This window comes from Danio aesculapii, chromosome 12, assembly GCF_903798145.1.
Source record: "Danio aesculapii chromosome 12, fDanAes4.1, whole genome shotgun sequence".
Classification (NCBI taxonomy): domain Eukaryota; kingdom Metazoa; phylum Chordata; class Actinopteri; order Cypriniformes; family Danionidae; genus Danio; species Danio aesculapii.
In genome coordinates this window covers 14821805-15071462 of record NC_079446.1, presented here as the reverse complement: position 1 = coordinate 15071462, position 249658 = coordinate 14821805, and the positions used below count along the sequence as shown (strand labels likewise).

At 37.7% G+C, this 249658-nt stretch overlaps 4 protein-coding genes and 2 long non-coding RNA genes across 8 annotated transcripts; 5 read left to right on the top strand and 1 right to left on the bottom strand.

The window, feature by feature from the left end:
- Positions 1-6682: 6682 nt before the first annotated feature.
- Positions 6683-9600, top strand: foxh1 (forkhead box H1). The gene is made up of 3 exons (XM_056470204.1): positions 6683-7048; positions 8465-8569; positions 8653-9600. Exons 1-3 carry the CDS (start codon positions 6683-6685, stop codon positions 9598-9600), a joined length of 1419 nt encoding a protein of 472 aa, XP_056326179.1.
- A 10837-nt stretch (positions 9601-20437) lies between these two features.
- Positions 20438-104149, bottom strand: oplah (5-oxoprolinase, ATP-hydrolysing). The gene is made up of 27 exons (XM_056469375.1): positions 104016-104149; positions 100772-100943; positions 97966-98157; positions 83121-83235; positions 79596-79719; positions 75767-75962; positions 73054-73219; positions 68908-69046; positions 61964-62031; positions 59061-59347; positions 57529-57641; positions 55120-55290; positions 54846-54983; positions 54625-54763; positions 51245-51357; positions 48553-48704; positions 48303-48463; positions 42692-42793; positions 40060-40234; positions 39790-39974; positions 39159-39305; positions 30654-30788; positions 28939-29088; positions 25533-25690; positions 25296-25456; positions 24565-24662; positions 20438-20633 (listed from the first exon to the last, which is right to left on the bottom strand). The coding sequence occupies exons 2-27, from the start codon at positions 100940-100942 to the stop codon at positions 20514-20516; spliced, it is 3876 nt and encodes a 1291-aa protein (XP_056325350.1). The 5' UTR covers position 100943; positions 104016-104149; the 3' UTR covers positions 20438-20513.
- Positions 104150-108087: 3938 nt separating this feature from the next.
- On the top strand, positions 108088-197964 carry stat5b (signal transducer and activator of transcription 5b). 2 transcript variants are annotated; one of them, XM_056469821.1, is made up of 19 exons: positions 108088-108185; positions 131161-131296; positions 136743-136899; positions 150685-150774; positions 150875-151049; positions 152279-152409; positions 152521-152672; positions 174056-174211; positions 174300-174479; positions 176207-176294; positions 177743-177865; positions 177978-178070; positions 181416-181622; positions 183352-183446; positions 183519-183661; positions 183768-183923; positions 190144-190201; positions 191255-191359; positions 191463-197964. In XM_056469821.1, the coding sequence occupies exons 2-19, from the start codon at positions 131169-131171 to the stop codon at positions 191584-191586; spliced, it is 2361 nt and encodes a 786-aa protein (XP_056325796.1). In that variant the 5' UTR covers positions 108088-108185; positions 131161-131168; the 3' UTR covers positions 191587-197964. The 2 variants fall into 2 exon arrangements, with proteins under 2 accessions (XP_056325796.1, XP_056325797.1); XM_056469822.1 differs by lacking the exon at positions 181416-181622 and having other exon boundaries at positions 174300-174480; positions 176205-176294.
- Positions 197965-201094: 3130 nt separating this feature from the next.
- Positions 201095-219837, top strand: ghdc (GH3 domain containing). Of its 2 annotated transcripts, XM_056469746.1 has the most exons (11): positions 201095-201198; positions 201615-201878; positions 205517-205713; positions 206162-206356; positions 208038-208157; positions 211046-211343; positions 212543-212732; positions 213508-213579; positions 215176-215309; positions 219017-219105; positions 219199-219837. In XM_056469746.1, the coding sequence occupies exons 1-11, from the start codon at positions 201126-201128 to the stop codon at positions 219415-219417; spliced, it is 1851 nt and encodes a 616-aa protein (XP_056325721.1). In that variant the 5' UTR covers positions 201095-201125; the 3' UTR covers positions 219418-219837. The 2 variants fall into 2 exon arrangements, with proteins under 2 accessions (XP_056325721.1, XP_056325723.1); XM_056469748.1 differs by lacking the exon at positions 201615-201878.
- A 5205-nt stretch (positions 219838-225042) lies between these two features.
- On the top strand, positions 225043-225650 carry LOC130238147 (uncharacterized). The gene is made up of 3 exons (XR_008838605.1): positions 225043-225185; positions 225278-225347; positions 225500-225650. It is a non-coding gene; the product is annotated as an uncharacterized LOC130238147 (long non-coding RNA).
- Positions 225651-227079: 1429 nt separating this feature from the next.
- On the top strand, positions 227080-227770 carry LOC130238148 (uncharacterized). The gene is made up of 3 exons (XR_008838606.1): positions 227080-227418; positions 227516-227610; positions 227687-227770. It is a non-coding gene; the product is annotated as an uncharacterized LOC130238148 (long non-coding RNA).
- Positions 227771-249658: the final 21888 nt, after the last annotated feature.

Here is a 249658-nt window from a genome sequence, read left to right as displayed (position 1 = left end):
TTCTTCATAAAGTTGTGAATTACATATCAAATAGCATCTGCCTGCTCAGAAGATAGCCTGCAAGGAGCAGAGATTGAAACTTTTACAAACAAATAAACAGAAAAATAAATAATGACTTTAATGAAAACTCTTAGAACGTTTTCAAATTATCCCACACCTTTAAACAGAAATGCACAAAAACAGTGTCATTCGAGCTATCATCCAAGAAAGACATAGTAAGACATTAACTATACTGTTAAGACCTCACTATACAAGCCCGTAGCCAACCTGATGTACGGGTGGTTCTTTTTTTCTCAAAATGTGGACGTTTTTGCAGTTATTCGCCTCATTTTCAATTTGTTTTTGATATTTAAATATTACATTTTAGTAACATTTAAGCCCTATTTTTAGCTGGATTAGCTTGTTGGATGGTCATCATAACGAAACTTTTTATTGTACCAAAATATTTCCTAAAGATTTAGAATAAAGAAAAATGAATAAATACTTATTTTTAAAATACAAATTTATTACATTATATATCATTAGAAAAAAAAATAAGAAAAGGTAAAGTTTTAAATTAAAAACTGTATCCTTTTGTCATTTATTAGGCAAATAGCAAACTGGCAAGCACATTCAACTTTCCTCAGTCAGAATATGAGCTTCATAATTTGAGCTTCATTATTTGTGTAGCCTCTCTTGTAAAAATTACATTTGATCATGGTTAACAACAATTGCCACATTAGTTTTCAAATTCATTTTAATATAGGGCGCTTTTGATGCTTCACACCTTTTTATTGGTCATTTTTGTTTCAAGAGTAGGCTAAGGTCTAAGATCTAGAATAAAAGGTACTTGTAAGATGTTTTCTCTATTTAAAAAACAATACAGTAGTGAAAGATGACTTCAGTTACATCCGGTTGTATGTTTTCTTGCACAACTGGATGTTGGACTCATGAAAAATTGTTTGCATTGTCCAAAACTGAATAACTGAAGTCACACTGATATAGGCAAAGGACGAAAACCGTTTTCAAGGTATAACGGTTGGAAGTCAAGGTTTTAAAACCACCAAAATTTTCTGTAATACCGTTCCTAAGGTATGTGTAATTTTTTTTTTTTTTACATTTTTTTAGGACAGCAGTATCTCCAGCAGAAAAAGATATCCAAATACGCTGTTTTAAATTGTAAATAAATCTGTGTTTTTAAAACAAATGAAGACAGCAAAAGTCAATGATTCATTTGAATTATTTAGCCTGGCATGTTTACTGTTCCAAAATATTATAATCTTTCAAAAAATGAAACATATTATTTTCAAAGGGGAAAAATTTTTCTGTTTTTTACCCAGACATTTAAAAAGAATATATTTTAGAGCAGTAATCACAACATTGTGATACCGTGAAACCGTGATATTTTTATCCAAGGTTATCATGCTGTAAGAATCTTACACCGACCCATGCCTACACTGATATGACAGTGAACAGATTCTGCTTGGTCTTAAAGACTTTTTTAGTGTGTTATTTTAACCATTCATGATGGTGTAGCAGTCAAAAAATGGCCAATGAGCTCATATCCGGGACAAATTCTGCACCTTTGTCAGTGAGGGGTGGGTCTTTTAAACCACCCAAAACCTAATGCCTGCCTAATGTGGCGCCATTGATGTTGACAAAAAAAAGTTGTGCAAAGCATTTAACTTGTGAGAAGGATATATCTGATCCAACAATAGTTTATTTTAGGGTTAGTAATCAGGTAAATTGGTTAAATGATGTGATTTGAAACAGGTGATATTAACATGTGATTGTAATTGTGATTTGGTACAAAAGCAGCAACCAAGAAAGGTCTAGTTCTTTAAGAGCAAAGATGGGCAGATGATCGCCAGTTTGCCAACAACTATGTCAGAAAATAATTTAAATGTTTAAAGACAATGTTTTTCAAAGAAAGATAGGGCTTCAACAGTGGAATTTCAGTTCATAAAAAACGAAGGTGCAAGCCTAAGCTGAACAACTGTGACCTCCGATCCCTCAGGCGGTGCTGACTTAAGAATCATCATTCATCTAAAAGTGATATCACTACATGGGATCAGCACTATTTTGGCAAACCTTTGTCAAGTACCACAATGTGTAGTTACATCCACAAAAGCCAGTTAAAACTGTGCCATACCAAAAGGAAACCCTATGTTAACAGTGTCCAGAAGCCCCGTCGACTTCTCTTGGCTCAGAGGAATCTGGGATGGACCATCACACCTGGAAACGTGTACTGGGGTCAGATGAATCAGTGTTTCAAGTATTTTTTGGGGAGAAATGGACGCTGTGTGGTCAGGTCAAAGAAGAAAAGATAAAGTCCAAAAGGTTGGTTTCTTAGAGGATGAATAGAGCTTCAGGACTAACCTGAGTCTTAAATTAAACCTACCTGGATGCAGGTTTAACCTTAAATTAGTGTCATATTTTGACAGGACACATGATTAACTTGGACTATGTCAATGAAGACCATGCTTACCACCAGCTAGACAAGATCTTGTAGACAGAAGCGGCCCTTCCCTGACGCTACAACCCACAAGGTGCTAGGCTATTCTATGAATATGGAAATTTCCAGGAGTCATAGGTTACATAGACGGAACATATTTGCATTAAGTGTCCATCTGCATGTTCAAGAATACAGGAATGTTAAAAGTGTATGCACTTCCCAGTTAGTTTTCAAACATTGTTGTGTGTTGTTGCTTGTTATCTCTCTCAGTTTGAAGGAGGAGATCATGATGGAACATTGCTTGAAAACGTTATTTGTTTAAAAATTTATAGAATAACAAGTGCAGTCCGTTTTTCTAACAAGGACCAAACCCTAAAAAATTGTAAAAATAAAAAATTATATATAAATATACATATACACTGTAAAAAATAAAATCACCATTTTTCAGCACACTATACTTTTTCTGGCATATATACAAACAATTGTGAATAACTATTGATCTACATAAAAAATATATGTTATATCAACAATATTTGGTAAAATGTTATGTCTACATGTTTAACAGAGTTTTCTGGACAAACATTTTTGTGGTGAACAGGAATGTTGAAAGTTAAATAATTTGCACGTGTGACGTGATGATTGAAATCTAAGGTTGTTTATCTGTTGCTTTCAATGGAAATAAATTTGAGAAGTTGTAAGAGGGGTGACACGGTGGCGCAGTGGATAGCACAGTCGTCTTACAGCAAGAAGGTCACTGGTTCGAGCCCCGGCTGGGTCAGTTGGCATCCCTGTGTTCGTGTGGGTTTCCTCTGGGTGCTCCGGTTTCCCCCACAGTCCAAAAACTGGGTGTTTCCCGGTACTGGGTTGCAGCTGTAAAGGCATCTGCTGTGTAAAACATATGCTAGATAAGTTGGCGGTTCATTCCACTTTGGTGACCCCTGACAAACAAAAGGACTAAGCCGAAGGAAAATGAATTAATGAATGAAGTAGTAAGTTTGCATTTGTCATTTGTAAAAAAAAATTATTAAAAATATGCTAACTAGTACTGATTACTTATTTTGCAAATTTGAAAAAATCATCCACTAAACAGAAAACAATTAATTGACTCAATAGCAGTAACTGTTGCTTCAGTTGAAGTGACAAGAATATCTTTATTAGTAAAATACAATAATCAACATTGCATGAATAAACAAAATTATGTTAGCTGAACAAAATATTGTAAATGATTAGAAATGAAAAACAGTTGTTGAGACAACTCAAAGTTCTTACTGCATCAAGTTGCCTTGTTTTTTAATGTTTTCTCAACAATTTATTTTTTATGGTGTAGTTTGTTCATCTAACATCTTTAATGAAACATAATATACTTTAAAACTAGTTATTGCAAAATAAATGGCTATTTAAATTTCAACTATACGTATATAAAGTTGAAATCAGAATTGTTAGTCCCCCTTTGACTTTTTCCTATTTTAAATATTTCCAAATTGATGTTTAACAGAGCACAGGACTTTTCACAGTATGTCTGATGATATTTTTTTACATTTTAAGGTCAAAATTATTAGCCCCTTTAAGAACAAACCATCGTTAAATGTCAATTTAGGCTATGTGTGTGTGTGTGTGTGCGTGTGTGTGTGTCCCAATTTCCCTATGTGAAGAAATCCTGTGACAAATGAACAAAACAAGGAAAAATTATGTCCACAATCTTTCCCACACCAGCTCAAATTTTAAAGAATCTAATGCCAACTGTTTTACTTCTGATTGAAATGGTTTACTGATACGATTTCAATACCAGTAAAATATTTTGCTCAAACAGTTTCATTAAACAAAATAATGAATACTCTGTACTTTGAAAGTAGCTCTGGCCCTCTAGAACTGACCAGTCTATTTATAATTTTCATTGCGACAGAGTTAAGACACATGGCCAGTCCTCACAGCAGGCAGGTTAAACACCAGCTTGACCGTCTATTATCTCATTGGGCTCATAAAAAGCTCATGACCACTAATGGCTGCAATAGCAGAACATTGGGTCATATAATTAAGAGTCATCCAAAACTGAAATTATAATAATTTTAGGTTTGAAATAAACACTTTCAATATTAAAGTTAAACCAATTTAAGGGGGGAGGGGTCTCTCTAACTTCATCCCAAGTGTTTAATTTGAAGCTGGTGACCCCTGAAATGAACCTCAAAGCTTATTTGTCTGATCTTTTCCAGAAGAAAATAGAGTCTTCTGCTTGTCCTTAGATGACTGGAGAAAAGATGGTCATTTGATTAAAGATATGTATTCCTCATCATGAGAATTTATGATGTTGCAGTAAGTGTTTGGCAAATAAACACACAGCAACTTTTGAAATTTAGTACTTACAAAGCTAACAGGAAATTATTTGTGGTTCAGTGTATGTCTTGTTTATTTGCTTTCATTAACGTGGCACAACTGCCAAAAAGTGACACAAATTTATAAATAAATAAAACAAATAAAGCATGTTTTGGGGTAAATATTGATCAAGTTTGTATTATTGTTAATAATAATTATATTATAGTGTTTTTTCGTTTAAATACATATTTTTGTTTAATTTAATGTGTAACTTCTTACAATAAAAGATAAAAGATGGGAAAATGATGCAGTCGTGATTTGGGCAGGTTATGCGTTGGTCGTCCAATCAGCGTTGAGCGTTAGTTTGATTAGAGAGCACCAGGCTATCATTACGCAAATGAGCAGCAGATTCTCAGAGTCAGCGGCGCGCCTGAATATAATCAGATATCACAGGTAAGATAAACGTTCATTCACGCTGTAACTTCTAAGAGCATTTACAGTCTTGCTTTGTATTAGGTTTCAAAATGTGCACTGTAGCACATATAAAAGCGTTAAGAATTCCAAAAACTGTAACGTCAATTAAAGGATTTTTGCAGGCTATTTTACCTAAATTTACTGTTTATAAAACATGTATTTGTTTCAAATGATAGCAAACAAGATCAAGAGATGTGCACGTGGAAAAAAAGTTGTCAGACTCTCGGGGTGATAAATATAGTTTCATCCCTCTATTGTGTTTCTGAACCCCCGGGACGGAAGAGATTTTCTCTAATCCAACTTGTTTTCTCTGTCTTGCTGAGATATGAGAGTGCTTTAAATCCAACACAGTCCTACAAAAAACAATCACTTCGACTTTGGGAATTTCATATAATTCCCAGATTGTTTAATCCTACAAACGTATATAACCTATCTTTTTCGTAACAGCATCACGTGCAGGCAATGTTTCCTGCAAGGTGATCAATTTGCAGTTATTGTTAATTGGGCGTTAATCTGTGTATTGCTGTTTGCATTCGTTCATTATTCACGCCTCTTAATATCTAACACAGCATGGAAACGTGTTTTTCCTCAGCAACACGTAGACCTATTGTTCGTAAGTTAGTCATAGATACATTTTAGCAATCACATGTCCATAATTTGGCTTTGTTAACAGTTTAGCCTAATTGAAATAATTATCTGAGGGTATTTTGTTTATCATGAATACAATTGTTGCGCAGTTATATCTCTCAGACTCCCAGTACACATTTAAAATAATTAGCAAAACTACTAGAGAACTAGTAGGTGATCTAGTAGTTTTGTTAATTATTTTAAATGTGTTGCCTTGAAGTCTGAGAGACATTCGTATCAATGATTTATAAATAAAATGCCCTCAGATAATTATTTCAATAGCGCGGTTAAGTTGGTTTTGTTTTCGATATTCCTGACACATTCAGTGATACACGGCAATAACTCAAAAACCTCTTACCCTAGATAGGCTATTAAACAATCACCTGCTTGTGAAGTAGGCTACAAGTAACACCGCTGTCACTGTCATGGCATGCCATTTTAGTCACATCTAAAATATTAAACTAATCTCCGTGGTTATAGGTGCTCTTTCGCTGTAACTTGTTTTTAAATTTCAAGTTGCACAATGTGAAAACGATCAAGTGTTTTTAATGGAATTAGCATTTATTTACTATAGGAGAAAGGTCCACGCATGTAGGACATATCGTGGAAAGGGCACTTAAACTGCCTTTCACAGTACATCTGATCGCTGATGTATGGTGTCCTCCCCCTTTCCTCTCCCGCGGTGATCGCGCATCGCGCCTCATTCTCACTCCCATTACGCAGCGGGATTGACATGAAACTGTGAATTGTTTGCTGCTCAAATAGAGTTGACCTGGAGCCAGCAGTCTGAGGGGTTGAGGAGCGACCATACCTTCCACCTCCCCCCTCTACATCAGCATGACAAAGCACTGGGGGGGTCCAGGCTTGTTGGCACCACCCGTGATCACCGTAGGAGCAGGAGCACAACGCGACCATCACCTTGACTGCAGAATCGGCTATTCCTCTTCCAAGCGCAGCTGTCATCGCTCCACAAACCCGTTGCTGGAGCTCGGTGGCCGGCTGGATAAGTGCACAGGGATGGCGCAGGACTCTTGTTATAGAGCCAAACCAACGAATCAAGGCCCATGGGAACTGCAGGATGGAAACTCCAGTGGAGGAAAGAAGAAAAACTATCAGCGTTATCCCAAACCACCGTACTCTTACCTGGCTATGATCGCCATGGTCATCCAGAACTCGCCAGAGAAGAAGCTCACTTTATCAGAGGTAGGATTAAGATATATATAAGGAAAAACTCTAAAACTTTTTTTTGTCCAGGTCAAAATGTGCAGTGATGTAAATTAATAATGTAGAAACCTCAGTAAATGTCATTTTTATTTGCAAAGAAACAGCAAACAACACAATTAAGTAAATGTGAAAGTTTGTTTTGCAATATGATGCTTGGATCTACTCCATAGGCTAAACCATTTTATTTATTAGAGGTTTGCGGGTTTTAAAAGTTTAAGCGTTTTAGCTAAAATATCTTCCGCAGGAAACTGTCAAACCCACATATTCACTCTCAATTTAAAGTATAAGACCGCAATTCCAATAGCATTCATTGAAACGTTGAGGCTTTCCACAGTTACTTGCAAAAATATTATAAATTATATACAGGACTATTTATATGTTGAGTGAGTTTTAATTATTTTTGCGCATCTAAATCTACCCGGGGCGTGTAATCTGCCTCGTCTGGATCTCGATGGGGTTTGTCTTGTGAATAGTGAAAGCAGAGGCCGATACTCTATCATGCTGATAACTGTGGTTGGAATCACACTGTGCCGCAATTACTACAGGATTGTTCTGAAATGTCGCAACTTGTAAGAAACTGCATTCGGGATTAACAGTTTGCTGACTGTTCAACAGTGCGTCCTGGTAGGCCTTGCTGTTGTATCCTGTATTTCTTTGTGAATTTTACACATTTTCAAACACAGTCAAAATAGGTTATTTTTTTATAGATTAATTATTTTTTTATTTTTAATTAATCTTATTAGCTAAATATACATATTTGCACATATAAAATGTCACCCCACATAGAATGTTTATTTAAAAGTGATTTCAAAATAGGCTAGGCCATAGCTATCATTATTATGATGTTTTTTTTATTTTTTATTAATTAACACTTGCCATAGAACATTTTTAATAATCTTATTAAATATGCATATTTGCAAATAAAATGTCATCCCATTTTTAAAAATGCAATTTCACTATAGGCCATGTTGCAATGCACAATAACTTTTTAAAAATTAAAAAAGCCAAGATTTGAGCGTTAATACTATAAAAAAAAATATAGTGCACTGTAAAAAAATCCGTAATTTTAAAGTTTATTTCCGGCAGCTGGGGTGCCAAAAAAAAAGTAAAATAACAACCGTTAAATTACAGAAATTTACCATAAAATAATGGACATTAACTTACAAATTTTTCCTTAAATTTAAATTGCTGTAATTCAACCTCTGTTATTTTACAGTAAATTTCTGTAATTTAATGGCTGTTATTTTTTTTTTTCCACCGTAAAATTATGGATTTTTTTTACAGTGTGGGATAATCTCTGTTTAATTATTTTAGAGGCTGTGGTCAATAATAATAATGATGATGATGATATGATTTTTTTTAATTAACTTTCAATATTCTGTCTCCCTGGAACAGATTCTGAAGGAGATCAGCACTCTCTTTCCATTCTTTAAGGGAAATTACAAAGGCTGGAGGGACTCTGTCCGACACAATCTGTCCTCGTATGATTGCTTTGTGAAGGTGTGTATTTGACTTCTAGTGATTGACTTTATATGATAATTTGATATTAGTGTAACATTATCTTATTGCCCTCTTCTATCTAGGTGCTTAAAGATCCTGGTAAACCTCAAGGTAAAGGTAACTTTTGGACTGTGGAAGTGAACCGAATTCCCCTGGAGCTGCTAAAGAGACAAAATACAGCAGTGTCCCGTCAGGATGAAACCATCTTTGCTCAGGACCTGGCTCCGTACATCTTTCAAGGTTACAGTCAGCCAAACAAGTCCAAATCTCTTCCCCCTGACTCGTCTTTACCCTCTGTTCCAACCCGTCACAGCCCACCTCAATCAGAGGACCCATATCGTCCCAAACTGGACTCTACGTTTGCTATAGATTCTCTCCTCCATAGCCTCAGGCCTTCTTGTTCGGCTGGGGAGGGGTTACGGGAGAGAGAAAGTTGGGGCGTCGGACCTCCTCCGCACACTCGCTCTACCACTCCCCCACGCCCTTGTAATGCTTCATACAATGGCAGTTCATCAGCCAGCTCTGTCAGTCCCGCGTCCGATTTGTCTGATGAGGACTGGAGAGGGGTGACACTTGTTGGGAAAAGGTCAGGAGACCGAGGAATAGCATCGGACACATACAGTGATTCCTGTCCTCCACCAAACAAAAGTTCCAAACGAGGCAACACCCCGCCATGGGAGCTACCAACTTCCTATGCCAAGTACACCCCTCCCAATGCCGTAGCCCCTCCAAGCATGCGCTTTAATGGAAATCCATTCATGCCACTGGGCGGTATTCCATTCTATGGTTATGGTGGTGCACATGTTACTACATCACATCTGATAGGTCACCCATACTGGCCCATTCTACCAAGTGGGCCAGTATCCATACAAGCACCTCCCCTTCTCATGGACTTGGACAGTATGCTGCAATCAGTTCCGCCCAATAAGAGCGTGTTTGATGCGCTTGGATCCAACAATCAGACTGCTCGCCCGTCTCCAAACCAGTATGCCCTTCAGAACGGACCTTCCCTTTGCAAATATTCTCTTTAAACTGTCCACATCCATCTCAGAATAATCTTGGACGAAAAAGTTTTCCTATTTTTGGCACTGCTGACATTCTCTGGGGGAAATGTAAAACAGCTGGCTGCAGGAGCAGTCTTTTCAAAGGGATATCTTGCCTTATTTACACATAAAAAAATCTTATTAGTACTTTAAGGGTACATGTTACTACTCTACTAGTACAAAAACTTTTTGTGGTAGATAGGGTACAAAGATAGCATTTTAAGTGCTGTACTGCTCTGGTGACAAGCTGCTGTTTTTGTGCTACCGTTTTTGCACATATTTGGCATGGCAGTGCAAGTTTATACAAAGATTTGCAACAATGCTGCTCATCACAGGATACACCAACTGTGGCTTGTCTCAGGGGAATTCTTTGAGAAACATCCGTTTGTGAACATAACTGTAACTAGAGTTAAGGCAGGCCAATATTGACCAAAGATTTCATTGACTAACTTTCAATTGTAACTCGTGACTTTCTTCCACACAATTACTACCTCAGAATTTTACAATCGGTAAGGAGGTGCATTTGCTGCTCTTGTTTTCTAATATTTGCCCTTGTATTTTTGGGGGATAATGCAATGAAATACTTGACATGACCATAGGAATGTTGTCTGTTTATGGTTTGTTTCACTCTGTAAATGGACAGTTGCAGGGATAAAGGATGTGTTTGTGTGTGAGTGTGTAGAAACTGTGAGGAACCGGCAATGTTTACATAAAGACTGGCCTTTATGCCATGAATGTGTCACTTTTTATACATTAGCTTTTACCATTTTTTGTGTATGTGTACATTTTTGATTCCCACACCTATCTCAGTTGTGTTTAAAACACTTTCATTACACCCCCATTCAAATTGGTAAAGTCCAACCTCAGGTTCTGATAACAGTGGAGGGGGGGCTTGACAGATCTGATGAGATCCAGTCTTGTGTGTGTGTGTTTTCTTATTGCTGACAAACATTCACTTTGAAGAACTGTAATTGGAGACATTTTTATCAGTGTACTGTGTCAAATCCTTATCACTACTCATTGTGTTCCTGTGGAATGTAGGTGGTGTAACTACGATTTTAAGAATCTGCCTTTTTTAATATGACTGCTTATTTCATCATTTTAATAATTTCAATTTGTTTGAAATGGTCTAAAAGCTCACATTGAGCAATTTGATCATTAATTGAATGTAAGCATTGTTTAATTAGTGGTCTGTGGTTGTCTCTCTCTGTCTGTCTGGTGCACGTCATCCCATCACCTCCTGCTGCTATTTTCTGTCCTGTCCTCCTTTAAAATCACTCATTCACACCCCCAACACTTCCGCCATCTTACAGGTCCATTCTTTGCAATGGGCTTTAGTTTGAGCGTTGACCTATTTGGGGATCCTCAGTTTGTGAGTGATTAACTTGTTCCACTAAGTTTAAGTCTTTTTTTTTGTTGTATTAGTATGTCACGCAGTCACAGAACGCAGTCAAACTGTATTGATCAATTTGTTTACAATATGTGCATTTTTAATGATATTTCTATAAAGCTAACCTAATTTCTCTATTCCTTTTATAGTGTTCAAATGTCAAAATTGATTTATTACAGGTATAACTCAGCACATCTTTGTTTTTTTTTGTTTTTTATATTTGTCATCAATTTTTTGGTTTCTATACACTCAGAAATAAAGGTACAAATGCTGTTACAGGAGTGGTACCTTTTCAAAATGCACGTTTTTGTACCTTACAGGTTTACACTGTTACCTTTAAGGTACATTTGTGTACTTGTAGGGTTTACTTTTAAGGTTTAAATGTGGACTTGATAGGTATAAAAGTGTACCTTTTGAAAAGGTACCATCCCAGTGACCGCTTTTGTACCTTTTTATTTCTGAGTATGTACGTTCGTTTTGATTACATTTTGTTACAGTCTGACAGTCTTATCATTACTTTTGTTTTTAGAAGCCATCCAGGTGTGCATTTTCCGAAAACCATAGTTAGCCAACTAAGGTTGCAAGTTGCCTTGTTACAAACACAGTTAGTTTATTCGGCATTTTCCAAATCCATTATTCCAACAAACATTCGCAAACTGCTTTAACATTTGCAAACTTGTATGCCTGCAACTACACCTCTAGAGCTGTTTGAAGCATAGTTCCAGGCTGAGTTCTATTCCCAGTCATCCCCCCACCTTTGCCCTATTCCTTTTGAACGTTCCAACATTTAAGCCTCACTGAAAAAAATCATGTCTGCAAAATTGTTGCAAACTATTTATTTATTTTTGAATTTAAAAGAACAAATTAAGTTGAGTAATGTTCAACTTTGTTTGTTAAATTCAGCCCAAACAAATTGTTTACAACCATCTAACTTAAAAAAATGGTAAAACCAAGGAATCATCTTTAATATTTTTTTCAGTGTTGGAATGATTAAAGAAAAGGCATTAAAGTCATCTCTCTTGGGTGTACTTTGCTTTCAAAGCATTTTTACAGTTCAGTTTTAGCGATTTTCAAATTGACAGTTGTGTGGATCTGTGACAAAGCAGCTGCAGTTTTTGGGAAACACATGTCACTGCATCATTCATTTCCTAAACGATGCATCATACTATGATAGAGTTCAGGCGCGAGTTATGTCATTGTTTGGGAAACGCACCCCAGAGTAGCTTTTTGAATGACCCAATGAAACTGTCTTAACACTGATAGGAATTTAAATATAAGGAGATTAATACATCTAATACAGCATATGTTTCATAGTCTATTTCAGGGGTGCCCAAACATTTGCTTATGAAGGGGCAAAAACCAAACTTAATTGAAGGTGGTGAGCCGAAGGTAAATATACAGTAGCATTAAAGTTAAAATGATAATTTCCTAATGTATTAATGTTTAAAAATAAATGGAAAAAAATTCTTTAATCATAAACAAATTTACTACTTTTTTTTTTACATTTTATAATTAATTTACAATAAAAACATAAATAAACACAATGGTGTTCAATCCTGAATACACAAGTCATGCTGCACCGCCTTGTGCGTTGTCCTCTTCATGTGAGAGTATTTACATTTTTTAACATCTGATTCATGCACAACATTTAATTAAAACATTTCATTTCAGTTGGCTTTTTTTGTAGCTCAACAATTAAACAAACAAACAAACAAACAAAATGTTACTTAAATTATAAATGATGAACAGCAACCAACCTTTCCATTATTTTAAATCTCTTCTCAGATGGGATGGTGGGCCAAATCAAAGGTTACTATGGGCCAACTTTGGCCCTGTGCCCCACTATGGGCATCTCTGGTCTATTTTAAAGTTTAATATTCATTTTGTGATTTAGCCTATCTGGAGTAAACTGTGTACTGACAAAAAAAGAGAGAGAAAAAATACAAATTTGGAGTAACTATTCCAAATTAAGTGAGTAATTAACACCAACATGTTTTTGTTTATCCTAATTAGTAGTATTGTTTTTAATGGTTGTTAGTCCCATACTCGATTTTTGTCAAGTAAGCAATTCACTTTTTGAAAATATTTCAGTGGGTTTGATAGACTAATCATTTCCAATTCCTCATTGAAGAAAAAATGTCCAGATGCACATTCAATGCATGATGTCATGCACCAAATAAATTTTATAGACCATCTCGATGTGGTGATGTCATTGGCCCATGAACATTTCCTGCTTGTTAACAAACTATTTCAGAAATGTAACAAGAAGCAATTTAATAATCATAAGTTAATGTTAAAACTGCTATCATAACATTATGTGGCTCTTTTTTAATTCCCAGAAGCTCTAGAAATTAAAAATGTAAAACAAGAAATACGTCGGGACCATCGTTTTTGTTTACATCCCTCAAAATGGTCTATACTTAGTAAGTTATGATTTAAATTATTTGTTTTACATAAATTTCTTGGAAACTCTTAACCGCACGTCATGCTCATGGATCTAATGAGAATTAGTAAATTGGTGATATATAGAATCACCAATTTATATGAATTTATGGATTAGTTAAAATGTCATCAAGAAGGTTGAATAATAATCCTAATTGTCACATTCAGGGTGGGCGTTAAAACCACTAGTTATTAAGGTTTTGAATATAAGAAATAATAATGTTTAATAATTAGACAAAAATCTGTCTTTTCCCTCAAAGTAAACGTATTAAAATACTGGTGAAAAAAAAATCAATAGGCACATTCTAAAACTGCTGGTTTGTGTATTAGCCCAATGTTGTGTCAATTGTTTTCAAACCCATCTCTTGGGTTTGTGCATGTAGTGTGGTAAAATTCACACTTTATGGGAATATTGAAAAAAAAATCCACTTAATATTTGAGTTTCTGAATAAGCTTCAAGTGGATTCACCACATATTCAATTAAACGACCTTGAATTATTGTAGAACGAAAGCTGCAAAAATAAATTAATAAATAATAAATGTATAAAATAAAAATAAAAATAGTTTTTCATCAAAGGTGTTATCAAAGTCCTTTAAGGTGTTAAAAAGTTTTCTCTTTCAATGGAATCTCTCTGAAAATAATATTTTATAGTGGAATACAAAACAAATATAGGCTTAAAAATTAGAAAAATAGAAATTTTAACTTAAATCTCATCTCTTCTTAAAGGATTTTATGTAAACGAATAAATAATCAGAGAATGGGGGCATTAATCCACCTTAAAAATATTGCTTTCTGTGTTTTTAATTTGTAGTTGTAATTTAGTTAATTGATTTAATTTGTACTGTACAGATATATTTTGGAACGACAAAAACAAATGAATGACTGAGGAAAAGTATGGACTTTAGAACTTGGAATTAAGTTTTTCCAATTTATTTGTTTTTAACCATTGTTTTAAGGCTCTTTTGGCTAATCAATTTATTTATTTGTAAACTGTACGTTATTAGGTGCAGAATACTTGGATTTTTTAAATATTTGTATTGGAAATTTAATCACAGTTATGCGCTGGATGGATGGGAAGCTAGATTGTAATCTTATTATCAATGACACTCATCCATTCCTTGCTTCCTAATTTACCTTCCTCCTGCTAGTTCCCTCCTGAAAAAGAGAAAAGGCCAGTTAGCTAACACCACACGTTCCTCTGTTGAGGTCCATGCCAAAAAGGAACTGATTTACCAGGGGTGACCCGGGACTCTCTGTCCTCTTGCGCCCCTTCCTTGAGTGGCGTTCTCTGCCCGCTGCCTCCTCCTCCTCCTCCTCTTCCTCCTCCACCAAGGCCCTCTCGAAGAGTCTGTGGTGCTCACGTGCTTGAAGAGGGCCGAGGTGAAGTGCGTAGAACTTATCTGAGGTTGAGGTGTCGTGGCACATGAATTGTGCCACCTTCCTGCGATCCTCGGAAGAATGTGAATTCTTTGCCTGCGTCAGAGACAGACAGACAGAGACTTTTTGGGGTCAAAGCCGCTGGCAGTCATGGGGGTCACGGGGGTGGGGGGGGCTCTGGCATAGATACTCACGTGTGTCGCGACGGCAGTTCGGACGTCAGTGAAGGTGGGCGTGCCGGGAAGCCCCATGCTGGTCCACACAGATTGAAAATTTTTGTTCAGGGCTCCACAGGGACTGGGTCTGGAAGTAAAAAAAAAATAGGAGGCCTGGCTCCCCCCGGGGAGGCTAGCCCGCAGCTGCAAGAACCTCTGGAACCAGCTGTATTCTTCCTTGTTGAGAGACAACTGGGCCGCGTCGAAGGCTCTGTTTGTCTTATGCGTGGTGATCTGGAAGAGCAGAGAGAAGATGAGTGAGTGCCTACCACTGGTGGCCCCCACCCGCAAAGTTACACTAACGTTAATGTCATAGGCAGACTCGTCCGGGCTTCTGGAGGCCTCCTCGACCTCCTGGATGGTCAGGCGGCAGGAGGCCGGCGGGGTTTCAGAGAGATAATCTAGGAACTGCGCAAGGTTCTTCAGGTAGTGCTGCCTCGTGGGTTCGGCCATGCCCGTTTGGCCTAGCAAAGCAGACCAAGCTCGGATGCCCGCCGGCTGGTTGAGGAAGGAACTCAAGGAAGGAACTCCTTTCGCCATGTAGCCTAGGAAGGCCTTGACCCTCCCCAGTTTGGAGGCGACGTTGTTTCGCAGACGACCGGTGGGCTCGCTTCCCAATTGGAAACCCTCGAACTCTTCCAAAAGCAGGTCTGCAGAACGGGGGCGAAAGTTAAAAGTCAGCCTTGATGAATTACCCCCAGCAGCCCAACAGAAAAGTGCCATAACCATACTCAACTCAAGGCACAGGCGTGGTCCGGGTATGGGTACTTTGTTGGATCGCAGGCTTCCAGAGGCCCGGAGACCGCCCGGAGACCTCGGGCCGCCCCTCGCCCGGGGGCCGGGTCGGGGGATGGTGCCGGCGGGGCAGGAGACGACCTTGCCCGCCTGCTCTTCCTCCCCTCTTTTTCCCCTCCTCAACTCTCGAAAGTGGCGGGTGAATTCGAGCTGGGTGGACCTCACCTTGTTCACCTGCTTGCGGAGCTCTGAGAGCTGGGCCTGTATGCGCTCCGTAGCGAGCCTGCAGCGGGGGTCGGCGCACGGACGCTCGGCTTCCGGGCCGTCTGGTTCCCATTCCTCTTCTGAGGATGACGCCAGCCGAGACACCACGGGTACCGTCGGTTGAGTGGACTGCAACCAGGCCTCATGGCCTCTTTCCTGGCCGAGACGGAGAGCTCGTCGTGCTGCTTCAGGTGTCTGTCTAGGCGGGCCGGCGTCCTTCGACAGTCGGCCACCAGGCACACCGTCTTCCGCATGTTCACGCGGCCAGTGCCAGCAAAAGCTTCTTCTCGTCCACGTTTGACACCTTGTGGACCGCGGATAGGTGCGGCGAGAGGCGGCGGTAGACGTTGAAGCAGAGTGCACATTCGGCCATGACCATCCAAGACCAAGGCTGGAGGGAGAGAGACCCACATGCCGGGTGGAGCGGTTTAAAAGATGGCAGACGAGGCGTCCACTTCCGCGTCATTAACGCTGGTGACCCCTACCTCTTAAAGGGGAAGACCGAGACCTCCGAGATCACTTTGTTCCAACGTATATTTGGAAGCAGTTGGAAAGGGATGGCATGAGCCCCGCCGAACACGCACCATTTTGGGCAGCTTGGACTGCGCCAGCTGCGAGGGCTTTTTGCATAGCTTTTTAGTTCCCTTTTCTGCCCCCACAAGCTGCCCGTTTTGGGCAGCTTGAACTGCGCCAGCCACTGGGGCTTTATACACGGCTTTTCCCATTTTCAAAGCAGTTCCGTAGAACCCTATCGAACACACACTTTTTCGGGGCTCACCGCATCATGAACCGCAACCATCAAAAGGGGGGGCCAGACCGTAATCCCGGACACCACTGACCCTGGCTTGTTTCACCTCGCCGGAGACTACTAGCGGCCACCCTCCACCACCACCCACCCCCACACACCTCCGGGGGAGAGGGGGAGGGGGCTGGTGGGGCAGGGGGGACCGCAGAGGGCCGGCAAGGATAAACCTGAAGGGGTGGGCTTGCGGACGGGCGGGAGACGCAGCACTGGTCATGCGCGAGCGAACACACACAGGGGCTGGAGCCGGCGCCAGCCTGTACCCCACGCGGCCCCTGGGCTCGATTCACCACGCTGGAGACTCTACCGAGCCCACCAACCATCCCCAGCCCATGTCCAGGGCGAGGGGGGCGTGGACTGAGAATCAGCAGGGGGGGGAACAAAGCACAGGGGGTAAGGCGGGTGGGCTGGCGGGCAGAGCGGCAGACATGCTCTAGGTCAAAACCAGACGGCCCATTTGAGTTTTTTTCTCCCACAGATAGAGGCGGGAAAGGGGGGGGGGTGTGGGGGGGTTGTGTGCGGAGGGACAAGCGCCCAGGTTAGAAGGGCTGGAGGACCTGACCTCCAGGGCCACCACTGCCACCCCCTCTCCCCGAGGACCCACAACCTTTCCTGGGGGCAAGCGCCCACGTTAGAGGGGCTGGAGGACCTGACCTCCAGGGCCACCACTGCAACCCCCTCTCCCCGAGGACCTACACCCTTTCCGGGGGGCAAGCACCCACGTTAGAGGGGCTGGAGGACCTGACCTCCAGGGCCACCGCTGCCACCCCCTCTCCCCGGGGACCCACGCCCTTCCGCGGGGGGCAAGCGCCCAAGTTAGAGGGAGTGGAGGACCTGGCCTCCAGGGCCACCACTGCCACCCCTTCTCCCGGGGGTCCCACACCCTTTTCGGGGCAAGCACCGGGCCCAAAGGGTCTTCTAGTTTGACACCTGTTCTCCAGCAGTGCCCGGGCATCCCACACTTAAGCCAGGAACATTGACTTAGTCAATTACACTCACTAGGCAGACATGCCATTGGTGACCGCCCTGGCTGGGGGGCACCACCCTCTCCACCACTTGTCATACTGTGGTACAGAGATAGATCGGGTGTACCAGTCTTTCCCAGCTCCACCACCCGGGGCAGTGCTCAATTTGAGGTGTCTAGGGTGTACCAGCGGCACGTAGTTCTAGCGGCAGTCAATATGGGGGTTTTGTGTTTGCCTTCCTCCAGTGCCCGAGGTTTGGACGCGTCTTCTGTGGGAGTGGGGAAACAGACGCACCAGTTGGGGCAAACGACTTGGCCACTGACACCCTGTTTCTTTCCCATGACCCAAGGACGTGCAGCCAGAGGCATGCAGGAAACGAACGCACCAGTTGGGGCAAACGGCTTGGCCACTAAGGGAAACGGACGCACCAGTTGGGGCAAACGGCTTGGCCACTGACCCCCTGCTTCTTTCCCATGACCCAAGGACGCGCGGCCGGAGGCATGCGGGAAACGGACGCACCAGTTGGGGCAAACGGCTTGGCCACTGACCCCCTGATTCATTGAACCGCAAGGCCATCAAAACCTAAGTCCACTTTTTCTCGCCTTCCCCGAAAACCTGACGGCAGGGCAGAGACAATCAGCGTCAGACAAGTACCTCCAGGTGCAGGACGTCTTGGAAAATCGGCCTCCCGTTGGGCACGGCTTGGCGGGCTGGGGCCTGGGTCTAATCAACTACACCGGTGAGCGTCGACACCAGCCACGCTAATTCTCACTCAACCAACTGTGGCACTGGTGCCCCTAGGACCCCCGCCCTCAAGGCCAACAGCGCTGGCCGGGATCGGGGCACTGTCTCTGGGCAAGCCTTTAATGTCTGAACCGCTTGGTTGAGGAAGGACCCCCGCCCCCAAGGCCAACAGCGCTGGCCGAGATCGGGGCACTGTCTCTGGGCAAGCCTTTAATATCTGAACCGCTTGTTTGAGGTGGGACCCCCGCCCCCAAGGCCAACAGCGCTGGCCGGGATCGGGGCACTGTCTCTGGGCAAGCCTTTAATGTCTGAACCGCTTGGTCACCCATAGATTTCTGAACACTGCAAAAGAAGCTACAAGTAGGCGCGGCCAACCGTCGCCATTTTGTTCGTGCGTCCTCGCACCCACGGCGGGATACCAAACAAGGGCAAAGAGGCGGAGAGTGAGCGGAGCTACAGACACCTGCTGGCATGTTGCTTGGACCTGGCAGACAGATTTTACTTTGGGAGAAACGCTTGATCCTTTATTACGTGCGACTCGTTTGTGTTCTGACCACATGTGCTTGGTTGTACACTATATCAATAAAGTGTTTAGACTTTTAAAAACACTGTAGTCATACATTGAGTCATTAAGCATTGTACATATGACATTTTTCTACAGGAGGAACACGCGAATTACTTCCAAACACTTCAAATATAGTCTGTGTTAGTAAATGCAAGACTATTGATAAAATCCAGCACCGCAGCACTGTATGATAACGCTTCAGATGACTGTTCTAGAGCCTACAGCTAATCAATCTGTCACATTCTGGAGTGCTTCACGGGTCTAAAGAACATTATAAATGATAAATGATTTTAAATAAAACAAATACATTTATAGAGACGGTGTATAAGCATATAACTTTACTCACATGGGAAACGGAGGTCACATGAATGGTTTGTGAGCACAATTAAATGCACACAGCATCCCATATCATCTGATAATTGTAAGAAATAAGTCCAAAAGGCAGCTGACTGTGTAAAGCCACATAAAACAACACAAAAATACGATGAATATGCCGAGATCAGTGGCTAATCTGCCGGATTCAGCTGAGGTGAAGTGATGGCGACCAGCGAGACCTAGCTGTCACTCAAGTGGCCAAGCCCTTAATTATGCAAACTTAATATAACCTAATATAAAGGAAATGGATGAGTTATAAAAAAATTCACCCCCCTCACAGTTGTCATGGAGGGTAATAATAGCTTTTTGAACCAAAATCGTTCTTTGTACCAGGCTGTAAACACTTTTTTTTCTGCTGTAAACTTGGCCATTCTAACAGTGGGCTGAATTGCAATTTGCTCTATTATGGAGCCAGGACTAGCGGAATTTTGATGAATTGCAGTTTCAGTTACTTCCGTATTGGCTTCCCGAGGGAGAGCAGGAGTTGCCGCTTGGATCGGACGCACTTTTGCGGGCAGCCAGCCTGGCCATTGACCCCCTGGTTCGTTCAACCACAAAGCCGTCAAAACCTAAGTCTACTTTTTCTCACCTTCTCTGAAAACCTGATGGCAGGTCAGAGACAATCAGCGTCGGACGCGCACCTCCAGGTGCGGGACTTCCCGGAAAAGCGGTCTCCCGTCGGGCATGGCTTGGCGGGCTGAGGCCTGGGTCTAATCAACTACACCGGTGAGCGTCGCCATTGTCACCACCGGCCGTCTGACCCTTACCAAGACCCACCACCCCCCAAATGGACTTTGTCGTTTTCAAAAGCTGGCTGGAAAGACCCACCACCCCCCAAAGGAGGGTTTGTTGTTTCAATCAATTTTTTTACTTCCTATACACAGTAAAAACTAACGCAAACGACCATTGGACAACACAGTGTAGAATAAAAATTCACTTGACATAAGAGGATGCATTAATTTTATTTCAGCTGTCTTTAACAACAATTTCCTAACATCCAATGCTTTGTTTTTATGAAAAGTCTTCTTATATCGTGTTTTGCGACTCATGCAGGCAACGGCGTTTAGAGGGAAGATGATGATCTCCATCCTGCTCATCCACACATCCATATCCTCCTCCTCCAGGAGTGAACAGCTTGAACATGTCCTGTCAGGTGCCACAAGTTACATCAGTTCACTTCAATAACATTTTAATGTTTTTATACAGACAACATTTTAACAACAGAAAACCATTTTGAAAAAAATAAATACACAGACGGAGAAACTGTTATCTGTAACTATTTATGTAATATGAGATATCTATCTATCTATCTATCTATCTATCTATCTATCTATCTATCTATCTATCTATCTATCTATCTATCTATCTATCTATCTATCTATCTATCTATCTATCTATCTATCTATCTATCTATCTATCTATCCATCCATCCATCCACCCATCCATCCATTCATCCATTTATGCATCCATCTATCTATCATCTGTATATAACTTTTTAAGGTTTTCTACACAAACGTAGATTTATTGTACATTTGTACACAAACGTACATTTATTGGCTTTTATTTACAGTTTTTTCTCAGTCGCTTTGGTGCATTTCTCACAACACTATTTACATTTGCACAACAGTTAATGCATTTCTCAAAACAATTAGTACTAACTGCAAAACCTTGTTGATAACCTGCAAAGGTGTGTCACTTGCTCAAAATTGATAGTTCATTCCTCAAAAGCAAGTATTCATGTCAATGAAAGTGTCAGCGTCATCAAGATAAAAACTCCTGACACCATTGACAGTTTACTCAAAATTTTTTCCAATGCAAAAAAGTCAGATTTTGAGGACACTTCCTGAAAATGCTCAAGACAGCACTATATATTGTTTGCACAGCCATTTGAAAACTACAGTAAAGTTAGACATCACTGCATTTAGTGAGGTATCCGAGTACAAGACACTGAATATGTATATTTCACATTTTTACTGCATATGCTCTTTGCAATTCTAATTGCATTATAATGTATTCACAGCATTGTGCAAAAGAATAAATACACCCTTATTTACAACAAACATAAACTTCCTTTGGGTAGAGCTGTGCACAACTGTAAACAATATTGTACATATTGGAACTGACCCCACAACATACATAGGTCTGTAATTCATTCATGAAATTGTTCAATTTAGAAGACATTTTCAGGAAAAATATATATTTTTTATTTTAAATAAAATTTGCTAGACAGATTTTGACAACTAGTTCAACATTTTTGTATGTAAAGACTCAAGTAATGAAATGAGGATTATTAGTTTTATATGGAAACACTATTCAGCATTCACAAGTTTAGTTAATTTTGACTGACATGACATAAGCACATGATAATGTTATAAAACAGCAGAGAGTTGTATGAAAGCCATTGATGCCTGTCCAAAAGCATTTGCAATTTGTTGGAAGGAATGAGAAACTGCTACTATGATGTGCACAAATTACTAATTGTTTTGAGAAATGCATTAACTGTTGTGCAAATGTAAATGGTGTTGTGAGAAATGCACCAAAGCCACTGAGAAAAACTGTAATTCCAATCAACTGTGACCATGTCTTTTTCCATTTTAAATTCAAGAACAAATTTTTTTTTATCTAAATAACATTTTAAATTCTCAAACTCCTTGAAGTTGAATATTTGTATCCATTTCTCAGAGAATATAGGCAATGTATTTAGGTTCACTTAAACGAAAGATTTATTAAACAGATATTTTTATTAAAATAATATTTTAGTCACCAAACATATTTAGAAATTCAAAAATAATACAATTACATTCAAGAAAAATATTTCCCAAAAATATTACAACCTACAAAATGTCAACAAAATTGTTCATTTTTTTGTTTCTCTTGATTTTTCCTGTTTTTAAAATTTGTATTTAATATTTTTCTATAACATATAAATTTGGGTGTACTAGTTTTTGGACCGTTATTGTAAGTTATTTTGTTAGATAAGCTCCAGATTTGGCTTCAGTACTAATCTAATGTATATGGACATATATAATATTGTATACCTTAACAGTAATAAATTTGTGAGGGGTGTCCTTATACATGCTGAGCACTTTATGTGTGTAAATGTTAGTACTTTATCTTAAATATGAAAAAAAAAAACAAATAAATAAAATAAATGCTTTTAACCATTGAAATTATCAATAATCATTTAGTATACAAAACAAAATAAAATGTAGTGGATTAAACAGACAACAGGTATCCAGTGCTAGACAGTTAATTCATTAATATCAATTGAATTTTTGATACTGATAAATTTATAGTTTTTTATACAAAAATCATTTAAGGACCTTCATGTATCATTTTTTCAAATAAAGCACAAGGTTTAAAATGGCAGGTTTCAACGAAAGGTAACTAGTTTTGCATATATTGCCTTTATTTTCTCTTCTGTGACAAATCAGTGCATTTATTAGGCAATACATCGGGCTCTATTTTAACAAACTAAGCGCAAAGTCTGAAGCACATGGCACAAAAGCATTAAGGGTGTGTCCGAATCCACTTTTGCTATGTTGACTTTTGCTATGAAAAAATACCCTCTGCGCTGCGGTGCATGGTCTAAAAGGGTTGAGCTTATTTTCTTAATGAGTTAAAGGTGTATTTTGAGAATAAACCAATCAGAGTCTCATCTCCCATTCCCTTTAAGAGCTCCATGATGTATTTGCTATTTACATGGCGGACTTTGTAAGTGGAGAAACTGAACATTTCAAAACAGTTAAGAAAACAGTTAAACAGAACATGTGTACTGCAAGGATAAAAAATAAGCCTCCTCCATTTGGCCTTTAATTTCACTTTCTCTCTTTCGTGGATAAGGAAACGGTGTTGTACGATCTCCACTGAAGACATCCATTAGCCTACATAATTAATTTAGTTTGTTAAGCACAAAGATTCAGTTCTAATTTCCAGCAAACAAATAAATGAACATTAATAACAAAGTGTGGTCAAAAAACTGAGTTATATTCAAAGCCATGTCCTATGCCCCATATGGTCCAAAACCAGACAGGAGGACAAATCTAAGCTAGTTTCTAATAAAATAAATTTAAATATGCATATAATAAATACTACTTATAATAATAATAATAATAATAATAATAACAACAACAACATTATACAAAAGCAAGTTTTCATAAATAAACTTAAAAAAAGCCCCCAAGGTGAAGAAGGCATGAGGTATGGTTTTTATGTTTGTCAGAATCAGAATCAGTGTTTTATGTAGAAAATATAATTTTTGTAACATTTTAATCATTTAATTATTTTTTATTTGTAAAGATATTTCTGTATTGCTCTACATCCTGCATGTTTAAAGCAATGTTAAAGCGAGGCGCACAACTAACGTGTTTTGCGCTGGACTTTAGACCTGCTTTCAGCTGGTCAATTGAGCAGTCTATTTTAGTTCCTCAAAATTGCAACGCACCAACAATGCGCCTTAACACATCTGTTTTCCAGACCAGAACACCCATGAGTCCACAAAGTGGCACAAATGGATTTGCTATTTAAACAACGTGGTGGAAAACGGGAAAATTAGGGTTGCGTTGGTCTAAAACTAGCAACACGTTGTGGACACACATCTTGCAAACTGTGTTCCCTGTAGCACACCTTAATCTGACACAGAAAATACATACATACAAATTCATTTATACAGTTTTTTTGGCACCCCAATGTGTTCTTGGAGCTTCATATGATTACATCTGAACCACTGAAGTTTTACAATCTTTTTGGTTCTTTTTCTGGACTTTGAATGTCTTGTCAGAGAGCTAAATATAGTAATATCTTAATATTTTAAATTCTGTTCCAAAGAAGAACAAAGATCTCAGGGGATTGGAAAGGTAATGGAATGGAATTAATGATGACATTTTCATTTTTGGGTGAACAAACCTTTTAACATAACTCTGAGAATGAAACAAAACTAAACACGTTATGTTTCCCCCAACAATTTTTATAGCATTTTCCCAAACTGTGGGGAGAACTAACAGCTGCTTAAAGAAGGTTTAATGATTCTTTACCAACTTTGAGAAAAGTATGTAAAAACACAGAAAGGTTGTCTTACCCCAGGATCCAGGCTGATGGTAGTCTTGGCCCCTAAATTTAAGACTCTACCATCTGTTTTATGTAACAAATTTAGCCCAGGTGCTCCATTTTTACCTCCTAGAACAGTCAAGAATTATAGTTAATGCACACTGTACGTAGAAGTAAGCAGATAATACACATTGTAAAAAGCAATTAATTACTTTAATTACAAAAGTTTTTACTTTACTAAAGTGAGTAAACCCTTTAAAAGCAACAAGTTGACCTTACAAAAAAAAAGGAATAAGCCCATATTAACTTGAAAATGTTGCAATTCTTACTTAATTTTAATTATTATGCACAGTTTGTTTACTTAAAATAAAAGTTCACCAAAAAAATAAAATTCTGTCATCATTTATTTACCCTTGACTTATTCCAAACCTGTTTGAGTTTTTTTGTTTTGTTGAACACAAAAAAATATATTTTGAAAAATGTTTGAAACCTGAAACAATTGACTTGTATTAGAAACCATTGTATCAGTTTTTTATAATATGGATGACTATAAGTTTTTAAAATTCAAGTCAAGAGTGAGTAAATGAAAATGAATTTTCAATATAGAACTATGCCTTAAAAATATGGAGACAACAGGTTGATTGACTTTTTCCAAGTAAAGTCAACTAATTGCTTTAAAAGCAGTTGGTTAACTCGCTTTTTTTACGTAAAGTCATCTAATATTTTTTGCAGAGCATATAAATATACTGAAGATGAAGGTACCATGTAGGCCATAGGGTTTTGTAGAGCGTCTTTCCGTCAGTACCGACAGAACCACTGGACTACGAAATCGCAGTTTCCGGATCACACCATCACCACCACGGTACAGACCTGCCCCTCCAGAATCAGGCCGCAGAGAAAACTGCTCAAGAATCACTGGATACCTGAAATCAAATTGACTTTAAGTTCTTCGCCTAAGAATGAATATAATGTTCGTATAATTCTGTTAAATTTTCAGACCTGCTCTCCAGGATCTCAGGGTCAGTGATGCGAGTGTTTGTCATATGAGTGTGAATCCCACTACGTCCGTTCCAGCTTGGCCCTGCCCCTGCTCCACCAGCAACCGTCTCATAGTAACCGCTTTTCTCACAGCCAAATGACACATTGTTCATGCAACCCTTAGAAAATAATAAGAGATTATATAATAAAAGCTTGGATGTAAAATATACTACTGTACCTGCTTACATACAGTATACTTGCATCACAAATTCTATATAATATATGTTGCAAAATATATATGTACAAGTTGGATAGATATTAAAGAGCCCCTATTATGGGTTTTTGAAAATGACCTTCCATGCAGTGTGCAACACTGTGGTTTAAATGAATCGTCGGGGTAATGAATCTTTAGCCATGTTGGCGTGACGCCGTTACGGAACTCAAACTCGGTACATTTGTTGCACGCGCAGACCCGGGAAAATTGAAATCCCCGGCCACAAACACTGTAGCAAAAAAAGAAGACAAACACTGTAGCAGATCACTGTGCTCTGAAGAGTGAGGGAAAGTTAGTTTTATTTTCAATACCCAAAGATGAGGCTGTGATTTATACTTCTGCGTCAAGCGCACGCATATGCTATGGCGCAGCCTACGTGTTGACGCATAGCCCTCACCGAGGCCATCAACAACGATGACGCGAACCTCTCAAAAAATGTAACTACAGGTCGCAACGACGCATAGCGCAAGCTCTGTTAATTGGTCGGCTTGGTAGCGCTGATGAGTGTGGGTGGAGGTGAGAGCAGCGCGAAGCCAATGCAGCGAGCGTTTACAAGCGTGGAGTCCCATGAAGGAGCTCCAGATGGAGACTGTTGTGTCATGCCAATCACTTGACGCTGAAGTATTAAATCAGGCTTCAGTGGCTGAAGATTATTTTTTCAAAAATACCTCAGCACAGCATTATTGCCTCAGCCTTGTAATGTGTTCCCGTAATTTTTCTGACCAGTGCTACAGCAATCTACAAGCTTACAACAGGTGATTCGTCGTCGGTTTGTTAAAGTTAGGATCAGAAAATACTATCGATGTATGGGACTTTGTCAAACTTGACAGGAACTTTACAGTACACAGTTCATGGACCAGTTTCTTCCTCCATTATACAAGTGTAAGTGCAATTAAAATGGTTGCCTCCTTGTTTTTTCTAGCTTGCCAAGTGTGTATTTAATTGTGTTTTGTTACTTGTAACCATTCCATGTGGCTTGTAGTGTATCAGGTTAACTCTTTATATTCTCATATAGCATCTTTCTTTACAGATTTAAACGCATTTGTGAGCTTGCAATCCTCTGCCGTTTGTCATTGCTATGTGTTCGTTGCTTTTGCCACTGTGTGAATTAATAATGAATGTGTGACATGTTTCAGAATAGAGCAATATGCTGATGTTTATCTGCATTGCTTTGATGTACTTATGCATTGGGTTTACACATATACTCTGGGCTCTGACCACTTCAACAATGTTGATAAGCCGGGGTGGGCGATTCTCTCTGTCTCGCGCTGAATGCAGTCTACCAATCACAACAAACTGGGTCATCGGACAAATCAGCGCAGATTAGCATCGTGCTAAGGAGTGGTTTGGAATAAATGAATCGCTGAACATTCATATGGGAGTCGTTGGGATAATTAGGTAAAAATAAATGCATATTATAAGACAATGAAAGTATTTTTTGACCTTGCATGCATATCAGCCTGTTGTTGGAGCAACCAAAACCAAAATATGACCTTTTTATAGCATAATAGGGGATCTTAAAATCTGTTAACAGTCAAGCCAATTTTTAAATGTAGGCTTGAAAAGGTAATGTCTAAATTCCAATAAATATATTTCTGAACTGCTTTTAAATATAGTCCTATACTCATGTTTTATAGATGAGATGTTAAAGGTAAATAAAAAATTAACAAAAAAAAAGTTATAGTTGTTAAAGTTTATTGTAATAAAAATGTACAGCAATAAAGGTTTTACACTTTAATAAATAGGTGGTTCACCCAAAAAATCATATGGAATAAAAGCCTGATGTCATCTACTCATTGGCTTTTCATAACAAAGGGTTCAATAACTGGTATACTTTAGTTGTTTCTGTTTTTTTTCAGGGTTCCACCACATTTTTACTACAAAAATTCCCTGACTTTTCCAGGACTTGAGTCAATTTTCATGACCTAATGTTTCATGTTATGTCTACGTATAGGTGGTAAATCATATAGTTATAAAATATGCAACAATCTCTTTAGTTTCAATTTATTTTATATTTACCGAAAATAGATGATGCTTACACAGCAGCACTAATTATGTGAAACCATGTTTTTGGCCAAGAAAAGAAGCACATACATATATGTGTGTGCACATATATATATATATATATATATATATATATATATATATATATATATATATATATATATATATATATATTTTTTTTTTTTTTTTTTTTTTTTTTTTAATGCGAAAGGATATCATGTGATCCGGAAGTGTACTAAAAGGAGCACGTTACACGCTTTGTATCAGCCTTTTTAATTAAAAAAATTTTTGCATTTTTGGAGCTTTGGTGTTGTCGCCTTTGTTGAATATAATATGCAAATCCGGCAGACCAGAAAAGCAAGCACGTGCGACAAGTTTCGCATTTCACTGCATTCGAAAGTTCAAGCTTGGTGAATTCTTACCTGCGAAATCGCATCACATGATTCGTTAGACCAATATAAGATAAAATAAAATAAGAATTTAAAAATTTGGAGTAATCGCTCACTTTTATTACCATCTAATCATATTGTTTAATACCACCCATTTTCACAGCACCGTACGGCAGAAGTTTGCACGCACAAGCTCTAGTGTGATTAAGTCGCTTTAGACAAAAATGTCAGCTAAATGACTAATGTAAATGTAATTTCTATGACTTTTCCAAAACCTTGGTTTTTCTGTTTTTCCAAAACTTTTCCAGGCCTGGAAAATGCCATGCCAAAATTCCATGACTTTTCCAGGTTTACCATGACTGTGTGAACCATGTTTTTGCTACCTTTTCTTGTCACAAAAAATAATATAAATTATTGTCACTACATAATATTTCCTGAAAACAATAATTGTGTAATGAAAAGTACACTCTTTTAGCTTTCCAACGATATATTGTTTGTCAATATTAGATTGGTTAATTTAAGAATACAATAGAATTGTTTTAAACATGCAGTGGCAATTGACAAACCCAGTGAATTAACAGGTTAAATACATTTCTTGTGCATACACAGAGTATATGCTGCATATATATAGATAATTATCTCCAAGTTTGAGTGAATTTGGTCTGAAATCTAGATCCATACTTTGCCTTGAGAGTTCAGTAGCACAAGGGGATTTCATCAGCTAGTGTAAATATTGATAGTTTTGACTGATGTAATGTACCTGTGAGGCAGCACACACTTGAAAGGCGTTGAAGATGACGTCCACCACTCTCTGTGAGGTCAGTACATTACCACCCACTACTGCAGCATTCTGAGATGGCTGCAGGATCGAGCCAGGGGGAATGATGACTTTAACGGGGGCAAGACAGCCCTAAAACCCAAAATATATCAATCACACAAAGAGAATTCAATATTCAAAAGATTTTTCAATTAAATGAACTTGCTATAGTATTAGTAATCACATTTATGACAGGTTTTTTTATTATTATTACAACCCCAATTTAGAAAAAGTTGGGACAATATGGAAAACTCAAATAAAAAATAAAGTAGTAATTTCCTAATTTACTGTGAATTGTATTACATTGCAGACAATATGAACACTAAAATATTTCATGTTTTGTTTGGTCAACTTCATTTCATTCGTAAATATACATCCTTTCTTGCCCTGCAACACATTCCAAAAAAGTTGGAACAGGAAAAGTTTGGGGCTAGTAATCAGGTAAATTGATTAAATAATGATGTGATTTGAAGCAGGTGATGTTAACAGGTGATTGTAATTATGATTTGGTACAAAAGCAGCATCCGAAACCACCTACTACTCAGTAGGTACTGCATTTGAATTTAAACATACTACTCGGCTGTTATAAAAGTACATTCTATACAGTATGAATGTAAGAATGGGATTATGAATGGGATTCGGACATACTACATCCACCATTTTGTCATGGTCGTGTGACCTACCTGCGTCAGTTGCGCCGCTTTACTCCCATTCATGAATTCTCTCGCGGGGTATCATGGGATAGCGACGCATGCATGGGAGGTGCACTTCAGAATCTTGCCGGAAGTAGTAAGTCATCTGGGTACTTTTGGCATACAGATTTTCGAATTCTATAAATTCGGACGTACTACTTGGCTCGCATACTGATTTTAGTGTACTGTATAGTATGAAAGTAAGCGATTTCGGGAGCAGCCCTAGTCTTTTTTTTTTTTTTTTTTTTTTTTTTTTTTTTTTTATTATTATTTTATTTTTTTTTTATTTATTTTTTTTTTTACATTATAAATGTGTGAAGAATATGGACATTCCATCCTCAGTATTTCACTCTCCCCAACTTACTCATTTCTTTATTATCAGTTGTTGAAAAATAAAAATTTATCTGAACATTGTTTTGTCCATTGATATTTCAAGTTAAAATGTATGAATTCATGACCGAAAGACTGAATCAACACTCCGATATTAAGTGTTAAATGACTCAAAAACACTGATGGGGACAGTCCTTCCTACCTACCCATCTATCTATTACAATACTGTGATTGACCAATAAGAATGAAGTACTCTGGAAACGTCTCTTCATTCTTGTGGTATAGTGTTTATGCAGATAATGCTAATGCTACAAATAATCACGGCCTTTTCTTTGGACAGAGCAGAATCTGCATTTCCCACCACAGTCTTTTTATTTACCTGCAAGTACATGTAACACTTTGGCATTTAAAATATGCATAACAATGACTACACTTTCATTGATGCCACTGAGCAGAATGTCTTTGTAATTTCTGAAAACGGGAAATAATCAGCAGTGCTATACACAAGGTGTTTCTCACTTCTCTCCTCAAACCTCCATCTTGTCACCTTTGATTTCCTTACTTTACTGTTATTAAAGATTCTACATCTTTACTGTGACAAATTCTTCAAACATAATCCCCAAGTTTGTATGTCACCTGATTAAGGGGGATGTCCTGGCCCACCATGCATCTCAGACAGTATATTAGGGCAGAAAGTGTAATGGCACGAGGGGCATTACAGTTGCCCCAAACTTCTGTCCCTGTACCAGTGAAATCAAACACGGCGCTTCCCTGTAGACAGACACAAAAATGGACAGAAATAATAATCATTACTACTGCAATGTAAAAGATGTTCTTTTAATATCAATACATCACTATAGGAATTCAAGCAGGTTTTTCTATTGGGGGCATAAAAGTACGTATATTTGCACTGGGTTTTTACGTGACCCATGTATGCTTTGTATACACTCATTTATTAAGTACAGCTTACTAGTACTGGGTTGGACCCCCTTTTGCTTTCAGAACTGCCTTTATCCTTCGTGGCATGTTTTTAACAAGGACGGGAAATATTTCTCAGAGATTTTGGTCCATATTGACATGATAGCACACGCAGTTGCTGCAGATTTGTCAGTTGCACATCCATGATGCAAATCTCCCATTCCACCGATAAAAGTGCTCTTTTGGATTGAGTTCTAGTGACTGTGAAGGCCATTTGAGTACAGTGAACTCATTGTCATGTTCAAAAAAACTAGTCTGAGATGATTCTTGCTTTATGACATGGTGCGTTATTCTGCTGGAAGTAGCCATCAGAAGATTGGTACACTGTGGTCATAAAGGGATGGACATGGTCAGCAACAATACTCAGGTGTGCTGTGGCATTAACACGATACTCAATTGGTACTAATGGGCCCAAAGTGAGCCAAGAAAATATTCCCCACACCATTAAACTACCACCACCAGCCTGAACTATTCATACTAGGCAGGATTGATCCATGCTTTCATGTTGTTGACGCCAAATTCTGACCCTACCATCCGAATGTCACAGCAGAAATCGAGACTCATCAGACCAGGCAACGTTTTCCAATCTTCTATTGTCCAATTCTGGTGAGCCTGTGTGAATTGTAGCCTCAGTTTTCTGTTCTTAGTTGACAGATGTGGCACCTGGTGTGGTCTTCTGCTGCTGTAGCTCATTCGCCTGAAGGTTCGACGTGTTGTGCGTTCAGAGATGCTCTTCTGCAGACCTTGGTTGTAACGAGTGGTTATTTGAGTTACTGTTGCCTTTCTATCAGCTCGAACCAGTCTGGCAATTCGCATCTGACCTCTGGCATCAACAAGGCATTTGCACCCACAGAACTATTCTCTGTAAACCATAGTGATGTTTATGTGTGAAAATCCCAGTAGATCCCAGTAGACCCAGAAAATCAGTGTCCTTTTTTAACATTTTGTTACATTTATATATAATTTGTGTATGAAACACTTCTCACTGAATAATTTGATCAAGAGATTCTTCAAAAATGCTGATTCATCAAACATGCAAAGTCTATATGAGTGAGTAACTGAATTATTCAAATTAGGGCTGCACGATAGTGGAAAAATATGATATTGTGATATTTTATTTTTCTGCGATTAAATATTGTGAAATAAATACAGTTTCACAAGATTCATAAGAAGTTTTCTGAAGGGTCTAACAGTATTCATGTACAAAAATTGAATAATCACAATGCAAAACATGTTTTTCTTACTTTATTTTGTCTCGTTTCTAACATCTAAAAATTCTTAGATCAAGTAACAATATTGTTTTGTTTGTAACTTCAGAAGAAATAGGTCAAAATTAAGAGTTTTTCTTTAAAACAGCCAGGGGATAAGTAAAATAATCTGATTTTCACTTTGAAATGTAGATTTTTAGACTAGAAACAAGATGAAAATTCTAGTCAACTGTAGTTCAGACTCAACATTGCATATCTTGCGATGTGAATATTGTGAATGCACAAATTACGATATCGATGCTGAAACAACATATTGTGCAGCCCTAATTCAAATTGAAAATATAAAAAAAATTTGAAGGACAGCAGAGTCTCAAAGTGGAAATATTAGAATTTATAAATAGAAGTAAAGTGATGCAACTGACACAGGTAGGTCATGTAATAAAAGGCAAAAAGGGAAATATAGTATGTCCAAACTACCATTCAAAATGTTCACTATACAATTCAAACTCCTCATAATCATAATGATGGTCATTACAATCTTCTGAAGTTCATACCCAGCATTAGAATAGTGGAGTAAGGTGATATAAGTGACTTAACAAGAGAGTTAGTGCCAGATGGGCTGGTATGAGTATTTTAGTAACTGCCAATATACCGGGATTTTCATAAATAACTATCAGATAATCATATGCTAAAGACACAATATCCAGCGCATGGCAGTTCTGTGGTCAAAAATGCTTTGTTGATGCCAGAGGTTAGAGGGTTGAGAGTGTTTTAAGATGATTGAAAGCAACTGTTACTAAAATAACCACTTGTTACAACCAAGGTTTGCAGAAGAGCATCTCTACACACAACACACCTTACTTAAACCAGATGGGTTACAGCAGCCGAGAAGCACACCAGGTCCTTCTCCCGTCAGCTAAGAACAGGAAACCGAGGCTACAAGTTTGTCAAAATGGAATAATAGCTTGGAAAAGAGTTTCCTGATTCCTGAGATTTCCTGAGTTGTGTTTCCTGCTGCAATAGTTGTACAGTAAGGTTAAAATAGGCTTAAAACATTAAACATTAAAGCGAATCCATCTTGTCTGTATCAATGATTCAGTCTGTGGTGCTGGCATAGAAGTGTGGGGGAATTTTTTGCAACAACTAGGCAATATTTAAATGTAACAGGAAAAATTACAGTATTGTTTGCTATGCAAGAGGGCACAAGCAAGCATAATTTACAAATAAAAACCAGATCAAGCATCGAATTGTTAATTGAAATTAAGTAACACTTACTTTTTTTTAAGGACGTTTAGTTTTTAGATGATTTCTTCCTGTTTTGTAGTAGGTAGCGATTGTCTGGTATTTGCAGTTTAAAATGTAGTAAACCTTGACTACTTTAATCCAGACTCCTTGTCATGGCCCTCAACTCTTCAAGAGTGAAGCAGGAGCAGTTTATTACACAATTTTCAAATGCTTTGTTTTAATTGCAACTTACTTGGTTGTGTCAATTATTTTATTGTTAACTTTTTATTTTTTTTATTTTTAGAAATTCAATGAATATTCGAAATTAGATTTTTTGAGAGCCTTAATCACAATGAGATCACTATAGCCAAATGGCCTCCACAGCCATCAGATCTCAATCCAGTAGAGCATTACGGATGTACAGCCCAATTAGTCAATACATTTCACAACTATTGCAACAGAAATCAGGAAACTTTTTCCAGTCTACTTTGACAAACTACAAAATGAAGCCTCGGTTTCCTGTTCTTAAGATGACTGGAGAAGGACCTGGGGCCTCATTTACAAAGACTTGCGTTGAATCAATACTAAAACATTGCGTACAGACAAAGCTGTAAATGCATTCGAATTAACATGAAACTGAGCACACGTGCACGACAGCAAACCCCTCCCTGACTCCTCCCCCGTATAAATATGGTAATGACTCCACTATGGCAAAACCAAAGGAAAAAAGCAAGAAGAGAAACTTCACAGAATGTAAATTGGAGGTGCTCCTATCGAAGGTAGACTGGAGAAAAACTGTGTTATACACGTTAGGGCGGTATAGCAGCACCCCTCCGCTCTTATCAAGGCAGCACCACAGCATTTCAGCTGCCCAATCGCCCGCTCTACAACTGATCGAGTGCGAGAATGGGCATCATTATATCTGTGCTCTTGGTCAGTTTGTGGGTTGTTGAGGGGGGTTTACAGCCACATCTTTAAATGGATAACCGCGGTTCCCTGATATGCAGTTAAATAATTACGCTCAATAAAATAAAATAAAATAAACTTAGCTGGAATAATATCTTTAAATGCATCACTCACCAAGATGCCGCCCATCGCACACCCTGCCACCTTGGAGCCTCATCCCAACCATGCTGTTTGTGAGGATAAATTAATCATGGGTTGACCAGGCCACCTTGCCCCAATATTTGTTAAGCGCATTTGAGCATCACATATTATTTGAAAATTTATTGAATGGAAATGTTTCCGATTCACGTATGCAGATGGCGCCTTTATAGCAGTGTGCATGCAGTCCGATTACATTGGACAACCGGCGATCGCTGCAAATTGCACTTTAAAGTTTGGCTGGTCAAGAGCATGGTATGAAAACCTTATATACCTGCTAGACATACGGATGATCCCATGTTAAATTGTAGGCATGTTAAACTGCTGTATGGGACAGCTGCCATTGAACGTCTTAGAGATACTTTGTAGTGTGCAATTTAACATAATTGCCTCTAGGAGTCGCCAATGGAAATAAAACAAACACACACAAGAAATACACGTACATGTATGCCAGATATGAAGTTGGTGCGGACCAACGCACATTCTCACATTAATTTCATCTTTAGTAAATCCAAACGTAAGCATGAAATCTGGTGTTTTTGTGTACGCATCATTGATACATGAGGCCCCTGGTATGTTTTTCTGCTGCTGTAGCCCATCTGGTTTAAAGTACTCATGAAATCAAACATAAGCATATGAATTTGTTAACTTACTTTGCTAGTTTTATGATGAACAATTCATCTGTGTGTGTCATTAAGAAAAAAATTTTTTCGCCCTTCTAATCTTTAATTGAAATCTAAAAATGCTGTTTATTTTCAGTAAAATTGTCAGATTACATATACCTTAGGAACTGGGCGTGTATAACATATTTAACCACGCTGATCCAACTGTCAGATTTGACAACAAACAGAAAGAGTGAGGAGGAGGTGTCTTTTAGGTTGTAATAACTTTCCCCAAACCTTTTTCCTTATGTTTCTGAATGAAATGCCTACTTTACTACATCCAATCAGCTTGCTGCAGAAAAAAACTAGCCACGCCCACTGTTTTCTCATTTAATATTCCATTTCTCTAGGAACTGTGTCACAAATAGTCACAGCTTCTGGTTCATGTGGACTTCAAGTCTGATGTCTAGGCTGGGCGATATCAAGATAATTTTTTTCACATCAGTCGATATCGATGATTATCATGATAAATGTCAAGTCTTTAATCTATCAATTTTAAAGGATTTTCAGCATACCATCCCTTTGTGCAGCTGATTTACCACAATTTGTGTAATGTTTTAGCTGTCTGACAATATAAATAAAAAAATAATAAACTAAAGAACAATCTTAATAATTTTTCAGCCTTTACGGTTCAAGTTTTCAACAACTAAAGACATTAACCTATTGTACATTATTGTTCAACATCAAGACAAAGTAAACAGGTTTGGAACAAGAAAAGGTGAGTTAATAGTGACAGAATTTTAGTTTTAGATGAACTATCCTTTAATAGTGAGTATGGTGAATTTAGGGTGAAATACCCTTTAATATATTTGTCAATAACCCTTTAATTGATGGACCTTACCGATGACTGATTAAGCATATGCAAAATACGATGGGACCATCGCAACTGGCCCACCTTTACAGGTACTCTGCCCTCCACCAACTGTGGGCCAGTGGCATAATTCGCTCCTCCTTTCTTCCTTCAGCACCAGTTAGGGAGTTAGGGATATACTCTATATAAGGGTTGGTGGTTACAGCCGGTCATCAGATGGGCACCCCCCTTTCCTTAATGTTTCACCGATTTAAGCCCATAACACCTCGGGAGGGCTTGACAGCAGATCCAGCGTCCTGGATCTACTCCTGCTGACCACCACCCAACTCTATGGTATGGTTTGTCTTTCAACAGGTTGGCTTTTCCACCGAACCTCCCTTTATAGCCAAATCCAGCGAGATGTTGCTTCCGCCTCTTTAGTAACCTTTCCTACAAGCCGTTTCCTGGCCATTCCTTCAATTCCCAGTCGTCCGAGGGCTCTCCAGAGTGACTTTCCCGCAAACTCCCTACAACCCACCTCTACTGGTAAATTCCAGCCCCTCCATCCATTCTCCTGGCTCTCAAGTATAAGACTTTGATATTTCTTGAGCTTACGTTCATGGGCCTCCTCCATTCTTTCATCCCAGGGTATTGTAGGTTCATGCCCACAGCTTTAACTCGCCGAGTTTCCTCCTCTGCTTTGCGGACCTCTCTTTGTATTAGCCTGCGACGTTCCTTTGGGTCCTATCCAAGCCTTCCCTGTGCTACTCTCCTAACAATATCTGCATGCTGCAGTCGTTCCTCGGCATCCCTTAGCGCTTCATTAGCTGACTATTTGTGGCCTGCCCTAACCACAATGTCTGCCTGGCATACTTTTTCATCCTTACTGTCTCACAACATTATGGCCTGCCAAGTTTTCATTACTTTGTACTCCTCCAGGACTGATGTCACTGGTAGCTGTAGCTTGCTGCCTGTTCTGTATAGACCAATGGAGCAGAAGCTTCTTGGCACAAGAAGCCATCGTAGATATGTGTTCATCTTCCTCTCCAGTCCCTCCACTGTAGACACAGGCCCCTTATAAACAAGCAGAGGCCAGAGCAGTCTAGGAAGTACTCCATGCTGGTAACACCAGGCCTTATATTTGCCAGGTAGGCCACTCTTCTCTAAAGATGCCATCCAGGTATCTACCTGGACAATCATTTGCCTCATGCTTTCCTTATCATTAAGGTCTGCCCTATACCACTTCCCCAAACTCTTGACTGGTTTCTCTCTGACTGTTGGGATGGTGGTACCTTTTATTCTGAACCGAAACCGGTCCTGAATGCACCCCCTCCTCAATACCAGGCTCCTGGACTTCTCAGGTTTAAACCCCATCCGTGCCCAATCAGTGAGTTCCCCTAGATCATCTAGAATCCATCTCCCTTCAGGTACTGATTTTGCCATGATGGTGAGGTCGTCCACAAATGCTCTTATAGGTACCTGCTGGTTGCCATTGGCCAAGATTGCTCCACGCCGCAATTTCTCTGCTGACTTAACAAGAAGATTAATTGATGCTGAAAACAAGATCACTGATATTGTGCATCCAGTGACAATGCCCACCTCTAGTCTCTGCAACTCTGTGGTAAAATCCCTACAGGTGAACATTTAAAGGTTAAATTTTGCTTTGCGCTGTGAGATGTGTCCACGCATTACATAATCAAGTGTGTGCAGGTTACCTTACCTTATGGAGTCACCCTCTTGACATTGCATATTGCGGGATGCATAAAACCCTGTTTTGCAAACAGCGGGTGTTTTAACCAATTTTATCTGACAGACTAGCACGAATAGGCCTATGCAGAATCTCATTTTAATAATCCATTCACACAACAAGTTTATGAGTTCTCTCATCCTTCCGATGAGTTTGTTCTTCTGAAGTCATCTAATACTTTCAATGCTGCAAAATAGTTTGTAAAGACTGTCCTGCTCATTCCAACCACTTGATTAAATGAATTAAATTCTAACTGTGGAAACAGCTTAATGGATTGATTTAAAGCATATAGCGGACATGTTTTGAAGCACTTCACCTCAGATGTTGTTTGTTCTTCTTGTTTATGTTGTAGATAACTGACCAACAAAATTACAGTAAAATTAAGATACAAATTATACAAAGCAAAATTACTTTTAAAAAGATACATTTTGTTTGTGCCCGTCTTACACAATTGTGTGGGTGGATGTTTCGTTCCATGGAAAATAAAGATTTAATTAATGATCCACTGTTTTTCTAATATGTCATTATTTAAAAAAATTATGTCTTGAGCATCTGATTTCTCCTCAGTATCAATGTCATAACAAATGCCCTTAAATAATGCAGCCTGCAGTTTACAGCAAGCATCAAGTGTTTATTGAGATTATGTGGTCTATTACAGTGTCTTTTAATTTTTTTCTTGTAAGGCACTGCTTTCGAAAATTATGACATAAGACTGGGTAGTTTCGCTGATGCTTGTAGATGGTCCACATTTACCAACACTTGTGTGGGTCTGTAATTTCTTAGCATCTTCATAAGGGTGGCATTGTTTTAAATGATGAAACAGGTTTGTGGTGTTGCCTATTTTTGATGGCACGAGTCTTCGAAGTTTGCAGTGCACGTTGCTCTGTTTTGTGTCGGATTGCAAAAAAGTATCTCCAGTATCAATAAAAACTGTGACCTTTTTTTTTTACTTATTTTTTTCTTACTCTTTCAAGTGCAACTAACACTGTATGGCTGTAAACTTGTACGTGTACTATGTGTGGCATCCGGAAGTGCAGGCTGAAAAATGCCTGTGCAGCGTTATACATAGTGTATAAACATTATCAAACACTTATCGAACTGTCATTATCGTTTTATCAAAAAAATATATTTCATGATAATTATTGTTATCAAAATTTCACCCAGTCCTAGTTGTGTGTTCAGAGATGCTCTTCTGCAAACCTTAGTTGTGCAACAACTGTGATAGCCCAGTAGATCAGTTTCTAATATACTTAATATATATGTATGACACCAAAAACTTAGTTGGAACTAAGGCAGATCATGTTAATGTGACTAGCATTAAATTGGTGGAAAATATCTCAATATTAAAAACATATTTGACATCTCCAAGAGTAAAATGATCAAATGCTAAATTCTAATCCAGAATTAAACTAAGAGTTGACTTCTTACTTGTTCTTCATTGATCTGGACCTTCAGTCTGATCGGAGTTCCATCATCCATTTGATCTTCTGCTTCAACCTCAAGGGATCCTGTTTTTTCTCTCCGCCGAAGAGCAAAATCTTTCAGCATGTCTCGAACTGCAAGCTCTGCATTACTCTTGATATACAAAAGACATTTTAAGATGAGAAAGCAATCCATGGCATAAACGTCAAGTCGAGATATTCATCATTTGTAAATTGTAAATGAGTTTAAAATCCAGTAAATGAACCAAAAACATTGTCAAAACATTTCATGTGACTTCAGTGGTCAAACTGTGATCATACGAAGTTCCATGAACAATTATGTGCACCAAAAAACAGTAAAAATGACTTTATTCACTTAATTCTCCTGCATCAGAACAAGGTGCATGTTTGATACAGGCAAAAACTTGGCTCGCGTGTTGACAATGTTTTTGGTTCTTTTTCTGAACTTTGAATGTCTTTTGACCATAGTCAGAGAGCTCTTGGATTTCATCTAAAAAAATTATTTTGTTTTCTGAAGCCAAACGAAAGTCTCGGAGGCTTGAAAAACATGAGTAATTAAACAGAATTTAAATTTTTTGGTGAAATGACCCTTTAATACCTCACACAAATATACACACCTGAATATGTCCCATATAAGCCTGGACGACATCCAGGCCATAGCTGGTAATCAACTCCCCCACCAGCTGACATCCTCTCTGATTGGCTGCTACCTGTGCCCGTAGGTCTGACAGGTTGTCACGAAGATTCCGTGTCCCAGAACATCCTGGATATTGTGCGGGTGCCATAAGGGCTTCTGTTACAGCTGATGAACATAAGCATAAACAGTCCTGCATGATTACCCTGATTATTATAATATTGTAGTTATTTAGTATCAGTATCTTTCTCACCTTTCTCCTGAAAGATTCCACCAGTGACCAGTTTGAAGGATGTGAAGACAGCACCCTCCTGCTGTAAAGAGGTGGAGTGAGGGGGCATGGAGCCTGGAGTGATGCCCCCTATATCAGCATGATGCCCCCTACTGGCCACAAAGAAGACAGGAGCACTAACGCCATCACGAAACACCTGCACAAGGCAGAAGTAATATTATGCAATCAGTTTACAGCCATTATATAATTTCACAAAATGTTTTGATTGGAGCAAATAAAGTGTATTACATATTGCTTTCATTGGCATCTGCACATGCTGGACACTAGTGGTAACAAGTTCTTATTATTTTTGGAAGAAGTCTCTTGTGCTCATCAAATCTGTTTATTTAATAAATATACAGTAAAAATGTAGTATTACAATTTAAATGAAAATCTGATTACTGTTTATCAGTGGTGTAAAGTAACAAATTACAAATACTCAAATTACTGTAATTGAGTAGTTTTTCTCAGGAATTGTAATTTAAAAAATGTGTACTTTTACTTTCTCTTGAGTACATTTTTAGTGCAGTATTAATACTTTTACTCCACTACTTTCCTTCAACCTGCAGTCACTACTTTATTTTTTCCTGTCTATAGAAATGAGAAAATTCTGTCCTGTGATTCCTGTCCAATTAAATTGCAGCAAAAGTGTCCAGGACGATGTCCAAAATCTTTATACGCAATGATCCAGAGACTGTTTAGATGCATGTCACTGATGACAGATGTTTACTGTATGATGACTGAAATAGCCTTAAACACCCAGCAGGCACAAGACGTCAACATAACGTCAGATTGACATCGTACCGCAATGCTGTGGGGACGTTGCATTTTGTTTGGAAATGAAAATGAGGTTGATGTCAGAACCCAATGTCAGGCCTACATCAATGTCCAACGACGGTCTACTTTTTACTTATACTTTGAGTAATATTTACAACAGATACGTTTACTCTACATTTTTAGGCAAGTAATAGTACTTTTACCCAAGTATGATTTTTCAGTACTCTTTCCACCACTGTTGATTATTATGTTATTGCAAAATAAGTATTATCTATTTTTTTAAAATGTAAATATTCTAATAATGATAAAGCTGAATTTTCAGCATCAATTATTTCAGTCTTCAGTGTCACATTTTTGTAATAATTGTAATATGCAAATTTAGTGCTTTAATTTGTAGCAGTTACTGTGTTTGTATAACTTATCAATACTGAAAACTCTTTTAGGTGCTTAATGTGGCTGTGTGAAATGTATTTTTTTCTTTGAGGAGAACTGTGATTTAAAAAACACTTTATTTTATTAAACATAAATATATTATAAATTACAATAACATTATAAATGGTGGTTCATTGCGCTGTGGCGACCTCTGATAAATAAGGGACTAAGCCGAAGGATAATTAATGATTGAATGAATGAATAACATTATAACTGCCTAATTCACTTTTGATCAATTAAAAGTCTCTTTGATGAATTTTCCAATATAGGCTCATTCTGAAAACGTAGTCCTATATCCATTTCTGGAAATCGCGAATTATGTAACCAGAAGTACATATGGCTGCATTCGTCTTTAAAACGAACTCTAGGGGGCAGTATGATGCTGTTCATTTTCGCGCTTACCAGCTCACTGCTTACCTCCATGTGGATGGCTTTCCCACTGTTACCAGTTTGTCCAGTAGCTCCAGTAGTTGATCACAACAATGAGGTTTGAATCCGGCAAAGAACAGTTCCAGAAAGCAGGTAAATAAATAACAGCGAGAATGTGGTAAAAAAACTAAAAACGTGGTAAAAAAATCAGGCAAGGGCTTTTCTTTTTCTAGATTGCTTTTTAAAACTGTCGGTTGGGATTAGGGAAAAAGGAGGGTAGGTCAGTCGATCGGTCAGTCAGTCAGTCAGTCAGTCAGTCAGTCAGTCAGTCAGTCAGTCAGTCATTCAGTCAGTCAGTCGACAGTGGCCTCTGGTGGATTTACGTAAGAACAGCAGGCGTGAACTGTACTCGCAAGAGAAATTTTAAATCTGAAAAAAGTTTACATAGCAGCCTCTAGTAGATTTACGCGTGAACAGCAGGCGCGAATGGCACTCGAGAAATTTGAGATCTGAAAAAGCGTACATAGCGGCTTCTGGTGGATTTGTGAAAACAAAAACGGTAAAAGAACGTACCTCCTGGGACATATTTGGTTCTCTCCAGAAATGTATATAATGTTTTCATGAGCCTGGGTTGGAATTTTCATAAATTTTTTCACCTCAAACATTTGAATATTAGTACATCATAATTTTCACAAAAATATTAAGCAGAAAAACACTGAAAATAAATGTTTATACCAAATCAGCATATTTTAATGATTTCTGAAGGATCTCGAAGAAGATCTCTGAAGGATCATGAAGAAATCATGCAATCTTTTGTATTTAATATGTTGACATTGCATAAACTACATTTTCAAAATATAGTAAATTAGAAAACAGTTTGACAGCAAAATAAATTTTAAATTGCACTTATTAACGTTTGCTATATCAAATGACTGTATTAATGATAAGTTATCAAAAGTAAAACATCCCAAATGCATCAATAAGAAAAAATTAGACTTAATTTTTTTTTAATGTTAAATGAAAAGGAGTGACCTACAGGAGTGATGACAGTGAGGTCTGGTAGATGACTGCCACCCGCACATGGATGATTACTGAGGATCACATCTCCCTCCTTCAAGCTGCCTCCTGCTGCCTTTATCTGTAATAAATAGATTTTATTTTCAAACTAACAAAAAACATTACTGTGTGCATTAGAACTACACCAGGTCACGTCTTTTCTTTTTACATTTACATGTATTGATTTCACATTTAATCAGAAACTTCTGACCAAAGAAATGTGGATAATAAAAGCACTTCAAAATCACCAGAAAACCAATGACATGTCGATTCAGTGACAAGTCTTGACTAGTTAAGCACTGGTTCCTGAAAAAACTAAGGATTACAAGGTTAGTTTAATGTTTACAACTAAACCAGTGTATTTAGGCTTTGTCAGTAACATGACAAAGATCCTCAACTTTCCCTGTTAAGTCTAGCTTTGATGCTGAGTTCATGAGCATGTGCACATAAAGGCGTGATATCAGCAGCCAATGACATGCCTTGAAACATAGATACTGGGATGGACTTTTCACGAGATTTAGCAAAATTCATAGACAAAGATTAAATGGTTTAAAAAAACAAAGATGAAAAGAGCGTCCATGAAAGAGGACAGGTGAAAAAAATGCTTCCAAATTTGCTTTATCGATGCAATTTAAGTTGTGGAGTAATTTTATATAGTTAATAAAATGTCTGTATACAGGGACTCAAAAAACTAAGCTCATTTCTACTGGCTAAAGAAATAAAAGCTTATTTATTGTCAGTGTTCTGGATAGAAGACCCAAACGCAGAATGAGGTTAAAGGGTGGGTGTGGGTTGTTATTGACAGACAGGGGTAAAACAAACAAACGGTCCAACAGTGTGGTAATGGTGGGTAGTGCAACAGCACTGTACGGCTGTGTAACACAGTTTGGGAGACTGATAAGAACGGTGTTGTTACAGGCAGAAGGTGGGGGCATTGGAGGGAGCACTGAAGATCTCAGAACAAAGCAGAGAAGATGGCCAATCCAGCACTAAGGCAAAAAATACTAGCAACCCGGGACTCACAGGTGGCAGGGTATGACAGGGCCAGGGAATACAATATAGCAATATAATAACTAAGACAAGGATAATTAAGGATAACTAATTAACGATAAACTGGACAAGGAGAAGAGATTCTTAAAGCTCAAGAACAAAAGCATAAAAGAACAAACATAGAAAAGTTACAAATCACAGAACAAACCAAGTCATAAGGGTAGAGAGCACAATATAAAGGGAGGAAAGTACACAAGGATCAGGTGAAGACACTTACACAAACAAGGACCTGATAAGGGCTAAACAAAGGGACATGGTACAGGAGGGGGAAACAAAACATGGCAAACACAAACACACACTAAGCCATGTGCTCAGACACAGGACAGACAATAAAACACAGAACATAGACAACACAAAATTTATGGACAGAAAGAACTGGCCAATCCCAATCCAGGCAGGTCCAGCTGTAAGGCAAAGGATACCAACAGCCCTGGACTCACAAGTGGCAGGGCAGGACCATAGACAGTAAAACATATGGACATAGTATCCGTGACGTCACCCATAGGTTTCTGAAGAAAAGGTGCTACAAGTAGACATGGCCAACTCCCGCTATATTGTTAACACGTCATCGCACCGACAGGGGGATACCAAACAAAGGCAAAGCGGGGCTACAGATGCCTGCTAACATTTTGCTTAGACAGGTTTTTCTTTGGGAGAAATGCTTAATACTTCATTACCTGCGACTCATTTGTATTCTGAACACATGTGCTTGGCTGTGTACTATATCAATAAAGTGTTTAGACTTTTGAAAACACTGTTGTAATACATTGAGCCACTAAACATTGTTCTAATGACGTTTTTCTACAGGAGAAAAACACAAATTACTTCCAAACACTTCAAATATAATCTGAGTTAGTAAATGAAATCAAGGCATAAAACTGTATGACAACGCTTCAGATGACTGTTCTAGAGCCTACAGCTAGTCAGATTCTGGAGTGCATTACAAGTCTAAAGAAAATTATAAATGATAAATGATCTTAAATAAAACAAATACACCTATAGATATGGTATATTAGTATATAATTTCACTCACAATTCACTTAAAACTCACACAGCATCAATTACTTGAGTCTTTAGTGTTACATAATACATTTTGTAATAATTGTAATGTGCAAATTTGGTGCTTTCATTTTTATCAGTAACATACAAGGCAAACACAATATCCAAAGACAGATGGGGAGAACTGAAGCTAAAAGCAAAAAATAAACTAAAATAACTAAATAACAAGGCAAAACTATTTGGTAGCCAACAGAAAAAAGGAAATAGAAATCAAAGACAAAAGTAACTACTTAAGGCTTAATATAAAATAAAACAGGACAATAAAAGATAATCAAACTTTACAACTATAATAACTACTAAACAAAAGAAAACCAAAAAAGCAATATAATAATTAAGACAAGCATACTAAGGATAAGACACAGGATTAAGGATTAAAGATAAACTAAATAAGAAGGAGAGATTCTTGAAGCTCAGTGACAAAGCATGAAAGAACAAACACCAAGCACAAGTTACAAAGCACAAAACGAACCAGGGACAAAAGTACACAAGGATCTAGTGAAGACACTTACACAAATAGGACTAGATGAGTGCTAAACAAGGGGACGTGGTACAGGGAAACAACATTGGAGAAGGAGGAGCACATCGCTCAGTTTTTGTTTGTGTTTACCATGTGCTCCTCCGTTCCTCTATGGTTGTTTTCCTGACAGAAAACAAAAAATGAAACATGGAACACAGACAAAACAGATAAGATGAACACGATAGGGTCCTGACATTTATATTAAAGCTATTTGTATATTTATTTTTATGTATAAAAATTTTTTTTTGAACAAAAATTTACTGTGTAATGTCAATTAATGATAATTAATTAAAACCTTAAAGTGTTTTATTATATAGTCAGCTTTAATATGAAACAAGGGAAACTGGAATACTGTCTTTATTGCACAGGTGTCAAACTCAGTTCCTGGAGGACTGCAGCTCTGCACAGTTTAGTTCCAACCCTAATTAAACACACCTGATCAAACTAATTGAGTGCTTTAGGCTTGTTTGAAACCTACAGATTGGAGCATTGAAGCAGGGCTGGAACTAAACTCTGCAGGGCTGCGGCCCTCCAGGAACTGAGTTTGACACCTCTGTGTCATGTGATGGGTGAAAGCTAACTGAAATGTAACTGGCTTGTCAGGTAATTCAGCTTCATTGCACAGGCTCCAGGTAAAATTTTACCCAGTGGTTAATAAATAATCCATCAATCATCTTACAGAAAGACATTGACTTCATGATGTGCTTTGCCTCTGGGTGGATGACCGTGTGTTAAATCTACTTTCTGCTCAGTTATTGGAAACACTTGTGTTTTTTTAATTAATTTTACAAATTTTTCCAGGAGAAAACCATTTAAGATAAAAATGATCAGAAGCTGAAAATTTAGAGAGAAGAATACCTTGTTACTTTTGGTAACTCGTTAGGTTTATTGTTTATCAAGTTCATCCATGAAGTGAAATTCAGGTACACACTACAATAAAATTACTCTTTATGATAGCTAATGCAATATAATGAACTCCTCCTACTATCAGACAGGTAAATGACTACCTTTCTTGTTGAGGAAGAAAGGCTTTTTCTATTTTATATTTAGTTTATTTATAAATAGTATATTTTCTATGTAGTGTTTCTTTGTATTTAAAACCAGTAATTTGGCAGTTTGAATGCTATTTCCACACTGCACACTTGCCTGAGTAGCTGAAGATACATTTCTGTTTATTTATATAATCATACACGCATGGATGGATAGGCTTACCTTAGTGCTTTCGGGTAAAAAAACATTGTTTAGTTATAATGCACTCACTAAGTATTTACATTTGGAACAAAATTACATTGGTACCTTCAACGATTATAGATAACTGCTACATGTTTTCAGAACATTATGCAGTGTCAAACTATTTAGGTACACCATACTAGAACCTGGTTGAGCCCCATTATACCTTCAGAACTGCCTTAATACTTTGTGGCATAGATTCAACAAAATACTGTAAATATTCCTAAGATTTTGGTCCATATTGACATGATAGCATCACGCAGTTGCTGCAGATTTGTTGGCTGCACATCTATGATGCGAATCTCCTGTACCACCACATCCTAAAGGTGCTCTGTTGGATTGAGATCTGGTGACTGTGGAGACCATTTGAGTACAGTGAACTCATTGTCATGTTCAAGAAACCAGTCTGAGATGATTTGCACTTTATGATGTTGCGTGTTATCCTGCTGGAAGTAGCCATCAAAAGATGGGTACACTGTGGTCATAAATGGATGGACAAGGTCAGCAACAATACTCAGGTAAGCTGTGGCGTTGACACAATGCTCAATTGGTACTAATGGGCCCAAAGTGTGCCAAGAAAATATCACCCACACCATTACACCACCACCCCCTGCCTGAACTGTTGATACAAGGTAGGATGGAGCCATGCTTTCATGTTGTTGACACCAAACTCTGACCCTACCATCCAAATGTCGCAACAGAAATCAAGACTCATCAGACTGGCAACGTTTTTCCAATCTTCCATTGTCCAATTTTGGTAAGCCAGTGCAAATGGTTGCCTCAGTTTCCTGTTCTTAGCTGACAGAAGTGGCACCCGGTGTGGTCTTCTGCTACTGTAGCCCATCCGCCTTAAGGTTCGATGTGTTGTGCATTCAGAGATGCTCTTCTGCATACCTCAGTTGTAACGTTTGGTTATTTGAGTTACTGTTGCCTTTTTATCAGCTTTAACCAATCTGGCCATATCAACAAGGCATTTGCGCCCACAGAACTGCCACTCACTGAATATTTCCTCTTTTTTTGGACCATTCTCTGTAAACTTTAAACCTTTTCAAAAGTCATTTAAAACACCTTTCTTCCCCATTCTGATGCTCGGTTTGAACTGCAGCAGATAGTCTTGACCATGTCTACATGCCTAAATGCTTGAGTTGTTACCATGTGATTGGCTGATTAGAAATTCGCATTAACGAGCAGTTGGACATGTGTACCTAATAAAGTGTCCAGCGAGAATTTTTTTTCTTTTTTCTTTTCTCTCCTTATGCACCAGACACTTTCTTATGAACACTCCACCTTTCTAGGAAAATACTTCATGCATGTGAGTGAGCTTGACAAACCACATGTCAGAAAGTATTTCATTTCTGTGCATATGTATATACAGTTTGTGTGCATGTGTATGTATGCATGAAAAAGTGACAAAATTATTTAGACTTGTCATGACATCTATATATAATATATGACATCTATACATATATTGCTGCACTCTGGTGATTTGAAATGCTTCTTTTATCGTAATTTGTAAACTGCTGTGGATAAACGCGTCTGCTAAATATATAAATGTAAATTAAACATAATCATAATCAGTGCATGGCTGAAGACAAGAACCAGTGCCAGACTATAAAACAATAGCAGTGAACATACTGCCTCATACTGATTCAGCTATTTAAAATTAATGTCTGCTGACAAAACACAATCAAGAATTTTACAAATCTGTGCTTTAGTTTATTGTATATTTGTGTACCTGAAACTGTACAGTCTCCTGCATTGCCCCTAGATGAACAGGAATGTGAGGGGCATTAGACACCAAACCTCCGTCAGGACCAAATACAGCACATGAGAAATCCAAACGCTCCTTTATATTGGTGGAGATGGCGGTTCTCTGTAGCACACGGCCCATCTGCTCTGTGTTTAACAAAAAAAACAGAAAGATTTGATTGTGTTTTTACAGATAATTTCACACTAACACTCTTTTTTTGCCTGTTCCATCAAACCTGCGATGCTCATGAACCGATGGGAGAAGATGGACAACTGGATGGTGTTGAGTTCGGTTCCTAACACACACTGCGTTCCCATGCCAACAGCAATACACACATCACCATCCTCTGTCAGATGAGCCACACACGTCGGCTCCACAAGAATTGTGCTGAAAAAAAACCATAAATGAGTAAATGAGTGGGGCGGCACGGTGGCGCAGTGGGTAACACTGTCACCTCACAGCAAGAAGGTCGCTGGTTCGAGCCTCAGCTGGGTCAGTTGACATTTCTGTGCGGAGTTTGCATGTTCTCCCCATGTTTGTGTGGGTTTCCTCCAGGTGTTTCAGTTTCCCTCACAAGTCCAAAGACATGGGCTACAAGTGAATTGGGTAAGCTAAATTGTCCATAGTGTATGTGTGTGAATAAAAGTGTGTGGATGTTTCCCAGTGATGGGTTGCAGCTGGAAGGGCATCCGCTATGTAAAACATTTTAGGATAAGTTGGCGGTTCCGCTGTGGTGACCCTAGATTAATAAAGGGACAAAGCCAAAAAGAAAATGAATGAATGAATGAAATCATATGGTGTTTCAAGATGGTTATAATTTCTAAATACATCTGTAAACTTGAACTTAACTTTGGAAAAATCATGTCTCGTAGTCTTTAAAATATAAAATATAAGAATTTATGAGTTGTAGGAATTTATGAGATCTTTAATTAGAACTGTATGGCTATTATCAGCCATTGGGCTTGATAGTCTCATCTGCATATTTTTACAATTTTACAACATAAGTTTTTCTTTCCTGAAAATTTTGAAACCCGTTTGTAGAGATGCTAAAAGAGAATGAAGAAAAAACACAGAAACACATAATCACTCCTACTACACTCACAAAGATAGAGCCCAAGTGTTGTCCCTATTAGAGAGCACATCCTAATGAAATGCATCTTGCAGAGCTCTTTACTGCCTCAGCTGACAGCCATTGGGACACGCATACACACTTACAGCTAAAACTCATCATCACTGACTATATGCCTCTTAGTTTGTCATCAACATTTCTGAGTATTGATTTGCTGTTGCTATCATTCAAAGCGGTTTTCTTGTCTCTTGTGTTTTTTGACTATTGTTGTTTGTTTATTGTTTTCTGATTCTTTGCTGCCTTCCCTGAACTTTTGCCTGCCTTTTGATTACGCTCTTGGATCATCTACTACACTGTTTATGGTGGTTTTCGACCCATGCTTGTCTGACCATTCTCATAATAAAGCTGGATTTGGAACTACTCCTGTCTGCATAGCATCATTACATTACACCAAGTCTGCTGCCATGTCAACTTTGGAACAGGTAGATGAGGATTTGTTGTCTGAACACACCCTTGTGACAACCATCGAATTCCTCCTTCCTTTACCATTCTTGTCTGACCTATTGGACACTATAGGCCTAACAAGATCCAAGGTCAGGTTTAGTCAACATCTCTTCTTGCACTGTAAAAAATTCTGGGTTCCACACAATTGATTTGTCTTTAAACAACATGAAGGAATTAAGTTAACTTATTAATTATGAATTTAAGTAGACTGAACATAAAACAATTTAGCTGTCCCAAAAAACAAGAATTGTGTTGTTTCTACTCATTTTATACAAGTAATTTGAACAAAGCAAAAATAATTTTGAGTAATTTTGAATAATTTTGGGCCGGTGTAAGGTCTAAACTTATAGTATGATAACCTCGGAAAAAAATATCACGGTTTCACGTTACCACGATATTATGAATACTGCTCTAAAATAAGTTCTTTTTAAATGTCTGGGTAAAACAAAAAAATAATAATTTGTGTTAACGAGCAGTTGGACACGTGTACCTAATACCTAAATTTACATTTTCTCCTCTCCTTATGCACCAAACACTTTCTTATGAAGACTCCACTTTTCTGGGAAAATACTTAATGCAGTTGAGTGAGCTTAACAAACCACATGTCAAAGTATTTTGTTTCTGTGCATATGTATATACAGTATATGTGTATGTATGGGTAAAAAATGACAACATTACTGTCATGACATTTATATATATATTATATATGACATCTATACATATATTGCTGCATTCTGGTGATTTGAAATGCTTATTTTATCCTAATTTGTAAACTGCTGTGGATAAAAGCATCTGTTAAATGAATAAATAAATGTAAAAATTTTTTTTGGGTAAAACAAAAATAATGATGATAATTTCCCTATTGAACATAATTTATTTTATTTTAAGAGACAGTTTTAATATTTTGGAACAGTAAACATATCAGGCTAAATAGTTTAAATCATTGACTTCTGTTCTCTTCATTAGTTTTAAAAACACAGATTTCTTTGCAACACATATAAAATATACATTTAAAAAACCTTACATATACCTTGGGAATGGTATAACAGAACATTTTAGCGGTGTAAAAAACCTTGACTTTTCCAAACTGCGGTAAACCATGAAACTGCTTATCGTCCCATGCCAAATCTCTTCTTGATCTGCCTTGGCCAGACATCACTTTGACTACACAGTGGACTGCCTCAACACTCCTTCAACCTCACTCTCAAACATTCAAATCCCGAGACGGTAATGACACACCCAATGAACTTTAACAGGTTTGATCTACTCTGACCCCCCAAAACAAGCAGCCATTTGAAAAAACAAAATAAATGATGTTTAATGTAGAATTTAAATATTTCAGGAAATACCAAACCTGTTTTTATCAATAATGATGGCTGGTCCCTGAATACTGTGATCACAGGAAAGATCCTCCCACAGATACACACTTGTGTCGAGATAACGATCCTCAAAGTAACACTGTGTCATCTGGTTCCAAAAAAGATGGAAGAAAAAATAAAAGAAGTTAATGAACAAAATTTCTGAATGACTGAATGCCTTGGTTTTATTAATCACATTAGGTCATTTAGGCAAGTTTAGTCGATAAATATGACATAGAATTAAAATTAGCAAGAGAATATAAGCAAAAACAGGGTTTATTTTGCGTGTAAACATCTTTAATATGGTCCGATGTTATGACTAAGGCCAGACATAATCTATGGAAATTTTTAGCTATTTCTGCACAGAATTTTGTAAAAAAAAATCTGTGGATTTAAGTGTAATGATTTTTGGGAGAATCGTAACAAAAAATTTTATATTCAATTAAAAAATAATAACTTTTTAACTTTTATTTAATGTTTACAATGCAAATCCAATTAGATCCACTTATTTGGTAAACAAAGCAAGTCTCATATAATATATCTACTAAAAGACAGGAAATATTACTTTACAAATTGTACTGTAAATAAATCATATGAACATTTTCACAATTACTAATATTACTAAAAATAATTTCAAAACTGAATAAATCTAAATTTACACAAGTAAAGAAATAGACTCAATGATTGGTTAAAAACCTGTCGAAATCTGTGAATTTCTGTGTGAGCAGATTCTGTGTGGGCCTAGTTATGATGACTTAGAAGGCTGTTCAAAATCATTCTTTACCAGAAGGAAGCCACACATACTTTCTTCTGTTAAATTAGATTATACTTGTCTCAAGTTGTTGTTAAAATACTTGTGATGTGGAGTCAAATTTGTTTCCAAAAATTGAAAAAAAAAGCACTTTCACACAGTTTGTTTCAAAGAAATTACTCATAAGTTGGTAATATATAGTATAACACCAAAGTGACACCATATATACACAATGCAATTGTTTAAACACCCAATAAAGCACCCATGTACTATTATTATATGTATTATTTAAAACAAATCTCACCTTTAACATACAGTGCATCCGGAAAGAATTCATAGCGCTTAAATTTTTTAACATTTTTTTTTACGTTACAGCCTTATTCCAAAATGGATTAAATTCTTTTATTTCCTCAAAATTCTACACACAATACCACACAATGACAATGTGAAAAAAAGATATATTTTTTTATCTTTTTGAAACAGGTACATTCTGTTTCCACTGATCATTCTTGAGATGTTTCAGCAGCTTAATTGGAGTTCACCTGTGGTAAATTCAGTTGATTGGACATGATTTGAAAAGGCATACACCTGTCTATATAAGGTCCCAGGGTTGACAGTGCATGTCAAAGCACACACCAAGCATGAAGACAAAGGAATTGTCTGTAGACCTTCATGACAGGATTGTCTCGAGGCACAAGGCTGGGGAAGGTTACAGAAAGATTTCTGCCACTCTGAAAGTTCCAATGAACACAGTGACCTCTATCATCCGTAAGTGGAAGATGTTTGAAACCACCAGGACTCTTCCTAGAGCTGGCTGGCCATCTAAGCTGAGTGATCAGCGAGAGAAGGGACTAAGTCAGAGAGGTGATCAATAACCCGATGGTCACTCTGTCTGAGCTCCAGCGTTCTTCTGTGGAGAGATGAGAACCTTACAGAAGGACAACCATCTGTGCAGCAATCCACCAATCAGGCCTGACGGAAGCCACTCCCTGCCTGGAATTTCCCAAAAGGCATCTGAAGGACTCTCAGACCATAAGAAACAAAATTCTCTGGTCTGATGAGACTAAAATTGAACTCTTTGGAGTGAATGCCAGGCGTTAAGTTTGGAGAAAACCAGGCACCGCTCATCACCAGGCTAATACCATCCCTACAGTTAAGCATGGTGGTGGTGGCAGCATCATGCTGTGGGGATGTTTTTCAGCAGCAGGAACTGGAAGACTAGTCAGGATAGAGGGAAAGATGAATGCAGCAATGTACAGAGACATCTAGAATGAAAACCTGCTTCAGAGTGCTCTTGACCTCAGACTGGGGTAGATGTTCATCTTTCAGAAGGACAATGACCCACAGCACACCGGCAAAGTATCAATAGAGTGGCTTCACAACAACTCGGTTAATGTCCTTGAGTGGCCCAGCCAGAGCCCAGACCTAAATCCTATTGAACATCTTTGGAGAGATCTGAAAATGGCTGTACAACAATGACCAAAATTCTATGTTTAGCCAGCGTCTAAGGACGGTATTTTGATGTCCAATAACGACATCAAATGACGTTGATGTTGGTTGATTTTAGATTGGACGTTAGACATTGATGTCGGCCTGAGATTGAGTTCTGACCTCAACCCAATTTTAATTTCCAAACCAAATGTAATTTCCAACGTCAATTTGACATCATGTTGACGTCTTGTGCCTGCTGGGTGTTAAGGCCATTTTGGTCATCATACAGTAAATATCAGTCTTCTTCTCATCAGTGACATGCATCTATATACAGTCTCTGGGTCAATGCATGTAAAGATTTTGGACATCTTCTTGGACACTTTTAATGCTTGCAAACAGTTTGCCGCAAATATAAATCACCCATGTCTTGAGGTAGTTCATTATAATGAGATTTACCTTTAATGTGTGATTTAATGGACAGTAATGGATAATAATTAATTGTAATTTTTCCAATCCCCATAGACAGGAAAAAATAAAGTAGTGACTGCAGGTTGAAGGAAAATAGTGGGGTAAAAGTAGTAATACTGCACTAAAAAAGTAGATAAAGTAAAAGTGCACATTTTTAAAATTACTTTGCAAGTTTTAATTCCTAAGAAAAACTACTTAACTGCAGTAGTTTAAGTATTTGTAATTTGTTACTTTAGACCACTGCCCTTCTTACACAAAATATTAGTATTTGCTTATCCCTATTTGCTTACCCTTAATCAGTCTTCTCTTAGAATTAAAATCAATAGCCATCTCTTGAGTCTTAAATACATTCAATTGTAAGAAAGCCTCCTGACACCAGTTGGAATATTTATATACACGGCTGGCTGAGGGATCTTCTCTTTCATTACTAGTGCAACCATTCAGTTTATATTACATTTGTCAGTAAAACACTACCGTGGTTATTTTTTTTTATATTAGAGCAAATAAGATTACAGAAGTTTCTATTTACTATTTGAAACGTTTACCCAACAATGACAATTTCCACTTTTGAGAACTCCTAACATGTTTAAAGAGCTTGCTGTGTTTTAAAGCAATGCATTGATTTGTTATTACTTTCAGCGACACAGAGTGCAGTTTTAGAGTGTTTCGGGTTTTAGAATTTTATTTTTTTTTTATTCATGCACATACCCTACATGCCTTGCATACCTTAATAGGATTTGGAGATTTCTGTCCTGCTTTGGCCTGCACTTCTGACCTAATTCCAGACTTCCCAGAACCCCGTACACGGATATCATCCACCATGATAGGCCTATCAGTGATAGTGAAGCCGAACTCTTTCAGATATCTGATGTAGAAAAAGAAAGAGTAAAACTCAGATAAGCATACAAGCAGTCGTTTTGGACTATTCACATTGAAAACTACAGTACTGTTTAGTGAATGCAGTGCGGAAGTCTCCCGTGTGGCAGGAGCTGGCATTACTGGGGTGACCTGTAGCTGTGATCATGAGCGCACAATCTGTGCCTTCATAGCGCAGGTGCAGGAACACTTCTATATTAATCTGAGAACTGCACAAACAAAATCATATGTTATTATCATATTATTACTACAATCATATGTCATTGCATTTTCATTTGTATTTGTTTAAAGTTAATAATAGTTAATCAAGTTAATGAAATCAAAAAGAGAAACTTTGAGCAGGACCTGCTAAAGCCACGTTTGCGCAGTATTTCATCACAGCGTTGAGACAGTTGCTCTATTCTACGGTCCAGCTCAGAGAATGAGCCTGCTTCATACTGTAGAGAACATGGTTCCTGAACCTCTTCAACCACATCAGCCAGAGCCAAACCATACGCTGATAGCACTCCACTGTATCTAGCAGGAGAAAGAGTATATATAGTAACTAGCCAAAAGTGGACAAAAAAACATGCTATAAATCACAAAACGGCCTAGGACCTCAATACATTACAGATATGCTCACTAAATACAAACCTAACAGATAATTAGGATCAAGTAAATTAAAATTTCCAAGAGTTCAGTCAAAGCAGGGTGAATCTGTTTCAGCTGCTACACCTGCTGCTGGAATCAGCTTCCATAAATGATCAGATGTGCTCCAACATTAGGAACATTCAAATCATATCTTAAAACACATCTGTTTAGCTGCTGATGGCATGAGCATGAGTGCGTGTGTGAATGAGAGTGAATGGGTGTTTCCCATTACTGGGTTGTGGCTGGCAGGGCATCTGCTGTGTAAAACATGCTGGGAATAGTTGGTGGTTCATTCCGCTGTGGCGACACCTGACAAATAAGGGACTAAACAAAAAAAAACAGATTTAATGAATGTTTAGCTGCCTTTACTGAATGAGCACTGCGCTACGTCTGACAGATCGCAAAATTATGTCTTTCTTTTCTTTTTTATTTCTAACAAATTTAACACGTTTTAATCAGTTTTAAATCATTTTTATTCTTTGTTGTTCTTATTTCTTATATTTCTTTTTTATGTTTATTTTACTCTTGTCTATGTAAAGAACTTACAATTACCAATGTGTATGACTTAAAATGTGCTATATAAATGAACTTAGTTTTACTTGCCTTGAATGCATTGTTACATTAAATCATCAGTTAGCTTAAATGTATACTCCCAGTTAACTGGCGTCCCCTAGTTTCTCCAAAAGCTTTTGTTGTTACTTTCCATTTTAAATAATGTTTAAAAGCTACTTTAAAACAATCTCTGCGGAATAAAGCATTATAAAAATACTTGCATGTTAAGCAACTCTTACATTTCTTAAATTATAGAACCTCCATCAGCAAAAAGAGATTATTCTTGTGTACGACAAGATACATAGACATTGTGCACCATCAAACATTTAAACTATTTGACAAATTATTAATCTTTTTATGAGGGTCCCTTACAGAAAAACCCCATTGGTGTCACATGTGTGTTACATCTTTGATTGTAACATGATTGTACATATAACGCTTTGTAAGGTGTCAGCTCAAAAACCTTTTTTAAAAAGTAAAAGAAAAGAAAATATTCTAATCTACCCACAACTACTGAATAAGAAATGTAGTTTGACATTGTAGCTCAAAAAGTTTCTGAAATAAAAAACAGGGTTTCCACTCAAAGACTAATCCAAATTTCCTTAAATTTCCCTGACTAAAAAGATGAATTTTCATGACATGTAAAACAAATGGAAAAACAAGGCATTGTACTCCTTTCAATAATTTTTAAATGGTTTTAGCTTTTGAAAGTCATTTTGAATGAATTTAATAGCCTCTATGAGCAAAACAGTTGATAATGCTACTCAGATTAAGAAAAAAATCTGATGTACTTACTGTTTGTGTGGCTTGTATGCTTCCTCTCCCATAATTGATATCTCAATAGTATTTTCAAAAACATTACATTTTTCCTGCCATCAATTTTTTTTAAACACTAAGTCATTGAAGTGGTCATTTTAAAGCCAAAACATCTAAAGTATATATTATCCTGGCATGTTAAACTTGCCTAACCAAAACAACAGGCGTGAATTTTTTTTTATAAAAAAACACATGAGAAAAATGACATTTTGATAAATGGAAATCCAAATTTAAAGCAGCAAAAAATCATTTTAAAATTTCATGATATTCCAGAAATTCCATGACCAGTGGAAAACCTGAAATTTAGTATACATTTTTTGGCATCACTTTATTTTGATGGTCCCTTTAACGCATTTTGTTGAATTTAAGCTACATTGCATCTACATACCAGCTAATTCTCAATAGATTATAAGTAGACTGTTAGGTTGGGGTTAGAGTTAGTGTACATTGACATGTACTTGCAAAATGTCTTAAAGTCAATTAAATGTGTTGAAGGAGCAGTATCAACAGATATTAAGCAGACAGTCCACTAATACTCAAATGAGAAGTAATTGGCTTGTAGTTGCAATGCAACTTTTAGCCAACAAAATGTGCAATAGGGACCATCAAAATAAAGTGTTACCAATTTTTCAAATTTTACAATCAAAACAGGCAACATCATGCAGACACCCTCCATATATAAATACAACATTTGAAAACATCAGATATTCATAACTGTATTTAATTACATTACTTGTTATAAAAATAGAGACATACTTGTGTATGAAAACCATTTTCATGCCTAAGGCTCTTGCGATGGCACAAGCATGTTGACCTCCAGCTCCTCCAAAACATGCCAGCACATGTTCAGATGTATCATGGCCTTTAGCCTGTTAAGAGACAGTTTGTGTTCAAAACAAATATTCAAATTCCAGACCTGTAAAACAAGAATGGCTTAGGTAGTGGCCGTTAAAAAAAACCCTTTATAGGATTTATGGTTGTTCGTCACTTGTTATTTATCAGTGGAAAAGTGGAGATGAAATACCATTTTGATCAAGTCGAACAAATTTCCTTTCATGACGATTTGCAAAAGCTTTTCATGATCACAACTTTTTCAGCAAATTAAATTAATTAATTAAAAATTAGTACTCACCACCCAGCCAAATATGCAGTTTGTGTCAATTTACTTGTCAATTTGGCTATTTATACTGCAACTAGGATTTAATATGAACAAATTTATTACACTACCTGACAAAAGTCTTGTCGTTGATCCCAGTTGTAAGAGCAACAAATAATAACTTGACTGTGTCAGAAGCTAGATTTTTCTGATAAATCATCTGTTGAACTGCATCCCAGTCATCACAAATTCTGCAGAAGACCTATTGGAACTTGCATGGACCCAAGATTCTTACAGATATCAGTCAAGTTTGGTGAAGGAAAAATCATGGTTTGGGGTTACATTCAGTATGGGGGCGTGCGAGAGATCTGCAGAGTGGATGGCAACATCAACAGCCTGAGATATCAAGACAGTTGTGCTGTACATTATGTTACTAACCACAGAAGAAAGCAAACTTTTCAGCAGGATAGCACTCCTTCTCATACTTTGGCATCCACATCAAAATTCCTGAAAGCAAAGAAGGTCAAGGTGCTCCAGGATTGGCCAGCCCAGTCAACAGACATGAACATTATTGAGCATGTCTGGGATAAATAAAGAGGCAGACATTGAAGATGAATCCAAAGAATCTTGATGATCTCTGGGAGTCCCACAAGAACGCTTTCTTTGCTATTTCAGATGACTTTATTAATAAGTTATTTGAGTAATTGCAGAAATTAATGGATGCAGTCGTCTAAGCTTATAGGAGTCATACACAATATTAATTCATTTTCTACTGCACCATGACTTTATGTTCTATACTGTACATTATTTCTGTTAAGTGACAAGACTTTTGTCTAAGCAAAGTCAGACCTTACTTTCCTAATTAAATAATTAAAAATCAGGGCATGATCATATTTTATTTTGGTAAAATAAGCATAATTTAGAGGCCTTTGTCTTTCATATAAGCCACTTCTGATACCAAATGATCAACTAGAAGTCAAATTTTTATTTGTTGTTCCTAAAACTTGGATAGACGACAAGACTTTTATCATGCAGAGCTAAAATTCTTTTCAAGAAATTGACAACTATGGAAACTGTAGTTTCAGTCTTCAGTAATTGGAATCTTTTATTGCTGTTCAGCAGATTGGGTCTACTAGGTCCATTGGGATACTCTTAAAATATAAAGGCCACAAGCAATAAAAGTGTGTTTTACCTGTGTCAGTGCTCTGATTGGCCTACACATGGCCTCATTAGCCACATTGATGAAACCCATGGCAATGTCCTCTATACTCATTTTTGACAGTTGCACTCCTGAAGCACTATTAGACGATTGGTTAGTAGAAAGGAAGTGGTTAATTTCTTGTGTGAGTTTGGAGAAATGCTTCATGGTTTCTTCGGTTGACAAAGGCTCATTTTCACCAGGGCCAAATATTCTTGGAAAGAAAGAAGGAAGCAGGCGGCCGAGGGCTAGATTAGCATCAGTGACTGTCAAAGGACCACCTGTAGACAAACAAAATAAATATGTGCTGTAGTGTTACTGTACACAAGTCTTTTGGACTAGTGTAGGCTGGAGAAACTTGTTTGTAACTATTACACAGTCACAGGCCTTAAAGGGGTACTCCACTACGATATTATATTTTAAACTTTAGTTCATGTGTAATGTATCTGTGTGAACATAAACAACATCTCTGAATGTAATACGCTCAAAGTTCAATGCAAAATGAGACATTGGCTTTTACAGAGTTAGCTTAGCAAAGCCTACAGCGAACAAAGTTTGGGGACTACAAAAAATACATCCGGGTTAATAAGATCACAAATGCTTCAGGTTACACGGATTCACTACATACATATACCCCCGCAAAGCAAAGAGGCGTGGCCAGAGGGGCTGTAATGTTATAGCAGAGAAAGCTAAAATGTCGTCAAATGCTGCTATTTCCACAGAGCTTCTTCTGTTTCTGTATTTGGGCTTTCAAAGGACACGACACAAAGAGAGAAGTGCTTACAATTTAATTATGTTCCAGAGAATTATAAAAATATATAGCTAGCATTTTCTGTCTGATTCAGGCACAAACTGATACGGCTAACAGCTACTCTGACTGACAGAGAGCTGACCAATCAGAGCCTCTTAAGGACGGGTCTTTTGGAGGAACTAGGAAATGTGACAGACGTTTTCATGTTAGCTGAGTAGCAGTATATAATCAAAGTAAGATATATGAAAAAAATTTTTTTTTTTTTTTTACAAATGAAGCATGAGCACACATTGCTTTGTACCCCATAAACACAACCAAGCCTTAAAAATACAATCTGGATCACCCTTTTAAAAACAGTTACAGTTAAACGCTGCAGTGACTGCAGAAGTCTCATGTGTTTTGAATGGTAGTGCCCAGTAAAGTATAATTCTGACTCAACATTGCATATCCTGTAATGTGACTATTGCGGATGCGCACCTTGCAATAATGAGGCTAAAACGATATATTGTGCTGCCCTAGTTTGTCTCTGCTGCCTGCTTATTGGACTATTAGCTCTATTATTGGATGTTTCTTGTTTTCTGCCAGCTACAACTCACAGCCTGTTTTCTGATGCTGATTATGCTTACACATTCTGTGTTTGTTAGAGTTTGACTGTTGTCTATTTGACCTCGATTTTAATAAATGGCATCTAATGGGTGCCAACCTGAATGATGTTTTTTTTACACTCTTAACCACCCTACATCAATAAACAAGTGAGCTTACACAAACACACAGAAAAGCCCAGCTTGTATCCTTTTTTAGTGTGAGACTTTGAGTAGGAGTGACAACAGTGAGAGACATTTTGTTTTGTTTTTTGTTTTATTTATAGTTGTGTTCGGTGGCAGACTGAAAAGGGTCTACTGTCAGTTTTGGTTTTGTGTTGTCTTGTTCTGCCATTTCTCACTTTTTTGATCCCCACACAAACGTTGCCCCTTTTTTTTCCCTATTTAGATATGATAAGAATGACCTTTTTCCCCTCTTTGGTTTTAATAAGAAAAATGTCCAAATGATCAATTAAATGAAATGGTAATTTAATGACCATTTACAGAATATAATTATCAATTTCTTTATAATGTAAAATAAATGAATTAATTTCAGTCAAGATTCATTTTGAAGTGCTGACTTGGTGAAACTGTTCAGAACAGAGGTGGTCAATAAATTTTTCCAAAGGGCTACATTAGACTCTAGGGCGGTTTTAGGGGGCCAGACCAATACAGTTAATTTGTTTTCAAAAACATTCTGTGAAACTATTCAATAAACATTCAAAAAAACTTTTTTTAAAAAAGAATTAATTTTACACAAAAAGTATCTTAAAGACCATCATCACAATATTGATTTCATATAAATGCCACGGGGTTGTTTGTTTGATTGCTTCATCGTTGTTACTATTCATTCATTCATTCATTCATTCATTCGTTCATTCACTCATTTATAATTTTTTTTATGTTTAGTATGAAAATTTTAGGGCGACGCAGTGGCGCAGTAGGTAGTGCTTTCGTCTCACAGCAAGAATGTTGCTGGTTCAAGCCTCGGCTGGGTCAGTTGGCATTTCTGTGTGGAGTTTGCATGTTCTCCCTGCGTTCGTGTGGGTTTCCTCCGGGTGCCTCGGTTTCCCCCACAGTACAAAGACATGCGGTACAGGTGAATTGAGTAGACTGTGTGAATTGAGCAGTGTGTGTGTGAATGAGTGTGTATGGATGTTTCCCAGAGATGGGTTGAAGCTGGAAGGGCATCCGCTGCGTAAAACATGTGCTGGATAAGTTGGCAGTTCATTCCACTGTGGCGACCCCGGATTAATAAAGGGAATAAGCCGAAAAGAAAATGAATGAATGAATGAAAATTTTAGCCTGTGTTGGGCTGAAAAAGTGCACTGAAGTCAGGTTAAATGTGAGATGGATATGTGATGTAATGATCATTAATGAAAGAGGATCTGTATCTGGATTTGTTGAATCGTTATTCTAAGGTAATTAGTCTACCTTTATTACTGTGTAATTCCATACAAAGTGTGAAGCTGCCTTGGTTTCTGTCACATGACTCGTGGTTTGCATGAGATATTTTAAATTAAATAATTACTTCACGCAGTCTGGTTCAGAAGGTTTGCTATTACCTTTCCTATAGCAGGCTGGCCCAGGATGAGCACCGGCTGACTCTGGCCCCACAACAAACATCCCTGACCTGAAATGCAGAAAAACAATATAAGAAATATTTCACTTTCTTAATTTAGTTTCCTAATTCAGTTACATATGTAATTTTTTTAGAATGCTAGACTCTCTCAAAGGAAACAGAACTGGTTCATTGGTACCAAGCAAATACCAAGATAATAAAAGATAAAACAATAGTTAAAGTACATGGGTACTATTTGTATATGAACTTAAAATGTAATACACCATAAATAAATGAATGTAACAACCTGACTACTCTATATGCCACATATTGTACGCAGATAAAGAATAACTGTCTTTTTCTTTGCAAATCATCTAAACAATGATTTTAAAGGTGTTAAAATTTTAGACATGCTAAAGTAGTTTGTCATGCAGTAAAGCATTTCATTTAATCTGTGACATGTACGTGAGTTGTCAGATGAAGTAATGGTTTGAAAAGAAGTAGCACACTGGAAAGATTACTAGCATCAAATGATATATATCATGAATGCAATTCATAATACAATACAATATTTTCAGACGGATAAATTATTAACCTATATAGGTAAAAATGACATCAGTTGTATTGCTCCAATAAGTAAATAAAATCTTTGCACAGAAATACCTGTCAGCACCTTGTAAATGTTTTGGATAAAAAGAGAAAGAAGGTGCATCCCAAATTGCATACTTATGCACTATGCTATGCCATTTTGTAGTTTAAATAGTGTAAGTAGTCACTCACACTTAAACCTCTAAAAAGAATAAGTGCAGTGTAAATACCCGGACAATGCACTTATTCAACTGTTAAAAAGTGTGGAATGTTGGACACTTCACGCACTCAACGGTAACTGCTTTGCTCATGTATAGTGGAAGGGGCAGAGCTTTCGGGCACTGATGTTGGGTTATTTTATTTATTTTGGATTGTGAAAGCAAAATTCTCCTACGAGAGTGATCATACCACCTCCTGATGGTGAATGCGGTTATACTCATGGCAGGTATTATTTGGTAGTTTGATCATTTATTTATTTAAAAAAAGTTCCATCATACAGGTGAAGGTTTAATTCTACTTTGATACATATTCAAGCTTATAAAGATTTTTTCAAGAATCAAATAGAATTTTATTTAACCACTAATCTGTGTTCAGCTTCTTCAATGGGGCTGGCATGGGAGGCACTCAAAGCATACATTAGAGGAGTTATAATACAGCATGCCTCAGCAAAGAAGTTAGAGCGTGAGAAATTATCAATATTGGAGGCACAAGAGACTTGGGAAAGGACCCTTGATATACAAATCACAGATGATCAATGGGTGGAAGCTTGGAAAAATGCAATGTCCCTAAGTGTATGTAACAGAGTAAAAGCAATGCAACTGAAAATTCTACATAGAGCTCACATCTCTCCCTCACGGAGGCACAAGTTTAAAGAGGAGTTGTCACCAATGTGTCTGAAATGTAAAACTGAGGAAGGAGACCTTGTTCATTGTTTCTGGCTTTGCAGGGAAATTCAAAAGTTCTGGGCCATGATTGAACAAGAAATTAATGGTATTTTATCTATTAATATTGGTTGTTACCCCAAGCATATGCTGCTTAGGATATTCGACGAGATTAATATGGACAAACAAAAAAAACTCTTTGCAATTTCCTGACATTTTGTGCAAGAAAATGTATTCTCCTGAACTGGATAATGGACAAAACTCCAACAAAGCCTTTATGGCACAGGGTAATACTTGAATATGTACCACTGGACTACTTAACTTGTGTCTTACATGGCAAAGATGTTTTATTTCATGAGAGGTGGGATCCAATTTTGTTACATATGGGTTTAAACATAACCTTCATAATCATCAGAGGGTTAATTTAATAAGGTCAGATCTTGTGAAGGTTTGTGGTGCATGAATATGCAATATCGCAAATTTTATTACTCCCCCCCCTTTTTTTTTTCTCTTTCCCTCACGTTTTGTTCACTTGTTTTTTGTTATCTGTATTGCTTAAAAATTTTATAAATACATTATTTAAATATATATATATATATATATATATTGGAGGGACAGATTAAAACAGGAGAAATTAATTTTAAACAGAGAATGAACCTCAGAGTCCTCATACAGCTAAAGTATCAATATAATAATATTTTTTCTCAGAAGGTGGAATTTGACCTATTCAGAATTAGACAAAAGTCATTTGAATCCGGGGAAGAAGCTGGAAGAATGCTGGCTAACTATATTAAACAGCTAGAATCCTCTGCCACAATATGTCCCATTCAATCCCATGGGAGATGCATTATAACAAAGGTGACGGATATTTATGCAGCATTTAGAGACTATTACTTTAATCTTTACACCTCTCATGGCAGCTCTTCTGAAGAAGAAATAAAACGTTTCCTCAGTGCGTTTAAAATCCCCTCTCCCAATGAGAATCAAAGATAATTTTTGGACACTCTTTTAACAGAGATTGAAATTCTAGATGCGATAAAAAAATTTACATTAGGGAAGGCTCCAGGTCCTGATGGATTTACAGCTGATTTTTTAAGTGTTACTCCTCAGAATTAACACCTCTATTAAAAGATATGTACTGTATGAGGAAGCTTTTGAAAAGGAAACACTATCCCCAACTTTATACCAGGCGGTGATTTCAGTAATGTTAGAGAAGGGTAAGCACCCAACTGACAGTGCCAGTTAATGACCAATATCATTGATTCTTTTAGATACCAAAATACTTTCTAAAATTCTTGCTAATCATTTACAAAAAGTAATCTCAACCATAATACATTCAGACCAAGTTGGATTTATACAAAATAGACACTCCTGGGATAATATTAGACGCTTCATTAATGTTATGTGGGCAATCAGGAATGACAGTTCACCCTCTGCAGCAGTGTCACTAGACATAGGGAAGGTCTTTGATTGTGTTGAATGGCCTTATTTGTTCTCAAATTAAGAAGCTTTTGGATTTGGCCAGTTTATACAAGCACCCAGAGGCAGCGGTCTTAACTAACGGAGTTCTCTCCTCATATTTTAGGTTGAGTCGAGGTACATGCCAGGGTTGCCCACTCTCCCCTTTGCTTTTTTGTTTGGCGTTGGAACCACTAGCAGTAGCAATAAGAAAAAATACCAGGTTCCCTGAGGTGGTTATAGGGGGCACAGTTCAGAAACTCATGCTTTATTCAGACGATATTTTGCTTTTTGTTACTGACCCAATAAATTCGCTTCCTGCTTTGCTTAGCACAATAAATAATTTTTCAAAAATATCTGGGTATAAAGTTAACTTGTCTAAATCTGAGGCTCTTCCCCTGACTGCCTATTGTCCAAAATCACTGTTTCAAGCAGGTGCATTTAAATGGCCTGACAAGGGTATACAGTATTTAGGAATAACTTTTCCCCATCAGTTCAAAGATATCGTTAAAGTTAATCTTGACCCTTTACTGGAAAAAATCTCAGCCGGTACAATGAGATGGGCTCATCATTTTCTATCTTTCTGGGGAAATGTATTAAAAATGAACTCTATACCCAAAATTAATTATGTCTCAAGCTACCCACCTGTCTCTGTCCACTCAAAATATTTCAGTAAATTTGACATGATATGTGGAATGGGAAGAAACCTTGAATGCGGTTAGAGAAACTGCACTTCCAGTTGAGAGGGGAGGCCTAGGTCTCCCCAAACTATCTTTGCATCATTATGCATTTGGTTTGAGGCACCTGGGACAATGAATGTTACCTCCAGAACGTGCCTATTTATGGCTAAACATGGAAAAATTGGTTTACCCATCAATATCATTTGAGTCATTATTAATAGCGAAATTACCATTGCCAATACATAATCCTCCAATTATTTCACATCTCCAAACAATTTGGAAAAAACATTTCGGATTTTCCAATCTGACCCTTTCCTAAGACCTTCATCTTCCATCTGGGCCAACACAAAATTGTTAATAGGTGGAACATCAGTATTATGGAAGGAATGGATAGATAATAATGTTAACATTCTGGAAGATCTTTATGAAGATGACAAATTAATATCTTTTGAAAGACTTAAGCATGAATTTAATCTCTCTAATAATCAGTTCTGGAGGTATCTACAGTTGAGACATTTGCTCACAAATGTCTTTGGTTGCCCTTCAAATTCTCCTAAGGGTACAAATATTGACAACATAGTCCACAATATTATAGGTACCGGCTTGAAGCTTGTCATTGCATGAAGCTTCTTAAAACTATGCACCACTCAGTCAAATGAGTCAAAATATTAGTTCTGCAGTCAAGATAATATAGGAAAAAGATTGGGGATGCACATTTGAAGTTGAGAACTGGGGAAAAATTGCTGGGAATTTAAAATTAATGTCTAGAGATGTTAGAAAACAATTTCAAATTTTACATAGATTTTACTGGACTCCTAAGAGACTGTTTAGAGCAGGTTTCAAAAACAACCCAGAATGCTGGCGATGCCAAGAAGAAGCAGGTGACCTATTTCATGTTTTATGGCAATGCCTAAAAGTCCAGCAGTTTTGGAGAGAGGTGCATGAATATCTTGTAAAGATATCGCAGACCCAATATGACTTTTGCCCAAGCTTATATATAATTGGTGACCCATGTCCCTTAAGCAACATGAATAAAACTAAATCACAGTGGATACAGAGCTGTATCATGCTAGGCAGACGGCTGATTGTTAAAAACTAAAAATCTTCCAGTAGACCTCCAATCTTTGAGTGGATCTCATAATTAGGACGAGTTGCAGCTTATGAAAAACTCTCCTACAGTTTACATGGAAGAACTGAAATTTATTTTGATAAATGGGGAAAATTTCTAAATTTCTGCAACCCACAATGTTAGCAAACATGTAACGAGACAAAATAATAATTAAGGTTATGATATTAGCAACCCCCCCCCCCCCTTTTTTTTTTCCTTTTTAAAATTTTTCTTTCCTTTTTTTTCCTTGCATATGTTCTGGTTTGGTTTACTTACGCAATTTATATAATGTTATTTATTTATTGTATTTATTTATTTTGTATTGATCTGATTTTATGTTAATGCTCTGTATTTGATATTCATCTACAGTTTTTGAAATAAGAAAAATCAATAAAAAGTTCAAATCATTAAAAAAAAACGTTCCTGCATTCCATTTGGGATGACACTACATTCATATACTATGCTGTTGAGTGTGTAAGTGCATAAGTACATAGTGCATAAGTGCATAGTGTGCCATTTTGGAAGCAGCAATAGTTTATATCTACAGGTACATATATTGTTGATCTATAAGATTCTACAATTAATTCTTTTAAATAACAAACTGATAAAAAAATAATTGTACATTTTTTATTATTATTTATGTTATATATATTTTCTGCAAAATTCCAACTATGCCATAATTTTGAGAATGCACTATATTTTTAAAGATACACTTGAAAATATTAAGCTTGATGATGATTGAATGAATTCAACATGAATAAATTCAATATAGCACTGGAAATATTCCTCAGAGATTTTGGTCCTTATTGACATGATTTGTCAGCTGCACATCCATTATGCGAATCTCCCGTTTCACCACATCCCAAAGGTGCTCTATTAAATTGAGATCTAGTGACTGTGGAGGCCATTTGAGTACAGTTAACTCATTGTCATGTTCAGGAAACCAGTCTGAGATGATTCACGCTTTATGACATGGCATGTTATGCTGCTGTAAGTAGACGTCAGAAGATGGGTACACTGTGGTCATAAAGGGATGAAACTCAGGTAGGCTGTGGCATTGACACGATGCTCAATTGGAACTAATAGGCCTAAAGTGTGCCAAGAAAATATCCCCCACCCACACCATTACGCAACCATCAGCAGCCTGAACTGTTGATACAAATCAGGATGAATCCGTGCTTTCATCTTGTTGATGCCAAATTCTGACCCTACCATCAGAATGTCCCAGTAGAAATCTACACTCATCATACAGGCAACGTTTTTACAATCTTCCATTGTCCAATTTTGGTGAGCAAATTGTAGCCTCAGTTACCTGTTTTTAGCTGACAGGAGTGGCACCCAGTGTGGTCTTCCGCTGCTGTAGCCCATCCGCCTCAAGGTTTGACATGTTGTGCATTCAGAGATGCTCTTCTGCATACCTTAGTTGTAATGAGTGGTTATTTAAGTTACTGTTGCCTTTCTATCAGTTTTAACCAGTCTGGCCATACTCCTCTGACCTCTGGTATCAACAAGGCATTTGCGCCCACAGAACTGCCACTCACTGGATATTTTCTCTTTTTTGGACCATTCTCTGTAAACCCTAGAGATGGTTGTGCATGAAAATCCCAGTAGATCAGCAGTTTCTGAAATACTCAAACCAGCCCGGCTGGCACCAACAACCATGCCACGTTTAAAGTAACTTAAATCACCTTTCTTCCCCATTCTGTTGCTCAGTTTGAACTGCAGCAGATCGTTTTGACCATGGCTGTTTCTCAATATGCGTTCTTTAGCGATCTTGCATCCTCGTGTTACTCATGTAATGTCATCATCAACAGCCAAAATTCAGTTCCAACTCTCAAGACCGCAAGAACGGAAAACGCGTGAAACTTCCCGGATGTGTTCTTTATATCGAGGACGCATGGATGCAGACTTGAGCAGTCCCAGAAGTCAGCGCAGCATTTTATATAGATTTTTTTTTTCATATTGTGCATCCCTAATATATACTGTATCACTAAACCTGCATATTCGCTTAAATGTGATACTTTTCTATTATTACCAATGCTTGAGAATTTATTTACTCTAATGAAGTATAAAATAGGTGAGTTTACTTGTTTCTTAGTAATATTTTACAGGAACAATTTTACATGATAAATATAAAAAAAAAATTCTTTCTCGATGTTCAGTGTACATAAATATAAAAACATAGACCCTTACAAATCAATAAATGATAATAAATACATAATATGTTAATTACCGGAAAAACAGTCGAGAGCCTCCGCCTGCTGCTACAGTGTTGATATCGAGCTGCGGCGCCTGCAGAGTAATGCCAGCAATTGTTGCTTCAAACACATGTTCATACTGTCCAGCGTATCGGCTCACATCTGTAGATGTCCCTGCAAACAAGTCAATCGACAGTACAGTCAATTTGCATAAAGCCTAGTTCACCCTACAAGATTTTAAACATCGGCAGATCGCTGTGCTGTTCACACTATATGACTTGATTTTGTGTCTTTTAATCGCTGTGGTGGTCACACTACGCGACAATACGTAAGTGATCCACAATACATGATTTGACAACAACTTGTTCGCCAACAGCTCAGTCAAGCTATTAAACCACAACCAATGAAATTTTGAGGGAGTTGTCACCAGAAAAAGCTAAACACTATTGGCTGCTTGTGAGCTGATTACATCACTGACAGCGTTTCAAGCTTTCAAGGAAGCATTTTTAAAACCGTCAAACAGCTGAGCAGATTGCTCATCTGCAAGGTTAAAGTGGATAGAAACACAGAGAGTTTTACATTTTTGTAATTTAATAACTCTTCGAAATAAATCTGACATATCTATAACACCCTGACGTTTCCTAAATACCAGTGTATTTCTTTCATCATTCATTCATTTTCTTTTCGGCTTAGTCCCTTTATTCATCTGGGATCGCCACAGCGGAATGAACCACCAACTTATCTAGCATATGTTTTTACGCAGCGGATGCCCAGTACAGTCAATTTGCTTAAAGCCTATGAAAAGGTTTAAAGCCTATCTCTGGGAAACATCCATACACACTCTCTCACACTCATACACTATGGACAATTTAGCTCACCCAATCCACCTGCATGTCTTTGGACTGTGGGGGAAACCAGAGCACCCGGAGGAAACCCACCGCATCGCCGTATTTCTTTCTAACATAGTTTTTTTATTATTACAAAAAGTAAAAACTGAGCATTTCTAGGTTTAATTACCATATTGGTAAAAAATAACTCCATGCATGTTTGTAACTTTTTGCTGTGACTTTAAATATGCGTGCATTTTTTGCCAAGCAACTTCCTGCTAACATAAACATAACTTTCTGATAGCAAAAACATAAATTTACTTCAGATATATTTTTCAAAACAGCATATTCTGATATAGCTCCTGTTTGAAAGTAAAAATGGAAGTTAGGCCCAGACCTTTGCATGTTATAGTATCTTAACTACATATTTATAGGTTGTATTACCAAAAAGATAATATCTTAGATAATGATGTCATAATGATGTCATAAAATATAATGACAGACATTCAGAGCTTAATTTTAACATCTCAATAGAAGTTTTGAATGTAAATATGATGTGACAATATGACATCTTACATGAGAACAGTCAGAATGACCAGTATGGTCATTCTAATAGTTACAGAATTTTAGTTCCACTGTTAATATAGCCTACTCTAGTAGTAATACAGAATGAAGCGAGTGCATCAATGCCCATTCTGGCCAATCACAGACGTTTCTGTTGAGCTCCTGAGCACACAGCCATTCAGCTCATGTTGATATGCTTTCTCATTGGCTGCAGCTCGTCGCTACATCTGACCACACGTGGGGTCGAGTCAGCCGACTGCTCTGGAATATTCAGCATGCTAGATATTAGATTTCTGTCTGCGAGGTGTCGGAGACGCTTCAGCGAGCCTCTTTGATGCGTTTTTCAGTAGTTCACACATGAGGACTGTCGAGCACCGAGCACAATCTGTCGGCGAGCTCGTTAACTTCCAAATCGGGCTCAAGTCAGGCTTAAAATCCTGTAGTGTGAAGTAGTCTTAAATGTAAATTTTTCTGACCTAAGATACCTTCTTCACTACATGACCAACATGAACAACATAAATAATATGATTTGAGGACAGTGTTGGCAAGATATTACATAAAACTCCTAAAAAGGTATGTTGAAATATGTCCTATATACAGATCTAAAGGATTGATGTCCCTTAATTGAAAGTATATTAATTCAAATCTCTAATACATAATGTTCACAATGAGATTTTATCTTTAAAATAGCACAAATAATTGAGGGTACATGCATCATTTCCCATTTTAAGTGATTTGATTATTCATTTTGCACCTGTTTCATAGTGAAAATGATTGGCTTTTGAGAAAAGAATTTTGTGAAAAGAACTTTTGAACACTATTAGAGTGTGCAAAGTATGTTTACAGATACTCATGTTTAGAATGACTCTGGTAAAAGTCGAAGTACTGATTATACATTTGTACTCAAGTAAAAGTAAAAAAATACAGCCTGAAAAATGTACTTAAGTAGACAGTACTGATTACTAAGTATTATGTGTTTTAGTTTCAATAGGTAACTATTCGGCTTCACCCACAGTCCAAAGACATGCGGTATGGGTAAATAGGTAAATGAATTGGCAGTAGTGTATAAGTGTTTGTGTAAATGTGAGAGTGCATGGGAGTTTCCCAGTACTGAGTTGTGGCTGGAAGGGCATCCGCTGTGTAAAACATATAGAAATATTGAATATAGTAGAATTTAGTGAATACATACTGAAATAGTTGGCAGTTCATTCCGCTGTGGCGACCCCTGAAAAATCATGGACTAAGCTGAAGGATAGTGAGTGAGATAGACCTCACATCCTATTAATCCATTAATATAAATTAACTTGGAGAAATAAAATTAATTTTGTATTAGGAACATCGGAAATAATGGAAATCTCAATGCATAAAGTTTTTATAAAATATTTGATTGTTTTAATACTAAATGTACAAATCTTTACGGAAAGAGCACTAAACAAGAGCAAGAAACACTGATGCTTACTGTCAAAGGCTATATTATTTAAGGGCATTCATTACAATATAATGTTTCCTTTTTAATTTTAATATTTCGTTGAAATCTAAATGTAATAAAAGCACATCAGCTCCAAGGAAAAATCAGACGCTCATATTAAAAACATATTAAAAAAATTGCAAATATTTGACAGAAGATTGTGGTACAATACAATTACTGAAACATTAATTAAATCCTTACTTTCCACTGACCAAAAATCATCCACCCGCAAAGTTGAGTAGTGGCAGGTCACAAACAAAAAAATAATTCATATATTTTTCTTGGAAAAAAATATATTTTTAAAACAAATTTCGTGTATAGTTTGTCTCTTTATTTAAATATTTTTCTTGGTCAGTTATCTTCTAGATAAAATAGCCTTGAATGGTAGCCATTACAGGCGAGGAGGGTGCGCAGCAGCTGTATCTGATCTGTCTGATGAAAGAGACAGTTTCCCTGGCTCAGGCGCTGATGAGACTGTGGTCTCCACCCCGTGCGGGGGATCATTATTTGTCTCATTAGTTTTAGGCCTTATGGCAAATGTCTCAATTAAGTTTATCTGTTTTAAAGAGCGTTTACTCATTTTGAACCTTCTTTTAAACAATAGCTATCTGAATTGTAATTTTTAGTTTGCGGAATAACTGCCAGCAAAACTAAAGAAAATAGATTTTTTTACCCATCTCCCACCATACAAGTACATACACACTTTAAAACACACAAACGCACACCTTTATTTTTTCTCATTCTTTCTTGCTTTGTCAATATATCGTAGCGTATACTGTTTAATAATTAATTGAAATTAATTAATAAATAAAAAACAACCCTCTAACAGCCCTCTCATGGTAGGTACCCACAGTGCGTACAGCTGTACAGCTGCAGGCACCACTGGATCATGCCACCAAACACATGAAAACGAAAGTAACGATCGTCATTTAGAAAATTAAGGAGTAGAATGTACAGATATTTGTGTAAAACGTAATAAGTAAAAGTAAAAATTTGTCAAAAAAATAAATAGTGGAGTAAAGTACTGATATCAGAAAAATCTACTTAAGTACAGTAATGACGTATTTGTACTCTGTTACTTCCCATCTCTGTTCATTTAAGCCTTTTATCTCTGAAGTGCTGCAAGCTGTTTGTGTGTACCAGTAAACACAGCATTTCACAGAATGAGCTCTGTAAAAATCATCATGTTACAAAAAGGCAGAACAGAGGTGAACAACAATAATGTACAGTATGTGGAAAATACTGTTTTTTAACATTTAACCTTTGTTCTTTTTGGCAACATCATGTGACAGCTTTTAACCTTCAGTAAAGCATTTACCCACCTCCCATGTCAAAACCAATGACCGGTTTCTTTTCTGTAGATTTATAACATGTAACGGCATAGCCCACAACTCCTCCAGCAGGACCAGAGAGCACTGCCCGAGAGCCACAGAACCGTTCCATTGGTGTCAGCCCACCATCTGACTGCATGAATAACACATCTACACCCTAAAAGAGAGAGAGAGAGTGGAACCAAAACCAAAAAACAAATCTAAATAGTTTACAAATTAAGTCATGCATAATAAAATAAAATGATGCAGGGAAAAAGTATTGAACACATAAAGAAAGGGAGGTGTCGAAAGGCAGTGAATGCTCAGACAGCACCTGAAATCTCTAAGAAGTGATTCAGCAACTCTCTGCCTTTTGTTATTGTAAATTAATATCAGCTGCTTCAGTCCAACATTTACATTATCAGGATGATGAAGATAAAACAAGGGTGAACATTTCAGCAAGACAATGATCTAAAACACCCGCTTCGAAAGTTTTCACTCAGTTAAATAGGCGTCAGCCCATTTCAGTGGTTATCAGCCAGAGATGGCAAAAGTACACACATCCTTTACTGAAGAAGAAGTACATATACTCATGTTTAAAAAGACTCTGGTAAAAATTGAAGTACTGATTACACTTTAGTACACAAGTAAAAGTAAAATAGTAAAGCCTGAAATATGTACTTAAGTAAAAAGTACCCATTACTACTACATGTTTTAGTTAATTGTTTCACTAGGTAGGTAAATATCCGTTTTTTAAAATTTTATATTTAAATGTTTTTTATTGAATATATTGAAAATATATTTTCTTTTGTTTAAATAAATACTTATTGTATTTGACTGCAAATCATCTTTGCCTTTCTCGTAGTAATCTTCATAAGCTACCCTACGAACGGTGCATGACAGCAGCACGCAGGTGCGAAATGACGAAAATAAATTGACTGCATCAAATTGCACGATGACAAGAAATAATATAAATCACGTAACCAAACACATAAAAAACGAAAGTAACGAGCTCAATTAAAAATGTAAGGAATAGAAAGTACAGATATTTGTGTAAAAAAATGTAAAAATAAAAGTAAAAAGTTGTCAGTAAAATAAGTTGTGGAATAAAGTACTGATACCAGAAAAATCTACTTAAGTACAGCAACAAAGTATTTGTACTTTGCTACTTCCCATCTCTGTTATCAGCTACTGGTAGGCTCAGAAGGTTGTTATCATCCATCCACATGGTTAATCAGCTATACTAATAGAGAAGACTCCAGATCCAGATCTGTTTTTACATTACTATGTAGGTTGGGTTTAGGGTTGTGGTAGGGGTAGACGTTAATAAAATACAATTAATGGGAAATTTAATAAATAATATAAATAATTTTCTTTAACCTCCGGCAGCAGCCATATGTGATCTATGGCCGATGAACCATGTGGATGGATGATAACATCCTTCTGAGCCTACCAGTAGGTGCAGAGGGCCCTTTTTCATTGTTTCATTGTTATTATACATAGCTAAATTTTCAGATTTTTTTGTTTGTTTGTATTTTTATGTTTGTATTGTTTTGGTTTTTACCAAAATATGGTTCAATTTCATGTCAACAGCTCCTTTAGAAATATTATTCCCAGAAAAAAATGACATGTTCAATACTTCAATTTTACCCGCTGTATTTAAAATGAAATCAGAGCTCGCTAATCCTTCATAGATGGCAATGTTTAAAGATGTTGAAGTCCAGAAAAATCACAGTCAATCTTCAGTGGTTCGGTCAGGATATTATCACGGTACAAAAATGCCAACTTTATTCAACAGTTTCTTCTCCTCAGTGTCAGTATAGGGCGTGTGTTTCCAAAAGCATTGTGCTCATTGTGTTCTGCTGATGTATATATTTGATGCGCATGTGCTTTGTTTGAAATAGAGGAAGTCACACATGGGCATCCAGGGTATACATCTGTGCACTATACACAGTGTGTACACTGAGGAGTAGAAACAGTTAAATAGTTTGTTATTTTTGTTTTATGTGTGCACATAATCATTATTGTAGCTTCATAATATGGATTGTTTTGAATATGTTCTTTCTACCTTTCTGGACTTTGAATGAGTCAGGACCACTGCTGTCTATGGAGGATCAGAGAGCTCTCGGATTTCATATAAAATATCTTTATTTGTGTTTTGAAGATGAGTTATTATTGACGGAATTTACATTTTTTTTAGGGGAGGATACACAGTTGAAGTCAGAATTATTAATATTTAAAATATTTCCCAAATGATGTTTAACAGAGTAAGGAAATTTTCACAGTATGTATGATAATATTTTTTCTTCTGAAGAAAGTTTTATTTTTTATTTATTTATTTTTTTGGCTAAAATAGAAGCAGTTTATAATTTTTTAAAAAACATTTTAAGGTCAAAATTATTAGCCCTTTTAAGCTATATTTTTTTTCGACAGTCTACAGAACAAACTATCGTTATGCAATAACTTGCCTAATTACCCTAACCTGCCTAGTTAACCTAATTAACTTATTTAAGCCTTTAAATGTCAATTGAAGTGTCTTGAAAAATAAATCAGCTATTAGAAATGAGTTATTAAAACTATTATGTTTAGAAATGTGTTGAAAAAAATCTTCTCCCTGTTAAACAGAAATTGGGGGAAAAAATAAACAGGAGGCTAATAATCCAGGGGGGCTAATAATTCTGACTTCAACTGTATATGCTTGATTAAACAAACCACACAGACATACCTTCAAGCCTCCTTTAAAGCCTGCAGTGAATTCAGTCAGGTACAGGTGTATTTTTGGTGTGAGGTAGGCATCGGCACAAACTGTGTACCCACGGGGCACTGCTCGCACCATGGGCATCACCTCGCTAGAAAGGGACACTTGAGCAAAACCAAGACGCTTGGCCAAAGACCCCACAGCCTTCTCGTGAGCAGCCCATCTGAAACACATGCCATCAACAATGAGAAATATGATTTCAATCAAAATAATTTGATGCATCAGAATATGCTTTAAATATTTCAGTGACTGATATATTTCATCTACACACCAACTAAATGGTGCTCAGTACATTTACTACTTTGGACCATTATTACCACTCTTACTTGACAAATCTACTATTTTTACAACTACTATTTAAATGAATAATCTGATACAATGGATTTATTTTGTAAACTTTTTTAGAAAAAGTACAAAGCAGTTAAAAGAAGACAGCTAATATAAAGTGGGACCAACAGTGGAATTAAAATATAGGGTTTATTATACACAACTTCTCCAGTGTAGTTATATTTACACTTAATGATTTTTTTTATTAGACGTCAGCTATAATGAAACATTTTCTGGAGAAGAAAATAAATTCACACCACCACTGGTAAAAGTACTTTTTAAATTAGTTTGTTAACTTTTGGACACTTTATAAGTACAGTAAAAGTAATGGGTTATGTATACAGTGATGCGGTGATTACCGTATATGGTACATCACTGTATACATCACCTATTACTTTTGCTATCAGTTTATCTTTTGCTATCTATATGTTAATCAATAACATATTATGCTACACTAACAGCATGTTCATGTATAATATGATTTTAACATTAACAAAATGTTGTTTCCTGTCAAAACAATACATGGAAATTCTTTTTAGAGAATTAGAGAAGGAAATAGTACTCTAAAAATTCTACTTAAAATTGTTCCCCCAAAAATAAAAAAGTCATATGTTTTTTTGTAGATTAAATGGTTAACTAAGCAAGTTAGGTTAATTTGGCTAGTCATTTGACTACAGTGGTTTGTTCTGTAGCCATTTCGAAAAAATATATATTCACCTTAGCAGTTTTTAAATATTTTAAAATATTTTATTATATTCCAGCCAAACTAAGAAATAAGACTTTTTCCAGAAGAAAAAATGTAATAGGTAATACTGTGAAAATTGTCTGTGATCTGTTAAACATAACTTGGGAAATATCAGAAAAAGAACTTAAATTTCACAGGAGGGCTAATAATTTTGTCTTTAACTGTATATTGTGAATTCAGTTTTGTCTGATGATGTATGGCCATGTTTTTTTGGGGATTTTTATTTGTGAATGCATACTGATGTCCATGCCACTACTGTTGAAACGCACTTTTTCAGTTCAACAATCTCTTAAAAATCTCAACAGTTGGCAGACCATGAATATTTCTTATTTCATGACCATATCTTCTGATTTTATTTACAATTGTATAGATAAATACTTCTACTACTACTACTAGAAAAACCACAAATGGGATGCAAGATGACACCAGTTGTGTTTGTAAATGATACACTAAAGCAGGACGCACACCAAAAGCGCCACGCAGCACCATACATTTCAGAATTCTAAACATAGGTTTCTATCAGGGTACACACACCGGCGCCGCAAGTCGGCGGCTTTACGCGGCGCCCAGCCACGTCTCAGGACACTGTTCATTTCTCTGCCACGCCACAGAGCGCCATCTGATTAGTTTCATGTTAAATATCATGCGAATGTCCGCCTCTGGTGTGTGATACTTTTAACTGTCATGTGCGCGCCGTGTCGCGGCGCAGAGCGGCGCTTCCGGTGTGCGACCTGCTTAAGCCTATGGGCTCTATTTTAACAATCTAGGCACAAAGTCTAAAGCGCATGGCGCAAAAGCAATAATGGCATGTTCAAATCCACTTTTGCTATTTTAAGGATGGAAAAATACACTCTGCGCCCTGCTGCATGGTCTAACAAGGTTGTGCTTATTCTCTTACTGAGTTATGGGTGTGGTTTGAGAATAAACCAATCAGAGGCTCATCTCTAATTCCCTTTAAGAGTCAGCTGCATTGTGCCATGGCACATTTGCTATATACATGGCGGACTTTGTAAGTGGAAAAACTGAATGCTTCACTAGCGAGAAAACAGTTTAATTTACCATCTGCAGTGAGCTACATTCAAACACAAGTCTTATTCTTATGCCCAATATGGTACAAAACCTGACAGGTGAACAAATCTAAGCTTGTTTTTAATAAAACAAATATAAGTATGCATATAATAAATAATACTGCTAATAATAATAACATTATAGAGAAGCAAGTTTTCATGAATAAACTGAAAAAGGAGGTAGTGGATTTTATATTTATGTAGAAAGTAATAATTTTTGTAATATTTTAATCCTTTAATTCTTTTTCATTGGTAAAAATATCTGTGTATTGCTGTACATCCTGTTTGTATTAAGCAATCTATAAGCGTTTAAGGTGCACAACTAACACCCTCTGCGCTGAACTTTAGACCTGCTTTCAGCTGGTCTATTTCAGTGCTTCAAACTATTTATTTCAAACAATGTGGTGCAAAACATGAAAATTAGGGTTGCTCTGGTCTCAAAATAGCAACACATTACGGCAAACGCCGTAATGAATCTGATTAGTTTCATGTTAAATATCATGCGAATGTCCGCGTCTGGTGTGTGATACTTTTAACTGTCATGTGCGCGCCGTGTCGCGGCGCAGAGCGGCGCTTCCGGTGTGCGACCTGCTTAAGCTTATGGGCTCTATTTTAACAATCTAGGCACAAAGTCTAAAGCGCATGGCGCAAAAGCAATAATGGCATGTCCAAATCCACTTTTGCTATTTTAAGGATGGAAAAATACACTCTGCGCCCTGCTGCATGGTCTAACAAGGTTGTGCTGATTCTCTTACTGAGTTATGGGTGTGGTTTGAAAATAAACCAATCAGAGTCTCATCTCTAATTCCCTTTAAGAGTCAGTTGCATTGCGCCATGGCACATTTGCTATTTACATGGCGGACTTTGTAAGTGGAAAAACTGAATGCTTCACTAGCGAGAAAACAGTTTAATTTACCATCTGCAGTGAGCTACATTTAAACACAAGTCTTATTCTTATGCCCCATATGGTACAAAACCTGACAGGTGAACAAATCTAAGCTTGTTTTTAATAAAACAAATATAAGTATGCATATAATAAATAATACTGCTAATAATAATAACATTATTGAGAAGCAAGTTTTCATGAATAAACTGAAAAAGCAGGTAGTGGATTTTATATTTATGTAGAAAGTAATAATTTTTGTAATATTTTAATCCTTTAATTCTTTTTCATTGGTAAAAATATCTGTGTATTGCTGTACATCCTGTTTGTATTAAGCAATGTATAAGCATTTAAGGTGCACAACTAACACGCTCTGCGCTGAACTTTAGACCTGCTTTCAGCTGGTCTATTTCAGTGCTTCAAACTATTTATTTCAAACAATGTGATGCAAAACATGAAAATTAGGGTTGCTCTGGTCTCAAAATAGCAACACATTACGGCAAACGCGACGTGCGCCTTATGGCGGCGAGTGTATGATAGGGCCCTATAAGTGCTAAAAAGTGAAGATATGTAAAAGTAGCTTTCAATTAACCAGGTGAGCAGTTCCGATGCATTATGTTTGTTATTAAGAAATATCAGACTGCTCAATGCATTAAAAAAACTCACCCAACAGAATCAAGAATATATATATATATATATATATATATATATATATATATATATATATGTTATACGTTATAAATACTTAAAATGAATATAATTCTCTATACACACGTGTAAGAATGCAGTAGTAGCACTGCTAGACTTCTGATGCCTTTGGATTGCACACGTCTCAAATCCTGCTCTACACGTTGGAGGTCCAACTCACGCCACACCTCCAGACTTTCACCAGTGCTGCCTGACAGAGAAACAGAGAATCTGTGATGGATATTATGAAACTGATGTTACTAATGCTTTTCTGAGAACATATACTGCAATGAAACTAGTTTCATGTGACATCTACAATATTAAAAAATGTTTCCTACACCATAAAAGAACTTTGACACTTCAAACTCGTTTTTTTTTTCCTTTGAGAATTACAATATAAATTTAAAATGGCCATTTTATTGCCTTTAGCATATCAAGAAGTAAATGAGCTTTGTAGTAATCTTGCAATGGGACAGTTTTTGAATGAGTGTAATTGTAGGGATAGTTCACTCAAAAGATAGTATAATAAAAATTACGTCAATATTTACTCATCTTGGAGTTGATTAATGCAGTTCTGGACCCCAAAGAAAGAATGTTACTCATTTCCTTCTACTCGCTTATTTTTACATATGGATAGGGTTTGGTAAAAAATAAACAAAAATGTATTGCATTATGAAATTTATTCACTTTCTTCTCTTTAGTATATACAGTTGAAGACAGAATTATTAGTCCCCCTGAATAATTAGCCCTATTATCTAACAAACAATTCTGACACTCCACTTGAAAAATATGTAGAAAAATATTATGTACTGTCATCATGGCAAAAATAAATGAGTTAATAGAAATGAGTTATTAAAACTATTATGTTTAGAAATGTGTTGAAAAAATGTTCTCTCCTTTTAACAGAAATTGGGAGAAAAATAAACAGGGGGGCTAATAATTCAGGGGGGCTAATAATTCTGACTTCAACTGTATAAGGGATTTCAAAGCACCCCTTTTGTTTTGTAAATCCCTGATAAATGACAATTTAAGGTTCAGTACCATAAACAACAAATCTCTGCTATCTTATCTAAAAAATAAAATTACTGTAAAGTTTAAACATTGCTGGATAACAAAAGTGTCAAAATTGAATAATAAAAAAAAACAATATAATAATACAACAAGGTAGTTTTCATCTTGGATTTTAATTAAGCTTGATTTATCAAAATGGCACATTTGTGTGTTTTTTTCAGTCTAGGTTGAGTTCAGTTTAGTCTGAGTGAACCCAAACACAAAAACCAACAGCCAAATCCAGGCCTGTTCAAAAGTGTGTTGATGCAGCATTTTTATCATAGACTGTACTTTTTTGCAGCTTGTTATTGCTATTTTACAGAGCTCCTAAAGAGACATGGTCATGAAAAAAAATACAGAAAGGGAAAGGAATCTATTTCGGAAATCTCACATTTGCTCGCAAAATCTGTTGAACTCGGACAAACACTTCATGTTCACTTTATGTCTTGTGGCGATTGCAAAGTACAACCATGTGCATTCACTATAAAGTGGTTCAAAGTATTCTAATACATTTTTAAAGTGATAGCCTATTAAAAAGAGGACCACAATATATACAATCATGGCTAAACATTTGGTGACGCACTTGTTTCTGTTTGTCTGCCAATTTGCTGTGTCTTCTGATCACCATAAATTGGCATGGGAATAGAATGTAGAAATTAACATTTCAAATGATACCTGGGAAGAGAGGCTAAAGTGAATTCATAACTGTTCTATCAATGTAAGATTACAACTCATACAGTTTAAAGTAGTACATAGGCTACATTATATCAAAACTAAACTTTCTAACTTTCTAGTTTTCTAACTAACAAAATTTTCCCTTCAGTTTTCCCGTTATGTGACAGATGCAAGAGCTCAGAGGGAACGTATGCTCATACATTTAGGTTTTGCACTGAGATGTCTGAGTTTTGGAAAAATATTTTGCAGTTTTATTAAAATGTTTTAGGAGAAAACATTAGTCCAGATATTGAATTAGCCCTCTTTGGATGCTCTGATCTTGTGTTAGCATGGTCACATAATCAGCAAATGTCTATTATGTTTGGTGTGGTGGTGGCTAAAAGGGTGATCTTGATGGATTGTAGGTCCACTTCACCACCTATTTTCATAAAAGGCTGACTGAAATGGTTGCTGTTCTTAAGCTTGAAAGAATTCATTTTGCTAGGGCAGATGCTTCTAAAAAGTTTGAAAAAATCTGGAGCCTCTTCCTTGCTTATCTTTTTAAGAGTTAAAAGTAGGGCACTTGTGATTCATGGACAATTTGACTCTTTCTTTTCCGGTCCATTTTCAATGTTTTGAGTTTGATTGAGTAAAACTTAATGGTGTATATTACTTATTTACTCTATATGGAGCATGTTTGGATGGACTGGTGCTTGGTTTATTTATTTATTTTAGTTCTGCTTTTATTTTAGTTAGCTTTGTTTTTGCACACCAAAAACTTATAAATAAAATATTTTTAAAACATAAAATAAAAAGACCACATTTGTTATTTAAAATAGATAATCTGTATGTACAGGCCAGCATTTAAATGCAATTCCTTTCATTAAATTGTTGATGTGCATTTTGAATTATATTATTATATTAAGTGTTAAACTGAGAGTAATTTTGTACTCTATTAAGAAATAGTTGCAATATCCAAAAAGATAAACACACATAATAAAAAGGCCACCGCTCTCAAGAATTATTTACAGACATTAAATCATTACCCAGAAGCTACATTTCATATTTTATATAATGAAAGAGTTGAATGAGAGCTGAATCCTGAATAGTAATATAACTCATTAAAATGCGCATTAGTTATAATATTTTATTTATGCAATAAATATACAGGATTTAAAGAGAGGTCTTGATGCAAGCACTTGGGTCATTTTGGTCACATGGAAATATAATAAGTCTGAACAAAATGTGCTATTCTAATTGTGTATATTGTAAAGCAGTTCTACAAACAAAATAAAAAAACATAATTGAATTTAAAGTGTTTGTCTAAACTCAATAGATTGTGTGAGGAAATGTAAAAATAGAAGGGAAATTTCAAGAGAACGTAAAAAAAAATTATTTTCCATCATCATGTCCGTTTAGTGACTACCTACTAATTTTGAACTAAAAATAATGTTTTGACTTAAAACTAAAACAATAAAACTCAATACAAATTTTCTTATACATTTAAGTTCATTGTTTAAATTTGTAGTTCAACAAAACTTAAAACGCATCATTTAAAACTCATTTACTCACCATTCACTTGTTATTACCTGTTTATTTCTTCTGTTGAACACAAAAGAAAATATTTTAAAGAAAGCTAAAAACCTGTAACCAATCACTACCATAGTATTTATCTTTCTTACTATGGATGTCATTGTCAATGGTTACAGATTTCAGCTTTATTTCAAATCTCATCTTTTCTGTCTTTTTATCAGACAGAAGAAAGTCAAGAATTTGTAAATAGTGAATACATTTTTTGTTTTGGGTGAACTATCCCTTTAAGGTTAAAGTTAAGTCCTTTAACAGAAAAAATAAAGAATCTACGTATAAAAATGAAGTATATGGATCAGATGATAACGTGACGTTCACCTGTTACTATTCGCTTAGGCTCATTTCTGGGAAGCTGACAGTAATCTTGTCTGAGAATAACTCTCTCCTCCACTTCAATCACCTCCTCATACAGTACATCCGGCATACACACTTCCTAAAACAAACAAACAGCATCCTTTGAAACACACACACACAGCATCTAAAACAACACAAACACTTAATTTTTTAGGCCTTTCGTCAAAGCAACTTGTTGACTGTGAATGTGGTTCATTGCCTGTTGGGGATGTTTTTATCCACTCTGGAGTGATTTTGCCACAACATTTTCTGTGTTTCAGCAAATGGAATAATGTTTGATAATAAATCTTATTTTGACACATATTTAGGAAAAAAGCTTTTTTTACAAAAATTCAAAAAAATCCAAAAATTCAATAATACACTCAGGGCAAATTTACTACATTACTTATGTTTATGGCTCTTTTTGCCCTTTTGACCTCCATTATAATGACTTTTTTTATTGCAAAGCCACAACACCATTTACTCATACATTCTTGATTGTGGTTGGTTTTCCCTGTTAGGAAGAGGTAAAAAGTTTTATTTTTACAGTTGATCATCAGTTACTTGCAGTGCAAAAAAAAAACGTAGTTTCTGCCTTCTATATGGAGTTTAGTTTATGTGAGAGAGAGAGAGAGAGAGAGAGAGAGAGAGAGAGAGAGAGAGAGAGAGAGAGAGAGAGAGAGAGAGAGAGAGAGAGAGAGAGAGAGAGAGAGAGAGAGAGAGAGAGAGAGAGAGAGAGAGAGCGAGCGAGAGAGGCACACCTTTGCACACTTTATATATATTTTATATATATATAAAATATATCTTTATTTTAGTCTACTGTAAATTGTTACTTGTTCAGGCTATATCTAATGGCAATATTTTGATCACAGTCAACTGTTATTTACTCCAGAGCAAATAGATTTGACTGCAATGATAAGTTTCACTTAAAGCTAAACTTGGTTGTTATTCTTTTGAATTTTGGTTGTTATTCTTCTTTCTGCTTTACTTGTCTTTATATTGTTGTTTGTTAAATGTTATTGATCAATAAATTCATTCCATATAAATTGCAGTAACATTTAATAAAAAAAAAAAAAAGTGGTTATTTAGCACAACATGAGCAAAGAAATTGACGTTGCATTGTTCTACCACAAGATGGTGACAGAGACCGCATGATAAACCGGGAGATAAAAATGTTTTCTGAGCATATATTTAAAAAAAGCGAAACTTGAACAAATCGTTATAGAATGTAAGTGACATTCTAAGTCAATCTCTCTCTTTTGTATTTTATATTGCTGTATTTATGCCATAGTACTCTCGTAGTAATTGCTTTGTTTTGGCTTTTTCGAGGTAAATTTTTTGTAGACTGTAGACTCTGTAGACTGATGGCATTTCATGCCATTCATCCTTGTAATCTTAAAATCATTTTTGTCATCACGTAGACACTACAATACTCTACATAATGCAGGAGAATCATTCAAATACTGGCTCTAAAGTGGCTTTTGTAAAGTAGCAGCAGTTTCTGCTGTATATGTATATGGCTGTATATCGCCACTGGTGGGACACTAAGGCAACGTAAACCTCCCACCAGTGCCGATATACAGCCATATCGCACTGCTACCCGTGTGATATGCCTCATAAATCTGAGAAAATCAATATAAGGAGCTTAGCTCTCAAAACATAGTAAACATAGTATGTTAAAATCTCTGTAGAACTCCATATAAAAGCCAAAAACATTTTTCACAGGCATATCAAAAGGGGTAATGCTGCCAACTGATGATTAACAGTAAAAAAAAGAAATATTACACATCTTCCCAATAGGAAAAACCACCAACAATCAAGAATGCATGATTATAGACTGTCATGGTTTTGCAATCAAAAAATGTCACTATGGTGAAAGTCAAGGCAAAAACAGCCACAAACATAACGGAAGAGTAGTAAATTTGAACAGTAAGGGTTAAATGAAAATAGCACAGTTAATTGGTGTATCAAATTCAAAATTACACTAAATAAATGTATAATTTATAATAATGAACTATACAAAAGTAACTTTTTTGTTCTATTTTTAAGCTTCTAAAGAGTATTTATTTAGATTAACTCTTGCAATAATTTTTTGGTGAGAGACAAGTAAAAAATGGTTGCATATATTATATATAATCCTGTCTATATAAGGTCCCAGGGTTGACAGGGCATGTCAAAGCACAAGCCAAGCATCAAGACAAAGCAATTGTAGACCTCTGAGACTGGATTGTCTCGAGGCACAAGGCTGGGGAAGTTTACAAAAAATTTCTTCTGCTCTGAAAGTTCCAATGAGCACAATGGCCTCCATCATCCGTAAGTGGAAGATGTTTGGAACCACCAGGGCTCTTCCTAGAGCTGGCCAGCCATCTAAGCTAAGTGATTGGGGGAAAAGGGCCTTATTCAGGGAGGTGATCAATAACCCTATGGTCACTCTGTCTGAGCTCCAGCATTCTTCGGTGGAGAGAGGAGAACCTTACAGAAGGAAAACCATCTGTGCAGCAATCCACCAATTAGGCCTGTATGGTAGAGTGGCCAGACGGAAGCCACTACCCGCCTTGAATTTGCCAAAAGGTATCTGAAGGACTCTCAGACCATAAGAAACAAAATTCTCTGGTCTGATGAGACTCAAATTGAACTCTTTGGAGTGAATGCCAGGCGTTACGTTTGGAGAAAACCAGGCACCGCTAATCACCAGGCTAATACCATCTCTACAGTGAAGCATGGTGGTGGCAGCGTCATGCTGTGGGGATGTTTTCCAGCAGCAGGAACTGGAAGACTAGTCAGGATAGAGGGAAAGATGAATGCAGCAATGTACAGAGACATCCTGAATGAAAACCTGCTTCAGAGTGCTCTTGACCTCAGACTGGGGCGACGGTTTATCTTCCAGCAGGACAATGACCCAAATCACACCGCCAAAATATCAATGGAGTGGCTTCACAACTCTGTGAATTCCTTGAGTGCCCCAGCCAGGGCCCAGACCTAAATCCTATTGGAACATCTCTGGAGAGATCTGAAACTGGCTGTACACAGTCGCGTCCCATCCAACCTGATAGAGCTTGAGAGGTACTGCAAAGAGAAATGGGCAAAAATTCCCAAAGACAGGTGTGCCAAGCTTGTGGTACATATTCAAAAAGACTTGAGGCTGTAATTACTGCCAAAGGTGCATCAACATAGTATAGAGCAAAGGCTTTTTCAGGTTTTTTATTTTTAATAAATTAAATTTGCAACAATTTCAAAAAATCTTTTTTCACATTGTCATTATGGAGTATTGTGTGTATAATTTTGAGGAAATAAATGAATTGAATCCATTTTGGAACAAGGCTGTAACATTAAAAAATGTGGAAAAAGTGAAGCGCTATGAATACTTCTCGGATGCACTGTATTGGTTAACAAATTTAAAATATTTTAACAAATCACATTTTAGAGTAAACTGTAATATGTTAAAATAGCAAAAATTAACTCTAATAATTAACACACCAGGGTGGCACAGTGGCTCAGTGGTTAGCACTGATGCCTTACAGCAAGAAGGTTGCTTGTTCGAGCCCAGGCTGGGCCGGTTGGCATTTCTGTGTGGAGTTTGCATGTTCTCCTCGTGTTCGCGTGGGTTTCCTCCGGGTACTACAGTTTCCCCCCACATGTAGTATAGGTGAATTAAATAAGCTATTTTGGCCGTAGTGTATGTGTGGGAGTGCAAGAGTGTATGAGTGTTTTCCAGTACTGGATTGCGGCTGGAAGGGCATCTGCTGTGATTAGTTTGCAGTTCATACTGCTGTGGAATAAAGGGACTGAGCCAAATGAAAATGAATGAACTCACCAGATAATTGATGCAAACCATTATAACTGTTAACTTAAAAGAAATACTAAACATTTTATTTCATTGTAAGAAAAAAAAAACATTGGTTTTTATATTCCACAATAACTTGCCCATTATTTCAAAGTAAAATAATGTATGTAACAGCAAAAAAGACAATGCAACACACAATTATCAACCCATTATTCTGGCCATTAGAAACTGAGTAACTTGCTTGGGTTAGACAGTTATGAAAAATGCTTTTTCTTTAGAACAGAGTTCAACTTTTAAGTTACAATCTAACTTTATTATGTAGATAACCCATGTCTGAATATAGACCAGTGTGCTTTAACCATGTTCACATTTTAACCTAGAGCTTTTACAATAATATGATTTTTCTACTGTTTTATAATATGGAAATCATACATAAAACAAATAAGTACACTTTTAAACTACTTATATTCAGGAGCAGTTTATTTTTTCTTAAACAGTTGTTAAACAGGTTGTTCTTGTTCACTTCCGTTCATTGAAATCTCTTTCTTTTCAAGTCTGGAACTTCTTTTCCTGTCTGTCTATTGTATGATCCAGTAGAATTTGAATGGATTCTATTGTCAGTGTCATTGTTTGGTCTTATTAAAAAAAAGTCAGTGGCTGGATTTATAGTAGAATAGCATAGCAAATGCAACTCTAAAGGCAACTCTAAAGACATCTGCCTTTACATACACATGAACTCTAGTGACATCCCAATCTGGAGGGTTTAATGTAGAGTTGGCCACTCTTTGCAGTTATAAAAGCTTTAACTTTTGTGGGAAGGCTTTCCACATGGTTTAAGTCTATTTTTAATCCTTTAAAGATTTCAGCTTGCTTATTTTTTGAGTATATTGTCACAGTAAAAAACAAACAAACATGGGAATTTTTAAAATTTAAATAAACGTTGTTCTTTTAGGCTTTCTACTTTTTTTTATAAGAATTTATAAAAATGTATTATGATTTACACAAACATGTCACGCAGCACAATGTTTCTTGAACATAAAATCAAAATATTAGAATAAGTTCTAAAGACTCGCACTGAACAATAAACAATGATGTTGATGAAATACGGCTATAGAAGTCATTTATTCTGTGGGAACAACTAATTTGCTGAAATTACAATAAAAATTGACAATATAATTGATGGGCGATGCGGCGGCCCAGTAGGTAGTGCCATCACCTCACAGCAAGAAGGTCGCTGGTTCGAGCCTCGGCTGGGATAGTTGGCGTTTCTGCGTGGAGTTTGCATGTTCTCCCCTTGTTCGTGTGGGTTTCCTCCGGGTGCTCCGGTTTACCCCACAGTCCAAAAACATGCGGTACAGGTGAATTGAGTAGGCTAAATTGTCCGTAGCGTATGAGTGTGAATGAGTGTGTATGGATGTTTCCCAGAGATGGGTTGCAGCTGGAAGGGCATCCACTGTGTAAAACATAAGCTGGATAAGTTGGTGGTTCATTCCGCTGTGGCAACCCCAGATTAATAAAGGGACTAAGCCAAAAAGAAAATGAATGAATAAATATAATTGATTCTACTGTATAATGATAGAAGTGCAGCCATAATCAATAAGTAATGTACATTTATATAGCACATTTATTGTGTATTACCATCAGTGATGGGAATAACAGCGCTAAAAAGAGTTACTAATGGCGATACTTTTTTCAGTAATGAGTAATCAAATTACAAAAGCACGTTACTATAATTGAGAACACTGAATCGGTTTTCATGCAAGCAGCGTCTCTCTCAGCCATAGGACCTCTTTTTCTCTGGGGGGGGGGGGGGGGGGGGGGGGGGTGGTGTTTGGGGCAAGGGCGGGACATATAACCAACCAGTGATGATGATTGGTGTGTCTGTGAACATGGTGTAACTAAGAACGTGAGGATTGGATTAGATAGAGTACATTTCCATCATTTGCCAATCAGATGCAGAGTGTTCACACCCAAGCACACGCACAGTCAGCCGCACACACCAATGACCAAGAGTCAGAGCCATGGCAAATCCAACAACTTCAAAGGTAGTTTTTGCAAACTGGACACATAAGCACTACTTTTCCCTCATGGAGGTGAAAGACAAGATTGTTTATGTATTGTGCAACTTATGTTCTGAAAAAAAAAAGAGTATCTCTGCGTCAGTGACAAGTAAATCTAATCTAATGGAGCACCTCACATTGTCACATGCTGCCATTAAATTAGAGGCTATGCAGGTGATAACGTGAGCTCTGCTACCAAAGAAGGAGACAAAGCCACGACGTCAAAGCAAATAAAACTTTTTCTCCACCGTAAACACTTATTACTCAGACAGAATTAAACAAAATAATATCTAGATAAATAGTTGAGAACATGCTGCCATTGTCTCTCATATTGTCCCAGAACAACTTTAAAACAGTGTAGATTATAGTGTATGTTTTATGTTGAGGAGAAGCACTTTAGCATCGAGAGCAACACCGAGTAAGTACATTTAGACCTGTTTTTCAGTTGCTGTGTTTGGTTCGAGAACACTTAGACTTGTTTCAGCTGGTTGTGTATTGGTTGTTGACATTTAAAATTGTTTTCTGCTATCTGTGTTTAGTACTAGCAAGCTTTAGCCACTGTTTCCTTTGTTTAATGTAAGAGCTTGTGTGCCGAACCGGAGGTTTTTCGCGCCCCCGCCGCTGCAATCTCGGGTGTTTTTTAACTTGGAGGCGTGTCCAAACGGCAGGTAAACACTATATATTTGAACACATTAGGTTTAGCTAGCAGGAGAAGCACTTTAGCATCGAGAGCAACACCGAGTAAGTACATTTAGACCTGTTTTTCAGTTGCTGTGTTTGGTTCGAGAACACTTAGACTTGTTTAAGCTGGTTGTGTATTGGTTGTTGACATTTAAAATTGTTTTCTGCTATCTGTGTTTAGTACTAGCAAGCTTTAGCCACTGTTTCCTTTGTTTACTGTAAGAGCTTGTGTGCCGAACCGGAGGTTTTTTCGCGCCCCCGCCGCTGCAATCTCGGGTGTTTTTTAACTTGGAGGCGTGTCCAAACGCCAGGTAAACACTATATATTTGAACACATTAGGTTTAGCTAGCAGGAGAAGCACTTTAGCATCGAGAGCAACACCGAGTAAGTACATTTAGACCTGTTTTTCAGTTGCTGTGTTTGGTTCGAGAACACTTAGACTTGTTTAAGCTGGTTGTGTATTGGTTGTTGACATTTAAAATTGTTTTCTGCTATCTGTGTTTAGTACTAGCAAGCTTTAGCCACTGTTTCCTTTGTTTACTGTAAGAGCTTGTGTGCCGAACCGGAGGTTTTTTCGCGCCCCCGCCGCTGCAATCTCGGGTGTTTTTTAACTTGGAGGCATGTCCAAACGCCAGGTAAACACTATATATTTGAACACATTAGGTTTAGCTAGCAGGAGAAGCACTTTAGCATCGAGAGCAACACCGAGTAAGTACATTTAGACCTGTTTTTCAGTTGCTGTGTTTGGTTCGAGAACACTTAGACTTGTTTCAGCTGGTTGTGTATTGGTTGTTGACATTTAAAATTGTTTTCTGCTATCTGTGTTTAGTACTAGCAAGCTTTAGCCTCTGTTTCCTTTGTTTACTGTAAGAGCTTGTGTGCCGAACCGGAGGTTTTTCGCGCCCCCGCCGCTGCAATCTTGGGTGTTTTTTAACTTGGAGGCGTGTCCAAACGCCAGGTAAACACTATATATTTGAACACATTAGGTTTAGCTAGCAGGAGAAGCACTTTAGCATCGAGAGCAACACCGAGTAAGTACATTTAGACCTGTTTTTCAGTTGCTGTGTTTGGTTCGAGAACACTTAGACTTGTTTAAGCTGGTTGTGTATTGGTTGTTGACAATTAAAATTGTTTTCTGCTATCTGTGTTTAGTACTAGCAAGCTTTAGCCTCTGTTTCCTTTGTTTACTGTAAGAGCTTGTGTGCCGAACCGGAGGTTTTTCGCGCCCCCGCCGCTGCAATCTTGGGTGTTTTTTAACTTGGAGGCGTGTCCAAACGCCAGGTAAACACTATATATTTGAACACATTAGGTTTAGCTAGCAGGAGAAGCACTTTAGCATCGAGAGCAACACCGAGTAAGTACATTTAGACCTGTTTTTCAGTTGCTGTGTTTGGTTCGAGAACACTTAGACTTGTTTCAGCTGGTTGTGTATTGGTTGTTGACATTTAAAATTGTTTTCTGCTATCTGTGTTTAGTACTAGCAAGCTTTAGCCTCTGTTTCCTTTGTTTACTGTAAGAGCTTGTGTGCCGAACCGGAGGTTTTTCGCGCCCCCGCCGCTGCAATCTCGGGTGTTTTTACTCTCGGAGGCGTGTCCAGCTGAACTCAATCAGCAAAGCGTTCGGGGGTGTATATAAGCGACTAGTCTCACCGCGGCAGCGGTCGCGGCAGCCTCGTGTGAAGACCAACGAGAGTAAAGACCATCGACTCTACCTGCGCGACTCCACCGAGCAAAGACACCGACAAAGCACTTGAGTATTTTTTACTTTATTATTTTACTTTATCTCTGCACTCATTATTGTTTTCCTTGCACTTTATTATGTGTTTACTAATTCCTGTTGTTACTAATACTCGCAGAGCACGGGAGGTACGCTGCAGGCGCAACCCTCACAACCTTCGATCAATTCATGTATCCTCTATTTCACAACTCTCTCTCTCTGTGGGCCTCTGGAATTGTCAATCTGCTGTTAACAAAGCAGATTTTATTACCTCCATAGCCACTCATTCTGACTTTAGTCTCATGGCTCTAACTGAAACCTGGTTGAGACCGGAGGACACTGCTACACATGCAGCTCTTTCTACTAATTTCTCTCTTTCCCACACTCCTCGTCAGACAGGGAGAGGGGGTGGGACTGGACTACTGATTTCCAAAGAATGGAAATTCACTCAGAGACAGTCCCTGCCAAAAATCAGCTCTTTTGAATTCCATGCAGTCACCATTATCCACCCCTTCCGCATAAATGTGGTTGTCATCTACCGCCCACCGGGTACATTAGGTCACTTCTTAGATGAACTGGATGTTCTTCTCTCATCTTTTTCTGATTATGACACTCCCTTGTTGGTGCTAGGTGACTTCAACATCCACATTGAAAGACCTCAAGCTGCTGACTTCCAGACTTTGCTTGCATCTTTCGACCTACAGCACCTACTTCTGCTACTCACAAATCAGGTAATCAACTAGACCTTATTTACACTCGACATTGCCTCGCTGATCAAACACTAGTAACTCCACTACAAACATCGGATCATTTCCTTCTCTCTCTCAACATCCACATTACTCCTGAGCCGCCACACACTCCAACTCTAGTTGCCTTTCGCAGAAACCTACGCTCTCTCTCACCCAATAGACTATCCACCATTGTTTCTAACTCTCTTCCTCCATCTTGCAAACTCTCTGCACTTGATACGAACAGTGCCACTGATACACTCTGCTCCACGCTAACATCATGCCTAGACAGACTATGCCCTATTACATCCAGACCAACCCGGGCCAGTCCTCCTGCACCCTGGCTCTCTGATGTTCTCCGTGAGCATCGCTCAAAACTTCGGGCTGCTGAGAGAATTTGGCAAAAAACTAAAAATCCTGAACAGCTCATAACATACCAAACTCTTCTCTCTTCTTTCTCGACTGAGGTTACTTCTGCAAAGCAGACATACTTCCGTCAGAAAGTCAACAGTGCCACCAATCCTCGCTTGCTTTTTAAAACATTTTCCTCCCTCCTCTATCCTCCTCCTTTACCAGCATCCTTCACACTCACTACTGATGACTTTGCTACATTCTTTTGCACCAAAACTGCAAAAATCAGTGCTCAATTTGCTGCACCTACAACAAACACGCAAGATTCACCACCAACACCACACACACTCACCTCTTTTTCCCAGCTCTCTGAGTCTGAGGTGTCCAATCTCGTGCTATCAAGCCATGCAACCACCTGTCCGCTTGATCCCATTCCCTCTCATATCTTGCAAGCTATTTCTCCTGCAGTCATACCAACACTGACTCACATAATTAACACATCTCTTGACTCTGGTCTATTCCCTACTTCATTTAAGCAGGCTAGGGTAACCCCACTGCTAAAGAAACCCAACCTGGATCAAACGCTACTTGAAAACTACCGACCGGTATCCCTGCTTCCATTCATGGCCAAGATTTTAAAGAAAGTAGTGTTCAATCAAGTCCTAGACTTTCTTACTCAAAACAACCTCATGGACAACAAGCAATCTGGCTTTAAGAAAGGCCACTCAACTGAGACTGCCCTGCTCTCGGTCATGGAGGATCTCAGACTGGCTAAAGCAGACTCTAAATCATCTGTCCTCATCTTGCTGGATTTATCAGCTGCTTTTGACACTGTAAACCACCAGATCCTGCTATCTACGCTTGAGTCACTGGGCGTCGCAGGCACTGTTATTCAATGGTTCAGTTCCTACCTCTCGGACAGGTCATTCAGGGTGTCATGGAGGGGAGAAGTGTCCAACCTACAGCATCTAAACACTGGGGTACCTCAGGGCTCTGTTCTTGGGCCACTTCTCTTCTCTATCTACACGGCATCTTTAGGAACAGTCATCCAGAAACATGGTTTTTCCTACCACTGCTATGCTGATGACACCCAGCTATACCTCTCTTTTCACCCTGACGATCCCTCGGTTCCAGCTCGCATTTCAGCCTGCCTGTCAGACATTTCACACTGGATGAAAGATCATCATCTCCAGCTTAACCTCACGAAAACGGAAATGCTTGAAGTTTCTGCCAATCCGACTCTTCACCATAACTTTTCAATCCAGATGGACGGAGCAACCATCACTGCATCCAAAATGGTAAAAAGCCTTGGAGTAACAATTGATGACCAACTGAACTTCTCTGACCACATTTCTAGAACTGCTCGATCTTGCAGATTCGCACTCTACAACATCAGAAAGGTCCGACCCTTCCTATCTGAACATACAGCTCAACTCATTGTTCAAGCTCTTGTTCTCTCCAAACTGGACTATTGCAACTCTCTGCTAGCCGGGCTACCAGCTAGTTCTATCAAACCTCTTCAGCTGCTTCAGAACGCAGCAGCACGAGTGGTCTTTGATGAACCCAAAAGAGCACATGTCACTCCGCTACTCACCCGTTTGCACTGGCTGCCAGTTGCTGCCCGCATCAAATTCAAAGCTCTGATGTTTGCTTACAAAGTGACCTCTAGCTTGGCTCCTTCATATCTGCAGATATATGTGCCCTCCATAAACTTGCGTTCTGTGAATGAACGTCGCCTCGTTGTTCCATCCCAAAGAGGGAAGAAATCACTTTCCCGAACTCTCACATTCAATCTGCCCAGTTGGTGGAATGAACTCCCTAACTACATCAGAACAGCAGAGTCACTTGCTGTCTTCAAGAAACGACTAAAAACGCAACTGTTTAGTCTCCACTTTTCTTCCTAATCTGCAACTGCCTCTCTGGCTATACCACTAACTGTGCCCTCTCTCTCTCTTAAAATTAAAATTAAAATTTTTACTAATGCTTTGCTTCTTAGACTTTACACACCTGAAACTTGTCTATAGCACTTGTTCACTGCTGCTCTTATAGTTGTGTGAATTGCTTCCTTGTCCTCATTTGTAAGTCGCTTTGGATAAAAGCATCTGCTAAATGACTAAATGTAAATGTAAATGTGATTTTATAGTCATTTGACAAATTAGATTTTTTTTTAAGTAACGCAGTAGTTACTTTGCCTGGTAATTAGTTACTTTTATAATTATGTAACTCAGTTACTATTTGTGAGAAGTAACTAGTTACTATAACTAATTACTCAGAAACATACCCAACACTGATTACTATACACCCAAAGTACTTTAGATTTAGATTAGATTAGATTCAACTTTATTGTCATTACACATGTACAAGTACAAGGCAACGAAATGCAAGAACAATCGTGTGAAGGGGTCACTTCAGTCTCCACATCACCACCAGTGTGCAGCATCCACCTGAATGGTGGGACGTCACAAACCAAACACCAGCTGCAGGTGGAGGAGAGAAAGTGATAGAGCCAATTCAGTGGATCTGGATGAATGGAACGCCATGATGGGTAAGGGCTGATGGAGGAAATTTGGCCAGGACACAGGGGTTATGCCCTTGCTTTTTACGAGAAGTGCTTTGAGATGTACTATGACCACAGAGAGTCAGGACCTCATCTGAAAGAAAGCACACACTGATGGGTGTCCTCATCACTATACTAGGGCATTAGGACCCACACAGGGACCAAACAATAATCTAGTTTCCCTATGTGGTGTCCCATCCAGGTACTAACCAGGCTCAGCCCTGCTTAGCTTCAGTGTGCAACCGGTCTTGGGCTGAAGGGTGGTAGGGCTGTAGGATAAAGACTACTCCTTTAAAATAATAATAATAATAATAATAATAATAATAATAATAATAATAATAATAATAATAATAATAATAATCACCATCATCATCATCATCATCATCATCATCATCATCATCTTACCAGCACTAAACATTTAAACAGAATCATAAAGATTAGTTTAAATACAAATACAGCAGATATCCTCTGTTGTCATGCTTATGTTTAGTATATCTTAGTTTACATGCATATTATGATAAAGAATATTTAAGAGCCCCATTTGGGGGTCTCCAACAAAAGGCTGACAATATGCATTTATTTTTACCTAATTATCCCAGCGACTCCCATACGATTCGTTTAGCGATTCATTTGTTCCCAAACCCCTCCTTAGCGCGATGCTAATCTGCACTAATTGGACCGATGACAGTCTGTCGATTGGTCGACAGCATTCAGCGCGAGACAGAGTGAAATGCCCACCACGGCTTATCAACAATATTGAAGTAGTCAGAGTACATACTGTATGTGTGAGCATACCTGCCAACATTCCTGTTTTTCCCGGGATTCTCCTGTATTTCAAGCCTCCCACATTGGTATAGGATCCGATTGCAGCAGTGGATCGAAACACGCTTCATAGTAGATACTAACACCACAGTACACAGTACCGGCTCTCAACAGTGTTATTCAGACACCTCACCCCCGGACCTAACCCCCCGGTCTCCCGGATTTTCAGGGACAAATATTGGCAGGTATGTGTGTGAGCCCAAGGCAGGAGTGCATTAAAGCAATCCAGTTAGACACCAGCATATTTCTCTATTCTTAACCAACACAACCATTTTAATCGCACTTACTTACGCTTGTCAAATAGAGAAAGAAACTGGTCCATGAACTGTGTACTGTAAAGTTCCTGTCGAGCTTTGACAAAACCCATATAATCTATTCTGATCCTTCCTTTAGCAAACGGCAGACGAATCCCCTGTTGTAACCGTCAGAAAAATGACCTCAACCACTGACTCTTCACAGTTTCATCTGTGGGTTTACAACTCACACTCCCCTCACACTTCCAATAATATACAGCTGAGCACAGCGTCCACACGGCTTGATTCAACCGGGATCTGCTGCAGTGTTTGTCTTGCCGGGGGTTAAAATTTTCCCGGGTTTGTGCGAGCAACAATTGGGCGGAGCTTAAAGGGCACACAGTTTACCTCTTTTTTATGATTTAATATTAATATTATGGTTCTTGTGAGTGTGCCAGTTTAGGTTCAGTTTAAAACACAATTCAGATTTTTTTATTATAATGTGTTAAAAAGTGTCATGTTGGGGGCGTGTCCACAGTTCGCTGATTAATGGGTGTGTTGCTTCACATGTAGACTAGTTTCGGCTTCCCGCCCAACGTAACAAGGGGGCGGGGCCATGACCCACTCTGTGTTTGCAACACAGACAGGCAGATTGAAAGGAGGAGGAGAGGGTCAGCATTCAGTTGTGTATGTACGACTCGGACACAGACCAAGCAGAGAGTACAAAATCATATGTGTCTTTGTACAGTTTTACAGCCAACTGTGTGCCAGTTTCAAGTGCCGAGCTTGTACATAGAAACTAATAACCACGCACACTGAACTAACTTTGACTGAGGCACCAGATGCGCCGCTCGAAGCCGCGACACGACACACCAGGCACTCTCTGTGGTGCACAAGAAACATGAAGTGTCCCGAATCGTCGCGCCGTGCAATTTTGAATTCAAAACATAGGTTTCTGCAGCGGTCCGTGGCACCCAGCCGTCGACTTGAGTGTACCCTGATAGAAACCTATGTTTAGAATTCTAAAATGCATGCTAGTTAAGATCACAGGGAGCTTCTGGGATCGCGAGAAATGCAAACGGCTGAAGTATAAGGTAGACTCAATGAGAAGAACACATGTTTGCAAACCTACCAAAAGATACAACCAATAATTCCGATTAGAGCGATAATGTGGAGAATATTGATCTTGTGTTGAGCCCAACGAGCCTTGCATCTGAAAAAATAGAGCAAGGGTGTTCCTTTAATGATATGGCTTCGACTCACGCTGAAAATGGCGGACGTGAATCAACAAACTGAGGATATGATGACGCGCCTGTCAATCAATATTGGTGGGCGGGGGACCGCTCTCCTACGTAAAGTTGCGGTCGGTTTGAAAACCGCTCCAATTGGTCCACCGTTTTTTATGTTGTTAAATTGAAAAAAAAGCACTGGGTGTGCTTATATCACCCCAATATGACGGTCTATACACCATACATGCACATATGTCTGTCCAAACAGCTTGAAAAGTAGATTTTTTACCATAGGTGCCCTTTAAGTTTCGTATCGACATCACACCGAAATGGCTAAAGACTCGTTATGAAGGCGATTCATTTGAAGCACTATGAGTCGACTCTTTTTTTAGAACACTGTGCACTTTAGATTTAAGCCTTTAAGCTGGATATTTCACTTCACTTAGAGCTGTGTTACACACTACATCGAAGGTCATTTTTAAAATAGGGGTTCTTTAAAACAATGGTTCAAAGAAATGTTTGAGATAACTGAGTCGGAATGGATCTGTTGTGTTTTGATTCAGTACTCATTAATACATTCACTAGTTGCTATTGATGTAGTGAGGGTCACTTAATGGAATTAAAGCATTTGAGTCATTGGGAAGAATCTACATAGCTACCACAACTCACCAGATCAAAAAGGTTAGGCCGTGCTTGTGTTCCAATATGTAGCAAGTCCTTAAATCCGCTTGTCACCAGTAGTGCTGTTCTTTCACCCTGTCGCTCTAGCAGGGCATTAGTCGCCACCGTGGTGCCCATTCGAATCCAGCCAATCTGAGAAGTGTCTACAGGCTGATCTCGTGGAAAGCTCTTTCCTGTTTCCTGTTTGTTTCATCAACACAACAGACAGTTAGTTGATAACGTTACTGAAAACCTAAATGAAAATTATTTGTTAAAAATCCATTTCTTTGTTAAAAATTATATTCCTCTAAGATGAGATGACACTGACATCATAAAACACTTACTCTGACTATATAACTATTGTGATGATGATGTCAGGGTTTAGGGTTATGTCAAGAGTTATGTCATATTTGTTCCCATGGTCCACAAAACCAGTCATAAATATAATTAAAAAAAATTTTGATTTGTTGCAATGAAATAATATTTTTAGATTAACATTTTTGTCTTAGTCTTTAAAGTTGTCCCAGTTATGTTCTTACAAATAAATATTACTAATCAAAAATTGCTTTGATAAACGTAACAAAATGTGTTCATTTAATGATTTTTGGCACAAAATAAAACCGTTTGAAATTAAAAGTATTATTTTGACTTATACAGTTTTTTTATTTGCATTTTCCACAAATATACACATGCAACATAACGCCCCATTCACACTGGGCGTCAGCTTCAACGCTTCTTATTCACTTTGAATGGGTGACGTCAGGCGTTGCCAAACTGCATTGTGGATCCGTCGGCGCCACAGTTGTTGCTAGATCGAATAAGTTTGCGGCCAGAAGTTGACGAGAATTATTTCTATTATTTTTAAAATTTTTCATTTATTGTATTTTATAAACGTCCACCCCCACCCCAATCCTACACTCAAATGTCACAGTAACGAAAAATATTAATTATTGTTATACAGTGTCATAAAAAAAATGCTGCTTTATTAATGTGCATTTAGCACTTCCGGCCAGCCGCGTATCCGATCCAGACTTTACCGCTTCAGAGGCGTTGCTCGCTGCAGAAGTTGGGACTTGCTCAACTTTTCAAGCACCAACCGAAGCGTCAGCCAACCAGATCACTGTATGCAAATACACCAGCTCAGACAGTGGCCTATTGCTGACTAATTTCATTGGCTAACGCTGCTATGATGATCGCATCAGTCCTAACTTCAGACACGCCCTCCGTCAAGCTCCTTCATGGGACTCCACACTTGTAAACAATCGCTCCATCTGGCTCGCACAACTCTCGGTCCCGCCCACACTCGTCAGCTCTACCAAGCCGACCAATCACAGAGCTTGTGCTACGCGTACGTGTTATATTTTTTGAGAGGTGCGCGTCAGCGAAGCCGTCGGCCACGGCGAGGGGCTATTCGTCCACGCGTAGGCTGCGCCGTAGCATACACGTGCGCTTGACACAGAAGTATAAATCAGCCTTAAAGCCTGGTTTATACTTCTGCGTCAAGTGATCGACGTGACCTACGGCGCAAGCCTTGCACGTAGGCGTGCATTTATACTTCTGCGTGCTGTTTCTGTTGCTCTGCAATACACTTCCGAAACGCTAGCTGGCAGTAGGTGTCTATGTTCCTCTGTGTTGAGTTCCTTCGCTGGTGTTTTGTTTTTTCTGAACGCTTCCTTAATGTACAAGTGGCTCAAATTCGCTCATTTTGAGGCGGGAACCGGCAGACGTGCAACAACTTTAATCATAAGGTAAACACACAACAGCAGTTGCCATCCAGAGCTCCTTCACAGGACTCCACACTTGTAAACACCCGCTGCATCATGCTCGCGCGGATCTCACCTCCGCCCACACTCGTCAGCGCTACTAAGCCAACCAATCACAGAGCGTACGCGCTACATTTTTTGAGAGGTGTGTGTCAGCGACACCGACGGCCATGGTGAGGGGCTATGCGTCCACGCGTAGGCTGCACCATAGCATACGCGTGCGCTTGACGCAGAAGTATAAATCAGCTTTTAGACTGCATTTGTGGTCCAGAGTCACACTTGTGCATTTACTGTATGTTTACAAACTGGCAACCAACATGATCACTCTGCATTAAGGAAAACACGCTGATGATCTGAAAGCAACAACAAATATCTTGGAAACATTTTTAGTGATTTACACTACATTATTATGCTCAAATGAGAGCGTAATACATTTTGTTAACTGTATGTTGCTTTTTTGTTTCACACAGTGGTATCTGCTGTTTGATGTGACTAAATTAGCAATCAAATCTGAACATGGATCTTGCCTTTATTGTATGGAAATCCATATTCAGCATAGGACATTTTTACTTTTTTTCCTTACAATTTAGAGGGGAAAATGTAAAAATGTGGGCTATAAGACATTTTTGCAATTCCAAGTTTACATTTAACATTTTAGTTAACCTTTTTAGAAATCTAAAACGTTTTTAGAAATCTTATATTCCCCCTGATTTTCCCTCTCTTACTATATTATTTGTAACAACATCTGTGACACAACACAAAGTCTTTTTGTTGTTATTTGAATGAGAAAATGAATATACTTTTTAACTTATTAATTAATTTATTTAAAATGTTAACCTTTGACATTTTACAGTTTCATAATGTTTTGTTGATGAGGTAAATGAAGAAATGAAGGTCACATTTTGAACAATTATGGAGTATAATTTCAATTATAATTTTACAAAAGGCTAACAATAATAAATTAATAATAATAATACCAAAAAATAATAATAATCACTAATAAAATGATGATCACAAATTAAAATGTTCTCAGTACGCATTTTTTTCCTCACCTCCTCAAGTACTCGCCGGATGCCCTCAGTAGGGGCATCTTTGTAGTTCTGGGGGTCATGTGACAGCAGTTTTAGGACTCTCTCTCTACCATCCGGCAAACGGGTGAACACATCTGTAAAGGTTCCTCCACGATCAATTGCAAAATCAAACTTCCCTTTAGTTTCTGCCATGCTGGAAAACAGATTGCAATGAGCTCCACATTTAAATGTGACACACAAGCAGGATCTAAAATCTTGATCCCATACAGCATGAAACAATTATGTACTTGTAGAAATTCTGTGAATTACTGCACAACCCAAAAGAAACATTGCTGATCAAAAGGATAAGAGTTGGCTCTCTATAGAACAAACATGATTGATTTGACTTTATTTGACATTTTTGCATTATTTGATTGAAAAGACTGACAGAGACATTTTTAAATATTTTTACAGTACTGTAAAATACAAGCCTACACAATAAAACTTAAAAATGATTTTGCTATTTTGGTAAAAACTATATATTTTTTTCATGGCAATGTTGAAATGGTTGCATGGAATTGCTCGGAGGTCAGTAAAAAATAAAAACAAAAGGTTGTGTAAATGATGACAAAAATGTCATGTTTTCCATCTGTTTAAATTTCTGTAAAACAGGACAAAGACCAAATGCACAAATAAGTGAAAGAAGAAAGAAAAAATAATGCCATCATTGTACATGTATAAAATGAGCCAATTTTAAGTGACGACTACTATAAATATCATAGTATATATATCCAGTTGAAGTCAGGATTATTAGCCCCCTTTTAATTTTTTTTTCTTTTTTTAAATATTTCCTAAACGATGTTTAACAGAGCAAGGAAATTTTCTTTTTGTCTTATTTGTTTTATTTCGGCTACAATAAAAGCAGTTTTTATTTTTTTTATGAACCATTTTAAGGTCAAAAAAATTAGCCCCTTTAAGCAATTTTTTCCCAATAGTCTACAGAACAACCCATCGTTATACAATAACTTGCCTAATTACCCTAACTTGCCTAGTTAACCTTTAAATGTGATTTTAAGCTGTATAGAAGTGTCTTGAAAGATATCTAGTAAAATATTATTTACTCTCATCATGGCAAAGATAAAATAAATCAGTTATTAGAAATGAGTTATTAAAACTATTATGTTTAGAAATGTGTTGAAAAAAAATCTTCTCTTTGTTAAACAGAATTTGGGGAAAAAAATAAACAGGAGGGGTTAATAATTCTGACTTCAACTGTGTGTGTGTGTGTGTGTGTGTGCGTGTGTGTGTGTGTGTGTGTGTGTGTGTGTGTAATATATATATTAGTTTTATGCAAAAGTTTGGCCACCCCTGATAATTTTCATAATTGCAAGCCATAGCCTCCAGGCCTTTCAATTCAGCCAATTCATTTGGATATATTTTATACCATAGTTTTTTTATACCTTTTGCTAAAATAACAGCCTGTAGATGCTTCTTATAGTCAAGAATAAGTGCTTGATTTCTTGCTGAAGGCACTTTAGATCATTTGTTTCTGCAAAATTTCTTCAGTCGAGTCAGGTTTGATGGGAGCTGAGCGTGAACGATCCTTTTCAAATCTACCCATAGATTTTTGATGATGTTCAAGTCTGGGTACTGGAAAGACTGTTCTAGAACATTGTATCGTGTCTGAGCATGAATTCCTTGGTAGTTTTGGAACTGTGCTTTGGGTCATTGTCCTGCTTAAACACCCAACCCTGTCATAACTTCAGCCTCTTGACTGATTCCTGAACGTTGTTCTTCAGAATCTGCTGATAATGAATGGAATCCATGTGACCTTTAACTCTGACAAGGATTCCAGTACCTGTGCTTGCCACACATCTACACAACCTGATGGACCCTCCACCATATTTTACAGGGAGCAGGTTCTTCACCTGAAATGATGTTATTTTTCTGCAATGCCTATGGTTGTGGCATCTGTCCACAATTAATTTTTCCAAAATGGCTTTTTCAGACGAGCCTTTACCTCAAATTACTCTTCTGGTTGGCACCAGAAAGAAAGGCTTTTTCTGCATCACTCTTCCATTTAGCTGTTCTTTGTGAAGAGTATGCTGGACTGTGGAATGATGTACAATGACATTATCAGCAGCAAGATATTGCTGGAGCTCTTTGGAGGTGGTCTGTGGTTTGTCTGTGACCATTCAAACTATCCTTTGCCTTTCAGATATTTTTTTTTGGTCTAGCACATCTTTTCTGCACAATAACGGTTCCTGTGGCCTTCCATTTTCTTACCATACTTCTGATTCTGAGAGAGAGACTTTAAACCTTTGTGATAGCTTTTTGCATCCTTCTTCTAAGTCATGTTGATGAATTAGATTTTAGGTCATTAGGCAGTTATTTTGAGGTTCCCATGTTGTTACTTTCAGGTTCACAATAAGGAGAAGCACAACTAGCAATCATCTTTCTTAAATATCCTATTTCATGATTGGTTGCACCTGTGTTAGGATTGTTAGTGTTCACTGAGTCACTTAGATCAATTTTGTGTTGTAATCAATCAGCATTAGGTGTCTACAGATTTTAAAATCTACACAGAAAAGAGAGTGCCCAAACTTTTGCTTAGCCTAAGTTTCAATTTAATTTTACACATCTCAATACTGCTACACTACATATTTCTGTCTAAAAAACATGACATTATCTAGCTTTCACTAGAAAACCGAATGGTATTTCATTGCAATTTTCTTTTATGAAGAAAGAGCACATTATTATGCAGCCACAGAGGGGCGCACACATTTTTGCATAAGACTGTATGAATATATATATATATATATATATATATATATATATATATATATATATATATATATATATATATATATATATATATATATATATATATATATATATAACCTTAATTACATTATTACACATCTGGAATTCTAAACCAGAAATATTTCGTGTAATAAATAAAAATGAGGTTTCTCTTCTTCATACATGTTAAACATAAGGTTAACTATACAGTCATATAGGTTTATGAATGTGCAAATAATAAATCACTAGTTCAAATCTGCCAAAATGGAATGAAGTTGCGACAAAGTCCCTTCCTAAAATTCAATATGTTCTGTCTGCAGATGCTCTGCTGTTATAAAAAGGTGAAGACTAAAAGCTTAAAGCACAATCCCTTAAACCTAAACCAGGCTAAAGATCACTGACTATCAAGTACACGTGTTGCAATGTTTCTGTGTATGTTTTTCTGTACGTGCACAAGCACAAACGCATGTTCTGATGTACTTACTTTAAAGAGCGGATGAAATAAGAAATGGTTAGATGACTCCTCTACTGCAACAATCACTGTTTACAAACACGAACCTGAAGTACGCTTCGCTTCGGCGCACTGATGTAGAAGAAGTTCTGCACTACCTCTGCTCCACTGCCTCCGCCTTCTGAGATGTCACGTGACTGTAACCATGTTCTCCCCCAGGGGGCGCATAATGATAAAAAAAAGAAGTATTTTTTTACAGTCTATGGACAAAACAAATGTGTAAAAAGATTATGCTACTCAATCACTCCCTTTCCTTATGCTTATTCGCCTCTTTTTTTAAGCTGCCACAACGGAATGAACTGCCAATAGTTTGCGGTAATAATGTAATAAATAGTATATAATAATAATAATTATTATTAGGCTTTTCATATTCATATTGTTATATTAATACTATAATAAACGTAAATAATATACGTTCCTACTGAATTCTTTTCAGAATCTATTTTTTTAATTGTCATATTTTTGCCCCTTCATTTCTTTTAGCGTATGATGTAAAAAAAAAAATAGGCAAACACAAACAAATGCGTAAATTTAATACAAAACAACTCATAATACTAAATTCATCATAGAACTAATATTTACAAATGATATTTCATTCCCATTTAATGTTATAAACGGGTCTTAAAATATTTGTTTAAAATAATTGTTTTCTTATTACATTGTTATTACATTGTATTATTAGTTGTTTATAGTACTGAATTTATTTATTTAGTTTAGTTTCAAATCATATTTATTTATTTTTTTATTTTATTTTTTATATTTTTGAGTTCAGTCAGTCTTTGCATTTTTTTTTAATTATTGCTATAATGATTACATTATTTATGTTCAATAATATTCATTTTTGTTTGTTTCTTTTATACCAAAAATAGGTTTTCCAAGGACCCCCTCATATTTCCATGTCCTGGACCCCAGTTTTAAAACATCTGCCTTAAAGACACATTTAGGGAGCCGACATGTACATATTAGTACCTAAATGATACATATCAGTACATTTTAAAAAAACATCACCACAGTGACATTACTTTGTATTTTATGTGCCTTCTTTATTGCATCAGTTTTATTTGACCAATAAAACCTCCTCTGATTCAGTAAACACAAGCATCCATAGTGTTATTTAATCCAGAATTGTAAAACATCTTTTAGACTTTATGGGGCCATAAATATATTCATCCTTGAGTGAGGAAGTCCCATTCTAAATTTTAGCAATGTATCCGTATATATAGTTTCTTCTATAAACCTTGTATATTCTTTAAAAATGATTATGAAATGGGCATATTACATGAAAATAACTTATTTACATTTTCCCTACTTTCCCTAATATGATAAATCAATTACAGTAGGCTATTTAATATTAATATTATAATAATATGATTTAATAAACATTTATATATCCAATTTCAATGAAAAACACATTTTATTTACATTTTGGATAATTTATTTATATGAATATTATTTAAATATTATTTAAATATTATTAAAATATTATATTAAATATAGATATATTTATTAAAAATAATATTTTATTCAACAAACGTATTTAGAAATTAAAAGATAGGCTAATACAATTAAATTCAAGCAAAATATTCCTTCTCTTGATTTTTCCCTCTATTTTAAATTTGTATTTAATATTTTTCTATAACACAACATGGCTCGGGCCAATCTGAATAAGGCAATCAGAGTGGCAAAAAGAGCCCATGGAAATAAGATTAAAGAATACTTCCAGGACCACAAGGACACGAGACGTTTATGGCAGGGTATTCAGTCTGTCACAGACTATAAAAGCATCTCATTGTCCTGCGAAAATAACATTGACTTTCTAAATGATCTTAACAACTTCTTTGGAAGGTTTGATGTTGTTAATAATACACCAGCAGTGAAGGCCACATTGCAGCATGACGAACAGGTGCTAAGTTTTGATATTACTGATGTCCGCAAGACCCTAAAGAAATTAAATGCTGGTAAGGCGGCAGGGCCTGACAAAATACCAGGCAGAGTTCTTAAAGGGTGTGCAGAACAACTTGCACATGTACTGACCCACATATTTAATATCTCTCTGCATCAAGCTGTTGTGCCATCATGCTACAAAACATCTGCTATCATCCCAGTGCCAAAAAAGCCTTCAGTTACTTCTTTAAATGATTATCGGCCAATAGCTTTAACTTCACTGATAATGAAATGCTTTGAAAGACTGGTTAAAAGACATATCACCTCCATCCTGCCTACTTCACTAGACCCATTTCAGTTTGCCTATCGGCCAAACAGGTCAACTGATGATGCTATATCCACTGCACTGCATCTGAGTCTTGAACACTTGGAGGATAAAAATACATCGGTACGGATGCTGTTTGTTGATTTTAGCTCTGCTTTTAATACTATCATTCCTCAGCACTTGGTCAATAAATTAGCATCTTTAGGTCTGAATACACCTCTTCGGAACTGGATTCTTGACTTTCTGACAAACAGGCCACAGTTTGTGCGAGCGGAGGGTATTTCGTCATCTACCACTCTGCTGAATACAGGCTCCCCTCAGGGGTGCGTCTTGAGCCCACTGCTATACACTCTGATGACCCATGATTGTTGTGCAAAATTTAGCACTAATCACATCATTAAATATGCTGATGACACCACAATAGTGGGTCTCATCCGAGATAATAATGAGAGGAATTACAGGGAGGAAGTAAAGCTCTTTACAGAGTGGTGCAGTAACAACAACTTAGTTCTGAATGTTGAAAAAACCAAGGAGTTGGTGATCGACTTCAGGAAGAAACGCCCCATTTACTCCCCTGTATATATCAACAATATTGCGGTGGAGACTGTACAGCAGGTTAAATTCCTGGGAGTCCACGTTACCGAGAACTTGACTTGGTCTCTCCATACCACTTGTCTTGCAAGGAAAGCGCACCAACGACTGCACTTTCTGAGAAGGTTAAAAAGGGCACACCTCAGCCCATCAATTCTTACAACTTTTTACAGAGGGGCTGTTGAGAGTGTTCTCACTAATGGCATCTCCCTTTGGTATGAGAATAGTAGTGTATCTGACAAGAACACCATCAAGAGGATCATAAAGTCAGCTGAAAGGTCTGTTGGAGTCAAGTTGACATCTATCGAGGAACTTTATCAACGACGTTGTCTGTCTAGGGCAAATAGCATTTTAAGGGATCCAACTCACCCTGGCTATAGCCTGCTCACGCTTATGACATCAGGCAGGCGTTACAGAAGCCTGAGGACCAAATCAGTGCGGTTTCGTGATAGTTTTTATCCTGTCATTATAAGACTTTTGAATAAGACCAATTCTTAAACACTATTGATAGCTAGTGTAAAATAGTAAATCAATAAATAGTTAAACTAGCATAAATTATTAATATTATAACTATTATAACAAATGGTGAAATAGGTATTTTAGTATTAGGTTACTCTTTACTGAGATTTCTTTTTAAATTAGGTTATATTTTATATAACTATATTTTTATATTTTTATGAATTTATAAGGCTTGTCTATCATGTCAGGATTTTATAATGTTTGTATAGTGATGTTTTTTATGTTCTTGTTGGGTCTGTTGCAACGTAATTTCGTTCTGCATTACAATTTTATTGTGATGTTTTGAATGACAAAATAAAAGGAAACTGAAACTGAAACATATAAATTTGAGTGTACTAGTTTTTGGACCGTTATCGTAAGTTATTTGGTTAGATAAGCTTCAGATTTGGCTTCAGTACTGACTAATCTAATGTGTATGCACAAATATAATATTGTATAGCTTCCTATTAAAAATATTAATTTAAAAGATAATTTTTTGAGGGGTGTGCTTATATATGCTGAGCACTGTACATTTAGGCTATATTGGCTGAATGAGTTAGGTTTTAAGTTAGTTAAGATTAATTAAGATTACTTCTTTATTTAGAAGCAGCTTCAGTCCAAACTAGTCAATTCTGAATTGAACAGGCAGTTAGTGAATAAAATAAAATAAAATAAAAATAAAATATTTTGTGATAAACAGCAGATGTAAGTGTGGGTGTGTTCTGTTCAGCATACTGTTGATGTAGTGTTTGTGTAGTTGAGCTCATGGGTGGATAACCCCTGTCAAACGTTTAACATCCACGAATCATCATCCAATCTTTCTGCTGGAGGTCTCCGTTAAAGCTGTGAGCACACATTTTCATCACAATTATTATTCAGTTTTACTCAATTGACTGATTTTAAATTATTGTGCGTTTTAAAGTTCTTTCTAACTTAACGTTACTGGTTAACTTAGCATGGCTTAAACTGCTCTAGTGAGTGATGAATAATTATGTATATAGATACAAATCAAGTTTTAAACCGTTTATGAGCCAGGCAAACGGATCGATGTATAACATTAGTTTGAAACAATTACCTTTGTAGGTTTTATAAAACCTTTAAGTTAGGTCGAGCTAGTGCTAGCTGGCAGCGCTAACTGCTAATGCTAACGTTAACTAACAACTCGCCGTAAAATTAATAATTATAAATTAAACATGAAATGTGTAATGTTAGTGGTTAAGTATTGTAAAACACGATTTTGGTTACAGTTTGGTAAAGTTTTAGTTTAGTAGTCTTATAGTTAAGTCGCCTCTTGAGTTTAAAGCAACAGGTTTGTGTTAATGCTAATGTTTGTGTGTGCTAATGCTCCGTTTCTGGACACGTTCGTTTATCAACAATAAAGTTATATTAATTTGATTAAGGCGTGTATAGTAAACTTTGTAAATCTGGCAAAGTAACGTAGATACAAGTTTTGCTGTTATACTTGGGTAGAAAAGTTCTGTGATTTCATTTGGAAGTGTATGGCATGCTTATCTTGCATGGCTATTAGTAATATATGGTTCGTTTGAGCACGTCTCTCAAAATCAAGATTAGAATATTACTGTTTCTGAAGTATGCTTAATTCAAAACTATTTTGGAAAACCACGGTGTTTTTAATGTTGCTGTAGTTTATATTTATTAATGTTTAAAATTATAGACATTAATTTTGCATAGAATATTTAGCTGAGACTGCAAATTCATCCTTCTATATCAATTAGTAAAGTAATAATTAGCAATAAGCTAATAATAATGAACAAGAGGAATATTAAAATAAAAAGGTTCTAATTGGATTTGCATTGTGAAATTTTTTTTTTTAATTTCATATATTAAATATTTTAGTTATTATTCTCCCAAAATCATTCCACATAAATCCGCAGATTTTTTTTTTACAAAATTTTCCACAAAAATAGCAAAAAATGTCTGCAGATTCTGTCTGGTCCTACATATAGCAAACCTTAATACTTTATAAATACATAAAATCTATTCTGAATTACAAAGTGCAAACATAGTGCAGATTAATAAACAGTGTCGTAGTGTAGACATTTAAGGCATGGATAGTTTAAGCAGGAACAGTACAAAACTAAACTGTCCAGTTCACAACTGCACACGAGAAAAGGTGAGAGTATCATATGCGAAGCCCACTCATCCACCTATGTATAGCCTACTTGTTCATGTAGACTAGAGCACATATAGGTTGTAATCCATCATGTGAAGAGTCTTTTGAAAACAGTTGTAGCAGGCCTTGTTGAAACATGAAATGTGTTGAAATATTTTTGTTTAGGGGCTTGGGGTTGGATAGGGGTTGAGAGAGGAATTTGGTGGTTGGAGTTGAGGGAAATTGTTTGTTGTTTTTTACCGTTATTAAAAGTTGTGAATATAGGGATGTAACGATTATAGATTTTGGTTAAACAATTATAGCCTGAGCAATAACTACAGTTTCGTGGTTATCATGATTATTATGCAATCATAAATTTAACATCAAAACACGACTAGTTTATAAATCACATGAAAACTCAGTAGTGATTTTTAAACCACACTGAACTGAGCTAAACTGAACTGAACTTAAACACTACAAACTGAACTACACTGTTCCAATTTACTATGACCTTTTATGTGAAGCTGCTTTGACACAATCTACATTGTAAAAGCGCTATACAAATAAAGGTGAATTGAATTGAATTAAAATAAATGACCAAATAATGAATAAATAAAAATAAGAATAAATAAAAAAAATATTATTTGTGTAAATCTAAGCATCATATTAGCTAAGTATTTCCCTTTTAAAGAGAACAAAAGTAGTCAAAGGCTGACGAACCTCTGTCTGAAAGGCACTTTTGATCAACTATAGTGTTTCCCCTAGGTTTACAGTTTTGGGGGTGATGTGCGACGCGACTGTTTAGATTAATACAAGTAGTCATCATGGTGTTAATTTGTTTCTTTTAATGACAGCAGTAAATGACTGAACAATTATTTGAACTGTACAAGAGTTAAGCTATAATTTAACATTTTTGTATATCTTTCTTATCCACAAAGTGTGCAGCTTTTGTCACTGCAGTGTATTTTTATGGGCTTCTGGAAGATAGATATTGATATAAGTATACATACTAAATAAAGTATACTTTTATATTTGACCTTTACTTAAGTATGCTTCTTTTTCCTAAAGGTGTATTTGCTGACTTAATTACTACGAGCAGTCTTGTACAGCCAGGGAGAGTATTGTCGCTCTGACAGCCAAGTTGGGTCAAAGCTTGGGATGCTCCGATCAGGATTTTTGTAGCCGATACAGAGTACCGATTCTTTGTCATAGTGATCGGCTGATACTGAGCACCGATTCTAATGCTTCAAGTTTTATAATGCAAAAAGCACCTTTTCCCTCTAAATATGAACCTTACGAGAAGCTCTTCCCTTAAGAGAATATTAAGGATGCTGCATATTACCCCTAAACACAGATATAAACATTGGTAGGAAAAATTACAAACAAAAGAAATCAAATGAATGAATGAAATTACAAATAATGCAATCTGGAAACATTGCAAATGATGAAAGAAAAGTTCAACATGTCTCAATCAAGAACAAGTTTGGAGCGTATGTTTGATGCAGAAGAATTAAAATGCACACCTATAAATCTTATACTTCTTTACTAAAAGGAAATAGGCCTATTATATTATATATAGGCCTAAGTATATTACAAAAAGTTATATTATATAATATTCATGCTAAAATATAAATTAAGTTTTATTTCTCTAATAATTCCAGCCAGCTTTTAGTAACTTTTGCAATATTGTCAAAAACACAGAACTTTCAGTTGTTATATGTAAAAAGGCCTAAATATGCAAGACTATTCAAATATTTTGGTCGTCTCCAACTATTGACAGCAGATTACTCAATGAGGGAGAGAGAGAGAGTGAAGGATTTGCACTTGCCAAATCTTTGCTGCTCTATTCATTTAACCTATGAAATGTAATGTTTAGACCATCGCTGTGCCTATCGCAATCTTTTCTCTTTCTCATTCACTCGCCTCGCCAAGATTTCTGGGTCTTTTAACCTGTTTTTGGGGCTCATGGAGCCGGTGTAAATTTGCGGGAGACTCGCGGAGCTACTGGGAGAGGTCATATGATTGGACGAGACACTAGATAACGGCAATCACTCTGCTCGTGTCACAGCAGCTTAAAACACTGAAATACAATGGTTGCACTTGCAACAAAGAGCATCACTCAAGCAAGTCGCACCAATAAACATGCGTAATATTCGGGAGTGCACATGCTTCTTCGGTCCTGTCAGGTGTGGCGCGTGCACTCTCATTCCCATACAGCTGAGAGTGGCTATTGGCTCGTTTCCACTGACTGGTATGGTACGGTACGGTTCGGTTTGGTACGGGTCACCTTTATCTGGCTTGCGTTTCCACTAACAAGGGTACCCTTTTGGTGGGGGTGGTGTATGACAGAAAGTTTCAGTTGACGTCATTCTCGCTCGAGGAAATGTCTACAAAGCTGTACAGGTCGCTCACATATCATATGAGAAGCTCTTCTCACAAAACAGATGCTTTACACACATAAATACTTGTGTAGAAATGTTTATTACTAACTTTTCTATGAACATGAGTTGATTATAACTGCAGATCAATGACAGTGCGAAACAGCCTACTGTAACGTCTGTAATTATATAAAATAAATAAATAAATAAAATGAACATATATAAACACATACAGCCCCTTACAGTCTCCGATATGTTACCAACTACAGAAGAACTACACATAGCATACGTTTCGTCCGTATTTAGGTTCAAAAACACAAAATATAGCCTACAGTCACTGAAAACCTCTCATCTGTGTCTGTAATCTTCATGTAGCCTCTGTTAGATAGTAATTCCATCTTTCCCGGTTCATAATAGTCCAAAAGGTGAAGATAATAAGTTAGTTATCCATGGCATTTTGTTCATGTTTGCTGCAAAATAATGTGCTCCTTTTTTTCCGGCTTCTCCTTTGTTTTTTCGCGCTTCACTCTCACGTTTGTCAGTGTCTGACAGGATCGGGTTTAAAAAGCACATCAATAATCAAGCGCAGGTTATTATCATGAGCTCAAGAAGTTTGTTATTTCAGATATAATGTTAGACGCGCGGCGAGCGCGAGGAAGAAAGCGAAACCGCTCGCGCTTTAGACTGGCTCGTAAAAAAACTACGGGGCACAGGGTAAATCTGCTCTACTCCATGGCTTTGTGGCTGTTTATCAAGACGACAACAAGGTGTGTTTGAGCCTGGATCGACCATGGCTCGTTATTATATGTATAAAAAATTCCACTGTAATCTCTCGGCTGTGTGTGTATTTTAAACATGGCGGTTTTTTTGTTTTCATTCTGGCTTGTTGCGTAAGTGAATGACGTATCTCTGTAAACCAATAGCGTTCAGCTGCGTGTCTAGCTCCGCCTTTTGGTACCCTTTCTCGTGTTTGGTACCCTTTCGAAAGGGTGCTGAAAAAGTGGTACGGTAAGCTTCGGTTCGGTACGCCTTTTGACAGTGGAAACGGCTATAAAAGCGTACCAAACCGAACCGTACTGTACCGTACCACTCAGTGGAAACGGGCCTTTTGTGAACTGCACCTGGCGCGATTCAGAAAGCAGAAATTTGTAATCGCGCGACCATGTAGAGACATAAATGACATGCTGTTGTGTAAATAAGATATTACATATTTAGCTATTTAGCTTGTTTATTAAAAGTTGTAATCTGGCGCTATATATAAAGTACAATTAACTTGACTTCAAGGGGGTGGGGAAAGCCGTTGGGAGGGCTGGGGGTGGGGAAAGCCGTTGGGAGGGCGGGCGCCCCCCTAAATTAATGGTAGGGGAAACACTGAACTGTATTATGAACTTGTTTGGTATTTTCATCTTGTATTTTTTCTCTTTGGAGTAGAAATGTGTATATTCCATACAAAGTATGAAGCTGAACGGTCAGTTTTTGTCACGTGGTTCGCGGTGCATTCTCACTATTCTTTCAACTAGGTGCACCTGGAAAGAGTGAACTATTCTTAGTTAATAGCCTCAGCCATAGTTAATCCAGTGTGCGTGTGTATTTGCCTCGGTGTACAAGCTTGGATATAGCGCACAGTTCAGTTGGCAAAATTTGTTTAGTTGCAGCAGTTTTGTTCTGTGCAGAAATGCGTTGTTGAGAAGCCTTTACGATAAAAGATTACCCATGATGAATTAAAGCATGGTTAATCGTTGCATCCTTACAGCATTTTTTTTAAATGCATAGTTGTGTTAAATAAATATAAAATAATTATTAATGTAATAATCAAACAAATTACAACATAAAAAATTGTAAGTGAATTATCTTTTAAATAGATTTGAATTATATTTAAAATAGTGATGAGTAATATGAATAGATATGGCTATTTCAGTCATTTAAAAAATTATGCTATTTTTTTTTTTTTTTCAAATAAAAGATTGTTCAGACTCGAATAATAAATAAAACAGAAATAATTAAAGATTTCTTCTGCGGTCTGGCACCAATTAATCCACAAACTGATACCGGTCTGTGGCCTGGGGGTTGGGGACCATTGGCATAGGGGACAGATTTATGCAGGATGCACGCTTTATCAGAAGTTTATAAGCTTTGCTCATTAGTCATTCATTCATTCATTTTCTTTTTGGCATAGTCCCTTTATAAATCAGGGGTCACCACTGCAGAATGAAGCACCAACTTATCAGCAAATGTTTTACGCAGCGGATGCCCTTCCACCTGCAACCCATCACTGAGAAACATCCATACACTCTAGACAATTTAGCTTACCCAATTCACCTATACCACATGTCTTTGGACTATGGGGGAAACCGGAGCACCTGGAGGAAACCCATGCGAACACGGGGTAAACATGCAAACTCCACAAAGAAATGCCAACTGACCCAGCCGAGGCTCGAACCAGCGACCTTCTTGCTGTGATGCGATCATGCTACCTACTGCGCCACCATGATTTATTCATTCATCCATTCATTTTCTTTTCGGCTTAGTCTCTTTATTGATCCGGGTCACCACAGCGGAATGAACCGCCAACTTATCCAGCACATGGTTTACGCAGCAAATGCCCTTCCACACGCAACCCATAACTGGGAAACATATGGCTCGTTTCCACTGACTGGTACGGTACAGTATGGTACGGGTTGGTACGGGTCACCTTTATCAGGCTTGCGTTTCCACTACCTAGCGTACCCTTTTGGTGGGCGTGGTGTATGACAGAAAGTTTCAGTCGACGTCATTCTCGCTCGAATAAATGTCCACAATATTGCTGTACAGCTCACTCACATACCAAATGAGAAGCACTTCTCACAAAACAGATGCTTTACACACATAAATACTTGTGTATAAATGTTTTTTACTAACATTTCTATAAACATGAGTTAATTATAACTGCAGATCAATGACAGTGCGAAATAGCCTACTGTGATGTCTGTAATTATATTAAATAAATAAATGAACATATATAAACACGTACAACCCCTTACAGTCTCCGATATGTTACCAACTAGAGAAGAACTACACATAGCAGACATTTAGTGCTTATTTAGGTTCAAAAACAACACAAAATACAGCCCACAGTCAGTGAAAACCTCTCATCTGTGTCTTTAATCTTCAGCAGCACATGTAGCCTCTGTTAGACAGTAATTCCGTCATTCCCAGTTCATAATAGTCCAAAAGTTGAAGATAATAGTTATACATGGCATTTTGTTTATGTTTGCTAAAAAATAATGTGCTCCTTTATTCCGGCTCCTCGTTTGCTTTTTCGCGCTTCACTCCCGTGTTTGTCAGTGTCTGACAGGATCGAGTTTCGAAAGCACGTCAATAATCAAGCGCAGGTTTTTATCATCAGCTCAAGAAGTTTGTTATTTCAGATATAGACGCGCGGCGAACGCAAGGAAGAAAGCGAAACCACTCGCACTTCAGACAGCCTCATAAAAAATACGAGGCACAGGGTAGATTCTGCTTTACTCCATGGCTTTGTGGCTGTTCATCAAGATGGCGACAAGGTTTGTTTGAGCCCGGATCGACCATGGCTCGTTATCATATGTATATATAATTCCGCTGTAATGTCTCAGCTCGTCGGCTGTGTATTTCAAACATGGCGGGTTTTTTGTTTTCATTCTGGCTTGTTGCGTAAGCGAATGACGTATCTCTGTAAACCAATAGCCTTCAGCTGTGCGTCTAGCTCCGCCTTTTGGCACCCTTTTGGTGCTGAAAAAGTGGTACGGTACGGTTCGGTTCAGTACGCCTTTTGACAGTGGAAACGGCCATAAAAGCGTACCAAACCAAACCATACCACTTAGTGGAAACGGGCCAATACATGTACACGCTCATTCCCACTTATTCACTACGGACAATTTAGCCTTCCCAATTCACCAATACCGCATGTTTTTGGACTTGTGGGGAAACCGGAGCACCCGGGGGAAACCCACGCGAACACGGGGAGAACATGCAAACTCCACACAGAAACGCCAACTGACCCAGCTGAGGCTCGAGCCAGTGACCTTCTTGCTGTGAGGTGAACATGCTGCCCACTGCGCCACCGCATCACCCGCACCACCATGATGCCCCTCATTATTCGTTCTAATATTTAATTAAATTATAAAAAAATTATATTTGCTGAATGCTTATCACACAAGATTGTGTTGCTTGCTTTATTACTAATTAAAACAATTGTTATACTTTTTGTATACATTTTAATTCCATGTTTAAACGGTTCTATCTGATAATTTGACATACTTCTGTCTTGATTAGTGAGAACTGAATGACAGCCGTGAGCAAAAAGGAGATTGAAAGCATAGCTTGCTCAAACAGGTGCTGCTGCTCTCTGTGTAGTCAAAATCAAAGTCCTGTCTCAAACACATTTTTCGCTTGACCGGTGACCGGTCCAGTTGGTCTGGTTTGTTAGCGGCTGCACAAGAAGCATTGCCATTGAAATGCGTGTGCTCACACTCACTGCCGCATGCTGCATGCAGTTCACACTTAGATAATGCTTGACTATTTTAGCAAGTTTGGCATGCTGCCCCGGGAGAGAACCCTGAGCTCAGAGATAGATGAGCCCAAGGCTCCCGCCTGGTCAATAAGTATTAGGAGGGACACAAGATCAGGTAGTTCTCAATAACTTCCCAAGAGTAGACCGCTAACTGCGCCGGATTGTACGTAGTAAGTGCTTATGACTTTAACTTTTGTTGCATGTTTTTTGAGTGTGGGAGGAAACTGGAGCACCTGGGGAAAACCCACGCAAACACGGGGAGAATATGCAAACTCCGCACAGAGAGTGTCAACTGGCTCAGCTAGTGTTTGAACCAACGACCCCCTTGCTGTGGGGCAACAGTGCTAGCCGCTTAGCCACCTTGTCGCCTGAACTTAGAATTGAGGAGGAGGGAGAAGGGATTAGTTTGTAAAACTTCACTTCAAGAGTTCACACTTAGATAATGCTTGACTATTTTAGCAGGTTTGGCTTGCTGTCCCGGGAGAGAACCCTGAGCTCGGAGATAGATGAGCCCAAGGCTCCCGCCTGGTCAATAAGCATTAGGAGGGATGGATACGAGATCAGGTAGTTCTCGATAACTTCCCAAAAATGATATCGTGTTGGGACGGCAGCTGTGTATTCAAAGAATGCCCCCCAAAAGGCTAGAGAGAAGTGCTATATCCGGCTGCTGGATATAGTGGTTCAGAAGAAGGAAAGAAGGATATAGAAAGGTAGAGGAGATGCGGGCTCTGTAAGAGTCCTGGCGGGAAAGGGTATGCTCTGGTAGCAGCACCCTGTATATTAATCTATATGAATAAAAGAGTTTATTGATATACATATATAAGGTAGGGTAATCCAGGTCCTGGGAAGGGCAGTGACGTGACTCGAAGCTCGAAGTAACAGCTCGGATAAGTTGAGCTATTGAGGCTAGTTCTAGCGGCAGTAGTTGAATTATAAGCTAGCATAATGACTCCTTCTGGAAAGAGTCTTCTTGGCTTCTTTGAGATCACTCTGGCTGAGGCGAATGTATGACTTGAAGGTATCCGACGACTACCTTCTCAGAGTCTGTATGTGCTGTTGTGATAGTCCTTTATGTGCTGCAGTAGTGGCAGCTCCTATTCTAAATGAGTGGCTAAAGTATGTTTCTGGTGAAAAGCCTGAAAGGCGAAGGACTGCTTTTAGGTGTTTTTGGAACCAAAAGCGTGTTACTGGGTGAGATAAGTCATCTACAAACAGGGAGGAAAAGGGGATGGGACTGAGGGTTTTTACTGTAATGAATGTATGCTAGGAGTGTTTGGAATGGGCATGTAAAGGAGGTGATGCCGAAAATGTAAATGAGGTGTCCTTTGCGGGATTGATCTGTTTTGCTTTGTTTGATAAGGAAGGACATTGTTTCCCCGTCAACCAAAGCTAGATCTGACAAAGTGGGGTGGATGCTGGGCTCGAATTTTGAAGTTATGGAAATTTCGGAACATCTTAGGAGTCCGAAAAAAGAAAGTATGAACAGAGTCCAGAGTACGATCTGTGTGTGTGGATAAATAGCCTTTACGGATTGTGGAAATGCATTTGGACAGTATATCATGTGTGATAGGCAGCCTGGAGTCTGGGAGGGAGGGGTGGGCTTTTTGGATGCCTTTAATAAGAAGGCTGGTTTGTGAATTCACTATGGAATCTGATGTAGAGCCGTATATTAACTTGTGAAAGAATTGACCCTTCGCTAAGCCTCGCTCTCCTGTTGCTACTCCTGTCAAGTTTTCGCACCTGGCACGGCTTTTACAATGTGTATGTGCCAGTGTCAGACATTGCCAGGGATATAATGTCATTTTTGGCAAACAGATGTGATATCCGAGAATGCCAGACACAAAAGTAGTGCAGTATGCATTACAGGGGTATATTCACGACATAATAGGCAACCGATTAGAAAATAATTCAATCAAAATTTAAGCTAGCTTAGCCAAGCCGCCTCATACGCTGACCATTCAACAGCTTAGCTAATGCTCAGCAGGAGAGGTGACATTTAAAAATATTCTAATAATAACAAATTAAACCGTGATTTCTCTATTTTTAGCCAAAAAGCCTGAGAGACTATTGTTGTGCAATGAAATAGCGTTACTAACCGACGAGGAAACACGCATGGACCGAGCTTTTACATAGTTCATTCATAGAAAGAGCATCATTGACACGTAACAGTGTACAGTAAGTTAACCATTACTGTCAGTATGTTTGTGTGCTCTTTATAAATTAATAAAAAACAGCTACGGGTAAAGTATATTTATTCCAAGTGCTCAGTTTGTGATCACATCTCTGTTTTGTTCTGTTGATTTGTAATTTCATATATTCGTAGCTTGAAATAGATGGAAATATGAAGTTCAGTAAAGTTAGCAACAGATTCGTATTTTCCAGATCAATAACTTATAATGACCTATTCGCTATTAGTATGACTAACGTTACTATGGCGAAGGCTTAAACGGAGCAGTGTTCTTATTATTGAGCGAAAAAAAAGGAATAAGACACCTGTGAAACATAACCTGCTTTGTATTTCTGTAGGAAACACAGTTTAGATCTGTTTAGGGTAAGATTAAAAAAGTTATTGCCGTCAGTCACTGAATGTGTCAGGAATATCAAAACAAAACCTACTTAACTCCGCTCCTTTAGCACCCCTCACACAGCTTGATCCACGCTGGCATTTCTCCTCTTGGGTTTTTGGTTTTGAAAAGGGAAAAAATTCCACCACCTTGTCTAAACTTTTAGGATACCAGGTGTCAGATTTGCACAATCCATATGCACAACGCTTTGGCCTGTTTCCCTTGCTCGAAAGCTTGACAGAGCCTCTGTGCATAGCTATGGTTGCTAAGCCAGAATTGGTGGGTGGCGGTTTTTGGGTGTGGCTTAGCGAAGGGTCAATTAAATGCCGCTTAAATAGCTTCTGATGGATGCTTGTATGTTTTTGTATGAGTGGAGATATGTGATGAATGAAGTGATTGTGAGCAAGGAAAAATTTGGAAATGATGTGTTGTAAAGGGAATGGAAATGTTTTCCATGCAGTGATATATGTTTGTAGTGTTCTGGGAGCTACTGCAGTTAAAATAAGGGAAATAGATGTTTGGTGCAGGTGATGCATGGGGTGGTTTATGGGAATATCATATCTGAATAAAGAGGCACTGGATGCGGATGTTGATCTGATTCAGGTGCGAGCATTCGAAATCTCTGAAATGATGAGATTCCTGATTGTATTTGAGACGGGTGGAGGTTCCAGGACTGAAGCGTTCTGAGGGATAGGGAGGGGTAAGAAAGTTGCTAGAGTGAAGGGGGGACGTGCGGAAGAAATGTGAGTGGGGAGAGTAGGATGCTGGGGAGGGTTAGTATTGGATGTGAGTGCTTGGTGAGGGGATGAAGAGGGCATAAAACACGGAATATTGGAGCGAGGAAAGGAAGAAGGGAGGGGAACATTAAAACTGGTACTTATAGGCTGGTGAGAGTGGATCATGTGGGTCGATGAAGGATGAAAGGTTGGAGGGAAGTGAAAAATGTATAGGATTTGTAGCAGGAGGAGGAGGGCAAGAGGTTGTGCTAGAATGGGGCGCTAGAGGCCAGAGAAAAGAGGCGTTGCTTTGCAAGGTTGAGCAGATGTCTTGGTTAATGTCCTTGGTTTGTGTGGATGTGGTTTCTGTAATGCTCCTGTTATCTTGGTGGTGTTGAGATGGTGGTTTTTTGATGGTCTTGGTTTTTCCAGGTGCTTTCCTTGGAGGTCCGGGTTGGTTAGAGGCTGGCGAAGAAGTGCTGTGAATAGGATAAGCGGCGTCGCGGGAGCGAGTGTTTCTAGTGTTCTTGGCAAGCGGCAACCTCCCGCTCTCCCTTGGGAAGCCAATACGGAAGTAACTAAAACTGCAATTCATCAAAATTCCGCTAGTCCTGGCTCCATAATAGAGCAAATTGCAATTTAGCCCACTGTTAGAATGGCCATCTTTACAGCAGAAAAAAGGTGTTTACAGCCTGGTACAAAGAACGATTTTGGTTCATATAGCTATTATTACCCTCCATGACAACTGTGAGGGGGGTAAATTTTTTTATAACTCATCCATTTCCTTTATTTTAGGTTATTTTAAGTTTGCATAATTAAGGGCGTGGCCACTTGAGTGACAGCTAGGTCTCGCTGGTTGCCGTCACTTCACCTCAGCTGAATCCGGCAGATTAGCCACTGATCTCGGCATATTCATCGTATTTTTGTTTTGTTTTATGTGGCTTTACACAGTCAGCTGCCTTTTGGACTTATTTCTTACAATTATCAGATGATATGGGATGCTGTGTGCATTTAATTGTGCTCACAAACCATTCATGTGGCCTCCGTTTCCTATGTGAGTAAAGTTATATACTTATATACCATCTCTATGGATGTGTGTGTTTTATTTAAGATCATATATCATTTATAATGTTCTTTAGAGCTGTAAAGCACTCTAGAATGTGACAGATTGTTTAGCTGTAGGCTCTAGAACAGTCATCTGAAGCGTTATCATACAGTGTTATGCTGGAGTTCATCAATAGTCCTGCATTTACTAACACACAGACTATATTTGAAGTGTTTGGAAGTAATTCGCGTTTTCCTCCTGTAGAAAAACGTCATAAGAACAATGTTTAGTGGCTCACTGTATTACTACAGTGTTTTTGAAAGTCTAAACACTTTATTAATATAGTGTATAGCCAAGCACATGTGGTCAGAACACAAACGAGTCGCAGGTAATGAAGTATTAAGCGTTTCTCCCAAAGTAAAGTCTGTCTGCCAGGTCTAAGCAAAGTGCCAGCAGGTGTCTGGAGCCCCGCTCACTCTCCGCCTCTTTGCCCTTGTTTAGTATCCCGCCGTGGGTGCGATGACGCGCGAACAAAATGGCGACAGTTGGCCGCGCCTACTTGTAGCTTCTTTTGCGCTCTTCAGAAACCTATGGGTGACGTCACGGATGCTACGTCCATATATTTTACAGTCTATGGTTCTTGGTGGGCGGAAACGATGAGGAAATGGATGTGTACAGTTTGAGGAGTTCAGTCTTATTGCATCAGCTTGTAATGGAGATACCGGCGTCTGTAATGATTTGGCGGAGTTCATTTGCTGTCATGTTCCTGGTGATGGTTGGTGAAGATGTTACTGAAGTGTACAAAGAAGCTGGTGAAGGTAGTTGAAGATTTGTAGCTGACGGGGATGGAGATTGAAGTCCGTGAGAGATACTTGCAGCTGTTGAACGGATTGGCTTTCGGCCTCTCACCGTAGCCTCGGTCTCAGGCTGATTTCCAGCCTGGGTGAGTTGGCGCTGATCCTCGGCTGAGGTTTCGGGGAGAGCTCCGCTCTCTTTAGCTTGGTTGTTGTTGTTGTTGTTGTTGTTGTTGTTGTTGTTGTTGTTGTTGTTGTTGTTGTTGTTGTTGTAGTTGTTGCTGCTGCTGCTGCTTCTGGTGAGCGTTTGGTGCTTTTCCATGTTTGAGGAATATAGCTTGCTTGTTTCTGTCGCTGGCTGTCTTCCGGGTCTTCCAAAACGAAGATGAATGAAGTTTATGCTGGATATTTATATTAAATTTAGAATGGTTCGATTGGCTAGTTAGTGATTAGTGATAGGAATCTGCTGTAGTCAATCCTATCACGTGCTCCTCTCTAAATTTGTGAAACTTCACTTAGAAAATGTTTGCCGCGATAAACTTAAACATAACTGTCAAATGACCTCAGCTTTAATACATAATTCATTAGGTTGTGCTTTTCTTTTCTGCCATTTAAATGTTTAAAGGGCACCTATTTTATAAAGCTGTGAACCTACACTGGTTTCTCGGTTTGGTTCGGTTACTATTATCATGCCATCGATTTAGTTCAATTCGATATCTTGGTGCATCACGGTGCATTGACGATGCTTTCCATACGCAGTTTGATATTTTCTTCACAGCAGCAATTCTTGCAATAAAAGGTATAAATATATTTATATACTATTTGTAATACAGTTTTGACCTTTATTACAAACAGTCAGATAAATAAACTGTACCTTTAAACAACACGAGCATTTTTAGCAAATAAACAAATATAGATATCCTGCTCGCTTTCTGAGCCTACCAAGTTCTTTTACCCCCCTTTCATTGGTCACACGCTCAACAAAAAGGGCTGCGATTGGCTCTTGCACGCTGCACTCTTTACAGATGAGTGACACTGATAAATAGCAGCCAATCCATGATAGACACGGTGGAGAAAACTGTGCAGACACTCGCTCATGTCTCTATCCAGAAGTATCGCTGTAACAGCCGAGAGGAGAGGAAAGGTCACGCCAGCAGGTCAAATGGGCCACAGTGAGAGTGAAAGAAATGGAGTTAACGTTCATTCTCTCAATCGCAGTGAAATATAGGGGCTTCTGCTGTAAGTGTCAGTGAAAGACTGTCCAGAAAACACAAACAGCGAAATTGTGCACAGTTTCTGCATTTTTAAGCAGTTGGAGTGTTGTAAATGCTCGCGCTCGCTTCCCTCACCATAGTAAGCTACGGCGACATAGCGCATTTGAGATAAATGAAGTCACTACATAATAACCGGTTATGATTATTACTGAACCGATACCGAATTGTCCGAGTCTGCATCACGGTGCACCGAAGAAACAATTAATTTTGACACCCCTACTATTTTACCCCTTTTTCAAGATTTAAGATAAATCTTTTGAGTCTCCAGAATGTGTCTGTAAAGTTTCAGCTCAAAACACCCATCTGATTATTTATTATACCTTTCAGAATATTGGATTTTCTGCTCTGAACAACCACGTTGTTGTTTTGGTTGCCTGTGCCTTTAATGCTAGTTCTCCTCGCTCACCGTTCTCACGTTCCTGTCAGAGTGTGCCTTAAACTCTGCCTCGGCTTTGTCAGATAAACAGAACAGTGACAGACGTGAGGGAAGCAGATCTCGCGTAACATTTGTGAGAAATACTACAGTAAGCACACACACACACACACACACACACACACACACACACACACACACAGCATGCGCATTTAACTTTGCACTGTTTTTGCATGCAAATATGACAGGATACACGTTAATATCCACTGATGTATGGATATCGGTTATGTTGATGTACAAAATAAACCTCATTTAACGTCCACAAACTGGGATTGAAGCGTCTTCTTTTATAATTGTTCTGACATCCGCCTGTGGTGATAAAGTAAAGATTGTAAAATCGCTGTAATTCATTACAAGCATGCACTGTTTTAAAAACTTTTTAAACTTGTAAAACTCATTCTTGATCACATTTTATGATGATTGATGATCACAGTGAGCTGAACAGATCTTTTATTCCCAGTTGCTTTGCGCACGTCCTGTCTTGTTGATGTATAAATGTTTCAAAAAATAAAATACATTGTATTCAAAGGGGAAAACGTTTTTGTTTTTTATCCAGACATTTAAAAATAATACATTTTAGAGCAGTGATCACAATACCGTGATACCGTGATATTTTTATCCAAGGTTATCATACCGTCAAATCCTATACCAGCACATGCCTACAGTGGACATACTATACCTACACACAGTTCTGTCCAAACAACTTCCAAAAGATGATTTTCATCATAGGTGCCTTATAAATGTAATTTAAGTCATATTAAGTGTTTTTCTTTAAAGCAGTTTTTAAATTGTTCGGTGCATGAGCCATGAGGAAAGAAATCTGCTAGACATATGTGATTATTGTGTTCAGACTCTAATGTGCTTTCACACCTAGACTTTTGTTTCAGAACCTGGTGCGTTTCCCTAGTTAGCGCGGTTTGTTTGGCATATGTGAATCCAGCTATCGCGCTCGGATCCATGGCAAAACAATTGGTCCAAGATCGCCTGAATGAGGTGTTCTCGGCTCGATTGAGACAAACTCTGGAGCGGATCGATTGTAGTGAGAAAATAATACGATCTGAACCAGGCTAAATCACAGTGTATTATGGGTATGTAATAGGCATATATACGGTTATATGAAGACAGAATTATGAGTAGGGCGTTATGTCATTCCTTCTGGTAGATATGCATTTCATGTCAAATTTGAAATGGAAAGCATGTTGAAATATTAACGAGAGCTGTTTATCCGTTAGGAAAATTGACCGAACAGCAGTCTTGGTTTATCTGTTATTTCTCTCTATAATGTGAAGCCTTAAATGCATAATCTTAACATCCATGTCTGAGAAAGTTTTCCTACTGAATTATATTTGATGACAATATCTGTGGGTGTCACCATTCAAAATTAAAGCACAGCTTTTCACTTATAATGTCTTATTGCTTATCGTCATAAATTAAATAAGGATGCATGACAGCTGAGTGGTACTCAAATTAAACCCTGAAACTCTGACCAATGTGAGGAGAGTTTACTCGCAAGTGACTTGTTTTAGCTATTTTGGTCCATTTAGAAGCTTTGCCGTGTGAAAGCGAACCATACCAGGAACAAATTGTAAACTTTGTAACAATTTTAATATCCCTGTTTCAGAACAAAAGAATCTATTCACAGGTGTGAAAGCAACCTTAGAGAGAGAAACATCAGTCGCATAAGAGTCACATAGAACAAGATAAAACAAAACCTGAAAATAAATAGGCCTGTCTATAAAACAATACAAAGCTATACAATTATTTAACAAAATATATTATAACAATATAAGTATATGCTTACCTTTGGACTATTTTGAAATGAGAAAAATGGTTATAGCCTGTGGAAAATTACACATGTTTATGCAGTTTGAGGGAACTTTGATTTTAATTTTTTACTATGATTATTATATTAGTATAATTATTTATAATTGTAGTTCTAAGAGGAATAAACGGTGTCAGCGGGTATCGTCAGGTCACACTTAACAAAAATTATGAAATAAAAAATTGCAATCAGTGCTTCTTTAGTTTCTAGCTTATGTTCTTTTGTTCTCAACAGAAGAAAAAAATAAAACAACTTTGGAACAGGTGAAAGGTGAATAAATGATGACAGAATTAAAATTTTTTAAAGCTTTTTAAGCACATCAATTCAAATTTTATTTATTTGAATTGCATAAATATATTTCTTTTGATCATTTGTTTGTTAACGTGAATGCAAGATTTGCATTGTGCTATTAACATTACATCAGCTTACTACTTACCTGTGGAAAGGCTGTCATTAAAATCAGGGAACACCTTATTTCTGGGTTTGGGGCTTGTGAATACTTTTACTTGGACATCAGTGATCTAACGATTTGACTTAATCTAAATAAGACAATAATATGATTCAGGTGTTTACATGAGTTGCTTTTTGAATGTTATATTCATGATTCCCAATTACACGTTATAGCGCATAGATCCATTAATGTTATTGTGTCAACAGCCTATAAATGTTTCCTCCGCAGTTTGTGTCTGTGGTTCTTTAAGATAATCAAAAATCACTGTTTACATGGTAGAATCTTGATCAGAGTATTGTCTTAGTCATATTAAAATCACAATTTTGGTGTCCATGTAAACATACTCACTGAAAGTGCCAGATGATGTCACAAGCTGTCAAAGACAGTCCATTCCTCACCTTTAAGTTGATTTCATGAGCCCTCAAGTTTTATAAGTTTGACGTGTTTCCTCGCTTACACGCAACTTATGTAAAGCATCTGCTGCATGTTGGTGTGTCAGAATCCTTGCTTGTAAAATATAGCCAGTTTAGCCATACTTTAGAATGCTTAGTTTAAGCAAATTAGTTGAATGCGATCATGCGTGTTGATGAAGGGAGTCGCTCACCGCATGCACCGTACTGCGCGCTTTGCCTTCTATCTTTGCTGTTTAGAATTAAACGCATACTTATGTGTGCCTTTGATACAATCCCTGATGCTTACGTTCTTGTTGCAGCACCAGCGGCACTGGAATTAGGCACCAAAATGCATCAGTCCGGTGCATATTGGTTACAAAGGTACCAGTGCCAAAATGGCACTGGGTTTCGGTACCCAAGCCTATGTAAAACAAGGGTTGCATTCAGTATACATGTGTACCAACTACCAAACCGAAATTCCTGTACTGAAATGGGTTCCTACACATATGTATCGTCATGCCCCTACCAGACAGTGATGCAGGTACACACTCTTAATGGTGCATTTGTAGAATGTTGTGAGAACTGGTGGAGAAAGCTTACCCTTTTAAGTCGGTGAGGGAAGAGAAAGCTCTGTTGTTATTGTAAAGTGATATCATGTTAGTGGCCTAGGAGAGATCTTTCCCTTGTGCACAGTCGATGATCAGTAGATGTTGTTTAACAGGGTTTTCCTCATGTCCATCCCAACCTCCTTTGTCTTCTTCATGTTGAGGGGCAGGTTGTTTGCACCACACAGTCCAACCAGTTGTGCCACTTCCTCTTTGTAGGGCATTTATTGTTATTGCTGATGAAACCTACCACAGTTGTGTCATCCGCAAACTTGATGAAGTGGTTGAATCTAAACTTGCCAGGGCAGTTGTGAGTCATCAGTGTGAAGAGCCGTGGGCTTTATATCCTGTACTTAATGTGGCAGTGCCTAAGTTTCAGCGACATGAACTGACTGAGGACTTCCAAACACAGATGGAGGTGTCAAATCCAGGATCCAAATACAGGGAGAGGTGTTGAGGCACAACAGGTTTATTTTGCTAATGAGCTCTTGTAGGATTATTGTGTTGAAGTCAGAATTATTAGCCTTAATTTTTTTTCTTTTTTAAATATTTCCCAAATGATGTTTAAAAGAGCAAGGAAATTTTCACATTATTACTTATAATGTTTTTTATTCTGGAGAAAGTCTTATTTGTTTTATTTTGGCAAGAATTAAAGCAGTTTTTAATTTCTTAAGAACCATTTTAAGGTCAAAATTATTAGCCACTTTAAGCTATATTTTAACCATCATTATACAATAACTTGCCTAATTACCCTAACCTGCCTAGTTAACCTTATTAACCTAGTTAAGCCTTCAAATGTCACTTTAAGCTGTATAGAAGTGTCCTAAAAACTGTCTAGTAAAATATTATTTACTGTCATCACGGCAAAGATAAAAGAAATCACTTAGAAATTAAATTCAGTTAGAATTAGAAATGAGTCATTAAAACTATTATGTTTAGAGATGTGTTGAAAAAATCTTCTCTGTTAAACAGAAATTGTTGAAAAAAATAAACGGGGCTAATAATTCAGTTCAACTGTCAGACTTCAACTATAGCTTAAGTTAATGAAAGCATTGTTGATTCAATCACAAGTAACCATTGACAATGACTAGTGGTGTAACGGATCACAAATCTCACAGTTCAGATCACACTACATTTTTTGGGTCACGAATTGGACCATTTTTCGGATCAGCAAAAAAGGGAGGAGACAAATGTCATTTGGTGTCCATTTATACAAAAATATTACTGCAAAAACCATTGGTTTTAACAAACGTAACTTAGAACCTTAGAAACATTTAATAAAGAGAAAAATCAAAGAACCAGCTGAAAAAAAGGAAAATGTTCAATAAGAAAATTGTCTTTTCTACCGTTGCTAATGCTAAATATAGAAATCTTGTACAGCATATCATATTTATTTTCAGTTAATGATTCAACAATTCACACGTAAAACTTCATGTTCCATTATAGGTGGATCATTTTTGAAAACCTATTCAGTGACATAATTTTGATTTTTTTTGTCACCACCTATTGGTTAAACAATGTAATTGCTACAACATTCACCAGTGTCAAGTTCCAATAAAAGTTGATTTTAATCTTTACCATAAACACCAGTGTTTATATCTGAACTATAAACTGTTATCCCAGTACTTCTGTGTTATATAATTGTTTGTAACAGACTGAAAAGTGTAAAAACTGACTCTCTCGATCAAATGCAGATTTGAATGCAGCACATCGAAGGATTAATAAACATGCAAATCACTATCATTTATCATTTATGTTGCATGGGTTTGAATTGAGATCACAATCTTTTAATGTTTAATTGTGCAGTTTTACACTGAATGCATTAATGCAGGCTAAACAAACAGTGACAGAAAACACCTTTAATTATTAATCTAAGAAAGCATTTAGGTAGGGTCCCACCACAACTTTTTCCATCATCATTATATTTTACAGAGAAGCCAAAATGCTTTCATACATGTAATTTGAATTACGCGGCAGACAATCTCTCTGTAATTGTTATAAATGTTGGATTAACCTACAAGGGTCATGGGTGCTCCAAACTGTGGGTTGTGATTCGTTACACCCCTAACAATGACTAATGAATTTATAAATAATTGATTTCTTTTAATTATGTTTTACTCCTATTAGGCCTGACACTTTATTTTGCTATTTTAACATTTATGTATGCTGTGGTTTTTGTAAAATTTGTTTAACAAATAATTTAGAACATTGCAAGTAAATAAATTAGGTCTCTCTGAATAAATTTATAACTCAAAGGATCATGCTGAGCATGCAACGATAACTGGTTTCAAGGTTTACTGCAGTTTACCATGATTTGGAAAAGTCAGGGTTCTAGAACTGTTAAAAAATTTCTGTTATACCATTCCTATATACCATTCCCACATTTTCTATGTGTTTTATGGCAACAGTATCTCCAGCAGATAACAACCCTCCACATCAAAAGCTACCTGTCCATGATTCGTTAATCATCTGAAAAACAAATCCCTTACACACCAACATACCAGCATGCTCTGGACCTAAAGAGTGCAGTGGCTTACTTATATACAAAAAGAAAGATATCCAAAGATGCCTTTTCAAGTTGTAAGAAAAGAAAAAGAACATATCTTTAAAAAGAACATATTTTAGAGCTGTAATCACAATACCGCAATACTTTGAAATCGTTATGTCTTTATCCAGTTTTCATATTGTCAGAAACTTATACCAGCCCATGCCTAGATCATGCAGAATTAATCAATTGAAAAAAGTTATCATCCAACACATACAACAGTTTTTGTGGCTTAACCTGATGCCTGAATGTTGCTTTGAATTGAATAAAATTATTAAAATTACATTAAAGTACATTAGTGACAGTCACCAAAATGGCACAACTTGGATCAAAGCCTAAAAGGGACAGTTTCAAAGAGTTATAAAAAACTGTGTTGGGTATTTTGAGCTGCAACTTTACATACACATTCTAGGGTTATAAGAGACTTATTTTGTATCTTGCAGAAATGGGCATAATAGGTCCCCTTTAATGTGAAAGCAAGTTATGTTAATGATCAGATAAGTTTACTTGGCATGATGAGATTTAATGTCCTAGTAATACCTTTGGTAGTATCTTTTAGCCGCTTGTTATTAACTGCCTTTTCCAAGACTAGTAAAAGCTTTTTAAACGTCACAAGGAAGTACTACTCAAGTATTTGATATCTTAGAATAAAACTTTCTTTAAAATTCCCTTGACTTCAGGGCAATGAAAACAATAACATTTCAGGTCTTATTCAGGAAATCTATTACACCAAGTAAGAAAAAAATATATTTCTTGTCTTTTTTGGAAGCCTATCAGCTATTTTTGCAGTAGGGCTGAACAATATTGGAAAAATTTGATATTGTGATATTTTATTTTTCTGCAATAAATATTGCAATATGAATACAGTTTCACGAGACGGTTTGAATAGGGTATATGCAGAAGTATGCAGAAGCACTTTTAATTTTGCAGTATTCTGGGTCAAACGCTTTTGGTGAACTGTGTGCCGTTACAAAATTTTCTTTAAAAATCATCGATCTTTAACGATTCATGTACCTGATTGATATACGATATAAAGTGGGTCTCAGAATGTACAAGTAGCACTGGATCAAATTCATATGTTCGTGCCTTGTCTTTAAAATATGAACATTTAATTTACCCAAGTATTGCAGTTTCTGCTCTAGCCTACTGATACTGACGGCTCGTGTGTAAAACGCTTTTTATAATTTTACACTTGAAGAACTAAATGAATGATGAAGTCCATTTAACTGATTGTATTTTATTTACAATACAACATTGATGCTGTAAAAGGAATTGTATAAAATTGAAAAAGTCACATTAACATTTCACCGGAAGCTTATCTAATAAATGGGAAGAAACACTAGCTGTGCATGAACCCTATAGCTCTATTAACACTATTATAACAGTATTTAGGTTCAAAATTGAATAATCACAATGCAATGAAAATGCTTTTCTTTTTTTGCTTTATCGTGTTTAGTCCAAATATCTAAAAATTCTAACATCAAGTAAAAATATTGTTTATTTTTCACCTTTAAATTATCTGCCAATGCTGTAAGTAAAATAATCATGTTTTCACTTTGAAATGTAGATATTTGGACTAGAAGCAAGACAAAACAAGCATTCATTTTTTGCATTAATTGTATCAATTCTGTATAAATAATTAGATAAAAGAACATCATAATTTTTTGTGCTCAAATATTCTAAACTGTCTAGAAATGCTCTGTCACAGGCCTTAGAAACACATGCAAATTATAAACCTTTACTCAATTATGGTAAGCAGTGACTCTCCAAATCACGTGTTCTGTAGCTCTTGGTCAACTATAATTTAGACTCAGCATTGCATATCTTGCGATCTGACTATTGAAGATGCACGCATTGCGATATCGATGCTGAAACGATATATTGTGCAGCCCTAATTTGCAGAAAACATAGAATTCCGTGCAGGATCCAGTAAGAAGTTGGGAAGTATTCCAATCTGAATGCAGTCAGTGCCTATTGTTTCATATATTATTTGGCAATTATACTTGTATACTAATGAGTGCACATAAATGGATAGATGCTGCTTCGGTTGATTTATCTAGCCCAGGAAACAGAAGGTGAAATCAAGTGCATTTCATCATGGGATGAAGTTTTCATGCCATTCTTATTGATACCAAAACACATCTCTCTCTTTATGTTCAGAGCCAGGCATGGCGCTGTGGATTCAGGCACAGCAGCTTCAGGGGGACGCCCTCCATCAGATGCAATCCCTCTATGGCCAGCACTTCCCCATTGAGGTGCGCCACTACTTGGCACAATGGCTAGAGGCTCAGCCATGGTGAGTGTCTCTATGCAGACTCTGTTCCAGAATCAAAATTAAAATGTGGATGTAATATGCAAGCAAGGCTTCACAAGATGTACACCGACAGATTTACAGGATAATACGAATGTCACATAATAACACATAATTTTCTAATAAATATGTTAGACTTTGCAAATCTGAAAGTGAATGCTTCATCTAATTGTGGTTTTCCTAAAAATTTGCAGCAAGTACATGGCCAAGTACACTGAAAAACAATATATCATAGCTCTTAATGAGACAAAGGTGCTTTATTCCGCTGCCACTTGGATGCTTATTACACAGCTAAAAGTCACAAAATAAATTGGTCACAACACAAACAACTGAAGAAACGCGCGGTGTGGGAATATAAATTTATATTCCCAAGTAATGCAAAGTGTCAGTTTCACAGCATGGCTGTGTAACTTGTTTTCTCTTTTCGGTCAACTGGTCAGGCGGTTTCTGTCTCCAGAACATAATTTGCGGGTCATGCTTTCATGCTACAGAAACCATTTTGTTGATTAACTTGTGTGGTCAGTAGCTGGGCCGGTTTCTACACCTATATGCCAATTTACCCTGCTGACTCCAAAACTGAATTTGCATGCTTTGTTTAGCCATTTCCCCACCTCCTAAAACATTATAGACAGAACAGCTTTGTCTCAAATCAGACTTGTGTTAAAACTCGCAGACTGCAGACCTCCAATAGGCTCTGCAGACACATGGACTTCTCGAAGACGCTGTTTGACTGCAGATTAACCAACACGTCTCAATAAAGGAATTCTGCTTGTTTCGAGTCTCCTGGACTGGGTTTTCTTCTATATTCACTCATTTATTTTTTTACAACAGCAGCTAATTGTTCACAACACAAACGACTGAAGAAACGCGCTGCAAATTGGTCACAACACAAACAACCAGGGAAACGCGCTGCAAAATGGTCACAACACAAACACTGAAGAAACGCACAGCAAATTGGTCACAACACAAATAACTGAAGAAACGCGCAACAAATTGGTCACAACACAAGCAACTGAAGAAACACGCAGCAAACTAGTCACAACACAAACACTGAAGAAACCCACTGCAAATTAGTCACAACACAAACAACTGAAGAAAGGTGCTGCAAATTGGTCACAACACAAATAACTGAAGAAACTCACTGCAAATTGGTTACAACACAAACAACTGAAGAAACGCACTGCAAATTGGTCACAACACAAACAACCGAAGAAACGTGCAGCAAATTGTTTACAACACAAACAACTGAAGAAACGCGCAGCAAATTGGTCACAACACAAACAACTGAAGAAACGCACAGCAAATTGGTCACAACACAAACAACTGTGGAAACTCGCTGCAAATTGGTCACAACACAAACACTGAAGAAACGCACTGCAAAGTGGTCACAACACAAACAACTGAAGAAACGCGCAACAATTTGGTCACAACACAAATAACTGAAGAAACTCACTGCAATTTGGTCACAACACAAACAACTGAAGAAACGCGCTGCAAATTGGTCACAACACAAACAACTGAAGAAACGCGCTGCAAATTGGTCACAATACAAACAACTGAAGAAACGCACTGCAAATTGGTCACAACACAAACAACTGAAAAAACGCGCTGCAAATTGGTCATGTTTTTGGGTCCCCAAGAAACATTTCCGTTGTGTCACGTGGATATTTGCAAGTGTTGTGACCAATTTGCAGTGCATTTCTTAAGTTGTTGTTGTTGTGACCAACTTGCAGTGTGTTTCTTTAGTTGTTTGTGTTGTGACCAATTTGCTGCACGTTTCTTCAATTGTTTGTGTTGTGACCATAGACTGTAAAATATATGGACGTAGTATCCGTGACGTCACCCATAGGTTTCTGAAGAGCGCAATGAAGCTACAAGTAGGCGCGGCCAACCGTTGCCATTTTGTTCGCGCGTCATCGCACCGACGGCAGGATACCAAACAAGGGCAAAAAGGCGGAGAGCATTAACTGCTGTAAACCCACACACTCACACACACACTTCACCAGCGCACGCGTGTCTCTCTATAGGCAGCTTTTCTGTGCATTTTACATCTCAGATAATGATCTCGCAAAAGATATGTGAACGATTCATATTACTTACACATGCATATTCTGAATATATGTGAAAGACATGTTACACGCGTCTACAGACAGTTCACACATACATACGCACACACACACACACACACACACACACACACACACACACACAATGGCGATCTCTCTTAAAGTAGCCGCACCCCATTTTCACTCGTTACAGACACTTGTCAGATTTTATTTTAGAGAGCGGGCATGAGGTTGACTGACTGTTTACACAGCACAAAAGCGCATGCTTGTACGGCGTGACGTGGAGCCGATCCACGAATCGCAGCACATTATGACACATGACCAATCAGAGTCACTTGAGGGCGGGCCTTTCAGAGGAACTAGGAAATATGACAGTCATTTTCATGTTAGCTGAGTAGCAGTATATAATCAAAGTGAGATTTATGAATAAAATAACGTGATTTCCTCCAAGTGAAACATGAGCACACATTGCTTTGCATCTTATAAACACAACCAAGCCTAAAATTACATTCTGGACCACCCCTGTAATTTTACAGCTGATAACCCTGACGAGCTATATTTTGCTAAAACTACTGCCTGGATTTACTTTAAGCCTCATTCACACTACGAGCGACTCGCAGCGGCAAAGAAACAGGGACCCATCATTTCAACAGAGAGCGAGTGACTTCTGATGACCTCCGTCTATGCGAGCGACAGAGACCGTTGGCGACCAGATGGGCGAGTCGAGCGATGCGACAAAGTTGAGAATCCTTCAACTTTATGCAAATGAAGAAATGATTTTCGGCAGCCAATAGGAGCACCAGTAAAGCTTACGTGATCCTCGCTCCTGCAGAGACCAGTTGTATTCTCCAGGCTGTAGACCTACACAGACCTGCATTTGCAGCAGGTCATCACCCAGAGCGACAGGCAGCTACAAAGTGGCTGCTAGTATGAATAAGGCATTATTCCTTACTTAACTGCTATTTAGTTGACAAGAAGTACAAATAAAAGTTTTCTTATGTCTTGGAACAATTGTGTTCTTAAAATGTATACAATGAAAGATTTTTTTAAACGGATATACAGGGTTCATATACGGTCATGAAAAATCTGGAAAAGTCATGGAATTTTGACAAGGCATTTTCCAGGCCTGGAAAAGTTTTGGAAAAATAGAAAAATCCACAAAGTTTTGGAAATGTCATGGAAAACAAATATCTATATTCTTGAGTAAAGGTTACACTGTTTCCTCTAGGTTTTTTTCCAGCTGTGGCGGCAGGCCTTTTGCACAGATCTACCAACTACCATGAGTGCAGTATTACAAGTCGAGATTGCATTTATGTACAGTAGTACGAGCATGCGAATCTCTTTGCTTGCGTGCCGATTTCCTCTGTTTGTGTACAAAACTTCTTGCACGCCCTCAAATATATGCTGATCAAGTGCAGATTTTCTTGTGTGTTCTCAAATAAACACTGCTGAAGTGCAATTCAGCGCATTTATTTGTGAGTATATCTACAACATTTATTAGATTGGCTAGGAATATTTATAAATGTGTCCAATAGACCTACAGACAACAATAATGCGTCCTGAAGTAAAGTGAAACAGCCATTACCTCCAGATAAAGTCTTTGTTTGCTGTATGCAGAGCCATAGACCTTTATCTATAAAGTATAATTATGGAAACTGTGTTCATCCTAACTGAAAGCTACGTCGTGTTTGCTGGCCTCATGCATCATGCACCTGTCAGTCAGCATGTCACCTTAAAGGGTTAAACAAATAACGCACAACACTACTACGGTTACAGAAAAGTTTTTTATAATTGTCTTACCATTTAATATGTTTTGGTGCGATTTATAACCCGCTACTAAAAAAAAAAAAGACTGAATGTGAAGCTGTAATGTAGCTGTGGCGGGATGATTTTTGGTGTGGCACCCTGCCATGGAAGAACGAATGTAGCGGAAATCTTTGGTTAGTTGGCCAAGGACAGATAGAAATCAGGACAATCACATACTCTCACATTATTAGTGCGGTGTAAGCATTATCTAAATCATTTTTACACAAATATAAATTGAAGCTAAATAAATTGCTGCATGTTTTACGATATGCTGTAGTAAATTTAAACATGCATTTTTTTTTCTTTTACCATGAATATTTAGACATTGCATGAAACATTAGGTCTTGAAAAAATTATGGAAAAGTCATAGAATTTTAGTAGTAAAAATGTGTATTGTTTCCTCTGGGATTTTTTTCCAGCTGTGGCAGCAGACTCTGTTGGGCCTTTTACACACATCTACCAACCACCTGTGATGTTATTTCAATGACAAATGTCGTGAGAGCAGTAATACAAGTTGAGATTGTATTTATGTAATACGAGCATGCAAATCTCTTTGCTTGCGTGCCGATTTCCTCTGTTCGTGCACAACTTCTTGCACACCCTCAAATATACGCTGCTTAAGTACAGATTTTCTTGTTCACTCTCAAATAAACATTGCTGAAGTGTGATTTAGTGCGTTTATGTAACAAGTATGTCTCCAACATTTATTAGATTTGCTAGGAATATTTATCTCCAATAGACCTCTCAAGCAGCATTAATGTGTCCTGAAGTAAAGTGAAACAGCCATAAACTCCAGCAAGATAAAGTCATCTATACATTTTAAAATATCATGTATAATTATGGAAACTGTGTTTATCTTAACTGAAAGCTATGCCTTGTTTGCGCACATCACGCACCTGTCAGTCAGCCAGCATGTCACCCTAAAGGGTTAAACAAATGACGCACAGCACTACTATGATTACAGAAAAGTTTGCGCTGTGATAATCCACTAACCTTTTAACACATTTTGGTGAGATTATATCCTGATATTAAAAAAAACACAATGACTGAATGTTTGGAATGAGTATTAATGTAGCAGTGGCGGGGTGAATTTTTCTTTTTGTTTTTTTCTTTTAAATTGGATTTTTTTACTTTTCCCTAAATACTTGGACCATTGTCATAAGTTATTTTGTTGGATTAGCTCCAGATTTGGCTTTAGTACTGACTAATCACAAATATAGTATTGTAAAGCATCCAATAGAAAATCTAAATGTAAAAAGACATTTGTGAGGGGTGTACTTATATATGCTCTATATTTTAGTTGGTGAAAGACTTTGATTCTTTGGGATTTTACTTTAAGAAATGTTATTTTTATTTGTTTGACTATTCTCTCATGGCATGCTTGTCATTGAAAACACTCAATCTTTTTTTTTTATTTGTCACTTAAATTAAGGTTTAGGAGAATTAACAGAACACAGCTTTATTTTTATTTTACTTTTTCTGAACTGAGGTTAAATTAAGTTTGTGGAATTTCGCAGTAGGGCATGAAATGTACTGAAGTGTGTTTATATGGTGTGCAGGGATGCCATAGATCTGGAGAACCAGCAGGATGAGTTTAAAGCCAAGCGTCTGCTGGATGGTCTGATCCAGGAGCTGCAAAAGAAAGCAGAGCATCAGATGGGTGAAGATGGCTTCCTGCTAAAAATCAAACTTGGCCATTATGCCACACAGCTGAAGGTATGAGAACCAGATGACAACATGTGAAGACCAAACAAACATGAAACACAACGTACCTTTAGAACTGAGGTCCAGTGAGTCTCAGTCTTCTCTTATAGTAGAGGTTACTTGATCCTTCAGAAATCATACTAATAATCTGCTAGCTTTCTCAGTTATTTTTTCAGTTATTGATTGTACTCAGTTAAGAATTTCTCCTTAATATTTTTTGGTAAAAACCATGCCACATTGTTTCAGGATTCTTTACATAAAAAAATATTAAGCCCTAAAAATATTTAATTATATGGAATAAATCACTTTAAAACAGGGGTCTCAAATTCAATTTACCTGGGGGCAGCTGGAGGCAGAGTCTGGGTGAGGCTGGGCTGCATGAGGTTTTCCACAAGAAATTAATGATATTATTAATTATAAATTTTTAATTTGTTAATTTTTTCATCTTATTTTGTGTTAAAAAATAAAAATAAAGAGATTTGAGAAGAGAAAATTTTTAAACACAAATTAAGATGAAAAATAAAAAATTTATAAGAAAATAATAATATCAGTAATAAATAGTAATAATAATAATTATAATTAGATTTACTGTTATCCGTTGTGCTGTTGTTACAGGAAAAAGAAGCAACACTGTGTTGTTGTCATTTGTTTTGACTACTTTTACATCATATAGAAATATAGGTAATGTTTATTGTGTGAGGCAATGCAAATACAATGCAGGCAAAGTGATGCAAATGACCCACAAATAACGGTGCGACTCTATAATTGGTCCGGGTTACTGGGGACTCTTATTGCAGATGGACAGATGTCGATGTGTGACTGCAGATGACAACATTAGGCTGCATTGAGTTCCTCACTTTTCTTTTATCCCGCTGCGAATGCATCAATTTGATTTCTTTTCTGCTCCCTGCGCGCGAAACAATAAAAAAAAAAACAACAACCAATGAGAGTGACGCGTAAACGCAAGAAAGAAGATTGGTTGAAAATATTGTTCAGGACCAATAGTTAAACATGAATTTTGCTTTAACTAGCGCATGACTACCATCCTGCGTGCGCATGCTTATGGTACGCACAAACAATCCACACAGCATTCGCTGCAGTCATTCTCTCTCTCTCTCTCTCTCTCTCTCTCTCACTCTCACAAACACACACACAAACACATATACTGTATACACTCACGCACACACACACACACACACACACTTGCACTTGCAATTAAAATAAATACAGGAAAGAAAAATACAAATATCTGACATTTCCCAGAACAGGATCCAGCAAGATCTGGCTTAAATTAAGCACTCATTTTTATACATTTATATATTTATAATTTCCCGCTGGGCAGCAACTTAATTTGTTTGGAAGTGTTGTGAATGAAGCATGCTTGGAGGAATGTCTGCGTGTGCTCAATAGAAACGAGGCAGCCAGCAGGCATGGGAGAAAGCACTCCATGGCAACGCTGCTGTAAAGTCCAGCCGATGTCCCGCCCCCGAGAGCCATACACCCCACCGTGATTGGTGGGTTAATTCAGCTCCGCACACAAAACTGTAGTGCTACACATTCAAATTAAGGCGGGCGCCACAAACTATCGCAATTGGCTCACTGGCTCCGAGTTTGAGACCCCTTCTTTGAAATAAATTCAAATAAAAACGTTTATATTAAATTATAATAATGTTTGACAATATTACTTTTTACTGCATTTTTATACTTTATTTTTATTTCTTTTTTAAGGAAGAAAAAGGAAAAGAAAAAATACAAATAATAAATATTAATAAAAAATACAGAAAAAACTGTAACACCTCGGAACTTAAATGAACAGTTGACTGGTCACATATTTCCTTAAAGGTCACATTAAAAAAATACATATACAGATCAGTTTACACTGTGTAAAAGCACGTTGAACGTTAAATACTATATACAACAATTCAGATTTTGTAGGGGGTTCGAGTTGTAGCCACTTTCGAGTTACAGTTTTCTTACTGGTTGCTAAAAGTATTTTTAATAAATATTTGTCTTTTACCATTAAGTTGATTGCAATATTTCCCAGGTAAATTATAGTAAAAGAAAAGTCCACTCCATCACCAAAAATATTTCGTATTACTTGCATTACATCCTGCCAGTATGACAGAATCAGAATCTGGGCAATGGCTGGGCAACTCCAAAATATGTGAAAATGGTTTGCTAATTCTTCTCCACATTTCCTCCAGCACTGTCCTGTGTCCTTCGCCCATGTTTGCATGCATGTTAACTTAGGGGTTATAAAGTATCTGGTAACATTCTTCTAGCAAAAATCTTGCCACATACCAGAGTTGGAAGAGGTGGCTTGTACTGAGCAGATATTAAACCAATCTTCCTCTGAGATAACTAAGTTGGATTCTCTCTCCCATTTTAGTCTGATGTCATTTGTTGAGTGTTCCTTGGTGAATAGGATGGAAGAATAGAATTTTGAAACGATTCTCCTATTGTCTTTGCTCTTATAGATGTCAATAACTAAATCAATTAAGTTGGGGGGGGGGGGGTTCTCCAAACATCTAATCTCACTATTAAAGTAGGTCCTGGTTTGCAGGTACCTAAAGAAATTATTTGTCAAATTCCGTATTTGAGCAAATTGAACTAAAAGTAGTGATGCCAAGCCTATCCGCTTGTTAAGTGTGGCGTCAAGCAAAGCAGCTTCCGGGTCCGGGTGTTCTATCAAACTGTATGGGGAGACTCATCAAATGGTAAGAATAAACGTTTACAAAGCGCTGTAAAACTTTCGAAAATCACAATCGCAATTTATTTATCCATGCCTAATGTCCGATGGCCAGAAAGTGATAAATTTTTCTAGAAATTCAGGGTTCATACGGTAATGAAAAACCTGGAAAAGTCATAAAAGTCTTAATTTTCATTGTCTCTATTCTATAATGCATCTCTAAAGGCAACTGAGACCATCAGTCTATATCAGATTTTATACTCTTATTTATAGGGCTATAATTACTATCAAATAATTGTGTAGTATATTTAGTTATTTTAATATCTAAGTACTTAATACTTATTGAATTCCATTTGAAATTAAATTTATTCTGCATATGTTTCTGAGGGAAATAATTAAAGCTTAAAGAGCATATTGTAGGTTAAAAAACAATAAAAAAAAGGTAGAATCATTTGTGAAAATGCTCTATAATACCATAAAAGACCATATTAAAATGTTTTACAAAGCGCAAGGGCACAGATTTTAAAGAAAACGTGTCTGTTTTCCCACTTCCGGAAAGTCCGCTTTTTTTTCTAACCACCCCGGTGACATCAGGTCAGGGACTTATTTGACAGGCGCGCACTGTTTACAGTGAGGCAGAGTAGCATGTTGCAGAAACGGTTGTTAGTTTTGGCGTAATTTATCATCATCGTGGTATATTATTGCGTTTATGGGAACTGCACAAACTCCAGCCTGTCAGCATATCAAGTCCACAAGTTTCCCGTTGCTATTTTGGTTCGTGAAATGAGATGATTCCGTTAAGACTAAAAGCTGACGCGAAAACGGCGAAAAACACTCCTGGATTAGTCGGAGATGCAGCTTGATGAAAACGAGAACTGTACACGGTAAGACAACTCTTTTTTTCTTTTATATTTTTCAACTTTCAAGTCAGTAAGCATGATTATTTTAGTCATTTGAAGCAACACGATGTGTTTATGTTGGAGTAGCCGACAGTATAACACTGCTGCTAGCTTGTATTGTTAAGCATATTAAATATACTTTTTTAAAGCGTGTAAAAATGTAAGCATATGATAAGACAGCTAGTACTATCAGTTTGCTAATATAATAAATGTCTTGTATAGTTACAGCGTTGCGACTTTGTTTGCTCAGCTAATACATAATTTATTGTCATGTGGTGTGATTATAAGTCTTTGGGAGACAGTGATGCTGACCCGGAGCTGAAGGCTTTCTCTCCACACCCCTCTCGCTCAACTGTGCTTCACTGTGGCTCACAGAGTAACCTCAACTAAGGTAAAGTTGATTTTATATTCGCACATTTGTTTGGTGACAGCTTGTGACACCCTCTCTGTATTGTTTACCATGGTACTTTGAATATAATGACTGAAATCACACGAGGGCGCTGCTCTAGTGGCGACCAGCAGTAGGTGCTTTGCAGCACGAGTTGTTCCATGTATACTCGTTTATACACGTTTTAGTTTGCACGTTTTGTAATGATTTTAATGATAAAGTTAAAGGACTTTTAAACTTTTGGCAAGAGACATTCATATGTGAAAAGATGTATGTGTTTTATATGATCATCTGGCTGTGTATTACCGGTGTAGTGTTGTGTCAATGGCCTCACACAACAAACAGATTGAGGTATTCTCGAGAGTTCCTGCTCGGATTCAGAGGGACGCACCGCAACTTGATTGAGTCAGTGGATTATAGTTTGGACTGTCTTCTTGATCGTTCCAGGCTGGATTTGGGCTTACGAAGACTGATGAATGGCCTTGTTGAGAAGAGGCCCTCGCGGGAACCACGGCTTAAGAAACGGGGAAAGAAAGGATGTGTGAGTGCGAAATAAAAACTTGGTGAAAAAGAACCGCATCCCACTCCCAACTATACTTCTGGCGAACGTCCAATCTCTGAAGAATAAGACCAATGAATTACAGGCTAACATTCGTCATCTCTGAGAGTATAAAAATGATTGCATTTTGGCACTGACCGAGACATGGCTTACTACACAGGACACAGACTCCTCACTGGCATTGGACAGTTTTGATGCACCTGTTCGGCTTTAACGGGACTGTGAGGTAACGGGTAAAAGTTGGGGCGGTGGTGTTTGCCTATACATCAATCGAGGGTGGTGCACAAACGCGACCGTGAGAGAAAGAGTATGCTCTCCAGACATAGAACTGTTGTCTGTGTCATTAAGACCTTTCTATCTGCCAAGAGAATTTCCACAGATTTGTATTACTGTTGTCTACATACCTCCGAAAGCAAATAATATAAATGTCGCAGAAACTGTTAGTAAAGTCTTAATGAATTTGAAACTAATCTCACCGGATGCTCCGATGCTCCAACTTTGTTCTTGGGGATTTCAATAATTGTGACCTCAGGAAAACATTGTGTGGTTTTTACCAGTATGTAAATTGTCATACAAGATATGACAAGACATTGAATCTCTGTTATGGATCGATTAAAGGGGCAATGAAAGCTGTCCACCAGTCGGCTTCTCTGACCATAACGTGGTGCACCTCCTCCCAGTATATAAATCTGTGTTGAGGCGGAAGAGGGAAATTAAGGTATGGTCAGAGGATAATTCACTTGCCCGTCAGGGTTGTTTCGACTGTACAGATTGGTCTGTTTTTAAAGAGACATCTGAAAGTATTGATGAACTCACAAAAGTAGTGTGTGACTACGTATCTTTTTGTACAGATATGATTATTCCTCACAAAACTGTTATTGACTTTCCTAACAACAAACCCTGGCTGTCGAATGACACAAAATCTCTCCTGCAAAGTAAACAAAAATATTTTGAACAGGGTGATATGAGCGCAGTTAAGCAATTAAAAAAGGCAGTGAGAGTGCAAATAAATACGGATAAAATTAGGTATAAGGATAAAATTGAGAAAAAGTTGAGCAGCAATAATTTAAGATCAGTCTAGCAAGGTGTGAAGACAATGGCTGGGTGTAAAGAAGATAGAGGGGGCATTGAAATCAATTTAAATGGTTTTAGTTCTGTGAGTGAGTTTGCTGAGGAATTAAATATATTTTATTTAAGGTTTGATGAGGATGATTTTAAGTCAGAAAATGAGATTTTAAAACACCACCTGTCTTGTAGTAAATCCGTAAACATTAGTAGGACTCAGGTCAAAGACCTCTTTCAGAAAATTAATACTAAAAAAAGCCTGGGCCCAGACAATATTGATGGTAGAGTGCTACATACGTGTGCTGAACAGCTTTCTGAAATATTTCATTACATTTTTTCTCAGTCTCTTATGTTACAACAAGTTCCTGAAATTTGGAAAAAATGTGTTATCGTTCCTATAGCCAAAACTAAGTTTCTCCGGGAGTTAAATGGTTTCAGACCTGTTGCCCTTACCTCATTAGTAATGAAGTGTTTCGAGAGAATTATTAAAGGTTAGATTTTACTGCAGTCAAAGGACAAATTTGATCCATTGCAGTTTGCATTTAGAAAGAGTAGGGGAGTTGAAGATGCCCATCTTACACTGTTGAATTACCTGTTTAATCACCTGGAAAAGCCTAAGACCCATGCCATTTTGTTGTTTATTGATTTGTCTTCTGCTTTTAATACTATGAAGCCACATTTGTTGGTTGAGAAATTAATTTCTCTTTTTAACTTGGATTTTAATATTTGTGGATGGATTCTGGATTTTTTAGTAGGACGTCAGCAGTGTGTCCTACTAAAATGTCAATGGTACTCTTTCTAACTTTCAGTATTGTTCCACTGGGTCCCCTCAAGGTTGTTGCCTCTCACCTCTTCTGTTCATCATGTATACTAATGATTGCCGGAGTATGTACAGGAACTGTCATATCATAAAATATGCTGATGATTCGGTGATTGTGAGTCTCCTCCACGATCAGGATTTGGGGCATGGTCCTGTTGTGGAAGAATTTACTTCCTGGTGTAATAGATTTTTTCTCCAGTTGAATGTAAATAAAACAAAAGAAATTGTGATAAATTACAGGAAGGCCTCCCCTACCCCCAGCATAACAAATATTAAAGGCTTGGACATTGAAATTGTGGACACACATAAATATTTAGGGGTTGTTATTGACCTCATCAAGATGGTGCCGCGGATGGCCGCTTCGGTGTGGGGCTCTCCAGTGTTTGCACTGTTTTGTTAGTCTGTCCTGTTTTATGTTTATCAAACACGATCAGTTACACCAGGGACGAGCTGCTGAACATTCGGCAGTGCACACCAACTAATCAAGAACTGGATTTTGATTTTTGTGGCGTTTTGCGGAACATTGTAGTCGGCGGAGCAGACGCATTGTGGAAACGCTACAAGACGAGCAAGCGTGGGAAGCAAGCCGGCGCGCTCGTCAGGCTAAGACAGCGCGGCTTCAGAACGGCGCTGCCCAGCATCCACCTGGCGAATCTCCGCTCTCTTCCTAACAAAATGGACGAACTACTTCTGCTCGCATGCAAAAACAAGAACTTTAACAACTCTGCTGTCCTGTGTTTCACGGAAACCTGGCTAAACGAAGCCATTCCGGACAGCGCATTAAACCTACCGGACTTTCAGCTGTACAGAGCAGATCGCGATACGGAGTCAACGGGCAAAACGCGCGGTGGTGGGACATGCTTTTACATCAACAGAAGGTGGTGTACGGATGTAACTGTGTTAAAGAAGATGTGCTGTCCTGATGTGGAAGTGCTTTTCATTAACTGTAAGCCGTTTTATTCACCAATAGAATTTTCCTCGTTCATTCTCGTCTGTGTTTACATTCCACCGCAAGCACACGTGAGTACTGCGCTGCAACAGCTGGCTGATCTGATCACAGAGACAGAACAACAACACCCGGACTCTGTTTTTATCATACTTGGGGACTTTAATCAGGCAAAACTCACACATGAGCTGCCTAAATTCAAACAGCACATTACATGCCCCACCAGAGGCAATAACATTTTGGACCATTGCTACACCACAATAAAGGATGCATATCGCTCCGTCGCCAGAGCAGCTCTAGGACTCTCCGATCACTGCCTGGTTCATCTTATACCAACTTACAGGCAAAAACTTAAAACTACTAAGCCAGTATTAAGGACTGTCAAGAGATTGACCAACGACACAGAGCAGGTCTTACAAGCCTGTTTTGAATGCACTGACTGGAATGTTTTTGAAGCTGCAGCCACAGATCTGGACGAGCACAGAGACTGTAACATCATACATCAGTTTCTGTGAGGAGTTATGCATCCCTACCAGGACCTACTTGTCATTTAACTATGATAAACCATGATTCACACTAAAACTCAGACAGCTTCTTCAGGCCAAAGAGGATGCTTACAGGAGTGGTGACAGGATCCTGTACAATCAGGCCAGGAACACATTGACAAAGGAGATTGGTGTGGCTAAGAAAAGCTATGCCAAAAAGCTGCAAAACCAGTTTTCAGCTAACGACCCTGCATCAGTGTGGACAGGCTTAAAAGGTTTCACTAATTACAAGACACCGTCCCCCAGTATCGACAGCAATAAACATATTGCAAACGAGCTGAATATGTTCTACTGTAGGTTTGACACCTATGACCAGACACCTCACACCCACCCGGACCATCTCCCTACACAGCCATCAACACCACATCAACACAGCCCGGACCATTTCCCTACATGGCCATCAATACCACATCAACACAGCCCGGACCATCTCCCTACACAGCCATCAACACCACATCAACACAGCCCGGACCATTTCCCTACACGGCCATCAATACCACATCAACACAGCCCGGACCATCACCCTACACAGCCATCAACACCTCCAGCCATCTTCCTCTCCCCCCCTGCTCTTCAGATCAGTGAGGATAATGTGCCTCAGATCTTCAGTAAACAGAAGAGAAGGAAAGCACCAGTGCCAGATGGTGTCTCACCAGCCTGTCTGAGAACCTGCGCTGACCAGCTGGCTCCCATTTTCTCACATATCTTCAATAGATCACTGGAACAGCACAAAGTTCCATCCTGCTTTAAGCGCTCTACTATCATCCCAATCTCGAAGAAGCCAAAGATCACAGGACTCAATGACTACAGACCTGTGGCCTTAACATCTGTGGCCATGAAGTCATTCGAAAGACTGGTGCTAGCATATCTGAAGGACATCACTGGACCCCTGCTGGACCCCCTGCAGTTCGCCTATAGAGCAAACCGGTCTGTGGATGATGCAGTCAACATGGGACTGCATTATACCCTACAACATCTGGACAAACCAGGGAAGTATGCAAGGATTCTGTTTCTGGACTTCAGTTCTGCCTTTAACACCATCGTCCCATCACTGCTTGAGTACAAACTGGCCCAGCTCTCTGTTCCTAGCTCTGTCTGTCAATGGATCACCAGCTTTCTGACAGATAGACAACAGCTAGTCAGAATGGGCAAAATCACATCAGTCGCACCATCAGCACTGGTGCCCCCCAGGGATGTGTTCTTTCTCCACTGCTCTTCTCCCTGTACACCAACGACTGCACTGCAAAAGACCCCTCCATCAAACTCATTAAGTTTGCAGACGACACTACTGTTATCGGCCTCATCCAGAACGGTGACGAGTCTGCATACAGACAGGAGGTGGAGCGGCTGGCGTTATAGTGCAGATACAACAACCTGGAGCTGAACACGCTAAAAACAGTGGAGATGATAGTGGACTTCAGGAGAAACCCCCCTGCACTCCCCCCACTCACCATCATTAACAGCACTGTGGCTGCAGTAGAGTCATTCAGGTTCCTGGGCACCACCATCTCTCAGGATCTGAAGTGGGACATTCATATAGACTCTATTGTGAAGAAAGCCCAGCAGAGACTGTACTTCCTTCGTCAGCTGAGGAAGTTCAACCTGCCTCAGGAGCTGCACGTACAGTTCTACTCAGCTGTCATCCAATCCATCCTCTGCACTTCAATCACTGTCTGGTTCGGCTCAGCTGCCAAAACCGACCTCCGTAGACTACAGCGAATAGTCCAGACTGCTGAACGACTGCACAACTCTTCCTACACTTCAAGAACTGTACACTTCCAGAGTGAGTAAAAGGGCTCGCAAAATCACTCTGGACGCCTCACACCCAGCACACTACTTGTTCGAACTGTTACCGTCTGGTCGGCGCTTCAGAGCACCAAGCACAAAAACAGCCAGACAAAGGAAAAGTTTCTTTCCTCAGGCTGTCTACCTTATGAACAGTTAAATATCCCCCTACTGTGCAATAAATATGTGCAATACTTTCTCATACGCACTTGTACACAGCACCTTATATCAATATACAATGCAATACTTTCTACATTCGCACTTGTACACAGCACCTTATAACCTGTATATTTATAACAATCTGTACATACAACTCAACATCCAGGTTTCTTGACTAACCGCATCTGTTTAATGTTCATCATTTTTATTATTATTATTTTATTTTTTCAGATTTATTTTGTGTTGTCACTTGTCACTTTATGTACACTGGAAGCTTCTGTAGCCAAAACAAATTCCTTGTGTGTGTGAAGCACACTTGGCAATAAAACTGATTCTGATTCTGACAATATGTTGACATTTCAACCTAACACTCAGGCTGTCTATAAAAAAGTCCAACAAATATTGTTTTTTCTGAGGAAACTGAGATCGTTTCAGGTTTGTACCTCTATGATGACATTGTTTTATAAACAATTTATTCAATCTGTTTTATCTTTCTGCATTGTAGCTTGGTACAGTAATCTGAGTGTGTCAAACAAGAACAGGTTGAGTAGTCTGGTGAAGGTGGCAGGCAAGATCATTGGTTTTAACCAAACTGGTCCAACGGTAATTTACAATACAAGTGTTTTAAAGAGAGCTCAGGGTATCCTATTCACCCCGGATCACCTGTTGTACTCTGTGTTTCAGGTGTTGCCATCAGGACGTTGTTTTAGAGTTCCTATTTGCAGGACAAATAGAGTCAGAAATTGTTTTATAATGGTGGTCATTAAATGAGTCCAGGTGGGAGGGAGATACACCTTCAATATGATGTATTGGATGTTGTGGGGTAATATTTTATTAATGTGTACATGGAACTTCACATGTGTTACGGCACCTTGCTGCAATTAAAACAACATTAGCACTATTAAACTGAGAGTGAACAATGTTGTACTTTGATAGTCATTGGCTGCTAATATGATTTTATTATTAGGAATTAGCAAAGAATACTTTTCTGAAATTATATTATTAAGGAGAAAGTCGGAATGTGTGAATATAAAACCAACTTTACCTCAATTAAACCTCAGACCTTCACCTCTTTCATCGGGTAAATTATTATGACCCTTATCGTAAATTAATTATACATGGTATTATTTGATAACAAAAACTAGAAATGCAAATAATTACTAGAATATTTTCATATAATGCAGGCAGGTAAACTCGGACACTATCTTTCATTTCCTTTTTTTTTAATATTGGAAACGTGTAACCATTGACTTCCATAGTATCTGTTTTTCCTACTATAGAAGTCAATGGTTACTGGTTTTCAGCTTTCTTCAAAATATCTTCTTTTGTGATCAACAGAAGAAAGTCAATAAGGTTTGGAACCACTTGAGGGAGAGTAAAAAATATTCTGTCCTGTCATTGAGGAAAGGCACTTTTTATTCACATGAGGAATATTCATTTTGTAGAAGAAAAACAAATAACATTTGAAAAATTTAAGTTTGTTCACACATGCTCAACTTATAATTGGTACAATCTACTGTATATTTGTGAGATGGTATGCAGTTCACTATCCAGGGGTCTGCAAATGTGGTTGGGTTTTCTGTATTATGTAATATTAAAAATTATATGGATTTTTAAAAAATATACATGATTTATAAACATGATTTAAACTTTTGCATTATTTCCCCAGCATATATACATCAGCCCTCACTGCGTGTCTGATGGTGGAATAATGGAGGTCATCACAGGCTCGACGAGAATGCAGAACTGTCCACTACATTTGCTCTCTTTTCTAGATCCTTCCAGCGGGTTTACAAGGATGAGGCTGTCGGCATCTTTTTACACAGCATTCACAATTCAGCACACATTAAAGGCATAATAGTGTGGTACCCACATAAATGCTGGCCCACTTACTGAAAAATAATTTTGTTAAGGTTTACTTTTAAATGGGTCAGATGATATATTTTTCTTTCAGTATTATGTTTGTTACCTACTTATACACACACTCACACAGATACTTAAATATATAAAGAGTAAAAATGCTGGGTTTTAACAGTGCTTATGATTTTGTGCTATATAAATAAAACTTGAATTTGAGTTGAATTAGAATTTAAACTTGAATTAGGGCTGAAGTTTATTTATCCATAAATGCAGATCAGATCTGTTGATCAAATCTTTGTAAATATTTTATACAATAACAACTGTACTGTTTTTATGGATTTTTGCCAAAATGCGATCAAATGCATCCATCTTATACCCAATGAAAAAAATCTGACAAAAAGACACATATTTAAAAACTTACTTAAATTGTTTTAATATTTGATGGTATTTTTATTTTAATACAAACGCCCTGAAAAATTGTGTAATAAAAAGATTTTCTAGTACCTGTTTACATGTTTCTGCATTATTACAGACGTTCTGTGTTGTTTGTGTTTTGTATTCACTTATCTACAATAAAAAAATAGGGTCAATGTGGCATAACTGTTAAATTCTCATTAGTTTCTGTTACTGGTAATTATTAATGCTTATAGATGATCAATACTAGCTTTGTTATTGCCAGATAAGTTTTCGTTATCTTACATATTTGTCTGTGAGCCAACACTGATCTCACCATGAACCTGCTCTGTTCTCCTCACAATACAGCTCAGTTACACTTCTCTGTCTGCTGGTATGTCCACAGCCTTATAATTGTATGGCTGTGGTCTGTCGTTTGTGTGAGTCTCTCAGAATATCTTATCTCGGCCACCGCGATCAGTTGTCTTTATAGACTGATTTCACGCGGCCGCCATTTTTAAAAGCGAAATCGAGTTGCACTGGATGAAGGGCAGTAAACTGAGTGCAAACACAGATACAAGGAGACTGGAACGCGAAGCAGCCGTGAAGATCAGTCGAGTCATCTGCGCTCAGCGGCGCTTCAATGTTAACTCAGCGGGAAATAGATGGTTTTAAAAATTCAATACCGGGACAACACTATTACAGACAACACGAGGGTGTGCTACAGTGTTTTATCGCTCACTGGGTAACATAGACTGAAGCAGGGAAGCGTCCCCACGGTGTTTACCTGCTGCCATGATCTGAAGCCTAGGAGGACACTTGAGCATATTACTCTTAAAGAGATTGTGATGTTGTTTGATGCTAAATTGCTTTTAATATTCTAAATTAAACTTACTGAATGATATTAAAGTGATGTTTACACCAGTTCTGCATTTTGAAATCTCGGCAACAGCTGGAGGTGTGTACTCCACAGCATGTTACTGTAATGTGTACAGTCCTTGTCCTATACTTCCGGGTTTCTTCCCACCGCAGCCTCGCTTTGGTTCTTGAAAATGGCGGCCACGTGAAATAAGCGTATACTTTGTATATGCGCGAGCTCCCTCATCCGACGTCACTTCCGGTCTGGCGATTTTTCAGATGCGGAAGTAAATTTCTGTGACTAAAAACGTCTCCAGATGGCTTAGTGATAAACTTTAACTTATATTTTAAAGAAAATATCGTTGTTACTTTACTCTTACGCACATTGACTCACTGGGGTGTCTAACCTACAATATGCTCTTTAAAATTTGTGTTTTTGGATTATTTAGGTTATAACCAGAGTAGTTGCCAAATTTATTTAAAACTGATATTAGAGTAGGAATACTAACTTCTGTTGTCCCAACAGAAGGGGGCAGCCTTGACGACAGCCTTACTGCTTTTTCTTAATGAAAAAAAAGTTCAGACTTGCTAAACAAAAGAGAAAATAAAGTCAAAAATAAATTGTATTTGTGTTGTTGCTTATGATTGTAAGTAGTTTATTCTGCTTAAAAATGATTTAAAAACATTTTTAGTAAAAATTAAATATTAGCTTCAAGTAATTACATTCAAACTGAAACATTTGACTAGAATTCAAGGTCTGTTTCACATGAATTCATTTGTTGAATGAAGTTCATGCCCACAAAGATCAGATTTTGATGTTTTTTTTAATAGAACTCATATGATGCTTGCCCCCTGGAGCTGGTACGGTGTGTCAAACACATTTTGTACACTGAACAAAGACTTGTACAGGAAGCATCTAATGTAAGTCACCTGCACATTTTTTGGTTGTTGATCTCCACCTAGAGTGTTACATTGGGTTGCGGGTGAGTTAATGACATTTTTGTATGTTTGTGGCATTCAGACCAGCAGTCCGGGTTCAGGTCCGGTAGATGGGACCCCTCAGAGATACCAGCAAATCAACCAGACATTTGAGGAGCTGCGTGTTATGACACAGGACACAGAGAATGACCTCCGCAAACTCCAGCACAGTCAAGAATACTTCATCATTCAGTACCAGGAGAGCTTGAGGATACAGGGTATGAACACAGCATCTCAGCCCGCACATGTAATTTATATAATATACACACAGAGTTTCTTGGGCAGTATTCAACAAATACACAGCTTGATTGATGAATGCTTGATTTTGATTGAATGGCAAGCAAAATATTATTAGAGTAAATGTGAAATATAACATCCCGTTATCGAAATATATTTTTGCTAAATGACTAAATGTAAATGTAAATGTAAAAATGCTTTCTTGGTGACTCCGCATGTAAAAACAACTTAATGGCTACCTAATGGGTGTTTTCAGATGGTAGTAATTCTTATAATAATTATAATGTTATAATTATATACATTTATATATTATAATATCATCTGAAATGTGCTGTGACTTATATCCCTATGAGAATTATATTTTGCAAGCGAAACAAGCACAAGTGTGTTTACATTTTAGATTCATGCTGAATGAAAGACATGAATATTTGTGCCCATTTATTTTAGTTTCACATTAAATAAATTTGTTTAGACTTGTTGTTTATAATACATTTTTATAGTAAATGCCAATATAATTTTATAATTTTAGTTTTTATGTATATACTTTTTACATATACATACATACACATATATATACACACATATATATATATATATATATATATATATATATATATATATATATATATATATATATATATATACACACACACACACACACACACACACACACACACACACACACATACATACATACATACATACATATATATATATATATATATATATATATATATATATATATATATATATATATATATATATACATACATATATATATATATATATATATATATATATATATATATATATATATATATATATATATATATCTATATATATATATATATACACATACATACACACATACATATATATATATATATATATATATATATATATATATATATATATATATATATATATATATATATACTTTAAGCTACTTTAAGTCTACAGAACAAACCATCATTATACAATAACTTGCCTAATTACCCTAACCTATCTAGTTAAGCCTTTAAATTTCACTTTAAGCTGTATAGAAACTTTAAGCTGTTTTTGTGTGTATGTATGTATGTATGTATGTATGTATGTATGTATGCACAGACTCAAATAGTGTGTCTGTAAAAACTGTTATTTTGGATGCAAAGAATCATTTGACAGCACAAATTTTAAACCATTTCTTTAATATTTTCTCTGGTTCGAGTAGCTCAGATAGTTAGTCTGGCCAGCCTTCCTCCTACTGAGCGTGCTCAGAGAGAAGCGGGTCTGCAGAGCAGGAAGTCCACGCTAGAGACCTGGCTGACGCGAGAAGCCAACACTTTACAGAAATACAGACAGGTACACTAATTCAGCACAGTATGAATTTACAACCAGCAACACACATTTTCTGGAAATCAGGAGCAATTTTCCACCATATTTTTCAGTGTTTGAATAATGTAATGTGTTTAGGATCTGGCAGAGAAGCATCAGAGGACCCTCGCTCTGCTGAGGAAACAGCAAACTGTGATTGTTGATGATGAATTGATCCAGTGGAAGAGACGACAGCAGCTTGCAGGAAATGGAGGACCATCAGAAGGAGGATTGGACATACTGCAAGCCTGGTACTTTACAGCATTTTCACGTTTGCTAGGCTGTCTGAAGGAATACAGTAGGCCTTTTTTCTCTTGTGCAAGCTCACTAATAATTATACTGTCATTAGTAAATTTGAAAAAATCTACAGCATTTTTTTCAGTGAGCATGAGACTTAAAGGGTTAGTTCACATCATCCTTCACCTGTCATAAACTGGTTTGAAATTCTTTTTTTTCTCTGTTATTTATAAAAATGTCAGAAACCTCTAATAATTTACTTCCATAGTATTTGTTTTATCTAATATGGAAGTCAATGGTTACAGGTTTCCAGCATACTTTTTTAAATATCTTCTTTTTTGTTTAACAGAAAAGGGAAAATCATAGGGGTGTCAAAATTAATTGTTTTTTGATGCACCGCAATGCAGAAGTGGACAATTCGATATCGATTCATTAATAGATCATCACTGGTTATTACAAGGAAAGGGCAAACAAGGCGAGGGCGAGTAATTAATGCGCTCTAACTACTTAAAAAGCAGACAATGGTGCACAATTCACTGCATGCGAGTTTACTGGACAGTCTTTCACTGACACTGAAGTACAGCAGATCCAGTAGACGCTATTTCACTTCTAGGGAGAAAATGAAAGCTCTCTCTCTGTTTGTCTGCCTCTCTATCCCTCTCTCACTTTGTACCTTTGAACTGCTGGCATGTTTGTAAGGTAACTTTTCCTCTACTCTATTGCTTTTAAGGTGATACTTGGGGATCCTGATATGAGTGTGTCTGTAGAGCAGGGTTTTTTCAAACCGCAGCACCTATTAAGGGGGGTGCAAGACATTGAGGTACGAGTCGAGTAAATTATGCGCTCGAGTAAATTATGATGACGATTTTTATGTGCTCACTAGAGAGAATCTGATTAATGTTAGCTCCATATCTAACTATCAGGCACATATAGAGTAAATAACAGACAAGATGGCGGCGCGTTCGGTTCGCGAGGCTCAGTGTCTCTCCAGTTTCTGCAATTTTGCAGTATTATTCCTGCTCATTTCGGGTCTGTTCGTGCAGAACAGCAGTGCCTTTACATCGTACACCCGACAGGACATCTTGGATATTGGATTGTGCATTCCGGACAGTTTTATTAACAATCTTCAACTCATCCCTGAGATCGCCAGAACACCCGGGCCTGAGAGCCCTACCCGGCCGGGCGGAAGTGCTCGGAGGCGGCGCAGAGAACGTAAACAAAAACGGGGGAAGCGCGGCGGGCTAAGAGCTAAGCTAAAGCTAACACCACACCGGCTCTCTTTACCCAGCATCTTTCTCGCCAATGTACGGTCACTGGTGAACAAAATGGATGAGATTCGACTGCGCATCAACCGCAGCAAAAGATTATGGAACTGTAATGTCATGATTTTCACAGAAACATGGCTAAACAGCGGGATACCAGACAACGCTATATCGCTAACGGAGCATCAAACATTCCGAGCAGACAGAACGGCGGATGACTCCGGTAAGACCAGAGGCGGAGGATTATGCATTTATATTAACAAAGCTTGGTGCACAAACTCTGTCGTCGTTGGAAGACATTGCTCTGTTAACCTGGAATTTCTAATGGTTAAATGTAGACCGTTTTATCTGCCACGGGAGTTTACCTCCACCATAATAACTGCCGCTTATATCCCTCCCGACGCTGATGCCAAGCTTGCTATGAATGAACTTCATGCAGCCATCAGCAAACAACAGACTGCTCACCCGGAGGCTGCTTTTATTGTTGCGGGGGATTTTAATCACTCAAACTTAAAGACAGTGCTCCCCAAATTCCATCAAAACATTTTCTGCCACACAAGGGGAAACAAAACTTTAGACCAAGTTTACACAAACATGGCTGAAGCATATGCTGTGACCCCCCTCCCCCACTTGGGTCAATCGGATCACCTTTCTTTGTTTCTCACCGCCAAGTACTCACCCATTGTCAACCGTGTGAAGCCATCAGTAAGGACCATCAAAGTGTGGCCAGCGGGGGTGGACTCCACACTCCAGGACAGGTTTGAACACACAGACTGGAGTATGTTTGCTTCCCAGGCCACATGTGGCTCTCACACAGACATTGACAGTTACACTTCCTCTGTTCTGGAATATATCAACACCACCATAGACAATGTTTCAACCCAGAAACAGATCACCACATACCCAAATCAAAAGCCATGGATGAACAAGGAGGTGCGCCTCCTGCTGAAGGCACGCAACACTGCCTTCAGATCAGGGGATGCACAGGCCTACAGCACTTCCAGGGCTAATCTGAAGAGGGGCATCAAAAAGGCCAAGCACTGCTACAAGCTAAAGCTAGAGGAACTTTTCCAACTCTGATCCTCGGCGCATGTGGCAGGGCATCCAGGCCATCAGCAACTACAAACCCAGCCAGTCCACCCCCACAGCCACAAATGTCTCGTTCCTGAATGAGCTAAATGACTTTTATGCCCGCTTTGAAAGAGACAATACAGAACCCTACACCAGGAAAACTACCTCAACCGACCACTCAACTATTACACTCACCTCCGCAGAAGTCTACACCTCACTGAGTCGGATCAATGTGCGTAAGGCTGCTGGACCAGACAGTATTCCTGGGCGCGTCCTCAAAGCATGTGCAGAACAGCTCGCTGGGGTATTCACAGACATTTTCAACCTGTCGCTTAACCTAGCAACTGTGCCAACATGCTTTAAAACCACCTCTATTGTGCCAGTGCCGAAACACTCCAGCCCAACATGCCTGAATGACTACCGCCCTGTAGCACTCACACCCATCATCATGAAGTGCTTCAAGGGGTTGGTCCTGGCACATCTGAAAGACTCTCTGCCAACCACACTGGACCCACATCAGTTTGCCTACCGTGGCAACAGGAGCACAGAAGATGCCATCTTCATAGCACTGCACTCTGTACTCACACACCTGGACAATAAAAACACTTATGCACGAATGCTGTTTGTTGACTTCAGCTCAGCATTCAACACTGTCATACCCTCTAAGTTACTGATCAAACTCAGAGACCTGGATATCAACGCGTCTCTCTGCAACTGGGTTATGGACTTTCTGACTAACAGACCTCAGAATGTTAGATCAGGCCACATCTGCTCCACCACCGTCACACTCAACACTGCTGTACCACAGGGCTGCGTGCTGAGCCCCTTCCTCTACTCCCTTTTTACCATCGACTGTAGGCCTGTGAACAGATCCAACACCATCATCAAATTTGCAGATGACACCACAGTGATTGGTCTAATCAGCAATAATGATGAGACTGCCTACAGGGAGGAGATACAGCATCTGGCCACTTGGTGCACAGACAATAATCTGCTCCTTAACACCAGCAAGACCAAGGAGCTCATTGTGGATTTCAGGAAGGGACAAACAGGCTCACATGATCCCATCCACATTAATGGGATGGCCGTTGAGCCTGTCTCATCCTTCAAGTTCCTGGGGACCCACATCTCTAAGGACCTTTCCTGGACCACCAACACCTCCAGCCTGGTCAAGAAGGCTCACCAGCGCCTATTCTTCTTGAGGCAACTAAAGAAAAACCAGCTTTCATCAGCCGTCTTGGTGAACTTCTACCGATGCACAATAGAAAGCATCCTGACCAACTGCGTCACAGTCTGGTATGGAAGCTGCTCTGTTGCTGAGCGTAAGGCACTGCAGCGGGTGGTGAAAACATCACAGGGACTACACTGCCAGCCATAGAGGACATCCAGAAGAAACACTGTCTGCGCAGAGCACGCAGTATTCTTAAGGACACCTCTCACCCTGCTCACAGACTGTTTTCTCTCCTGCCTTCCGGCAGGCGCTTCAGGCTCCCCCGGACAAAAACCAGCAGACTGAGGAACAGCTTTTTCCCCAGAGCTGTCTTCCTTTTGAACTCTGCCCCTCACTGACTCTTTTGCCCCCCAAAGACACCCCCCACACTCCTCTAACTTATACTCCTCACAATCACTGCACTATTTAACATTTGCACATTTAAAGTTTGCACATATTCTTTGCACTGATTCATTTACTTGAACTGTACATACCCATTGCACATGGACATTTGTAATTATGTTTATCTATCTGCACACTTCTGCTATTAATAGTATCCTGTACATATATTCATTTATTGTAAATCTGTTCATAGCTAATACAACCTGTATATAATGTTGATAGTACATCCATCTGTAAATATCACCATAGTTTTTCTATAACTGCACTTTATAACTTATACCTGTATCCTGCACTTGCTGCTATTGCACTGCTGGTTAGACCTAAACTGCATTTCGTTGCCTTGTACTTGTACATGTGTAATGACAATAAAGTTGAATCTAATCTAATCTAATCTAATGCTTTCGAGTAAAATATATGCCAATAAAATGGAGCGGGTGCTTTTTAAAATGAATGACGGTTAATGAAAGTCAAACCGGTGAGCCGTCTGACAAACAAGTGCCATTCTGAATCAAATCAGCAGGATGCCCTTCTGGATCTTTCACTAACTTTGAAGACATACTGACTATGTCTACATGGACATCAGTACGGTAGTTATTTGCCTTAATATGCAATAATATAATTAAGGTGTTTACGTGAAGTGCTTTCATGTAAGAGTTTCCTGTAATTTTGGATGACTTTAACTGTAGTTCGGCAGTTTCACCTTCACTCATGAACATTTATGCCCCTGTGATAGACTTGGAAGTGAAATTTGCCAAACTTGGGGGGCGTGTGTCCTAAAAGTTTGAAAACTCCTTCTGTAGAGCAAGTTTTCTCCACGGCGTCTATTACGAATTATCTGTGATATAGGGCTGGGTAATATGGCAAAATAATGATCATGATAATTTTTTTTCATATCAGTCCATATCGATAAGTATCACGATAAATGTCAAATATTGATATCTCTCAATTTTAAAGGCTTTTCAGCATGCCCATCCCTTTGTGCAGCTGATATAACCCATTTTGTGAAATGTTTTAGCTGTTTGACAATATAAATAAAAAATAATAAACATAAAAACAATCTTGATTGATTGTATATTAGGTTTGGAATAAGAAAAGGTAAGTTAAGTATTAAATTAGAATTTAGTTAATGATACTTTGTTGTTAAACATCTGTCATATATTTGCTGCACTTTTAATATGTCATTATTTTAAAGATTATGTCTTGAGCATCTGATTTCTCCTCTGTGATGATGTCCTTTAAATATATAAAGGCTGGTTATTTTACCGTCGATGAGGGACAAGATGTGGTACAGATGTCCAGATGAAATTATCTTAAAGGGCACCTAGGTTAGCCCTTTTTTCAGATTTAATATAAGTGTTTTGCGTCTCCAGAATGTTTCTGTAAAGTTTCAGCTCAAAACAAACATCAGATTTTTTATTATACCTTTTATTAAATTCCTATTTATAAATTTTTTCACTGGGTGGCGGTTTTGGTATACTGCTCCTTTAAGGCTAGTCCTCCCCGCCCACCGTTTCTACGTGCCTTTCTGCATGCCTTAATCTCCTCCCTCGGCTGCGTCAGACAACAGACAGACTTAAAGGAAGCAGATTTCACGTAGCGTTTGTGAGAAATACTACAGTAAGAACTTTACCAATGAGTATTTATTGTGCAGTTGCATCGCAGAGTCACACAAAGTTCACGCGCGCACACGCACACACTGCAGTAGACACACACACACACACACACACACACACACGCACACACACACACACACACACACACACACACACACACACACACACACACACACACACACAGACAGACAGACAGACAGACAGAGCGCCCGTTTAGCTTTGCACTCTTAACTCAGGTTAATATCCACTGCTGTATGGATATCTGTTATATTAATGTACAAAATAAACCTGATTCAACGTCCACAACCCGGGATTGAAGCGTCTTCCTTTATAATTGTTCTGAGACGTGGCTGTGCTGATAAAGTAAAGCTAAGCTAAATCGCTGTAATTCATTACACACGTGCACTGTTTTAAAACATGTGAAACTTACTCTTGATCACATTTGATGATGATTAATGATCCTAGCAAACTGAACACACCTTTTATTCCCGGTTGCTTTGCGCATGTCTGGTCTTGTTTATATGATTATACACTACCGGGACATGTTAATACGCGCAAATGTCAATCAATTCGGTGAACAGGGGAACTGCACTCCTACGTAAAGTTGCGGTCGATCTGAAAACCACTCCAATTGGTCCACCGTTTTTATGTTGCTAAATTGAAAAAAAGGACTGTGTGTGTTTATATCACCCCAATATGACGGTCTATACACAATACATGCACATATGTCTGTCGAAACAGCTTGAAAAGTAGATTTTTCACCATAGGTTCCCTTTAAAATTAAAAAGGAAACGTAAGCTTGACAACACAAGATCCTATCAATGTCGTAACGAATGCCCTTAAATAATGCAGCCTGCAGTTTACAGCAAGCATCAAGTGTTTATTGAGATTGTGTGGTATGTTATAGTTTCTTTTCATTTTTTTTTCTCGTAAGACACTGCTTTCGAAAATGATGACATGAGACTCTGCTGGGTAGTTTCGCTGATCCTTGTAGATGGTCCACGTTTAACACTCATTTAGGTCTGTTAATTCTTAGCATCTTCATAAGGGTGACTATGAATTGTTTTAAATGATGAAACAGGTTTGTAGTGTTGCCTCTTATGATGGCACGAGTCTTCGCAGTTTGCAGTGCAGTTTTTTTTTTTTTGTTTTGTGTCGAATTTCAAAAAACTAAGCAGCTCCAGACTACTGAAGTTTAGTGACGTTTATGTGTCAACAATGTCGGTGACTGTATTTTTTTCTTACGCCTCCAAGTGCAACTGACACTGTATGGCTGTAAACTTGTACTACGTGCGGCATCCGGAGATGCAGGCTGCAAAATGCCTGCGCAGCGTTATATTGCATAAATATGCAAACTTATCGAAATCGAAAACTTATCGAACTCTTATTATCGTTTTACCAAAAAAAAATATTGTGATAATTATGGTTCTCGAATTGTCACCCAGCCCTACTGTGATAGCTGCACAATATGCACTTTATTAAGCGTATACAGACTGTCAGTGTCAGCGTCACTCATCGGTAGGCTTGGGAAGTATCCAAATTTTGATACCGTCAATCCTCCTTGTGCCTAAACCATTCAGAAACTGAACACCGTATATGTGACCTAAGGTTCGTGGTCACCTGTTTGTTGCACAATTTGCAAATTGTCTTGTTCGTAATAGAGATCTGTGCGGGACGAAATTTTAGGGGGGATATGATGTGTTCGCGAACAGAAGAGCAAAACCAAAAACCATCCAGCTAGATGATACAGAGTCCAGACAGCCTATAACAAGCTGTGTGTATAAACACACACACACACACACACATAGACCACAGCACCATGCTTTTTCTCATTCACACACATACACACGCACACACACACACACACACACACATATACAACACCAAGCTAGCGACACACGGCATCCACTCCTGTTCAAATTACACCCGAGTTACCGACCGCTCCTGCGCTTTATTCGGAAATTTATTCCCGCAGCACAAGAAATCTGATCAGATCCCGCAGCTCCCACAGTACAGCAGCGAGAATGCAGACCTCTAGTTCATATTTACCACGTCTCCCTTCTTGTTTGTTCGAAACCCGAAATACTGCCAAACTGCAGAGGTTGTGCTCTTTTTCAAAACCAGGTCACTTTGAGCTTTATTGCCAGGTATGTTCACACATATGAGGAATTTGTTTTTGTGACAAAGCTTCTACAGTGCAACAGGATTACAGAGACGGGACAAAAAACAGATAATAAATATATTAAAAAAAATTGAAGTAAGTAGTGAATGCAAATAAACATGCAAATTGACATGTGTATGTACAGGTATATTACTATATAAAACATTATATGTGCACCTGTTATGTGCAAATTGGCATGTAAAGTGTGTTGTTAAATAAGTATATATGTGTATAAAAGTGTATAGCAAGTAGTGATGTTGGTTCCACAATTATTATCATCAAGTGTTCATGAGATGGATTGCCTGAGGGAAGAAACTGTTTCTGTGTCGGGCTGTTCTGGTGCGCAGTGCTCTGTAGCGTCGACCAGAAGGTAAAAGTTCAAAGAGGCAGTGTGCTGGGTGTGAGGGGTCCAGAGTGATTTTGGCAGCCCTTCTGCTCGCTCTGGATAAGTACATTTCTTGGGGAGTAGGAAGGGTTGTACCAGTGATTCGCTCTGCAGTCCGAACTATTCGAAGTAGTCTTTGAAGATCGTATTTAGTAGCTAAGCTAAACCAGTCAGTTATTGATGTGCAGATGACTGATTCAATGATGGAGGTGTAGAACTGTTTCAGCAGCTCCTCTGGGAGGTTGAACTTCCTCAGCTGACAAAGAAAGTACAGCCTCTGTTGAGCTTTTTTGACAATGGAGTCAATGTGAGTGTCCCACCTCAGGTCCTGAGAGATGGTGGTGCCCAGGAACCTGAATGACTCCACTGCTGCCACAATGCTGGCCATGATGCTCAGTGGGGGGAGAGCAGAGGGGTTTCTCCTGAAGTCCACTATCATCTTCACTGTTTTGAGCATTTTGAGCTCCAGGTTGTTGTGACTGCACCAGACAGCCAACTCCTTAACTTCTGTCTGTAAGCAGACTTATCACCGTCCTGAATGAGGCCGATAAGTGTGGTGTCGTCTGCAAACTTCAAGAGCTTGACAGAGGAGTTTTCTGAAGTGAGGACACACCCCTGGGGGGCGCCAGTGCTGATTGTGCGGATACTAGATGAGAATTTTCCCAGCTTCACCAGCTGCTGCCTGTCCGTTAGGAAGCTGTTGATCCACTGACAGACAGAGATGGATACAGAGAGCTGAGTTAATTTGGGCAGGTGAAGTTTGGAGATGATAGTGTTAAACGCAGAGCTGAAGTCAACAAACAAAATCCTCACATAGGTCCCTGGTCTGTCTAGGTATTGCAGAACATAATGCAGTCCCATATTTACTGCATCATCCACAGACCTGTTTGCTCTGTATGCAAACTGAAGAGAGTCCAGTGAGGATTCAGTGATGTCCACTCTTCTCCGGTAGAGTGAACGCTGGCACGTCTATGCTGCCCCTGCTCTCCGGGTATTTTATGTTGTTTTATCTATTTTAACTGTCTTAAGTAAATTTCTTAAAGTATATTCTTTTAAGATTTCATACTTTAAGATTTCACCGGCGAACTCTAAAATATTGGCTGTGGGGTGGAGCTGTGATGACAATTTTCAATGACAACTATGTGGATTAACAGTGTGTGATTTGTGCTTGCCTGGACTGTCCTGTGTGTCTATCATCCATCGACAGCGCTTCTCCAGTATACTGCAGCTGAACTTCTGAAATTCCGCCTATATCCACAAAATCCACCTTCACCTTATCTGCTTCAGCACCTGGACATCCTACACTTGCCTCGAAGGAAATATATCCACTGTGGCTCTCGTCGGAACTTTCAATACATCGAAACCAACTCCATAAAGTCATTTTGGTCAACTTCTCGACGTCCACCGAGGAATATCCGCTGCCACACTGATCACAGTGCGTTGACCCACCTGATCAGGTCGGCTAACACAGCTGTCAAACCCAGCACTAATCTCAACTTTGGTCTTTTTAACATCCGCTCGCTTTCGAGTAAGGGGTATGTTGTGCAGGACCTCCTCTCTGACCGTAAGTTTGACATTTTATGCCTAACTGAAACTTGGCAGCAGCCAAATGACTTTAGTTGCTTAAATAATGCTACTCCACCGGGGTTTGTTTATATTTCTCGACCACGTGACTGTGGCAGAGGAGGCGGTCTCGCGATAATTCACCACGAGAAATGGAGGATCGCGTCAGTAAGCGTTCCTACCTGCCAATCATTTGAGGTAACTGTATGTCAGCTCACTGGACCAATTTCCACAATCATTGCCGTTTTGTACCGCCCACCAAAGCCAAATAACGAATTTATTGCTGACTTTGCGGCATTCATGACTCATCTTTCTACACTCTCGCCCAACATAATACTTCTTGCAGATTTTAACATTCATATGGACCATAACTACAATACTGTCACTAAAGATTTCACATCCTGTTTAGATAGTTTTGGACTTCAACAATACGTAGACTTTCTCACACATAAAAAAGGTCATATTCTGGACTTGATCTGCTGTTCTGGTGTACACCTGATAACTGTAAAGCTGACTCCTTCCCTTTCTCTGATCATATGCTACTTTCATTCAGTGTTAATCTCTCACTTTCCAAATGTAATCCTTCACGCACAATATCATTCCGAAAAATTAAGGACATCAACTTGGACACTTTATCTTTTGATATCAACAGCTTGCCCAGTACTGATGGTCTCTATACACCAAATGAACTGCTCTCTCACTACAACAATAACCTTCATAACCTTCTAAATATTCATGCTCCCTTAAAAATCAGGACTGTTTCATTTACTCTGTATGCACCTTGGTTCACTCCTGCTCTTAGACAATTAAAATCAAAAGGACGTCAGCTTGAAAGACTCTACAGGAAAACCAATCTCACTGTACAAAGGGACATGTATGCAAATCACATTCATCACTATAAAGACTGTATTTCTGCAGCTAAATCCACATACTATTCCAGTTTAATCAGTTCCAATGAAGGCAATTCTAAAGCCCTCTTTTCTCTCTTTACAAACATAACAAAACCCTCCATCTCACTTCTTCCAAACCTATATACCGTGGATTTCTGTAACAACTTAGCTTCATTTTTCTCTTCAAAAATTTAACACATCTATCAGCAAATTCTGTCCACTTCTGTTTTGAATCCATGTGTCCAAGTCATATTCACCCCCTCATTTGTTCTATTTGTTCCACCCTCAGTAACTGAAATATGTAGTCCTATTCTTAAACCCAAACCATCTACCTGCAGGTTAGACCCCCTATCTACTACTCCTATAAAGCCCATACTTCCTTCCCTCTCTCCTCTCATCACTGATATAATTCACTCCTCTCTCACCACTGGTATTGTTCCTTCCTCTCTCAAAGTTACTGCTGTTACTCCAATTTTAAAGAAACCTGGTTTAGATCCCAATAACCTCAATAACCTACGTCCTATTTCCAACCTTCCATTCATCTCCAAAATTTTTGAAAAAACTGTTGCTGCTCAACTTCACACCCATCTTTCCTGTAATAACTTATACGAAAAATTCCAGTCTGGTTTTCGCCCACTACATAGCACAGAAACAGCTCTCCTCAAAATCACTAATGACCTCCTCCTAGCAGCTGACTCTGGTTCACTATCCATTCTTCTTCTGCTTGATCTAAGTGCGGCTTTCAACACAATCTCACATAACATTCTTCTGGACAGGCTCGCCTCAATTGGCATTGGTAACGCACCTCTCAGCTGGTTTCATTCATACCTCTCAGGTCGCACTCAGTTCATTCAATTAAACTCTTTCACCTCGTCATCAGTCCCTGTCACTACTGGTGTGCCCCAGGGTTCAGTTTTGGGTCCGCTGCTATTTATTATCTATCTTCTTCCACTTGGTTAAATTTTCCGTAAACACCAAATTCATATTCATTGCTACGCAGATGACACCCAGCTCTACCTATCAACCAAACCCAACCACAAACTCCCACCTTCATCCCTTACTAACTGCTTTGCAGACATCAAATCCTGGTTCACCTCAAACTTCCTGAAATTAAATGACAATAAAACTGAACTTTTACTTATAGGTACACAATCCACTTTAAATAAATCACACAGCTTTTCCATTCCCACAGATGATTCTGTCATCACCCCCTCCCCTCAGGTTAAGAGTCTGGGGTCATCTTCGACAGCACCCTTTCATTCACTGCACATGTTAATAATGTCACCCTGTCTGCTTATTTCCACCTTCGAAATATAAATCGTTTACGGCCTTCCCTTACACCTCATTCAGCTGCCATTTTTGTTCATAGCTTAGTCACATCCCGTTTAGATTATTGTAATTCCCTTATGTTTGGCCTCCCTAAAAAAACTCTTCATAAATTACAACTTGTACAAAACGCTGCAGCCCGTATTACCACAAAACCCCCTCTATCTGTCACATCACACCCATTCTACAACAGCTTCACTGGCTTCCCATATCTTTCAGAATTAATTATAAAATACTTCTTCTCACTTTTAAAGCCATCCACAATCTTGCTCCTCCATACCTTGCTAATCTTGTTCATATCGCCACACCTTCTCGAACACTCAGGTCTTCTTCTTCCATTCACCTCACTGTTCCCTCTGTCTGCCTTGTCACCATGGGGAACAGAGCCTTCAGCCACTCTGCTCCTCAGCCTTGGGAATTCACTTCCTCCTGATCTTCATAATTTAGACTCTCGTTCACAATTTACATTTAGTCATTTAGCAGACGCTTTTATCCAAAGCGACTTACAAATGAGGACAAGGAAGCAATTTACACAACTATTAGAGCAGCAGTGAACAAGTGCTATAGACAAGTTTCAGGTGTGTAAAGTCTAAGAAGCTAAGCATTAGTACATTTATTTATTATTATTATTATTTTTTTTTTAAATCCAAACTCAAAACACATCTGTTTAGAATGTATTTGTATTGTATTTTATTGATTTTATTGTGTTTTTATTTGAACTGATTGTTCTAGCTGTTCTGTACAGTGACCTTGAGTGTCATGAAAGGCGCCTTTAAACTAAAGTGGATTATTATTATTATTATTTGTCCTTCAGGTGGGCCAGCACCAGTTTTTCAAAAGACTTCATGACCACAGATGTTAGCACCCCCGGTCTGTAGTCATTTAGTCCTGTAAGTTTGGGTTTCTTTGTGATGGGGATGATGGTGGAGCATTTGAGGCAGGAGGGCATTTCACACAGCTCCAGTGATCTGTTGAAGATCAGAGTGAAGATGGGGGCCAGTTGGTCAACACAGGATTTTAAACAGGCTGGTGTTATAAAATCTGGGCCTGGTGCTTTTTTCCTCTTCTGTTTCCGGAAGACCTGGCGCACATCATCTTCACTGAACTGAAGTGCAGGTATGGGGGAGGCAGGGGTTGATGGAGGTGTTAATGGTGGCGTGAAGAGCAGTTCAGAGTGGGTGTGCAGTAAAACTCATTCAGGTCGTTTGCAAGTCGTTCAGTGTCTACAGTGCTGGGGGATGGTGTCTTGTAGTTTGTGATGTTTTTCAAACTTTTCCACATGGATGCTGAGTCGCTGGAAGAGAACTGACTCCTTAGTTTCTCAGAATAGTTCCTTTTTGCGACTCTGATCTCCTTTTCCAGTGTGTATTTGGCCTGCTTATACAAGGCACTCTCCCCATTCCTGTAAGCAACCTCCTTGGCCTGACGTAGCTGTCTGAGTTTTACAGTGAACCATGGTTTGTCATTGTTGTATGTGAGTTGAGTCCTGGTAGGAATGCACACGTCTTCATAGAAACTGATATAAGATGTTACACTCTCTGAGCTCATCCAGATCATTTGCAGCAGCTTCAAAAACATTCCAGTCAGTGAGGTCGAAACAGGCTTGTAGATCCCGCTCTGTTTCGTTAGTCCATCTTTTCACAGATCTTAATACAGGTTTAGCTGTTTTCAGTTTCTGCCTGTAGGTTGGAATGAGATGAATCAAACAATGGTCAGAGTGTCCCAAAGCTGCTCGTTGGACGGGGCGGTATGCATCCTTTATTGTGGTATAGCAGTGATCTAATATGTTACTGTCTCTTGTGGGACATGTAACATGCTGTCTATATTTTGGCAGTTCACAGGATAGTTTTGCTTTGTTAAAGAGAATGATTAAAACAGAGTTCGGGTGTTGTTGCTCTATCACCGTGATCTGATCAGCTAGTTTCTGTATCGCCAGGCTCGCAAGCGGAGGAATGTAAACACTGAGGAGAATGAACGAGCAGAACTCGCGAGGGGAGTAAAAAGGCTTACAGTTAATAACCAGTGCTTCGAGATTTGGACAGCACATCTTACATTTACATTTACATTTAGTCATTTAGCAGACGCTTTTATCCAAAGCGACTTACAAATGAGGACAAGGAAGCAACTTACACAACTATAAGAGCAGCAGTGAACAAGTGCTATAGACAAGTTTCAGGTGTGTAAAGTCTAAGAAGCAAAGCATTAGTAAAAAATTTATTTATTTATTTTTTTTTTTTGAGAGAGAGAGAGAGGGGGCACAGTTAGTGGTATAGCCAGAGATGCAGTTGCAGATTAGGAAGGAAAGTGGAGACTAAACAGTTGCGTTTTTAGTCGTTCCTTGAAGACAGCAAGTGACTCTGCTGTTCTGATGTAGTTAGGGAGTTCATTCCACCAACTGGGCAGATTGAATGTGAGAGTTCGGGAAAGTGATTTCTTTCCTCTTCGGGATGAAACAACGAGGCGACGTTCATTCACAGAACGCAAGTTTCTGGAGGGCACATATATCTGCAGAAGTGAGAGCAGATACGAAGGAGCAAAGCCAGAGGTCGCTTTGTAAGCAAACATCAGAGCTTTGTATTTGATGCGGGCAGCAACTGGCAGCCAGTGCAAACGGGTGAGTAGCGGAGTGACATGTGCTCTTTTGGGTTCATCATAGACCACTCGTGCTGCTGCGTTCTGAAGCAACTGAAGAGGTTTGATAGAACTAGCTGGTAGCCCGGCTAGCAGAGAGTTGCAATAGTCCAGTTTGGAGAGAACAAGAGCTTGCACAATGAGTTGAGCTGTATGTTCAGATAGGAAGGGTCGGACCTTTCTGATGTTATAGAGTGCGAATCTGCAAAATCGAGCAGTTCTAGAAATGTGGTCAGAGAAGTTCAGTTGGTCATCAATCGTAACTCCAAGGCTTTTTACCATTTTGGATGCAGTGATGGTTGCTCCATCCATCTGGATTGAAAAGTTATGGTGAAGAGTCGGGTTGGCAAAAACTTCAAGCATTTCCGTTTTCGCGAGGTTAAGCTGAAGATGATGATCTTTCATCCAGTGTGAAATGTCTGACAGGCAGGCTGAAATGCGAGCTGGAACCGAGGGATCATCAGGGTGAAAAGAGAGGTATAGCTGGGTGTCATCAGCATAGCAGTGGTAGGAAAAACCATGTTTCTGGATGACTGTTCCTAAAGATGCCGTGTAGATAGAGAAGAGAAGTGGCCCAAGAACAGAGCCCTGAGGTACCCCAGTGTTTAGATGCTGTAGGTTGGACACCTCTCCCCTCCACGACACCCTGAATGACCTGTCCGAGAGGTAAGAACTGAACCATTGAATAACAGTGCCTGCGACGCCCAGTGACTCAAGTGTAGATAGCAGGATCTGGTGGTTTACAGTGTCAAAAGCAGCTGATAAATCCAGCAAGATAAGGACAGATGATTTAGAGTCTGCTTTAGCCAGTCTGAGATCCTCCACGACCGAGAGCAGGGCAGTCTCAGTTGAGTGGCCTTTCTTAAAGCCAGATTGCTTGTTGTCCATGAGGTTGTTTTGAGTGAGAAAGTCTAGGACTTGATTGAACACTACTTTCTCCAAAATCTTGGCCATGAATGGAAGCAGGGATACCGGTCGGTAGTTTTCAAGTAGCGTTTGATCCAGGTTGGGTTTCTTTAGCAGTGGGGTTACCCTAGCCTGCTTAAATGAAGTAGGGAATAGACCAGAGTCAAGAAATGTGTTAATTATGTGAGTCAGTGTTGGTATGACTGCAGGAGAAATGGCTTGCAAGAGATGAGAGGGAATGGGATCAAGCGGACAGGTGGTTGCATGGCTTGATAGCACGAGATTGGACACCTCAGACTCAGAGAGCTGGGAAAAAGAGGTGAGTGTGTGTGGTGTTGGTGGTGTATCTTGCATGTTTGTTGTAGGTGCAGCAAATTGAGCACTGATTTTTGCAGTTTTGGTGCAAAAGAATGTAGCAAAGTCATCAGTAGTGAGTGTGGAGGATGCTGGTAAAGGAGGAGGATAGAGGAGGGAGGAAAATGTTTTAAAAAGTAAGCGAGGATTGGTGGCACTGTTGACTTTCTGACGGAAGTATGTCTGCTTTGCAGAAGTAACCTCAGTCGAGAAAGAAGACAGAAGAGTTTGGTATGTTATGAGCTGTTCAGGATTTTTAGTTTTTCGCCAACTTCTCTCAGCAGCCCGAAGTTTTGAGCGATGCTCATGGAGAACATCGGAGAGCCAGGGTGCAGGAGGACTGGCCCGGGTTGGCCTGGATGTAAGAGGGCATAGTCTGTCTAGACATGATGTTAGCGTGGAGCAGAGTGTATCAGTGGCACTGTTCGTATCAAGTGCAGAGAGTTTGCAAGATGGAGGAAGAGAGTTAGAAACAATGTTGGATAGTCTATTGGGTGAGCGAGAGAGTAGGTTTCTGCGAAAGGCAACTAGAGTTGGAGTGTGTGGCGGCTCAGGAGTAATGTGGATGTTGAGAGAGAGAAGGAAATGATCCGATGTTTGTAGTGGAGTTACTAGTGTTTGATCAGCAAGGCAATGTCGAGTGTAAATAAGGTCTAGTTGATTACCTGATTTGTGAGTAGCAGAAGTAGGTGCTCTTTTGAGGTCAAAAGATGCAAGCAGAGTCTGGAAGTCAGCAGCTTGAGGTCTTTCAATGTGGATGTTGAAGTCACCTAGCACCAACAAGGGAGTGTCATAATCAGAAAAAGATGAGAGAAGAACATCCAGTTCATCTAAGAAGTGACCTAATGTACCCGGTGGGCGGTAGATGACAACCACATTTATGCGGAAGGGGTGGATAATGGTGACTGCATGGAATTCAAAAGAGCTGATTTTTGGCAGGGACGGTCTCTGAGTGAATTCTCTTTGGAAATCAGTAGTCCAGTCCCACCCCCTCTCCCTGTCTGACGAGGAGTGTGGGAAAGAGAGAAATTAGTAGAAAGAGCTGCATGTGTAGCAGTGTCCTCCGGTCTCAACCAGGTCTCAGTTAGAGCCATGAGACTAAAGTCAGAATGAGTGGCTATGGAGGTAATAAAATCTGCTTTGTTAACAGCAGATTGACAATTCCAGAGGCCCACAGAGAGAGAGAGTTGTGAAATAGAGGATACATGAATTGATCGAAGGTTGTGAGGGTTGCGCCTGCAGCATACCTCCCGTGTGCTTCTAAACTGTTACATCTGTACATAACCTTTCATTGATGTAAACGCACGTCCCGCCACCGCACGGTTTCCGTGTTGATCCTTCGTCGCGATCCACTCTGAACAGTTGATAGCCCTGTCGGTGAAGCGCGTTGTCCGGTATGGTGTCGTTCAGCCAGGTTTCTGTGAAACACAGCAGCTGAATGGCGAAAATCCCTGTTTGTTTGAGAGAGCAGAATGAGTTTGTCTATTTTGTTGGGTAGAGACCAGAGATTTGCCAGATGGATGCTAGGCAACACGGTCCGAAATCCGCGCTGTCTGACTTTCACAAGCGCGCCTGCACGCTTTCCTCGTCTGCGCGCTTCAAAGCGCTTGAGCAACACTGCGGCTACGCTGACGACAATGTCCAACAGAACATCAGATAAATCCAAGTTTGGAAAAATATTTAATGGTGTATGCGCCCGAATGTCCAACAATTCGTCTCTGGTGAAACAATTTGTAGGAATGTGACTCAAGACAGGACAAACTAACAAAAACTCATCACTCATCATCTTACTTCACCTCTCTTTCTCTCCTCCACACTGTCCTGTGATGACAATCACGCATACACATTTTTAGCCATTAAATAAAACTAGATATTAAAGTTTGAGGACAAACTTTATGGTGGCTTGAAAAGCCGAGTCTAAAAGTTTAAAGTCGTTTTAAAGTGTAAATAACTGAAGCAGTTTTTATGAAGTTTGAAACAGTCGGCATAGATAAGTATATATATGTTAGCATGTTTCTAGGTTGTTGCTAGGCGGTTGCTAAAGTATTGAGTGGTTGCTAGGCAGTTGCTAACATCAATTAGCATGATTCTAGCATTAATTAGCATGTTTCTAGCATGAATTAGCATGTTACTAGCATGAATTAGCAAGTAACTAGCATGATTCTAACATAAATTAGCATGTAACTAGCATGATTCTACCATGAATTAGCATAATTCTAGCATGAATTAGCATGTAACTAGCATGATTCTAGCATGAATTAACATGATTCTAGTAGGAATTAGCATGTAACTAGCATGATTATAACATGGATTAGCATGTATTAGCATGTTGTTAGCATGATTCTAGCATGAATTAGCATGTTTCTAGCATAATTCTAGCATGATTTAACATGTTACTAGCATGATTCTAGCACGAATTAGCATGTTATTAGCATGATCCTAGCATGACTTAGCATGTTACTAGCATGATTCTAGCATGAATTAGCATGTTGCTAGCATGATTCTAGCATGAATTAGCATGTTACTAGCATGATTCTAGCATGAATTAGCATGTTACTTGCATGTTTCTAGCATGAATTAGCATGTTACTAGCATGATCCTAGCATGAATTAGCATGTTTCTAGCATGAATTAGCACGATTCTAGCATGAATTAGCATGTTACTAGCATGAATTAGCATGTTACTAGCATGATTCTAGCATGAATGAGCATGTTTCTAGCATGATTCTAGCATGAATTAGCAACTTACTAGCATGTTTCTAGCATGAATTAGCATGTTGTTAGCATGATTCTAGCATGAATTAGCATGTTATTAGCATATTTCTAGCATGAATTAGCATGTTACTTGCATGTTTCTAGCATGAATTGGCATGTTATTAGCATGATTCTAGCATGAATTAGCATGTTTCTAGCATGAATTAGCATGATTCTAGCGTGAATTAGCATGTTACTAGCATGATTCTAGCATGAATTAGCATGTTGTTAGCATGTTTCTAGCATGAATTAGCATGTTATTAGCATGATTCTAGCATGAATTAGCATGTAACTAGCATTATTCTAGCATAAATTAGCATGTTACTAGCATGATTCTAGCATGAATTAGCATGTTACTAGCATGATTCTAGCATGAATTAGCATGTTACTAGCATCTTTCTAGCATGATTCTAGCATGAATTAGCATGTTACTAGCATGAAATAGCATGTTACTAGCATGTTTTTAGCATGAATTAGCATGATTCTAGCATGAATTAGCATGTTACTAGCATGATATTAGTATGTTACTAGCATGATTCTAGCATGAATCAGCTTGTTTCTAGCATGAATTAGCATGTTGTTAGCATGAATTAGCATGTTACTAGCATGACTAGCATGTCACTATCGTGTTGCTAGCCCCTTTCTAGCAAGATTAGCATGTCAGTAGGAAGTTTAAACTGTTAGCATGTGTTAGAAAAGCTAGTCACAGTCTCTGGGACAGTTGCTAGGGTGCTGAAATTGGTTGCTAGGGAGTGGCTAGTAAGTTTAAAGGTAATCAGTGATTGGCTGCTGGCTAGACTGAGTTGAATGAGGCCAGACTCTAGTCTGTAGGACAGTCTGATGCAGAGTTATGAGCTCACAAAGGTTGATCCAATGTTAAGTCAATGGGAGTCTTTTACAATGGAAGTCTATGGGACAGTTGTTAGGGTGCTGTAAGTGGTTGCTAGGGAGTGGCTAGTAAGTTAAAAAGTCATCAGTTATTGGCTGCTGGCTAGACTGAGTTAAATGAGTCCAGTTAGAAGTCTGTAGGACAGTCTGATGCAGAGTTATGAGCTCACAAAGTTTGACCCAATGTTAAGTCAATGGGACTTTTGGGATTTTTCTGGGTCGTTTTTCGGAAAACCCAAAGTCGGATCAGTTAGAAAAGATATAGCAACCCGAGTCAGACCAGTTTGAAGGTTTGACGAAAGTTTAGAGTAATAGCTTGAAAGGCCTCGGAGGAGATACACTTAGAAATTAGTCTCAGAAGAAGAAGAAGAAGAATAATAAGTTTAAGATAGATAACAGTATGCTGGCTTTTCAAGCCACCATAATAAATTTTTAATACTTGTCTCCTATATAAGTGCATTGTTTTTTATGATGGTATAACGGTATTGAAACTGATACCGTTGCTTTTTTTTTTTAGATCCCGCGGTATACCATATTACCGTGTTACCGCCCAAGCCTACTCATTGGTGAACATCAGTTTGACAGTTTTAGAGCCAATCGCAGCCTTTTCTGTTCAGCAATCAACAGAATCAATCATAGGGATGTAAGAACACGCTTGACAACACTCAAAAAGCAAGCAGAATAATATTTACATTCGTTTATTTGCTAAAATTGCTCGTTATCTTCTGTGATTGTATTTGAGTTTTGTTTAAAGCATTCAATAAGAGTAAGACCAAATATTTAGAGTAGCATGGTAAACAATATAGGGGGCACGTCACAGGTTGGCATTGTTTAAAAATGAACCAATGTGAATATAAAACCAACTTCACCTCAGTAAAGCAGGCTAGTCGGAATAGCGCCATTTACTGATGTTTTGTTGTTAAACGAAATAAAAATCGACATTATCGATGCTGTAAAAGGTTGCTTATGAAATTGAAAATAGTCACATCAATCTTTCGCCGGAAGATTTCAGTGGCTGAACAACACTTCTGTGCAAATAACCCATTTGTAACAACAACATCTACATCAGCTCTGCGTGAAGCTAAAAGAGTTTTAAAACAGAACATTACCTGTCTAAAAGAAATTCTTCATCCATGGTGTCATCCTTCCTCCAGCGTGCAAAAGTAACTCCAATATTGATTCAGGTTTTTTTGATTCATGTTTTTACCTTTCTCTCTCTCTCTAATGAACGCGCAGCGCGCGTACACACAAACGGCGGATCTGCGTATAAACAGGTGCGCAGTAGTTCATCTGCATTTGCTGACAGACAGTTTGAGCTATTTATCATAATTATGGGAGATGTCGGCCCGACACACATTGGATAAACATTTTTTAGTCTTCTGCCTTACCCAGAATATAAAAATACATATAAATACATTTAGATAATTTACTTTAATCATTACTATTGGAATATGAAGAGACTTTCAACCAGCACAACAAAAAACAGTCACCTACTGCACCTTTAAATAACAAAATTGTATTACAAATAATATACTGTATAAAAATAAATATATATAAAAGATTTAATACAAGAATTCTTGTGTTGTAAAGAAAAAAATTGGATGGCAAGCATCGTTAATGAACGGTGAAGTACCGAGATATCGAATGGAACCAAATCAATGACATGATAATTGTAACCGATCCGAACCATGAGGCCATTGTAGGTTCATACCCCTAGAAAATCATAAAGGTTTTAAATTACATAAGGGAGAATAAATGGTGAGTAATCTCTTTTGGGTGAGATATCCCTTTAAATGAGTATTTACTTTGGTGTCCTGAAAAAGATAGAATTCTTTGTTTCTAGTTTTACTTTAGTGACCATCATTCAATAGGTGATGTAAACAGTTCTGTCAGTCACTAATCCTGCATACACAGTGCAATTTGTTTGAACATATTCCTCTTGAACAATACTTGGTGTGTTTTTATTGTTGTTGTTAATGTAGGTGTGAGAAGTTGGCCGATATGATCTGGCAAAACAGACAGCAGATTCGTCGAGTTGAACACTTGACTCAGCAGCTGCCCATACCCGGACCCACAGAAGAACTGCTTACTGAACTCAACGCTATTGTCACAGACATCATATCTACACTCGTCACCAGGTGTGCATGCAGTGACTGCTGTTTCTGTTGTCTTTCTCTGAGAAAAGCAATCATTTCAGCATTGTTTTTGCTTCCTGTCTTTTTGCAGCACATTTATTATTGAGAAGCAGCCTCCTCAAGTGCTGAAAACCCAGACCAAATTTTCAGCAACAGTTCGGTTGCTGGTTGGAGGGAAGCTCAATGTCCACATGAATCCTCCCCAGGTTAAAGCCACCATCATCAGTGAACAGCAGGCCAAGGCGATACTCAAGAACGAGAACACCCGCAAGTAAGATTACAAAGATGGATTGTTACACTGAGCTCTCCTGATAATCACAAACACCTTTAGTGCGACTCCGCTTTTTTATTTTAATTTCAAATAAACACTGACTTAAAGAATAGTTCACCCAAAAAAAATCTTGTTTGTTTGTTTGTTTGTGTATATGTGTGTGTGTGTGTGTGTGTGTGTGTGTGTGTGTGTGTGTGTGTGTGTGTGTGTGTGTGTGTGTGTGTGTGTGTGTGTGTGTGTGCGTGTGTGTGTGTGTGTGCGTGAAAACTACTGTCTTCAAGCTAATTTATGATTTATGTGGATTTGATCTTCTGTTATGGTTCCATCACAAAGTTTAAGATTTTTAAGATGTAGGCCTGTCACAATAATCAATATATTGACTTATTGCTCAACACATGGGCATGACCTCAATCATTTTGGTGATGCAATACATATTGCCCATACATAAAAACCATTCTAGCAACATTTTAGGGGATTGTGCAACATCTTTATCTCTATTGGAGGTACTATATAAACACTACTAGGGCTGAGCTATCTTGCAAAAAAATTTTATCATGATATCGTGTTTCATGTCATTCGATATATTGTAGATAATTATTCATTATTTTTAACAATACATTTAGGAATATTAGGATTTTTTTAACCACTTTATTTTAATTGACAATTCTCTTTGTCAATGGTAAAGTGTGAATGCTGAACAATTAACGCAAACTTTTAAGTGTGAACAATAATGATACAGTAAACCTCAAACTCTGCCCACAACACAAATTATGATAATTAAATCTGAGCTTTCAAGTAGAGGAATTAAGCATCATTATTCAAATAGATATTGCAACATTACAAATCGAAAAAGTGAATGACTACATTTCCCCTATGCTAAAAAATATTTCAGATGGGGTGCTAGTGGCAGGTATGCACAGAAAAAGAAACCAAAAAGCCACTCTGGCAACATCCGTACATCTTTTTCTATTTACAATCTCCTCACTGCTGCTAGCCGCCGCACTCATTTTCTCGTGTGTTGTTCTGACCTGAAGTGACAAGCGTGTGCGTGTGGATTTCTTGATTATTTATAATAAACTTTGCGCTCGCGCTCCCCTGGCATCTCTCATGTCTCACTGCTTCCAAGGCCCATGCTCAGCAGCCATATTTTGATAAAACTATAGTGCTTCAAACCAAAACTACATACCAAATCTTATTTTTATCGATATTGACAATTGTGTTTGGTCAATAAATATTAATACTGATTTTTATCACCCGACACTACTATTTACTATAAATTTCTATTGTATATTTCCATGTGGGTGTCTGACAACTGAAAATAGATCTGGTACCAGATATCAGTCTTATTTTTTGTTAGCATTTATTATTATTTATTTAGGATATGTGTTTTCACATTCTGATTCCAATGCCTAATTATTAAATTGTTAAAATGACTATAATTACATTAAATATTCTTTGGAAGAGTCAACTTGGAATATGGTGATATTATATTGTAATTCTGGCATTACATAATCAATAAAATGGAATAAAATGACAATATTATTGTTTATCGCAATATAATTTGGTGCAATATATCGTATGTCGTGACAGGCCGATTAAGATGTGCATACAAAACACCTTCATGAAAATTTTTTCACTGTTTTAAAAAACAGTTTTTGTTCCTAAATGTCCACATTTGGTTGAATTACATTATAAAGTGACATGTTTGTTCTTTCTTTACACTGGAGTGAAAGCAGCGGAGAGATTCTGAACAACAATTGTGTGATGGAGTATCACCAAACCACTGGTAACCTGAGCGCACACTTCAGGACCATGGTAATTTGCACTTAAATGTTTCACATTACATTCACAATTCACATTATTGAGTATATCTGCATGCACCACAAAATGCTGTTCACTATACAATTGAACTGAAAATCTGTCGGATGATTGAATGAGGTTGCTTTTTAGAAAAAAATTATTTGCCCAATCGATGGCATTGTTACCCAAATGTGAGATGTAATTCATAATTCACCTAGAGCTCTCTAGTCACGTTCTTCTTGTTTTTTCGAACCACAGTAGGAGAAATAAGATGTTTTTAAGGACTGAGCACCGGTGGTGTGTAGGCCCTATTGGAATTGCTCCATTTATTATTATTACGTTTTGGAAAGAATTGCATTTTTCAGGATCTAAACATACTCGAAATATCACGAAAATTTGCACAGACATGCCCCCGAGCTACGTTTCACGCACACATACAAAAAGTTATTGCCATTTCCAGAGATTGTACTCTAACAAACACCTCCTAGGGATTTTATCAGATCAACACCAAAATTAGGTATTGTTATCTAAAAGCATTGGTGGTGTTAAATTGCGAAGATCTAGAGTTTTCTTAAAAGGGCGTATCCGTAGTGACCTCACAAACTTTGATGTTTCGTCATGAAACAGAATGTTGTTATAACTCCAGCATACATTAAAACAGCCTCAAAATCCACAAGTTTGATAAGAGTCCTGACCTGAACACGTTTACATGCCAATATCCAGTATCTATCCACTGGCCCCAGGAAATTACATGTTTTACACTATAACAAACTCCTCCTAGATATTTTTATCAGATTAAATCGAATTTCTATCGGCCTAATCCAAATGCCTTTGTAATGTGAAATTGTGAAGATCTAGAGTTTTAGTCGAAGGACGTGTCTGTGCAGATTGACAGACTTTAATGTTTCGCCATGGAAAAGGAAGTTCTTAACTCAATGTCCAATCTGCCTGAAAATTCACATTTCCAATAAGATTTTTCTCCTGAAGACATCTACACGCAAATAATGAGTTACAGTGATAGTGCCACCTGCTGACGTAAGACAGTTTGACATAAATTGGTGATTTTCTCAGGTTTTTTATATTTACCAGCCTAAATTAATATTGTCCACTGTTCTTTGTAACTTTAAGCCCACCGGGTTGCAGTGAGCCCAGATGCAAGCTCCATTTCATTTGCAGTTTTAATTTGTCTTTGCCTTTTTTGTGTTCATCAAAAAGCAAAGTACCATATTCCAAGTGTTCTGGGGGTTTTAGATTGTTTTATTGAAAACATACTTGATTATTTTATACATTTTTGGCATTTTAATGAACTAATTCTATATAAATTGGTTCAAAAGCCTAAGGAGTTAAGAGAACTTTTTTTATTGGTGTTGGTATTTTGATTTATTTATATATTTGAAAATAGTTTGAGAGGGAATATATATATTGCATTGTCGTATGGTTTCTTTTTTTCCTCTTGTTCACAGTCTCTGAAGCGTATTAAGCGGTCAGACCGTCGCGGTGCAGAGTCAGTGACTGAAGAGAAGTTTACGATTCTTTTCGAGTCTCAATTCAGTGTGGGAGTAAATGAACTTGTGTTTCATGTGAAGGTAATATTTTGAGATAAAACAAATATTTTGATAGTTATTGCTATTTGCTTTCTAGTATTATGCAATTTATTTTGTTAATGAGTGTTTGCCTTTTTGTTTCTCTCTCGTGCAGACATTATCCCTGCCAGTTGTGGTCATCGTTCATGGGAGTCAAGACAATAATGCAACAGCAACAGTGTTGTGGGATAATGCGTTCTCTGAGCCGGTAAGAGGACATCATTTGCATTACAAAATGTGTATTTTTTTGCTTTGCGTTTTGTAAATACACAATTGTTTTTGATGTAAATTATTTTGTAAATAAACAAAAACATTATTTAATACTCACTTCATTAAATGGACAGTACACCCAAACCTGAAAATCATCAGCAGTTTAAAGGGTATTAAAACAATACAATATTTTTTTCTTGTAAACAATACAATATGTTATCCAAAAGGAGACAGTTGGATTTCTAGTTGTTTTCATTGTCCGGGTATGAAATCTGCAAGTTGATGTGACAAGTTTAAGTATACTCTATGTAGTAAGTATACTAACAACTGTGTGCTAGTAAACCTGTAAGTGTCCTACTTGAATAGTTTTTAGTATATAAAATTATTATTTTTAAGTGTACTACAATTTTAACAGTAGTAAACATTCAGTGCACAGGTAGTCCACACAAAAAGTCTTTAAGTCATTTTTTACTGCAGTTGATCTTATGCCAGTATTTTACTTCTGTAATACTTGTAGTTTTGAAGTCAGAATGCAGTGCTTTACATTTAAAACATTGAAGTGCACACACGGTAGTAAACACACACATACATCCCCCAATGGACAATCATTACAATCAAAGTTCATTTCATTTATGTACAGCTTGTGGGTGTTTAAGACTGTACTTTAAAGATTTGTTATATACTTGTAATACAAGTGAAGTACACTTTAATATGACTAATTAATTATTACTAGTCTTATACTGACCAGTCTTATTAGTTTCAACACATAAAAGTACACTAAATACATTAAAAGTTATGCATTACTATAATTTGATTGCAATTAAAGTATACTTAGTTCAAAATAAGTTGTTCCACAATTCAATTGAACTAATCATTAACACATTTGAATTAGGGGTGCTTATGTTGACCGTTTAACCGTTAACAAAAGGATGCATTTTTAACCGATTAATGGTATCACTTAAATGCGTTCACACATGCCTCCAGATGTATTTTGCTAAAGATACATTATGAAAAGAGCGAAAAGAAGGATATTGCTTGTCACAGGTTTACAGTTGATGATGTGCTGATGTGCAGTTGTGCTGATGATGATTGCCTCTCTCCTGGTTCCGTGTAATAAAGACTTCTGTTTCTTTGCATAAGTGGAGAAAGAAGCCACAAAAGCAAAACTTTCTGAAATGTGTTTTGGAAATGGGAACAAGTCAGAGTGTCAAGGCTCCATCATAAACACAACAGATGTAGTTTTGATGAATTAGTGAACAACCTACCTTTTTTTATTTGGAGGCCTATTATTCTTTTCATTTAGTTTTTTTTTATTCTGTTGTAAACACTGCAGGTGTGTGAGGATTTGACAATATACTGAGGTTCTGTTGTTAATATATTCTATATGCTGTTGTTCACATGGTAAAATACATCAATATATTAAAATTCAATATTTAAAAAAATGAGTAGACACATCCATTCATTCATTTATGTCAGTTCAGTTTTCAGAGTTTAAGTTCAGTTCAGTTTAGTTCAGTTCATTTCAGTGTGGTTTAATTTTTACTGCTGAGAGTCCAAACACTGAAGATCATGTCCATCGATGCGCAGCTCTACAAGTCCCGAACCATGCAAGCCAGTGGCGACAACAGCGAGGAAAAAACTTCATCAATTGGTGAAAGTGAAGGATAAAAAACCTCGAGAGAAACCAGGCAGTTTCTCAGTTGGGCACGACCATTTCTCCTATGGCCAAACGTCTTGTGCAGAGCTGCAGTCTAGGTGCCGGAAGCTGGAGAACAATGAACGCCAGCAAAGACTCGTCTGTCGCTGGAGTCTCGCAGGAATCATACGCATGCTCTCTACTCCTCCATGACCACCACACAGCGCATGTCTTTGGACTTGTGGGGGAAACTGGAGCACCTGGAGGAGACCAACGCCAACACGGGGAGAACATGCAAACTCCACACAGAAATGCCAACTGACCCAGCTGGGGCTCGAACCAGTGACTTTCTTGCTGTGAGGCAATCATGCAACCCACTGCACCACTGTGCCGCCCCATGTCAATTAAGTTTTTTAAAATTAAATTAATTTTATTATTAATCTGATCTTTAATAAAAAACAGTTAATAAAAATTTGGTTAATGAGCAGCTGTTGTCAGTTGAGAAAATTAACCAAAATTAGCATCCCTAATTTAAATGATATTGACAGTCTGGCTGCCAGTACAGTATACTTAGCGTACATATGTATAGATATGTCACTGCAAGTTATTTTCAGTTTAAGTGGTTAGACTTGCAGTAAAGTCATTAATCATTCAAAGACTAAAAAGAACAATCCAAGTATATTTATTCTGGGTTCACACCATATACAGTATTGAGTATTCACGCTAGTAAATTACATGTAAAGTCAATACAAATGCGTGAGTACAGGTGAATTATTGCCATGCATAGTTCGCCTCAATTGTGTCTACCATGCAAGTTCAAATAATTGAACTCAAGCGAAAAAATTTGCATGATGGGAAAAACATCAGTCAAATAAATTAGAGCGAATGACTTGATGTTTCGTGTCTGGTGTGAACCCAGCATTTGAATATGTAGTTACACTTTCAAGTATATGTCATTGAACAAGTATATGCAATATATACCAAGACTTTTCTATGAGTATAAGTGAAGTATACTGAAGTGCAATTTTAAGTATATTTTTAAGAAGTACATAAAAAGTAGACTGAAATTATACTTTTTGATGTTTAAAAGAAGTATAATAATACACTTAAGTAAACTTATTTTTCAAAAGGGAAGTCTGATTCTCCTATTCTCTAGGCCACAACTCCCCCAGGATTTAGACAAACATGTTTCATTCACTTTGTCTTAACAGCCTTAAAGCCCTTTGTTCTAACTAAATGTATTTTTAATGTGGAGTAAAAGTACAAATGGCTGTGGATTTATTTGTGGATTGTTCACAGTGTTCAAAATGTATTTGTGCTTTTAATATACAGGAGACTCACTTTAGAATATTTGTTAAATTTATTTGGTGTAATAGACAATTGCTGTCGAAATAACATGGTCTGCCATTGTAGCTGTCCATTCTCACTGAAATAGAGTTTAATGACAAACATAGAAGATATTGTTAAGATTGTTGTTCACTAAACCATTGACGGTAGAAGAAAGAAACTTCAGGGTGACAAAATGGGGTGTAAATTTTCATGTTTGGGTGAACTATTCCTTTTAGACACACTGATCTTTAAACAGGGTCTGGAATATGTTTTATATAAAAAACAAACTGCAGTGATGTGCAATATCTTGAAAATATTTTGGCTTTGCAACCTACTTCAGTGTTCACAAAAGAAATGCCTGAGGTTATGTCTCCTTAGGGTCGAGTGCCATTTGTGGTGCCTGATAAAGTGGTGTGGCCACAGCTGTGTGAGGCTCTTAATATGAAATATAAATCAGAGGTTCAGAGTGACAGAGGCCTTTCAGAAGATAATCTGGTGTTCCTCGCTCAGAAAGCCTTCAGCAGCTCCAGTAACAATCCTGAGGACTACAGCAGCATGACCATCACCTGGTCTCAGTTTAATAGGGTAATCATCACTAATACCAGTATCTATACATCTGCAGTTATATCAGAACACGTTGTTAACACAATTTGACTTTTTCAAGATAATGATTGTGATTTATTTATTTATTTTTATTTATTTATTTATTTATTTTAAATCTTTTTATGTGTGGAAGTTGTCAGCTTACAACATGAATTAAGTAACATTCTTTAATGTCTGCATGAACCAGAACCTGCAGCTGTTTTTATTTTCATATTGTGACAGTTCCTACAGAATTTAAATATTATATTAGGGCCTTTTCATTCAGAAAGATCTGGAAAGTTCTTAGACCCTATCAGACACCTCTTTCTCACCATTTCTGTTTGTTATCATAGTATTGCCAAAACTGACAGTTGGAGGTACATTGTTAAGTATGCTAACCACACCCCATCCCTCAGACAAATGTAATGTGAGAATTTAACTGAAAACAAACAGGAGGTGCAATTATAATTTAAATTTTAGATTCAAAGTGTTTTTTTCTTAATGACATGGCAGTGTCGAAATCGAAATCAATATGATAAGTGTACTTTAAATGTAAAACTCAATGCATTATGATATACTAATGTAAGACCAATTTTCTTTTCAAAGTATAAATAATCTGAAGTATCTTTTAGATGCTTTATATATAAAAGCAAAGATGCTTGAAATATAAAAGCAAATATTGTTTACTTTCTGACTTTCCGCAAACATATATACAGATGTGGACATTTTAGAGGTCAATTCATGGCTGTATCTAAACATATAACACCAGTCGTAGGCTATTATTTTCAGTGAATGATTTATAAAACCAATGGAATTAACATCATTATTTAGCCAGTAAATATATGAAATATCAAACATAAAGTAATATTTCTCTTCAGGTTTTGCATTTCGGTGAAGAAAGGCCTTATTAAGCCTTTCAATAAGTGAAATGTATTTATAAACTAATTTCAAGAGGAGCACCTGCTTATGATTGATCACGGCTGGTCCTGCATTAGCTAACGCATGATTCACCAATCAGATGATTCCTAACTCACTATAAATAATCAGAGTTTCTTACTTTAGTTATGTTCGCCTTGAAGAATCCCCCCTTCCATCCCTACTCCTCCTCTTTTCCCTTAATAGGGCAACCTGGCAGCCCAGTGGTTAGCACTGTTGCCTCACAGCAAGAATGTCACTGGTTCAAGTCCTTAACAGGCCAGTCGACGTTTCTGTGTGGAGTTTACATATTTTCCCTGTGCTCACGTTGGTTTACCCTGGGTTCTCCGGTTTCCTCCCACAGTCCAAAGATATGCGTCATAGGTGAATTTACCAATCCAAATTGGCACTATAGTTGAGCTCTTAACCAGCAGTATATCTCTACATAGCAATTCCCCTCTCGCCCTGCAAATGGGAGGCAGCCCTGGGCTTAAGGATCTTATGAGCTCAGGGCTCTCTCCCGGGACAGCATGCCAAATACGCTTAATTATAAATCATCAGCTAAGTGTGGACTCTTGAAATTCTGTTAGCATCCTTCATAAAATTGTGTATACACCTCAGATATTTCAATCATGCATTTACATCTTTTTCGTATTATGATTGTTATCATCTGCATATTGCTGCTAGTATTCTTCATTAAAAAGAAATAAAATGTATTTATATTTAAAACATTATATTTGAACATGTGAAATTGTTTGAAAAACATGTGAAATGAATGTCATGCAGTATCTAATCTTGGTCGTTTTCATGTTGACAGGAGAGTTTACCAGGCAGAAACTTCACATTTTGGCAGTGGTTTGATGGAGTCATTGAATTAATGAAAAAACACCTAAAGTCTCACTGGAATGATGGGTAAAAACTGATTCAGCACACTTAGTCAGTAATAACTGTACATTTGGTAAAATGTAGTGAATTCATCTGCAGAGCGATTCTGGGTTTTCTGAATAAGCAACAAGCTCAAGACATGTTGATGTCCAAACCAAATGGCACGTTCCTCCTGCGCTTCAGCGACTCTGAAATTGGAGGCATCACTATTGCCTGGGTCGCAGAAAACCCAAACAAAGCAGGTAAGAAATGGGATGCTAAGACTGTGCTAATGAGAATGCTGATGAACACAAATGCATGACCTCACCCAGAAGCCATCATGTTAAGTATGTGTGTTTTGTTTCACAGGAGAACGGATGGTGTGGAACTTGATGCCCTTCACTACGAAAGATTTCTCCATCCGCTCTCTGGCCGATCGAATCAGTGATCTGAACCACCTGCTCTTCCTCTATCCCAGTCAGCCAAAAGAGGAAGTCTTCTCCCGTTACTGCACACCTCCAAACTGTATGCATGTCTCCTTTTTCAGATCTTTCAGAAATATTCTACACTTGTTTGTCAGCATACTTTGTTACTTGGCACAGTGATGTTTCTCAGCTCTCAGGAATGCAAACTTTGCATGCACATAGATATATTTATGATAAGGTTTCTGTGTAGAATGTGTTTTTGTAGCATTGAGCGTGTGAACGCCATGGCCAACTTAAGGTGTTAACGGAAAGTTTCACCCTCCCAAAATAAATTATGTAATTAATTATTCACCTTAATGTCATTCCAATCCCCTGAGACCAGGGGTCAGGAACCTTTTTTCAGCAAAGAGCCATTTATAATTTTTTAGCAAATGATTGTTCACATGTCATCAACTCAATGCATTGAGGCATGTAGACATGATCAAGACGATAGATTACTACTATAAATAATACAGGTTTAAACAAAAACTTTGTCCATGCACAACTTAAAAATAAACAAATATGAAGCATCACATGTAGACCAAGTCCATGAATGGAAAGAAAGGACAATTTATAGAATGTTTTTTTTTTTCGCCATCACCACTAATGGATGTTGTTTGAATTTACACACATGAGAAGATTACCGTAAAAACGCAATTTGTTAGCTCTTTATTGGTGTCACAATTCTTTATCCATAGTTCTCACTATGTAGTTCTTACTAGCGTTTGTGAGAAATACTACAGTAAGAACTTTACCAATGAGTATTTGTTGTGCAGTTACATCGATGAGTCACACAAAGTTCACGCGCACACACACACACACAGACAGACAGAGCGCCCGTTTAGCTTTGTACTCTTTTTGCACACATATGTGACAGGATACAGGTTAATCTCCACTGCTGTATGGATATCTGTTATGTTAATGTACAATATAAACCTCAATTAACGTCCGCAAACCGGGATTGAAGCGTCTTCCTTTATAATTGTTCTGAAACGCGGATGTAATTCATTACACACGTGGACTGTTTTAAAACATTTTAAACATGTGAAACTTACTCTTGATCACATTTGATAACGATTGATGATCCTAGCAAACTGAACAGACCTTTTATTCCTGGTTGCTTTGCGCACGTCTGGTCTTGTTGATATGATTATACAAATGACTACCGGAAAATGTTAATACGCGCAGCTGACAATCAATTCGGTGGGCTGGGGGACTGCACTCCTACGTAAAGTTGCAGTCGATCTGAAAACCGCTCCAATTGGTCCTCTGTTTTTATGTTGCTAAATTGAAAAAAAAGGACTGGGCTTGTTTATATCACCCCAATATGACGGTCTATACACCATACATGCACATATGTCCAAACAGCTTGAAAAGTAGATTTTTCACCATAGGTGCCCTTTAAAGTCAGTTAAATGTTTGTTGACGGAGCAGTATCAACAGATATTAAGCAGACAGTCTACTAACATTCCAATCGACCATCAAAACAAAGTGTTACCAAAATGAGCATATTTTAGATTAAATCAGAGAGCTCTCTGATCCTCCATAAACAGCAAGGGTTGTGAGATGTTCAAAGTTCAGAAAAAGAACCAAAAAATGTCAAAACTTCCATGACTTGGTTGAACTGCAGTCATGTGAAGTTTCAAGAACATTTTTGTGCACGGTATGTCCTGCAATGTTGATTTCGTCAGCAAAAATGGCTTGACAACAGTCTTGACAAGTCTACTGAGCCAGTAACATGACTGAATGTGCACACTCTGATGTAGTCATCTAATGAATGAACAGCACAGTGCTTGTGCATTCTAACAAAAATTATCATTGGTTAGTTTTAGTCATTTTGAATGCATTTTGTAAAAAACAAATTGTTCATTAATTAGATGAGTGGATCAGACTGCACACCTTCATAGTTTTCAGTCAAATCACATTACATTACCTAGTAGGGCTGCACAATTCTGGCTAAATTGAGAATCACGATTTTTTTTGCTTAAAATCAAGTTCATGATTTTCTCATGATTCTGTAGATGTAAAATAAAAGTTAATATGAGCAGACTATTATTATTGTTATTCTCAAACTGATGGTAAAACAACAATAATAAAATTAGGCCTATGTGTAGGCCTACTGTTGGTTAAAATAATACATTTTGTATAGACTTGGAATGGTGGACTTAAACAGACTTTAAAAATGGTCTGGTTGTTAATTTACAGTAAAGTGATGACATCAGAATGCAACTATTCATAATTCTAACGTTGAATTTTTGTGTTTGAGAGATATGCTAGCAATCTGTCATTGACAACATTATTGGAATTTTTTTTTCACTGGTAAAATGAGACATTTGTCATTATCCCTCTTTCATTATATTCAACATTTTATAGACTAAAGTAGCTTTACTGACACTGTTAAAAATGTATTCTCATGCACAACACTCTGTTCACTATGAAAGAAAGAACATATCAAATGCTTGTCGTAAAACATAACTCTAAAATGCGATATGATTTTCACTTTTACTGCCAAGTGCACTCATGTCATGACTGCCGTCACTTTGAGGAACGAGTATTTTAATTTGTGTGTTCGCCGATACAGAGTACCGATACTTCATAGATTTGGTTTCAATGAAGTTTATTTGTTCGGGGACACAAAAACAGAAGGCTGTTCCAAGCCAAAAATATACACACATTGTTGATAACCCTGCGAATCCAGACCTTATCTATTAATGATTAAGCATGTACATTTAAAGGATGAGTTATCCTTGCACTGACATGCGTCCACATCTCCACACATTACACAAAGTGTGTGCAGTGTACGTTACCTTATGGAGTCTCTCTCTTGGCACTGCATATTGGGGACGCATAAAACCCTGTTATGAGTGTTTCTTTCATATTCATGAGTCCTGCCGTTAATCCGCGGGTCAGTTAATCAAAAAGTAGGCTACTTGATGTTTAACTATGGGTGGGTCGCGGGTAGATAAGATCAATAGCCATAAATACGCAATGTGTAGCCTACTCTCATTTTAAAAATCATGCGACCATCATCTCACAATGTTTAATAATAAATAATCTTATTTTTTATTAAAACAAAAGTGATTTAGCAATGCTGCACCACTGACAAGCCAACTGCAGAGAAACAAAGCAACCATAGTGGCTACCGCCACCATGTGGCACGTTCTTTTTTGCACTTGATTATTATACGTTTAATGTTTAAAAAATCAATAATGAATAGGCCTACAAGAGTGCATCCTGTGTGTGTGTGTGTGTGTGTGTGTGTGTGTGTGTGTGCGTGCGTGCGTGTGTGTGCGTGCGTGCGTCTTTTATCACTGAAGCCGCTCTCTTCCAAAACCTCTCTCTTCCAAACCTCTTTTCCAAAAAGTTGTTTTGTCTGTCTGGCAATATTTCGGCTTTTAATCGAATGAAAAGTTAATTTAGATAAGCCAATATTCATAAATTGCAGTAAATAATTGTGACGTGCAGCCACACATCGAATCTGAGGTCTGATCTCATCTTTCTCTCGCTGTCATCCAGACATCGATACGTAGATGCCACACAAGTCAAGTCGCAAAACTGAGGCTGGTACCAGCTGACAGTTAGAATAGCTGAAGCCTTTGCGAAATCTGTCAAAAAACAGCACTGAAATTAACAGGCATAAATGTCTTTGAGCCAAAATTCTATCTGTAGGATATCTTTTAAAACGCAATCAGAGCCAATGTAGAAGTTGTGTAGCCTAATAATTATCTTAATTCTAATAAAGTGAAAACCAAAATAAACAATTAATTGCATTTTTCGTTTGATAAAAAATATACAGAAACGAAAAAAAAAAATCAAAAGGTGGCTAGTTTGTAATAATGTGTTTTAATATTAATAAAAATATGCTTAGTCTATTTAAGCTTAATGGTAACATACGCTGCCAATAGGCAAGCCATTCAAAAAAATTATTTTACTGTGTACTTGGTTATAATGTATATTTTACAGTAAAAACTAAATATAGCAAACATGCTGTCATTTAAAACATGCAATTCATAACACACCAGAGCTGTAGGCCTATAGTCTATGCAGTGTGTAAACTTTACAGGGAGGTGTTGGTCAATAGCCTACTGCACATCACGTTATTAAACTCCAATATCTCTGAGGGAGATTATGTTACCCGATAGCCTATTTTAACTTGAGAGATTTTAAAAATAAAAGACATTTTAAAAAAGGAACAATATGCAAATCAGCAACAAATAAAACTGGTCCTGTGGAGTTCAGCACTTGTCATCTTGCCAGTATATGCTGTGCAGTGTGTATAGCGCCCTTATGCAGCATATGCCAACTGCTGCTGGTGAGAGAGAGAGAGAGAGAGAGAGAGAGAGACAGAGCGCGTGTGAGAGCTCAACACCAGTATTGATATAACCAAAGCCAAGATTTGACATATCGTTATAAATATTCCATTAACAATACTTATCGAAATATTTATACATTTACATGAAGTGTTTATTGAGATTGTGTGATCTGTATAGGCTGTAAACTGACTTGCTCGCGGGGACCGCAGTGATGTTAAGCTCTGACAAGGCGCTTTTATTTAGCCTGTAGTCTACAGATTTTTTACATAATCTTCCATTACTTAAAATTTCTTTCATTTTTTTATTTATAGTTTATATATAAAATGAGTGCTAGCTTGTTTATCTGTGATCATTATGCAAGGATCATGTTTCACATTTGGTTTATTCTTCAGTAGCCTATAGATTCATTAATAATGTATTTTATAAACTGATAGTTTATAAGGACTAAGCTATGAATATATAATACATTAAGCTTATTAAAATATTAAGACATTGAAGTCAGGAAGGACAACAAATCTCATCAATGTAGTCAATTACTGTTGAGTGGTATCTGTGCGTGGTATCAGCCTTTCATGTACCTTACGAGTATTTCTGGTATTGGTACGGTGCATCCCTAAAATCTTTGGGTGAATTATACCTACATTATGTAACTCTTTCAACACTATTTGGAGGTGTCCAACGTATGTAAAACACTGTGAAGACTTGTACAACTTCCTTTAAAAGAATGGGGCGGTCGAATTGAGATTTTGATCTTTTTCAATAAATCGTACAGCCCTATTACCCAGTGTACATTTACTTGCATGTTGCGCTTCTGACTCAAATGGCAAGATGTCATATTGCCCATAGTAAACATGCACCCTGACAAGCAAGAGAAAAGATTGGCAAAGTTCTTTATACAGTTTGTTTTTGCCACGCAAATGTGTTCTTGGAGCTTTATGTAATTACAGTCGAAGTCCACTGATGTCACATAAAGTGTTTTTGGTTACTTTTCTGAAATTAAGGATTAAAGACCTCTCTTTTTTATATAAAATGTTAATTTGTTTTCTGAAGATGTATCTCCAAACCCTTCTATTTCTGTAGCATAATGCGATCTGATTGGTCAGATGGTCCAATCTGTTGTGACTGTTCAACAACCTACAGAAAAATGTAGGTGTCAGAAAAATATTTACATTATTTTGTCTTAGGGCGTACTTACATTAGGTACAGTTGCCTTGTCCCCCCTCCCCTTCCCTATCCCCCTCGCCCTGTACTCACACTGCATTTTTACCTACCAAACCTGAGCAAGCTTACATCATCGATGATGTGACTCTTCAGTTTAACAGGAAGAGAAGCACTCTCGCTCAGCACAATGAAGGCTGTTTTAGTTTTATAAAGTTTTGCATTATATTTTTTCATTTATGATGCAGTGACACGCTAACAAATATTTTGCCGAACAGATCAACCACTTTTGACACTCATAAATTATCATAAAAGTCCTCGTGCGGCAGGTATTAGGAGGTTTGCTGAAGGTGCAACTGTTGTGCAGCGAGGGATTTGCATCTTTACTTAACTTTGACATTTCGCGTTCATTGAAAATTAAGAATGATTAATAAATCCATATCAACATATTTACACTCACACTACAAGCGTACTGCGGTCTGGCACACCTCTTCCAACCAGGCAAGGGCTGGTCAACTGAACCACGCCTGAGCCCAATTCAGAGCACTCACAGTTCTCAAACAAACCAGGAAACGCGCCTGGGCACTGTTCGGAAAGCATAGTATAAGTGCGCCCTTAATTTCATTTTCCTCAACACAGTTATATGTATAGTAACAATAATAATGTTTTTACCTTATGAATTTTGAGGCCTTGTCCTCATCTTTTTGAAGAAATAAAATGTTCTGTCTAAATGAAGAATTCAGACTTTGGGTTTTGTAAATGGAGTTGCATCGAATAGTCTATGATGTAATTTTTTTTTTCTTTTTACAGCTAAAGCAGTGGGAGATGGATATGTCAAACCAGAGATCAAGCAGGTGGTGAAGGTTGAGTGAGTATCTTTTGTTATTTTTATACAAATCAAGAACACAGTACAAATGATTATTTCAACAAAACATTCTGCATAGTAAAAAAACATACTAGATGTAACATATTTCTGTCACGTGCCATATTTCATTATATTTATATATTTTCTTATGTGAATAAGATTTTTGTTAAGTGAAAATGAAAGCCTAAAAATAGTGGATAGTCATGTTGTAGTATAAGTTTAGATGGCATTTCGTCCTCTCCGAGCATATTGTAAAGTTTTTCTGAGTCGTTTAGATCAAAGAATGTATTATTTAATGTTTCTCTTTTTGCTCTCGTGGCTGTGCACGCGCTTTCAGCTGTGAAGCCAAAAGAAAAGTAAACTTGCAAAAACTAATAAATTTAACAACAACTTTAGAAAGCAAAAGTTGAATCCCAGACATTTTAGGAGATTTACAAACCCTAGCCGGACGCATTAAGTCCCAAAAAATGTGTGTCTCTGTGGGTCGATGCAGAGCACGTGAGACTGTCTGTTGACTTTTTTCACGCACATACAAAAGCGGTACGAAACGTGTAGAAAATTTTCCACTACTTAATCGATCATGGGTGTTTGTTATCTTGTGCAGATACAAAAAAAAGTGTAAAAAGATAATCATAATAGTTAACCATAATAAGTGACATCAAATATACTTGGGCAATCGTTAAAATACCTGAGCAGCCCACCAAAGTAAAGTCTATGTGTGGGAAGCACTGCAATCATTTTCCATGTCAATGAAGTTGCAATTAGTAAAAGCAGAACCTGCATTATCTAAATACATTTGTCAGAATTGTCATGATTGAGAAGTTATAAGAGGGACTATATTTAAATAGCATTAGGCTCAGTCCTGGCCACAAATGAACTCTCTAGCAATTTGTCTTGAACTCTTCTTGTGTGATTATTGATGTGTGTTTAGTGTAATGTCCCTCTGTATTGCATTTGATAGAGGGCCAGCTATTTGAGACTGTATACCAGAATCATTACAAATTCATTGAAAGAATACTGTAGATCAAATTTTATTGACCTGCATGCATTTCTCAGGTTTTCTTCACCCAATCCTGAACCATCTCCTGGGAATTCTTTCATGGATCATGCAGCATCTCCCACCGTTAATCAACACCATAACTTCACTATCTATCCAGCAATGTAAGTTCGATTGAATGTTGTTGATTGTTTTTTCCCCAATGTTATTTATAAAGTATAACAAAATCAATGCATGACTGCTGTGGATGTATGTGTATGTCTGAAGGAATGACACCATGATAGACGCAGAGGGAGAATTTGACCTGGACGAGACCATGGACATGGCCCGACAGGTGGAGGAGTTCCTCAGGCAACCCATGGAAACCACGTGGAGTGGACAACAGTCGTGACCTTTAACCCCGTGATTTCGTATCTCAACTACACAAACTCAATGGTTCCATTCCAAAATTATTAAGAAATGTGAAATGTTATGTTTGTCTAAGCTGATCAGTGGATGTTTAACTGCCTTTGCCTTTTATGATAGTTTGATGTGTAATTTCCTATTAACCAGCAAAAGATAGTAGAGTGTCATGTACACTGATAATGTGGACTTCTATTTTGCTGGATATTAATAGCTGCTTTTCTAGTCTAATGTTGGATTGCAACTTTCATTAACTTTTACTGCTTTTGTTATAGGCATCTTATAAATATTGTATGATGATCAGATCTTTAAATCGATTCAGATGGTTGGCTCTTAGAAGACATTGGAGCTCGCGGTATAATTTGTTCACATTTAGTTCAATTTCTTTATAACTGCAGTGTGGCATTTCTATGGTATCCCAGTGGTACAAAAGATAAAATCAAGCAAACATAACAGAATTAAGCCTCCAAACAAAAAAATGCTCCAGTGCACTGGATTTCTTAATTAACAACTAACAGGCTAACGCTAATGTGTAAACAATTGGATTTGTCGTTATCGATAACGCATCCCGAGTTCAAGTCCCAGCTCATAGTCCTTCCCACCCTTCACTAGAACTTTGTTTTCTTTTTTCTATAACCTAAAAAAACATCAGCTAAATTAAAAAATCTTTAAAAAATGTGCTTCTCTACAGCATGGCACAGTTCGGTTCGTTATGGCTCATTTCGGGGGGCTTTTCCACTGTGTTCCATACCTGGTACCAAGTACTTTATTACTACCACCTCAGGTGAAGTTCTGAGGGAGCTGTATCATTCATCACCACACTTCCAGCCTCATCAACACCTGCTATAGTTATTTGCAGATGCAGAAAAGCTTGTCCATGTCTTTGTTAGCTTTAGAATAGATTACTGTATTTTACTCCTCATCTGGATTCCTGACAAAAGTATACAGAAATGACGTGAACAGTGCTGCCACTTGTTGGTAGTCAAGAAACTGATTCAATGTGAGCTGGATGGGAAAGATTTTTAGTAGAGGTGGCACAACTATAGTGATAATCCAGTGCTTTCCACACATAGACTTTACTTGGTATATTAACAACCGCCTAGGTATATTAACGGCCGCCCAAGTATATTTAGTGACACATTTTTTTACTATTATTATCATTCTTTTACACTTTTTTTTTTATATCTGCCCAATATAACCAAACATCCGCGATCAATTAAATAGTGAAAAATCTTCTCTCGTTTACCCATTTCGTTCCGTGTGCACGTGACCTGTCAACACTTACTTTGACTTAAAAAAAATCAGCCGGCCACCTGGGTTTCTAAAGCTGCATTTACACTGCAGATCTTGATGGTTAATTCCGATTTTGTGACTGTATCCGATTTTTTTGATGACCTGCTTACATCATCTTTTAAAAGTGACTCGTATCCGATCGTCTGCATTTACACAGCACACGACAAAGGCGCAATGACCAGAAAAAAAAGAATGGACGCTGACTAACAGCTGATAATTAAAGAGTGCTCTTTTCTCTATTGCTGTATGTAATCTGTTCGCAGCTTTTGACAAGTTGTTTTACTATAGTTTATGAGAGAAAGGTTCACATTTGTCCATCTTCTTTTGATATATAGGCTTTTTTTAAACCAGTAGGCATCTTAATGTCATGTCCATGCCGTGATTTATGCATGTGATGTATGCAGTAGTTTTATATTAGTTTATATTGGTTACGTGGCGGACATTGAGCTCTCTCTTATTTGCATGCTTGAATACCTGTGCTATATGACAATATAAAAGCTGTTTTAGTCCTCGTGTATGAGATTTAAGGTTTGGGACTCGGCTGAAGTCTGTTCTGAAATTAAAGCGTCAGACTTGACGTCATTCGCTACGGTTTTTAATGACGCGCGACTCGCATTGACAGGTGGAAATACAATCTACTCGGAGAGGATGACTGGTCTGAACTAGCTGCAAAATATATTTTTTTTAAACCAACAATGCTGTGTGTGTGTAAACCATTATTTAAAAATGTCAATCTTTAAATGACTTTAACAGTCGTTATTTAAAACAGTCAAAATATGGTCAACCATTTGGTGGAGCAGGCCGTTAAAGGGTTATTTAAATAATCTCCACATTTTAAATCTTGTAATTATTATGATTTTTAGAGATATTGTCTGCTTTTATTCCCTTTTCTGTCATTTATTTCTCATTTGCTGTATATTTTATATACATGTCTAAAATGCTTTGGCATTCAAGTCTACTTTGAACTTGAAAGAGAGAGAGATGCAGAATTTACCTGTCAGTGGGAGCACATGGCACCTAAACTTTTAACTTTAACCTATTGAAAAGAAACAGTGTATAACAGTGTCATAATTAAATTTACTGTTCAAAATTAAATTAGGTTTTGTTTTTCGCATATAGTTAACTATTTATGTGATGTGGTTAAATGGTGTGTTTTAATCCAGCTACCACTGCAAGTATATGTCAAACCTGTGGCAAACTCCCTTTATGACAAGTCATTTTACTCGGCGGCCATCTTTGAAACGCCTCTCAGGTAGTATGCTTGGGCATTCTGTTTGAATAAGGAAACATCAAATTCTCCAAAAATGTTTGCCAAGCTTACGATTAAATTTCATGTTAGGAATCACCAATAATATACAACAACTCTTTAGTTTCCTGAATCACACAAAATCTGCAGAAACTCATGTCTGGTCTTAGCCCCTCTCCCAGAGTATCGTCAGTCTATAGCAATCGATAATTGGCTCCTGTACTAGAAGGCAGGCTTTATTCGCCAAAAAGCGATCGATGGTTGGCTCTTGTACTCAATGGCGGGCTTTATTTGCCATATTGACCTTTACACTTTTCCCCATTTAAAATGATACGAGTGACATGTCGTGTGTATTCTCTAGTCTTTGCCTGTGGTAAGCACTGTAATCTCACACAATTTTAAGTTGTACTAAACTGCAATGAAAATCCAAGCCGATCAGGCCTAGATGTGCTGAACTGTACTATGATGCACATTGGAACTTTAAGCGTACACCTTATTCATGAAAGCTTGCACTTTACGTACATTCTTAATACAATTGAGATTGACAATCAGTTTACAATTGCCTGTCTTAGCCCTCTACAGAAGTGTGCTAAATCGAACTTGATGGCACTATCTAACAGTAGGAATACTCTGTGGTGCAGTTTTTCAGCCACAATAGTGTGTTAAAGAGCTATTCACACAGAATGTATCATTGCATCTAAAAACACAAGAGACGGCATGGTTTTTTTAAAAAGTGCCTCCTTGGCCATGTCAACGACAAATAATGTGCATGTTCACAATAGAAAAGTAGCACATTGGACTCTGTGAATGGCCCCTGAAACTGCTACTCTGAATTTTTTTCCCCCATATTTAGGAGTATTATGTTGTGGCCTGATTTTGATGTGTTGTGACTTGTTTCCATTTCCACCTCTATCTGTCTATTTCCCAATCACATAATGCTGGCTTTCCTGTTATTTCTTTTCAAACCTTTAGCATTGGATGTTGTAAGTTGTGCAAGTAAGCTTCACTCCTCTGGCCTCAAGAGGCACACTAGAGACTGCCACATATCATACTTATTAGCTACTAAAATGTAACATATTCTCATTTGTCTGGAAGCACACTATCAACGGTTGACATACATATTTATGCTGCGTTTTCACTGGCAAAAAAAATCAGAATTTTATTCAGATTCAGGTTTTTTTGCAGACATGAAAACAAAAACATGCACAAGATCAATCTGTTTGTTTTTAAATCAGATACATATCCAGTATCTGGATATCTGACCGCCACCATAATGCTAGGGCGACGCAATCGGTCTCTCACTTTCTGTCTCTTTAATTTATTCAAATGCATTCAAACAAATATAGGCAAATCTTGCGTGCTACTTTATTTCAATTCTAGATATATACAAACTGCAGATACAAACTTTTATGCATTTTAAATACTTACAGTGAAATTTTGCAGCAAAAAATATCCACAGCTTTCAGATTAATGCAGAATTTTAAAAGTATTGCATATGGTCCAAAGAACAGATTTGTGCATTAAGACTTGCATTATAAACGCAGTCTTTGTTGTATTGTCCCTTATGGGTTGCATTTGACACAGTTTGACTTTGGGTTTTAGGAATTATCAAGAGTTTTCAAAACTGTCATCAAGTTTTGTCATCTTTACATTTATTTATTGAAAACCAATTGAGGAATACAAATTCTTTCAATAACTTTTATTTTTATTTGAATCTTTGAAGTTAAGATTTAAGCTGGTAGCTTTTTTTAAAGTAAATTTTTTTTTTTTCTTAAAGGGTGGCCCATTGTGTGTTTTATACTGCTACTCAGCTAACATGAAAACGACGGTCATATTTCCTAGTTCCTCAGAAAGGCATGCCCTCAAGAGGCTCTGATTGGTCAACTAACATAATATGCTGTGATTCGCAGGTCGGCTCCACGTCACCTGGAAAAGCGTCACGCTATGACTTTGAAACGTAATATGAAGCGTTCACATATATTTTGCAATTTTGTTATGTGAGATGTAGAACGCAGGGAAAGCGGCTGCATAGAGAGAAACTGCAGTGCTGGTGAAGATTGTGGGTGTTTACAGTGATTTGACAGATAAATATGAATTTGTAGCTAAATTGTTAACGGTGCCAAACAGCATTACCTGTTGTTTACAACCTTATCCTCGCTACAACATACTGTTAACGCTAGACACTATGCATGTAATAGAAAAATTTTAACAATAAAAAAATACTTAAAGGTTGTGACTCACAATCCACAGCTTCGTCTATACTGAACTGGGAGAGATTCTGGTAGCCGTCCTTTGTCAAATGCTAGCTATATATTTTTTTAATAAATCTCTGGAACATTAAGTTAAATTGTACACACTTCTCTCTTTGTGTCCTTTGGAAGCTCAGAAACAGAAGAAGCTCTGTGGAAATAGCAGCATTTGGACGGCATTTTAGCTTTCCCTGCTATAAAATTACAGCATCTCTGGCCACACCCCTTTGCTGCATGGGGTGTATGCGTGTGGTAAGAGCGCGTCACCTGAAGCAGTTGTGATCTCATTAACCCAGATGTATTTTTTTTAGTCCCCAAACTTCATTTGCTGTAGGCTTTGCTAAGCTAACTCTGTAAAAGCCAATGTATCCCTTTGCATTGAACTTTGAGCATATTACATTCAGAGATGCTGTTTATGTTCACACAGCTACATTACACATCAACTAAAGTTTAAAATATGATATCGTAGTGGACCACCCCTTTAATATTAATTTGAAAGCAGATTTATTTGCAGATGTGAGTCATAAACATAACGTTCTTTGATAAACAAGCAATCATGTTACATTGGTATGTATGAGTGTAAATGTATTTGTTTTTATTAACATGAAAATTGACAATCAGTTAAAAGCTATTATTATTAGTGTCTGATCTGTCTGGATCTTTTTGGTATATTGTATAAACAGATTCCCATCCTGGTAACCCGATTTTAGCTGAGCCATGGTTCTATTTTCTCTCCGTGCCTTAAACAGCTGAGGTTAGTCTAGTAGTTACACCAAAGTGAAGTGTTAGCTTGCTTATTTTTGAACATTTTAAATCCCCTCAGATATTTAGATCTTAAATTAATTTGAAGCTGCAGAACATATTGCTCCCAGTAAAAAAAATCTCTGAATATTTATTTTTTTTTCTCATTGGCAAAATTTCAGAAGATATCAAGGCTTGTTTATAAAATCAAATGTGTCTTTCTTTTGCCTTCTTGCCTGTGTTATGAAATATATTTTAAAGATATGAAAGTCAGTGTCTGTTAATCAGAAATATTTTTCTTTAAAGGGAAGTACCAATTAAAAAAACAAACACCTAATGTAAAAATTATTTCTTGATGTCAGTCAGGAAAATCAGTTCCCCTCGAACAGACCTCAGGAAAATACACATCAAAGAGATGTCTTTACAGAACCTATGCAGACAGAATTCAATAAAAGGACACATATATAAATATATTGAGAAAAAGATCTAACACAATTTAAAAATATATAATGTTGTGTTGCAAATAAGTTGTTTTTAATGTGAAACTAATTTGATGGTTTAGCTTTAGTGTATGTCTTTTTTTTTCTCTTTGAATCTTGCTCTTTTGAACATGTTTTTTTTTTGTGTGTGTTTTCTTTGTGTTGAAAATAACATTTTATATTATGAACATATTATGTTCTGTATGTAAGGGATAATGTCCATTCAGCAAACTCCCACAGGGTGACCAGGACCCGTCACTAAGTGCAGAGGTTGTCCTGGATTATTATATATATAATTGGCTGGCTATATGTTAAACTTTCTTATATGGCTACCTAACAAATAAAGATAGAAAAACTGATTTTGTTAAATTATTGTGTTGTGCAATGAGGGTTGGAACATAGCAAACAGTTGCCACAGATCAGCTGTCGTTATAATCATTATTCAGAAATATATGACTACCAGAATCCTCCACTTGATCAAATATTTATTGAGCCATGTAAAATGACAATCTACTTCTGGTTCATAAAATGCCTGGAGAAGATTTTAGCAGGCTAGTCATTATTGTTTTAGCACGCCTGGCTCAAAATGAGGCAATATTACATTTTTGCTACTTGAAACAAACATATTTTGCAATGTTCTTGTAATATTATCAAGTAAATGATTCTATTATTTAAAAAATGTAAATGTTATTTAAATATATAACATTAAATGTTATTCAATGCATGACACGTGCTTGAGCATCACATGGGGTCTGTCAGTACTGTGACGGGCCTTTTTTTTTTTCTTTTTCCTTCAATGGTGGAGATTGTACATGTTTTGATGGAGTTGACCACCTTTTAATTGTCTATGCAGGCAAACTCTTGTCTATTGAATATGTATCAGTTGGTGGCTTTGTAATCATAGGCCTGTAACTTGGCTCAGCAAACTCATGATTACAGGATTTGTTTAGAGTTTGCATATTTGAACCAGTCTGATCAGGATTTGTTGTACCATCACTGATCATTAACCTTCTCTGTTAACTGCTGTGATCCTGAGTTCATGGAGCACATACAAATGAAGGTGTAACATTCAAGTGAACAGTCAATCACATTCCTTGAAACATTATTACTGTGACTGAGTCAGCACAATTCACTACCAAAGACTGGAAAATATGACATAAAAGGAACATGGTTGAGAACCACTGATGTAGGGTAACAACATCATTTTTGAATGATGGCTCTTTACTTGTACTTTTCTGTCAGAATTGTATGATCTCATGCATTATTTGAATGTAAGGAGCCATGGTACAGAGCGCACAAGATTTTATTTTTATTTTTTAAGCATTATTCTTTGCCATAGTCTTATACTGCTTTAAATTTAAATCAAGAATCTAATTATAAATTTAATAATTTAAATGTATACAGTACATTTTGATATATATATATATATATATATATATATATATATATATATATATATATATATATATATATATATATATATATATATATATAATTCAACATTATAATATATAATGTTGATCATTTGGTATCAGAAGTGGCTTATATGAAAGGCAAATGCCTCTAGATTACGCTTATTTTACCAAAATAAAATATCATGCCTTGATTCTTAATTAATTAGGACAGTAAGGTCTGACTTTGCTTAGACAAAAGTCTTGTCACTTAACAGAAATAATGTACAGTATAGAATATAAAGTCATGGTGCAGTGGAGAAAATAATTAATATTGTGTATCACTCCTGCATCCATACATTTCTGCAATGACTCAAATAACTTACTAATAAAGTCATCTGGAATGGCAAAGAAAGTGTTCTTGCAGGACTCCCAGAGTTCATCAAGATTCTTTGGATTCACAATAACAATTCAATAACCCAATTCAATGCCTCCTCCTCCATTTTACCCCAGACATGCTCAATAATGTCTGGTGACTGAGATGGCTAATCCTGGAGCACCTTGAGGAACTTTGATGTGGAAGGATCAGAAGGAGCGCTATCCTGCTGAAAAATTTGCCCTCTCCTGTGGTTTGTAATGTAATGGGCAGCACAAATATCTTGATACCTCAGGCTGCTGATGTTGCCATCCACTCTGCAGATCTCTCGCACACCCCCCATACTGAATGTAACCCCAAACCCTGATTTTTCCTTCACCAAACTTGACTGATTTATGTGAGAGTCTTGGGTCCATGCCGGTTCCAATAGGTCTTCTGAAGTATTTGTGATGATTGGGATGCAGTTCAGCAGATGATTCAACTGAGAAATCTACCTACTGGCACTTTTTGAAATGATCAACTAGAAGTCAAGTTATTGTTTGCTGCTCTTTCAACTGTGATCAACGACAAGACTTTTGTGAGGTAGTTTGTGTGTGTGTGTGTGTGTGTGTGTGTGTGTGTGTGTGTGTGTGTGTATCAAATCAATATTCACATCAATAACATCAGTATGTTCCATAATACATAGTGGGTGTTATATTAGTTTTTGTTTTTAAATTTTTTTTTTAAATACGTTAATGTAACAAACTGTGGGAGGATTTTGATAACAAAATTGTAAAATTTCCCCCTTCTCTCCAAAGATTTGGCTTGGCTAAGATTGTTAGATTTAAGTTATCAATATATGTGCATATTCAAAATATCATCTTAGCTGTTCATATCACCTTTTCTGCCACTGACTTCTTTCAATCTTTATCAAAACCAGTCTTTAAGGATCAGGCAGTGCATTCCAAACAGGATATCACCCTCTGAAGGGCAATTCAGATTGACTAAAAAATAAATAATTGTCGCCATGTTGAAGTGTTGTTCCAAACTGGACACTTTGATGGGCCCTTTAGAATGAAGGATTTAAATAAAATACTGATGGACACTTCGGGCCTTCAACCTTAGGCTAAGTGAAATTTTTAAAGTTCTTTAAAGAAATACTGCAATTTTGGTTCTGAACCCCCACATTTATATACCACATGACAGGCTTTACATCCAGAAACTTTTCATTTATTATTCATTGCTGGTCGAACAATTTTCCCAATCCTGCACGAACTGCCAATTCAATGGCAGCTTAAAAACTCAAGACTACGTTAATCAATAAATATTGCTTTTTCCGCCTCACAATTCCTTTCCAAACCTAGCTTTACTCCAAACTGTTGTGTTTGACTATTGAGATGGCATATAGTGCCTTCCTCATTTGAAAGTTGCTTTTTGACAAATGCATCTACAAAATGACGAAACGTAAAATGTACGAGTTTTAACGGCAGTGGAAAACATTACAAACAAAATGTTTCTATTGTTTTTGTTCGTTTTTTTTTATCATACATCAGAATTGTTTGACTGCTACCTTTCGTTTTCTGTGGAAGTACATATAGCCAACTGTGTTGTTAAAGACTAGCTAATTATATAAGAACACATTTTGTCAAGTGAAATTCTACAGCTTAGCGAGTGTATGACTAAACAGGAACATTAGGTGGCGCAGATGCGTTTGCAGTTCCACAAAAGAAGAAGTCTGTTTGCTTGCTTTCGGTTTAGAGTCGTACTGCCCGTCATGATGCTCACACATGGCTTCTGGATCATTTTACCAATTTGTATTGCGTTGTTGGCCGTGACAGTAACACGTGGTGAGTTTATGTAACAATTTATCTGATTACAAAATACGCTGATTTTTTTATTTGGAGCTTAACAACTGTAAGGTTACCAAGAGGTTAGATATATCAATTCATATTCCACGTTGGTGTCATTTGAAGATCACATATATAATATATAACAGTTTATGCCACAACTTTTTTTGTCAGTCGAGTTCAAGATAAGATAGACTTAACAGTTAGATAACACTCATATTTCGTCGTGCATATTTTGGATGCACCTAAATTATGTAATTGTTTATGTCTATATGTTGGTATATTATATTTAAAATATTCACATAAGCTGTTAAAGATGAATGGGTGTTTAAAAGGAATTAAACATATGCATTACTTGTTTTTAGCGCCCTCTTTTGTTCAGCCTCTGTCAATACTGTTATGATTTTATGTAACAGCTCCTGCGGGCTTACTTCTGCTCCTATGTCTCTGCATTATGGCTCTTCTGTGGAAGATAAAGATTAAGAATCGCTCCCTGTTGAGTCTTTTGACTCAGTGCGTGGCTATGAAATCAGTGGGCTGGCTAGGCAATCGCCAGAGAAACAGACTGGAGAAGGACACCCAGGAAATTCATCGCGTTCAGGAGGAAACGCTGCTCAAGCGCCTGCGCAAACACTCGGACACAGTCTACGGCAAACTCTACGAGTTTAGCTCGATTAAAGGTGGTTTTCACTTAACTCCTTGTGTATAATTTAGGAAGTGACACAACAACCCACACTAATCACAACTGACAATCCTTTAACTAAATTATTTAATGCTGTAAGTGATTAATCATGATTAATCTCATCGCATGTGTATATTTGAGAATGTTTTTATATTTATATGTAAAATGTTTATATGTAATACAAATTATATTGAAATGTAGATGTAGACTATATCACACAGTGCACAAAATTAGGACGTGATTAATCGTGGTTCTCTTGACACTGCTAATTTAATGTAAACCCACAGAAACATGGAAACTCCACACAGAAACGCCAACTGACTCAGCCAGGGCTCGAACCAGCGACGTTCTTGTTGTGAGGCGATTGTGTTACCCACTGCGCCACCATGCTGCCCCAAAGATGTCAACAATGGCAGTGTTTTCATATAGCATTTAATTTGAAGTTATAATACATTGCCCTCAGTCAAATCTATTTGCTTTGGAACAAATAACTGATTATTGGCGCAGTAGGTAGTGCTGTCGCCTCACAGCAAGAAGGTTGCTGGTTCGAGCCTCGGCTGGGTCAGTTGGCATTTCTGTGTGGAGTTTGCATGTTCTCCTCACGTTCGTGTGGGTTTCCTCCAGGTGCTCCGGTATCCTCCACAAGTCCATAGACATGCGGTACAGGTGAATTGGTAAGCTAAAATTGTCCGTAGTGTATGTGTATGAATGAGAGTGTATGGGTGTTTCCCAGTGATGGGTTGCAGCTGGAAGGGCATCCGCCAGTATAAAACATATGCTGGATAAGTTGGTGGTTTATTCCGCTGTGGTCCCAGATTAATAAAGGGACTAAGCTGAAAATAAAATAAATGAAGTTTAAACAACTACATTTGATTTACATTTGTTAGCTAAACATACTCAAAAATGCATTTTGTGGCAAAAAAAACAGCAGTACACTCACATGGGAATATCACCGAGGATTGCAGGAGCTGGATTGATACACATGTGAAAAAGGAAGAATAGTGTTGTTATTAGTAGAATATTGCATGAATCAGCTTGTGTTTATGGTTCATTCATTAATTTTCCTTTGGCTTAGTCCCTTTATTCATAAAGGGTCGCCACAGCAGAATTAACCGCCATGTTTATGTTTGTTTGACTGCATTTTACATGTATAATAGCAGCTGCAATGATAGATGGTTTTGTGTACACTAGAGGCTCCGATTCAATCACAGAGTTTGCCATTAAAATGTAAAAAAAAAAAAGCGTAAAATTATTTGTGATTTTGGTCATACAGACAGTCAAAAGCAGTGGTTATAAGCTTGATTAAAAATAATTTTAGATTTTATTTGCAAAAGAATGAAAAATGTACAAAAGCACGCACATCACTTTTAACTAGGTGCTCAGCCAAAACGCAAAAAGTGCAAAATATAAATTCAAAAGGCGGCAACACCAAAATGCTAATTTATTAAATTAAAAAGGCTGACACAAAACATGTAACGTTTCGAGCACACGGCTCTTCATTAGACAATATGCAAAAAAATAAATAAATAAAAAATTCGTAACCTATAACTGACATGATTTCCCCATGTTGGTTAATTCGTTTTTTAATCCTATTGATTTCTTTTTAAAAAACAAACTGCTGCTTGTGAACAGAGAGTTTCATTGACAGTTTCATTGACAGAGCAATCAGCGTGTTAATTCATACAGTATAAAAAAAGAGAATAGTTTGTTTCCTTCAATTATATTAACATCACAAAAATTAAAAATGTGATTTTTTCATTTAAAAGATGACTCAACTTTAGAGTATATTTACAGTACAAATGACAACATAACGAACTATAAGGGGTGAAAATGTATTAAGTAAATAAGGAATTACATCAATAATAATGATAATAATTCCTAATGTTTAGCGGAGCAAAAAAATTTTCACAGTATTACCCACAGTACTTCCATCATTATACAATGACTTCCCTAATTACCCTAACTTGCCTAATTAACCTAGTTAATCCTTTAAATTGCACTTTAAGCTGAATAATAGTGTCTTGAAAACTATCCATTAAAATATTATGTACTGTCAACATGACAAAGATAAAAGAAATCTGTTGTTAGAAATTTCATAAATATTGCATTTATGATATATTTTGTATTTAAAATTCAAATAATAACTTGTATGTCATATATGAAATTTGATTTAGTTCCATGTATCAGATTTCTATATAGACAGAGTCTTTTCACTGGACAGCTAGCTGAATATCTAATTATGCTGGTCCTTTATTCTACATTCGGTGAACATGTCATCCACAAAAAGCAGCAGCTTCATGCATACACATGTTTTCTGCTGAAAAATGTCTATGGTTGCTTAATCTACACTCAAGTAATGAACTCTGTACATGGATCAGGGTGTCCGTGGGGTCTTAAAATGTATTAGAAGTTGCTAAATCAATGTATAGAAATTTAAGGCCCTTAAAAGTTATTTAAAAGTCTTAAATGCTATTTCGCAAGGTATTAAAATGTAAATAATTTTTTATTATACAATGTATGGTTGTATGCTAAAGTTTGACTGAATTAAATCTGTGAATATCAGGATGCTGAGCAGTTTATGAAATCAATAAAATCCTACTAGATTTGACATCACGCTGCTTTGTTTACTGCAGTAACCAAGGCAACATCATTATTTCATCAGTTCTATATGCTTATTTCATGCGGCCGCCATTTTAAAACTTGAAAGCGAGGCTGCGGTGGGAAGAAACCCGGAAGTATAGGATCAGCACTGTAAACATTGCAACAACATGCTGTGTACTACAAACCTCCAGCTGTTGTCATGATTTCAAAATGCAGATATGGTGTAAACATCACTTTAATATCATTCAGTTAAGTTTAATTTAAACAATTAAAAGCATATTAGGCATAAAACAACATCACAATCTCTTTAAGAGTGTCCTCCTAGGCTTTAGTTCATGGCACTAGGTAAACACCGTGGGGGCTTCCCTGCTTGCTTCAGCCTATGTAACCTGGCGAGCGATAAAACGATGCAGTGATCTGTAGTTCACTTTTGTGTTGTCTGTAATAGTTTTGTCCTGGTACTGGAGTTTTAAAAACGTTAATTTCCCACTAACATTTAAGCGCTGCTGAGCGCGTTCTTAAACAGCGCCGATTTGCCATAGTATGGCGCCAACCTGCTGAATTAGCTTGATTTAATAGATTTTTTCATTCAGTATATGAATATTGTTTTAGTTTTGGATTAGTTTCTTACATTAATGTTTAGTAAATAAAAGATGTAAGTTAAAATCTTGCATTTGTTTCCGGTTGAAAAGTGGTTATAAGGTCTTAAAATGTATGGAAAGAGCCTTAAAAGAGGTCTTAAAAGGTATTGAATTTCACTCTCATCAAAGAGTGAAATATACGCTCTATATGCTCTAAATATCCTGTATATGCTCTGATAAAGTCATCTGGTGTGTGCACAGAAGAGAGGTCAAATCAAAATCAAGCATGCAAAAACATATTTTGTCATGGCACAAAACATTTAAATGGTTTGATAGTTAAATATTTTACATTTTAAAGTATTTTGGCAATTAAAATGAAAATGTGCCACTATAAAATGTGCCACCATCTTGTTTTTAAATAAAAGACATGTTTTTTTTTATTGTATCATTTCAGACACCGAAACATTTAAACATCGTCATCCAGTCACAAATTATGACCATTATGAAAAGTTTGTGGATCGTGTTGCTAAAGGAGAGCAGAAGGTTTTAATATCGGAGAATCCTCTTATTTTGGCTATGACATCAGGAACGTCTGGATCCAGCCGTATGCTTCTGAGCACCAAAGACACCAACACAGACTTCTTCCTACAGGTCACAACACTTACAATATCTTATATGTGTAAAGTGAGTAGTTACTTGTGGCATTATACACTAAATTGCAAAAATAATGACAAAATTCAAATAGGTTTCCTGAATAACTTCCCCATATCTTTCAATTGCTCTGACAACCTGGAAGAATCTGGTCAAGCCAACTATTTGCTCTATAAAATAAGTGATTTTTTTTCAATATGATTAAAGGCCAGTAGGCACTAAAAAGACATGGAGAAAGCGCAATGGGGTCTTGTATTCTATCAAGCAAAAAGTGGATTGATTATGAACACAATGAAAAAGAGCTAGTGTACTGTGTTTTGTAATCAATCAAATTTTGAAACTTATGATCTGGCAGACAGAATTGAGTGTCATGTCTTTATTAATTTCTGAGGATTCAGCAAGAAGCACTAAGCAAAAGTGATTTATTATTTCTACCCATTTTCCCCAGGGGGTTACTGTTTGTCTAGATGCCATGAGACGAGCCTTTCCAGCCACTGAATGTCTTCAAAAAACCCTGAAACTCTTTTACTCCCCTCTCATTCGTCAAAGTGAGGCAGGTATTCCCATCGGCCCCAACTCCTCAACCCCTGCGTCTTCTAGATACATGCTCTACCTGTACACCACACCAGCGCTCGTCTATCAGGTAGGGGGAAAGTATGAATATGCATTTAAATTATGAATTTAACATAAGATTTAGCAATGTGCAAATGTTGAGGTGAATAGGGAGAAAACCCTGACAGGAAACTTAAAAAAATTGTACTGAGCAAAGATTAATCGTGATTAATTGCATCCAAAATATACATTTGTTTTTTCATAATATTTGTGTGAATTATACACTACCGGTCAAAAGTTTGGGGTCAGGTTTTTTTTTTAAAGAAAATTATTCTGTTCATCAAGGCAGCATTTATTAACCTTAAAAAATTGTTAAATTGTAAAATACTTATTTATTAAATATTTATTTATTACTTATTGTATGTATTTTCAAATGAAATAATTCCAGTCATTATTGCTTTTATTACTATTGCTATTAATAATAATAATAATAACAATAATACTTAATATTAGATTCATTTCTGAAGAATCATGTGACTGAAGACTGGAGTAATGAAGCTGAAAATTAATCATTAAAATCACTGGAATAAATTATTAAATTAAATTATAAACAACTTTTGAACAGTTATTTTATAGTGCAATAACATTTCACAATTTTACAATTTTTACTGTATTTTTGATGAAATAAATGCAACCATGGTGAGCAGGATAAGCTTATTTTAAAACATTTAAAAATAGTACTGACCCCAAGCTTTTGACTGGTAGTGTAGATATTTTTTTTATTTATATGTAATAAACACAAATACATAAAAAAATTATACAAAACAAAAATATCTACATATTTATATTTATATAGATGGTATCATATACACTACCTGACAAAAGTCTTGTCGTTGATGCCAGTTGCAACAAATAATAACTTGACTTCTAGTTGATCATTTGGAAAAGTGCCAGTAGGTAGATTTTTCCGCCAGAAGACATATTGGAACCCGCATGGACCCAAGATTTTCATAGAATTCAGTCAAGTTTGGTGAAGGAAAAATCATGGTTTGTGGTTACATTCAGTATGGGACGTGCAAGAGATCTGCAAAGTGGATGGCAACATCAACAGCCTGAGGTATCAAGACATTTGTGCTGCCCATTAGATTACAAACCACAGGAGAGGGCAAATTCTTCAGCAGAATAGCGCTCCTTCTCATACTTCAGCCTTCACATCAAAGTTCCTGAAAGCAAAGAAGGTCAAGGTGCTCCAGGTGCTCCACCATTGGCCAGCCCAGTAACCAGGTGAAGAAGGAGGCATTGAAGATGAATCCAAAGGATCTTGATGAACTCTTGGAGTTCTGCAAAAACACTTTCTTTGCCATTCCTGATGACTTTATTAAGAAGTTATTTGAGTCATTGCAGAGATGAATGGATGCAGTCATCCAAGCTCATGGGAGTCATAAACAATATTGATTCTTTCTCCACTGCACCATGACTTTATATTCTATACTGTACATTATTTCTGTTTAGTGACAAGACTTTTGTCTAAGCAAGTCAAACCTTAATGTCCTAATTAAATAAATAAAAATGAAGGCATGATCATATTTTATTTTGGTAAAATAAGTGTAATCTAGAGGGCTTTGCCTTTTATATAAGCCACTGTTAATACCAAATGATCAACAAGAAGTCACGTTATTATTTGTTGTTCCTAAAACTTGGATAGGCGACAAGACTTTTGTCAGGTAGTGTAGTATGCAGACTCTAAAATACCCTGTTGACTTTTTTTGCAGGTACTTAATGAGAGAGATGCCTTGTATCTCCATCTGTTGTTTGGGTTGAAGGATCGCAATCTTGGCATGCTGGAATCAAACTTCTGCTCAACCATCTTTTATGCCTTCAGAGCCCTTGAGGTACATCAGTGTTATAGTCTCACATTACTCATAGAAAATGATTTGCATTATAATCTGAGTGATCATCTAGTAGTAGTCTCATATGTAATTTTAAATGAGTTTTGCAATTGTTTGTAAATCCTAGAACAGTATTTTTAAAGGCTTATAATTGATTTCAAATTTTAGTTTCAAATCATACAGGAACCTACTTTAAAAAGTAGCAGTTGAACATAAATGTGAAATTTAGGAAGGAAAAAATAATAATTCATTTTGAATAGGAAAAAAAATTGCCATTGAAAAAATATATTTCCTGGTCGACTTGTGAGGCAAAAAGTAGGAATAGTGGTAAATTTTGTCACTATTTGCTCACTCTCAAATGGTTCCAAACCTTTATGAGTTTCTTTTCTGCTAAAGACTTAAAAAGATATTTGAAGAATGCCGGGAAACATGTAACCCTTGACTTCCATTGTAGGAAAAACAAATATTATTGGTGTCAAAGTTTTCTAGCTTTCTTCAAAATAACTTACTTTGTGTCCAAGAGAATAAACAAACCCAAACCGGTTTATTTTCAGAATGATCTTTTTTGGGTGACCTGGCGCTTTAAGCTGAGAGTGTGAGGTTGACCTCATTGCTATTGATGACTGTAAGCACACATTGGTGTCTAATTGAAAGAGGAGGAGTCTCAATCAGCACCCTTGTTTAGTAGTCAGTGTACTGATCAGGTCATCAGCCATTTTAAGTGCTGTCACAATCGCAAAATTTTTCCAGTGCACTGAAACATTTGCACCCTGAAAAGTCCCTAAATTTATCGTGAAAATCAGTGCACATCGATACGCACTATAGACCCTTAAATAGAAATTCAGAAGCGCACAATATGAATCACATGACTCAGATCATCAAGTAATGACAAACAAGAGGCGTTTTTTTCTAAGAAAAAAAAAGAAGTTATTTATTTATTTTAACAGGAACAAACATAGGTAGGTAGGTAACATAGGTTAGAAAAAGTGTAGCAAATATTTATAATTGTTTAATTGTTGCTGGTATGTGAAAAATCTAATTATTTAGCTATAATGTACTTTAAAACTTAGTCAAATTAGTATATAAAAATGATTAGTTTTGCTGTTGTCCAGTTTTGTTGATGTACAATGAGTTCTCAGTCAGTGTTTTCCAATGTGTAGTGAACCAAGCTCATCACAGCCCAACTTTTGGGTACACAACCGCCTGATGAACGACCTTGGGAGCAAGGGAGCTGATTGAGACGCACCTTCTGTCAGAGATTTATTCATAGAAACTCTGTATAGCACAATATTATGTTGCCATATTCAAGTAAAGCTTGAAAGATTTCAAAATACTAAGAGAACAATTTTATACTAAAAAGTATGTTCCTTAAAAACGGGGTGCAGTGGGTAGCCTCACAGCAAGAAGGTCACTGGTTCGAGCCTCGGCTGGGTCAGTTGGCATTTCTGTGTGGAGTTTGCATGTTCTCCCCATGTTCGCATGGGTTTCCTCCGCATGTTCCGATTTCCGCCACAAGTATAATGACATGCGATACAGGTGAATTGGGTAAGGTAAATTGTCCGTAGTGTATGAGTGTGAATGAGAGTGTATGGGAGTTTCCCACCGATAGGTTGCAGCTTGAAGGGCATCCGCAGCATGATGCATGTTCAAGTTAAATTTATTTATATAGCACGTTCCCAACTGCCACAAGGCTGCACAAAGTAATTTACAGAGAAAGTACAAACAAACGGCATGGGTGTAATAAACAATAACAGCAATAGGCACATAATATAAGAGAGCATAAAAGGTGTAACATAAAAAAGCTGAAAAAATTTGTCTAATTAAAACATACTGTCACAGTTGGCCACACTGACAGAATTTAAAAACAAGACCCAACTATAATTGTTTAATAGTTAATGTTGTTGAACTGATGAACGACCTCCAGAGTTAGGGAGCTGATTGAGAAGCACCCTCTGTCAGAGATTTATTCTTAGAGACTCTGTAGAGATTGTTGCTAGATCGGATATGGTTGCAGCCGGAATTTAAAAGAATTACATATATTATTTATTTAATTTCACATTTACTGTATTTTATTATTTTATTAAAGCCTACCCCCCACCCCAACCCTAAACCCAACCCTAAAGATTGAAAGATTTTAAAATGCTAAGAGAAGAATTGCATACTATAAAGTATGTTTCTCAAAAAGATTTTTTTACCATATAGGTATGTTCCATGGTTAATATAACATGGTTAATATAACTACAAGGTTTATAACTTGTTAAAAGCTCATTATCATTGTCTGTTCATAACAGATTGTTGGCAGCAGCTGTTTTAGGATAGTTTGTGGTTTCCTCTTAATGACTTCACTACTCCTACTTTTTCACTCGTCTAGGAGCTAGTTTAAGCACTAAAATGTTTTTAAAAAGTAGGAATCATAGATTTAGGACTGACACGCTAATATTTTTACGATTTTCAACTAAAAGAGGCTATTTTAGCTTTGATTTAGGCCCCAGATTTTAAATGTAGTCTCAAATTGTTTAAATTACTGCACAGTGGTACCAAAAATAGTGGTACAATGCTTCTGGTTATGACGTGCAGCTGAAACGTTGCACGAACGGAGCTTGCTGCTAAATATCAATAATAAAACCCTGAAAAAGATCCAGAACATATTTTAACATTTGATATTCACTTAAAAAGAACTTAAGAGACAAAACTGTGGTTCCATAACCATTTTTAACACAGTTAGATGGAATGCAAGAAATTGGACAGGTTGGACACCACCGTGCAGCCCCAAACATGTTCTCAACACACTTAAATCCCATTTCTAGACCAGCCTAGTCAATTATTTTGTAACTAACAGCAATAAGACCATTTTGACATTAAGAACATGACCTGCATCCATCCTTATTCAGGAACATTGGAGAGATCTTGTTATGGATGTGGAAGTGGGCATGATCAGCTCTGCTCTGAACCTAAAGGCTGATGTCCGCTGTGGTCTAGAAAAGCTGATGAAGCCGGATCCAGAGAGAGCTGCTGAACTCACAGCTCAGTTTGAGGAAGGATTTGAGAGAATTGCTCTCAGATTATGGCCTCAGTTACACCTGGTCCTGGCAGTGGACTCGGGTTCCAATCAGATTTATGGAGAGATGTTACGGCAACACTACTGTAAAGATGTGCCATTCTACTCCCCATTCTATGCTGCAACAGAAGGTATGTTTATCTCTGTACTGTATATATTGTTGTAAACTTGATCATCTTTTTACAGCTGTGCTGGGTTATAGTGAGCTAGAGTGGGCGAAATTACCCATTACTGCAGATTACAGATTGTTTAAAGATAATGGGCTCAATTTTAACAATCTAGGTGCAAAATCTAAAGTGCATGGCGCAAAAGCATTAAGGGCATATCCGAAACCACTTTTGCTAATTCAAGGATGAAAAAATCCGCTTTTCGCCCCGGTGCATAGTCTAACAGGGTTGTACTTATTCTCTTAGTTCGCTTAGTTCTGGGTGTGTTTTGAGTATAACGTACATTAAACCTATTCAGAGTCTCATCTCCTATTTCCTTTAAGAGTCAGTTGCGTCACGCCATGGCACATTTGCTATTTAAATGGCGGACTTTGTAAGTGGAAAAACTGAACGCTTCACTAGAAGAGAAAACTGTTAAACAGACCTTCTGCAGTGAGGATAAAGAACAAGCCTCTTCCAATCAGCCTCTTTACTTTTTCTTTACTTTACTTTAACTTTACTTTCGTGGATAAGGAAAGGGTGTTGTACGCACTCCACTGAAGACATCTATTAGCGTACATACTTAATAAATACTTAAATTGTTAAGCACAAAGATTTGTTACAAAACCATTTCTAAATTCAGTTTTGATTTCCAGCAAACAAATAAATGAACAATAATAACGAAGTGTGGTCAAAAAATGGAGTCTCCAAAACCTGACAGGTGGACAAATCTAAACTTGTTTTAATTAAAGAAAATATAAATATGCATATAATAAATAATCAGCTACACATAATAACATTATACAAATGCAAATTGTCATGAATAAACTGAAAAAAGCACCACGAGGTGAAGGCATGGAGGTAGTTTTTATATTTATGTACAGTATACATATACAATCTATAGAATAGATTAAATAAAAAAATAAATAAATAGAAACGTATTTGCACTTCATTTTGTGTAACCTTGCTACGTACATAGAATAGCCCTTTAATAAAAGCAATAAACTCTATTAAGCTGTGATTCACAGTAAATTTATAACAACTCTGCAATGTCCAACACTCATTAGCTGTTATAAATTCACTGTAAACCATTGCTTCTCAGTTTTTTGAATGGGTCATTTAGCTGCAATAAGCAGATTCCACAGATTTTAATTGTATTTAATTGTCTGTAATTCATGTTTCAGGATTAATAGGTGTAAACTTGTGGCCTCTGCAAGAGAGCAGACAGTATCTCCTGTGTCCTCGCTCCATGTTCTGTGAGTTCATACCGGAGGAGGATCTGGAGTCAGAGCAGCCCAAAACTCTCTTGATGGAGCAACTTAAGGAAGGACACAGCTATGAGCTGCTGGTTACCAATGCATCCGGATTATTCAGGTCAGGTATATGAACAAAACTTCAGATAAGTAATGTTTGCCGTTAGTTTTAAGATCACATGAATTATCCCGGTTTACATTGCTCTTCTGTTTCTGTTCAGATTTGTCTAAAAAACAAAATCATTTTACCATATAGATATTGTTACTTTCCACAAATTTTACATGTATGATAATTCATGTCAAAATCACTAGATTTTTATTTGATGTTAAGTTTTTTCAGAAATGGGTGTATAATATCTTAATTGAAATTCATAGAAATTCATAGAAACAAACCTGAGCTTAATTGAAGTCTGAGAATTAAATAAACATTTTAATGGCATTATGCACTAGTGCAGTACTTCTTTATTTAAGTAGTGGAACTATTTTCAGTTTTTATAATCTTTCTACATTCTTTTAATAGTCATTGAGATCAATTTAGAACCTGTCTTCCACCACATAATTAACAATCTAATTGGTTTTACTACATCAATTCAATATTCTCATCTTAGGGAAGTCTTCTCAACATTTTGACAGCACACATTATTCCAGAACTTAACGACAGCTACGCTATTTGAGGGTGGGTTAAATTGGGAATGTGAGCATTGATGTCAAATCAGGTGGTGTTATAACACTGTTTTTGAGCGCAATTCTTTAAACATACATAAGATGATGTCAAGTATTTGTGTACTGATTCTTACAAATAATGAGAAAAGTAATTAGATATTACATTATTAGAAAGGTAAAATATGCTGGATATAATGGATGTTTTGTCATTATAGTACATTTATGTTTTTCAGGTATCCCATTGGAGATATTGTTAAAGTAGTTGGGTTTCATAATCAGTGTCCAAAAGTGGAGTTTCAGTACAGGTAATTATTTATTTTATACATAATAATGATTATAATATATAATGAATATAATAATAAATATAGCTGCAAGCAACAATTATCGAGGCCAAGCAGCTCAGCAGCCACATCATAAACAAGCACGGCAACAAGCTACAGAGCAACAGGAAAATTCTATAACTTTTTGGAAGTATAGTCTGAGCCATATTTGGTGGAAATTGGGCTAACGATCTATGGTGATTTCAAATCAACAGCTTTTCAGACTAATTGAAGATGATAGACAGGAAGTCGTGTCAATTAAGGAATAAATTATATCAATGTTCTCTGTATGATCCAAGAAATCTGACAAGATTAGTCTCATCTTTGAACTATTCAAAAGTCATGTAGGATTTCTATTGATAGAATTTAATTGTTTGTCAATTTTATCCAGAAGGTGGTGCAAACTGAGGTAGTTTGGTCAGGTCTAGATCACACACATTAAGTTTGGTTTCAGTACGTGAACCCATTGCCGCGAATGTGCTAAATGACAGCAGTTTTGTCTATCGGCACAAATTGGTCTACATGGTCTGAAGATGATCCGAGTCAAATTTGGTGAAGATTGGACCAACGGTCTAGGAGGAGTTAAAAAAATGTTTTGAACAAAATAAAAATGGTGGAAAGGAAGTTTGGCAGATTATAACATAATTGATATCTGTGTTGTCAGCATAACCCAAGGAATCATTTGAGACCAATTTCATCAATATAAACATATGCAGGCCAAAAACTGTATTACCAAAATTATTATGGTGTGGTCAGTGTGAGTTAACAATGACAAACCTGAAATTTGGTGTCATTATCTTTAACTATTGCAGAGATACAGCCTCAGATTTAGTTTGGCATCATGCCATCACATTTGTCGGTGCAGTAAACAAAAACCGTTACACCCATCAACACGAATTCCATAACTTTTTGTCAGCACAGTCTGAAGATGATCCGAATCAAATTTGGTGCAAATCAACCAATCAAACCATGTACGAGGAAAAAGTAGGTTTTTGACTTAAGGCAAGATGGCGGACAGGATGTTCAGTTAATTAAGGCATAATTTATATCAATATTTTCAGGACAACCCAAAGAATCTATCAAGACAAGTTTCATAACAATAGTTAAAATTAGTCAAAAGTTATTAGCATTTTTATAAATATCGTTATAATGTTTGACCAAAAGATGGCGCTGCGACAACTTTTTGAACACCTTCAGGGCACAGTACCGAAGACACATACTGACTTACATAACAATTCGCCAATGCTTCCGTAAAATATAGCAATTTTTGACATAATTCAAAATGGCAGACGGCCAAAATGGCACCTTTGGTGCTTGGTCCCTAATGAAGGGTTTTTCAAATCGTAAGTTTTTTTTTTTTTTTTTTTTTTTTTTTTACATTTTTAAACATATTTCCTGTCTTTTCTGTTTATTATATCTTGTGGATGGTCATTAAAACATTGATGGTTATTTAAGACTTTTGTATAATACTGTGCCTCATTATATATGCCCAATGTTGGAAAGGTTCAAGTTGGTACCACAGTTAATCTAGTCAATCAAACAATTTTCTGTGTTAACATTTGTTTCAATTTCTGTGTTCAGGCGTGGTCAGATGTTGAACGTTCGTGGTGAAAAAGTGTCTGAATTGCTGTTTTTGGGAGCTCTTAAGCGGGCTGTGATGCAGTGGCCGGGAGCCAGGCTCATAGACTACAGCTGTGTTGAGAGTGGCATTCTAGGTTTGTGTTTCACAATGTTTGACAATTTTTAGTAATGTTCTGGGTTTAGTATGATCCGATAAAAAAAAATTACAGCAGTGATTATAGCTACAGTATAGTTGTAAATTTCAACAAGGGTGCTAATTATTTTTCATGGAAGTAATTAAGATGTTCTGTTTGAACCGGTGATGCCAGTAGTTCACAAATTTTAGAATTAGTTATTTATCTTTCAATGAAATGGACAAAAGAATCCAATGGATGGCACAATATATTTGAAGATTGCTTTCTTACTGAATAATATGAAGCTGTTTCTTAGTAAGGCAGTTCTCATATTTTTAAGAACGCATACAGTTAACAGTGCTGTGCTGGATGGAGAGAGTATTCCACTACAAACATTTAAAACAGAAGGTACTTTTTGACATGCAACTTCTGTTTAAGACTCACACACACAGGCACACACACACCGTTGTGTGAAAAAGTGTTTGCCCCCTTACTGATTTTATTTATTTATTTTTTGCATGTTACACTTTAATGTTTTAGATCATCAAAATAAATGTTCATATTAGTCAAAGATTACACAAGTAAATACATCATGCAGTTTTAAAATGTATGTTTCAAAACTGAATACAAAACATACTACATAGCCCTGTTTGCCCTTTAAACCTAATAACTGCTTGGGCCACCCTTAGCAACAGTTACTGCAATCAAGTATTTTCGATAATTCTGTATTAATTTTATGCCACACATAATGGGACACACACCTTCTAAAAAGATGTCTTGTCAGTCCACAGAGTATTTTCCCAAAAGTCTTGGGGATTATCAAGATGTTTTCTGGCAAAACTGAGATGAGCCTTAATTTTTTTTTTCTCAGCCGTGGTTTTCATCTTGGAACTCTGACATGCAAACCACTATTGACCAGTTTCTTTTTATGGTGGAGTCATGAACACTTAACTGAGGCAGTTGAGGCCTGCAGTTCTTTAAATGTTGTTGTGGGGTCTTTTGTAACCTCTTGAATGAGTTGTCGATTAGAAACTGCATGGTTTACCTGTGTTATCGTTGACTAATAATTAGGACCAGACAGAATCTGCACGCGCAGAATTCCACAGATTTTTGCAGATTTTTAGCCCATTATTGAATCTGTTTTTCTTGTGTACATGTGTGTAAATTTACATTTTTTCCGTTTTTACATTTATTTCAGTAATAATATTGACTAATATGAAAATGTTCACATAATTTATGCACAATACAATTTGTAAAGTAATATTTTCTGTGTTTTTGTAGATATATTATATGAGAGACTTGCTTTGTTTACCAAATTAAGTGGATCTAATTGGATTTGCCTTGTAAACATTAAATACAATTTAAAAAGCTATTATTTTTATTTTATATACTAAGGTTTTAGTTATGATTCTCCTAAAATCATTCTGCATAAATCTGCAGATTTTTGACTAAATTTTTGTGCAGAAATGGCAAAAAATGTCAGCAGATTCTGTCTGGCCCTACTAATAGTTAAAGGACCCATAGTTTACCTCTTTTTTATGATTTAATATTAATATTATGGTTCTTCTAAGTGTGACAGTTTAGGTTCAGTTCAAAACACAATTCAGATTTTTTTTATTATAATGTGTTAAAAAGTGTCATGTTGGGGGCGTGTCCACAGCTCGCTGATTTACGGGTGTGTTGCTTCACATGTAGATTATTTTCGGCTTCCCGCCCAACGTAACAAGGGGGCGGAGCCATGAGCTCACCCGCTCTGTGTTTGCAACAGAGTCAGACAGGCAGACTGAGAGAAGGAGCAGGAGTGAGAGGATCAGCAATCAGTCGTACATATACGACTCGGACACAGACCAAGCAGAGAGTACAAAATCATTTGTGTCTTTGTATAGTTTTACAGCCAACTGTGTGCTATTTTCAAGTACTGAGCTTGTACACCGAGACTAATAACCACGCACACTGAATTAACTTTGACTGAGGCATGGGATGCGTCACTCGAAGCCGCGACACGGCACACCAGACACTCTCTGTGGTGCGGCAGAAACATGAAGTGTCCTGAATCGTCGCCCAGCCGCCGACTTGAAGCGCCGTTGTGTGTACCCTGAAAGAAACCTATGTTTAGAATTCTAAAATGCATGGCGCTGCGTCAGGTACAGCAGCACCTAGTTAAGATCACAGGGAGCTTCTGTGATCGCGATAAATGCAAACGGCTGAAGTATATGGTAGACTCAATGAGAAGTACACATGTTTGCAAACCTACCTAAAGATACAACCAATAAATTCGATTAGAGCGATAATGTGGAGAATATTGATCTTGTGTTGAGCCCAATGAGCCTTGCATCTAAAAATAGGGCAAGGGTGTTCCTTTAGTGATATCGCTTCGACTCATGCTGAAAATGGCGGACATGAATCAACAAACTGAGGATATGATGACGTACCTGTCAATCAATATTGGTGGGCGGGAGGACCGCACTCCTACGTAAAGTTGCGGTCGATCTGAAAACCGCTCCAATTGGTCCATTGTTTTTTATGTTGTTAAATTGAAAAAAAAGCACTGGGTGTGCTTATATCACCCCAATATGACGGTCTATACACCATACCTACACACATGTCTGTCCAAACAGCTTGAAAAGTAGATTTTTTTACCATAGGTGCCCTTTAAATAAGCTTGATAATCTGAAACCTTCAAGTGTAACAAACATGCAAAAAATAAGAAATCAGAAAGGGGCAACCACTTTTTCACACCACTATGCATATGCTTTCTTTCAAAAACACAGAAACAACAAACAAACACAGAGTACAGAAATGATTTTCACTGGATTATGTAATAACATTCACTAAATTAATGTCTTTGATCATTTCATTGATTTTGCCATTTTGTTCTTCAAAATGTGTCATTTAAATTAATAAAAAAAATTTAATTGTCATGTAAAAATGTATAAATAAATATATTTACTAGCATCTCACTACATGTGCAATTGGTACATTGAGATATGCATAGACATTGATCTAGCTTGGTAGATAAGTAGATCACACTCTAGCATCAAACTAAGAAAAATTATATTATATATATATATATATATAACCCCCAGAGCAGTTGGGGGTTATACAAGACATCATCCATGGTATTGAGGGAGGAAGAGAGTTCTGGTTCTGGTTATTCTCTCCAACCACCTACAATCCCTGCCAGTGCTGGGACTCAAACCTGTGACTTTTGGTCCAACTTTGAAACCATTAGGCCACAGCTGCCTCAGTAATATGCATTCCGGCATACTAAAGCAACTATTTCAACCATCAAACCAGGAACCAATCGGGCCACATAAACTGACAACACTATTATGCTGACAACATCACACAACACTTGCTTCTTTGCTACTCGTCATTGTATTTCTGCTTTCGAGTGTGGCTCACTGTCCATAATCATTCTGTCATAGATTGATGATGTAAAACTGGACCAGTCTTCTTTCATATGTGAGTTTTTTTACAAGCCTTTACTATCGTACAGTCTGGAATTAATGACAGCTGAGATTCCACAGTATGATATGGCTAATAGCTGGGAGTGTTTGTTTTGTCTGACATGTAGCAGTTGAACTATTACAAATCATACAGTGCACACATACTGTACCTTAAGTTGTACTGAATCTGGAACAAGACCTAAACTTCCATAATGTGTGTGTATATATTTACATATATGTAAAATGTATGTATGTGTATGTTGTTTGCTCTTGCTATAGGAAATGCATCTGGAATTGCTCAACCTCATTATCTTGTGTTTGTGGAGCTAAAGGGTTTGAGAAACCTCTCAGAGGAACAAAGATACAAGGTAACTGTCAATAATCTTTATTTAAGACATTTAAAAGACAATTATCGTACTCTACTCATTATATTCTTTATTGATTTTTTTAAAATCCAACAGTTAGACCAGTCTCTGCAGGAGGACTCTTCCATCTACAAATCCTATAGGATTAAGGGCAGCATTGGACCAATGAGAGTTCAGCTTGTCCGCAATGGCAGTTTTGAAGAACTGAAAGATCACATGGTGGCCTTCTCTAGTGTTTCATCTAGCACCTTCAAAATGCAGCGTGTGATACGCAGGAAAGAGTTTGCAGATTTTTTACTGCAGAGGGCTTTATGAGCATTTCAATTTGAATATACTTTGTCGCATATTAATTTTATATATACAAAGAGTGGTAAATCCATTGGTGGGTTGATTCATCTAAAAAGATTGTGATTGCTGTGTTTAAGTATTTGGACCTGCCATTCACAATAATATTTGCTCAACCAGTAGCATGAGTTGGAAATACGTGTTTATCCAAGTCATACAGGTGAGAAACATGTTGGCAGAACTGCTTGTTGTTACTAGAACAATGGTTCTTAATGGTGGAGGACTACAGTACTGCACATTTTAAATGTGTTCATCATTAGAAAAGGGTTGGATTAGCGACCTAAAATGCCTAATTATTAGGTTGTTTTTGTAAAAATCTTGCAGGTATGTATAACAAGACAAATAAAATTATGTATTAAACAGCATAATTAAAAAACATACATGATAGAACGCAGCCATTCCTGCTATTTATTGATTAAAACCAGTGGGGATGATGTTCTAAAATATTCATATATTGTAACGTCCAGTGGTTTTTAAATTAAAATATTTATTTTATTCATCCAATTTCATCCTATTATCCATATTATCCATATTTATATACCTACATCTGCAGTCACTAATTTATCACTGAATTATATTATATCAGTGTTGGGCAAACATGCACACACTAACCTGCGAAACAGCCACTGCCAATAAAATAAATGATCTTTTATATGCTCCTTTTAGTCGATGATGTACACAATGGTGTATTAGTATTATTCATACTTGAATTATAGTTATGATTATACATAGTACACACATACTATTTCATATTCTATTTGGGTGCAGTGGGTAGCACATTCGCCTCACAGCAAGAAGGTTGCTTGTTTGAGCCTCAGCTGGGTCAGTTGGCATTTCTGTGTGGAGTTTGCATGTTCTCCCCGTGTTCACGTTGGTTTTCTCCCAATGCTCCGGTTTCCCCCACAGTCCAAAGACATGCGCTATAGGTGAATTGGGTAAGCTAAAATTGCCCATAGTGTATGTGTGTGAATGAGAGTGTATGGGTATTTCCCAGTGATGGGTTGCAGCTGGTAAGCATTCGCTGCATAAAACATATGCTTGATAAGTTGGCGGTTCATTCCACTGTGGCGACCCCTGATTAATAAGGGACTAAGCTGAAAAGAAAATGAATGAATTAATTAATTAATTAATAAAATAAGATAAAATAAAATGATGGCAGTCCATGATGGACATACATTATAAAGCATGTCAGAACAGTCAGCTGTTTGCAGTAAATTCAGATTCAACATAATTTTCATTCTATAAGTGCAACTATTTTTAATACTACATCTGTAACCATTTGGTATTTATTCAAAATTCCTGAATGTTTTTAAAGAGATAGTTCACCAAAAAATGTTAATTATGTCATAATTTACTCAACTTTCACTTGTTCAAAACATATTTGAGTTTCTTTCTTCTGTTGAAAAAAGATATTTTGAAAAATTCTGGAATTGCTGAAACCGATGATATAATTTAATTGGGTTAAAGCGTAATTCCCACTATGGAAGTCAATGGGTCTCAGCAACCAGCGTTCATTCATTCATTTTCTTTTCGGTTATTAATCCTTTATTAATCTGGGGTTGCCACAGCAGAATAAACCGCCACCTTATACAGCACGTTTTTACGCAGCGGATGCCCTTCCAGCTGCAACCCATCTCCGGACTGGACTGTGGGGGAAATCGGTGCACCCGGAGGAAACCCACGCAAACGCAGGGAGAACATGCAAACTCCACACAGAAATGCCAGCTGACCCAGCCGAGGCTCGAACCAGCGACCTTCTTGCTGTGAGGCGACAACACTACCTACTGTTCCACTGCGTCGCCCGCAATCAGCATTCTTCAAATTATAATCTTTTGTGAACAGAAAAATTAAACTTATAAAGATTTAAAACCACATGAGAAAGAACAAAATTATAAATATATTTACATTTTTGGGTGAATTGTCACTGCCAATGGAATAAATTACCTCTTTTAGCCAACGATGTACGCAATGGTGTATTAGTAATATTCATACTATAATTATAGTTATGATTATACATAGTACACATATACTATTTCATATTGTATTTGCTGTTATTAATCTTTTCAGATATAATGTATTATTTTATTCTACATTATTGTACACAATTTCTACTATTATAATAGTGTGTACTTTTTATAAACTGTTTTTATTAACTGTTATAAAACTGTAAGAAAAAAAGATGACTCCAGCACTATTTTTTATACAGGTGATAGCCTACATTTATTGATAATTACATGTCTCTTTATACCATAAAAATATACTTTACAAGTTTGAGTTTTTTTACTTCTAGGTAACTAGAGTTTTTTTCACACCATAAAATTATAATCAGTTAATAAATATAAGAGTTATTAAATTTTAAAACCGAGAAAACAGCAGCTCCTCCGTTCAGTTGCGTCTGTTTATAGCGCACTGATGACCGGACTAAGATGGCGGGCGCCGTTGCTGTGGTTACCATAGTCAGCGGCGTAAAAAAAGAATGTGTTCGAAAAACGGTCGATGACGTTGAGAGCAAGTGTGACCTGCATTAAGTGTTTGACCATCGCTGACATTAGCGGTATGTAAAGATCTTTCTATCATTTCAGGTTATTATATTTTGCTGTCTCGACCATAGACTGTAAAATATATTCATCGACATGCTTATGCCGAAGGACACTAAAGATTTTAGCATTTCTCTCTCATATTGTTTCAGATTATTATATTAGTTTTTCCACGTCTTTTTCGATTAGACTGTAGATTGTACTCAATGTTGGTTGAAATTAGAGATTGGGAGATTGCTATATTGTCGACTTGTCATATTTTGGATTTTGAATACATATAAATCTTCTTTAGTAGCCTATTTATAATTGTAGAATGCCATTTGTTATAATGTCAGGTTGGTAGACCGATATATACAATATTTTTGTCTGTTTGTATGCTTCATTTGTATGTTGTTATCTTATTTAACATGTACAGATTGTTATTTGTTATATCATCAGAAAAATGTATCTGTTATAATGTATTCGTATGCTGTCAGCTTTAACACACATTCCATATTACTGTTGTATTATTTTTTGTAGTTTGTTGTTGGCCTGTTCAGCATTTGAAGCTTTTTATTGTTATTTTTTTTTTTTTTTCAATTTACAGTTGTACTAATTATTGTAACACATTTATCTATTCTAAGTTTATCGATTGTCATCTTGTAGAGTATTTATTTTTACCTGTGAAATTTTATTTGTTAGTGTTAGTAGAACCAGACTGGAGACAATAGTAGATGAAACTTCCAAAGTTTGGTAATAAGGTTAATTAATGACTTGACATCTTTCTATTGTATTTTACAGATCGGAATGGACCACATGGAGAAAAAAAGGGAATTACACACCTCAGCAAAGACTGGAAATTGATGGTCAGGAAATTCAGATGGATAGGTGCATCGATGGACGTCCTGCCAAGATTAAAGGGGTGGTGTTTGGTATAAATCAGTGGTTCTCAAACTTTTTCACCTCAGAAAGAATTTGTCTCTTTAAGTACCACTTAATGACAGCAAACAATAGTAAATAGTAGTGCGGTAGGCCTAATTATTCAGCTACAGCTCTGCACCATTCAAAAGCAAAGCAGTATTATTCATAAAATAATTTCAGCCACTTTAAACATTATAAATAGTTTGAACATTAACACTGTACTGTGCTTACGTTTAAATAAAAATGCATTTAAAAGTTAATTAAAATCGGTACTGTTCATAAAAAGTAAAATAAATAAATAAAATGCTGTACTTAAAGGTAAAGTTTTAGAATATAGTAGCCAATATTCATCAAAACCTGGAAAATGTAGCTTGGACTTCATAAATTTATGTTATTTTCATATAATATATAAACAATTTTGAAATATGTTGCATGTACATATGACATATTTGTATGGGGAAGACTGGGGATAGTTGTGCTTTTATTATATTTCTCTATTTATCTTTGAGATCTTGAGTTGTCTGCTATTAAATGGCATACACATTATTTTTGCGACACAAACAGAGGAGTGAAATGTTACAATTCACACTGGGTTACTTGTAACACACCATATGGTGAGATGTAAATTCTGATTACCACAGGGGTGAGATGTAACTTTACAAAATAAGAATTATGAACAAAAAAAGACCTATTTATTCAACATTGAGCTTTCAGTATAATTTGTGTTTCTCTGTGTTACAAAGCTGAATAAAATGTGCAAATGTGCATCGGCTTTAACAATTGAACACTATTTGTGTGTGCAGGCTTCATGAGCCCACACTGAACTGTGGTCAAACACTGAATTCTGAATTCACTGAACTATAGGAATACTGGAATTTAATCATATAAATATAGCATTAAATCTGCTTGGGGTTGGTGGTGACCGAGCATCTTGTAGACATGAATCTGTTCTCCTTACAGATAACAGCTAAAACATTATCACCAACAATGTGGATTAAATATATCCACACAAAGACACAAATTACAATAGGGTCAACTACAAATCAGGCATTGCTATCTTAAAAATAATTTAATGAAAAAATATTACTTTCTTATCTCAAATGTATTTTTTCCCGTCTAATATCTGCTGTGTCTGTCACAAGAATCTACTTTTTCATATGTGGTATGAGGACTAATGTGAGCATGTGGGAAGTGAATTAACTGATTTGTTACTAGTTCCTGGTTGTAGAGATTGGAAGTACAACTATTCCTGGTCTCCTTGAAATCTAAACATTAACTTGTATTTTAAATGTATGATTCACAATTACATATTTAAATTACAGATTAGATCTGCGAACAGTGCGTCATTTGTAGTATGCATGTCAGAAAGTCAGCGAGTGATTATAAATACACTGTTTGACCTATTCATACAAGATTTATCAATTGATCTGAATTGATTTGGTGGAATTGAGATCATATCTTATGTAAACCATGGAGTTTGCGTAAACTGTGCACCTGACCATCATTTTCAGGCAGACGATCAGGAAAGGTTCGTGGGTGCTCAGTCTGTGCACACAGAGACCAACTTTAATTTTTGTTTCTCCAAGCTTCAAACATGGCAAATTAGCTTAAGTATATGTTCTGTGGCTAGCACCATTTGAGTAACATCCAGATTCATTCCACACCGCTAGCCTATTTACAGAACAAATTACTTTAGGCTATATATCGAAAAAAAAAAAAAAACTATGAACATACGTTAGTGATAATTATGTTACCAATGATGCAGCATGGGAAAATTCCTGAGTTTGCAGTAACTAAAAAAAAAAATTTTTTTTACTAATGCTTTGCTTCTTAGACCTTACACACCTGAAACTTGTCTATAGCACTTGTTCACTGCTGCTCTTATAGTTGTGTAAATTGCTTCCTTGTCCTAATTTGTAAGTCGCTTTGGATAAAAGCGTCTGCTAAATGACTAAATGTAAATGTAAAAGTGTTCAAATATATTTTTAACTTTTATTCACTGATTCCTCCACATACCACTAGAAGGAAGCCTGCATACCACACTTTGAGAACCACTGGTATCGAAAGTTTTATAGGCCTGGTCTGTGTCCGTTTTTTTTTTTTTTTTTCAGCTAATGGAGAGCAGGCAGAAGAGAGAGACTAACAAGAGAATCGGTGACATTTATGTAAAAAATGCTGGAGAACATCAGGTAGGGTTTTGTTGGAGCTGTCTTTGTTGTTTTGCAGATTGGAGTGGAGCAGATGAAAACTTACAAGGGGAACAATAGAGATACACTTGAAGACTTTGAGCTCAGGAAGCAGGTAGAATGGCTTGAATAGACTAAACAACGAAATTAGTTTTCAAAGAAATGTATTAATATCATTTAAAAACTTGATATTTTTCTCTTTGACAGATTTTCACGGAGCATGTGGAGAAACAGGGAAACACACAGGGACAGGGATAAGTGCATTGTTATATATTAGGTACTGCTTTTTTTATTTATTTTTTAAAGTTGAATCAAATCAATTTAAGAAAACTTTTTTTTTTTTTTAATTATACAACTTAATTTTTAGAGTGTACATGTCACAGAAGGGACAGGATTAAAGTCAGTAATATAAATTATGTTTATTTACAGGATAGCAGGCGAGTATATTGAGGCAGATGAGAAGTCCATGAAGATAAACTGGATATTTGACTGTGCAGGCTTGGAGACGGATACCACAGATGACAAACAGGACAAAGACCAGACAAGGAGACATCACACTAGAAGAGACATGAAAAACACAGTAGATGTTAGTAAACTGATCTCTAAGAATCACCACTGAAGGTGTATCGGAAGTTCAATTCAGTCCTTTCTTTACTAGCAAAGAGGCCGAACACTTAGTGAATATGAATGGAGCCTTTATAGTACTGTGATGATGATGGTGATGATTGTTAGGTGTGTGTCTAATTAGACTCAGGTGAGCGTGCTTGGCGCTTCAGTGGGTGGAGAAACTGGTCTTACTGTGACAGATAGTGATGGTCGGGTATTCACTTCAGATAGACAGAGATAGAGACAATATTTTTGTATGTGTGCTTAATTTGTATGTTGCTATCTAATTTAACATTTGCAGATTGCTATTTGTTATATTGTCAGATAAACTGATTTGTTATGTATTTGTATTCTGTCTTTAACACACTGAATATTACTGCAGTCTGTTGTTGAATAGGTTGCCTGGCTGTTATATTATTTCTTTGTGGTTTATTTTGTCGGCCTGTTCAACATTTGTAGATTTTTATTGTTATGTTTTATTTACAGTTTTACTAATTATTGTAACACATTATCTAGTATAAGTTTATAGATTGTCATCTAGTAGAGTATTTACTTATAGCTGCGAAATATTATTTGTTAGTGTTAGTAGAACCAGACTGGAGACAATGGTAGATGAAACTTCCAAAGAATGGTAATAAGTTTAATTAATGATCGGATATCTTTTTATTTTGCAGATCGGAAGAGACCACATGGAGAAAAAAGGAATCACACACCTCAGCAATGACTGGATGGTCAGGAATTTATTTTTACAATAATCAGATGGACGGGTGACCTGATGGACGTCCTTCCAAGATGAAGTAGTGGTGGTTGGTATAGGTAGTAATTAGGCCTTGTCTATGTCAGGTTTTTCTTATTTAGGTAATGGAGAGAGAGCAAGCAGAAAAGGGAGACTCACAAGAGCATCAGTGGACATTAATCTAAAAAAAATGCTGGAGAACAGCAGATAGGGCTCTGTCAGTGCTGTCTGTAGGTACGTCCCAAATCGCATACTTATACACTATTCTATGCCATTTTGTAGCATAAATAGTGTATAGTGTGCCATTTTGGGCCCTGCTTTTGGAGTGGAGCAGAAGGAGTCCCACAAAGGAAAGGTGGAGATATACTTGAGGTCCTGGAGCTCAGGAAGCAGGTAGAATGGCTTGAACTGACTGGACAATGATCATAAATAATTTATATAGTGTGGGTAGTGCGTTCATGCTGAAATAATCTTTTTATTCTAAAAAGATTAAGTGCACTTTAAATTCCCGGATGATGCACTTATTTAACTGTTAAAAAAAATGTGTGGACTGTTGGACACTTCAAACACTCAACAGCCGCAGTTTTGATCCCGTAGCGGAAGGGGTAGAGCCATCAGGCTCTTAAGTTTGATTACTTTATTTTGGATTATGAAAGCAAAATTCTCCTAGAGAGTGATTATGCTGCTTCTTGATGGTGAATGTGGTTATACTCATGGCAGGTATTATTTGATATTTTGGTCATTTGTTACACTAATTTGGCAACTGACAAATATCATCTGGGAAACGGTTTGGAATTTGCAGTTAGTAAATAACTGTTTGTGTTCTATTTGGGACGATACTACATTCATATTCTATGCTGTTGAGTGTAAGTGCATAAGTACATAGTGTATAAGTTCATTGTGTATAGTGTGCCATTTTGGACCCAGCTTTTGGAGTGGAGCAGAAGAAGAAAACTCACAAGGGAAAGGTGGAGATATACTTGAGGACCTGGAGCTCAGGAAGCAGGTAGAATGGCTTGAACCGACTGGACAACTGAGTTAGTTTACAAAGAAATGTATTAAGGTTAATTAAAGACTTGACATCTTTCTATTGTATTTTGCAGATTGGAAGGGACCACATGGAGAAAAAATGGAATCACACACCTCAGCAATGACTGAATGCTCAGGAGTTAAATTTTTACAAAAATCAGATGGACAGGTGAATCAATGGACATCCTTCCAAGATGAAGGAGTGGTGGTTGGTATAGGTAGTAATTGGGCCTTTTCTATGTCAGGTTTTTCTTTTACAGGTAAGGGAGAGAGCAGGCAGAAGAAGGAGACTCACATGAGCATCGGTGGACATTTATCTTAAAAAAATGCTGGAGAACAGCAGATAGAGCTCTGTCAGTGCTGTCTATAGGTGCGTCCCAGATTGTATACTTTTTGTAGCATATTTTGTAGCATAAATAGTGTATGTAGTGCGTTCATGCTGAAATATTATCTTTATTCTAAAAAGATTAAGTGAACTTTAAATTCCTGGATGAAGCACTTATTAAACCGGGATACACTTCAAGACCTGGAGCTCAGGAAGCAGGTGGAATGGCTTAAACCGACTGAACAATGGAGTTTGTTTCCAAAGAAATGTATTAAGATTAATTAAAGACTTAATATATTTTTATTTTATTTTGCAGATTAAAATGGACAACATAGAGAAGAAAAAAAGGAATCACACACCTCAGTAATGACTGCATGGTCAGGAATTTATTTTTTTAAAAATCAGATGGACATGTGAATCGATGGACATCCTTCCAAGATGAAGGAGTGGTGGTTGGTATAGGTAGTAATTGGGCCTTGTCTATGTCAGGTTTTTCTTTTACAGGTAAGGGAGAGAGCAGGCAGAAGAAGGAGACTCACATGAGCATCGGTGGACATTTATCTTAAAAAAATGCTGGAGAACAGCAGATAGAGCTCTGTCAGTGCTGTCTATAGGTGCGTCCCAGATCGTATACTTTTTGTAGCATATTTTGTAGCATAAATAGTGTATGTAGTGCGTTCATGCTGAAATATTATCTTTATTCTAAAAAGATTAAGTGAACTTTAAATTCCTGGATGAAGCACTTATTAAACCGAGATACACTTCAAGACCTGGAGCTCAGGAAGCAGGTGGAATGGCTTAAACCGACTGAACAATGGAGTTTGTTTCCAAAGAAATGTATTAAGATTAATTAAAGACTTAATATATTTTTATTTTATTTTGCAGATTAAAATGGACAACATAGAGAAGAAAAAAGGAATCACACACCTCAGTAATGACTGCATGGTCAGGAATTTATTTTTTAAAAATCAGATGGACATGTGAATCGACGGACGTCCTTCCATGATGAAATAGTGGTGGTTGGTTTAGGTAGTAATTAGGTCTTGTCTGTGTCAGGTTTTTCTTTTTTAGGTAATGGAGAGAGAGCAGGCTGAAGAAGGAGACTCACAAGAGCTTCGGTGGACATTAATCTAAAAAAAAAAATGCTGGAGAACAGCAGGTAGGGCTCTGTCAGTGCTGTCTATAGGTGCATCCCAAATCGCATACTTATACACTATTGTATGCCATTTTGTAGTATAAATAGTTTAAGTAGTGTGTTCACACTGAAATATAATTTTTATTCTAAAAAGATTAAGTGCACTTTAAATTCCCGGATAAAGCACTTATTAAACCATAAAAAAAGATAGTGGACTGTTGGACATTTTATGCACTCAACAGCTGCAGTTTTGATCATGTAGTGGAAGGGGTAGAGCCATCAGGCGCTTAGGTTTGATTACTTTATTTTGGATTATGAATGCAAAATTCTCCTAGAGAGTTATGCTGCTTCCTGATGGTGAATGTGGTCATACTCATTGCAGGTATTATTTGACAGTTTGGTCATTTGTTTCAATAATTTGGCAATCGTCAAACATCATCTGAGAAACAGTTTGAATTTGCGGTTAGTAAATAACTGTTCGTGTTCTATTTGGGATGATACTACATTCATGTACTATGCTGTTTAGTGTGTAAGTGCATAAGTACAAAGTGTATAAGTTCATAGTGTATAGTGTGCCATTTGGGACGCAGCTTTTGTCTTTTGCAGGTTAGAGTGGAGTAAAAGAAGGAGACTCACAAGGGTAACGGTGGAGATAAACAGTACCTGAAGACCTGGAGCTCAGGAAGCAGGTAGAATGGCTTAAACCGACTGAACAATGGAGTTTGTTTCCAAAAAATTTATTAAGATTAATTGAAGACTTAATATCTTTTTATTTTATTTTGCAGATTGAAATGGACAACATGGAGAAAAAAGGGAATCACACACCTCAGCAATGACAGGATGGTGAGGAATTTATTTTTTAAAAATCAGATGGACGTGTGAATCGATGGACATCCTTCTAAAATGAAGGAGTGGTGGAAGGTATAAAGTAGGTAGTAATTAGGCCTTGTCTGTGTCAGGTTTTTCTTTTCAGGTAATGGAGAGAGAGCAGGCAGAAGAGGGAGACTCACAAGAGCATCAATGGACATTTATCTAAAAAAAAAATACAGCAAATAGGGCTCTGTCAGTGCTGTCTATAGGTGCATCCCAAATCTCAAACGTATACACTGTTTTATGCTGTTTTGTAGTATAAATAGTGTAGGTAGTATGTTCACACTGAAATATTCTTTTTATTTTAAAAATATTTAAGTACACTTTAAATTCCCGGATGAAGCACTTACTTAACCGAGATATACTTGAAAACCGGGAGCTCGGGAAGCAGGTACAGTAGAATGGCTTAAAACGACTGAACAATGGAGTTAGTTTACAATGTATTAAGATTAATTAAAGACTTGATAACTTTTTATTTTATTTTGCAGATTGGAATGGACCACATTGAGAAAAAGGAATCACACCTCAGCAATGACTGGAAATTGATGGTCAGGAATTTATAAAAAGAAAAATCTGATTGACAGGTGCATGGATGGACGTTCTTCCAAGATACAGGAGTGGTGGTTGGTATAGATGGGTTATTAGGCCTTGTCTGTGTCAGGTTTTTTTTTTTTCAGGCAATGGAGAGAGCAGGCAGAAGAGGGAGACTCACAAGAGCATCGGTGGAGAACACCACATAGGGCTTTTTTTGGAGTTGTCTTTGTCTTTTGCAGGTTGGAGTGTAGCAGAGAAAAGAGATTCACAAGGGAGATATACTTGGAGACCTGGAGCTCAGGAAGCAGGTAGAACTGCTTGAACAGACTGAACAATGGAGTTAATTTTCAAAAAATTTATTAAGAATAATTAAATACTTGATATCTTTTTCTTTGGCAGATTTGCAGAGCATGTGAAGAAACAGGGAAACACGGATGGGGGCATGAATGGATGTCCTTCCAAAAGAAAGGGGTGGTGTTGGGCATAGATTGTTAAATACAGTAGATGTCTTGTCTGTGGCAGTTATTTACATTGTAGGTAATGAAACCACAACAGACAGAACAGAGAGATTCACAAGTGGAATGGTGAATATTTATCTGAAGAACACTTGAGAACATTTGGTTTATTGCTGGAGATTAGCCAGCCAGTAGAGCTTTGTTAGTCTTGTTTTTGTCTTTTACAGATTAGACTGGGGCATGTGGACAAATCGGAATCCCACCTCAACAATGACTGCAAACTGACGGTCTGCTTCGGTATTTTTTTGGAATGTATAGATAGAATTATTGATGGATGGCTGGTCGGATGTTAAATAGATGTCCTTCCAAGAGGAAGGGGGTGGAGGTGGGCATAGATTGTTAGATAGATGTCTTGTTTGTGGCAGTTATTTAAATTGTAGTTAATGAACACACAACAAGCAGAAAAGGAAGACTCAAAAGAGCATCAGGAGCAGGAGACTCGTCAGGGGTGTCGCTTGACCCCATTTACGGGGGTACGTGCCCCAGTAAATAGGACAATTTAGTAAATAAAGCAACGTAGTTTAATCCAAAACAAACTCACGCATGTGAACAGAAATCCATTCTTGTGTGTCTTATGCACCGCTGCTTCTGTGAGTCTCAGACAAAAGATGATTCTGTACGTTTGATTTGTGTTCTCTAGAATTCTCATATTGTTTAGGAGATCTTAACATCATTCCAGTTGTGTCTTTGTATTGGATTGATTTCTTTTATTTTTATTTAAAATGATATTTGTATAATAATAATACTTTTATAATAATAATAATAATACTTTATTTGTAATATAATTTTAATTTATAATATACAGTGAAGCTATTTATATGTGGGTAAATAGTTTTTGGTGTGGTTGGGTGGGGGCCATGCTCCATTAGAACTTGTATAGAACTATGTATAGTAACACCCCTTAGACTCACAAGAGGAACATTGGAGATATACTGGCAGACCTGGAGTTCAGCAAACAGGTAGAACTACTTGAACAGACTGAACAATGGAGTTAGTTTCCAAAGAAATGTATTGAGATTAGTTAAAAACCTGATATCTTTCTCTTTGGCAGATTGGCACAGAGCATGTGGAGGAACAGGGAAACACACCACATTAATGACAAGTGCATCATAATAAATTAGGTATAGCCTAAAATCTTTAAGTTGAATCAAATTAACTTAATAAAACATTTAAAATGATATATTTAGTTTTTACTACCTGCTTACAAAGAAGACTTCTTCAGTTTGTTAAAGGAAGGATCAGTATAGACTGTCAGAACAAGGATCAGTGGATCATGAATTAGTTTCTTCCCCCATTTCACCAGTGTAAGTACGTGCGATTAAAATTGTTGCCTCGTTTACTCTAGCTTGCAAATTATGCATTTAGTTGTGTTTTGTTACTTGTAACCGCGTGTGCTGTATCAGGTTAACTCTTTATATTCTCATATCGCGTGTAAAGCTACGTTGAAAACGCGACGCGTGCCGCTTTGTTTATGGATAGTCAGCTATGTGTGTGTGTGTAATGTGTGTGTGTGTGTGGCTCCTCTGAGGACGGTCGTTTGTGTGAGTGTCTCCTCTTAGGAGGTTGATGTGTGTGTGTGCGTGTCTCTGAATAGGGTAAAGCTCTAGGCAAAGGGGGATCAAAGGGACCCGTTTGTAAAGTGAGGACTTTAGGGGGTGTCGCGGTTGAAATCTTAGGGTTGTAATCGCGGATGTCACTGAGGACGCGGAGGGGGAGGGAGGTGTCGCCGCCGCGCCGTCTCTATTCTGGACGCGCCGGCCCTGTGTGTGCGTGTGTGTAAAAAGAGCAAGTAGACTGCTAGGACATATCCTCGCCAGTTCTTGGACTTTTTGCTTGATAAAATAGTTAGTCGTCAGTATTTTCTAGTCCATCGTCTATATTTACATTCACCCACTGGCAGCCAAAATCCACTATGAAGCGTGTGTACACTGTGACTACTTTTATATTGTTGATAATCTGCTGGGCATTTCACTCTGTCTCGCCCTGAAGCCTGTCAGTGTCGTCGACCAATCGCAGCAGCCTGTCATTGGTCCAATCAGCGCAGATTAGCTTCGCGCTGAGGACGGGTTTGGGTACAAATGAATCGCTGAACGATTCATATGGGAGTCGCTGGGATAACTAGGTAAAAATAAATGCAGATTATAAGACCATCAAAGTGTTGTTTGACCTTGCATGCATATTAGACTGTTGTTGGAGACCCTTACAACCTAAATATGACCCTATTTCATCTATAATATGGGCTCTTTAAGTTAAATAATTGAGGACCAATACGAAATATGTCCAGACAAATGTCTAATAATAATAGTTAGTAATAGGCTTAAAACCTCTCCATTATGCCCCGATGTGGTTGCTTTCTAGTTCAAAAGCTAAATTACCAGTTGCACTGCCTATATAGTGTGGAAAAATATAATAATTCACTAAATGCAACATAAACCTGGTCTGCAGTTATCGCTCTGAAAAAAAAAACACGTGACGTGAATGGGGGAATGGAAGGACAGTTGCGTTCGCAAAGTTGAAGAGTGGGGGGGTTTGATTGAGCAAGAGCGGCACCTCAGCCAATGAGGGCAAAGGGGTAGTGGCTCTAGCCACTGGGCCACCCTTCTGTGCATGGCCCTGCTATGCCCTATCCTAATCAAAGCCCTCACGAAAGAGATATATTTGTAATTTGTAAAAGCACATTTTAATGTTTAAGCATTTTGTTTTTTGGAGATAACTGGCAATGTAGTAGCTAGCTGGCTACATCTGGGTCATAAATATTTATGCACACAGAAAAACATTTGTGGCTAATGAAAATTGATCATTTAAGCTTATTATAAATTAACCTATATTTATTTATCTTGTAAAACTGATGCGATTCTCCCCAGCTCTTCTCTTTAGTGATGTTTGGAGGCCATTGTCACAGCCACGAACGGAATAACTATATAAACATAATTTTAAGTCTAGCTAAAAATAAAGGATTTCTCAAACTTATTTTAAAAAAATTTATTTATTTATTTAGTGTAAGCAAAAAGATTCTCCCCAGCTCATGGCTTTTGTTAATATGAAATAGGTTGAAACAGCTGTGATAAGTCCGATTTAAAATCCTGGATATCAAACATGTTTGCTATGATTGAGGAGGTTCCGATTTTTTTTCAAGATTGTGAGGTGTGACATTCTATCTTTAAATGGCTCACATTACCAAATAATCTGCACTGAAAATCAGACCCAATCAAAGTCTTCGACAAGATTTCATCTCTGATTTCTGGGAAGTGAAATTAAATTGGGCTAAAACTCCTGTAGTCTGAGCCTGGCTTTAGATAGTTAGATGTCTTGTCTGTGGCAAGTGTTTCTTTTTCAGGTAATGGACACACAGATTTATCTGAAGAACAGCTTGTGCATGTCTGGAGCTCAGCAACCATGTAGAGCTCTGTTAGTCGTGTCTTTGTTTTTTACAGACTGGAGTGCATGTGGAGACAAATAGGAATCACACACCTCGGCAATGACTGGAAACTGATGGTCAGGAATATCCTTCAAAAACAGACAGATGTGTGCGTGGATGGATGTCCTTCCAAGAGGAAGGGGGTGGTGGTGGGCATAGATTGTTAGATAGATGTCTCTGTGGCTGTTATTTACATTGTTGGTAATTGTGATAAAGTTTGTCTTGTTGTGGGAAGAAGAAGACAGGGTCGGCGATATAAGGTAATTGTTTTTATTTTTCGTTAAAGCATATCAACACGAGACTTCCGGCTGATGCCATATGAGTGCAAAACGCATGTGAAAACAGCTCCACAACTTTCAAGATATTTGTGAGCTAAACTAACTAATACTTTATTGCCACATGACTGTATTTAATATATACGACTAAGATGCCAAACAAGCATAAAAAAAACAGAGCAGACAACCGAAACCCCAAGGGACATACAAGTTCATCGCAGCGATGAGATTAGCACTAAGGCTAACAACGCAGTTCTAGAAGGGATTGCTTTGCTACAATCAAACTTTGTACCATTCAAGTCAGAAAGAGTGAAGCTATTGACAAAAAAACAATCAGTTCTCGATCTCCATCAGAGCAGAATTAACGGCTATAAAGAAAGAAGTGGATGTCTCAATCTCCACCATGAAAGATACTAGGAGCGAGCAAGCTAAAACAATTGCTGAACTTGAACACGGTGCAACTTTTTCTTCTGACGCGGTTTCCCAATTACAAAATGAGGTTGAGAGGTTTACAAGCAGCTTGACACAGCTTATGGAAAAATGTACGGATCTGGAAAGTCGCAGTTGAAGGCCAAATTTGCAAATCCTTAATGTTCAAGAAGGCAAGGAGGATGGGCAAAAAACAACAGACTTTATCACGCACCTGTTGAAGAACGCGCTCTCTCTGGAAATCGCTACGATAACACTCCATATCCCCGGGCATTTGTTGTCAAGATGCATTATTGTTACAAGTGGCAAGACATCATCCGAAAAGCAGCACAGCTAAAAATCATCACTTTCAGGGGAGAAAAGCTTCTAATATTTCCTGACCTCCCACCAGCCATACTGAAACAGAGTGCCTGTTTCAGAAAAGTGAAAACTATACTGCAAGATAAACCAGGTGTCTGTTTTGAATTTCTGTACCCATCGAAATTACGGGTCACACACAATGGAGAAGAAAAATACTTTACTGACCCTGCCAAGGCGATTGAATATGCAGAACAGCATTTTGGAGAGGGTAACGTGCCGTAATACCCTTGGAGACTGTGCAAACAGTGCAATGCTGATCGGTAACGCTGTGCTTTTCTACCTTTAATGTACTTTCTTTACGCTACCTTTTTTCACAATGTTCATATGCTTCGCAATTTGGACTTTAAAAATCGAGCTGTGTACTTGTGCAGACGAACATTTATTATAACCAAAGGAACTGTTCACTAAGCTCCTGTTAGTCCAGTTGGGCGTGTCTCATACCAAGTTTGTTTTTATCAAATTCGGTTTCGATGTATACTCAAACCTGGATTTTCAGGTATGTTCTTGTTTTGTTTTTTTTCTAGTTTATTAAATGTTCTCTTTGGGAGGGGATGGCAAATCAGGTTCCGTCTGGGGGTGCATACTTGGGGAAGTGGGTACAATAATAGATACTGGATGGGATGGCAGCTTCTCTGAGTATAACGCCAGATAAGGGAGTGGGAGCTCTGATATTTGCCTCCTGGAACGTTAAAGACTTAAATCATCCTATTAAACGCAGCAAAGTGCTTTCTCATTTAAAATCTATGAACACAGACATTATATTCTTACAAGAGACGCATTTTAAAAAGGATCTTCATCCGATGCTAAGAGCCAGGTGGATAAGTCAGTCTTTTTTTTCTTCCTTTTCTTCTAAGGCCAGGGGTACTGCAATCTTAATTAGAAAGGGGGTTCCATTTAAACATAGATCCACAATTACAGATAAGGAGGGAAGATTTATCATTGTTACTGGAGAAATATTTTCAACACCAATAGCGTTGGTTAACATTGTTGGACCAAATTTTGATAATCCGTGCTTTTTTCAAAACGTGTTTTCTCGCATCACTGATATCTTATCCACAAATTTAATTATAGGGGGAGATTTCAATTGTGTTTTAGATCCATATTTTAACAGATCGTCTACTCAGCGTGCTCCACGATCCAAATCTAGAGAACTTCTGAAAACATTTATTAAAAATTATAATATCAATGATGTATGGAGGTTAGCAAACCCAACGGGAAGAGATTACTCCTTCCCATCACTCAAGTTCATAATGCTTACACCCGAATTGACTATTTTTTTTGGTAGATTTAAAACTTATTCCTTTTAGTTTTAAGGCCACCTATTATAATATTATGATCTCAGATCATAGCTCAATTACATTTTCCTTGAAATTGTCAGAAATTGGTTAATCTCAACCATTGTGGTGGGCAGACCCCTATCTACTAAAGGACGAAAAATTCTGTGAATATTTACAAACACAACTTAAATTATTTTTTTAAACTAATAACCAACCAAACCAAATCTCTCCTGAACTTCTGTGGGACATTTTTAAAGCATATCTAAGAGGCTGTTTTATATCATGTAAAGGGGTAAAGAATAAAAAAAAAAACGTACCTTAAAAAATTTGGAAAAACAAATTAAACAACTAGATGAGCAGAATGCTAAAACACCTTTAGATCTATATAAAGAAATATTAAAACAGAGATATCACTATAACAAATTAAAATCTGAAAAGCTTTCAAATTCTATAATGTTTATGAGACAAAATTTTTTTGAGTTTGGTGATAAGCCACATAAATTGTTATCTAGACAGCAACGAAAGCTTGAAAATGATCGTGAAATACATTGAATTAAATCAAAATCTGGGACTTACTTATTATCCCCCACAGAAATTAATAACCGTTTTAAACAATATTATGAATCTCTATATTCAAGTGATTCTAACAAAGATCCCAATGCTATAGAAAAATTCTTAAACAGCTGTAATTTACCAACGCTAGATAAAAAGGATAGAGAATTTCTCTTAGCAGATTTTACATTAGAGGAAATAAAGAATACTCTAAAGTCACTTAAAGGAAGTAAAGCCCCCGGCCCTGATGGAATTCCCTGTGAGGTATATAAATTATTAAACAATTTGTTAACACCTTATATGCTTAATGTGTTCTCCCAAGCTCTGGAGGAGGGACAACTACCCCAGTTATTTAATGAAGCAGTAATTACAATTATACCCAAAAAAGGAAAAGATCCTGAAGAGGTTGAGGGGTATAGGTCAATATCTCTCATTAATGTGGATCAAAAAATATTAGCCAAGACAATAGCCATCAGAATGAACACATTGGTGGGAAAACTAGTGAAACCTGCTCATACTGGCTTTGTTCCAGGCCGTAACTCTTTTAACAATCTACGTCGATTGTTTATTATACTATACTCCTCCTAAACAGACCGCTCTGACCTAGTGATCTTGTCCTTAGATGCCGAAAAGGCCTTTGACCGGGTAGAATGGCCTTACCTATTTGCCCTTTTACAAAAATTTCAATTGGGGGAAAGATTAATTTCTTGGTTAAAAACTCTATATAAAAATCCTAGGGCACGAATACTCACAGTTTTTTTGTCGTCGCCTTTTGATTTATTTAGCGGTACACTTCAAGGCTGCCCACTCTCCTTGCTTCTTTTTGCCCTGGCCATTGTATCCCTAGCGGAAACAATTCGAATGAACGAGAAAATTCATGGACTTAACACTAAAAACACAATGAACAAAATCTCATTGTATGCTGATGATGTTCTTTTATATGTGACTAAACCTGCAACTAGTATTCCAGCTATATTCTCAGGTTAGAAAATTAATTTAAATAAAAGTGAACTCATGCCAGTCAGCCTTAAGGATCTCTCACAAATTTACCCACTTCGATTTAAATTAGCCATTGATAGATTTACTTATTTAGGAATAGCCGTGACAAAGAAGTTTAGCTTTTTAAAAGAAGCTAATTTTGCTCCTCTCTTAGAAAAACTAAAATCAAATATTCAGTTCTGGAGGACCGTCCCCCTCTCATTAACAGGTAAAATAAATGCCATTAAAATTATTTTTCTGCCACAACTACTATATTTGTTTCAAAACATACCAGTGTTTATCCCAAAATCTTTTTTATACAACTTGAATATAAAAACCACAGAATTTAACAAGTGCATCTTTCCAAAGCTAGAAATGTGGGGGGTCTGGCCTTCCCAAAATTCCTCTGTTATTACTGGGCAGCTAATCTCAGAATTATATCAATAATACTAAATGATAACTCTAGACAGCTGGATTGGCTCGGAATAGAACAGGATGAATGTACCCCTTACGATCTTGGTGCTGTCATTCTTTCACCAATAAGATCTAAAAAAGAAATTTATAGAAACAACCCTGTTATTAACAGTGTTATTCGCACTTGGAGACAAATCCAATCTTATTTTAAGGTGGAGCCACTACCTTTATCAATTCCAATAGCTGGTAACACCTTCTTTATACCTTCTACGCTAGATAAAGGCTTTTACCAATGGAGAGATGCAGGAATTCACACAGTTAGTGATCTTTACCGAAATGGTGCTTTTGCCACCTTTCAAGAAATCCAAGAAAAATATAAGCATCACAGAAGTAATTTTTTCAGGTTCTTGCAAGTCAGGAACTTTACTTGAAATCCACAACAATCAATCCTTTCTGTCTTGACATTTGTCTGAAGGAATAGTTTGGTATGGAGAAAATTATTTCCCGCATATATAACATCCTTCAAGCCCACCAATCACCCACAACATCCCCGATCAAAAAGCTATGGGAAGAGGAACTAGGATCAGAGATTCCTAATGAAACATGGACAGAGTGTCTGAAAAAAAATCATCTTATCCACCATCTTATCCAATTCAAAATTTTACATAGATTGCACTACTCAAAAACAAAGCTTTCTAAAATATTTCAAAGCGTCTCCCCAAAATGTGATAAATGCAAAATATCTGATGCATCGCTGCTTCATAGTTTTGTCTTTTCTGAAATCACAGGGCAAACTATTGATCCAGATAAATTTTTAATCATGTTTGGGGTTTCAAAGTACGAGCTTGGATTGTCCAAGTCTCAGCAACATATAATTTCTTATGGCCTTTTAACAGCCAAAAAAACTTATTCTGACATTCTGGAAAAATAAATCTCCTCCCTCTTTCGAATTATGGCTCAGTGAACTCACAAACACACTCCATTTAGAAAAAATACAGTACAGTACAACTTGTCCTGTTATCTCCTCATTATCATTATTACAAGTATTTCTACCATTGTCATTATTCAGGTTACTGTAGTTGTAGTAGTAGTCATAGTAGTAGTAGTAGTAGTGGTTGAAGTTGTAGTATGGGTTTTTGAAGTAGTAGTTGAAGTAGTATCTGTAGTAGTAGATGTCGTTGGTATAGTGGTATCAGAAGTAGTGGATGTGTAGTAGTAGTAGTCGTTGTCGTTGTCTGTGTAGTAGTATCAGAAGCAGTAGACGTTGTTGATGTAGATGTTGTAGTAGCAGTCATTCCTGTAGTAGTATCAGTAGTAGATGTAGTAGTTGTAGTATCAGTGGTAGTAGTCGTGGTAACAGGTTCAGTAGTAGTACACATTGTAGGAGTAGTAGTGGTTGTGGCTGTAGTAGCAGTAGTAATAGTTGTAGCATTAGAAACTCTCTGTAGTAGTAGTAGTAGTTGGTGTAGTACTTGGGATTTATTTTTATTATTATTATTTTTATTATTGTAGTGGTTGTTGTTAATGATTATTACTGTTGTCCTTTTTTGCTTGTTTACTGTCATTATTACTATCATTATATCACTAGCATTGTTGTCACTCCTTATATAAGTTACTTGCTTCATTTAGTGACTGTTATTGTTCCTTTTGTATGTACTCTGACCTGTTTACCAAGTTACCTTTACATGCACACACACACACACAAACACACGCACCTGCCGGTACTTGATTGTATTGTTGTTGTTTTTTGTATTTTTGTTATTGTTTCATTTTCTTTGTATTTGCATTATCTCAAATTGTGTACCTTTTGTATATTCTAATAAAAAAAAAGAATACAGTACCATTTACAGAATAAAAAGCTTAATTTTTTTTAAAATATGGGAACCTTTCATAAGGTACTTGGAGAGATGGAACAGTTGTTTGATGGGGACATTGCTATATCGTAGGGCAGCTCCCAATTTTAGTAATCTTCCTCACAGGTGTGCACTACAAACAGGTGAGGGGGGGGGGGTATTGTAGGGTATTATTATCGTTTACATACTGTGATCTATTTTATTTGAGTTCATGTATATATTTTGTTATCTTTTTTTTCCTTCTGTAATGGTAACTAAGGTTTTTTTTCTGTCAGTTCAGATAATGGTTTACATATTCATGTGTAGACTCTGTATTGTGTTAGTAGACCAAGGAAAAAAATGTATGTACATGTTTGTATATATGTGTGTGTGTGTGTGTGTGTGTGTGTGTGTGTATATATATATATATATATATATATATATATATATATATATATATATATATATATATATATATATATATATATATATATACTGTATATAGACATATAGACATTTAGAAGGAAATATTTTGTTTTAATTTAAAAAAATAATTTTTTGCATAAGTAAAATGTGGAGGATCTTTTTTATATTTGCAAACATTCTGTAATTGTACATTATTCTCCACAAAAAAAAAAAAAAAAAAGCATGTCAACACTTTGACACTGTGTGTGCGGTCACTCTCTTCTCTCTTCTGGTCTTCTCCGTTCCTTTAAAAAGGAGTCTCTCCGGACCAATCACTAGAGAAAATCAGGTATTTATTATTTCTGATTGGGCTACTGACCAGCTGCCAATGTCTCAACCTGCTCTCCCCCCTTCCTGGGTGTTTGACCATGCTCTTCCCACCACATACCGCCACTGCCAGTCTCAGGCCGGGCAGCCGTCCTGAGACCCCCAGACCATATTCGGATGTATCCGTCTGTAACAGAAAGGGGACAGCAAATTTTGGAGCGTCCAATAACAGCCCCACCTCAAAGTGCAGCGTTAACCTTGGTGAATACCTGTTGGCACTGATCCGACCGTTGGACGGTATCTGGTTCCCACTAAGATCAATTAGGGAGCTGACGAGTTTTGAATAATTTGGTATAAATCATCTATAATTTCCCGCCAGACCCAAAAACTGTCTCACCTCCTTTTTGGTCTTGGATCTCGAGCAGGTTGAAATGGCTGCAGCCTATGACCCAAGTGGAAGCCCAGATATCTTACCTCCACCCGCCCAATTGTGCACTTCCTGCGGTTGGCGTAAGCCCAGCCCGCCTCATCCTCAACAATCGAATTTCGACACAATGTTTAACTTGTGCTAATCCACACAGAACCGGACCAAGCCATCCATCTTAGGCTGGCCAAGTCCCCGTGGGATTCTTCTACTACTCCTATCTTCAGAATTTCCTCAATTCTTCCGGTTCTTCTTTTGACTGAATGTCTTGGATCACCCCTTACACCCTGTCCTTAATGATTGCAAAATACAGGTAGGAGAGAGGTTGATCTTTTTGGAGGAGATGCCCATCGATGACTTTTACTTGTTCAATGGCCTCCAACTGAGCAACCCACCCTCTAGCCGGCGAATTCTATTTCCAAGAAACACCCGCACATAAAACTCTAAATAATTTACTAAAACCAGGCCAATCAGTTCCCAGGATTAGCGGGTGTTTGTGGTGCGGGTTAACTGCTACCTCCACACTATGTTTTTCCCCTAAATTGGATTTCCACAGCCGTAAGTGGCTAGTGCATTACATGCCCTTGTACACACCTCACCTGGACCATGCGGCTCTTATGCAATGCTGTGTTTTGCGCCAGGCATTGGTGGATAGAGATTTGGCCTGATCACCAAGGCCTGATATGTACCCCCTTTAATACTCACCGGTATCTAAATTAGCCCGTTGTGACCGGGTGTGTTGGGGAGGCAGATTAATGCAGCCACCTCCATAGCGGAGCAGCTTTCTGGTGCATGGTCCTTGCCCCCACATCGCCAACACATCGGTGCAGACCTCCCCACTACACCCCCGAGGCCAGTTGGACCAACCAATTGAGCCGGAGAGAGACCTGACGGTGCTTGGGAACCCACCAGGGCTGGGATTCTCCCCCTCCGTCCCGATAACCACCCTAGCGAGGCCGAGTGTGCTGCGGATCCGCCCCTATGCACCACTTCCTAGACCAGATGGCCAAATTTTCAATAAAAGAGCAGTTTCCTCTCACTCCAGATGTGCAAACTCTTCCAGCCCGCAGCGCCGGGCCCCTTTGCCTCAGGCTTTCAAAGTGCAGCAGAACGGACTCCTTTCTCTCACTACCGGCCTCACCACGGGATCCAGGGAGGAAGGTAAGAAACATTCTCTTATTTTCAGCTCTTCCTCGGGAGGTTAGTACTCCCTTCCCGAGCTGCCCCTCCGCTGGCATGTCAGCGATTGATCCGATGGATCTGCCAGCCTCTGCCAGCCTGGTTAGTGCTGCCCAGTACATCGCAGTGGCTTATACAGACGATCAGACTCGGCTACGCGATACAGTTCACTATTCACCCTCTCAAGTTCACGGGTGTTCATTTATTGAGGGTCAATCCCGAGAGCACCCCTGTCTTGCACGAGGAGATTGCTGTCCTTCTGGCAAAGGATGCAATCGAGCAGGTCCCTCCAGCTGAGATGAAAGCCAGGTTTTACAGCCCATATTTCATCGTGCCCAAAAAGAGTGGGGGGTGGGGGGCGCACACTGAACTATCATTTACATAAGATGTCGTTCAGAATGCACACGCAGAAACACTTAATGCAGAGCAGAGCGTCTGTTATCGGAATTGGTTTGTAGCTATATTTTGCGTATTTTCATGTCTCCATCCTTCCACGCCACCGTCAATTTCTTCGGTTCGCTTTCAAAGGACGAGCATGGCAATACAAAGTCCTCCCCATCAGGCTCTCTCTTTCTCCACGTGTTTTCACCAAGCTCGCGGAGGGTGCTAGCTCTATGGATCAATTGATTATGCACAGACACAAGGTGCTCCGGCACCTCGACCAGTTGGGGCTTCAGGTTAACCAAGAGAAGAGCAAACTTTGCCTCGTGTAGAGGATCTCTTATCTCGGGCTGGAGCTGGATTCAATCACCATGGTTGCTCGCCTCTCCGAGGAGCGTGCCAGGCTAATGCTTTCTTGTCTGAGCGAGCTTGACAGGAAAAAGTGATCCCACTGAAATTTTTTCTGAGGCTCCTGGAGCATGCTCGGTTTGCTTCATATGAGACCACTTCAACCTTGGCTTCACAATCGGGTACCCAGATGGGCATGGTACGCACCGGGTGCACATCACTCCACTGTGTCGCCACACCCTCAGTCCCTTGATGGATCTTGCTTTTCTTCAGGCTGGTGTGCCCCTTAGGCTAGTATCCAGGCATGTCCAGGATGCCTCCAGCACGGGCTGAGGGGCTGTGAGCAACAAGCATGCAGCTGCGTGTTCTTGGACCGGACCCTGTCTGCATTGGCATATCAACTGCGTAGAGCTATTGGCAGTGTATCTCGCTCTCCGCTGCTTTTTTCCGGTGCTGGAGCAGAAACACGTGCTGGTCAGGACAGACAACATGGCGACGGTGGCTTATATCAACCGTATGGGGGTCACATGTCTCAGCTTGCTCGCCGTCTGCTCCTTAGAAGTCATGCACAGCTGAAATCGTTGCGTGCCATTCATATTCCGGGCGAGCTCAACCATGCAGCCAATGCGCTCTCACGGCAGCTAGCGTCCCATGGTAGAATTAAATGCATGGTACTAACAATGAAAGGTGTGTTCTATGCGGTTGTAACAGAGTGTGGTACAAAGAAGAGTGGTGTCGAGAGTGGTATCAGAACTTTTGCTGGGTGTTCCAGCAAGGATTTGGTAATTGGATTCACAGTGTTTTTTCTAAGGCGTCTGAAACCATAGCTTCAAGACTACAACCTCCAGAAATCTGCGTGTCCAAGATTTCCAGGAACTCTACGTTCAAGGATAAAGATGTTGGCATGTTCCTGACATCAGAACAACCACCTCCAGAAATCTCCATATCTGCGTGTTCCAGAATCTACAGATTTCTTCTCAAAGCTCAAGAGAGCCAGTCTGCTTGTTCCATGCTTCAAGGCCTGCAGGAAGATCAAACTTCTTTCAACCACTGCATCAACGACAGAAACAACCACCACCTCCAGAAATCTCCAGTTCTGCGAGTTCCAGAATCTACAGATGTCTTCTTCTCAAAGCTCAAGAGAGCCAAGTCTGCTCGTTCCATGCTTCAAGATCTGCAAGAAGATCCAACGTCTTCCAACCACTGCATCAACGGCAGAAACAACCACCACCTTCAGAAATCCCCAGTTCTGCGTGTTCCAGAATCTACAGATTTCTTCTTCTCCAAGCTCATGAGAACTAAGTCTGCTCGTTCCATGCTTCAAGACCTGCAAGAGAATCCAACTTCTTCCAACCATTGCATTAACGACAGAAATGTAAATATACCACTTTCCAAACCTCTAAATTAGACCTTGGCATAGTGTGTTTCAGTATAAAATATTCTAATTAATTAGATGTTTATAACTGATGTTCATTATTAACAAAAACTTCCTCAGTTCTTTGTTATTGTAGAATAAGGTTTACCTTAACTTAATCACATTCATGACTCACCTATGCACATTATTTACAGTACATATAGTAATTTAGTTACTTTGTTTACTATCTTGTTAATAAATACACATTTATTACAATTGTGCCTTCCTTGTATTGCTACATAGATATATACACTAGATATCGCATACGGACCCTGAGCATGCGTCAATAGCGCCACCATACAGTGCTCCCAGGACAAGTGTCATTCAACCGCACTAGTCAAGACAGTGTTACTACGTAAAGATGCTGGACTTCAGCACTGTGTACAGGTGTAGTAACGAGCAAACAAAGAAAAGAAAGCACAAAGGCAGAACATTTCATAGGTAAGATTTTGTTTTTTACGTTTTTAGATGTTATGAACTTTTGTGCTAAACAGGTAACGTTATTGATGATAATACAGTCACCTACTGCATTCACCATAAGGCAAAGTAGCACCAGCTCGCACTTAACACTCGGCTTATGTTAGTTTTGAATAAAATCAGGGAACAAAGCAAAAGAAAAATGACAACGAGATGCTGTACAGTGGAAAGCTGTCTGGTGCCTCGTTTAAAAGGAGTTATTTATCTGTTATTTCTACAACTATTGAGGCTAAAATGTCAATATTAATATCAGTACCTAAATATTGATTTTAAAATTTGATAAATACAGTTATCACTTCAGATTTGGTCCCCTGTGTGAGGCTAAAATATCAATGTTAATATCAATACCAATATATTGATTTTTGTTCGGTGATGCCATATGCATTATTTACCATGGCGGGTTCCCCCTTTTCAGGCGGACTTGTGTCTTCCCTAACCGCAAACCAGCTTATCATATGTTGCACTCCCCCTCATTAGGGCTAGTCCATATGCTCTATTACCATCAAGTCTCCCCTCGTGGATTGCAGGTGGTCTCGGCAGCGTCCTCCCTTCGGGGACTGGCACGCTTTCCCAACGTACTGTCGTATTTCTAAAATCCCTAGTCTATATTAGCTAGGTAAAAGCACATTTACGACCCTCGATCTAAATTCTTATTATTCCCATGTAATGGGAATAATGTCTGGGCCTAGGGGACGTTGGAAGGTTGTGCTTTTGGTGATGTCAGTATGCTCACGCTACGCTTGGCAAACTGCACATTAGGAGCTTAACTGCTGTGGCGTTTTCCATACAGTCTCCCATAGTCTGTTTACCAGACACATGTTGAAGTTCCGTATGAAGGGCAACGTCTTGGTTACATCCGTAACCCACGTTCACCAAATAGGCAACGGAGACATGTGTCGCCACTGCCACAGCACCTGAGTCTCCAGCTGTTAGCTGAGTGATCGGCTCTTCAGCAGGCAAATTTTAATGAGCTGGCTCCAGCGGCTGACTGATATAGCTCATAATGACTCATCAGGATCAGCTGTGGAGCCAAGCTCTGCCAATTCAATTAGCATTTCATTGGCCTGTTTTCTTACTCTTCAGAGTGATACTCTCCATAGTCTGTGTACCAGACACATGTCTCCGTTCCATATTCGGGGAACGTAGGTTATGGATGTAACCAGGACATTACCTCTTCTGTCATGTTTTCTGGCTGACTTGAGATCACTTTGCTTCTGCCTCCCGCTATCCTGATTCAGGGGCGCAGTTCCATCTTTTCTTTTCTTTTTATTATTATTTATTTATCATTTTACAATATAACAAACAGCACGATTGATAAAAGGAATATTCAGCATTAAGTGTAGCGTCAGAGTATACAAATATTGTCAGGATCTGTCATTTTATGAATTTAGTTTTTACATGTTATGATTTTGTTTCTCCACTAGATGTCCTCATTTCTCCCCATGTGTTTGAGTTTAGTAATTATGGTGGCTTGAAAAGCCAGCATACTGTTATCTATCTTAAACTTCTTCTTCTTCTTCTTCTTCTTCTTCTTCTTCTGAGACTAATTTCTAAGTGTATCTCCTCCTAGGCCTTTCAAGCTACATACTTCAAACTTTCGTCAAACCTTCAAACTGGTCTGACTCGGGTTGCTATATCTTTTCTAACTGATCCGACCTTGGGTTTTCCGAAAAACGACCCAGAAAAATCCCAAAAGTCCCATTGACTTAACATTGGGTCAAACTTTGTGAGCTCATAACTCTGCATCAGACTGTCCTACAGACTTCTAACTGGACTCATTTAACTCAGTATAGCCAGCAGCCAATAACTGATGACTTTTTAACTTACTAGCCACTCCCTAGCAACCACTTACAGCACCCTAGCAACTGTCCCATAGACTTCAATTGTAAAAGACTCCCATTTACTTAACATTGGATCAACCTTTGTGAGCTCATAACTCTGCATCAGACTGTCCTACAGACTAGAGTCTGGCCTCATTCAACTCAGTCTAGCCAGCAGCCAATCACTGGTTACCTTTAAACTTACTAGCCACTCCCTAGCAACCAATTTCAGCACCCTAGCAGCTGTCCCAGAGACTGTGACTAGCTTTTCTAACTCATGCTAACAGTTTAAACTTCCTACTGACAGGCTAATCTTGCTAGAAAGGTGCTAGCAACACGATAGTGACATGCTAGTCATGCTAGTAACATGCTAATTCATGCTAACAACATGCTAATTCATGCTAGAAACAAGCTGATTCATGCTAGAATCATGCTAGTAACATGCTAATATCATGCTAGTTACATGCTAATACATGATAATATCATGCTAGTTACATGCTAATTCATGCTAGAATAATGTTAACCACATGCTAACTCATGCTAGAATCATGCTAGTAACATGCTAATTCATGCTAGTAACACGCTGGTAACATGCTAATTGATACTAGAATCATGCTAACAACATGCTAATTCATGCTAGAAACATGCTAGTAACATGCTAATTCATGCTAGAAATACGCTAATAACATGCTAATTCATGCTAGAATCATGCTAACAACATGCTAATTCATGCTAGTAACATGCTAATTCACGCTAGAATCATGCTAATTCATGCTAGAAACATGCTAATTCATGCTAGAAACATGCTAATTCATGCTAGAATCATGCTAATAACATGCTAATTCATGCTAGAAACATGCTAATTCATGCTAGAAACATGCTAATTCATGCTAGAATCATGCTAACAACATGCTAATTTACGCTAGAATCATGCTAATTCATGCTAGAATCATGCTAGTAACATGCTAATTCACGCTAGAATCATGCTAATTCATGCTAGAATCATGCTAGTAACATGCTAATTCACGCTAGAATCATGCTAATTCATGCTAGAATCATGCTAATAACATGCTAATTCATGCTAGAAACATGCTAGTAACATGCTAATTCATGCTAGAAATATACTAGTAACATGCTAATTCATGCTAGAATCATGCTAATTCATGCTACAATCATGCTAGTAACATGCTAATTCATGCTAGTAACATGCTAATTCATGCTAGAATCATGCTAATTCATGCTAGAAACATGCTAATTCATGCTAGGATCATGCTAGTAACATGCTAATTCATACTAGAAACATGCAAGTAACATGCTAATTCGTGCTAGGATCATGCTAGTAACATGCTAATTCATGCTAGAATCATGCTAGTTACATGCTAATTCATGCTAGGATCATGCTAGCAACATGCTAATTCATGCTAGAATCATGCTAGTAACATGCTAAGTCATGCTAGGATCATGTTAATAACATGCTAATTTGTGCTAGAATCATGCTAGTAACAGGCTAAATCATGCTAGAACTATGCTAGAAACATGCTAATTCATGCTAGAATCATGCTAACAACATGCTAATACATGCTAATCCATGCTATAATCATGCTAGTTCCATGCGAATTCATGCTAGAATCATGCTAATTCATGCTAGAATCATGCTAGTTACATGCTAATTTATGCTAGAATCATGCTAATTCATGGTAGAATCATGCTAGTTACTTGCTAATTCATGCTAGTAACATGCTAGAAAAATGCTAGTAACATGCTAATTAATGCTAGAATCATGCTAATTGATGTTAGCAACTGCTTAGCAACCACTCAGAATACTTTAGCAACCGCCTAGCAACAACCCAGAAACATACTAACATATATGTACTTATCTATGCCGACTGTTTCAAACTTCATAAAAACTGCTTCAGTTATTTACACTTTAAAACGACTTTAAACTTTTAGACTCGGCTTTTCAAGCCACCATAAAGTTTGTCCTCAAACTTTAATATCTAGTTACGTGATTGTTTTCACATGTGTCCTGTTATGTCTTGTGTATTTAAGTTGTCTAGTTTCCCCTGTTTCTTTGCTTGGTTATTGTTGATACTCGCCCTTCGTTATCGTAAGTCTTGTCCTGCCTTCTTAACGTCTGTTTTTTGTCAGAGTGCTATGCGACTTAGCCTTTTCTTTTGTTTTCTGGATACATTTCTCCTGCTCTAGTTTTTTCAGAGATATTTTGCCTGTTGGCCTTTTTGTTCCTCTGTTAAGTAAGTCTTATTTTATCTCTGCATTTTTTCTTTCCAAAATCTGGATTTTTGTTTTTTATAAATAAATCTCTCACAGTGCAAGTACCGTCTCGCTTCTGGGTTCATTATCCACCTGTGGCTGAGTGTTTAAGCACTCAGACTCTGACACTGGAGACCCGGGTTCAAACCCCGTCCCTGACAAATATAAAAATCTGTACATCAACAAATCCAGTTTATGTTACAGCTTGTGAATGGTCAGTGTGATAACAATGGGTATTATGCAGGCTCAGGTCAAAG

Coding starts and splice junctions, on each gene's coding strand:
- foxh1 (XM_056470204.1), top strand. CDS start 6,683: ATGACAAAGCACTGGGGGGGTCCAGGCTTGTTGGCACCACCCGTGATC. Junction 7,049..8,464: donor AGAAGCTCACTTTATCAGAG/GTAGGATTAAGA, acceptor TCCCTGGAACAG/ATTCTGAAGGAGATCAGCAC. Junction 8,570..8,652: donor CGTATGATTGCTTTGTGAAG/GTGTGTATTTGA, acceptor TCTTCTATCTAG/GTGCTTAAAGATCCTGGTAA.
- oplah (XM_056469375.1), bottom strand. CDS start 100,942: ATGGCAGAAACTAAAGGGAAGTTTGATTTTGCAATTGATCGTGGAGGA. Junction 48,705..51,244: donor ATCATTATTGATAAAAACAG/GTTTGGTATTTC, acceptor GTTTTTTTTCAG/CACAATTCTTGTGGAGCCGA. Junction 48,464..48,552: donor TCGGTTCATGAGCATCGCAG/GTTTGATGGAAC, acceptor TGTTAAACACAG/AGCAGATGGGCCGTGTGCTA.
- stat5b (XM_056469821.1), top strand. CDS start 131,169: ATGGCGCTGTGGATTCAGGCACAGCAGCTTCAGGGGGACGCCCTCCAT. Junction 152,410..152,520: donor CTTTACAGAAATACAGACAG/GTACACTAATTC, acceptor TAATGTGTTTAG/GATCTGGCAGAGAAGCATCA. Junction 183,447..183,518: donor AAGTCTCACTGGAATGATGG/GTAAAAACTGAT, acceptor ATTCATCTGCAG/AGCGATTCTGGGTTTTCTGA.
- ghdc (XM_056469746.1), top strand. CDS start 201,126: ATGATGCTCACACATGGCTTCTGGATCATTTTACCAATTTGTATTGCG. Junction 213,580..215,175: donor AAAGTGGAGTTTCAGTACAG/GTAATTATTTAT, acceptor TTCTGTGTTCAG/GCGTGGTCAGATGTTGAACG. Junction 215,310..219,016: donor TGTTGAGAGTGGCATTCTAG/GTTTGTGTTTCA, acceptor CTCTTGCTATAG/GAAATGCATCTGGAATTGCT.